General features: G+C 38.5%; 1 protein-coding gene across 2 annotated transcripts; it reads left to right on the top strand.

Annotated features, from left to right (window-relative positions):
- Nucleotides 1–44,236: 44,236 nt before the first annotated feature.
- Nucleotides 44,237–236,352, top strand: tsnare1 (T-SNARE Domain Containing 1). 2 transcript variants are annotated; one of them, XM_082149365.1, is made up of 12 exons: nt 44,237–44,325; nt 79,069–79,197; nt 94,963–95,040; nt 95,155–95,224; nt 119,675–119,765; nt 120,018–120,092; nt 120,793–120,849; nt 126,717–126,872; nt 148,800–148,872; nt 159,286–159,368; nt 169,132–169,241; nt 235,789–236,352. In XM_082149365.1, exons 2-11 carry the CDS (start codon nt 79,113–79,115, stop codon nt 169,225–169,227), a joined length of 864 nt encoding a protein of 287 aa, XP_082005491.1. In that variant the 5' UTR covers nt 44,237–44,325; nt 79,069–79,112; the 3' UTR covers nt 169,228–169,241; nt 235,789–236,352. The 2 variants fall into 2 exon arrangements, with proteins under 2 accessions (XP_082005491.1, XP_082005490.1); XM_082149364.1 differs by lacking the exon at nt 235,789–236,352 and adding an exon at nt 190,152–190,587.
- The last annotated feature ends 1,835 nt before the right edge of the window (nt 236,353–238,187 follow it).

Below are 238,187 nucleotides of genomic sequence, written 5' to 3'. Positions count from 1 at the left end.
TTGCGCTTTCACTGATATTTGACCCCTAACCACCGGAGTTGCGCTTGGAAAACGCGCTTCGGCTTCTCGCGGTTTCTCCAGCGTTTGGCTCGTGGGCGGCCACCTGCTCACCGCGCGCGCTCGAGCTGGAGACTCTGGGTTCTCCAGCTCGAGGGCGGGGAGTGGGAGGATTCTGATGCTTAAGCTGTTCCTCATGGAAGCGATCGGAGTCTGACAGAAGCGGGGAGAGCTATATTACGCAAAAAAAACATGTCGTCATGGCACCAGGCGCAACTTTCCTGTGCGCAAACGATGCAAATCTGGATCAGCTGCTGGGCTACCTGTGCCATGTAAACATGGGGAAGTGTGAACTCTTTGCAACATAATGTGTAATGATGACGTATGTATAGGGTATTAAAAAATTTACGCGCAAATAGCCTTAAGTACTCTTCCGTACTGGTTCATACATCTACATTAGGGTGTCATACCTTCATGTTCCAATAACTCTTATTTATTAGTTTTGCAGTGTAGTGCTCAAACAGCACAGCTGAGAAAACTCTCTGATATGAGATGTGAAAAGAAGGGCTTCCAGGAACATATATTATAAGTAAAGGTGTCCCGTTCTTTTCTCATGTATTACAATAAAATACAAATATCCTCGAGTTTTTCTCCGCTTGGAGCATTTCTCCTTTTGTGTTTCACAGAAAAATAAAGGTCACTTGGGTTTGGAATGGGGTTATTAAATATTGAAAGGATTTTCCTTTTGGGGTAAATAATTCCTATAAGTGCCACCCTGGGGCATACATATCTCTATTTTGGGTTTTATTGATCTATATTTTAACTTTCAGTTAATGCTATCGTCTTTTCCACTGCCTATTCAGATGTCAGGCACAAATGTGTCGCCTTTATGTTCAAATAACTTGTATTTATTTCAGTTTTGCCCTTGGCTTGGACATCCACATCACAGCAGGAAAAACCCTCTGATGTGAGTAACGGTTTTCCAGTTATTTTCTCACATATCCGCATGAAATACAGAGATACACTGAGATGCATATGTTTGTAATGTCAACTTCAATCCCTTACCCCAACCCACACAAATCTATATACACTCTCAGCATCTGCATTTTCAGCCATTACAAGTTATGATTTATTCACCATATTATAAATTTGTCCAAACATTTAACCAAACATAACTGCAAATACTGTAATTACAGAAGGGCTTCGGATTTGTTCTTTCACATGCATATTTGATTTATATGTAGACAGAAAAATGAATGTCCACATGTATGATAGATGCCTAAAGTAGCTCAAAGTAAGCGGCGATGCTGATGTCATGTCTCAGCAATTAAACTAACCTCTCATCTCATCCTTCAGTTAGATTGGAGTTATTGTTTTGCTCTTTATTTAGTCTCAGTTATAAATGGAAGTGTACTGTGAAAAACGTACACTTCAAGCTTTCACCTTAGAAGTTCCTGTAAATGGATCTAATGTTAGATGAGAGTCAATGATGTGGTGTAAGTATTCTAATTATAATCTGGGGGCTACCAGAACAATCTATGGAACAGATGAAGAGTTATATTACTTCTAGCTGCCAGGTGTGGTTGAAGCAAAGGTCCTCCCTGCTGAAAATACCAGCTTAGATTATGCTGGTTAGTGCTGGTTTGATGTAGGCATAGCCGTGCATCTATCCATCCATCTGGTCTATAATTCACACTTAAGGCTTTTTAAAAAAACTTTGATTTTTAGTTAAAGACGACATGAAACGGAAGTTGTGTTGGTCTTTCTTCCCCAATTGTGACGTATATCCGGGTAAAACGTTTCTTGAACAAGAAAAAATGTATAGGGCGGGATTGTCCATCGGGAATTGATTGGATCGTTGTGGTTTGCTACTGTTGCGATCTCTGAGTGACAGGTTGTCCCGCTCTCGCTCCAATAAACATGTCATCAGGGAAGAGAAAAGATGTAATTTCAAGAGGGAGGGGAATGATTTTGATTAAAAGGTTAGTTCACCCATAAATTTAAATTCTTTGGGAATTCTTTGTTATAATTTACTCACCCATATATCATTCCAAACCTGTAAGACTTACATTCATCTTCGGAACACAAATGAAAATATTTTTGATCAAATCTGAGAGATTCCTGTCCCTCCTTTGACAGTCCACGCTACCACTTTGACCCTTCAAAAAGTTCATAAAGAGATCGTAAAACTAATCCATAGAAATTGCGTGGTTTAGTCTAAATTTTCTGAGGAGATTCGATCAACTTTATATGATGTTTATATGTGTGATTGACACACATAAACATTGATCAGCGCACATAAACAGATTCTCAACTGAACAATCCTCATTGATTCTTGGGGAAACTCAAAAGTGCTGCGTAACATGAGAATGAACCTCATTGGTTCTTGCAGAAGCTCAATTGTGCTGCGTAACACGAGAAGGAACCTCATTGGTTCTCGCATGTCAAGTGAATATGCTTGAGCTTCCGTTTAGCACAACTGATCTGTGAGTTGAATGTTTATATGTGAATAAAAGCATAGATTTAATCTGTTCATCATATAAAGCAACCGTGTCTCTTCAGAAAATTTGGACTAAACCGTTCAATTTATTTGGATTAGTTTTACAATCTCTTTATGAACTTTTTAAAGCATCAAAGTGGTACAGTAGTTGCCGTAGACTGTCAATGGAGGGACAGAAAGCTCTCAGATTTTTGACATTTTGTTTCGAAGATCTAAGATGGTTTGTAACGACATGAGGGTGAGTAAATGATGACAGAATTTTCATTTTTGGGTGAACTATCCCTTTAAAGATTCCAAGGGCACATGAATAAAAAAATAAAAAAAATAGCACGGATAAATCTTTTATAATAAATAGGTTACTGCAATATTACATTAAAAAATAAGAATTGCCAATTTTGATTTAATGGGGACTTTAAAAAAGGATGGTTATATTAATTTCTTTGAATATTAATTTGTTTTAATAATTCTTCTTTATTACATTTGCAATTGCATCCAGTTTGCTTCCTCAATTCAAACTAAATTCAAATTGAAATGGCTTTGATGGACAACCCTGTTGGTGAAACACCAGCATGCTAAAAACACAACATATAGTTCATGAGAGATTATTACTATGTTATACATCTAAGTAAATGCTTTAAAAATATAGCTCAAACCTTTTGGCAGTAAGTTGGTGGTTGATTGTTTTTGGGATGTCATTCTCACATTGAAAAGCAACAGTGTTTCACAGCTGCACTGGAGGCCAGAAAAGCTGTCTTGAGTCTTATTCCTGCCACAAAGGCATAGCGTGTGAAAATTTTCTGCAGATTGAATACAAGTCAGACAGCAGGCAGTGTTTTGGTAGTGCTCAAGGGGGGCTAATGACGGATGCAGGCCAACCAGAAACGAGTGAGCTGCAATAATCTATTGGAGAGATAACTAAGGCCTGGGTGAGGCAGGAATGTACAAAGGGCATAAGTTTTGAATTATTTCTTATCTATGTTAGTACAATCTAACTCGTCATTTTCACAGCCCCAGCTTGTTAGAAATCCTATTACAGACATTAAAGACACGTCTGCTGGCATACTTGCGTAACATTTCCTCAGCCATACCCTAAGGTTTTTCAGTCATTTAAAGTCAGATTCGGGTGCATGCAAACTGTGGCAAGATGTGGGGATAAACAAATACTGTATAGAAATGTGAATAAAATAAATGCAACACAAAATACTGTTGGTTAAGCACAAGCTTCATGTAAACATGGCTCGGAATCTATGGAGCATACAAAAAGTGTTTTAATCATGCCTTATTTATGAAGTAAGTGACTTTGTTGGTTTGCTGACTTGTTTGTTTATTTGTCTTAGGTGTGTTTTTTTCACTGGTGTGGCTGCTGCAAAGATGGCGAGGCTTTGGTTCTATCTAAGCGTCTCGTCTTGCTGGAATACGGGGGAGGTTTGGACGTGTGAACGCACAGCACTGTGGGCCGTGATTCTGCTGAGAAAGGAAGAAGGAGAGGGGGATGAAAATATGTGTCAGTTTTAGAGTCTCAGATGAGTAATGCAACCATCTGCCTCTGCATGTGAGTGTTTGCATGCACAATCTCAGATATGAACCTTCAAACGCACAAAAACACACGTGAACACCTTGTTAGATAAGTAGCTAAATAAATAGTTAAACAAACAAACAAAAAATTTTCCACAAATCACTATCTTGAAGTAGTCTTGAAGCCACACAATATTTTTTTAATCAACATTTCATTCATACTTACAAACACAGCCAGATCACTGAATCAGTTATATTTGAGAACCAGATCACTGAACAAATAATCTTTGTGAAATTTTTTTTTAATGAACCAGTTCACAAAGTGGACTGAACAACGTTGACTGAACTCACTGATTTGTTCAAGATTCAATAATCACCTCACTGAATCATTGATTTGGTTAACACATTGGATAGAATGATTCAGTTGAGTGATTTGTTCAAGAATCAAAGGTCTAGTCACATAGACTCACTGAACCAGTTGGCTTGGTTCACAAACTGATGTGTTCAACCGAGAGGGCACGATGTAGGTGGGGGCCGTGATGATGGTTTTGTCCAAACCCTAAGAATTGCCAACTGGAGACCTGATTTGATGTAACAAGAAAAGGAAAACAATCTCTAAAGAAAAAAGAAAAAAACCCTTCTTCTGAGTCCAGCATGTTATGGAGGGGTCAGATGTAACTTGGCAGGGTTTAGCTCTGTTCCTGTGCTGAAATGTGCTGTGCTAGTCATTCAGCTGAATGCTCGCTCTGCTCTATTTGGTTCAGCATCCCGACTGTTTTCCCTCCAAAGGAGAGCGAGAGAAGTGATTCTCCATGTTCGGATGAGTGTCAGACAGTTTGACCTCAGGGTAGAAAGGTCATGGTTGTGGAAACAGAGTAAGCATTTCATGTGCTATTGTGAAAGCCTAGAGGTCATTACAATCGTCCCTCTCTCAGGGAAAACCTGTATAATATACACACACACAGATATAAACAAACAGCCGGCCCATATGCTGTCACAGCTGAAAATAACAAACACTTTCACACCATGCATATGGGCGCTTTTCTCAGGGTTAAACCCACCGGACTTCCTTTTTTTTTAGATGGATATTATTAATCTTGCTGATCTATTATTCCCAACACGCAAGAAAACTTTAAAAGCTAGCATATTTCACATGAAAGACAACCCGCTATTTCAACAGACTCAACGAATCAGTTCCACATGAAACAATCTGATAGCTTTGAATATGAGAATAATCCAGATGAGATGAACTTGCAGACTTGAAACAGCAACCATATGGTGGCACTAAATTCAGGAAGGAGACACATCCACCGTTCGGCTCTGATGGGAGGAATGGTGTTTGATGTGGTGTGTTAATAATTGTTTCCTCCCTTTGCTCACTTCTTCATAATACTTTCATTCTTACTACACATCTCTAATCTCCTTCATTGACTTTTTCCTCATCTACCTAAAGCCTTTGATTCTGTAAAACTGATTCTGTAAAACCGCTGATTGATTTTCCTTGAAAAAAGGAATGGAGCCACTGTTCAGTTTAACTAATTTACACTGCCATTCAGTTTTGGATCGGATATATTTTTTATGTTTTTAAAAGAAGTATCTTCTGCTCACCATGGCTGCATTTATTTGATAAAAAAAAACTAAACAAAAAAAACTGTAATATTGTGAAATATTATTACAATTTAAAACAGCTCTCTGTGTGAATATATAGTAAAGTGTAATTTATTCCTGTGATCAAAGCTGAATTTTCAGCATCATCACTCTATCTTCAGTGTCACATGATTCTTCAGAAAGCGTTCTAATAGGCTGATTTGATGCTCAAGAAACATTTCTCATTATTATCAATGTTGAAAACGTCTCGGTTACCAATGTAACCCTCGTTCCCTGAAGGAGGGAACGGAGACTTAGTCGATCGTACCGACTGATGGGATCACGCCAGGGAGCCAGATGTTTTCGATATAGTATACAAATCAAGCCAAATGAGCTTTGGCAGGTGCGCAATCCACACCCCGCCCTGCAGCGCGGGTATAACAGGGAAGTGGATGCACCCACCATTCATTTTTTTCGCAGAGGAGCCGAGCGGAACCCGGTCAGCGGTGGTCCAGTAATAGTGGCAAGGGGACTTAGTCTCCGTTCCCTCCTTCAGGGAACGAGGGTTACATTGGTAACCGAGACGTTCCCTTTCAGTCGGGTAACGTTTTACTTAGTCGATCGTACTGACTGATGGGATCCTCTAACACGCCACTATTACTGCCACCTTCCAGTGCCCAGAAGAAAGCCTCCTAATCTTTTCGCAGCAGTTCTGGGGCGAAGAAGATAGGGCTAAAACCCGGGAAGTTACTGCTGTTCCACCCCTGCTAGTAACCTTTGGATAACACTGGGAAAGCGTCCCCTACGAAGGAAGGAGGGACGCTATGGAACTCACAACCGGCCCACAAGGTTTATTGTGAGAATACACATATATAGCTGGCGACTGTGGATCTGACTCAGGCCATGCTGTACAACCCAGGGGGGACAGCACGGGGGAATCGTCCCCGACAGTATACAGCTCGCCCTCAAATGTAGTTGTCGGCATCCTATCCCCCTGGTGAATTTCCAATGGAACGTCTAATTCACCCATTACAGATGAATCAGTGCGCTCAAGACTAGAATCCAAAGGTATCGATGTGAAGGAGTTGTGATGAGTCCACGGGGAATAATCTCCGGGTGGAGCCTCAAACACAAGTCTGCGATCACCTGACTCACACCACCCGCGAGGGAGTGGCGCAAAATCAGGAACTCTACATTCGCGAGCGAACGAGAGTCTAGATCTCAACACCGAGATAGGCATATTTTCACACAGAAAACATGCACCATCCACAAAAGCTGCCTCAGCGTGTTGTATGCCCAAACACGCAACACAGAAATTGTGACCATCACAGAGGGCTAGGGAACGACCACATCCAGCAGCGCACAGGTGGAAAGACATCCTTCTTCCGTTTACTTCCTTGGAATAACGCCCTTCACCAGTGCTGGAGCACACATGGATGTCCACGGCGACACTGACGGGAAACCCCATCAGTGAAGCACTCACTTTCCTCGCCCTAAAACCGACCGTTAGCCAACCAACACAAAGGTTGCTGTGAGAACAGCAGTTAAGAGATTCAGAAGCTCGCGATCACCGCTGCCACACACTGTAACGTCAGCACTGGGAGAGCTTCCAACAGAAGTGCCGACACACACAGGCTTGTTATTAAAGTACACTTTCAGAGATATCGACATAACAACCAATCGGCTCCGAAGCGTAAAGAATGAATGGTGGGTGCATCCACTTCCCTGTTATACCCGCGCTGCAGGGATTGCGCACCTGCCAAAGCTCATTTGGCTTGATTTGTATCGAAGACATCTGGCTACCTGGCGTGATCCCATCAGTCGGTACGATCGACTAAGTCGAACGTTACCCGACTGAAAGGGAACAGTTATTTACATTTTTATTTCAGGATTCTTTGATGAATAGAAAGTTCAAAAGTACAGCATTTATCTGAAATAGTAAGCTTTTGTAACAATAAACACTAGCATTGTTTAGGGTCAGTAAGAGTTTTTATTGAATTTTTTGGGGGAAATAAATAAAATAAATCAATACTTTTATTCATCAAGGATGAATTAAATTGATCAAAAGTTACAGTAAAAACATTTATAATGTTTCAAAAGATTCTATTTCAAATAAATGCTGTTCTTTTGAACTTTCTATTCAACAAAGAATCCTGATTTTTATTTTTATTTAAAAATTTAAATAAACTGTTTTCAACATTGATAATAATAATTTATGTTTTTTGAGCATCAAATCCGCATATTAGAATGATTTCTGAAGGATCGTGTGACACCGAAGACTGGAGTAATGATGCTGAAAATTAAACTTTGATCACAGGTATAAATTACATTTGAAAATATATTAAAAAAGAAAACAGTTATTTTAAATTGTCATTATATTTTACCATATTACAGTTTTTTGTATTTTTAATCAAATAAATGCAGCCTTGGTGAACAGAAGAGACTTCTTTTAAAAACATAAAAAAATTGTACCTTACCGATTCAAAACCTTTGAACAGTAGTGTACACACACACCTACACACACACACACACACACACACACACACACACACACACACACACACACACACCGTATAATACCGTATAAAATACAAAAACAAAAATTTGGAACGATTTTTTTTATTTTATGTTTTTGAACATTGAAGGCTGCATTTATATATATGTATATAAATCCGAATTCTCCATTTAACTCATTGACATCTGGTGGGCACAGCTTAAAAATAAAAGAGATCTGAGAGATCTCATAAGTTAGAAGAGTGGTGCTTTTTCATTTGACCATAAAACAGCTCGATAAATGTGAGAACAAGGAGACTCTTTTAAAAAATCTGTTCTGCCCTTCAGGAGGGATTTTCTCGCCTGGTTCTTTCTGTTCTTGGTGTTCAGTGAGTGATGGATGCAGTGAGATGCTGGTATGGAACCTTTCCACACCTTTAATTAACAACATATCTTAAACAGGATCAGTCAGTTAAAGCTATTTCACAGGTTTCTGCTATTTTGCTGCATGTGAGTGATTCCTTGAAGCTTTAGCTCCTCTCACATTTCCACATCCACTTCCATCTTACAAACACATGGTAGAAAAAAGAAAACTTTTCATGCTTTTCTAAATTTGATCATTTAGAAACGTCTGTGTAAGGTTATTCGACTGTGACCTACGCTTTTGGTTTACGGCGCAAGAAATGTTATCTGATGAGAAGCTAGTCTGCAATTCACAAAAGCTCTTAATGGAAATTGGTCTGTTCATTGAGAGAAATTGTGAAGATGATATCAGGTTCCTCCTACTTTAATGCGGCAGTCCAAGGGAAATTAAGTAGTTGTCCAGAAGCACAGTGGAAAAAATGAAGATTAAGGGAGAGTGCTTTTGAAATATTAAAGGGATAACCTGCTGAAAAATAACAGCATAAACCAGCCTGAATTCCATGTTGGTCCAGGGTGGTTTATGCTGGTTAGATATAGTGCTGGTCTAGCTGGTAAAATTGAGCTAGTGTAGCTGGTCCATTAGCAACCAGCAGCCCATGCTGGTCCCAAAACATGCCTTATGATGGTGACCAGCAATGTGGAATTTGTGAAACACAAGAGGAGAGGTTTTGAAGAATGTTCACACTCCTGTACAATAAAAAAAAGGATGTTGATCAGGTATTGTCAAGTTAAAAAAGGCTTCATATTATTATTTTATTCAATTTGTGCCATATATTCAAAGTCTTCTGAAGCCATATGATAGTCTCTATGAGCAACAGATTTTAATTGTTATTCAATTCTACATTCTGGTATATATATATATATTTTAAAAAAAACTAAGTTTTTGTCTCATGCAAGATGAGTCATTGTTGGCGGGTACATCAGATCTAGCTGTTTCTCAGCTTTTCCACAAAATATTGAGCAGCACACATATTTCAACATTTATAATAATATAAAATGTTTCTTGAGCACCAAATCAATTCTGAAAGATCATGTGACTCTGAAGACTAGAGTATTGATGCTTAAAATTCAGCTTTGCCATCACAGGAATTAATTACATTAATAATAATAAAAAAGTTAAAATAGAAAACATTTATTTAAAATAATATTTAGCAATTTTTTAGTTTTTACTCGGTGAGCATGAGACACTTCTTTCAAAAACACAAATCTTACCAACCCCAAAATTTGGAACGGTCAGGTTAACTGGGTCCATGAGTGAGGAAAACGTACTCGGTTACTAACGTAACCTCGGTTCTCTCTAGAAGAGGGAACGAGTACTGCGTAAGATATCTTACACTAGGGGAAAATCCTTTTTCCGCGAGATATTGAAGCCAAAAATTATCCTTAATTTTGTAATAATGCAAAACGCGTTGCGGCAGCATGCAGACATAGGCGAGGCAGCTCGCGCGCCTATTGGCTGCTCTGCGGCAACTGCAGCAGCCTATCAAGCGAGGCCTGGCGTGACGCCAGACCCAATGAGGGTGCTTCGCGCCCGCTGCGTCACGTCCCGCCGAAACGGGCGTGGTCTAGGCCTATAAATACCGCTCGCAGGCAGCTATTATCTGGTTTTTCATCATCGAAGCAACCAGAGCGTGCGCATGCACGGCAAGATACGCAGTACTCGTTCCCTCTTCTAGAGAGAACCGAGGTTACGTTAGTAACCGAGTACGTTCTCTTACGAGAGGTCTCTCGTACTGCGTAAGATATCTTACGCTAGGGGACCCAATGCAAAACGCTGTGCATGCTGAGATCTGACACCAAAGACCCAAGGGCGAAAGCCCGGGGTTCATATAGTGCACAATCACCCAGGGAACTCACAGGGAGTCCGGGAAGAGGGAGGGGCGAAGCCGCACTCTTCCACATATGGCAGCGTCGCTTAGACGCGAATTTCATCATACAGACAGGGCGGGGTACGGCCTGAACTGATGGGGAAATGTGGGTCTTACACAGTTTGCCCAGGCACATCTTGTGCTACTGCTTTTCACTGTTGATCATCGAGCTGTGCTCAGTCGACGCAGCATTCTGAGCTGATAGCATCAGGTCATATAATACTGGTTAACTAGACCGACAGCAGCCTGGCCTGCAGGGCGGGAACCTCTAGGTTGTAAAACCTTATAAATGTAGACGGGGAGGCCCAGCCTGCCGCCGTACAAATATCTTGCAAGGCAATCCCACTTGACCAGGCCCACGAAGAGGCCAATCCTCTCGTGGAGTGCGCTCTAACACCCAACGGGCACTGCATGCCCTTGGAGGCGTATGCCGGCGCTATAGCATCAACTATCCATCTGGATAGGCTCTGTTTCGACGCGGCTAGTCCCTTAGAACGCCCGCTAAACGAAACAAAGAGCTGCTCCGTCTGTCTGAAAACAGACGAGCGAGACACATAAGCTCGCAATGCCCTGACTGGGCAAAGGAGGCCCGCGTCTCTTTCCTCATCAGGGACCGGTAGGGCTGACAGGGAGATAACCTGCGCCCTAAACGGTGTGTTGAGGGATTTCGGAACATAACCGTGCTTAGGTTTGAGTATAACTCTTGAGTCATTAGGCCCAAACTCCATGCACGTCGCGCTCACCGAGAGCGCGTGTAAGTCCCCTATGCGCTTCACTGAAGCGAGAGCCAGCAGAAACACAGTCTTGAAAAACAGATGTTTCAGATCAATCGTCTGTAAAGGCTCGAATGGTCCACCTTTCATGGCTTCCAGTACCGTAGAAAGGTCCCATACGGGGACTGAGGGAGGTCTGGGAGGATTCAGTCTCTTAGCCCCTCTAAGGAAGCGGATGACTAAATCGTTCCTTCCTATTGACTGACCAAGCGTTGTTCTTGAGAACGCTGCTATAGCCGCCACATAAACTTTGAGCGTGGAAGGGGTCCTGCCCTTATCCAACAGCTCTAGTAGGAAGGAAAAGCACCTCCGTCACTCCACAGTCTGTGGGTGACACGCCACGGGCTGTGCACCAGCCCGAAAACACTGACCATTTCGAGGAGTAGAGCCGTCTCGTAGACGGAGCTCTAGCCTGCGTGATCGTGTTTAATACTCCCTTAGGGAGTTCAACATGTACCCGTTGATGGCCCAGACATGAAGGGACCACAATTCCGGGTGAGGATGCCAGACCGAGCCGTGGGCCTGAGAGAGGAGGTCTCTCCTCACTGGCACTGGCCACGGGGCAGTGCTCGCTAACTGCCTCACAACTGGGGACCAAGGTTGGTTTTCCCAGAAACGGTGCTACAAGCAGTACTGAGCATCCTTCTTCCCTGATCCGCTCTATCACCTGAGGCAGGAGAGAGATGGGGGGAAAAGCATAGAGCGGGCGGCGGGGCCATACATGAGCCAGCGCGTCCCCGCTCTTGGAGAAAAATTCCGGACAGTGAGCGTTTTCTTGAGACGCGAACAGGTCTACTTCCGCTCTGCCGAATTTCTTCCACAGCAGTTGGACTGTCTGTGGGTGTAGAGACCATTCGCCTGCCGGAACATTGTTCCTGGACAGTCTGTCTGGTCCTATATTTAGGAGCCCTGGCACGTGCGCTGCTCTGAGCGAGCGCAGGTTGCGCTGAGCCCATACCAGGAGGCGTTCTGCTAGCCTGTACAGGCTCCTGGACCTGAGGCCGCCCTGGCGATTTATGTAGGACACCACAAACATGTTGTCCGAGCGGACCAGGAAGTGGCGTCCTTTTATTTGGGGACAAAACGCGTCAGCGCGTTGTCTACTGCCAGCATTTCGAGGCAGTTTATGTGCAGGAGCTTCTCCCGTTCTGACCACTGGCCGAAGAACGGTCTGCCCTTGAGCAGCGCTCCCCATCCCGAGGTGGATGCGTCCGTGGACACCACTCTCACCCTCGAGGAAGTCCCCAGGCTTACACCTGATTGGGACCAGTCGTCCGCTCTCCAAGGTTTCAGAGCTGTGACGCACTTCTGATTGACCTTGAGGCGAAGCAGACCAGATGCCCACGTTTGGCGTGGGACTCGCGCTTTCAGCCAAAACTGCAGCGGGCGCATGCGTAGCAGGCCCAGCTAGAGCACTGATGATGCTGAGGCCATGAGACCCAGCATCTTCTGAAATTTCTTGAGCGGGACAGACGCGCTGCAGCGGAACGAGCTCGCTGTGCGCTGAATGTCTACCGCGCGTTGTGGTGATAGTCGCGCTATCATGGACAGCGAGTCCAACTCTGTGCCCAGGAAAGATATCGTCTGACTGGGGGACAGAGAGCTCTTCGCCCAATTGACTCTGAGACCCAAATTCTTGAGGTGAACGAGTAAAATGGCCGTGTGCTCTATGAGCACTGAGCGAGATTGCGCTAGAATCAGCCAATCGTCCAAATAGTTCAGTACTTGCACGCCCCTCATTCTGAGGGGTGCGAGCGCCGCATCCATGCACTTCGTGAATGTACGGGGTGCCGGGGATAAACCGAACGGCAGGACTGTGTACTGATATGCCTGGCCCTCGAAGGCGAATCTCAAAAATCGCCTGTGACGTGACGCTATCTGTATTTGAAAATACGCGTCTTTCAGATCTATTGACACGAACCAGTCTCCTCTGCGAATCTGCGCGAGGATTTTTCTGGTCGTGAGCATCCTGAACTGTCGCTTCACAAGCACTCTGTTCAATTGCCTTAGATCTAGTATGGGTCTGAGACCCCCGTCTTTTTTTGGTACCAGGAAGTATCTGCTGTATAGCCCTCCTTCGCTCTGAACTTGAGAGAGAGGCTCTATGGCCCCTTTGCTCAATAGTTTCGCCACTTCGGCTCGAAGTAAATGTGCTACTTCTGTTTTACAGTGGTCTCGACGCGCGCCGTATAGAGGCGAGGGCGTCGGCGAAACTGCAGCGAATAGCCTCTTTTTATAATGTTTAGCACCCACTTCGAAACCCCAGGCAGCTTTGCCCATGCATCTGCATGAATAGCTAGGGGTTGAATACGAAGCGTGCTCCGTTCGCTCAGCGATGGAGAGGCTTCGGTGTGCTGTAACACAAGCGTCGCGCTCGTGACATTTGAGGCAGGGGCGCGCTGATAACAGCGGGTAGATTACCCGCGCTCGACTCCTCTGCGGCGGTCAACCGAGAGGGGGAGGGCTGGGCGAGTCCCGTAGGAACTGTCATGCCTGTGCGTGGATGTGGGCGCGGGATAGCGGGCACATTTACCACTCCGAAAGCATTGATCGCTTGAGTGAAGCGAATGCACGTTGGTTTCGTTTTTACAGAAAACGTGAGACATGCATAACGTAGTGTTTGTGGGCACTGGGTAGTGGGCACATTTACCACGTTTGATGCGCAATCGATCTGAGTTGATTTATGTGCTGTTGCCCTGTGTGACGGGCTGTGCTTGTGTGTAGAGATGGGCACTGGGCAGTGGGCATTCTTTCTACACATAAAACACCATCGGCCGTGGCCGGGACACCAGAAAATTCACACTTATGGGATTTATCTGGGTAGCCGTAAAAGCGGCGTTTGTGTGCAGGCAAGCGTGCTGCGTCGTCGACTTGTTTACTACAGAATACACTGGAACAGTCACATTTACTGGAACTGAACGAGCGAGAAGTTGCCATAGAAACAGAGAGCGTCAACATGCTGGCGTTTATTGCAGGCCTGCGTGCATTACAACAGGCTCGTTCACTGCAATATTGACATTTCCAGTCGCCTGAATTTCAGAGGGGAATGAGAAATGTATAGGAAATGGAGGTCGGTCCGTCCGCAGCGGGACCAGAAAACTCTCTTTTCTCTTCGGAGGAGCAGTCTCGGAGAAGGATGCCAGGTGAGTCCTCAGAGTCACCATAGGCAGTAACTAGCTCGCAGTGAGGGCAGTCGCCGTCAGCGAGCGCGAGAGCTGCGTAATCAGGAAAAGGGGCGTCTTCAAAAAGACGCCCAGCTCTTTTAGTGCAATGAGAGTGTGTGTCGCGGCGGCGAGCACACACACATACATAAACACAGTAGCAGAGAAAGGATATAACGCCGGATAGCGCAGCAGGAAGGCAAGGAAGGCGGCGCTGCCAGCGACTTCAGGGACTCGTCCCGCTGAAGGTGCTCTCTCTCAGACGGCGCGGCTTCTTCTCCAGCTCCAGCAATGCGTGTGCTTCGCTTGAAGGATGAAAAATCAGATAATAGCTGCCTGCGAGCGGTATTTATAGGCCTAGACCACGCCCGTTTCGGCGGGACGTGACGCAGCGGGCGCGAAGCACCCTCATTGGGTCTGGCTTCACGCCAGGCCTCGCTCGATAGGCTGCTGCAGTTGCCGCAGAGCAGCCAATAGGCGCGCGAGCTGCCTCGCCTATGTCTGCATGCTGCCGCAACGCGTTTTGCATTATTACAAAATTAAGGATAATTTTTGGCTTCAATATCTCGCGGAAAAAGGATTTTCCCCTAGCGTAAGATATCTTACGCAGTGTGAGAGACCTCTCGTAAGAGAACAAATGCATACAAGTCACTCTTGACGAGGGCACCTTACAGTCAGAGGTTATGAGCAGTTGCGCACAGCAGGATGAGGAAGAAGACAAGGAAGCAATGTTGTCTCATGGCAGCAGGTGGGAAAAAAATCTCCAGGAGGGTTTCTTACAACACTGTGGTAGAATAAATCAGTTTTTAAAGGCACAGATCATTACAGAGAAGAACTGCTTGTAATGTTCTGTTTCATCATCTTCTCTGCCACTCTCTCCAGTGAGTCCAGTGCGAGACCATTAAGACACATTTATTTTTAGATCCTCTGTTTAAAATTTGTGTGGTTTTACTGTCACCATGAAATCAAAATCCATGTTCCTTCATAATCTTTAATCAAAATAACATGATAACATAAGATCGCAGCAATAGCAAACTACAACGATCCAATCAGTTCTCTTATGAGAGGTTCTCTCGTACTTGCGTAAGTATCTTACGCTAGGGGAAAACCTCTTTTCCTCGAGATATTGAAGCCAAAAATGTTCCTTAATTTTGCAATAATGTAAAACGCATTGCAGCAGCATGCAGACATGGGCGAGACAGCTCGCGCGCCCATTGGCTGCTCTGCGGCAACTGCACCAGCCTATCGATAGAGGCCCCTCATGACGTCAGTACCAATGAGGGTGCTTCGCGCCCATTACGTCATGTCCCGCCGAAAGCGGGTGGGGCTAGGGCTATAAATACGGCCCAGAGAGGCTGGTTTGGTCAGTTTTTTTATCTCTTCAGCGAGCCTAAGCATCGCTGGATCCTGAGAGGAAGCCGCGCCGTCTGATTCAAGCACTCAGCGGGATTTGTTCTGCATCTGAAGCTGCCGGTCGACAACTCGCCGCCTTCAGTCGCCGTTCCTGCTCACGCTTTCCGGCGTACATATCCTTTTCTCTGCTACTGTGTTTTGTGTATGTGTGTGTTCGCCGCCGCGACAAACACTCTCATTGCACTAAAAGAGCCGGGCGTCTTTTTCAAGACGCCCCTTTCCTGAGGACGCGCAGCTCTCGCGCTCGCTGATGGTGACTGTCCTCACTGCGAGCTAGTTACTGCCTATGGTGACTCTGCGGACTCACCTGGCATCCTTCGCCGAGACTGCGCCTCCGCCCCCCCAACCCGCAAAGCTCGCCGGTGCGCCCGCTTGCCTTGCCTGCTTGGAGGATGATACCTGCTCTCCCTCTGTTCGAGTTGCGGCTGGATCTACCTCCATTCTCACATATTTCTCTGGAAATGTCAATATTGCAGTGGACGAGCCTATTGTAATACACGCACGCCTGCAAACAAACGCCAGCATGTTGACGCTCTCTGTTTCTATGGCAACTTCTCGCTCGTTCAGTTCCAGTAAATGCGACTGTTCCAGTGTATTCTGCAGTAAACAAGTCGGCGACACAGCCCGCTTGCCTGCACACAAACGCCGCTTTTACGGCTACCCAGATAAATCCCATAAGAGTGTATTTTCTGGTGTTCCGGCCACGGCCGATGGTGTTATGAGTGTAGACAAAATGCCCACTGCCCAGTGCTCATTCCTACACAGAAACACAGCCCGTCACACAGGGCTCGCGCACATGAAATCGACCCAGATCGATTGCGCATTAAATGTGGTAAATGTGCCCACTGCCCAGTGCCCACAAACACTACGTTCTGCATGTCTCAAGGTTTCTGTAAAACGAAACCAACATGCATTCGCTCTGCTCAGGCGGACAATGCTCTCAGTGTTGTAAATGTGCCCGCTATCCCACGCCCACATTCACACATATACATGACAGGTCTTACGGGACTCGCCCAGCCCTCCCCCTCTCGGTTGACCACCGCAGAGGAGTCGAGCGCGGGCAATCTGCCCGCTGTTATCAGCGCGCCCCCTGCCTCAAATGTCATAAGCGCGACGCTTATGTTGCAGCACACTGAAGCCCCTCTGTCGCTGAGCGACCAGAGCGCGCTTCGCATTCAACCCCTAGCCATTCGTGCAAACGCATGGGCAAGGCTACCCGGGGTTTCGAAGTGGGTGCTAGACATTATAGAAAGAGGCTATTCGCTACAGTTCTCACCGAATCGATACTACGGTGAAAAAGGAAGTAGCACACCTACTTCGAGCCGAAATAGCGAAGTTACTGAGCAAAGGGGCTATAGAACCCTTATCACAAGCTCAGAGCGAAGGGGGCATGTACAGCAGATATTTTCTGGTACCCAAAAAAGACGGGGGTCTCAGACCCATTCTAGATCTAAGGGCGCTTTCACACTGGCAGTTTAGTACGGACCGGGGCACGGTTCGCATGAAAAATCGCTAATGTGAACGCTGTCATCGGACCCGGGTGCGCACTAGAGTACCGAACCCGAGACTACCTGGAGGAGGTGGTCTGAGCTCGGTGGCTCCCGAACCGTGGTGCGGTTCGCGTTAATGTGCAAGCAACACGGACTCGGGTGCGTGCTTGTTCAGGAAGTAAAGTATCCCGCGCATGCGTATCACTGTCGCATCAGTGACAAATCTTCTGCGAGTAGCAGAAACACGGCGTCTCCTGGATATGTGCTGAATTACACCATGTAATGAACATAAACGTAGTTGTCTCTCACTATGTTGTGCATAATAGCACCAAAAAAACAGACAAATTACAGCTATGCTCAGTCGAGTTGTATTCTCCATGCGTTTTCCGTGTGCGTTTGCGATGACGTAAGATCACTGCAAACGCACCTGGGTTCGATACAACTAATTGAGTGTGAAACCAGACCAACGCTGCGGGGGGAGCCAGGAACTAGCGCACTCGGGTTCGGACCGCAGCAAACGAACCCAGTGGAAAAACGCCCTTAGACGACTAAACAAAGCACTTCTGAAACGACGGTTCAGAATGCTCACGACCAAGAAAATCCTCTCGCAAATTTGCCAAGGGGACTGGTTCATGTCGATAGATCTGAAAGACGCTTATTTTCAAATACAAATAGCGTTACGTCACAGGCGATTTTTGAGAATCGCCTTCGAGGGTCAGGCATATCAGTACACAGTCCTGCCATTTGGCCTATCCCTGGCACCTCGCGCATTCACGATGTGCATGGATGCAGCGCTCGCACCCTTCAGGCTCCGAGGCATACGAGTGCTGAATTATTTGGACGATTGGCTGGTTCTAGCTCGATCACAGTCGGAGCTCATAGAACACAGGACCATATTACCCGATCACCTCGAGAATTTGGGTCTCACAGTCAATTGGGCGAAGAGTTCGCTGTCTCCCAGTCAGAAAATATATTTTCTGGGCACAGATCTGGACTCGCTGTCTATGACAGCACAGCTGTCGCCGCAGCGCAGACTAAGTATTCAGCGCATGACAGAGATTTTTCGCCACGGCACTTTAGTCCCCCTCAAAAAGTTTCAAAGGATGCTGGGTCTCATGGCTTCAGCATCCTCAGTGCTTCAGCTGGGTCTGCTTCGCATGCGCCCGCTGCAGTATTGGTTGAAAGCGCGCGCCGCGCAGAACTTGGACCTCCGGTCTCGCGCGCCTCAAGGTCGATCAGAAATGCGTCGCAGCTCTGAAACCTTGGACAGTGACCGACTGGTACCGGTCAGGAGTAAGCCTGGGGACTTCCTCGAGTGTGAAGGTGGTGTCTACGAACGCCTCAACCTCGGGATGGGGAGCGCTGCTCGAGGGCAGACCGTTATTCGGCCAGTGGTCGGAACGGGAGAAGCTTCTGCATATAAACTGCCTGGAAATGATCGCAGTCGACAACGCGCTGAGGCGCTTTTTGTCCCCAGATTAAAGACACCACGTCTTGGTCCGTTCGGACAACATGTCAGTGGTGGCTTATATAAATCACCATGGAGGTATCAGATCCAGAATCCTTCACAGGCTGACGGAACACCTCCTGGTCTGGGCTCAGCACAATCTGCGCTCGCTCAGGGCAGCGCATGTGCCCGGCCATCTGAATGTGGGACCAGACAGACTGTCCGAAAACTATCTTCCGGCAGGAGAATGGTCTTTACACCCACAGACAGTCAAACTGCTATGGAGGACATTTGGCAGAGCGAAAATAGATCTATTTAGGTCTCAAGAGAACGCTCATTGTCAGGAATTTTTCTCCAAGAGCAGGGATGCGCTGGCTCACGTGGCCCCGCTGCCCGCTCTATGCGTTTCCCCCTGTCACGCTCCTACCCCAGGTGTTAGAGCGAATCAGGGAGAGCGGATGCCCGGTGCTACTCGTCGCCCCATTTTTGGACAAACCAAGTCTGGTTTCCAGTCCTGATGCAGCTGACGAGTACCGCCCCGTGGCCGATACCGGTGAGGAGGGATCTCCTCTCGCAGGCAAACGGCTCGATCTGGCATCCTTACCCGGAGCTTTGGTCCCTACATGTGTGGGCCATCAACGGGTACCCGTTAACCTCCCAGCGGGAGTGTTAAACACGATCACACAGGCTAGAGCTCCATCTACGAGGCAGCTCTATTCCTCAAAATGGTCTGTGTTCACTAGCTGGTGTACAGCGAGTGGCACTTCACCCTCACGCTGTGGGGTGCCGGAGGTTCTCTCCTTTTTACAAGAGCTTCTGGATAAGGACAGAACCCCATCCACGCTCAAAGTTTATGTGGCAGCCATAGCAGCGTTCATCCTGAACTGATCATCCTGGCTGTTGTCAGATTCCTTGTGCATAACATGCCTAAGACTTTTGCACAGTACTATATATATATATATATATTTTTTTTTTTTTTTTTTATATATATATATAATAATATTATATTAATGGTTTAAAAATAATATTCATTTTAAAGTTAATATAATATCCTGATCTCAGTTTTATATCTCATGGTAAAATTGGGAGTTGTTGTATAATTAACAGATAGTGTAATTTTGTCGATCTCAACTAAACATTTTTTTAATCAGCTGTGGTTTTACCATCTGTCTACAAACAACAGCTTTTGAAATAAATTTGACATGATTAAAACTATAATGCTTTCAATGTCATTATACTGGTCTGTGATGCAAGATAAATACCATGCACACACACACACGCACACACACACACAGCTTTCTGCTTCTGATGACAAGTGGAGCCAGTTTGCGATGTCATCCATTCAGGCAAGGTGAAGCCGCCTGGGGAGAATTGGACTGCACATTGCATAATTCACCACAAGATGCTCAAAACTGATAAAAGATTAATGTTTATAGAGTCTTTGTGGAGGCAAACAAAAAGGAGTGACGTCAAAATAACAGTGTACTCTTAGATTTGGAACACAGATAAACTACTATGAAAAGACTCAGAAGACAATGTTAGTGCTCAAAGGTTGCTCTGTCAAAGATGAACAAAAGTATGTTAGGAGAAATAAAAATATAAACATATGAGATCATTGTTATCATAATCATACCGTAATTATGAAATGTGCATATACTCCATATAATTTGGTCTTGAAAGAATTTAATGGGAAATGTTTACGTTTGTGATCTGAGAATAGGGCTAAAGAAAAATGAAAGATCTTCTTTGAGATGTTTTCTTTTTACAATACTACAAAATTTGAGTGGAGGATCATGGCTTTAGAAACAGCAAGCAGTCAATAAAAAAACAAAACAAGAAAAAACAGAAATGCATCAATATTTTTTTAGTAGCATTCTTGCTGCTAGAACCAAAGCTGTTTTATGAGAAATAGACAGTGTATAATCCTAATAGCCAATCGAAACCTCTGCAGTGAGTCCCATTCATAGACGCATATGATTCAGCATGGTGTCCCTGGGCATCATCAAACCAATCAGGCAACTCAGCAGACCATGTTTATAAGCTACCAATCAGACACGCCTCACCAGCAGCTCTACCCCCTCAGTCACCGTGATTTTGCCAAGTAAGACATGTTCCTGGATCAACACCTTTTTCCTGGAACAACATTCCTGTACAAAAACATAGCCCTAACCATATTCCACCCCTAAACCTAACCTTAACCATAACTTATCCCTAAAATCAGAGGGAAATGATTGGTGAATAAGTATGGTATAGAAGCCCCTTACCCTTGTTATAAGCTAAAAGGGGTCATATAATGGTACATGCACTTTTACAAGTTGATTGTACTGAAATGTGTGTTGGCAGTGCCTGTACACAACCATAATAAAATGATAAAAATCTATCCAGTGTTTTTTTTTTTAAATCTCCTTTTATGTTCCCCTTCGAGGGAACTCGCACTGCGTCGTCGTCGTGACGACACTATGGGAACGCCCTCAGCGTAACGCATCTGAAGCATGAATGAAATCTGTCCAATCCTGATTGGTGCTGCGTCATGACGTAGTAGATGACGGCATAACCGGAAGATACAAAGGGACGCCAGCACAAACACACGTTAGCTTTTTGCTCTTCAGCAAAGCGCTCTGTGTGAAACTGTTTGTCCTATTTTGTGTTGTTTGTCCTATAAGAATTGTCCCAAATAACGTCTGCATTGCAATATAGAATCTAGTGGCTCGGATCTCGCGTTTGCCGAGGCAGCGCGTAGGTTGCGGGTCTACTCTGCAATAAAGATTCTGTGACTGATCTCGCGTTTGCCGAGGCAGCGCGTAGATTATGTCTGCATTGCAATACAGAATCTATAGCTCGGGTCTCGCGCTTGCAGAGGCAGCGCGTAGATTACGGGGCTACTCTGCATTAAAGATTCTGTGTGGGTGCGAGGCATGCACAGTCAGCTCCTGAGGGTGCTGGCTGTGTGTTCATTGAGAAATATCTTGACGCACACAGCCGTGCGTTCCGGGTGTTTCAGCCTCGCGCCCGTTGGCTTTCTTCTCGAGAGATGAAAGCCAAATATATTGTGAACGACTCGAATCTCGCGTTTGCCGAGGCAGCGCGTAGATTACGAGTCTGCTATAAAAGGGACACACACGATCTGTGAAATAATACTGTTTGGGTGCGAGGCATTCACAGTCAGCTCCTGAGGGGGCTGGCAGTGTTCATTGAGAAATATCTCGGCGCGCGTGCATAGAAAAAAGCCGTGCGCTGTCGGATGTTTCAACCTCGCAATTGTAGACATTCTTCTCGAGGGATGAAAGCCGATATATTGTGACCGACGGCTCGAATCTCGCGTTTGCCGAGGCAGCGCGTAGATTACGAAACCGTTTAAATAAATATTAAACTAAACAAACAGTATTGTCTGGTGATTATGGCTGCATTTAATTCTTAATGGAATTAAAATGATGGAATATTATCTGACTTTGAGAAGTTAGATATTTTAATTCAGCCTACCACCGTTTCACTTATCTAGTGATTTTGGCTGCATTTAATTTTGAGGAATTAAAATGTTGAGCCTCGCACCGACGGGTGCAAAAAGAGTGTCGCCTCCCGCGCCCCTCCCGAGGGAGCCTGGCAAAGGAGACGGCGCTCTTGCGGCAAGCCTTCTGAGCCTAAGGTCGATCTGAGGACCGTCCTTTAGGCAAAGAAGGCTTCTGCCAGGTGGTCCTAGCTGCGGCCGGACCACTCAGAGCTGTCCTCCCCAGGGTGGAGCGATCGAGGTCGCCTCCCCCCGGAGCTCTCAGGAAATCAGTGCTGTGTTCCCGCCGTCCAGTACGCTTCGGGCCACTTCGGGCCACGGGCCATTTCCCGCGCACGCACGCCGCTCCAGCCACCTCTAGAAAGATCTGCGGCTGGGCAGCGAACGCGTCCGCACACCGAAAATCATTCTCGACTGCTCCCTGCCGGTCAGCCGCTTCAGGGGGTCGGGAATGAGGCTCGGTTGACACCCGAGGCCAGCCTTGAGAGGCTGGTTCCCTTAGTAGATTATCTCGGCGCATGGTCATGCTTCCGAATATATCTGCGTGGGCCCTGCGTACTGTAGAGCTGGGTTACAGACTGCAGTTCAGCTCCCCTCCCCCGAAGTTCAACGGGGTGGTCTGGACTGTGGTCGGCTCAGAGCAGGTTAGGGTTATGGAACAGGAAGTTCAATCCCTGTTGGTCAAGGAGGCCATAGAACGTGTTCCTCTGCCAGACAGGGAGTCTGGGTTCTATAGCCGGTACTTCATAGTTCCCAAGAAGGATGGGGGGTTGCGTCCAATAATAGATCTCAGGCACTTGAATCGTTCTCTGAGGAGATTCAGGTTCAAGATGCTCACAATTCCAGCCATCGTGAGTCAGATCCAGTTCGAGGACTGGTTCGTCACGATAGATCTGAAGGACGCATACTTCCATATCTCCATCCTTCCATGTCACAGGAAGTTCCTGAGGTTCGCTTTCGGGGGCGAAGCGTACCAATATCGGGTTCTTCCCTTTGAGCCTAGCTCTTTCCCCTCGCACCTTCACCAAGTGCATGGATGCAGCGCTGGCTCCGCTGAGACTCCAGGGCATTCGTGTACTCAATTACATCGACGACTGGCTAATATTAGCCAAGTCGTACGATATGGCAGTTCGACATCGAGATGTCGTTCTCGCTCATATCAGGTGCTTGGGGCTGAGACTCAACACGAAGAAAAGCGTGTTGACGCCCTCCCAGAGGACTACGTTCCTGGGAGTGGTATGGGACTCCACGACGATGCGGGCACAAATGTCTCCTGCTCGGGTGGGTTCCATACAGGCGTTGGTCTCCAGAGTGAAGCTAGGCCACAACCTCACTGTGAAGCAGTTTCAAATACTGCTGGGGCACATGGCAGCAGCGTCCAACGTCATACCTTTTGGCCTGCTACACATGAGACCCCTACAGTGGTGGTTGAGAGCCAAGGGGTTTTCCCCGAGGGGAAATCCGTTCCGTATGATCAGAGTAACGCGCAGATGCCTTCGTTCTCTCGTCATATGGAGGAAACCTTGGTTCCTGTCCCAGGGACCAGTACTGGGAGCATCATGTTGCCGGAAAACCGTTTCAACAGATGCCTCCCTTACTGGTTGGGGCACGGTCATGGACGGCCGCTTTGCGAGAGGTCTGTGGGAGACCCGGCACTCTTCTTGGCACATCAATTGCCTGGAAATGCTGGCGGTCTACAAAGCTCTGAGGAGCTTTTTCCCAGACCTCCGCGGCCACCATGTCCTGATACGCTCGGACAACACTTCCGTTGTCGCGTATCTGAATCACCAGGGGGGTCTGAGGTCTCGCCCTCTATGCAGATTGGCACACCAGATCCTCCTGTGGTCCCAGGGGAAAATATCGTCTCTCAGAGCGATGTACGTCCCCGGGGACCAAAATCAGGGAGCAGACGTCCTGTCGAGGCAGGGGCTGAGGCCCGGGGAGTGGCGACTCCACCCAGAGGTGGTAAAAGCCATATGCGTGAGATTTGGCCCGGTGGAAGTGGATCTCTTTGCGTCTCAAGAGACGTCCCACTGTCCACTGTGGTTCTCTCTCAGACATCCAGCTCCGCTGGGGCTGGATGCCATGATGCAGACGTGGCCGAGGCTGCGTCTGTACGCATTTCCCCCGATCGCTCTGCTCCCGGGAGTCTTGGAGCGGGTTCGCCGAGAGGGGATCAGTCTACTTTTAGTAGCACCCCGCTGGCCGACCCGAGTTTGGTTCTCGGACATTATAGCTCTGCTAGACGGCCTCCCGTGGCAGGTCCCTCTGAGGAGGGATCTGCTGTCTCAGGCAGGGGGCACAATATTTCACCCCCGGCCAGAGCTGTGGAACCTTTGGGTCTGGCCCCTGAGGGGGCTCGGTACCTAGAGGCTGGCCTGTCAGCAGATGGTGTCGAGACCTTACTCAGCTCCAGGGCTCCCTCTACCAGGAGACTGTACAGCCTGAAGTGGAATGTGTTTTCCACTTGGTGTAGAGAGCGTGAGGTGGACCCAGTTAACTGCCCAGTGGCTTCAGTGCTGGAGTTCCTCCAAGATCGTTTCTCCGCCGGTCTTACCCCGTCCACACTTAAGGTGTATGTGGCTGCCATTGCGGCTTTCCACTCGCCTATAGGTGAGGGGCCTTTGGGGAAGCACCATCTGGTTGTACGTTTCCTCCGTGGGGCTCGGAGGATGAGGCCTGCGGCTCGCTCCAGAGTTCCAACCTGGGACCTGGCGGTGGTACTTGAAGGGTTGGCTGAGGCCCCCTTCGAGCCACTGGAGTCGGCTGAGGCAAAGAACCTGACCCTTAAGGTGGCCTTTCTCCTTGCTATCACCTCTCTGAGGAGAGTGGGGGATCTCCAGGCCTTGGCTATAATGCCAACTTGCCTGGAGTTTGCCCCTGGCGGAGTTAAGGCCATCTTACACCCTAGACCGGGCTATGTGCCCAAGGTGCCATTTAATGTGGCACGGTCAGTGGTTCTTCAGGCATTCCATCCTCCACCTCACGTGACGGCGGAAGAGGGGAGACTTCACCTGCTCTGCCCGGTCAGAGCCCTGAGAGTGTACCTTGAAAGGTCCTCTCAGTGGAGGAAGTCAGACCAGTTGTTGGTGTGCTTTGGTTCACCCAAGAAAGGGCTGCCTGCATCCAAGCAGACAATCAGTAATTGGATTGTTCAGGCTATAGCCATGGCTTATCAGGTGCGCAGTCTGCCTTCACCTATAGCTGTGAGGGCTCATTCTACCAGGAGCATGGCCTCCTCGGTAGCCCTCCGTTCTGGAGCCTCGCTTCAAGATATTTGCGAAGCGGCTGGGTGGGCCACTCCACACACCTTCATAAGATTTTATAGTCTGCAACTCCCGGTGACGCCTGGCGTCAGAGTGATCGCGTCCTAAGTGTGCCTGGTCTCCCAGCTTCACACTAGGGTGGCGTGCTTACGGTGTGGCATAGTGGGCATTGCGTTCCCATAGTGTCGTCACGACGACGACGCAGTGCGAGTTCCCTTGAAGGGGAACGTCTCGGGTTACGACTGTAACCCTTGTTCCCCGAGGAGGGAACGAGACACTGTGTCTCGTCGCCACACCTATCACGGGCAGAGCGCGTGCTTCATCGCAAAGGAGCTAATGTGTGTTTGTGCCGGCGTCCCTTTGTATCTTCCGGTTATGCCGTCATCTACTACGTCATGACGCAGCACCAATCAGGATTGGACAGATTTCATTCATGCTTCAGATGCGTTACGCTGAGGGCGTTCCCATAGTGTCGTCACGACGACGACGCAGTGTCTCGTTCCCTTCTCGGGGAACAAGGGTTACAGTCGTAACCCGAGACGTTTTCCCCCATCTCAAATCAAGCCGTTCAACCGTGTGACGTCACACGGTCGGACGCCCCTCCCACGATTGTTAATTGACAGCAGCGTTTCAACACAGATCCGCCCTCGCTCGTGAGCGAGCTGTCATCATAGTCCGCGCGTGGTCCTTCATTGTTGATACGCTGGAGCAGAATGGTGTCTAAGCGATTGTGGTGTTCTGTTCTTGGGTGTAATAAGGAACACAGCAGTCATTTTGATGTTCCTAAATCCGAACCGCTGAAGACGCAGTGGCTGAGTTTTGTTTTCGAAGGGAATATTCCCCACGATCAACGTTAATGCTTTCATGTTTGCGCGAATCATTTCACCTACCAGACTGTTTTACAAACGAGGGTCAGTAAAGCTGGTTTTGCTAAGAAGCTGCTCCTGAAAAAAGGATCGGTACCAACTATTCGTGTTCCTGCTGCACCTCCAGAAGAACTGAAGTGAGTGTAACGTTTTATTAACCTTTATATTAATCTTTATATTAATCTTTGCAAATCGCTTGCACGCTTCACGATGAATGCGGCTAAGGTTTACACTCAGGGTACATTACGACATATTTTCTATGAACGACGTTCTCAATATAATTCATAATCCCACGTTTATAATGAACAACGCGTTAGGGTTATTGTGTTATTACAAACTGTGTACGCAGGTGTTAAAGTTAACGTGGTAATACTACACTAAGCTTACTTTTGTAGATGGTTTAAAACGGTGTCTGTTACTGATTAAGAAGTAATGTTTAAAAAAACAGTTATAACTGCATGAAGATGAATGGTAACACAAAAATCTTAGGTGTCCTTCAACTAGTGTTAGAAACATTCCTGCCGTGACCTTGTTGTACCTAACACTGCATAGATAACGTTACGCATCACTGACAAGCCTACATTTACCAGAAATTTTTTTTCATGACCATTAGCTGTTACATCAATCTGTCAATGAACTAACGTATAACGTTACATCAGTAAACACATAGCGTTCGTATGTCACTACTCTACCCTGCCAGTACACACAAAGATAGATCAAAGTGACATTACGTTAACAAACCATTCAGAAACGTCCTGTTCGAGCCTTAATTGTCGAACTTCTTCGAGGCTGTCATTTTGTTTACGGGTCCGACTCCGGTTAAAATTGATACAGTTGCACAGTGTCCTCAGAGACTCCCGCTGCCATTCTTCAAAATATACCCTCAACTTTTGTCAAGGCAACACTCCACGTGTGTTGTTGTGTCAAAACCATGGTCAAAACGCCCTCAGAACAGAGGGGCGGGGTGGGCAAAGCTCATTATCATTTAAAGACACATGCACTTAAATGGCGTGCTGACAACTGAGCTGTTTTTGACCAGGTAAAATTAGTGTTTTCTTACAATACTAATGAGAATTTTTAATTAAAGTATATTACAAACTTTTAATTTAGACCCTAAAGAATCATATTCGCTAGTACAAAAATGGCATTATATGACCCTTTTAAACTTGACATTAACTGTAAACCTGTCCTTCAAATCTGATTGGTTAATTGGAATGTTCTACTTGGTGAAATCACGTTCTGTCATGATAAATCTCGGAAAGATTGGCATGTTAATGGATATGGCAATGCTAATGTATTTTGGTCTTGGCGGAATAGATCTGCTAAGCTGCTGCAGAGAAAGTACAGATACTTTCTATTGCCAATATATTCACAAACATGCTGCTGCTACACATATAACATACATGAAAGAAGCACTGTAGCAGATCTTTACAGGTGGAGCTGGTGAAGGTGGAGGGTATCTGAAAGTGCGCTGCAGACTGCTAACAGCAAACTATACCAAGTATTTGAATGTTGAGCAGCAAGCTCATTGGCTGTTGATGCCACAGCAACCAATTAGCTGAGCTATGAAGATAATGATGTGATCGCTAAGTGAGCGACAGAAAGATATCAGGGAAAATGAAGAGACTGAACAGGAACATGGAAGTGAAGTTGCAGTTCAAGAGAGAACTTTTAATTATTTTGCACTGCCTCAGCCTAAGGATTTAAAACCTATTTATGTGATGGACATAGGCAACACAAATAGGGTTGTCTGTGGTTCCAATCCAGAGGAATTTAATAAAAGAATAAACTTAGATAATCCAACACAGTATAACAGCATATCTACACACAAACAATAGTCAACAATGAACAGAGGAAACCAAGGAACTTAAGTATACAACGATAATGAACTAAAATAATTACAGGTGTGATGATCAAATGAAATGTCATGGTAACTGATAAGAGCAGGAACAAAGGAACTTAAACAAAAGAAACAGATGACTGCTGATAAGCAAACTCAAAGTCCATGAATAAGAAACTAAACAAACAAATGACTAAATATATGTGACACATACACTGTGATCGGGGTAGTGAGATTCTGAAATGACTCATTTAAGTCAGTTCGTTTTACTGAATCAAAAACATATAGCCACTGTAGTCTAATTCCTGAAGGAATCCCTATTGTGAGTCTGTTCTTTTTAGTGAATCAAACACATATCTAAACTAACTTTGAGATTTAAACCAGTGTAGTAACTGAATCACTGAAAATCATGCCCATTAATGTACACTGAAATGTATTTCTTATAAAAAATCTCATCAGCATCTTCTGAGCTTCATCTGTTAGTTGGTCAGTATTACTATTTACTATGTCTTTCGAAAATCATTTTTCATATGTTACAAGAACAGCCTTTTTCCACCTTAGAAACATTGCTACAGTAAGCTACGTAACATGCTATCTGTTTCTGATGCAGAAAAGTTAGTTCATGCATTCATGACCTCGAGACTAGATTACTGTAATGCTTTATTAGCTGATTGTCCTGCATCCTCAATAAACAAGCTACAGTTAGTCCAAAATGCATCTGCTAGAGTTCTTACGAGGTCACAAAAATATGATCATATAACACCAATTCTATCATCTCTACACTGGTTACCTATTAAGTTCCGTATCAATTACAAAGTATTACTATTGAACTATAAAGCCCTAAATGGTTTAGCTCCTGGGTATTTAACAGAACTTCTATCGCCTTACAATCCATCGCGCTCTTTAAGATCACTAAATTCGAGGCTTCTGGTCATTCCTAGGATATCTAAGTCCACTAAAGGAGGGAGGGCGTTTTCACATTTAGCTCCTAAACTCTGGAATGGCCTTCCTGATATTGTTCGAGGCTCAGATTCGCTGTCCCAGTTTAAAACTAGATTAAAGACGCATCTCTTTAGCCAAGCAGTCACATAATACTTACCTTTTATACTACAGTTGAATCAGATTGAATGCATTAATATTATGAACAGCAGCTATGCTAATTATTTCCCATCTGCTTTTCTGTTGTTATCTCGGGACGCTAGTCCCGAGGTAAATAGAGTTCGTCAGCTCCAGTTTGTATCCAGCCTCTCATGGAAACTTCAGATGCCCCAACACCCGTGAAGAGACGACTCGACGCCCGTGAAGAGACGACTCGACACTGGCGATATGTTATGCCCTAAATTAATACATGATTAACTAACTGTATTTTTCTATGTACATTTCTGAAATGCACTTTCTGTAAAGCTGCTTTGAAACAATATGTATTGTGAAAAGCGCTATACAAATACATTTTGAATAGAATTGAATTGAACTATCCCTAACCATGTGACTAACCGACTTTAAAATATCCTTACAATACTTGTAAAGTTCTGCTTTAGCTACTGTATGTTTTTGGGATAAAGGTGGTTGCATATTGATATGTTTGCTTGTTCTCATTGCCTTGCTTGTTTGTTTTTTTCACTAATGTTCTGATGTGTCTTAATAATTGCTGTGCTCATCATCACTCTGATCCAAGTCAAGTAAGGCATGCATTAATTTAGCAACTTATTACATTATAATCTGTCCAAAGGAAACACATTATTGGCAGACATGGAACACTCTGCACACAAGAACTAACAGAATTATTATTGAATAACTACTATTCATGTTCTTATTGGACACTTTGTAGGGCTGCCAATGTGTAATTTCAGCCTTTCAGTTCACTTTACTTCCTCTGCCAGTGTGTGTGTGTGTGTGTGTGTGTGTGTGGGACTGATTAGATGGCTGTTTTTTTTTTTTTTTTTTTTTTCTGTGCTTAGTGATAATAAGATAATAATTACAAAGGCCCATCCAGATTGATCAGGTCCACAGAGCATCTGAGCAGGCCACCCATAGGGACGGATGGTGGTGAATGGGCACACTCTGCGATGTAAAAAAAAAAAAAAAACCTGGTCAGGATTCCCAGAGCCTCTTCATAAACCCAAGGAGCGACAGGAAATCCATTTCTGTCGCATGCAATTATAGCCATGCTGATTCAGTGAAAAAAAAGCTCCTTTTTTTATTTATCATCAAGGCCATGGAAGAGCTGAGGTGGTCCGTACCCTGACAGCCAGGTTCACGGGGCAATCCAATTGTTTCTCACTGAAGCACACCAACACGGTGACACATTCACACTACTGCGCTCACATGTGTACACAGAACCTACATACGCAATCTCCACACTGTCACAAGGAAGACATAAATACAAGCCATTTCTAGACAATGATGCACACACAATCTGGTCAAGGATGTATATTAAACTGAATTCAATTATAATGAAGGACTTAAAATCTTGTGAATCTCATTGGCATACAAGACACTTCCAATTATATTGATATTTACCAATTATATTATGGTAAATTGCCTGTCTAAAGCTATTTAATCAAGTGAGAAATATCTCAAATAGGCCTACATTTATTTCAATTATTTTCACAGGAAATAATGTAGATTGTGTTTCAGTGACTCTTTCTGCAGATTCCATCAATACACCAGTAGGAGACGACAGGGGACTGTCTTAATGAGAGAGTGAGTCATTGAATCACTCATTCAACCGATTCTTTCAAACACAATGATAAATTGCGGTCATTGAGTCATTCACTCAACCAAAAATGCTTATTCATTGAGGAACAAAACAAGTAACTTTCTTTATGAGTGAGGCCAAGAAAGTCAACTGATTTGTTCAAACACACTGATTCAATGAAGTAAACAAGTGTGTTCGACTTGAAGTGGCGTTGCACAGTGGCGTTTTATTTTATGATGATGATGATGATAATAAATTTGAATCTGAGATTTTTTTTTGTGTGTGATTCCCCTGGCTGTGATTAGTCAGATGAATATATAGTTCCAAATACAGTAGTTTTGATAACTTCACAGTGTTTACACTTACAGGGGAATGATTATAAATAATAATAACTTCATACATATTATTTTATATACTATAACTTTGTGGCTGAGAATAAAACTTTTTTTGTGTGTGTGTGTCCCTTGGCTGTAATTAGACATATAGACATATAGTTCCAAATATAGTAGAATAGGATAGGATAGGATAGGATCGGGCATTTATATAGCGCTTTCACATGTACGACTGTACACCCAAAGCGCTTTTACAATCATATCAGGGGATCTCTCCTCAACCACCTCCAGTGTGCAGCATCCAATTGGATGATGCGACGGCAGCCACAGTACAACGGCGCCAGTGCGCTCACCACACACCAGCTATAGGTGGAGAGAGGAGAGAGAGTGATAGAGCCAATTCAATGTAAGGGGATTATTAGGAGGCCATGATTGGTAAGGGCTAATGGGTGGAATGTGGCCAGGACACCGGGGCTACACCCCTACTCTTTACGAGAAATGCCATGGGATTTTTAATGAAAAAAGAGAGTCATTTGTAGATTTGAGACCACAGTAGATTTGATAGCGTCACAGTGTTTACACTTTTCAGAGGAATCAACGAATGCCTTTCTTACAGTTGGCATAATAGTTCTCTCTGCATATTAAACTAGAATAGGAAAAGCGTCGTAGCACCGTCAAACAGGTTTTAACCATGGCGGACAAACTAAAGACAGATTATACTCTATTGTCCAGTTAAGACTATTTATAGTTAAGCTCATGTTAAATTATCTCACCAATAGTAACACACACTGTCTAGGCTGAGTCATGAAGTCATCTTCTATAACTCAAGACTGTACCCCCGGCCGGGCGAATTCCATGCCGAGGAGGAAGCAGAAAACAGCCCAGCTGACATACATTTTCCCCAGTCCCTTTGCCAACCCCCCTCCCAGTTAGTCACACACCACCACGCCAACACTGCCTCTGGCACACAGGAGCTGGAGCAGTACCAAATGATTATATACGCTTATTTTCATACAAACACACACACACATCATCCCTCTCTCACGTACATCTGTAGACAGTCAGGAAGACTGTCGCATTTAATGGATTTGTCATAAATGGATTCCATGTTGTGCACACAATAGTCTCACTTGCTGACCATGTTTTATGCGCACGGCCTCTTGTTACCGATTGCACCTGGTTTGCCAGAACAGAAGAAGGAAAAAAATCCACACAGCCTAATTAATGTACCGTGTCAGTAAAGCCTCTTTGCTTGTAGCCTGAAATCTTTCACTGCTTAATACAGGATAATTATGCTGGATTCTCCCTCTCTAATAAAGAAGAATGCTTTGAAAGCACTGGCAGGCTGAGCATCAGCCCCTCTGATGAGAGAATAAGAGATATCTATGTAATTATTCACTTCTCTTTGTGCAAATGGCAAGATTACGGTACCGATCAGACTAATGCACCTGAACCAGTACAGACATATACATGAGTACAATACATAAAAGATTCTCTAAAAAACGCACACCTGTGTAGACACACACTGGGGTAAGTGAGAGGTGCTGATTGGGGGGTTAGTTATAAATACAACTGGCAGTAGTAAAATGCTAAAGTTAGTCTATAAATGAATCACCATCACTAAGTTTCTGACAATTCTTTCAATTCTTCTTCTTTTTTTTTAATCCACAAGTTGGAATGTTTGAGGTAGAATAGTTGGTAACACTTTATTTCAATGGTCCACTTTAGACATTCTACTAACTATAAGTAACTTTGCAACTACATGTCAACTAACTCTCATTAAATTAAAGTACTGTCTGCTTAATATCTGCAATAATCTGCAGACAAGGGTTAAGCCTAGTCCCAGAAAAATGCATGTTTGAGCTGTTTTAATTATAGGCAACTTGCACTGACATATCTTAAAATAGCCTATGCCATTGTTTTGTCTCAAGATACACACCAGTAATGTTTTCTCCAAGGCATGTTTATAAAAAGCTACTTAAATGTCCTGGTTGAACTAATCCTGGCTTAGTCTAAGCTCTGTCTGTGAAACCGGGCCAGAATGTCTAAAGTGGACCATCGAAATAAAGTGTAACCAAATAGTTTACAAGAGCACAAGTCTAAACATGAAACTGTAAAAGTGGACTAGTGAGTAGATGAGTTTACCTGTTAAAAGCTTTGACGTTTAAAGTACCAACAACCTCTTTAGTCCAATTTAGAGTGGGGTTTTACTGATGCAGTTTATGCTGTAGAATAAAATGGGAACATATCTTGAGCTTGTGTTAACCACAGACATTATTTTAGGCATTTAATCAAAAACCAATTAACTTTGCGATTGATGATGGAACCAGAAGTTCAAAAAGGATTTCCCCTCAGAGTGAGAAATGGAAAACCTGGAATGGACTCAGAGCGACCAAAAAATGGTTCTTCCATGACATTGCATGGAAATTTGGAGTGTTTAATAGCAGTTAATGAACTGCAAATGATATACAGTAGGCCCCATAAACAACATGAATATCGTTATTTTCATTGTCTTCAAATAACCATGGAATCGCGTGTGACTGTTTTACTAAGTGAAAGTGTCACTTCCCTGGATTTTCTCAGCACCAAACTCTCCACACCCCGACAGGTCTATCCCCACTCCTGCTAGGTGAGAAGGAGATGACAGAGAAGCAGAAATTGAAGTTTCTCAGCAAGTGGGAGCCCACGCAGACATGCTTTGACACTTGTCTGGAGGCTAAATATAAATGCTTGTTAGCTGAGCATCATATATCGATCCTTTGCGCTCCTGGCACCTGTCAGGGTGTTTTCTTTCTTCATATGGTTGACGTGTCACCCTTTGCCCAGTCACTCTTATTCTTATATATTGTGTTTACTGTATGGTCCTTTCACAGCCTCTGCTGAGGCGCTGATATAGATGTTGTCAGCTCAGTCATCTGATCATATGCTGAACGATTCAATAATAAAGAGCCTGATATGTGTGACAAGGCATCAGCATTTCTACACGGATATGACAGACGTCTGTAAAAGGATGTCTTCACAGTCTGAGGTGTGATACACAGGTCAGCAAGTCTGGCTGCTGATATTTTCATGCTTAGCTTCTTTGAAACTGCTAAGCTACAAGATAATTATCGTTTAACAGTAATCAAGGTAGTAATCTTATCGACACTCTTTGGCTTAATTAAATCATATAGTAACTCCATAAACTGGAAATAAGTTTTCTTAAATATTTTGTTGTAAATAACTGATATAAATAAAATAGATAGTCAAATGTGAATTAAAAAAACTTCACTGAATTTATTAGCAAAGCACACACTTCTACATACATCTAACTTCACACAATACATCTAACAATTACCCTTTGATAAAAACAATATACGAGAATATACAGTAAATAGACTTTATACCTTTACAAATCCCTAAGATCCAAATCACTGACATAAACTGTTCTGAATACCAAAAAATTAATGAAACATCAACAATCCAAAGGAAAAAATTCAGTCCCAACTGAAATTGAGTTTACACAATTAAATCAAATTTTCAAGAATTGTTGTATTAGACTGTTTAATTAGTTAAGCAAACAGCTAAATTATTTTTAAGTTATTGAAGCCAATTAATTTAATATTTTAAATATTTCTTAAATATATTTTAATAAAAAATGTGGCACAAACAATGACAAAGTTAGACCAGACACCACTAATAAAACACTACTTTATATTTAATAATTTATATAATGTATACGATACTTATTTATAGTATCTGTATTAGTAATCTTTCTATGTAAATTTTTATTCACAATTTAAATTTTCTACACTTTGTTATGTGGTATAGTATATTATTTTATACTAATACAACTATAAAACAAAACAAAAAAATAATAATATTTAATCCATCCATTCTCCATACTGCTTATTCTCTCTCTCTCTCTCTCTCTCTCTCTCTCTCTCTCTCTCTCTCTCTCTCTCTCTCTCTCTCTCTCTCTCTCTCTCTCTCTCTCTCTCTCTCTCTCTTCCATATGGGGACATTCCATAGACATGCTACTGTACAATCTGTATATTCTATTCCCTTTAAACTAACCCTACCCCTAAACCTACCCATCACAGAAAACCGTCTGCATTTTTACATTTTCAAAAAACATGATTTATAAGCTGTTTTCCTCATGAAAAAAAAGAGATAATAGGACAAGGAATTCAGATATCTTTTCTTCACCTTTGTTATTTTTATTGTTCACCTGCATTAGCCAACACCTACATTAACCAACATATCCTTTAAAAATATGAATGTGTGTTGTAGCCACATCCTGTAAAACTGGAAACGCAGAGCATTACAGGGCGGAGAGATTTCCAATATGGCCCCGCTCCTCTGAAGGTCCCCTTCAGCCTGTAGCTCGCCACATGAGATCAAAGCAGCAAATCAATACGCAAAACACAGGAATACCGGCAAGACGAATGGGCTTTGAATGGGGAAGTGAAGAGGGAAATGGATTTTTAAGTTGGCCTGGAAAGCATTTGCAAGTGGCATTTAAAACAGAGGGGGACTATAAGGGAGAGGTCGCTCGGGCAGTAAAGAACCTCTCCGCCAAAGTACTGCATGTCCATTATGATCACATTCATTACACAAGCTTAAGCACCAACACATGCCCTGGCTTGTTGATTCCTAACTAAAGAGAGTAATTGTAGAACTGTGCAGTCTGTGCTTAATGTCAAGTGTCAAGCTTTTATTGAAAGTAATAAATAAGCTTGATAATTGAACCTGCACTGATGGGACTACAAGGTTGTAACTAAATCACAGTGCCAATTTCCTTATAACAAATTAGCCTCAACCTTGAGAGGGTTTGGTGTTAAAAAATGAGTCCTATAAACTTCCTGAACAAACCTGAAGAATCTCAAAGACGTATACGCTAATGAGAGCAATGACTTCACTCACAGTTCTTTAAAATGATTGAAGTGACCTGGAATCTAGTGGCATATAGATTTATTCTCCACTTAGGGACAAACGTTTGGTTTCATTAGAGCAGGACCCTTCACTTCAATACTGATGCTACTGATAAAAGTTGTATTGATGCTTTCCCTCGCTCATTAGCCCTCTAGGATAGAATGCTAATAGTGTGCTATCCTGTTCTTACTTTTTCATTGGTTGGTGAGAAAATTAAGTTTCTTCTAGTTATTTCTTCAACTATGGGCACTTTTGGCCCTGTGGACTTTAAGAAAGTAAACTCTCGTAAAATACTTTTCACAGTCATAATAGTTTATTTACGTTGCGCACTAACAATGTCCAACATATACCACAGGAGAATTATATCTTTTTTTTTCTGAAAGTGATGGCAAATCCTTTCTGAAATGAATGACCAATTCAGTATCGTTCCTGGTTAAATTATGTAGTGTTGGAGAGTGTTCTGTGGTGGAAATGGCGTTTAAAAAAAAAAAAGTTTTATTTTTATTTAGATAAAATGGTTGAGACCTTATCCTAGTAAGGTTTTATTGTGATATTTTCACTTTCCAGGTGGATCAGTATACCAGATTGCATTGCTAGATGTGTATGTGGATCGTTTTTTTTTTTCATATTTTAGCCAGCTTTAAATGCTTTTCCAGGAATGTGATGGACACATAGTAAAGCACCATAATAACAAGGTGTGAATATGAGAGAGATTTAAGATGGACAGCGGGACAACCATCACGTCCAAGTGGACATCCGAGCATGCAGTCCCGGGCCATTATTCCAAACTTCAAATTCATCCAGAGGTAATTTAACATTTCATTGTAGCTTTGAGCGCTCACGCAGAGCGAGGACTGAATATAGTCGATGCCGAAAAGCTGAAAATTACAAACTGTGTGCGAGTGCCAATACCCAGCCGGCGTTCCCAATGAATAAAGTCTTTTGGATTACACCAAGCTCCTGCTGTTCACATTTGCAATTCCAACTGAAATCTCTCTCCGTGCCCTTGTTTTGAAATAAACATGCTTGTAGCCGGATGAGCGCGAGTCTGTATGTGGAACGTTAAAATGCTATGGGCGCTTCTTAAGTGATTTACGCACCCCTAATTTCAAAACACAAGTGTTGGAGTCGAAAGAGCTCAGAGTGCTGACTCGGATGCAAATGTTGTTTTGGCATAAGTGGGAAAAGATGGCCTTCTTCGTAAAAAGGTGTTTTAGTAACATTCCATAAATGTGCTGAGCGTCTTCTCATAGTCTGGTCTGCATATCTGCTGAGGAGGTTTGGGGAAATGTGCCCCCGTAAGAGGTTTTCTATGCATCTGTGTCTTGGTGAGAAATGATAATGGGATATGTGGCATGTTAGCAGTTTCAGTGCAGCATCAATAGGAATAAACGCTCTGGCAAAGCGCCTCACTCTTATTATCAGACCTCTCAAAGAGCACGCGGGATTCATTAAGTTTTCATTTTCATTCACTTAACGGAAGTTGGAAGCTAAGAACAATATTATTAAATCTTAACCATGACAAAGTCTGCCGTTTAAGAGTGAAGTCAAATAGAAAAACAATCCACGCACACTCCTCCACACAACTCCTCCACCTCACGTGGAATCAGAAAGTATTTTTACCGCCACCTCGAACTGCCTCGTGTCACCTCATTCATCTCTCCGCAAAATTCCCTCTTAGCCCCTTGCTGGACCTAATCCATTATCTTTCACCCACAGAAACAATATCCCAGACTGCCAAGCGGCAGACATGCTTCTCTCCGCAGGATGTGAGTGGAAGACGGGGACCTCGGCATTAACCTTTCAGCCGGCTCCTCACAGAAACGCTTAAGTCCACAGTTCATGTAAATCACCGCACCACTGTTGGCAGCTCACAGAATAGACTGGTGCCGATTTAATTTCAGTCCTTTTAATTAATGTCATCTAATTCCTTCACCCCCCATTTCTTAATTGTGTCAGCATTCTTTGAAGAAAATCACAATGTGTAATAGCAGCCAGTGGGAGCGCCTGACCTGGTTGCTTATTGAAACTTTAAACCCAATAAGGAGACATTGTCCATAGGGTGCAGTTAAAGTGAACGTGCTGCCAGAGGTGACTGGATCATAAAAGATGCTTTAAAACTATCTTAACAATGTTTAAGATGTTATTCCACTGGAACAAAATCTCCCCGAGTCTCGCGGCTAAAACTCATTAAGGTTACCTTTATCTTTGTTTTCATCTCTCTGTGCAGACATAGCCTACAATTATTTCTGATTTCCTGAGTTTTATCTAAACATCATTTCAGTGAAATGTATAGGCTATAGAGTGCTGCAGGTATGATGCCAGTTAGCATCACACTGGTTCCCTTGACAAAAACCCAATAGGATTTTTCCATAGGCTTTTGGAAAGCTAAAAGCTAAAGGTAGGCTATAAACAAACTACAAAACTAAAAATCCTTTTCCCAGAAAGTTTGAGTTAGAAAATTCTAATTGATCAAACTGATCTGATTACTCTCTAGAACCCCAATGCCTGGATTTACAGATATGGCTTAGATTAATCCAGGATTAGGCCTTAGTTCAATTAGGACATTTATCTTTTATAAATTTGCCTTATAAACAAACATTACTGGTGTGCATCTTGAGACAAAACAATGGCACTGAAATATTATAAGATGTGTCCGTGCAAGTTGCTTTCAATTTAAAACAGCTCAAACATAGTCTGGGACTAGGCTTAAGCCTTGTCTGTGAAACTGTGGGTAAGTGTGTGAAATGGGTTTAGGGGGTATTCTTGTATTTCAATAGGCCTAGTATTGGTTGTTGTAAAAATGTGGTGCTGGCTTGTGCTGTATATAATGCAAGGAAATTAAGTTTTCTGAAACTTTTAATCAATTGGTTCACAAACTGATTCACTCTTTCGAAGAGCCCAAATTGGCATGCATAACATACCTTGTACAAACCAATTTCAAGTGTTTTATTGAAAGTGTAATCTATTAAATACAATTAAAAAATCATCTAATACCATTAAACAAGAAGTGTCTGTATAATTTGTGTTATTTTATTAAATCGTAGGGCTTGTTGTGTGTGTTTTTTTTTAATGGAGAGCTTGGTTAATCAGGCCAATATGAAAATTCAATGCAAAAACTTTCTTTTTATATAAATATTTTATAAATATTCCTTATTTGTATATGCCTTAAAGCATACAAATATGCTTTTTCTTTTCTTTTTCTTTTTTTTTTACAAATGTATAAAACTGATCCCAGATCAGATAAAAACCATATAGACACTAGTTCATGGGTTCACAGAGATCACCCTGGAAATCAAAGGTCCTTCCTGCTCTGTTCTGTGCTGACCTCGAACCCGGGTCTCCGGCGTGGGAGTCGGGCGCTCTAAGGAGGCTAAAAACTGATGCTTCTAGTATCACTCGCTAGAGCGCCTCTTGACATCAGGGAAGTGAGGTTTTACTCGCACAGCGACTACTAGGCCTCCGTTACACTCACCCCCCTAAACCACACTCCCATCCGGGTCACGGCACCAATGTGACCCCTCACCCAGGACCTACTCGCCCCGCTCTCTGCGGACCTCGAACCCTGGCCTCTGGCATTGTGGGAGTCTAGCATTTTATTTCTTACCTTTAATTATTCTCCCATAAGAACAGCATACATAAAGCTCTCTTTTTTATAATTTGGGCTTAAGTGAGTGTGTGGGTTGCATTATATCCTGCCAGACTTCTTGGCAGATTTACAGGTCAAAACCCAGGTACCCGTTGTCAGGGGTGAGTGATAATCGGTTCTGGTTTGTTCCGCTCATTTTTCAGAGCAAACTATGCATCATTACATTTCATTACCTGCACTTTATTATGTATTATTATCAGGGCCAGATAACTGTGCATGGGTAATAAAATGAAACCAGCTGTACAACCCACTCCCACCTGAGAGACCACATCTCTGTTACAAATTAAATCTCTGTTTAGTCTGGGATGGCAGAGAAGCACACTTGGCACTATATTGGTGAAATTAAATATAATTTCTATATTCTCCTTAGTGTCAGGGCACATCAGCTTGTAAAGCTAAAATTGTTGGCACAGTTTGGCAGGAAAATATATTAAACCATATTGTAAGTGAGTGGGTTTACTGTATGTTCATGTTCAGATAGAAATAAGCCAGCTGGGTGTGTTTGTTGTACTCCATGGGGACCAGCCAGGTTTGAGTCCTGAAACGGTAGATTGGTCTGATGAGTGGTAATATGAGCTCTCATTCAGCAAGATAATGGAGGGTTTGGCACATACTTGTAAATGGCTCACCAACATGTGTATACAAAAGTGCAAATTTTTACTTAAAAAATATTTACACAGTCCTCCCTTGCCAAATTTGACATAGAAGTGAGGTTTACAGATTTAGCAAGGTGCTAAGGGCTCCACACAATAGAAAGAGAAAATTACTGATAAGAAAGGCTATTTTTAAGTGTGAAAATATTATTCACATTTATCGTATTCACAAACACCCTGCTAGCACAGTGGAAATTAAACCCTGCATGTTAATGCTACTTAGCAATTATTTACTGCATGTCATAATGCATCCCCTTTCATTTCTGCCTTATTAGTCTTTTGATACCTAATGATTTTGTCAAAGGACATTGACTAAGGGCTGTTTTGCTTTTTGGTTGTGGACAGGACTGTGTGAGTTATTCATAAATGAATGGTCAAGCAGGAGTCCAAGTCACTATTGATCGTAGAAACACAAATTATAGTTTGAGAGGGGTTTGCATTTTGTGGGAAATGTAAAATTCACCTGGGGAAAAAACAAACAGGAATTCAGACATACAGCAGTTAAATGCAAAAGATTTCACAGGGCAACCAAACTTAGCTTAAATAAAACAGACGTGACAAATGTAATATTGATGTTTCCTCCATATATTTCTTTATATTTCGTATTAAAATTAAAAACTGTTATCAGCTACACACAGGCACTTCACAGGTCTTCCTTCTGTTTTATATCAAAATAAATGTTCGAGATTTTACCAGACTGCCTTGCAGGTCATTTATACAAATAATGAAATGCTACAATTTTATACAAAATTGCTAATACTAATATATTTAAAATATATTTGTATAATATGTAATATATTTAAATAATATGAAGAGTTCAGATGCAAAAGCCTCTAAATGCCATCTGCAATTTTCTTCTAGAATGGTAATTTTTATCAAGCTTGTATATTTATGTTCAGTAATTTCACTTAAATGGCAATGAATATTGCCTATTAATTGTCATTTAAGTGAAATTACTGAACTTAAATATACAAGCTTGATAAAAATTACCATTCTAGAAGAAAATTGCAGATGGCATTTAGAGGCTTTTGCATCTGAACTCTTCATATATAACAATAATAATAGATACAATAATACATTTTATAATAATACAAATATTTATATATTGCTATAATTTATAATTTATGTAAATAGCTAAATACAAGCTGAGTGCAATGTCAAGGCAAAAATAATAATATTTGTTTTCTTTCTGTTTTCTTCAGGTCAACTAAGCTGTGTTTGGTTCTTCTTTTAAATAAGTCAGATGTGAGTAGAAATTGCAGTCAATTTGGCATAATTTTGCATAGTCACTTTGACCCAGAAACACATTCTCTGAGTTTATGTACTAAAGCAAAAAGGAAAGTCTCAGCCAACATTTAAATGATCTTGGCAAACGGATTGGAGTAGAAACGCAATAATTATATAATTAGAAAGCTTTTTACCTTGAAGCAAAATGTGTTTCTGGGTCAAAATGACACGAAATATTGAAGCATGTAAATACATATGCCTATATAAAAAAGTTCACACTTTTAAGTTAAATTGCTGTATATTTGATGCATTTGTGAATTAATTGTAAATATAATGACCATTAACTGTTAGTAATTAGTTGCTGTGATTTGTTAATTATACCATTCTCACTGCTGAAAAACCTCACTTCTCCGAGAGAGAACAGGTCAAGAGGTGATTCTCTTATTTCAGCAGGAGGTGAGAATGAATGGGCCAGGATCTCTGAGCCCCCAGAGTGGTGACACTGAGGAGGCCTGGCAGACTGCTCCCCTGTCAGCAGATGGGCGGCATCTATAATTCAGTCTGGGGACTGTTGCATGCTGGTTCATTTCATGTTCTATCACCACAGCTCTCCCACAGTCAGTGTAAGGAAACACAAGGGCCACATCTACCTCCTTAGAAGTGACCTCGGAATCTGTATCACACATGCACACCTGTCAGACAGAAAAACCAAATGAGAAACAGTAGATAGCTGTAGAGCAGTGGTTTGTGGTATAGGCTTCAGAAAAAAATTAAATAAAATAATAATAATAATAATATATATATACAGAGAGAGAGAGAGAGAGAGAGAGAGAGAGAGAGAGAGAGAGAGAGAGAGAGAGAGAGAGAGAGAGAGAGAGAGAGTTTCAGTTCCCTCTCTGGCATAGGAAACAACACTTAAGCATTTATCTTACTTTTTAAAAAACGATACAAATTTAATTATTTATCATTAATATATATACACATATACACATACACTATGACTAATAATATTGTAGCAAGCATATTTGTGTAGCTTTATTTGTACTTGCTAATTATCGTTATACATGTATAATAGTTAAAATCACTGTTAAAGTGATTCATACAAATTATAATACAGTAAAAGTGATAGATCCTGGGATACGGTAACATGAGGGATCTGAATGTGATGTATGGCTATTTATATATATATATATATATATATATATATATATATATATATATATATATAATTAATTTCTTGGTCACACTTTAGATTAGGGTCCAATTTTACTATTAATTAACTATTAACTACTTTTGCCTCAAACTCCTAATTATTGCTTATTAACAGTTAGTAAGGTAGTTGTTAAGTTTGTATTGGGTAGAATTAAGGGATGTAGAATATGGTCACGCAGAATAAGGCATTAATATGTGCTATTTAAAAACGAATAAACAGCCAATATCTTAGTAAAATGCATGCTAATAAGCAACTAGTTAATAGTGAAAATTGGACCTTAAACTGAAGTGTTACCAATTTCTTATACAGACATTTTTTTTTAAATCCCCATGTAAACACTGCAGGTGTCATGACGGTCAATGGACCTTAATGTACAGAGCTGAGTGGTCATTAAAAAACAGCTCTCTTACAGATTATTATGTCCATTTCATTTCCATTTGGATATGACCGAAAGTAATGAAGAGTTGTTTACTATGCCATTAGTCTGTCCATTTCCACCATTTTCTACTGATTTATTTATTTGGTTGCAAACATATTTTTTGACTTGAGCTAATGACAGTGAAGTAGAGGAGTTGCCTCTTCCTTGGCTGTATTACATGAATAACTGCCGGTTCCATTCTGTTGATGATGATTTCTCAGTGTCACATTTGGCCGGTGGTCCTGGCACTGTCCTAGATCCGGGCTTGAGGTTGACATGCATTGCATATGCAGACGGTGTGAGTGTGTGAAGGTCAAGGGGTGGCGGGAGTGTCATCCTGTTTCACTTAATTCAGTTTCTCTGTGTACAGCCCCACTCGGAGGCTTTTTAACAATTCCATCCACTTTCTAGGAGAAATGTGCGTGTGTAGCAGGAGGGAATAAGAGGACAGTGGGCTGTCTTACTGCTTTATACTCCTTTATGTCTGTATACTCCTTTAACCCAGAGGCGTTTGCTGACCCACCAACCCCCCACACATTCATACACAGACACGTGCTAATGTAATATTAACAGCCCGACCCAGAAAGGTCATTTTCTCAGTTCAGCCTTTTCTATATTTGTATTAAAATGTATCTCAATAATTTAGATTATACTATGCAAAGTGAAAAAAAAAAAAAAAGAAGAAGAAAATATATATATATAATTTAAATGCATTTAAAAATTCCCATAATTGTGAACAAAATTATTATTATTATTATTTTTATTTTATTTTATTATATAATTATTTAAAATAATTATAATAATTCCTCAAGTTTTTATTAATATATGCATTTGCTGTCACATTTTTGGGGAATTTGTATAAGTGATTAAATCTAAATCACAAATGACACTTTTAATGCATTCTTAAGATTAAACTACATATCCCATAATCCCACGTTTTCATTCAGGTCACATGATTATAAGCAAGGAGCAGATGGTACAGAGTCATGTGATGTTGTTAGCCGGGGTTGAATCTGAGAGGTTCTCCTGCATCTGATTTGACTGCTAAGGCTAAGTGCTCTCTCAAGAAGAAAAAAGGTAAAGTATGACAATTAGCTTTGTTCAGTTTATGCTCTGGTTAAATGGATTGTTCTTTTTTTGCTGAGACTGTGTCAGGCGGAGGTCATTGTTTAAGGATGGAGAGGAGGTGAGAGGCAGGGGGAGGGTAGGCCTGAAAGGATGCTCTGTTGTTATCGTGGCATTCATAAAGAACAGTGTGTTTTGGGATAATTGCATGTGATGTGATAAATATAAACATAGTGTCCCATCTGTTATGTGGGTTGAAGACTGTATTTATGAATTTCTGTGTTAGTCTGCAGTTGTGTTTTCTGGTTTATAATAAGGGGCTGGATTTTTTTTTGGAGAGCTGTTGTGTGTGTGTGTGTGTCTTGTCTTCTTTTGATGGCCAGTCAAATTTGTTTGAATCATTTGTTGACTGTTCAACTGACCATTCCGTTAAGTAGATCTTGCATAATAACCCACTGTTTTCATTTTGGGTATCTTTTGTTTTGCAGTGTTGGTCAAGTGAACTGAGCTTTGTTCACAATGTTTTTTGTGAACATGCACATGATGCTAAAATATGTCTATACATTATTTTACACAATTACAGGGTTGTGTGTCTTTCAGAAATGAATTGAGAATGCCTTTTAAATAAAAAACTGAATTACTTACTTTGAATCAAATTTGAATTGAAGTCGCAAACAAAAATTGCAATTTGAGTGTAAGGAAGTTAATTTAACCTCATTTAATATGTAATTTCTATCCAGAAAAGCCACATTTCTAAAGAATTGTGGCTTGATAAAGCCGCAATGTTTGAAGGTTTAAAGTTTTGACAACCCTGGTAAGGTTTTTTTTTTTTTAAATGTATGTTGATCTTGTCTTTTCTCATTCACTTTATTATTGCTCATAATATATCATAATGTTCTCTCTGCTGAGGCAAATGGGAAACTGATCTGTTAAGAAGGAAGTTGTAATTATTATAATACTGTATGTTTTCTACCTTTAACACAATAGGTTTTTATTTCATTTCTATAATTACATAATAGTTTATAATACAATTAAATCACAGCCCTTGATTTTATCACATTATTTATTTATTGCACACTAATAAAAAGTTTCATTGCAATTTCCAACATTTTGGGAGATATATGCTGCTTGCCCACATGGCTAATTTATCTACCCAAATCTGCCTATCACCAAATTATTTGGGGTGATTTTATAATCATAATTGTCAAAAAGCTTATATGTCACGGCGTGGTTGAAAAGGATGAAAAGCAGTATTTATGCGCAGCAGTCTAATTTAGTAACAAATTATAAATAACAAAAACTCAGGTTACTTAGAGCTTCTCCAAAACCACAGACAGAACAACCACGAACATCTAAAAATGGATAAAGCCTAGGGAAACTGTTCGAAATCAGCCCCATACCCCCATTCACTATTCCCTACATTACTCCTCTAGTTCACTTGAAGGAGTAAATGAAAATGAGTGAGCGAATCGGACACTGAGGCCACATTTACACATAGCCGGGTATTTAGAGAAACGAATATTTCTCCCCCTCCGTTTTCAAAAATAACATCGTGCACACAATATCGTTTTCAAAAAAAGTTGTCGTTTACATCAACCCGCATAAATACAAAGGGGCGGCAGTGTAAGGAGAAGGATAAAGCCATGCAAGCCAATCAGAATCCTCAAAATCGACAACGACGAATAGCACGAGCGACTTCCTGTTCCTTTCAAAACAATAGACATGGCGCGAGGTTCGTTCGTGTGGACAGACAGCGAAGCAAATGCAAACAGGCCAAAAGCGTTTTCACAAAAGTAAAAATGAGTACCACTTTAACAGCATCCATGATCAAATAGTAGCCAAACAAACTCATAGACAGTATGGAACAAACTCTAAACATAGGGCGCTCACATGACGTAAGCATTTTCTGGCGAATTAATGTGACGTTTGAGAACCTAAAACCCCGTTTCTCCCAGTTGACACGGCAACACATAACCGGCGTTTTCAGAAATCTCCACTTTGGCCGGAGTTTTTAGAAATAATCGTTTTCTGGGATAAAAACGGCGTTTTCGTGTAAATGACAGGCCAAAACGCAGGGAAATATCTGCGTTTTCCCATCGTGTAAACGGGGCCTGAGTGCGCCGGAAGGGCAGCCATTTTTGCATAGTTTGTGCTTTCTGTTTAATAATCATTTGAAACCGGCAGCTCCAGTAGGAAGATGAAAAGATTTATCTTGAGTTCTTTCATGGAAACTAGCATGTATAAACCTTTATTTAATAATCAATCAAAAATGAATTTATACCTGTATGATATTACGCTGTACACAGATTTGATCAGCGGTTTGGAAAATTATTGGATGGATAATTCAGCTCCGGGCGCCTACTTCTGGCGAGAGGCGGGAATTAATTCGGCACAAACCTCACAGTGCATTATGAGTATTCTCTAACCGTTGGATGTACATCAATTGGTCACTTGTTATTGCGGTGCATTATGGGATTTATTGAGTGCACTCTATAACGTCCACTATGGTTTCGGACACCACTTCAAATGGCTGTCCCCTCATATGGTGTCCTATTTAAGGGTATAGGGGGCGATTTCGGATTCAGCCTGGGACTCAACAAGTTAATTAACAAGACACAGGTGAGACACATGGGGGCAAATCAAAAACCATGGCAACAGATGAGCATGAACAAAGAGAACACAGGAAACTGAACTTGCCTAAACGAACTTAAGTCATGGCTTTCAAGCAATTTTTTTAAACTTAAATTAAAACAAATCTGAGTTTATTATTTTCGGCCCCAAGGAAAACTGTGATTTTGATCTTGGCTTTCTCACCCCATATAACACAAAGTGTGCCAGGAATCTGGGCTTCCTATTTGACTCCAGTTTAAAGTTTGACAAACAGTTTTCAGCTGTTGTAAAGTCATGCTTTTACCAACTTCGCCGCCTAAGTAAAGTGAAGCCCATTTTATCAAGGAGTAATTTGGAAACAGCTATTCATGTATTTGTTACATCTAGGCTTGATTACTGTAATTCTCTGTATTATGGCATTTGTCAGGCTTCCATCTCTTGTCTGCAGTTGGTTCAAAACGCAGACGCTAGAGTACTTGAAGGGAAGCGAAAGTACGACCACATAACACCTATTTTAATGTCTCTGCACTGGCTTCCGGTAAAGTATAGGATTGAGTTTAAAATTTTAATATTTGTCTACAAAACCCTGAATAATTTGGCACTTCAATACTTAAAGGGATACTCCACCGAAAAATTAAAATGCTGTCATCATATACTCACCCTCATGTTGTTTCAAACCTGTATGAATTTCTTTCTTCTGCTGAACAGAAAGGAAGATATCTAGAAGAATGTCAGTAACCAGACAGTTTTAGATACCATTGACTTCCATAGTATATTTTTTTCCTACTATGGAAGTCAATGGTATCTAAAACTGTCTGGTTACTGACATTCTTCTAGATATCTTCCTCTCTGTTCAGCAGAAGAAAGAAATTCATACAGGTTTGAAACAACATGAGGGTGAGTATATGATGACAGAATTTTCATTTTTCTGTGGAGTATCCCTTTAACGGATCTTTTGATTCTGTACACTCCATCTAGAAACCTGAGATCCTGTGACCTTGGCCTTCTTACAGTTCCTAAAGTAACACTTAAAAAATGTGGTGATTGAGATTTTGTCGCTGCTGGGCCGAAGCTGTGGAACAGCCTTCCTCCTCCTATTAGGCATGCCCCATCTATCTGTACTTTTAAATCTCATCTTAAGCAGAGGTGGGTATAACGAAGTACATTTACTTCATTACATTTATTACTTGAGTATTTTTGGGGAAAAATTGTACTTTTAAGAGTAGATTTGAATGTGGGTACTTATTACTTTTACTCGAGTACATTTCTAATGAAAAAACTGTAGGCTACTTTTACTTCGTTACGTTGGGCGACGTTCCTCTCGTTACTTTATTTTAATGCAATATGTGTTGTTAAATGCGTAAGTGCGATGTATCTTTTTTCTGGGCTTGAGCGATGCTCAATTCACAAATGAATCACTCTTTTGAGTCGATTCTGTTCAAAGTCTTCATCAAACAAGTTGGCAGATCTGTCTAAATCGGTTCGCGAATCAGTTTGAATGAACTTGAACTGTTCAGTTCCTGCACGCACTGAATCATCTGAAGCGTTTCAATTCACACTGGACTCGGAGTCGTAACAGAAAGATTTAAGGACATCAAGAGCGTTGGATGAAGTGGCCGTGGACCTACAGTACAGTCAAGTGAGAGCAAATCTGCAAATGCATCATATTTTTGCCAGCGATGAAGATCTTTATTAGTTGAACATCTTCGTAAGCTGTCTGTGAATGAATGATTCCACAGGACGATATACTCGATTTAATTTCACTCAGGTAATACATTTTACAACCAAACAGATTATTACGCCATGATAGCACTACTAGAAAGTATGACATTGCCCGTTTTTTGGACATATACATTAATTTACATTAAATAAGCTACCATTGCCCACAGTTTATGAGCACCCGCCATCCCGCGGTAGTTTGTGTGTATTGTTGCGCAGTGGCGTGCGAACTCGACTTGAAAACGAATGCCTTTAATTGCCTGCCGTAGACACAGTTAACCAGTTTAAACATGCTTTCAGAAATATACATTTGATTATATTTTGGAGAACCGACAGAAGAAGATTCGTCGATGTAACTTACTTTTTTTTGTGTGTTCAGATGTTCAGTAGCAGTCATGAGCGCGAGCACATGTGAAGAGTTTTAACTCTTTCTTCTCTGTCAATTGCTTGCCTTTGAATGCAACACTCTGCAGATTCACTTTATTTCGGCATTGTCTAATAATCCAAATGTAGTTGTATAAGTTATATTACTATTATACAAACCAAAGGACAGGCAATGATTTTCTTTTTCGGACTACAGATGGGAGAAAAGGCTTTTTGTTGCAAAGAGAGCCAATCTACTTATGAAAATAATAGTAATTTAAATAAAAATAAAACATCTAAATAATATAATTTTATATATATGACGACTTCAGATGCAAAAGCCTCTAAGTACCATCTGAAATTTTCTTCTAAAAGAGCATTTTTATCAAGCTTGTACGTTTATGTTCAGTTATTTCACTTAAATGGCAATGAAAAGTACCTATTAATTGTCATTAAAGTGAAATTACTGAACTTAAATATACAAGCTTGATAAAAATGCTTGTTTTAGAAGAAAGTTTCAGATGGCACTCAGAGGCTTTTGCATCTGAAGTCTTCTTCACACACATATATATATATATATATATATATATATATATATATATATATATATATATATATATATATATACAGAATAGCCTATATATAATCCGAAGTAAGTTACTCGCTACTTGAGTAGTTTTTTCATTGGATACTTTTTTACTCTTACTCAAGTAACTATTAAGATTATTACTTTTACTTTTACTTTGAGTAAATATTTATATAAGTACTTGTACTTTTACTTGAGTACAGTTTTTGGGTACTCTACCCACCTCTGATCTTAAGACTTATTTATTCACCTTGGCTTTTAACACTCTATAGTTTGTCTTCCTGGATTTCTCTTTTATTCTACTGAGTCATTTTTGGCTTGTCTGGTACTTATGTATGTATGTTGGTTTTGTTTTTGAACAAACTCAGGGTTACAGGAAACTTTTTGAGTTGACAAATCAATCCAATCAGGCTTTGTTGGTACCATGATGCTGATCATCAACTCTCTCTGTCAACTCAGGCTTTAATCCTGAGTTCATGGAGAGTGTGCACAAGCAAGTGTGACATCAGTAGCGAACAGCCAATCATGTGTGTTAAAACATGCAAAACTGAGATTCGCTTCTCTTGAGAGAGTCAGCACAGTTCAAATCTCTCTTCTGCTGAAGATTAAGATTTTAAAGAGTATCAAGGATATAAATGCATTTACACAGCAAGAAGAACATATTTTGCTATATCAGTGCAAGTAAAAGTTGTGAAGTTATATAGTTAGGTATGTAGTTGGTAATAGGCCTATGGGTAGATTTGAATATGTAAGCTCACTTGTAGTCCATTTTAAAGCTTTATCTATTGATTCTAAAACATATTTATATTACATATTATCTGTACATATTTATATACATTTAAACTAAATGCGTAATAATCATTGTTAAACTAAAATTGCTTATGTGTAATGGATTAAGTTTATAGCAAGCGAAACTGGGGGAGAGACTTTATTTCGTCAGAGATGTCACTTTGCTCACAGCTGATTGGTCCAAATTCAGTTTGAGATTTCTTATCCAGAACATACAGGTAAGCAGGTAAGCCTTGGAGCACAAGTTATTATGGCGATGAACACAGCTAATATAGCCAAGACACTTGCATGGTGCATAAAACACAGGGTAGGCGCAAACTAAACTGAAACAGACCTGGCTAGCCACCTAAACCGGGGCTTCATAGACCTTCTAAACCTCACAAGCTGGCTTTGATCTAATGGTCATAAGCTAATTAAATGTATTTTCAAATGCAATTCTAATCAGTTCACACATATGAAACAGTTTGTAAAAAATTTAGTTTTATGCCAGTCGGACAAGGAAATGAAGTGGCCGAGTAGCTGTGCAGGGTTGCAAAACTCAGACCTCTTGTTTTCTGTTGCTGTATATGTTTGTTTACAATTATACTAAATGAGAAATGATGCACGGTCCAGACAGAACCAATCCGGATCTAGACTCCGTGGCCTGCTAATTGCTGACCTCTGTGCTGACACTTCAGTAAATTTGAGTGTTTAAAGCAGCGCTCAGTAAGACTGGCTGTTTTCTCGCAGGTTTCTCTCTCGAGCTCCCCCTACAGTTTCGGAGTATATATATATTATGAGAAAACTGTCGTAAACTCGTTGTCAACACTCACCCCTCCCATCTCGCTCAGGCCATGTGCATTTGTTTTCAGAGAAGCCGGCGAACAAACGGAGCCATGTCAACTGAAGTATGTATGATTCTCAGAAGAATATCATATAAATGTTGAGATAGTGTATATTTGTATTGTGTTGCCAAACGTAATCAGTAACATTATGGCGAAAAACAATACTATAAGAAATATTCCGCTATTTATTTCTATTTAAGTTTGAACTATAGCTATAGACACTTAGATTATACATTATCAAAATAAATGTTACGTTACATTCTTTTATAATTTTGACGGTGATCCGAGTTGTCCATCATAACGATTGACCAAACAAAGTCAAACACGTAGCCTAGTTTGTTTATTTATTTTGGCTATAATTTATTCGTTCATACCGTTTGGTTTGAAATTTCATAATAAGTTGTATTGCTAGCTAGCATCCTAACATGCTAGATCTGTGAACATGCAACATATAACGTTACTAATTCTGAGGCAGGCGGCAAGCTAAACTAAAGCATAATTTGAAGAATTTCATATCGATTTATAGGCGATCTCAGTAACACAAATAAAACCTGATAGAGGAACGGACAAAACACTACAGAAAACAAACACGTTTGTTTACTACTGAAAATGCTAACATCTAAGTTACAGTAGCGTACTAGTAAGCCCGTAACAGACAGCGACCATAATAAAAACCTAAACAGACAATAACAAACATCCTGAGGTCACAATTACAAGAAATACAAACATTAAACACAGTTTATTCTAAAGATACAAGTGCAACAGCAAGAAGGCCAGGTCAGCATCGGTTTTGCAGGCTTCGGTTTCTTTCAGTTCTCTCCATTCTGAAAAAGCCGGTCCAATATTAACTCTAGTCTGACTTCACGCTCGGTCAGTCTCCCGTTTCCTCTTTCTTTGGTCCTCTGACAAAGATTTCCTAGCTTTCTGCTTCTTTTTTACATGTTCAGCCATTATGAAAACTTGAAGAACTCAATATCTAGCGTTACCTTGTTCTTATAGCTAGCCGGATACTGGATGGATGAGGGCGTGTACGCGTGCAGTGCCGTAAAGCAATTCGTTACCTCGCGAGACCTGATATCACACGATACTTCCTAACACTGAGGCCGGCGGCCCGCCGGCCCAAAGTTGCAAGGGTGGTTTTGCGGCTCACAGGCACCAGGGGGGTGCGAGACGACCACCATTCAACCCGAAATCAGTAATATAACCATTACAATGACTCCAAAGCTGTTCGGTTAAGGTAAAAAAGTTACTTAGTTCACCTTTAAGCTTTTATACCTCATATGGGAGTATCTTTTTGATGTACAGTATAGTAATTAAAAACCATGTCATGAGAGGTTTGATGAGATTTATAACCCCCCCCCCCCCCCCTTTTACTGATCGCTCCTACACCCCTTCTGATAAGACTAATTGCAAAATAAGTCAGTTTACCTCGGCATAGATCACATTTGTTCAAGTAGGATGGATATCGCACAATCACATTAATTAAAGCTAGTCTTTTTGGTTCAAGTGAAAGATAAAACTCTATAGAAGAGCAGCACATTCTGGGAAATGAAATTAATTCGTATCCCCGTCACGTTGCTCTCTTTCTCCACTTCACCTTATCAAGCAAAACTGCTCTGGTCTTGCTGTCAGGCCAAGACAGTTCACAAAGTCCTACATGGGTTTTAAAGCAAACCTTTAGGCCCCTTTTAGTTCCCGAAGCTGCCAGACATCTCTCTCTGACTTAAATTTTAAGAAACTGATGAGATAGCAAGAACCCATGTTCCCTACACCAGTGTGATTAAAATGCAATTACAACATCATGGTCCATATCTCAGGACCACTTTCATGATTACACATGCTTTTGATTAGGTTGAGAAAGCAAGTTGACACAATGGCATCATAATTAAGAAGGCAATTGTCACATCTCGAAAAATGGTGCATCATTGGACATAATTTCCCTGCCAATCTAAAGATTATGTTATGCTTGCGACTCGGGTGAGATTGGGTTGTAATTACTTGATTGCATAAGTAAGTAACTCGAAATCTGCGTAATTGGACTGCATAGCAGCCGGTTGGGAAAGAACCAGGCTGTGATTTAATGTGTACCCCTGCAGACAAGAGGTTTCACCCAACAAGATAATAAGCCCTGTGCTTTGGAGATGTGTGAGTAATGAATGGACAAGGGTTAGGTCTAATTAAACTAATAATTATTGTAATAAAAAGTGTTTAAAGATAATGTATGAGACACATGCGGAACTGGTCTGGTTTAAAGCAGGGTCATTTTAGCTTTAACATTTTTCAATTGTGTAGCCAGATAATTCAATGAATATAAAAACTACGGTATATCTTTTACATTTATTGTATATCTCCCTGTACTCTCAAACTTATATTTATTTATGTATATATCAAAAGTTTGAGGTCGGTAAATTTATGTTTTTGAAAGAAGTTTCTTATGCTCACCAAAGCTGCATTTATTTGATTAAAAATACAGTAAAAACAGTAACAGTTTTTTTTTTTTTTTTTTTTTTAAATATAGCAACTGTTTTTTAATTTTAAAATTTGATTTATTTTTTTGATGGCAAAGCTGAGTTTTCAGCATTATTAGGCTACTCATTACATCATATTACTCAAATCATTATAATATACGATTTGGTTCTCAATAAACATTTCGTATTATTTCATTGTTGAAAACAGTTGTGCTTTTTAATATATTTGTGGGAACTGTGATACTTTCAAAAGAACAGCATTTATTTGAAATATACAATTTTGGGATATTATAAATGTCTTTACAGTCACTTTTGATCAATTTGTAACATCCTTGCTGCAAAGAATGACATAAAATTTCACTGACCCCCAAACACTTGTATTCAGTAGTCAACATTTGAAGTAGATCAAAACCTCTCATCAAATTTATACATTAATTTTGAACAATTCCCGTTCTTGTCTTAGGACAACTTTGATGAACTACTTTGATCCAGTTCAAATGTTGATGAATTTGGGGTCAGTAAGATTTTATGGAATTTAAAAAATGTTTATTTTTTTATTTTATATGTTTTTTATTATTTGTTTATTATGTTTATTGTTTATTATTATATATAATGAACAATATATATATATATATATATATATATATATATATATATATATAAATATAAGTAGTTTGAGTGTGTGAGGAGACCGGCTTGATAATGACATTTGGTGGTCACTTCTGAGCACTTTTTATCCTGATTTTTTTGCAAAGACTCTCTGATTGGTGGATCTTTTTCTCTAAGATTCGGTGTATTTCTTACCTGGATTTTGGTTATATATGGCTTAATGAATTATTAAGGAAGTTGAAGTTTGAATTTACATTGGCAAATGGCTTCAACAGAAGCATATATCATTATACTAATCATATAGCTCATGGCAGGTTTGTCTTTTAAAGCTTTGTACAGAATCATGTGAAATTTATTTCTATTTGGAGAAACTGAATAAGGTTTTTCCTTCTGCAAACCAACTGAAATGTTGCATATGTTTTATTGGATATTTGTTCATTCCAGATACTACAGGTTTCAGTAGATGAAATGTCATTTGAACCTTTCTTGTGATGTCAGCCCACAGTATGATGTTAAGGTTCAGATCCTGTTGTTCTAAGTCCGTTTTAAGCTACATCCATATGTGGTTTGAAATCCTATTTCTCCTACGGTTCTGCCGCTGCCTCAGAAGACGCAGTAGTCCAGCGTGGCGGCTACACATTGTCATGTTGTAAAATTAAAATAAAAAGACAACATCTCTTTTGCAAACCCCTCCATGTTGCGGTTGTAGTTGTTGTTGTTTTGTTTTTTTTGGTGTATGCTTACCAACACTATTGTCATAGAAACCAATGCAGATATTCCTAAAAATGAAAGAGCTGCATGCACACACAAATCGGCTCTGAACAGTTGCGATACACAATGTGGACATCAATAATTTTAGATCAGATTCCAATCGGATACACAAATAATCGGATTTGGACTGGCAGTGTGAACGTAGCCTATACACAATGCTAGTTGCATTCACCTTGGCCTGTTATGCCTCAGCTCAGATTTCCCAGCGATTTGATAGTCGTCGGCTCCATTTTGTCACCTCATGTGATTAGAGGAACCCATTGATTGTATCATATTAGTTGAGTAATTGATTGTAACTGGTTATTAACCTCTAAGAACTTTATGTCCAGTGTGCCATTGAATGAGGACAGACCTTAATCACTCACAAATGGCAGCCATTAATGAGATTAGTTCCTGGTTCTGCTCTGTAACTTTATTTGTTCCAGGAGGCATTGACAAGGGCATCCAGATGCTGAAGTTTACTTTTCTGTGAATTGATTTCACCCCCCTTCCCCTTTCTGTTTAACCACATTCTTTCTCACCTTAATAAATAGGCTCTTACTGATTGTAAACTACAATAAATATGACTTTTTAAATGCAGCGAGATATCACTTTCACAATCCAGGGTTTTGAGCTTGCATGTGAAGCCAGATTAGATATGATCTCAAAAATATATTTTCTGGCTTTGATTATAGATGAGATTGCAGGAGATGTGAGATTCAATACCTGCACAGCCAGTCTGTTGTATAGATAAGGCTACTGCACACTGTTTCACTGTTTATGTGATATACATCACTGGTTATTACTTTCATAAAGCGATTCCAGAGGACGACTTTGTTATCTGGTAATGCTTGAAGTGTAGCATAATATAACAAGAGCCAAAGCCCCAAATAGTTTCTGCACATTATCAGATGGTGCATTGAAATAACACACACTTTGACAGGTTATGGAAAATGGGCAAATAATGTGACTCATCGATGGCAGATTTTACCATCTGCCACATTACTTCACAGAGACTTACCAACACATGCATGCTTTAAACAACATCTCAGCATGTACTAATGAACACCTGCATTTCCCCCCCAAATCAAACTCTTTTTGAGTCAATGTGGCTTTTTTAGATTCATTACAAACACTAACAAAAAAGTGCCATTGTATTGTTTTGTTGTTAAAGTAAATGCAACATTCAGTAAGATGACATGCATATCCAATTACTATTTTGGGGAACACTTTATTTTTGAAGTGACATAGTTACATGTTACTACTAAACTAAATAATCTCTCTTAAATGTAACAAATAATGTATTGTACTACACTAGTTGTGGAGTATTTGTTTTTGTGTGCAATTCATGAGGACAGCTCAGTAGAAAGGCATTCTCATTTATTTACATTATGTGGCCTTTGTATCCATTAATTTCAAACTGTGACCCCACAGTGCATGGAACACAGCGTGAATGATAATGCACATATCATTTCTCACTTGATATGAGATTCCCCCCTTCACATCTGACTTATTTTGGGGACAATGTCAGATAAGTGTTTAAAAAGTATTGTGACACAATTTTATCTGTGACAGATTCGATTTTGAATTCATTATATCTATTCTTTGCAACCCTGCACATTACCATGTAAAACCCTCACTGTACCTCTGTGACAAGTTCAAAGAAAGACTTATGAATTCATTCCATTGACTTTTTTCTTTTTTTTTTTCTTTTTTTTTTTTCTACTATGATGACATTGTCGGACCCTGCCAAGGAGACGTCCTGTGTGTCCTTCCTTATCCCATTTGGGCCAGATATGCCATGAGTATGTTGGATTGTGGGAAACCCATCACCAGGATGTACTGTAGCTGTAGGGGGAAACATATGTGGTGTGAGGAGAGAACCAGAAGGTTGGAACTTGGAGGTCCAGTGTACCATCTGTCTCACTCCCCTTCATGAGCCAGGGAGCCCTCGGAGCTCATAGTGAGATCATCTCTCCCAAAGTCCAACCCTAAAACAGCTTGTAATCCCAAAGGGATGGTCATAACCATGTCCAGCAGTGGCATACAGCACTGGCAGCCAAAACAGCCTTAGGTCCAGTGTAAATGTCTACATACATCACATGCCATCATCTCGTTAAATGGCATTTAAAAAGCTCATTTTAGACCCAAATTGCTGTGTTCTTATGAATTCCATGCGTACACAGTGCAGAAATCTTTAAGTATGCCAATGCATGGCTGCAAGTTTTACCTTGACATATGCGCTTCCACAAATAGAAACAAGCTAGCATTACTAATTTGTTTTATTCTGAGCTGACATTGAGTAATTTTTATTTTTTATTTATTTTTTTGGACAATTTATACAGTGAAGACTATGTAGTATTATTTTACATTTGATTATTCAATTGCTGTACCTGGATATTGTTAGACTTAACTGAAAAAAAAACAAAAAAACATAAAGCACCGTTTATTTAATTTGTATCTTTGTTTTATTGTATTTATCTATGCTAGTAATTTGTTTATTATTTTCTATGCAGATTCACTCCCCTACAAAACCACTCCAATAATTCTAGAATGATTCATTCTTCCCAAATATAGCTATTTGTCTGGTGAAACTGTGACAATGACTGGTTATTTATGCAAGAGTAGGCAAATTTCATTTCGAATTCATTTGAATTTTATTTGTATAACTTTTTACCATATTGTTCCAAAGCAACTTCAACTTCAAAAACCTACCTTTTGCATAAAAAATAAATGTATTTAAAGTCCTTTTACATTATATTGATCAGTGTTATGCACGTTAGTAGGTACATTTTATTAATATAACGGTTCATTTTTATCACTTAACTTGTTTTGCATTTTAAATACACTTTTGAGGAGTGTCAGCCTCTCTTTCCTCCTCTGCCAATGGTTGCGTAGCCTGCTGTGTTGGAATATGCCAAATAATCTTGCATTTTTCACCCAGCTCTGCATCATTGTTTGTGCTTCAGGCTAACATTTGTCCAGACACCCAGACTCGCCATTCAAACTCTCTCTCCCCTCCATCTCTCTTTATAGCTCTTTTCCTAGCTCTTTTGATGTGGTGACTTGTCCTCGTACACAGTGGTACACATGTTGACTTGCTGAGACTGTTTTTACGTTTCATTCCCACATTCTGAAATTGAATTGAAATGAGTAAGACTGTGTTTAGCCCCTAAGCGTCACATCAGTGGACTCCTACCACATCTCCTCTGATTGACCTCACCATGCGCTACTGCCCAAAATAAAGCTGTAAATGTAGCGTGCAATGTTGTTGTTGTTTCAGTCCGTGCAATTGCAAACTTTCTTTAGCTTCATCATTTTTTTGTATACCTTTTTGTGTGTGCGCAATATTTATGGAGCCTATATCTGTATCAGATTTTAAAAAATGAAAAACTAATTGGGTGGCAATTTTTTTGTAATTCTTGTAATAAGACTTCATATTTTACAATTTCAACGTATATCACAATATTACTTTATATATCATAATTTTGATTTTAAATCTCACAATCACTACTTTAGTTTTTACAATTGTGAATTTTGCAATTCATAATTCTGACTTGGCATTTCATACATTTCTACTTTATGGGCCCTATTTTAACGATCTGAAACGCAAGTGTCAAAGCGCAAAGCGCAAGTAACTTTGTGGGCGGGTCTCGGCGCTGTTGCTATTTTCCCGGCGGGATAAATGACTCTTGCGCCAGGCGCAAATCTAAAATGGGTTGGTCTGAAGTAGCTTCATTATTCATAGGTGTGGTTTGGGCGTAACGTGAAATAAACCAATCAGAGCGTCATCTCACATTCCCTTTAAGAGCAAACGCGCTTTTTCCATAGCGGATTGCTATTGAAACGGCGGATTTGCCAGGCGCGCGCCAGGAGCGGTTCACAGCCAAGGAGAGCAACGCTCTCGTCACGGCCGTAAAAGAGAGAAGTTACATTGAAATGGAGAAACCCACCCAAATTAACTTCGGTTAAACAGGCGTATGATAATTTGGGTAAATGTGTAAGCTAGATGTATGCTTTTATAATAAATAGTCTATCTATCTATCTATCTATATATCTATCTATCTATCGTAATAATGTATGATTTGCAAAAATGAAAACTGCTGCTTCTGTGTAGATGAGAGAATCAAAGTGCGCGTTGTGCACACGCTACATTGATTATGGCCAAGCATGCGCCCTTAAAATAGCATATGAATAACATGCGCAACGCGCCACTGACTTTAAACTACTTTTTCCTGGTTAGTGGCGCAATTGTTTTCTAAACCTGCAAAATAGCATGAATGAACGTTTGCGCCGGAACACGCCTCCTCTTTGCGCTGAACCGCCCCCGGGAGCGCAAGTGTATTTCCTAACTTACCGACGTGCTTCTGTGGAGGGAAAAGTCCGCTTTGCGCGGGTGCAAAATAGGAATGATACATGCGTCGGTGTACAAAGTCACTTGCGCTGGGTGCAAGATAGGGCCCTATATCTCATAATGACTTATGCCATTATTTCTACTTTGTTATATAATTCACTTTAACTTATCATTTTATTTATTTAATTTTAAGAATTTGTAAATATTCTCATTATTTTGTCTTTTTCATGTCATAATGATGACTGTCCATTTCTACATAATTTCATAACTATGCCTTACTATGTGATAATTTCGACTTTGTCTTATAATTGACTTCAACTCATAATATTTCTCTCAAAATGGACTTTTTATCTAATAAGTTTAACAGATTATCATTATTTTGACTTTTTATATCATAATAATGACTTTTTTGTCAATTTCTACTTTTTAATCTCACAACTATGACTTGTATCTCATAAATGAAATTGTATCTTTTTCTCATAATTTTTATCTCAATTACTTTAATAATTTTGACAGATTCTCATTGACTTTTTATATCATAATTATGACATGTCAATTTCTACTTTTTATCTCATAATTTTTATCTCAAAAATGACTTTTTATCTAATAATTTGACAGATTCTCATTATTTTGACTTTTATATCATAACTAAGACCTAGTATGTCATAATTTTGTCTTTTTATCTTATAGTTTTGACATTCTCATAATTTCAACTTTGTGTATCATAATTATGATTTTATGTACATTTCTACTTTTTATCTTATAACTTATGGCTTAGTAGCTATGTCATAATTTCGACTTGTTTTACGACATGGCTATAAATGTGCCTTTTTAAACTGATCTCACATTACCTATTTTATTTTATTTTTAAAGTGGAAACATTCTTCTTAAGGTGCATCTGTATGAGCCAGTGACAATTTTCATGAGCATGTATTGTTTTTTTAGATGGATATAAAGCTGGATGAAGTGTGCGTGGACCCATTAAAAGCATTAACTCAGCATACACAAGCTATGTGCCCGTTTATCTGCTGAGTGAAGCAAAACATCTAAAAGGAAAGATTGTAAAGATATAATTTGCAGCTAAGTGCATCTGCATAACAAAGTTCTGTAGCTGCATCATTTGCCCTGCTGTGCTATTATAAATCTAGAAATGATCATGAACCATTTTCATGTGTTTACAAATTTCACATTATGTGTGCAGAGTTTTCCCTATGGTTTTGAGATTGTAGTAGAATCAATTAATCTTCATAGCATATCATAAAGTCATGTAAAAGCAGCTACAAATAATAATATAAATAATAATAATTCAAAATACAAAAGCCTCACTGACTTCGCTGTTTTGATACAAAGGGCTTTGTGGGTAATTTAGGCAGTGGCCATATGCAAATGGACTGTTGCTTGTGGGCTGCACTCAGATGAGGGCAAATTGGTCTATCTCGAATTTGAAAACTTTCCAGCCGGGATGGTTTTGTGTGTTTTCCATTCACAGTGGGAAAACTGCAGAAAGGTCCTTCGGATCCCAGGTGACTCATTTTAAATAAATTATGTGGCAGAATATGTTGATAAAGCCAAATGACACATAAACAGCAGAGCCAGCCTTGCCTTAACTCATCCAAATGCACTGAGAGGTTTATTGAAAAAAGAAAAAAAATGTGTGCCCACTCATCTTTGAGCTCTCTAACAAATGAAATCATTAAGGTCTCTGTGCTCCACTCCCTTTCTAACTCTCCTCCTAAATTCTCCTCTCGCCATGTGGACAGACTGTTTTAAAGTGTTATTGATACTTACCTGGCCCAGCTGTCTTCATATCTTATAAATGTGACAGTATCATCAAAAACAAGCCAGCCCATATTTTTCTAAATAGACCAGCTGGTCTTATACAGAACAAGCTGGAAAAAGAAAAAAGAACACATCATCAAGAACACTCTGTCTGCTCGACCACTTCTGGATTTTTAGGTGCTGTAGTCCACAGACACAGATTTTTATTAAATGTACGCTGTCCGGACGTAGGTCACTAATAATTGCGCATACGTTTTCTTATCCGCAGTGAATCCAATACAACATTTCCAACGGCTCCAATTTACCCTCATTCTGATGTTGATGAATCCAGATTACTTTAAATAAGAGAGAACATGGCCACAGGTGATAATTATCATGATACACGCCCAAACTCTCTCCATATACGTGCTTTCCGGACAACCTATATATAGCCATTTGTCACTCTCTGCACACATATCATAATACTCTCCAAAGATGCTGTCTCTTCTGAAAGCATGCTCTGAGTAAAGCAAGTGTGCCATTCACAAAACCGTTTGAAACACAATAAAACATTTCTATGAATATGCAAATTAGCCCCACCTCCACTCGCTCACACCAACTCAGAGATCCACTCGTTGACGATCACACGTTGACGGGATTGTTTACAAGGTAGTTTGTGACGTCAGAAACACCAGCGATTTCAAACCGCATTTTTGAGACTGTCTTTGGTTCACTGCTAGCCTGGCAAGCCAGACCTACATCAAGATGTTGGGTCTGGCAACTCACCATAGACACGCTCAATCCGAGGGGCGGGATAAACGGCTGTCTTTCAAATTCACTCTGCACGCAATAGGACAGCGCTTCAACCAACCAGAGCTTTTTCCCAACAGCGGAGCTAGTCGATAGATTCAACTTTTGCCATATCTGGCCGGCAAAACTACGAACACATCTTCCTTTTTTTAAGAATGACTTTCTATGCTCGTTCTATGCTCTTTTCTCAAAGAAAAACCTAACTCCAAGTCCTCCAGAGTCGCGGACAAAGCCAATTCGAAAGACTGTTCTCCAGCAGCAGCCGTCATTCTTTGTTTTCAAGTGGCAGGGGGAACCGTCGCAACTCTGTCGTCATTATGTTAAGCCCGCCCCGCCTACTCTATACACAACGTGATTGGCCTGACCCAATTTAGGTTTTTGCAGCTCGAAAGTCAATGGAGAGTTGCTAGACTGCCCTGGCTGCAAAATACATTTTGCTGCCGCTAGGGTGCGTCTAGATTTCTAGGCTAGTTCACTGCAGTTTTAAAGAGAAAATATTCATCAATGGTGTTGACTTCTGAATTTGCACATGGTTTGTCTTAAAGCATATTGAAAACACCACATAGACGTATAAACAACATTAAAAGCTTGATTTTCAACACAGGGGGACTTTAACAAATACAGCTTTTGATTTTTATGATATTAGTTCATTTTAATATTAACATTAACTAAGATTAATAAATGCTGTAGAAGTAATAGAAGTTCATTCATAGTTCTTGTTAACTAAAGTAATTAACTAACTTTGCAATTAAAATGTAAAAATAGTGTGATGAACATTTTTAACATTCACAGTGCTGTTGAATTTCCCAAAAAGCTTTCATTTTTGTTCATTGCTTAGTGTAAAACAAAAGGACAAGTCAAAATGATTTTAGTAAGTTAGTTAACAGCATGTCACAAATAATGTTCTTTTACAAATATATACTCTCTTAAAAATATTTGAAGTATATGCTTGTACAGTAAACGGAATCTGAGATCAAATGCAGACTCATTATTGTAATTTTAGAAAGTCTCATAAGTTCTTTTGACTTTGCCTTATGTGCCAAACAATACTGCTCTAAAGATAAGCACCTCTGGCATAAAAGAAGCAGACACAGGCTAATAATTTTCCCATTGTACTATTTCCAAAGCCATGTTTTTCCCAGACCTCTTGTTAACGGCCGATTACTTGGAAAATTGTGTTGAGCTATCCGTGGATATCTCAACAGAATCCTGTTAGGGAATTCTCAGCAAGCTACGAGCGTGAGATAGAGGAAGAGATTACGTTTAGCTCGCATCCTCCCCCTCATCATTAACAAGCTTGTTAAAAGGGCCGTTTTAATGATGGAATTCCAAACTTGTTTGTTCGCTTTGGTGGCTGATTTGGAGACAAATCATGAATGAAAACATGACCCGGTGTGCTCTGTGAATAATTGTGAAACGGTGAGTCATCAGCTTAGCCACTGCTTCCTTATTTTATCTAAAGGGGACTTGTTAAGACTTTAAAGATTGTATAAAAGCGCTCACTAGTGAAGTAACACTGACATCTCTTTACTTCCTTTTTGGCTGAATGTCTAAATGACGCTGGTGTGTGGTAAATGTGTGAGTGCTGTGAAGTGGCCGATAGGGCTGTGGTGTAAAAAGGGTGAATCACTCGCACTAGCTCACAGACATGACTTAGGCCGCATCCCGGTATACCTTCATCGATGATGACCATTTGCTCTGATGGAGGTTATTTTTGGTTGAAAACTTGGCAATTTGTCTCAATATTGAGTTATTCTTATAGGTGACAGGGTAATTGTACTGTCTAAATTTGGGTGGGTGAGTGCATGTGTCCTTCACTCTCTAGTTTTGGCACTGAATGTCAACACCATTTGAGCAAAGACTTTTTGAAGGGGCAGCTTTAGAGATTGAAGCTTTTAAAATGTAACTAGCAATCCCACTGTTTACAAGGCTCACAAGAATACAGAGAGACAAAAAGCAGTGGGACTGAATATCCCAGACAGCAACATCGTGTCGGCCCAGATCCGGCCCACATCTGGTACGTGTGGATTCCACGTATATCAGATGTGGGCCGGATCTGGGCCGACAATATGTTGCTGTCTGGGATATTTCATGCACCATGTTGCCTAAATGTGAAGTTCCAAACTCAAGATTAATAACTTCCCTTCATGTTAGAGGGATCGTTTCATACCAAAAATTTAAATTCGGTTATCCTTTTCACCCTCATGTAAAAAAAAATTCTAGTGAAAAAACAGATGTTTTACAGTGTCCAGGCTGTACTTTCCATACAGGAAATATGAGGTAAAAAAAATTAAAAATAGAGTAAGCACAGATGGAAGCATTACGGCTGATAAGATCCAAAAATGAGGGGAAGATGGTGAAAGATGTCACTAAATTGAATCTAAACACATTATTGGATGGCTATGCTCTTATTTATTTATTTATTTATTTTTCATCTAAACATTTTTAAGATTTATTCCTGAACAGTTTTGAGGTAAACTGATCATGTTTTGTCACTGAATAATATTATGGTAGCACTTTATTTTACAGTCATGTACATATATGTAGGCTACTTATTATAGTAATAACTGGGTAATAACTACTAACCCTGAAGCTACCCCTAAACCTAACCTTAACCCATATAGTTACTTTATATTACCAGTACTTTCTTAGTAGGGCTGTCACGATGTTAGATTTTTCACACCACGGTTATTGTGGGTCTATTAATTTGAATTTTACAAAGTAAAAATTCACATTTTTACTTTGTTTATATAGTTTTTCTTTTTTACCCAACAAACATAAGGGTACTGATAGACAAGGCACTAGGCACATGCATTTTTTACTTCTTGCGTACTCAATCTATGACAAATTCTTGTGAAGGAAGACAAGCATGTGAAGTTTATCTGGTTTCAAACTGAAGCAAAACACTGTCTGAAGGTTTCCTGAAGAACTGAAAAGCTCTTAAACCTATTGCTGCACCGGCGCCAATAAAGTCATGCAGATAGCAGATTTGAATAAAAAAATCAAGTGCAAATACAAATACAAAAATAAGATGAGTAAAGAAAACGGGGTTCTTAATTTTAATAATCACCCTTTATTAATATATGAACACAGAAACCCCCTGTTAACAGTTAATGTCACGTTTCCCATTCCATGACTAGTAAAATAATAGCCACGTCGCGTCTATGACAACTCGAGGTATCGCACACGCACGCGCGTCTCAGTTTATGGCCAGCAATATCATTGTTTAAGGACATTATGGAATTGAGATAATGTCTGTACTATCTATGTTATGATTACACTGTACAATTAAATAATAGTTGCTGAGTCTGTGATCTGAACACTTTACTTCAGAGTGTCCGTTAACTGAATGAATTGAGAATATCACCTGAAAATCCGATAACATCAGCAATTTTCATTCAAGCAGCTGATTTCTGTAAATTAATGTAAAATTAAATGTATATTGCAGCACGTGGGTGAAATCATTTACGATGATTTGAGACAAATATAATGTAAATTTAATATAAAACGGTGTAAATGACGCTCTGTGTCGCGGCAGGATTTTGAACATGGTCCTGAGCCGTTGCTGGGGGTCGCAGCCGCCGGTGTGTGTACACTCATAGAGAATGTGTTCGAATTTTAAAGACGTGGCGCTGCGCTTCTCGTCCGGTGTGCGACCACCTTTAAGGTGCTGTTTTCTTTGAAGCCGAAGAACTCTGTTCTTAATACTGGCGAGCTTACTTTTTTCGGGTGTGGACAGAGTGTTCCACTCTAGCTGCGCGGGCGCGGACGAGCGCTGCGTCGTCTTCTTATTTGACAGGTGTCAGCAGGTGCAATACTGCCACCTGAGAGGTCAACCAGGTACTGGCGCTGGAGTATTTACGTGTCATGTTATCATAAGAGTCCTATTCATTCTAAACATTGTGGTTATCGCCAATACCGGTATATTGTCACACTCTAAATTAACACGATGTCGATATTTCATGCTTTGAATATCACGATTATCGTCAACACCGGTATATTGCGACACCCCTATTTCTTAGGTAAGTTCACTGTAAGTACACATAAGTGCAACCATCTTAGATATTGTTTTTATTAATTTTTGTTTGTTTGTTAATAGGGGACACTAGCCTGGGTTTCCCACGCTGCCTTGCGCACAGAGCGATTTTATTCACGCTGCTAGGCAGCCTGGACACCATGGACCGGATTTTCCCCTCAAAAAGGGAACCAATCACAGAACGGGGAGGGAGCAGCAAGACGATGACGACGTCTATGCGACACACCGAAGTAGTTTGTTTATATCTACGGATCAAACATGGCATCAGACGCGAAGTTACCTTTCGATGCAGCCTTAGATAGTGTTCTAAGTAGTTTAGAACGCAAGTTTATTTCGTCTTCTTCCTCGTCGAATTTCTGTCGCTCTACATACGTCATCTGGTATAAGTGAAATGATTGGCTATGAGCTACGTACAGGCGCATTTGATAGACATTCGTAGCGCCCAATAAACGGCTCTGGGCATTCGTAAACCACGCGAATGCGTTTTTTATTATTTATTGGGACCCCTTCAAAATGACCCCCAGTGGCATAATGTTGGTGTTTTTATTATTTAATAATTATTACAATTTATAATTTGTCGTGTGATGGACCTGTCTCTGGTCTCCATATAGGCTTAGGTTTTTGTTTTTGTTTTTTGGTAATATGATGGAGAGCCTAGATCAGCTAGGGCTGGATCAGACCTGCTTTAATCTAGCAGACAAACATTTAGCATGATAAAACCTTAATATTAGATCATGTTGAATGGTTAGAATAAGCAATTATGTCAATGATTTAATTTTTTTTTGCTGGGGTTTCCTTATTTTTCCTGCGTCAAACAAATGACACCCTCATGCGCTTTGACGCACATTCATGGCACCATGTCAAGCTGCTGTTCCCTTTGCTGCATTGTTATATTTAACAATAGGCGATGAGCAGGCCCACACGAAATATGTGCCCACAGAAATCTGCAGAAAATCACAGAACAGGAGCAGCCGCCATTCACAAAGACATCCCTTACACTTTGTTTTTTATTAAATATTCTGGCTTATTAGTTGTCTTTCGATTTGAATTCATAGTGTTGTTATTATGACATATCTTCCATTAAATTATGGGCAGCTAAATAAGTACATATTCATAGGCCTGTATGTAAATCAAATGTACCTTTCAGATTAATCTCTTACTGGGATTTTGCTTTATCTCAATGGTTATTCATTTGTTCAAATAACAATAAAAATAAAAATAAAAATGTTGATTTAGTAATTTATATTAATTGCACTTAAGACATATGCCTATATATTTATATTAAGCCCATAGGGGGCCATCTTAAGTCCAAATAATTTTAATTTTATGACAAACTAAAGTTGTTAATGTTTCTATTTATTTATTTTAATAACACATTGGATGCATCATCATCATCCCATACATATCTGAATAGGTTACAATTTAAAAGTAAATGCACATTGTTGTAAACTTCCCCCAGCTTACTCTACTCTTAATTCTGGTTTATACTGCCCCAACAAACACCAACATTTTAAATATTGAAGATGGATGTTGGATTTAGAATATGGGACAAACATAATTTTCACACTGATCTAACAATCCCACCGAATCTCGTGTTTATTGGTGTTTGTTTTGGGCAGTGTGCCATTTTAATTCCATTTTAACCATATCTAAATCCATTTCAAGGAGTTCTGCAGTTTTTCTCAATGTCTATAAAATGTTGATGAGGAGGTCATGTCATACATACACAAGGATGCTTTGGAATCAAAACAGAGTTGGATGAAGATTTTATCATCTAATGTTCACACAGCAACAGAATGCGGGTGTTCAATCCTCTTTTACATTGTTAAATATTGTTAAATTGAGTGTTTACTTGAATTCCTATTACATGCTGTTCAGATAATTTTATGTTTATGTAGGCTTAACATGTAATGGGATATAATGATTTCACAACTGTATAAAAGTATAAAGCAGCACAACTGTTTTCAACATTAATAATAAGAAGAAATGTTTCTTGAGCACCAAATCAGCATATTAGACTGATTTCTGAAGGATCGCGTGTATGGAAGTAGAATAATGTCAAATGTTTTTTAAATAAAAAGTCTGTTGAATTGCACTACTTGAAAAAAAATAGGCATTGCATTAACCATGCTTGCATTTTAATGCATTGTATTTTTAGTGCTTACATTTTTATGGGCTGAAATTCAACATGGTTGAATATTTAAGCTGTGAATATTTCAATTAAAAACATTTCAAACACCTTTTCATTATTAAACATTCAATAATCCATATTCACCTTTCATATTTCACTTCCAAAATATTCAAACTGTTTAAAAATACAACCAATAATATTCAACAGGCAATTTTCGGTCCATTTTATTTCGCTTTGCAAATTCGCTTCCACAAATTCAGTGGTTCAAATTCGACAGTAAATTCAACATTGACGTCCAGGAACTGCAGGAAAGGCAGTAGATTGCCGAGCATACTCTCCATCTGCTGTTAGTCTACCTCACCAGCAGATGGTGCAAAAGCGCGTGTTGAAGACCAGCAACAGTTAGAACAAGTCATTCATTCATAAAACTCATTTACAGCAATGTAGTGTATTTGTGATTATTATGACGGCTGTTTTATGTTAAATTCAGTGTCTTCACGGTTACTTTTCCTGTGTAGCCTACATGCATCTTTCTCTACCGTGAACGAGATTATAATGTTATTCCCCGATGCGGATTTACAGATCCAATGTTACATTTTTGAGGTTGACATATATTTCTCTTGGTTGTTTAGTTGCCTTAACTTTATATTGTGGCGATGTGCTGCATGCAGGCTATTAGGGTTTACCCCAATACTTCAGGATTCCCCTGCTGGACATATACAACGCTTAACGTAGCTTAATGGACTACACACTACAGTGATGTAAAAGACCAAACTCGCAGGCAAGCAGATGGACTCAGAATAACGCGCAAAGCTTAATGCTGAGCGTTTCCCAGTGATAGACTGGCATACAGATGGCTTGATGTTGGACATTCGCACATTTAGGGACCGTCTCTAAAGTGTATACGACTTTGGTATAGGCTACACGTTTCTAACTCCGATAGCATTTGAATAGAACGACTTACAGTCATAAAACCAACTGTAAAGTGTTCATTTAGTGTCAGGCATAATGCGCACCCTTTGGATTTTTGATATTTATTCAAATAAATTTAAGTTTGCTATTGAAGTTAGAAACGTGTATGCCAATGTTGTATGCAACTTTAGAGACGGTCCCTAAATGTGCTAATGTCCAATATCAAGCCAATTTTTACATTTAGTCATTTAGCAGACGCTTTTATCCAAAGCGATTTACAGTTAAACTAACAATAGGAGGACAATATGCAAGTGCTGTGACAGTTTAAGCTAATGCAATACACGTATGCATAATATATATATTATATATATATATATATATGTATGTGTTGATTTTATGCCAGTATCACGAAACGCTCAGCATGAAACTTTGCGCGTTGAGTTCATATTCTGAGTCCATCTTCTTGCCTGTAGCCTATATAATAGCCTACAGCCTACTTCCCTAATAAGGTGCAAGATTGGTCTTTCATATCACTATCAACGGAAGGGAAATCCTTGAGTATGAGGTATTGAGGGAAACCGATTATAATCCTGTTCATGGTAGAGAAAGCTGATGACATGTAGAATACACAGGGAAAGTAACAATGAAGTTATTGAATGAAACATAAACACAGCTTTTGTGTGTTTATCATCTTTTCCGCATGACACAGATAATCATTTTCATTTTATGAATGAATGTCTTCGTCAGCAACAAGCGCTTTTGCACCATCTGCTGGTGAGGTCGACTAACAGCAGATGGAGAGTATGCTCGGCAATCTACTGCTTTTCCTGCAGTTCCTGGACGTCAATGTTGAATTTACTGTCGAATTTGAACCACTGAATTTGTGGAAGCGAATTTGCAAAGCGAAATAAAATGGACCGAAAATTGCCTGTTGAATATTATTGGTTGTATTTTTAAACAGTTTGAATATTTTGGAAGTGAAATATGAAAGGTGAATATGGATTATTGAATTTTTTATAATGAAAAGGTGTTTGAAATGTTTTTAATTGAAATATTCACAGCTTAAATATTCAACCATGTTGAATTTCAGCCCATAAAAATGTAAGCACTAAAAATACAATGCATTAAAATGCAAGCATGGTTAATGCAATGCCTATTTTTTTTTCAAGTAGTGCAATTCAACAGGCTTTTTATTTCAAAAACATTTGACATTATTCTACTTCCATACGCGTGACACTGAAGACTGGAGTAATGATGCTGAAAATTCAGCTTTGACATCATAAGAGTAAATTACAATTTAAAATATAATAATATTTCACAACATTACCTTTTCTTTTTTTTCTGTATTTTTTAAATAGCATAAAAGACATCTCTCAAAAAAATCTGAAAAAAATCGAAAATTCTTTAAAAAAAAAACGTACCAACCCTGAAACTTTGAACTGTAGAGTATGTTAATGTACATTTAAAACATTTCACAGTGTTAGGCCATGTTTTCTGCTTATATATATATATATATATATATATATATATATATATATACATATATACATGCATACATACATACATATGGGGCCCTATTTTAACGATCTGAAACGCAAGTATCAAACGCGAAATGCAAGTAACTTTGTGGGCGGATCCCGACGCAAATCTAAAATGGGTTGGTCTGAAGTAGCTACATTACTCATAGGTCATACGTAACGTGAAATAAACCAATCAGAGCATCATCTCACATTCCCTTTAAGAGCAGGTGCGCTTGTTCCATGGCAGATGCTATTATAACGGCGGATTTGCCAGGCGCACGCCAGGAGCGTTTCACAGCCGAGGAGACCGACGTTCTCATCAGGGCCGTAAAAGACAGAGAAGTGATATTGTATGGGTTTGGGAGAAACCCACCCAAATAGCTTTGGTTAAACAGGCGTATAATAATTTGGGTAAATGTGTAAGCTAGATTTATGCCTATTTTTTCACATCTTCATGGACACCACAATGATTTCGCTCGTGTGGAATATTTTTCCTTGTAATTATGTATGGTTTGCAAAAAATGGCAACTGCTGCGTCTGTGTGTAGATGAGAGAAGCAAAGTGAATGCATGTTGTGCACACGCTACATTATGGCCAAGCATGCGCCCTTAAAATAGCATCTGAACGCGCCACTGAAAATGCGCCACTGACTTTAGACTAGGTTTTTCCTGGTCTGTGGCGGGAATTGTTTTCTGGAACTGCAAAATAGCACCAGGGAACGTTTACGCTGGGACACGCCTCCTCTTTTTGCTGAACCGCCCCCGGGAGCGCAAGTTCATTCCCTAATTTATCGACGTGTGTCTGTGGAGGGAAAAGTCCGCTGTGCGTCGGGTGCAAATTAGGAATGATACATACGTCGGTGTACAAAGTCAATATGCTAGTTGCACGTGGCCGCCATTTTGGATTTCGGATCAACGAGTGTGCGGTTGGACACTTCCGGTTTCGCATTACGCCCGGTACAGGGAGCCGGAGAAAGCCGAAAATGATCTTTTATAGTTGTTTATAGAATCAATTATCACTTAAAATACCACTAAGATCCATACGATCACACGAGCCAATGGCAATTAAATGCACGGATGCATAGTCAGATTAATGAATGAAATACAACTGTTAACGAACAGAAGATGAACAATTATGCCTACTGTAAATACGATTACAGCTACGATTAGAGTTGTTTGCATAAAATGCACAGTGAACATTCACATGTTTGCCCTGTGGTAGGCTACAATTTATGTCCATAAATACTATTTTCTCAATTCTGCGCATATATTTTTACTTACTTACATCAATTGCTCGATCAAAATTATCATGACATATTTCACATTTACATGTTTAACTGTAGGTACCACAAACAATTTAATATAGGTAAGTTTGTGTATATTTTACACGTAGTACAATACTCTATGTGCTGCTTATAAACACCAGACAGATAATGATTTATGATCTTTACTCGTCATCTCACTTGCACAAAATAAATGCAGTAATAGAAAGCATAGAAACGCACAGGTGAAATAGACTGAAAATTATAGGCATTTAAAAATTTGGTCGGGTTGAAGTCATCCCTCCGGATCTTCTGCATCCACTCAGCCTGTACCGCAGCGTCAACGGGGAATGCATGAAAGCTGACTTTGTAACGTGACGAAATGGTACATAACGGCACACAACGATGAAGTGCTGAGGCTGTCAGCCTCTGAAAGGCAAGTCGCCTCTCTTGAATCCTAAAAACACTCATTGTGAAAAAATATATCTGTGGTAATGGAACTCGGTCGCTGTTGTCTCTCGCTGTCTCCCGCTCTCGCTGTCAGATCATCGGAAGTACTGGCCCACACACTCAAGTTCGAACGCCAACGGTCGCCGTGCACGGAGCGAATTGCGCTGGGTGCAAGATAGGGCTCATGTATTGTAAACATCATTGCTACTACATTGATAACATTTTAGGGAAGTTGTGCTTTCTATGATATTTTAAAGCAGTCGCCAATGTGCCACACCACTATTATTATGAAAAAGTAGCTTGTTGCTTGTATCCTGAAAAGCAAAGCTATTTTTACAACAGCTGGGCTTAAATGTAGCAGTCAAACCTGTTAGAAAATGCGGTCAATCCCAAACACTGGCAGTATGTAGCCATATAGAGTGTTTGGCCAGATTGAGAGTGACTGGTCTGACATCCTTAATGCCTGTAAATCACGTCGTAAAAATATGGATTACAGGCTTTGAGACTGTGCACCGCTGGTGTTTACGGACTCTATGAATGATATGGTACACACACACTCGCATAAAACCCTCAGGTTGGCACACTGTTGCTGTGTGTGTGTGTGTGTGTGTGTGTGTGTGTGAGTGTGAAATAAGCAGGCCATGTGACAGCAATGTCTTGAGTGTTCCGCTTTGTGACTGTGCTCTCGTGCTGTGCTAAGCCTCTCCATGGTGATAATGGGAGACGGGCGGGTAGCGGAGTGAGGGGACAAATTCAGAATGAGAGGAAGTGATGAAGCATTCTGTCGGCCCCCTGTCGGCCCACAATCCTGCACGGCCTCTGATGGCTGTATTTATTGCCGGCCCACTTCCACCGCCCCCCTGATAACACGCATTGACAAACTCTCTCTCCCACACTTGCTCACCACACACACGAAAAGAGACAGAAGATACCTCAATGGCAGCTGTGGGATGACACATATGCCCCCCTCCTTTCTTTCTCTCCCTGCTTCTTGCTTTCTCACCTCAAATCACCTTCTTTCAAGGTCTGAATACAGTGTGAGCTCCTCTTCCCTTTTGCAGATGCTTTTTTTAATTTTTTTTATAAGTTGTTTAAAGGGTAACTCTCGCCAAAATTGAACCTAGCCTCTTTTTGTTAATCTACCCGAGTCAAACTTTCCGAAACGCCACTTTTAAGATTGACCGTATTTTCGTTTTAGGTCAAAATGCCTTTTGAATGGGAGTGCATGGGGCACTTCTATGATAGCTTCAAAATCGCTATTTTTAAAGCACTAAGAAGGCTCTACACAACATAAAACTGTGCTCGAAGTATCAGGGGCTCTACACATGAACTTGAGCATTGACAACATTGTTTGTGTACACAGTTTACTAAAAAGAAAGGTTTTGTACGACTCACTTTATCAGTTAGTGGTTCCGGAGGCTGGGAAGTTTGTCAGTCAAAAGTAGTCGATCTCCGAATGCAACGTAACATGCTTTTCATTGAAATTACAAGTTCATGACATTTCCTCATATGAAGTCAGTTCATTATGTTGCATTCGGAGATCGACTACTTTTGACTGACAAAATTCCAGCCAACGGAAACACTAATTGATAAAGTGAGTCGTACAAAACCTTTTTAGTAAACTTTGTGTACACAAACAATGTTCTCAATGCTGAAGTTCATGTGTAGAGCCCCTGGTGATACTTCGAGCACAATTTCATGTTGTGTCGAGCCTCGTTAGTGCTTTAAAAATAGCGATTTTGAAGCTATCATAGAAGTGCCCCATGCACTCCCATTCAAAAGGCATTTTGACCTAAAACGAAAATACGGTCAAACTTAAAAGTTGTGTTTCCATTCTAATTATGCTTTTACACGAAAGTTTGACTCGGGTAGATTAACAAAAAGAGCCTAGGTTCAATTTTGGCGAGTTTTACCCTTTAAGAATACGAATTTTTTATATATTCTTATATTATATTATTTGTATGTTCATTTAATAATTAAGTGCATTTATTTTATAATGACCTACAATCAATGAGTTCTATAAAACCTGAAGAAAGATCACATTTAATTTGCAGATGCTCAGCTGGCGCAGTATATATTTTTAAATTATAACCATTGCTCAAGGCCGCTCATTTCTGCAGGCAGATTTTTTTTTAAAACCCAATCACTCAAGCTGTAAATGCCTGTAAAAAAAAAACATCATGTTTATTATTATTATTATTATAGTGTAAGTCATTATTACTGTTATATATTAATAGCAATAATAGTAATAACAATAAATCATATATAGTAATAGCATAGGAATAAACATTTATTACATACTATTTTTTTTACATATAATATAAAATACTAACATTAACATATACAATGTATTATTGTTATTATTTACATATATAATAATATTAATAATATGAATACATTTTTCATACTAATTTATTATAATACTTATTATTACCATTATTATTGGATATTTTAGGGAACTATTTACATTTTTGTGTGCATTCTGTTCAATACAAATCAAATTGTGGCCAGTCCAAAGTGTTAAAATATTCAATTAATTTAGCTGTCTATTCATTTACTTAAATTTGTTTAACTAGCACTAGGAGCTCTCTCTCTCTCTCTCTCTCTCTCTCTCTCTCTCTCTCTCTCTCTCTCTCTCTCTCTCTCCCTCTCTCTCTCTCTCTCTCTCTCTCTGTTGAAATAAAATAAAATAAAATCACAAGATTAAATCCATTTTGCTAAATGTAAAAATAATTTACACAAAAATCTTTACTATCCAGTATAACTTCTACATAATGACTTCATTGCAAGGTTTCATTACTAATAGTATATGCCATATATTTATCGCATCCTGAAACACCGCCCAAATACATTTTATAAAGACAGTTGGCCATGTCCTTCTGCCCCTTCCTGTCTAGTCACATGATTAGAAGAGGAACAGACAGCTGTCTAATTGTGAGTGACAGACTGATCTGAGACCTGAGACCTGAGTTAATCAACCGCTGTGTTTCATATATGAGTGACCTGTCAGTCAAATGTCTGCCCGGTCCATCCAGTCATGATGTGAGTCTTTGTGACATCAGACAAAGGGTGGAAAGGTTAACAGAACTAAGCTCTTGTTTTATTACCATCTGAGAACTCCGATACCGTTAACAACTTCTTTTAACATCTTGTTTTTTGCCAATTTGATCACAAGCTGATCTTTAAGCTACAGCAATTACAGGTTTTGTTATTCAAAAGCATAGTTAGTCGAAAACATGTCTTATTTGGTGTGAAATAATCATGTTTCCAAGTTGAATTAAAGGGATAGTTCACCCAAAAATGAAAAAAAAAAGAGTTTACTCGCCCTCAAGTGGTTTCAAACCTGTATGAATTTCTTTCTTCTGCTGAACACAAAATAAGATAGTTTGAAGAATACGGGTAACCAAAGAGTTGTTGGTAAAAAAACAAAAACAAAAACACAATCATGTTTGGTCCATCAACTGTTTGGTTCCTGGCATTCTTCAAAATATCTTCTTTTGTGTTCAGAAGAAAGAAATTCATACAGGTTTGTGTGAACTATCCATTTACATGGGAAATAACAGCATACAAATTTTACTTCATTTCTGTGAACTGTGCAAGCTAGCACAGAAGAATATATATTTTTTTAATTAAAGAATGTAGGCAAATATAGTCAAAACAAAAATAGTCAAAGTAAACATCTCCCCGGATCTGAGTGAGCATGAGCAAATCATTGTCTGGGCTCGAAATCAAGAAGCACAGAAATGTTTTATTGCTGCCAAAAGTAATTAATCTTCCCGCTCTATGGAAATTAATCGGATTATTTGGCCACGTGGCCCGGCAAATTTCATCTTCCATCTCATTCCTCCCGCAGGCTTGGCCACCTCGCCCACTTTCACTCTCTGCTTCAGAAACAACACAATCTTTTCAGCTGAGACATCTGTCATTATCTCCACAGGTCCTCACACATTCTTCGGCACTTTTATAGTTTTGCATGCAAATCTTGCTTGGATCTTCAGAAATGCCTAATAATAAATGTCTAATTATTTTAAATGTTTTTGGGTTTTTTTGCTTAAAAGGCGTGGCCTGGTCCTACCAGACCCTCGTACATTTCATTTGTACAGAGAGTCTGGCCACTCTCCATTGACAAGCGTTAACTTCCTTGAAGGCGGGTACTCTGTTGGAGTTTAAAACTATTGGATCTGCCCAGAGCCACTTTGGATCTTCCATAACCAATCGCTAACGTTTGGTCGTGACGTAACCCTACAGCTCAAACTAGCGCACGACCTCAACGTCATCGTTCTCAGCCACTCCCTCTGTTCGCTGATTGGACCGGTAAAAATTTGCTCGGAGAAAACCCACGAATATACTGCGAACCCAGACAGAGTAGTGAAGGAAAATGAAAATTGAGCGGAAGTACATAGGAGGGGGGAGCCAGGCTATAAAAGTCATTTACTCACCCTCATGTCACTACAAACTGTATAAATACAAAGTTCTGTCATGAAACCCTAGATGGCGCAGGCTAATAGGTCCTTTAACTCAACCTGCTCATAATCACATTGTTATCTATAGGTAGACATGTGCCGGTATTCGGTAATGCGATAAATCGCGGTAATGAATATGCACGATATTGTTATCGCGGGCACTTCAAAATACCGTGAAAAATAATAGATCCGAATTTAGATTTTTAGAACGCGCATTATAGCTTATTTTCCATCAACCGCTTAAACAAACTGCGCGAAACACGTGCGCACTCTGATGTAAACAATCGCCACGTGTATAAGCATGCGGCCGGTGCGCACTTCTAGTCTAATGTAAACAGTCCTCACATGGAGAAGCAGCATGGCGGAAGGAGGAACGCCGCCACCTACAGTCTATGGCCGCCGCCGATCTATCCGGATCCATCCCGCTTCTAAAAGCAGAGCTGCCAACTCGACGCATTCAGCGCGAGACTCCTCACACGCTCACGCCACACATCCGTTTTCTCACGCAGAGAAAAATCGCGGAGCAAAGAGGACACGAAGACCGTCAAACAAGACAGAGCAGGTTACTTTTGATATGAAACAGGAGAACAATTGTGTCACAGAACGTTACATTTAAACTATTTAATGACCAGCAGCATGTTAGATGACTAAAACATATAGATAAAGAGGAGTATTTTGCTGAATATGTGCACTGCACTTTTTTACATATTTATTATATTTTTACTTGTGTCATTACATAATTGTTATTATAATGAAAACTGCATTATATTTGATTTAATTAGTATTTGTAACCTTTAATAATACCAGCTGATAGGGCTCTATATGGTTACATGGCATTATGTGAGATATTTTTTTTCATGAGAAAAAAATAACATGTGGGCTATCTACTGTAGCCTTCCTAATATTTATCCAAAATAAGTCAATATTGAATCAAGATTTAAATCAAATCCCAAGTATTGATTTGAAATCGTTAAATTTGTGTTAAGCAATACAAACAGTAGCCTACCAGTCATTGTACCATGTAATCATTGTAACATGTTGTCACTAAACTTAATAAAATTCAGTTTAGTTACCAAATGTTTTGACAATCACAATTACACCTTGTGATGCAAGTTTTATTTTATTTTTTACATCCCCCCCAAATCCATCTGTTTCTCATGTGCAATTAAAATACCGTGATAATACCGTATACCGTGATAAAAGATCACTCAATTAATCGCAGCATGAAAATGTGATACCGGCACATGCCTATCTATAGGGCGCAGTTGATTGGTTCCTGTTGTATCATTATCTATTAAAATATATTATTTAATTGCTTTATTTGGCTGTCTATTCATTTAACGAGCACTCCAAAAATGGTCACTTTTAGTTGATCCTTCTATGACATGTGGGTGAATAATGACGGAATTATCCTTTTAATTCCACCTCTTGTTAAACATGCAAGAACTGTTGAAATGTCATTTCTGTATTTGTCATGCATGATTCAGATGATGACATTTGATGCTGTACTGTATGTGACATAATGATACTGTAAACGATTTCATTAAGCAGGTTTGTTATCTCACTGTACACACTGTTCTGAGGGTGAGGGGGTCGACCCGACAGACATTTTCCCAATGCATTCTTTAACCTTTTTAACCATGTTACACACCCCTCACAAAGTAATTACGGATGCTAACGGACAATGCAGATGACTAAGCCGTTCGCGAGGACTGATTCATGTTGAGTAGTGTAACTGTGTCACAAGCGGTTTAATTCATGCTCACACTTACACACACAGGAAGTACATGTCACTGTGGGGTGAAGTCGTGCCACAGATGCCCCATATCAGTTCACACCTTCAGCACTTTGCTAATGAATGTAACTGACACACAGTCCCAGTGCATGGATGAAGTAGCACATGAGCCCCTGTTAATTGCGCACTAGGCCCCATGAGTTTGACGGGTCAGAGTTACGAACAACCAAAACGCATAAAGTTTTACGTTTTTAGTTGAAAACCGTGTACTTAGTTCAAGTAGAACTGTCAGACATGTGGGTTTCATTTTATTGCATGTTTTTTACCTGAATTCCTTATATTTCGTGAATACATCGGCCCCCTGAGAGTTCTGAAAATGTTTTTTTATTTTATTTACAAAAGCAACAATTATTATTGTCAATTTTAGCCAACCCTCACCATTTTTGTTTGCAATATGCATTAAACGGTGGCCATTTCATGGGTGTGCTGCCAAAAAGGGTTCAAATATTTCGCTTAGTTGATTTGTTTATGATTTAATTGATTCTTTCTCTTTCTATTATAGTGGTTATACCTATATTCATTCTTGTTTCTTTGTTTGCCTGTGCAGATTAGTTCCATTTGACTGCTCGAGAAATTATCGGAGGACCCAGAATGTCGTACGGATCCATTGACGCAGGCTCTTTTGGAAGCAGAAATCCATTTGGTGGGCCCACAAGGCAGGGATACCAGCCAGTAGGTAAAGACACATTTTTTTTTCATGCTCACAGGCAGGGGTTCTCACTATTTATCATCAGGCATTGTTGAAAAAAATATTATAAATCATACGACGGAGACAAAGATTTTGGTCCCTCCTCATTTACTAAAGCATGGCATTATGCGTTTATTCCTTCTTCATAAATCATCATGGGATTAATAAGCCATATGGCTAATTTAGTGAAGTTCTGCCTCATCGGAGTTCTGATGTGTTTAGTAACGAGTAATATGTATGTATGTTGACAATTAAACATCGTCTTCGATAGTTATAGTACAATGTCATGGTAACAGAAGAGCTTGTTAGATCTTTCAACAAAAAATAGCTACAGGTGAAGATATTGCATCCCAAAAAGAAATATGGAAATTAAATATGGATAACACTTCTTTTGCGGGCAGAGTAAAACCTCAAGCCTTAATGTGATCGAAAATGCCTGATTTTAATATATAAACAAGACCTTGACTTACTTACAAATGGTGTCTAGAACATGATTAATATCTGAGCAGCAAAACCAAGTACATATTGGGTGACTTTATTTTTAGGTCACTCTGTAGTCACATAATCTGGGTTGACCTTTTTTGACACAATTCAGCCATAGGCATAAAACTAAACATAACAAGCAAGGAAGGAAAACTAAATATAATGTAAAAAGTGTTGTTTGCTTTTAATCACACATCCCTTAAACACTATGACTAGCTAGCAAGCTGAGTCATTTACTCACTCTTGTCATTCCAAATATTAAAGTTTAAATCCACAATAACTAAACACATAAATATGAAAGTGTACTTTCCTTAACTAGCAAGCTAAGCTAAGCTAACTTAATTATGATAGATTGATGGATGGATGGATGGATTAAGTAATGTAACCTAAGAAACCCTAACCTAACCAATGCTACTTAAAAAAACAAGAAAAACAGTTGCACACGTTGCCATCCTGCGGTTGTTGTGTAATGCAGATAGTGTCATGCATGACGGCCCGTGTCATATGTGTGAATTTAAAAGACATATTCAGTTCACATGAATTCATTTGCATGAATACAAGAATGTGTTGGTAAGAAAGTGATCATCTGAAATGTCAGTCTAACAGCATGTGCCTTTTGTTGGCTGTTTTTTGTGAGTAGAGTTTATGTTTTTTATCTGAGCCATGCTGGATAAAGGGGTTGCGGCAAATGTAAGAGAACACCTTAAAAAAGGAAGACCACTTTTTTCCTCGCACAGAACCTCTCACAATCAAAACATGCAAAAGCAAATAGCTTCCTCTTTCACGCAGCATGATCGGAGTAAATCACACATTCTGAGATCTCTCTCTCTCTCTCTGTGTGTGTCTGAGCATTCGGCTGCTGCCAGTCCCACAGGACAACAGCGAGAGAGAGAGAGGTTAGAAGAGACAAGGCTTTGATCACAGGCAGACCTGGGTTCAGGAGTCTGTCAGCTCTCAGTGTTTGTGCGCTCCAGCATCAGGCTGGCTGAAGAGTGGCTCAGGCGATGATCAAAGCCAGGGTTAAGTCTCTAATGGAGTTGTCAGTCGAGCTAATCTTTCCCCACCTCTCCCCTGCCAAACCTTTTAACTCCCCTCCAGCAGAATATGCATTTCTCCGCCATTCTCTCGTTCTCTCTCTCTCTGTCACTCCATTTACCGCTGTTGTTCTCCTTCCTCCTCCTGTCCTTCTTTACTCTGTTTAAGCTAATCATTGCCAACACTCTCTCCTGTTTTTCTCTTTTCGTCTGGTGCTTGTTTGCAAGATCTTTCTTCTGTTTTTCATTAATTTCCTCTTTTCTTATTTCTTTCCTTGCTGGCATCTTTGTTTATTTTCTTTTTTGCTTGAATGCTTCATTCGTACTTACATTCTTTCTTTCTGTCATCACTTCCTACCTTCCCACATCATATCTTCCTTCCTTCCTTCCTTCCTTCCTTCCTTCCTTCCTTCCTTCCTTCCTTCCTTCCTTCCTTCCTTCCTTCCTTCCTTCCTTCCTTCCTTCCTTCCTTCCTTCCTTCCTTCCTTCCTTCCTTCCTTCCTTCCTTCCTTCCTTTTTTGATAGCTTCTTCCTTCCTCCCTCCTTTAATTCTACTGTCACTCTCTCCCTCTTTCTTTTATTGCTCTTTTACTTCCTTTTGTCTGTTTTTCTCCAATCATTCTATCAATCCTTCTTTCCTGCTTGGAACTTTCCTTTTCTTGCTTCTTCCTTCATTGCTTCTTTCAACCATCACTTCCTTCCTTCCTTCCTTCCTTCCTTCCTTCCTTCCTTCCTTCCTTCCTTCCTTCCTTCCTTCCTTCCTTCCTTCCTTCCTTCCTTCCTTCCTTCCTTCCTTCCTTCCTTCCTTCCTTCCTTCCTTCCTTCCTTGAGTCATTTCTTCCTTTCCTTTGTTTTTTGCATCGTTCTACATCAGGAAGTCTTTCTGCCTTTCCTCTTCTTTCCTTTTTTTGCTTGCATTTTCGTTTCTACCACCAATTCTTTCTTCCTTCCAGATTTTAACCTTCCTTTTCTTTTGTTCCTTTCTCACTTCCTTTCTCACTTCCTTCCTTTTTGCTTTCTTGCTTTCTTGCTTCTTTCTTCAATTAATTCCTCCCTCCCGCACTTTCGTTCTTCTTTTTTTTCTTTTTATCTTGCATTTTCTTTCTTTCTTTCTTTCTTTCTTTCTTTCTTTCTTTCTTTCTTTCTTTCTTTCTTTCTTTCTTTCTTTCTTTCTTTCTTTCTTTCTTTCTTTCTTTCTTTCTTTCTTTCTTTCTTTCTTTCTTTCTTTTCATTTTCCTTCAATCAAAATTCCTGCCTGCAAGTACGTCACCGCACAGTCTGGTCATATATGGGGCCTTCATGTTCCTCACAATGTGGTTTCTCAGTATTGGTTAACTGCACTGTTGTCCCACTCCCCTCTCTCAGCACAGAAAAAGAAAAGCTCTTGTCATGAGGCGACCGTCTGAGCAGAGCCCAGCACATGTGGTTAGCTCTTGTCTGGATGAAGCTTCAGCTTCTGCTGTGTTCATTAGGGAGGTTTGCGGGGGTGGGTCTGTCTGTGTGGAGAGACTAATGAATGGACACTGAAACACCAGCAGGGACCACACAGCCGTCATGAGCGGCCAAACCTGGGGCGTGCTCCACGTCCGTGCTTCATTGATCCAAACAGAAGGAATAAATGAGCTCAGGTGTCATGCCTCATTCAGAGAGAGAAAGTGGAATAAACAGCATGTAACCACACACACATTCAGCAACAAAACATAGGCCTGATTGTCTGTGCTGATCCATGTGGGGTGTGTGTTTGTAAGCCATCTCTGCCTGTTTCAGCGATATTTGCCATTGTAATTCTGACACATATAAGTCAAATTACTGCACTTTTTTCTGATTTTGTGAATTGCAACCCTCTCAGACTTCCACTAGTGCAATTTTGCGTTAACCAGTATTATTGTCTATAACCATATTGCATGTTACCGAGACCAAATGTGAAAGACAAATGACTACGGAATAAAGGTTCTTTCGCTCACAGAAGTAATCAAGCATTCCATGATTACCTAGAAAGGCCATGTCGTGCGTCAATGTCTTGATTGCATTCTAATTGGTGGGCTTGGGGAGGTGGGGGTCTTTTAGTACATTTCAGTATGGATTGTGAGATTACATCAGTGTAATGAGAGCAAATTTCATAACATTTAGCGACAAGTTAAGTGCTGGGAAAGACTGAAAATGTCAAACATTGTGTGTTAAATACCCATTAACGTAGCTGTCCAAGCTGAATAACCCATACATTATTGGGTACAATGTGGGTTTTATCTGGACCAAAAAGGTCTAACATACCTGGAAAGAGCTTTCCCATTTATTTTAATGGTACTGTAGTTTCATTGTACATAGTACACAGATACTTGATTAGCAGTCAATATATGGTGCATAATAGTGACATTAAGGCATCGACCTAAACTAATTTTTAATATTTTCTTATCTGCATTCCTTTCTCTTAGAGGGGGTTGATTTAAACGAATGAAGTATCCATGCATGTTCTATGTGAGGATACAGCTCCTGAACACAGTAACCTCCTTTCTGTGCTGTTCTGATTGAAACTTCTTAGTACTCAGAGTTATCTCATGAAGAACCAAGCTTTAAATTTGGGTCTCGCTTTTCTGAGAGAACCACAAAGTTCTCTTCACAGATTAGAAGAGTTGCTTGCCCCAAAATCCCCAGAGCTAAAGATTCTATATGTGTAGAGTGTACGCGTGTTAGTGTATTTGCAGAAGAAAACTCAAAGGAGGGTGCAAAGCACTGCCAGATCCTCCCAATGCATTAACTGGAGCTGCACATGCTGTGCACGCAACCTAAAACACACAGTGACTTCTGGTGTTGACGACAGTGAATAAACATGCCTGCAATAAGCAATGCACTTCAGGCTGGGTTTCTAAGTATTTTTTAAAAAGCAATCATCTAAACTGAGCATACTGTATTTAGCAGTACTAAAACATTCTGTTATGTGCTTGGAGCCTTTTTGCACAGAATTTTCTTTTCTTAATCATTATTTTTGTCTTGTTCTTCATCCTTAAAACAATTTTTTTTTTTTTTTTTTTTTTTTTTGAGTAGCAAGATATTGGACTTATTTTCAGAAAACATACAATATATAGATTTTGTTTTCTTGCCCATAGGCAAAGTGTTCTCGTTTAGAAAGGTCTAGGCTAGAAAAATAAACACAACTTAAGATACACTGACATTCAAATGTTTGGGGTCAGTAAGTTTTTTTTTTTTTTTTTTGGAAAGAAATTACATTTTTATTCAGACACATGAATGTCTATTTAAAATAAATAAATGCTGTTCTTTCGAACTTTCTATTCATCAGAGTATCCTGAAAACAAATATCAATGATCCAAAAACACACACAAAAAAAAACCAACAGCCCAGCTATTTTTAACTTTGATAATAATAATAATAATCAAAAAATCTTGAGCACCAAAACAGCATATTAGAATGATTTCTGAAGGATCATGTGACTGAAGACTGGAGTAATGATGGTGAAAATTCAGCTTTGCATCACAGGAATAAATTACATTCTAAAATAAGATAAAATAGAAAATAGTTATTTTAAATTGTAATATCTTACAATATTATGTATTTTAATAACAAAAAATGCAGGTAATGCTCTAAGAGTCCTTATAGAGAAATTAAACCACTAAATGCTGCGATTGGCCATTAATAATGGCACCATTGTGTCATGTTGCATAGACCATGGTGTCAACACCTCAATTCATAGACCGATAAAAACGGATATATACTGTATGGTTCAGCATTTTTTGACTAAAACTATCCTGTCAGTGCTTCAACCGCTCATACATGCATTGCTTTCGTTAGTTGAGTCATTGTGCGACAGGCCTGGATCATGCACTGCGGGGATAAGGACCCGTCTCACACTGTATCACACATATCGTCTGACAGCCATCTCTGGCCTGTAAACCTCTCTCTCCCTCGGCTCATCTCAGCTTTTTTCACCCTCTACAATACATGGGGATTACTTTCTAGTGTTTGAGTTTGCGTTTTTCCGATAGGGTGTGTGTGTGTGAGAGAGAGCCACATACTGACCTCATGCATAACAAGGAGAAAGCTTTTGATTAAGTCATTTCCTGATTTGAGAGTATAATTGAACACCCTGCAGAATCTGCATTTACAGCCTCGACGAACAATTCAGAAAGGGCAGAAGTTAATTTGTCCTTTGTCCCAGATATTTCAGATCAATTTTCTCACCCCGGACTTGAGAAAAGTGCTTTGTGGCTTTGTTTTTCAGCACTTTAATGCATTTTGTGTCTGTTTATTTCCAGTGGCTCCTACACTCAGACCGTAAAAATATACTGAGCTCTTCTGCATTCCATCTAACTTGTTCCCCTTTGATTTTGACCTATTTTACCCACTTTTCTATTATATTTTAATGTAAAAAGATTGGAAAATTGACATTATTTGTTGAGCTAGCCTTGTAGAATAGGCAGTGCTGTTACTGTGTGTGTGTGTGTGTGTGTGTGTGTGTGTGTGTGTGTGTGTGTGTGTGTGTGTGTGTGTGTGTGTGTGTGTGTGTGTGTGTGTGTGTGTGTGTGCGTGTGTGTATTCGTCTTCAAAGCTGATTCATGAAGGATCTAACAAGTATATGATTTAGTAAAAGTATTGAAACATCTAGATATTATAGATAAGTAGATTTCCATTTCCACAAAGATTTATCAGCAGCAAAAGTTTCAATCTTAACTTGCCTCAGGATTTAGGATTTAATTCTGTTTCAAATCAAATGTCGCTTTAGAGCCGCTTTGCCGTTTTCATGACACTCTGTCTAGTTTTTTGTTGAGTGTGCACTATTAATTGTACAAAATAATGTATTATACATAATGATCATATTACAATGACCCAGTCAATGGTTACATTTTGAACGCCGTACATTTTAACTATGTACGTTTAAAGGAGTTTCTCAAGCTTATAGTTCATAATAGTTTATAGTACTATACATTTTATTTATAAAAGTATACACTTAATTAAATCAAATTTTTTCTTAAAATCCAAAATACACCTTATATTGTGTGTGTGTGTGTGTGTGTGTGTACACACACCATATATATATATATATATATATATATATATATATATATATATGAAGAGTTCAGATGCAAAAGCCTCTAAGTGCCATCTTAAATTTTCTTCTATTATGATCATTTTTATCAAGCTTGTATATTTATGTTCAGTAATTTCACTTAAATGGCAATGAAAATGACCTATTAATTGTCATTTAAGTGAAATTACTGAACTTAAATATACGAGCTTGATAAAAATGATCATTCTAGAAGAAAATTTCAGATGGCATTTAGAGGCTTTTGCATCTGAACTCTTCATATATATATAGATATAGATAGATATATAGAGATATATATATAAAGTTTGTCACACACACACACACACACACACACACACACACACACACACACACACACACACACACACACACATATAAACAGTCGATTTGACAGCACTAATACATATTTATTTATGTGCTTCTTAAATTATTATAGTTTTTTGGCATTATACCTCAATGCAAAAAAGAAGTGTGAGTATGTTTTTATTTATAAAAATACATTTAATATCTTAATTTACCACCACGCAGAAATGAATTGATTGCTTTGTTAAAGGGATACTCCACTTTTTTTGGAAATAGGCTCATTGTACAACTCCCCCAGAGTTAAACGGTTGAGTTTTACCGTTTTCGAATCCATTCAGCCGATCTCCGGGTCTGGCGGTACCACTTTTAGCATAGCTTAGCATAGATCATTGAATCGGACAGGACCATTAGCATCTCTCTCAAAAAAATTACCAAAGAGTTTCGATATTTTTCCTATTTAAAACTTGACTCTTCTGTAGTTACATAGTGTACTAAGACTGACGGAAAATAAAAAGTTGCGATTTTCTAGGCTGATATGGCTAGGAACTATACTCTCATTCCTGCGTAATAATCAAGAAACTTTGCTGCCGTACCATGAGTGCAGCAGGCGTAATGATATGACGCAGCGCCTGAAAATAGTCCCCAGCTCGGTAACTTCCAACGTGACCGGGACTAAGCATAGATGGGACTACTAAAATGTTCTTTGACTGTGGCACAGACACACAACAAATAACAAATAAACAAATAGCACCATGGGCGACAGGAAAAAATGTCAGAGATTCCCAACACAATAATCGTGTGTGTGGCGGGAATTTGAGTTGAGAGGGATCATGTTGGGTCTTCACACATACTCACAGGAAGTAGTGCCCTTGTGTTTCCCCATCTTAGCCCATATGGAGGGATAGTGCTCAATGCAGAGTGGAATGAATATGGAACATCCATCTATCACAATGATGGAGGAGAGAGTATGAGAAGTGTGCACATAGCTGGAGGCCAGTGGAGATAACAGTAAGGGCACAAAAGGTTGTTTCCCTGAAAAATGATCCACTGAGAACAGCTTATCACCTTTGTAGTACACACACACACACACACACACACACACACACACACACACACACACACACACACACACACACACACACACACACAAACACAAGCACATCTGGCTGGAAGCAGTCAGATAGATAATGTCATATGCTTTTCACTGTCATGTAAAATTCACACCTACAGTAAAATAATTTTATTTTTAATCTGCTCATGCTAAACTATTAGTCACATGTGCAATGTCAAGAAGTCCGCATTTTGTGATTATTAACAGTTCATCATGTTTCAGCTATATTTCAGCACATATCTCGATTGATACTGCCTATACAGTTCAGCTCACAGTCAGTCCTATACTGCTGCTGAATAGACACTTTTATTTTTCATATATATATATATATATATATATATACAGATGGTGGACAACCAGAATGAGACTTTTACCGCCGCCGTTCCCGCGGCGGCAAAATTGGGATGTGTATTTGCTGCCTTTTACCGCTGAGTGGCGCTGTAATCACAGACTTTGAAAAGTGTCAGTTTATTCTCTTAATGACGTAATCTGCCGCGGCAGTAATCTGAGCTGAGGTCACAGATAAATTCAAGATAAATCTTGTGGTTAAACGAATTCAAATTCATTAAATTAAAAAAAAGTAGACACACGTTAACATTGTGTGCCCAGTTTTTCTATAATTTAGAAAGGCTATGTCAATAGGTTACTTGTCATTTACTTCGTGTTATTTTAATGTGTTTGTAGATTTATTAACTGAAACATAACAGTGAAATAAATTAAAATAATTTACCGTAAACATTTTCAGGACTTGCAGTTAGGCTACTAACCGATGTTAGTCGGTTTAAGCATTCTTTGTTATATTCAGAATTAAATAGGCTTACTTGTTGTTATGATTATCAATTGAATTCTTTAATAAATAATCAACCACAATGCCTATTACTGCCGCAGAAAAAAAAAACCAGTCGAATTTCAAAGTCGTTCGCGAAATGACTATAGGCTATACCGGGTGGCGCAAGTGACAGGGCAAAACAGCAGCATTTTAAAAGGTAAGTTTCCTGTCTGTTTATAATATATATATATATATATATATATATATATATATATATATATATATATATATATATATATATATAGGCCTATTTCATTATTTGAACAAAAATGAGACTGATTGAATATGTAAAAATATAAATCTGCTAAATTATTTTTTTGTGTGTGTGTGAATCAGTGATGCGCGGGTTGATCCGAAATGAGCGGGTGCCTGCGGTCACCCGCGGTTACCCGCGGTTACGAGTCATCCAAAAATATTTTTTATGATATTCGGGTCGCGGTCGGTCGGGTCGTTTGAAATAAAGATGCCAATTAAACCTTTGTAATTTATATAGTAGTATAGAGAGCATAAGCGGAGTGGAGCGGTGAGAATCTTCGCTCATCGCTCACGGAACTGTCCACCCCTCCGCTCCCCCGCTCAAAGCTACATCAGGCCGCTCCGCTCATTATCGCTCGATCAGCGCTCAACGCAGTTTGATCCGCGCTCCACTCAAATCGCCCCCCGCTCGCTCCAAAAAGGGGAAAAAAAATCTACATGTAGCCTAGATCACTGTAGCTTAGACCACAGCCTTACCTCCTAAAGAACTAATGAGCAACAACAACATTTTTCAAATAGAAATGTTTTATTTCAAATGACAAATTAGGCCTATGTAAGAAGGAATATAGCCTACACAAAGTCCTGTAAAATTAAACGAATAAATGGGCCTAATAATATGAATAACAATTATATAAACAAAAATATAGCCTACATAAAAATTTTACTATTAGGCCAGAATTTTGATAAGTTAACTTTTGTGCAACGCGCACGATTAAAATTTAAATGGGCTTATATCTATTGTACACACAAACTGCTGTAAAATAAAACGAATAAATGGGCCTAATAATATAAATATGAATAACAATTATATAAACAAAAATATAGCCTACATAAAAAATTTACTATTAGGCCAGAATTTTGATAAGTTAACTTTTGTGCAACGCGCACGATTAAAATTTAAATGGGCTTATATCCATTGTACACACAAACTGCTGTAAAATAAAACGAATAAATGGGCCTAATAATATAAATAAAATTTATATAAACAAAAATATAAAATAAATATACATAAACGTTTTAAAAGTAGGCCTAGGCTAAATTAACTATTAGGACAACATTCTTATAACTGAACTTGTGCGCAGCGCACAGGATTAAAATTTAAATGGGCTTGTATCAATTGTTTGCATTTTACGCTGTATTTAATTTAGGCTACACTTTAAGTTACCGTATTCAATTTGCTAACCTTTTGCTTTCTTCCCAGCGTGTTCACATATCACACTGCATGTTTTCGAGAGATGTGTCTTTTTAGATTCCAAAATTAATCTTTAGGCCTACTGACTGAAACGATGTCGTTTTCTTCTACCACATAATAGTTAGTTTTACACCTGTATGACTTCTTATTTTCCTTTTTGAAGTAGCCTACTTTTTGAACTCCATTATTGAGCCGAGTTTTGACTGAAAATAGAATCCATCTTGCAGTCATCAACAGTAGACTGAGTCAGGCTTGACTGAGCATGCTTCAGAATCTTGGTGTGCGCGGAGCGAAGTTGGAGCGGGAAATAGGGCGACGCTCCATCCTTTTAAAAATGCCGCTCTGCGTTCTGTCCAAGATCCGCCCGCTTGCTCCCGCTCCACTCCGCTCACATGCAATTTTCTATGAAATACATAGGCCTACACTTTATTGGCTGAATAACTGGCGCGAAGATGACGCACGAGCTCAGTCTGCAGGTAGAGATGGAGGCGGCAAGAGAAAAGGTGAAGACTGGGGAGTGGAAGCTCCGCAAATACACAAACAGAAAGAGCAAAGTTGCCGAAATAATGAAAGATAATGACCAAAGTGCTGGCTTTGTCATGTGTATTTCTTGCTATGCATTTACTAGCCTACTTTTAAAAAATGCGGGTCAGGAAGCGGGTCGGGTACAATATTTTCTTTCTTTTTTTTTGCGGTCCGAGTTGCGGGCGGGTTAGTTGAAAACGTCGGTCGGGTCCGGGTTGTTTATACATTGACCCGCGCATCACTGGTGTGAATCATTCACGAGATTGAGATGACTGACAGTTATACCCGGCCATAGCAACGGAAGACATTTTTCAAAACAGATCGAACAAATCAGAAAAATACTTTCAATACAGTATTGCTTTCAATTAAAAAATAAACAATGAAAATGTAAAAGAAAATTAATTAAGTTTGAAAACCCATCGCACATTTCAAGGTATGAATAAAGTGTCGGGACAGTTTATTTATTTAAACAGGGTTGCATCGATAGTTTATTCCCTTTGTGATGCAAAATAAGAAACACAGAATCTTATTCTTGCAACATTTTAAATTTCTATTGTCAAAGAAATTGCAGCTAAATTAAAAAATTAAAACGGTACAAAACGAAAAAAGTTCAAAGCAACATAAATTAAGAACAGGCGTTTTTCTTTGCCTCTCTCGCGCTGGATATTTTTTTAGTAAGTTTGGTCTCCCTCACTGCGCGCGGCGGGTCTTTCTCGAAATTAAGCATTTCAGCGTAAAAAAACACCATACAGCTGATAATACTGAATATGTCGCTGTGTGTCATCCACACAAATCACGAAAGAAAAAACTGTAACAAATAGCTTTTGTTCCTTCAAAGATACAACATGCCTTGCTGAATTCACCTTACAATAAAACGAGGTGGGTCGCGAATTAAAGAGCTGCTAAATTGAAATTGTTTGTGGAAAACCTTTAAATACAATCAATAAAACTACAATATAAAATGTAATAAGATATAGGGCCTACTGTACATAGGCTATGGACTTTTGGAGATTTTGAGATTAATCCTTAGAATTTTGCCTTTGCCTCTGCTCATCAGGCTCAGGCTGGCTCCGACACTCTCCATATGAAAGACGGAACATTAACACCTCTCTCCTGCACCCCCACGATAAAGCAACTATTGCCTTCTCCAAACCCCCCACAGGCTAGCTGAGTTTGCAAAACAAAACAAAGAGTTTGCCACTCGTCGTGGTGTGCCAAAACACTTAATTATAAACTTCAATATTTCATTCAAAACAATCTCAAAACGCTTTGTGACATTTTGAAAAGCCGTGGATGCATTACTGCCACTGGAACCATGAACGCAACAGAATACTGGTTCTGATTTTATTGTTTGTCGTTTAAACGTCATATATATATATATGTTTTTTTAACAGAACTGCTTTTGAAATTACGATTGGAATTATTATAGGTTACAGAAGTAAAGTCATTGTATAATATTTGTTCCTTGGTGTAAAATGGAAATGCATGGTGATTTTATTTTGTAAATAGGCTATAAGCAAAAAACTATGTTTTAGAACTATAGACAAATCTCTCTGCATCAACAAAGACTATACAATGCATTAATAGGCTAATATAAAACTATCAGTAGTCTAAGTTAGTTCGGGTTTCGAACCCGTGTCATCTAAATGATCGTAACGTAAGTTCAACCACTCGGCCACGATTCACTCGTTGTGACATGGCCTAACGTTCCAGTGTGTGTTCGCTCACACGAGCGAGAAGCGCTCTTCATTCAAAAGAACGCGCCGCCGCGTTTGTCGAACACTAATTCAACATGCTAGAATAAAACCTGGCTTTAGAACAATGCATAGCGCCACTCGTCGTGGTGTGCCAAAAAATGTACAATACTTTAGTTTCATTTATTTCAGTGTTAATGTTTGAGTTAAAAAAATCCTCTACAGATTAAATTAACACAAAGTCGGCTATAAGAATCCTTTATAGGCTACGAAAAAAGCAAAGGACTTACAGTCTTAACATTTAGGCTACTTTGCTTAAATTCGATACATTTATTTTCAGTAGGGCCTAATACATTTGTAGGGATGTAATTTCAGTATGCTTTACCAACGCTATGTATTCAATTAAAGTTCCAAGAGGTCGGTCTCTATATTTCCTTCCCAGCTGACACAAATATGCAAGTGCACAGCAAAAATCACAACTTGTGCTTGCTGCGAACGCAAGTTATTTAAGGTGTCTCAACTGTACAGTCTACCCTACAGTGTGAATTCGTTACAAGGTTTCATTTAATTAAATTAATGTGCAGCAATTTGTACAAATAGAGTCTATAGGCCTACTATACTGTTGTAGCCATTAAATAATCTCATTTAGTATCATATTTGTTAAAATATTCTAATGTTATTTTTTTCCATCTATGTTGAATATGAAAAGTGAACAGCACGAGTAAGATAGGATGCATTATATCGAGAGATGGATATGGAGTGGGTCAGACATGATTTTGACCACTTCATTAAGTTTTGTTTAGTAGAAAACCTTTCTTTAATGTGAATTTCGTTTTCTATAAATTGTATCTTAATTTTAATAAATTTTTCATCAACCAATTGCTGGATTTAAGAGATAAGTAAGAGAAGCAAATATAACAGACACTAATCATGGAGGCGCCCGCGCGGTCACTTGCATTGCACGTCAGCTGGAGCGCATCTCATCCTCCTAACTTAACGAAACTCAGCGTATGCCTCACACAGACATGATAAATACATCAAATACACAAAGCTTGATGTAATCTAGTCCTCCAGCACGCTATCAGAGTTCCTCTGAAACCCTCCAAACCCTTCAAACGAAATAATTCAAAACGAAAAGAAAATGGCTACTCTCTGATTATGTCTTTACGTGCATTTCTCTCTAGGTGCGTTCACTACAAATATGGCGATCGTCAACTTCATCTTTGCAGTCGACACTGTCAGAAAACACTAGTTTATTGATAAAAATCTATGCACGCATCACCGGATTTACAAATACACATCTTGCTTGTTGCACGCACATATTATGTCGAAAAAACGAAATATTATGTTGAAATAACATTATTATTAATAATACATCTTTTAGAATATTTGATTAAATGCTGCTTGTTCAATTTAATAAAATTAAAACTTTAATTGTGATAATTAAAATAATTGAAAATTAAATATTTAGTGGCCAAGTTTTGCTAATTTATTATATAGGCTATTATATGCCTATTGCCTATATTAAGTAGGTCATATTAAGACAAGGCATATATTAAGTTATTTTAGCTGTTATGAGAAAAAAAATCTAACGAAATCTAAAATCTAAAAAAAATCTAACGCCAATATTCAACATGCCAGAATAAAACCTGATTTTTGAACAATGCGTAACGCCACTCGGCCTGGTGTGCCAAAACACTACATTTTAAACTTCAATTTTTAATTCAAAACAATCTCAAAACGCGTTGTGACATTTTTTTAAGCAGTAGCCTAGCCTATATAAGGGCATTGAAACCAGGATCTTAACTAAAACGCGTTCCGCGTAATCTCTCAAATTATGCCACACTACTCCATGTATTTTTTTTTTAAGGACTGCTTTTGAAATCACTATAAATTACTATGCAATTGTATCGCTCACGAGAGCTCTTCATTTATCTAATTCCTCAATAGAATAGTAAAAATATTCAGCGTCATTGCTCCTAATATTGTCTCTATTTTTAACTTTTGATTCTATTTTTTCAGTTCTAAAATTGATTCTATCTTTGGTTCTATTCTGTTGTTGCCTAATAGGCCTATTTATATATATGAACAATATGCCTATTAGGCTTAGAGTTTTAAATTTAACCCACTTAAATTTTAAAATACGGCAATTGCTGCTGTTTTGCACAATGTCCCTTTGCGCCACCTGGCGGTCATTTCGGGAACGACTTTGAAATGCGGCTGGTTTATTTTTGCCGCGGTGATTTCGCCGCGGCAGCTGGCGCGGCGGTAATAGGCATTCTGGTTGTCCACCATCTGTATATATATATATATATATATATATATATATATATATATATATATATATATATATATAAATATAAATATAAATATATATATATATATATATATATATATACATACACACCTTTTTACCTGCTTCCTGTACCAAATCCAAACCCTCTCTTAGTGTAGAATATGCATCTGGAAAAGATTGACTGTGATTTTCCCCTCTCAAGTGCAAGTGCATTAGGGCACAGATGAAGAGTTGTGAAAAACAGCACGTCAATTACAGTCATTTGGAGGGCAGAGGAAGACAAAAGCAGAGAGACGACACATTTATGTGTATGTGTGCGGGGCCTGTGGGTTGTACTTTGATACAGAGGTTGTGCAGTTGATTTTGATTAAGAGCTCTTGATGATTACCTTTTCCTACCAGGGTGTGCACGATACGTGCATTTGAAGAAGAAAATGGCTGTGCCCACTCTCCCATTTGGATGGCTCACGACTCAGTCTGTTTAAGCATAGCTGCTGTCCAAAAACATGGTGTGTTTTTGATTCTGCTTTGTTTGGCTTCTCTTAGCAGAAATATGGAGGCCCTCATGAGTAGGGGGTGCCAACTAAGTAATGAAAAAAACATCACGTACGAGGAATTTTGTAATAGTGATTTTTTTTTTTTTTTACCGCAGGTAAGGAAGGGTAAGGGTAAAAACATTACTTTTCTTAGGTTTTTGGGTGTTTTTTAATCCTACTTAACCGCTTTATCAGTACACATTATCGGCAATAATAATTTAAACTGATGTGTGCGTATAGTTTTTGTTGTTGTTGTTGTTGTTGTTTTTTACAGTTTTGTACTAGTGCTCATCCAAGCAGATTTCAGAGTCTGAACTATTCGTTTTATTATCATTCATGTAGAAAACAATTGTCTGGAATACTATTTTAGCATAAACAATCACACACATCCACTTTAAACGCTGTGTTTACTAACCCTAATCTTCTTTCTCCTACAGCTACACAAGTCAGCCCCTCAGAGCTGCAAGACGTGTTCCAGGAAACCTCCTCCAACATCTTTCAGATCAATGCTAACGGTGAGTTTTAAAAACCTCCAAATATTCTGACCTTGATTTTAAGCCATAAAGGATGGCATGAGGTGAAAGTAACAAAATGAAATACACATGGAAGTTTCTGTCTGTTCTTTTCAGTGGTAACACTAGAGAAGAATCTTCAATCGTTGGGAACATCCAGAGATACAGCAGAGCTACGGCAGAGTTTGTAAGTCCACACACACACACACACACACACACACACACACACACACACACACACACACACACACACACACACACACACACACACACACACACACACACACACACACACACTCCTGAACACACCTCGTTTTCAGACCAGCAGCCCATGGGCGATAGGGCCCAGACACACGTTGTGTTTTCATGTTTTATGCAGACTTTCCATAGACATAAGGATTTTTATATTGTACAAACTGTATATTCTATCCCCTTACATTTTTTTGCATTTTTACATTTTCAAAAAACTTGGTTTTCCTCATGGGGACCAAAAAATGTCCCCACAAAAACAAGGATTTCAGATATTGCCATCTTTGTGGAGACATTTTTGAGACACACACACACAAACCTATGCATGCAAGCTAAATGTAATTTGACCTTTTTCATATATCGATATCAATATATATATATACTCCCAGGACCTTTTATTGCAGCAGAGAAAAGCAGATTTGTGCTCCATTATGATGTCATGATATTCTCTTACAGGCCTTCAGTTTTAATAGCTTCCCTTTTGCTGACTCTCTATAGAGCACTTTGAAACAGAGTAACATCTTGAGCGTTCACTCTCACTGTTTCATCACCTTCTGCCCAGCATGTATTGTTTACTCATCTGACTGTTGTAGTCAGGATGCCACAATTACTAAATTATTTTCCGATGACAAAGTAGTTGGTCTGGAATTGCTGTTGTTTGAAATGCATTACACAATCTGTGTCCAGTGGCGGCTCATCAATTATATCGGCCATTTTTTTTTTGGTTAATGAAAGCATTGCAAACCTAATACTGTTTTGGGTGTGTATGATTGTCCCCCTCCCCCCCTTGAAGAATCACCATCCCTAAGGCGCAACATGACATCTATTGTTAGCTATAAAGCCTTTGGGCAGATTGGCTGCCTAAAACTAAATGAGATAAGCAGCAATGTCTTTCTACTGCTACACCCTCTGCTGTTCTTGTGGAGTGACTGCACATTATACAATAAAGAATTATGAGCTAAAATTACATCACAAAGGCATAACAGTGCAACATTTCCCTTGTGTACTCCTGCAGTCTTGTCTTGTGTGGAATTGAACAAAGTGTAGGTTTATTGCAGACAGCCAGTCTCAAGCACACCTGAGTCATTAGCCAATGTGAAAAGTGTAGTGTGCAAGATATGTTTTTTGTTTTGTTTTTTTTGTATCCACTTCATTAGCGTCTGCATGTATATTCAACAAAGTTGCACCTGCTTCTCTCACTTTTTCTTTGCATCACATTTTCAGTCTTTCTTAGAACTCTCCATTAGGGATGGGCATTCCCATTCAATTGCAGTTCCTTAATGATTCTGTTAATGATTCTTTTAGTAATTTAAGAATAATTGAACCAAACTATATACTATTATTTGGTGAGAGTGAGATATTTTAATTACAAAATGAATGATCTTTTAGTAGGACAAAACTCTGTTATTGTGTACATCTTTGACTAAATGTTGGTGTAGGAACATCCACCAGAAATTACAATGTTTTAAAGGATAGTTCACCCAGAAATGTTGTTTCAAACTGGTATAAATTACTTCCTTCTATAGACCTTATGCGCCAGATAAAAGAGGCCGCCGCCATCTTTAGAATATTGTCTTTGAACTTCCGTTTTTGCGGTCGCTCTGTATATTTCTATGGCATTGCTGTCCAGGAGTAATTCGCTTTTGAAGTGGATTTACTTAATGTAAAGTTAACGAAAGTAATCATGAGGATTGTAATGTTTAAAGCAGATGTCTTAACAAATGTCAGTAGACCGGGAAGATTTTAAAACGAGCCGTTCATTCATAAATACATAAGATCGCTGTGAAAATACAGACCGGAAGTCAAAAGACAACGAGCGCAGCGCTGAAAAGGGGCGGGGCTACATAAGGTCTAGTGAACAGAAAACTTCTATGGAACAATGCAACTTTTTAGAAGAAGTTGTGCTGGTCACTCTTTTCCATGCAATTACAAAGAATGGGAGTAAAAAACTTAAATTAAAATAAATAAATAAAGGTAGTTTGTATTAGCCATACCCTAGTCTCAGCCTCAGACATCAAGCCCACAGACCATTGGCTAAACGTCTGATACGTATGTATGGCACACAAAATTGGAAACTCTTCAGGAGTTTTGAAGTAATCATCTGATTGGCTGAATTCTACAAGATTTTCAGGAGACGTGCGTGTCGTGTTTTTTAACGGTCCGCCTGGAAATAAAGATGTCGTGGCGCCAAACCCCCTTATTGAAGAAGCAAGCTGTTGTGTTTACAACTGTGACAACGAGTGCTTATCAAGATCAACTAAATGCTGGATTTTCAAAAGTATGTGAAGTATGTAAAGTTCACAGCATAAACTCGTTAGAATACGACCAAGAATTTTACACACTCTGTAATTGTAGGGGCATCGACGTTACATTTTCACGCCCCTAAACATGACGCGGGACAAAATCAAATGTGATTGGTTGCTTTACATGTCAGTCAAACTGCCTCTGGGCGGTCCTTGGCCAATGAAAGCTGCTGTAGAGTCCAGACCTTCTGCCGTCAGTGTGAACGTCTGGCTATGCGAGACTAGTCATATCCTATAATCCAAGTTTTCTGAAGCCATTTGATACAAAGTGATCATTATTTACTGTAAATCTTGGCTTCTGTTCTACTGTATTTGGCATGTTCATGAGGGATCATGAGTGAAGTTTTTGTTTTTGTTTTTTTTGTTAGATCTTTCCAATGAATCCAGTTCACAATGCATGGAAAAGAGTGGCCTGTCAAATTTTGTAAAGTCCTTTTTTATGTTCAACAGAAATCTGGGTTAGATGAGAAAATGATAGCAGAATTTGGTAACACTTTATTTAACAGTGTCCTTGTTACATATTTTACATGTACTTACCATAGTAATTGTGCATAATTACATGCAACTAACCCTCAATCAAACCCTAATCCTTCCCTAACCCTATAGTAAGTACATGTTGTTAATTAATATTACTCAGTACTACATAGTACTCAGTGTGTATATATATACTGTATATAATTACACTGTAACAATGACACCTTAAAGTGTAACCCAGAATTTTCATTTTGGGTAAACTATTCCTTTAAGTTTTAATCTTATTATTTAGTGATGTGTTCAGTAGTCAACAGATAACACAATAACACGTCTCTGATTTAATCAGTGATTGATTCTAACTGATAACTCAAGAGTTTCAAACTGATTTGTGTCTTTTTGAGTGATTCATTCAAAAATGGAAGCACATGAATATCGACATATTAAATACCATAATCGTTGTAGCCCACGTTTTTTTTGTGTGTGTTTTTTTGTTGTTGCTGTTTCTTATTTGACCTTGAATGTGCTTCCATTCATGCCAGGCTTAATCCTGCTGCTCCAAACAGGGCACTTGACAGCGACCCCTTCTCCCGCTCTCTCTCTATTGCTCGCTCTCTGACTCTGCCCGTTTTCTTACTCTTTCTGCCCTTTGCTGCACCCCAGCCATGATTTTATTACATCCAGTTTCCACGGAAACCTTGCAGTTTCAGGGTCATACCTCCCAGATGGCGATATGTCGCCCAAAGGCCCTGGCAGACTGCCCCCCACCCCCTCCTGCCCAAAACTTCCTCACACACACAGACACACGCACAAACATTTGCACGCTCTACAATGTCACAGGCAAGCCAAGATACAGACTTCCAGTGCACTAAAAAGGAACTGACTCAGAGTGGACTTCAGAGACTGGCAATATAAGAGACAGATGAGGCACATGGCTACTGTTTTGTGTGTATTTTATTGCATGACTGAATCTATAAAAGTTTCTTATTAACCTGTAGAAATGGAACAGTATCTTACAATCTCCTGAGTAAGACAGCATGCAATCTACTGTTCAAAAGTTTTTGCTCAGTAAGAATAATACTTAAGTTATTATTTACTTATTTAACAAGGATGCATTAAATTGATTTACCTCTTTGAGGTAAATGATTGAGGTAAAGGTAAAATATCTATTAAGATTCTATATAGATTCCAAGATTCTTCCATCCATCCATCTTCTTCCGCTTTTCTGGGGCCGGGTCGTGGGGGCAGCAGTCTAAGCAGGGATGCCCAGACTTCCCTCTCCCTAGACACTTCCTCCAGCTCTTCCGGGGGGACACCGAGGCGTTCCCAGGCCAGCCGGGAGAAATAGTCCCTCCAGCGTGTCCTAGGTCTTCCCCGGGGTCTCCTCCCGGTGGGACATGCCCGGAACACCTTCCCAGGAAGGCGTCCAGGAGGCATCCGAAACCGATGCTCGAGCCACCTCAGCTGGCCCCTCTTGATGTGGAGGAGCAGCGGCTCTACTCTGAGCTCCTCCCGAGTGACCAAGCTTCTTACCCTATCTCTAAGGGATCACCCAGCCACCCTGCGGAGAAAGCTCATTTCGGCCGCCTGTATCCGAAATCTTGTCCTTTCGGTCATGACCCACAGCTCATGACCATAGGTGAGAGTAGGAACGTAGATTGACCGGTAAATCGAGAGCTTCCCCTTGTGGCTCAGGTCTTTCTTCACCACGACAGACCGGTACATCGACCGCATTACTGCAGAAGCTGCACCGATCCGTATGTCAATCTCCCGTTCCATCCTTCCCTCACTCGTGAACAAGACCCCAAGATACTTGAACTCCTCCATTTGAGGCAGGAACTCTCCACCAACCTGAAGTGGGCAAGCCACCCTTTTCCGACTGAGAACCATGGCCTCGGATTTTGAGGCGCTGATTCTCATCCCAGCCACTTCACACTCGGCTGCAAATCGCCCCAGTGCAAGCTGAAGGTCCTGGTCTGATGAGGCCAGCATGACAACATCATCCGCAAAGAGCAGAGATGAAATCGTGTAGTCCCCAAACCTGACACCCTCCGGCCCCTGGCTACACCTAGAAATTCTGTCCATAAAAATTATGAACAGAACCGGCGACAAATGGCAGCCCTGCCAACATGCACCGGGAACAAGTCTGACTCAAGTCTGACTTACTGCCGGCAATGCAAACCAAGCTCCTGCTCCGGTCGTACAGTGACCGGATAGCCCTTAGCAAAGGGCCCCGGACCCCATACTCCCAGAGCACCCTCCACAGGACGCCGCGAGGGACACAGTCGAATGCCTTCTCCAAATCCACAAAGCACATGTGGATTGGTTGGGCAAACTCCCATGAACCCTCCAGCACCCTGGAGAGGGTACAGAGCTGGTCCAGTGTTCCACGGCCGGGACGAAAACTGCACTGTTCCTCCTGAATCCGAGGTTCTACTATCGGCCGTATTCTCCTCTCCAGTACCCTGGCATGGACTTTCCCGGAGAGGCTGAGAAGTGTGATCCCCCTGTTGTTGGAGCACACCCTCCGGTCCCCCTTCTTAAAAAGAGGGACCACCACCCCGGTCTGCCAGCCCAAAGTTACTGTCCCCGACCGCCAGGCGATATTGCAGAGGCGTGTCAGCCAAGACAGCCCCACAACATCCAGAGACTTCAGATACTCTGGGCGGATCTCATCCTTTCCACCGAGGAGTTTCTGGACTACCTCGGTGACTTCAGCTTGGGTGATGGACGAGTCCACCTCCGAGCCCTCAGCCTCTGCTTCCTCAGTGGAAGACGTGTCGGTGGGATTGAGGAGATCCTCGAAGTATTCCTTCCACTGCCCGACGACATCCCCAGTTGAGGTCAACAGCTGCCCACCTCCACTGTAAACAGCGTTGGTAGAGCACTGCCTCCCTCTCCTGAGGCGCCGGATGATTTGCCAGAATCTCTTCGAGGCCAACCGGTAGTCCTTCTCCATGGCCTCACCGACCTCCTCCCAAGCCCGATTTTTTTTTGGCCTCCACAACCACCCGAGCTGCAGTCCGCTTGGCCTGTCGGTACCCGTCAGCTGCCTCAGGAGTCCCACAAGCCAGCCAGGCCCGATAGGACTCCTCCTTCAGCTTTATGGCATCCCTTACTTCCGGTGTCCGCCACCGGGTTCGGGGATTGCCTCGACAGGCACCGGAGACCTTACGGCCACAGCTCCGAGTGGCCGCGTCGACAATGGAGGTGGAGAACATGTCAATATCTCCAGACTCCCTCGGGATCCGGTTGGAGCTCTGCCGGAGGTGGAAGTTGAAGATCTCTCTGACGGGATTCGGCCAAACGTTCCCAACAGACCCTCACAGTAGTCTGTCCAGCTTCCTCCCCCGCCATCGGATCTAACTCACCACCAGGTGGTGATCAGTTGACAGCTCCGCCCCTCTCTTCACCCGAGTGTCCAATACATACGGCCGGAGGTCAGATGAAACGACCACAAAGTCGATCATCGACCTCCGGCCTAGGGTGTCCTGGTGCCATGTGCACTGATGCTTATGCTTGAACATGGTGTTCGTTATGGACAAGCTGTAACTAGCACAGAAGTCCAATAACAGAACACCACTCGGGTTCAGATCAGGGGGGCCGTTCCTCCCAATCACGCCCCTCCAGGTGTCACTGTCGCTGCCCACGTGGGCATTGAAGTCCCCCAGTAGAACGACGGAGTCCCCAGTCGGAGCACTTTCCAGCACCCCTCCCAGAGACCCCAAGAAGGCCGGGTACTCTACACTGCCGTTTGGCCCGTAGGTGCACACGACAGTGAGAGACCTATCCCCAACCCCAAGGCGCAGGGAAGCGACCCTCTCGTTCACTGGGGTGAACTCCAACACATGGTGGCTGAGCTGGGGGGCTATAAGCAAACCCACAGAGTTTTAAAGAGTCCATCCTCTCTCAAGGAGTGTGGTTCCAGAGCCCAAGCCGTGCGTGGAGGTGATCCCGACTATCTCTAGTCGGAACCTCTGAACCTCACACACAATCTCAGGCTACTTCCCCGCCAGAGAGGTGACGTTTTTCGTCCCTAGAGCTAGTTTCCGTGTCCAGGGATCGGGTTGTTGAGGCCCCCGCCTTCGACTGCCGTCCGATCCACTAAGCACCGGCCCCTTATGGTCCCTCCTGCAGGTGGTGAGCCCACGGGAGGATTCCAAGATTCTAATTTAGATTCTATAATATTGTGGGAATCAGGATTCCATCAGGATTCTTTGATGAATAGAAAGTTCAAAAACATTTACCTGAAATAGATAGATTCTATTTCAGGTAAATGTTTTTGAACTTTCTATTCATCAAAGAATCCTGATGGAATCCTGATTCCTACAATATTGAGCAGCACAACTGTTTTCAACATGACTAAAAATAATAAATGTTTCTTGAGCAGCAAATCAGCATAGAATGATTTCCGAAGGATCACGTGACACTGAATACTGGAGTAATGATGCTGAAAATGTAGGTTTGTCATCACAGGTTAAATTGCATTTTAAATATATTAAAATAGAAAACAATTGTTTTAAATTGTAAAAAATATTTCACAATTGATTGATTAAATGCGGCCTTGGTGAGCATGAGACTTGCTGATAAAAAGTAAATCATCATAAAGCATTTTGGAATAAAAAGAGAATATTTGATTATTAAAACAATTGCTAGTTGCAGACAAGTGTTAGGTTGACAACTTACAACTCATAAGTGTTTGCACACGTTCGATGCATCTCATTCCAGTGAAAAATCACTTGGCTAATTAAATTTGACCCATCTTTGTAATCGTAGAAACACACGCAGCAAAACTAAGTGGATTAATCGTTCACACCCTCTGTTTGTCATTGTGCTCGTTAGAGCATTACACATTCCGCTCTTCTGCATACGGGGCTTCTGAGAGACGCTCTTCGTCTTTGGAGTGGAGGACACACTGCACTGTCCGTCCTCTTCTCTGCTAAGGATTCTGTAGACAGAAGGTGAGCCTTATGCTGAGAAGCATGTGAGGACCAAAACTAAATTCAAGTAGATGGTGGTACTGAAAAACTCCCTTAAACCGCTTTGAATGTTGACCCAAATATAAAACGTGTAGCATTATTTACTCTCTGTGACTTTCTTTCTTTTGTAGACCAAAAAAAGATATGTTACATGTATGGAATGCCAGACCTGACATATTAATAAATGAATAAATAAATACATAAATGAATATATAAAGAAATGTAAAAATAAAATAAAAAAACAAATGAGTATTTATACTTTTATTTTCTTATTTATTTACATAAATGTGAAAGTAAATAAAAGTGGAAATAAATAAATGAAAACAAATGTGGAAAAAATACAATTATAGATAAATAAGATTACTATTTATACATAACAATTTATTAAAAATAAATAACTTTTTTTTTACATTTCTTTGTAAATGTATTTATGTATTTATTTGTTTTGTTTTTTTGTTAGTTTTTTTACATTTCTTCGAATATTTATTTATGTATTTATTTATTAATTAATATGTCAGGCCTGGCATTCCATATACGTGTACATACCACACTTTATAAAATTCTGGGTTGTTTCAACTCATGTTTTGGGTCAAATATGGACAATCCCAACCGTTGGGTTTAAAATGTTTCATTATTTTAACCAACGGTTGGGTTTGTCCATATTTGACCCAAAAATGGGTTGAAACAACCCAGCAATTTTTAGAGAGCACGTTTTATTAATTTATATGCAAACATGAACAAGATTTCTCAATAACTAGCAGATGAGAGTGTTTTTTCTGTCACACAAAGCTATCGTATGACTTCAGAAAAATTGGGTGTGTGAATTTTCGGGTGCCTTTTGTAGTTTCTGGAGCTTGACAGCCTCTGGTCACAATTCACATACTTTCATCGTATTCATGATAAATTCATGCTTACTTTTTTCCTAATAATAGTACAAATTCATATTAAAATGCCTCCTTGAAACATAATCGGGGTTTCCCTTGAAATCAGGTTTGTATATCATATCTGTGATTACCTTTCTTGTATACAGACACAATATATGTATTGTAATACTTATGTAGAAAACATACCCAGTATTAGATACGACACTAATATTATGATTCAGAAATGCAATCTTGGCGGAAGACCAAGCTTGTGTATTATTAATCGTCTGATCTCCTAACCAAATGCAAAGTTAACTATGCATTATCAGAGCAATCAGAAAATGAACAGATGATTAAAAGCGACTTCTCCATCACCTAAAGCTTTCAAAGCAAAACAAGTGCAATTTACTTGCAAACTCCTCTTTCACTTCTATTAAAAACCCCACTTAATCAATGCAGGGTGAAATATATTATTAATAAAACCAACATGCCAAATATGCTTAATGAAAAATGCACCATAAAGACCATTAGCTAAATTAAGCTGCTTCTGAAACCTGTTGTGAATGTTCTGTCCCCACACACAAATAACTAATCACGAGTTTCAGTAGCCCTTTTTGTGAGTATAATTTTTTGAGCCATTGTGAGATATGTAGTCTTTGTCATTTTGATTATGTTTGGCATCATTGCACAAACTTTGCCTTACCTGAAAATGTCAGGATGGTGTCCGTCAACATGACTGATCCGGTATGCGTCATTACCCCAGGTCGGGATCGGTGCTTAATGGCACGTTACGATGGGATAATTGTTTTCTGCTCATTAGCCTTACATCTTCTCTGCTCAGTGGGCAAGTCAACCTGTGGACACTCAGTTCTTTCACAAAGAGTGCAAGATGAGTACACCGGAATATTTATCAATGCTCCAGTTCTGAAGTGGAGACTTTTAGTTTTAAGCTGTTGAGGTGACAACATATAATTAGTTATGTTTATTTTTGTTTGCCGTGCAGTTAAGTGGTGAAACCACAATCTTTTAATGAGAATGGAGAGAAATAAGCGACAATACAAACACATTTAGATAAACATTGCACTGACTTGTTAAAACTAATACCACACCTGTTAATAGCAGGTGAATTGAGAACATTTACCAGCCTATAATGATCTATACTGATCTATTCTGATTGTAATTTTAATGGTAAACAACAAAAAATGCTTTGGTAAACCTGATAATCAATTAAATCAATTTCCTTACTATATATGGTGAGAAACTAGGAACAATTAATGTAATTACATTAATACATTACCAGAATTCCATGTGTGACACTTCATATTTGATGGTTTTTCATATATATATAAATATATTGCTGTGAGATCGAATTGCCGTTATATATATATATATATATATATATATATATATATATATGTATGTGTGTCTATTCAGTCTATTAAGATTGTTTCACCACAAAAAAAATAAAAAAAATAAAAAATAAAATAAATATATATATATATATATATATATTTTTTTTTATGTGTGGTGAAACAATCTTAATTTTTTTTGGGTGTATTCACATTATATCTGTTGAATGTACTGTTCATTTTACTGTAAATTAATTTAGAAAAACTTACAATTCTACCATATGTTTTACTGTAAAGTTCTGGCGACCTCAGCAGCCTTTTTCTTTTGTAAATTCTGCCAATTTATTTACTTTTTCATCTTGCATGTAATTAAGGCCATCGGAATAGTGTGCAGATTTTTTGTATAGTGTAAATTTTGCTTCTTCCCTCCAGGCGCGGAGTTTGCGGGGGGGGCAGGGGGAGCATTGCCCCCCCTGGTGAAACGGCTAATTGCATTTGTTTTAAAAAATAAATAAAAAAATTTGCATTGTTTTAAAAAAAAGATATATTATAAATATTTTAAATAACACAAAACAACTTAATGGTGGTAGGTAATACATCTGATTTCATATAGGCCTACTGCTTTAGTAAAAAAAAAAAAAATTCGGGGCTCAGGGTCATGTGACTTCACATCGAAAGCGACATTACGGCCAAGCTCTCCCCTATGCTCTCACCTGAGACCATTATCGACGCATATGCAGGACGCAAAAAACGAAAATTACTGTTGCACTAGTCTGGACAATGTCTAGGTCTGTAAGTTTTATTTCTCTGCCAAATAACTGCTTAAGCTGGAGAAACTCAACACACTGTTTTCAATATGCTGTTCAATATGTTTCAAAAGTGGAGAGTATTGTGTTCATTTTTCCCTCTCAAAATGTTTTAAATGTTTCATGAAGTACAACAAAATGCGAAATATAACTTGTTTTTTAATCACTCTCATTGCCACAATGTGTTTTGAAAAAAGGAAAGAAAAACCTTAAAAATCTTTTCGTTTTGGTTGAAGATAATATTTTAACAGTGCAAAAGTGGTCCACATTTCATTGATCCTAATTGTGTCCGAACGAAGATGCGATGCGAAGTCAAGTGCCGAATTTCTACCTGTTTACAAATATGATTGTATTGTTGTACTGTTTTTTTCTTGGGTTAAAAATAAATATGTGTTTATTTAGCATGTTTGTTTTGTCCATACAGTATGTGCAAGTGCTGAGTTCCCCAATTGATAGGCTATGCAGGTCCCTATGGAAGCTTGTTTCCGCCACAAAATAAAACATTTTAAAAGATAATTGCGACTTTTTATCTCACAATTGCGACATCTCGCAATTCTGACTTTAATTCTGACTTTATAACATGCAATTGCGACTTTATTTCACGCAATTCTGACTTTATATCTCTGAGAAATAAAGTCAGAATTGCGAGATGTCGCAATTGTGAGATAAAAAGTCGATTTTTTTTTTTTTTTTTTTTTTAACAGAATAGTTTATATCTCACAATTCTGACTTTATAACACGCAATTGCGACTTTATATCACGCAATTCTGACTTTATATCTCCCAATTGCGACTTTATATCACGCAATTCTAACTTTATATCTCCCATTTTGCAACTTTATAGGGGTCGCAATTATTATTATTTATTTATTATTCAGTGGCGGAAACAAGCTTCTATAGGTCCCAGCTGCTACAATGAATAAAAAAAAAATTTTTTTTTTTTTTTTTGCCCCCCCTGGCTCGAATGTCAAACTCCACCTATGCTTCCCTCGCATTTAGTGTTTGTCGAGTGTTTTTACCCAGACTTTTTAAGGCATGAATATATACTTTCACAGTAATCACAATCACAGGAAATAATGCATCCCACACTTGAAAGCAGATTGTTGATTGCAGAATGCACGCTGGTTTTCATGACAACAGCAAAGTTTAAGTACGATGCAGTGCAAGAAGATGGGTAGACCTTAGAGTACACTTGCTTATATACAGTAATGGCTGACAACACTCTATTCCCAAAAGGAAGGATGTAAAATATAGGATATTCACAGGTCTTTCGTGTGTGGTTACAGCATCTGTTAGAGATTATAGGTGCTATGTTCCTATCCCTAGACTTGTTAAACTCACAGAAAGAGAGCTGGGTTTATATAGAAGGCAAAAAATAGAACAGTGTTTATTAGATTATGAATGCTTTCATGGTGCAGTATGATTCATATAAAGCATAGCATAATGAAGGACATGGTTCACTTAAACTCAGGCTATATGACCTGGACCAACCTTTTTACTAACAGAGTAGTCATCATAAATGTGCTCTCATAATTTTTCACAGCAGCGTTAACAGTGCCCAGTAAAACAAAGTGCAGTAATGTGCATGAGCAATAATGATGTTCTCTTTTAAACATATTTTAATATATATACATACAGACCCTTTCCAAAAAATTTGAATATCATGGAAAAGTTTATTTATTTCCATAATTCCATTCAAAACGTTAAACTTCCATAGATTATAGATGCAGGGCCCACAGCTTAAACGATTTCAAGTATTTAGTTGTTTATTTGTACATAATTTGGGCTTCCAGCTCATAAAACCCACGAAAACAGGATTTCAAAAAATTTGAATATTACATGAAATCACACAGCAATTACACAGTAATACCATGGTCATTCAACCAGGTTTTGGTTATTTTGGCAGTGTGGGCAGGTGCAAATCCTGCTGGAAAATGAAGTCAGCACCATAAAGCTTGTCTGCTGAAGGAAGCATGAAGTGCTCTGAAAATGTCCTGGTAGACAGCTGCGTTGAGTGGACAGCACAGTGGACCAACACCAGCCGATGACATGGCTCCCCAAACCAACACAGACTGTGGAAACTTCACACTGGACTTCAAGCATCTTGGATTGTGTGCCTCTCCATTCTTCCTCCAGACTCTGGGACCTTGGTTTCCAAATGAGATGCAAAATTTGCTCTCATCAGAAAAGAGGACTTTGGTCCGCTGTGCTTTATTAAATCCAGAGTCAACGCAGCCGTCTACCAGGACGTTTTCCAGCAGGATTTGCACCTGCCCACACTGCCAAAAGAACCAAATTTCTGGTTCAGTGACCATGGTATTACTGTGTGATTACTGTGTGATTTCATGTAATATTCTAATTTTTTGAAATCCTGTTTTCGTGGGTTTTATGAGCTGGAAGCCCAAATTATGTACAAATAAACAACTAAATACTTGAAATCGTTTAAGTTGTGGGCCCTGTGACGGGGCGCATAGCTACCGTCACGGTAGCAACGCGCTACCTATTCCAGTTCACAAAGACTGAGTGCAAATGTTGCCTGTATTTGTTTGTCAAGTGTGTCAATGTGTTTTGTTAATCCTTATACTGTTTGAAATCAGCGGTAACCTAACCATTATCAAAACCCCCACAGTAATCCCGTAGTTTACGTGTGCACACTTATAATATCTAATACTACGGTGATTTATTTGCTATAGCTACTACTATCAATACATATCTTACTGTTTAAAACCATGCCATTTATTTCACAATCATGATCAGTTTCAATAACCACGCAACATATGTTTTGTTAATTATGTATCTGTTTATTTAGTTTAAAAGGAACATAGCTTTGACATACCATCTGTGTGTCTTACTGGCATCTCCGGTTTGTTGGTGTAAAGGAATTTTGCCGCAATGGTGGGGTTTAAATGACGCTATGACTTCCGGGTCAATTGGAAGTGACCCGGAGTTTGAGTTATAAATGTTTTGGCTGTTAAAATGACTTGTGGCTTTGCCAAATGTTAGCTGGAACCATATAAATTATATTTTGTAATTTTCTAGTTGTATAGTTGTAGCATTTCGGCTGTTTTTAAGCATTTATGGCTATTCACCTGAGCCAGCCCTGTATTGTAATATTGTGTTGGTATGTGCCAATTTCAGGGGTGCCTTCAGTTCTATAAAGACTAGTAGCTTCATTCTCTTGAGAAGAGCGTGAGATGAGAGGACATAAGTCTGTGTGATGCTCTATGTATAGTGGCTTGTGCAAAGGTCAATTTCTAAGCAGCTGCAACATTTTTATTTTTTTTCTGACTCTCATGTCAATTTATTTTATTTACTAAACAGTATTTTTTTTCCTTTTTGTTTTTTCTTGTAAATTTTTATTGCCTTTCTTTGGCCTTAATTGGGGTAAATAAAAAGATCCCATCTGTTTCCAACTCATCCAACTTCTCCTGAGTGTTTACATCAGCTCACGACGACTCAGCCACATTTACCCTCAACAGGCCCTGAATCTATAATCTATGGAAGTTTAACGTTTTGAATGGAATTATGGAAATAAATAAACTTTTCCATGATATTCAAATTTTTTGGAAAGGGTCTTTATATATATATATATATATATATATATATAGTTTGTATATATATATATATATATAGTTTGTGTATATATATATATATATATATATATATAATTTTTTTATATTATTTATTGGATGTCTCACTCTATACGAGCAAACAACATTGTCCCTCCCCAACCACATTTTTGGTCAGATAATTTCTATTAATTATGAGAAGCTTTTATAGAAACAAGACTATAAGAACAGATTATAAATACTGTATGGCTGAGGAACAAGCTAAGCAGTGCAGGGAGGAAGTGATGTGAGAAATGCAATAAAACACCTTACAAAAGAAAAACATTGTGTTCCTTACACAGCTGTCTAAAACGAAATAAAAACTAACAAAAGTAAATACCCATTAGACTTCACACAGCACAACCTCAGTACATCTCACATCTGAGGGAGAGAAGTAGCTTTTGAGTCACTTTCACAAGTCTCTCTGTGATATATTCTGATTTGACCTCCAGGTATCCAGTCAGGATTTGATATTAGATTTGAACCCTAACCCTATCTGTCAAGGTAGAGTGGAACTATGAAGTTTTATACTTCGTGTTTATCAGGTTGTGTGAGGTATCCCAGAACTGAACAGGAGGAGACCAGGGCTAGATGTCACACTTTTTACTCCAGTGAATATTTCTCAGGGTAGGATTTTTAAATGTAGGCTTACCTTGCATCTTACACACCTTAGAAAAAGATACAGTTTATTAAAGGGTAACTCTCGCCAAAATGCAACCTAGGGTCTTTTTGTTAATCAAACTTTCGTTTAAAGGCAAACTTTCGTTTAAAAGCATAATTAGAATGGAAACGCAACTTTTAAGTTTGACCGTATTTTCGTTTTAGGTTAAATGCCTTGTGAATGGGAGTGAATGGGGCACTTTTATGATAGCATAAAAAATCGCCATTTTTAAAACACTAAGAAGGTTCGACACAACATGAAACTTTGCTCAAAGTATCACCAGGGGCTCGAGCATTGAGAACATTGTTTGTGTACAAAGAGTTTAATAAAAAGAACGAATTTTCAACAACTCACAACTCACTGTGTTTCCGTCCGCCGCACTGATATAGAATGACATATAGATCAGAGGTCTGCCGGCATTTTGTCAAGTAAAGATGGAAAGCTCCTAAAGCTTAATTTCAATATAAATTTACGGATAATTTGTTGTTTTCTCGTTTGTGAAATTCAATATTGACCTTGTATTTGAAAAAGGATCCTCATATAAGAAACAATACTAAAATTCAGAGTCAGTTCATTCACATTCGGAAATTGTCTATTTTTGACTGTCAAAATCCCGGCGGACACAGCTACAGTGAGTTGTTCAAAATCTTTGTTTTTTGTAAACTCTGTGTACACAAACAATGAGATGAGCATGTAAAGTAAAGGCGCGTTCACACCAAGGACAATAATATAACGATATTGATATAGTTCTAAAATCATTCTCCAAAGAATAGCAGTGTTCACACCACAACTATAACGATAAAGATATGAGGAATGATATTCTTTGGGACCACTTGCTGAACGATTTTTTTAACCAGCTATCGAAGGATAAAACACTGACACTGACAGCCAATCAGAATCCACTAGGGGTGTAACGATACCCTCATGTCACGAATCGATACATATCACGATACTGAACTCACGAGTATCTCCCAAGACATGTGGTAAAAGGTTAACAAAAAATTTACTGTTGATTAAAATGCTTCATTTTATATTACATTGTGTGTGTAAATGAATAGGCTTGCACTTGTAACCCAATGCACAGGACAATAGAGACACCAGAATAAAAATATTCATGATTCTGAAGCTGAAAATACGGAATTATTTTAGACGAATATGCTTACACTGTCACAGACTAGATATATTTAAAATAATGTAGGACACTTTTTACTGGTAACATGAAACATTTGGCATTATCAGGACCCACAAATATTCCCCCATTGCATTATTATACATTATATATATATTATTTTAATGTAGTACTGACACTAAAACCCTGTAAACGTGATTTTTTTCACGCACAGTCATTTTCATTTTGGGTGAACTATACACAATACATATTGTCACTATCCACGATACATATTGTTATATTTTTGTATTGCGATATATTGTGACACGATATATTGTTACACCCCTAGAATCCACTCGAATTTAAAGGGCTCGCACATTTAAAATGACAGACGACATGTTAATCGCCGAGGCACAGAAACATTCACCACTGTATTACAAGTCAAGCCCCTTTTCAAGAAAATGGATATGGAAAACAATCGTTCACACCCTCTGAATAAATGGTGATAAGTATTACCTCAGGTATCCAGTGCTCGTTTTGACAACATTGTCTTTGCTTCCTTTGAAGTTGCGGTGAAAAAGATTATAGGTATTGTTTTTATTCCACTACGTTTTTTAGATCGATTACACTAGCTTCACTCAAAACATAGCATGCAGAGGACATCTGCTGGTTAAAGCTGTGTAAATGCAATAAGAACAGCAAAAACATGTTCAATGACGTTGTACAAACTTTGAAACCGCAGCGCGCGAGCTAAGAAGACCACAGCTTCTAGCATCAGTCGCTAGTGCGCCTCTTGAGACCAGGCCAGTGAGATTTATGCTGGGTACACACCAAAAGATAATCGGTCTGATTTTGGGCCGATTTCCCCCCTTCCGACAATCCTAGCTATGTCCCGATTATCTTGATGGTTCAACCAATTATCTTATCAGATTTTCCCTTGGTGTGAGGTGTGTTAAGAGTGTCCGAACCTGCTCGGAAGAACGTCGGAGCCGCCCTGATCGCGAATCGTAAATTTTCAACATGTTTAATATTTAAGATAAAAAATCCTGATGTGTGGGGGGAACTCCGAGGACAAACACGCCCACGTTCTGGAGATTATCACGTGAAACAAAACAATATCCAATCATAAAAGTGAGACGATGGAAGACACGGTCATTCTCACACACACACACTTGCAGGAAGCTGAGTGTTAACTTAAGGGCTCAGTGAGGTTCTATAGAGGGATTAAATAACTTTTTCTAAAGAGACAATAAATCCAATAAAGAATAAATAAAGACAATAAAGAATGAATATATTTCTGTATAAAAGGTTATATATAATGGTGGGTACAATGTTTTTTTTTTCACGTGAATTTTCTGTGAAAATCATTCCAAAAACTATCATCGCAATTTTTTTCCTGCATATCATCCGCCATGCTTATTCTGAAGTCTCGCGAAATTTTGCGAGATTTCCTGTGTTCACAGTTCGAGACTGGTTGAAAATCTGTTCGTGTGTGGTGTGCTGTCTTTGTCACATCATGGCACACCACACACTATAGGAGCAAAACGCTTATATCTAGGATTTTTTGTCCTCATGTTTGTGGTCTATCACATTTTGAAAATCTTATAAGATGTAAAAAATCTTTTGGTGTGTACCCAGCATTACTCGCACAGTTTTTACTAGCTGGCCTCGGTTACACTAGCAAAGTTAGTCAGTAGAATGTCTGTTGGGGGACCATCAAAATAAATTAATAGCATATATTAAGCAGACAGTCTACTATACTCTAATGAGAGTTAGTTGACATTAGGGGTGTAACGGTTCACAAAATTCACAGTTTGGTTCAATAAGATACACTTGTGTCACGGTTCGGTACGGTGGTTTGTTTTCAATACAGCAAAAAGAAAGAAATGCCAGAGACATTTTTTTTATTAAAACTAACATCATAAAGTATGATTTTTTAAATTTTTTACTTTGAGCAATGATGGAGCTATAATTCGCTCCGTGCACGGCGACCGTTGACGTTCGAACTTGAGTGTGTGGGTCAGTACTTCCGGTGATCTGACAGCGAGAGCGGGAGAGAGCGAGAGACAACAGCGACCGAGTTTCATTACCATAGAGATATTTTTTCACAATGAGTGTTTTTAGGATTCAAGAGAGGTGACTTGCCTTTCAGAGGGTGACAGCCTCAGCACTTCATCGTTGTGTGCCGTTATGTACCATTTCGTCACGTTACAAAGTCAGCTTTCATGCATTCCCCGTTGACGCTGCGGTACGGGCTGAGTGGATACAGAAGATCCGGAGGGATGACTTTTTTAAATGCATATAATTTTCAGTATAGCCTATTTCACCTGTGCGTTTCTATGCTTTCTATTACTGCATTTATTTTGTGCAAATGAGATGAGTAAAGATCTGTTCCATAAATCATTATCTGTCTGGTGTTTATAAGCAGCACATACAGTATTGTACTACGTGTAAAATATACACAAACTTACCTATATTAAATTGTTTGTGGTACCTACAGTTAAAAATGTAAATGTAAAATATTTGATGATAATATTGATCGAGCAATTGATATAAGTAAAAATATATGCGCAGAATTGAGAAAATAGTATTTATGGAAATAAATTGTAGCCTATCTCAGGGCAAACATGTGAATGTTCACGGTGCATTTTATGCAAACAACTCTAATCGTAGCTGTAACTCTATATTTACAGTAGGCATAATTGTCATTGCATATGTGTATGCAGCATGAGTCAAATACAATCTTCTGTTCGTGAACAGTTGTATTTCATTCATTAATCTGACTATGCATCCGTGCATTTAATTGCCATTGGCTCGTGTGATAGTAATATGGATCTTAGTAGTATTTTAAGTAATAATTGATTCTATAAACAACTATAACAGATAATTTTCGGCTTTCTATGGCTCCCTGCACCGGGCGTAATGCAAAACCGGAAGTGTCTACGCGCACACTCGCTGATCCGAAATCCAAAATGGCGGCCACGTGCAACTACTCCATTGACTCTTCTTAGGAGCATCAGACAAAACAGCTCCTTGGAAAAAATGAAATGTAGCCTAATATTGTAGTAGGCTAGTTATAAACAAAGGTTTATTTTAGTTCAGATTAACATTTCATTTTTCATTATTCATAATGTCAAAATAAAACCGACATAATGTTACTTGAAAGCATTATAGCCTACTATTCCTGCCAAACTTCCATGGTTACAGTTAGTGTTACTACAGTAAATCCATGGTGAATGTTGCAGATCTGTGGACACTGGATAGTTAATTCATTGCACAATGTTTCTTCCTGGTTTCCACGCGCTGTTTGATCCGTTAATAATGGAGAAATGTGAATGTTTCTCACTAGATCTCACAGCAATGTTATTACTTAAGTGGGGAATTCAAATGATTTCTTTACTGGATCTCTTAGTGCTGTGTAGTAACAGTGTCGCTTGATCAAGATCGGCTCGCGCTGCTTTGGTCCAAACTGATAAACGGTACGTCAACCACACAATAACGAGTAGCTCAGTTTCGTTCCGCTTACATTACGTTTGCCATTTGATGTTGGACAATGTTGACCCGCCTACATTTGAAATAACGAAATTTTGCTTTGGTTTGAATGAAAATGCGTACCGAACACCGAACCGAAAGCCTCGTACCGAACGGTTCAATACGAATACGTGTATCGTTACACCCCTAGTTAGTTGCAAAGTTGCTTAGTTAGTAGAATGTCTAAAAAGGACTATCGAAATAAAATGTTACCAGAATGTTTTACACACATTTGACAACTTGGCCCAACATACATTTACCTCTCAAGCTTAAACACAAACGTGTGTGTGGACTTTGCCAGAAGTGGACATCTGAAAGTTTCCTATGGCTTCTATTTCATTATACCATCATTCAAATGTTTGACTGATTCTGCGTCTATTTGACCTTGGACTTCTCCTGTTGCATCTTTTCATTGATTCAGTCGATGAGCTTCATTTAGCAAGTAGCAACCCACCTGAGCTGTAGAAGTGACTCAGTCTATGTGTTCAGCCCTACAGAGATTCAGATTGAAGATGGCCATAGCCAGTCAAAGCAGAGGAAGATTCATATTCTTCTCCGCCAACTCAACAGACACGAAACATGGTAAATGCGGACCATGACTAAACAGTGTTTGGGGAAATAAACTGCTGGGTTTTGAATATGTGGGATGAGTAATAACATAACTTTTCCACTGCTGCGTGTCGACCCTTGAGATTGTGTAGGCCATATTGCGTTTCACATGTTACCGTTGAGAGAACACAGGAAGCTGTAATTGAGGGCGTATTGAAGGTGTTCAGTGGATCACAGTGTGCAATATAATGAGGTTGAGTCATGGACATTTCAAAGGGCTTTATTTGTACTGCCGTGACTAAACCAAGGCATTATTGTTGAGCTATAAAACGACCACAGGTTTATTTCCTTTTTTTTCTTTTTTTTTCTCCACAGGAATTTCTTCCCTCCTTCAATCGCTATCAAACAGAGCAAAGTCAATCTTATGCATCTGTCCTTGTCCTTCTGGTCTTTTTTCGGATCTTTTTTGGTGATTTCTGACTCTGCTTCCTTCAGATCTTTCAGTCAACTGAATTTCTGTGATTTATGTTCAGTTATCTCGGGCACCAGGTTAACTACCGCCAATGTGGCATTGGCAATGGCATAACACGTATGCAAATTATGACACGCTGACCTTTTGTCTGTGTCTCAGACGGTGTTGTGTTGGTGTGATTTTTCAAACTGTCGCTTTCTTAAAGGTATTGTTCATCCCAAAATGATAAATCTGTCATTAATGACCATGTTGTTCCAGACCTGGATGGCTTCCTGATGACTTTCATCATTTTTCATGCTTTTCTTCCTCAATACAATTGCAATGAACAGGGACTGAAGCTGATCAGTTTTAGGTAAAGATTATACATGGAAAAACCACTTACATTGTGGTATATTTACTTGGAATTAATTAAATTTATACAAAAGAAAAAAATATATATACACACACATACATACACACATATATACTTAGTTCTTTAATTTTTTTGTTAGTCTTTAAGTGCTTGTTAATGTAAGAGTAGTGGGAGAAAATAACCCAAAAGACAAGACAAATTAAAATAATATTGAGTCTAAGTAAAGAAATGGAATGCAAATAAATTAAAATATAATTAGAATGAATGAAATATGAATATGATATTTTTAAAAACTTTTGGTATATCTCACACAAAGTTATCATATTATGGTGTTATGCTTCCCATTCATTGTAATTCCATGGAAAATAAAGGTCTGCACAGTTTTCAGAATTTCCCCTTTTGTGATCCACAGAAGAAAGAAAGTTATACAGGTTTGGAACAATATGAGGGTGAATGTTGATTTTCATTTTTGAGTGAACTATTCTTTTAATACTCAAACTGTCTGCCGAGTGATGACCTGTCTGCTGCAGATTTATCCACTATTAATTCACCACTAATGACCCACTGATACATCCAACAAGGCACTATCATCTGTGTCATAAAACCCAACACCAACCTATTCAGCAATGCCATGGGTTCTCAGATTAAAATTACTGGTGGAGAAAAATAAACGTTTTTAGATTTCAGTCATCGTTGTAGTAAACTTCTGGGCAGTTTTTAAACAGAAAACCCTATGGTCTAAACCCTAACCCTAGCCAATAATATTGAGTCCATGTTTTCAGAACTGTACAGGAGTGAGTCATTGCTCATGTTCAGCCTTGAAAAGGACTGATCATGTAAAAAAAAAAAAGAAAAGTACCCAAAGTCAAGCTTTATGGTTGAACTGCTCAGCCAGGTTCCCCTATTCTCTGGCGTGTGATTAGAACGTTCACTGTGGACCTCTTCCTTTTTTGTTCACACAGCACGACTGCTGCTGCCTCTATTGTTACAGGTGCTTTTCCGCTCGACTGGTCTCGTTTCTCTCTTGTGGACTGAGAACGACAGTGACATGCCCCAACCCATAACAAATGCACGGGAGATGTTTCTGTCTGACGCCTCTCTCCTCGTTTCCTTCCTCGGTTTTTTAAATCAATATTTGAGTGGGAGGTGCGCCCGCGTTCTCCGCCACATATCTCTAGAGAGCAGGAGGCGCTCTGGCCGGTGGTCTTGGTTTGGGTTTTAAAGGAAGGGATCAGGCGGAGCAGGGCACAGACACTAAATCAATGGCCTTATCCAAACCCCTCGCTCCGCATGAGGAGAAAACAGAATTTATATCAGGAGATTATATTTGTTCACGAGTTTCTGACCCGTTGGCCCCTTTTTCCCCCTCTATCTTCCATCCAGCTCAGAAGTGGAAATAATGTATAGCCAGGCTCAAGTTTTCAATGTCTTTAATTATCTCACTGTTGCCTGCTTTCCAGTCTCTTTCGGGCCACACTTCCTCCTTTTTCACCCCGATTCCAGAGATGGATTATGACGTTGACATACCCAGGACATGAATGTCTCAGGGGCCCTTCACAGAGGATGCATTCTAGCATTAAAAAACGGCTAGACAGAGCGTAACAGAAGTGAACCGAAGGCGCGTTTATGGGCGCATGAAATCCTATACAGTGTTTATCCCACCCCCAGATTGCTTTGATTGGTCAAATGCAGTATATGAAATCTTTTTAACTTGCCAAAGCATCTTAAAAACTTGGCATTGCTCTGTTATTTGGCATAAAACAATACATGTTTTAAACATAAGTAAGTGTAGCAGTGTTGGGCAAAATTCAGAACTGAATAACTGTCTCCCCTTTAATTGCTGAATGTGAATATGAATTGAACTTGCCATATCCCACATGAAGTAGAATTTGATTTTGGAATGTAATTGACAATTGTCAATTCAAAGAAATTCAACAGAGGTAATGCATTCTGGGAAGTCAGTCTGTCTGTCTGTCTAGCCTATAAACCTTAAAACTTCAAGGCTTTTTAAACTTGAAACATTTCAAAGAAGGCTTTGTCAAGCAAGCCAAAACTTGTTTTGTCATTTTACTTGTCTAGTTAAGAATTACAGACATATATGATAATTTTGTTTTGAATTTTCAATTTATTTGAATTATATTTATGTTCAAATTTGAATTGCATTTCTGCATTCTGTAGAGTTTGCTACGTCAATTCAAATTCAAATTCAAATTCAATTCAATGTTTGGAATTGAGACAAAGGGTGTGTCTAGCTTACTAGGTCGTCAACCAGTACATTGTGTACACTAATCCGGGGACTGGCAAGGACAGTAAGGACCAACAACCTTTCAGCCGTAAGAAAATTATAAATGTTTGCTAACTTATGTTCATTACCTGTGTAGCTATGTATGCATATGCTGACATATATTCAATAATTGAATTAATAATAAATGGTTTGTGTTTAAAAAAATCAAAATAAAAAATAAAATAAACCTTGTGTGATTTAGGGTTCATACTTTAGAACTTCCATTAAGGAAATATAGTGACCATCGATGCTCCCTGGATTTCACTTGCATTGTGGGACATTTTAGGGAGCGAACGTTTCAGTGCACTGGATGGATTTTGCTATTGAGATGGCCTTTAAAATGGCTGAATCCCTGATCAGTGCCCTGACAACTGAACTAGGGAGCTGATCGAAAACACACCTAAAGTAATTCTGAATTAAATTCTGAATGGCTCACAACCCTGAAGTGTAGTAAATATGAACTGTTTCTTAAACCCTTCAGGGACCCCTGTTGGTCTGGAGCTCTGGGCAAATGTTAGACAAGCCTGTGCATTGGTCCAGTCTTTCACATACTGTTTCCTTTTCTTCCCTTTTATTTGTGCAGTCATACATATCGCCCTCTATAAACCCAATGTATGCAGTCTTGATTTCCATCTGCTCTATTAATGCATTCAGTACAGCAAACCTCTTCTTGTGCTGTGCTACCTTTCCACCGTTTGATTTGCTGTCTCTGTACACAACGTTTAATCCTTTGATTCTCCTCCGGGGCGGCAGATTGACTCCTGCCTGGAGCCTAAAGCCTTCCTGACATCATCTGAGCTCTGCAGTCATGACACACAGTCCCTCACTGCACAATGCTGTTCCTCTGTCACACAGTCATTAATATTGATTTACTTAATTGGTTGAGCCTTATCCATCCAATAGGGCTGTAAAACTAGCCCAGCCTGGAGAGCATTGCACCTTGGGATAGTTGATGAATCATTTTGAATCGTCTTCTGCGGTTTGTAAAGCATGATTACCTGTCTCTTCACCCCTCTCGCTCTCTCTCTCTATCCCCTTCTCCCTTTCTTTCAGACATTCCACACAGCAGCAAACCAATAAAGTCATAACGAGCACAAGCCAGCTTGTTAAACAACTCACTGACATCATCAGCGGATCTTCACGGGTAAATGTCATGCTTCTTTGACTTTTATAAATCTCTCATTTTTCTTTCGTTACTGGAACAATATTCCTTATATAATGTATATCCAGTGATATTGGTTTCATCTGAACATGGTAGAGAGACATTCCACTGGCATGTGCAATGACAAAAAATAATGTTATGAAATGGTTAAGTTATTTAATTTAATTTAAAGTTGGTGTTGTCAAACTGACCAAGTGTCCATTTTAAAAATTATGCCATTTTGTTTTCCTGCAGCAAGACAGGCTCCGTCTGACGAGACTCAAAACAGAGCTATCGGATTCTGTGCAGCGATATGGAGACCTGCAGAAGGTACACATGAAATATTGGTTTTCTTTTATTTGTCCACAAAATAAAATATCTGATTAGGACTGTGAGAGCCTCTACAACCGATGTCAGCCTTGGGGAATGTTGAAACATTATATGTGCCAAATATGTCATTAATAGATCATAATATAAAATTTAGTAGTTATAATTGCCCCCATTATATTAATTGTGACATTTGTCTTAAGTCTTTTCAAGTTGTTTTTTACTAAAATATATTTATTGACTGACAAGTAAGGAGTAAATACAAACTAGATGTTCATTACATATTTTAAATTAGTAGTCACGCAATTATTTATATGGCATCTAACTAGATACTTTCTAACTCCGTTTTCCCCATCCTAGCAGTCAAGATAAAATTGATTATTGATTATTGATTGATTATTTTAGCTTGCAGCAACAGTGAGCATCTGTGAAATATTATTTAGCATTTAACGGCATTATAATTTTAGACAAAAATACCATACCCAAAAATAGGTTTTATATATAATTTTTTTTTTCCTCTCACAAAGTTAAACAATTTGTTTCTTTTTCCCAGGGAGAGAGATAACTTTGTTATCATGCTGAATAAGTGTCTTTACTTTAGCTTGTTTGTAATCAAATACATTTTGTTACAAAAGTTCCCAGCTGCTGTCACAAGTCTGGCACTATTTGCATATTAATGTAATTTTTTTCTTTTCTCTGACAGAAAATTGCAGATCGTTCGAGGGCCTTGCTTCCTTCTGCACAAAAGGACAGGAAACAGGTGAGTGGGCTTTAATATCTCAGAGTCCAGAGAGAGTCCACTTCTTCCTCTTTGTTCTTTCATGAGCTCTTCGACATCCCTGTGACAGTAAGATAAAGAGTGAGACTGCGTGTGTGATTGCATGTGGATGAGGAGCTCTTTGATGTCCCTTTTCTCACCACTTCATTTTCTAGCAGGTCAGATATTAACTGTCAGAATTTCCTGACACATACAAACCTCAGCCCTCATTTTAAGTTTTTTTGGAACCACTATGTGGTTTGTGGTACAGCCCTGTCGATCAAGAGGTGGTCAAAGATCTGGCCTGGAAGCAATATAGATGCATACCTCCTTTATGTCATTTAGCAAGACATTTAAAGTCAGAATTTACCCAAAAATGTAAATTCTGACTATCATTCTGACAGCTCAACAGTATTCCCATTCACTTTTATCTTATGAAAAATAGTGGCTGTACATTATCTGATTTTTTTTTTTTCATGTTCCACACAAGAAAGAAATATTTGTGACAACATGGGGAGAGTAAATGATGATAGAATTGTCTTTTTTTAGGTGAACTATTCCTTTAACCCCAGTTTTTCCCAGATGATACAGTATCTTAAATTTGATTCCACTGTGAGAACAAAAAGAAAAGTAACAAGATGTCTAAAAGAAACAAGATGCTTTGAGAATGACCACATATGACAGTTCTGGTGATGTTCACTCTCATTGGAAGCGTTTCATTTGATGAAACACACTAAAGCTGACATCTTCATTGCCACACTTTTTCCAGATCCCATCAAACTTAAATTTTCAGTTCATCTGAGGTGTCTCAAGGATGTACTGATGATTGAAAGTGTTGACTGAATGGTAGGAATTGCGTTCAATATTACCTGCAGTACAACATCAGCTCAGATTGGCTCAGCTGGAATACACACCCCTGTCTTACAGTCTCAAGTCTGTTCAAATCCACTCCTATTCTATTCCCTCCCCTCCTGTTGTTCTCTAGAGATGTTGCTTTTATGTGAGACTCTGTCACCTGTAGCTATGTCTCTGATCTTCCTGTCTTCTTCCACAATCCCCCCTGGAAACACCCGACCAGAGCAATCAAACAGGATGTGTAGTTCCAATATGAACGCCAAGAACACATTAAAAAACAAACAACATTCGGAGTTGTTAGTCAAGAGAAAGATGTTATTAAGGAGTTGTTTGATCGCCAGGTTCCACCAGAGTTCAAACGAGAACAGGGTTTGTTTTCAGCACTGCCAATCTGTACTATGATTCATGAAAATGACTCACTATTATGAATGTAAAAATCACAGCAGTGTATGTTTTTATATATCATTTAAACATTTCATTTAAACATACAAATTGCCATGAGTCACTAGTACTCATGATAATGTATATGTTTAAATGAATTTCTCAATCTCAAGTGTAATTTGTAATTGACTCACAAGCCATTATGTTGAATAATAAGAATAGCAATGCACTGGTTGTCATGGGAGTCTGTTTCTGCCTTATAGATTAAACACATTTATTTATTAATTATTAATTTATTTGTCATTTCTATCTCACAGTGTGATCTTGCAATTGAAATTATTATTCCTCAGATTCATATGAAATTTGTCATTTTTATCTCACAATGTCAATTTGTATCTTGCAATTGGAACTATTTATTAAATGTTATTATTTCTCACTTTCAATTTCTATTTTCTAAGATTTTTCTAAGAGTCTTCATATATTGCAGTTGTGACTTTTATATCTGTTGTTAAAGGAGAAGTTCACTTTTAAAAAAACTTTTGCTGATAATTTACTCACCCCCATGTCATCCAAGATGTCCATGTCTTTCTTTCTTCAGTCGAAAAGAAATTAAGGTTTTTGATGAAAACATTCCAGGATTTTTTCACATATTATGGATTCCATTGGGACCCAAACGGTTCAAGGTCCAAATGACAGTTTCATTGCCGCTTCAAAGGGCTTTAAACGATACCAGACGATGAATAAGGGTCTTATCTAGCGAAACGATCGGTCATTTCAAAAATAAAATAAAAAGTTTACGTTTTATAAGCACAAATGTTCGCCTTGCTCTGTTCTGTGATGCGCGTTCGTGACGTCACGTAATACGCAATTACGTTGAAAAGGTCACGCTTGAAAAATTGAAGAAAATGTTCTTTTTGGCTTTTTAATATTAAAACACTCAGGATGCGCACACGAAATGGGCATTTTAAACGATAAACTGACACAAATACATTTGAAAATGTTTATATGGTCCTCCTTCCGCACATTTGTAAACACATCAAACTTGACCTTTTCAACGTAATTGCGTATTACGTGACGTCACGAACGCGCATCACAGAACAGAGCAAGGCGAACATTTGTGCTTATAAAACGTCAACTTTTTATTTTATTTTTGAAATGACCGATCGTTTCGCTAGATAAGACCCTTATTCATCGTCTGGTATCGTTTAAAGCCCTTTGAAGCGGCAATGAAACTGTCATTTGGACCTTGAACCGTTTGGGTCCCAATGGAATCCATAATATGTGGAAAAATCCTGGAATGTTTTCATCAAAAACCTTAATTTCTTTTCGACTGAAGAAAGAAAGACATGGACATCTTGGATGACATGGGGGTGAGTAAATTATCAGCAAAAGTTTTTTCAAAAGTGAACTTCTCCTTTAAACTTTATCTCACAATTACCTGATGAAGAAACAGGCTTACATAGATTGAGTACTTGGACAAAACAGAAAAGTTGGATGTATGAAGGAATTATTTTGCATTTATCTGCTGTTAAAATTGGTTCAGGGTTATTTATTTGGGTGATTTATTCATTGTGGTTGCTTGCAACCTCTTGCTTTTTCTATTTTCATACTTTCATTGCATCCATCAGTATGGTCAGCATAACACAATAATGGAAAAGTCTTTAATATCATCCAGTTTTTATGCTATAATTTAGATCTGAATGGATGCAAGGCTATAGAGTTACAAGCTCTTTATATACAGTTGAAATCTAAATTATTCAACCCCCATTGCAAATCAGGTTTATTAACAAAATGTACAGACTTTCAGCTGTTTGCAATGAACAAATAAAACAAAAGTAATTGAAATAGGTTCCCCCAAATTCGACTGAAAATGCAACTTTTATTGACTTCTGCAGTCTCAAAATGATTCAACCCTTTCATGGCAAGCATCTTTAGTACTTAGTAGAACACTATTTGCTGTTATGACCTGCTGCAAATGAGATTTATAACCAGACGCGAGCTTCTGGCAGCGTTTCTGAGGAATCTTAGCCCATTCCTCATGAGCAATGGCTTCCAGTTCAGTAATATTCTTGGGTTTGCGTGCTGCAACCGCCTTCTTTAAATCCCACCAGAGATTTTCTATGGGGTTCAAGTCAGGTGACTGTGATGGCCACTGAAGAATCCTCCAGGACTTCTTCTGCAACCAAGCCTTGGTGGAATTTGAGGTATACTTTGGATCATTGTCCTGTTAACTTGCGAACTATGTTTCCAACGGTGTCTCTATGAACATGTAGTGCCTTCGCTATCTTTTTGTATCCAATTCCTTATTTGTGAAGGGCGATGATACCTTCTCTTAACTTTTTGGACCATTCTTTTGACACGTCTTTCTAACATGCGGTCAAACGTGACACTCAACAAAACTAGCCATTTCAGATATTTCATGTGCTGTTGTGAGGGATTCTGTTTATGGTGTTAAACAATTTTGAGACTGCAGAAGTCATTAAATGTTTCAGTTAAATTTGGGGAAACCACTAAAACCAACGCATTTGTTGTGTTGAGCTATTTCAATTACTTTTGTTTGATTTGTTAATTGCAAACAGCTGAAAGTCTGTAAATTTTGCCAGTAAACCTGATTTGCAATGGAGGTTGAATAATTTTGATTACAACTGCAGCTGCAAATCATATGCTAGGAATCAGAGAAAAAAGTAAGTATCTTCCCCGCTTGTTTAACCTTTTAGTCTTCTGACAAAGGAAACAATCGTTAGAAATAACCTGAGACCTATCTTTTTTTAAACCGTTGGGGGGTCAAGATTATTAAACATTTTATTGATTGGCGGAAAAATGCCTCCACTGATGTAAATATTTTGGTCTTTGCCTTAATCTAACAATCTTTCAGTCTCAAGAATTTAAAGGACTTACACTGAGTGCTGACTTCTATTTGAACAAATTTTTTTTTTTAAGTAAAAAAAAAAAAAAAAAAAAAAATGTACAAAAATGCATCAAAGCCACTGTGAAACGAGTAAGTCTTCAAATCAGAAGTACTTTACATAATAGCACATATCCCCCAGAGAATTTACATTAGTGAGACATTTCCGAGTAAACGCCTTAAACTGGGAATATCCCGTCTTGAATGAGTCATGCTGATCCTTTGACTTAATGTGATTTGGATCCATTGCCTTTATAGGAGACTCCTCTCTCTCCATCATAGGGAATCATGTGGGAACTGTCTTGTACATTTTTAGTAAATTCAAAGCAAATTTGATTGTACATTATCTAGTCTAAATTTCAAATAAGACTATTTACATTTTTAAAAGAATATAATGGTAATGGTTTTTTTCCCCCTTTTTTTTCTTTTTAATAAGGCAAAGTTCATTAAAAATTTATTACATTTAGAATTGAATAAACTTTAGACTTAATTTCAGGGCAAAATATGCATCTGAGGTACAGATAAAGTTAAGAGGATAATTTATGCTTTACTTCTTGTCAATAGATGAGAAAAACCTCCCAACTACAAGCCACTCTATGACCTAATAGACAATGATATCCTTAGTGAGTGGGTCGACAACAATCTCGCAAAGCAGATGATGTTCTCAGGGTGGCATTGTGCTGGACCGAGATGTATTGGATGTGCTAATTCTGAGAGGGAAGAATACAATGAGTCATCCAACACATTGCAAAAAATAATAGCAAGCCTCAGGCCTTTATCGATGTCATGCATATGCAAGTCGAGAAATTAGCAGATCAATGTGGCCCTCTTTAAGTGACCAACTCCCACCTCTTCAACCTTCAGGCTGACAGAGAGTTCAACCTAAATGACTAACAAAGGCGGCAGGCTTTTCCTTTGCGATTCTTCTGCTGCAATATGAGGTGGCGAGTCATTATCATTGTATTATATTATACATAGCCGTGAAATGTCAGTGCTTTGCTATTATATAAGATGTTTACAAATGATCTCAAGGAAAGTTGTGTCATTATAGAAGTTTAACCAAAGTCAGGTCTGATGTCTGAGAACATCCGCAATGCTCTGATCCTCTGATGTAAGCAGGGGCATTTACAGGGTCAGTAAATATTCAGGGCTTCACACATGTATATAGACTCATCCTTTGATTAAATACTACTATAGTACACTTTTAAGGGTACGTTTTCACAAGAACAAAGTACTAACAAACAGAAAAGTTTTTCCTTTGCTTTTTTTGCGTACAGACGACAACGTTGTCAAAACGAATGCAATTTAAGTTGAAATGACTTAAACATCGAAGTTGATTATAAAATTTAAGGCAGCAACTTTTTTTTACATTTTATATAGTTGCTGGATTTGACAAACTTTTGAGGTTTGTTGCATTTGCAAGATTCACAAATATCCTGGCTTGTGTCTTAAACTTTGCAAACAAATTGCTCAAGAACAACTTGCCTGTAAAATATCCTGTGCTTATAATGTGTAGATGGAGGGAAGCTTTGACCATAAAGTCAACAAAATATTTTGATAGGGGTGGTAAGGCTGTGCTAGGCTTCTAAAACATTCAACTCTGGAAGCACTGCTATGCTGATTTTGAGTATTGTATGTATTCTTAAAAAGTTTTTAAAAAGTTTAAAAAAAAAGTAAAAAAAAAAAGTATCTCTTATTTTGTGTGTGTGTTTGTGTGTGGAATGGATAGAGCCTACAGACTCCATTAAGTGAACTGGTTGAAGAGGGGCCGTTGTTCGGAGCGGAAGAGGGCGTTGAGGGTGATGCCCAAGCATTCCTGTCAGAGATCAGTGAGGAAGACGTGGAGATCCTGAGGCAAAGAGAAGAAGCACTGCTGCAGATCGAGGTACCGTAAGAACTCAATAGCCCTTTAATATTGAGCATTTATTTTCTTATTTGGAGAAAGTTTGATGTACACTACCATTTAAAAGTTTGGGTAAATACAATTTAAAAAGAAGTCTCTTATTCTCACCAAAGATGCATTTATTTGATCAAAAAAATTGTATTACAATTTAAATATTTTATTATATTTTAAAATGTATTCTTATGATGGAAAAGCTGAATATTTAGTGTCACATGATCATGAAGAAATCCTTCTACTGCAATATGCTAATTTGGTTTTCAAGAAACATTTATTATTATTATCATTTATTTATTTTTAGATACTTTAATGAATAGAAATCGCGGTAACACTTTACAATAAGGATTCATTAGTTAACATTAGTTAATGTATTAACTAACATAAACATTTGTTACAGTATTTATTCATCTTTGTTAATGTTAGTTAATAAAAATAACTTTTTGATTTTAATAATGTATTAGTAAATGTTGAAATTAACATTAATTTAGATTAATAAATGCTGTAGAATTATTGTTGATCCTGAATTCATGTTAATTAAAGTAGTCAACTAATGTTAACTAATGAAACCAATTTAATGTGTCCTTGTAGAATTAAAGCATTAATTTCTTAAATATATATGGGTCAATATGATTCTTTCTTTTTAATAGTTACGAAAGCAATTTCATTTGGTTCCGTTTATGAAGTATTCTTAACAGGGTTGTACCAAAATTTTGAGGAAGGATCAGTGTATATTTTTAGAACCCCTGAAAAATTATTTTTGTTATCCGTCTATACGGTACAATTGTTCCGTGTCCTGCATTGTCCTTTTATTCAAGACTTTAGACACACTTAAAACAAAATAAAAAACATGATCATTGGATAGAACAGTGCTGCATCAATTACATTTCCATACAAACAGATCCATCAGGCCCGTATTCTTTCTGGACTCAATATCATCTTTAGCAACTGTCCTTTTACTAAAGCTTTCAGGGCAATTTTCCATAATAGTTCGGTTTATTTTGCTGTCTAGTCGCGCACACAAGCAGAAGGCTTTTCATACACCATTGAAAAACAGCATCACGTTGCTCTATTGAAGTATGTCTTGTCTGTAGCAAAACAGCTGTTTTCTTCCAGATGTGCATTCGCACAGATGTGAACCAGCAATGATGGGGTCATTCTGTTGTTCTTTGACATCCGTTTGGTCCAATTTTAAAGTCATTTGTTTTAGACGTGCACCGTGCCCTGGTTGTCTTTGATGCGGGGTGTTCAAAAACAAAAATTAAAATGAAATAAATGTCAGGCCGTCGTGTTTATTGACAAGGCTAGACGGAAAGCTAGTCACGCAGATGGCGCGTCAAAACAAATGTCTCTTTCTTGTTTGAATAGCAGGAGTTGAGAAATGAGAGAGGCCACACGTCCTAATGACCAATGACAACCTTGAGAAAGCATTTATGAAGAAATGAAGACACATGGCTGTTCTCTCTTGAAGACCTGTCTGAAGTTCATAGACACTCGCTCGCTAACGCAACTACCGCATCTGGCTAACAGACAAGCATCAAACAATCCCACATCCCGCAACCCTCTTAATAAATTCCCATTCATCACACGGACAAGACCTGAAAGGCTCAAACAAAACCGACAGGTTATTTTAGTCATGGATAAATTGGACGAGGGTTTTTGTTCTTCAGATGATCAGAAGGGTGATGAGGATGAGGCTGTGCTCCGAGAGCTCTGTCGCGGGTTCTAGAGATGTCTCTGGCCCCGGGCTCAGCCGAGCTGATCATATCTGACAATGTGCTTTTCCTGTCTAGCATCTTCCCTGCCTTCCCAACCCCCCAAACCTCAAACCCCAAACCGCGCCGCCTCCTCACGCAACTCTGCTCAAGTGAATCACCAGCATTTGCAGCCCTTTCTGAGCCCTACTCTCTCTCTCTTTTCATCCATATCTCTCTCTCTCCCCCGTTCACTGTTAGATGCGTTCCCGAGGGAAATGGAGAAGATGGAATGTCTGTTATCCGTGTAAAGTACAATCAGTCCCCCCCCCCCTTATTCTCTCTCTCGCTCTCTTTCTCTCCAAAAGCTGATATGTCCTCCTGAGTAGTTCACATTTACTCTGGTGGCATGTGCGTTCAGGCGAACCCTTCTCCGGAGAACCGTGCAAAGGGACATGCACGCACACACAAGCCGGATAGAGGACGGGGGGGGTTATTCCGCATGCCGTTATGGATTCTCCGTCTTGATTTTCTATGAGGCGACCCACAAGGGTAATGAACTGTTCCTCTGGGATGACTAATTCGATTTGCATTCACCCTATATTACAGTGAAAGGAGGAACACATTTGAAGGGAGGAGCCAGGCTCCGCCCTCCACCACTTATGACATCAACCCCAGACGCAAGTCTCTGACACTTTGGCACCGGTCATCATTTCATCAAAATGAATTTGTAAAAAAAAAATAGAAAGCATAGGGCATGACAAAGGACAACTTTCAAGGGGTTCAAGGGAATCTGAATGCAACACCTGGCCCATCCAACAGAAAAAAAAAAAACATACACGTGTCTCCCCTGCAAATTTGGCCAGTGCATCCCTTTTGCCCTTCAATGAGAAATGGAAGTTTCCGACAGTAGTGGAGCTACAGCAAACGGCGCTAATGGCAGACAAGCACTGCTGTGTAGATCCTGCATGTCATTGCTTTTGAATCTCTACGCTATACAACTCTTAACTCTAGGTTAAAAATGTCTATTTATAATATTGCATACATTTTACTGGAGTAAGACAGAAAAGAAAGAAAGAAAAAGACTCAGAAAAGACCTTTTATAATCTCGTATTTTGTCCCCAAAATTTCAAAGGGTTTTCAAGGGGACTTTAGAGAGATTTAGTGTTACCTAAGTTGTTTATAGTTGCCAACATTATTTTATTATGTATATTTATATACTATTATGGTATTTATTAATTTATTTTAATTTTAATTAATTTATGCCATTTTTTATTCGTTTTTTAGCTTTAATTATTATTTAGCTTTAATTTATTTTTAATTAAGTTTTAATTGAATAATTTTAGTACTTCAACTTATTTTATTTTAATTAGTTGTAAAAGTTTTTTTAATTGAGGTTTTTCATCTAATAATATTTTTTATTTGAGTTTATTTCAGCTGTATTGCAATGAATGCAAATTAGTTTTTAATATAGATTTTGTTTAAGTTAATAACAACACTGAAATTAATGACAATTATAACACAGTTGCCAAGCAATCTCTCATGTTGGCATCTTAGCTCATTCATTTTTATTGATAATGTACAGAATTACTGTTTAGACTGTGTTTTGTTGTTAACTCAAGTGTTACATAATGTGAAGCTGATTTGGTACTGATCATCATTCATTTCCAGACTCATTTAATTATGAATAGTATTTGCTTAAAATAAATAAAAAGAATAATAATAATAAAATAATGTACAAAAAAAATTAGAACCTTTTATTTGTGAAGTATTTATATAACTGGTTTATCAAAAATGCATTATATGCATATTTGTAAGTTACACTTTACAATAAGATCCCATTAGTTAACATTAGTTAATGCATTAACTAGCATTAACTAACAAATGGAACCTTAATGTAAAATGTTACCAATACTGATAAGATTGTGGTCATACTTCCAAATTAATTTGGAACTTAACTGAGTGCTCTAATCCTTTCAAACCATTTGAACAATACAATTATTTTCTTTATGGCCACAATACATTATATCTAGTGTGTTTTGAGCACATAGTCATGATGTTATCATGTGTTGCTGCACTTTGTTCTTGTACTGTACATGTATGTTGTTTTGACCGTGACCAGTCAAAGAACATTGCATGTTTATCTATTTTGATTTATGGAGGCAGAGACATTGCTATTCTTATAACAAAACAGCCTGACCCTTGAGAGAACACTGACTCTGTGGGGGTGCTCTCTCTCTCTCTCTCTCTCTCTCTCTCTCTCTCTCTCTCTCTCTCTCTCTCTCTCTCTCTCTCTCTCTCTCTCTATCTCTCTCTCTCTCTCTCACATCTTCTCTTCTCAATTAAATCATATAGGCATATGAGGAATCTAAGTATTTATTATTCCGAACTGGTAACAGCAAGAAACATCCAGCAATTAGTCTTATTCCCAAACAAATGACTCTACGAGTCTTTTCTTTTCATTCAATCAAAAAAATAAAATAATAATCAGTAAGAGCGATTACTGAATTAATCGAACTCACTCACTGAACCGCAAGTCATTAATTTCGTCATGTCCGACTGCTGTAACAACACTCTATACATAATGTAAATAGTCTAAACTATCTTAAACATGGGAAATGTTTTGCAAACCATCTGTAAAGCATGACAATTTCGCAAGTTACTTCTAAACAACAGCTAATACTTGCTCATAATGTGCTATTAGGAGCTCTGGTTTTATTTACATTGATTAATCTTTCTCAATTTTTACTTATAAAACAGTGTTTTATGTTTGAATATTTTGTTAATGTATGCTTGGTGAACTAAAATGTTATTTGAATGCCATCTTACTCTGAGTGCTCTGAGTCATTTGGACTAAAATGAATGAAAGATGACAAAATGAAAGTAAATTTAAAATAATTTTTTTCTCCAAGACAGTCTTTACAGCCGTCACACACTCTTAGTTTTGCTCTTACGACCAAACTAAGAGGCTCTTTCTGGTCTTACATTGCTGTATTGATTTTCTTTTTCTGAAAGTATTTTCTATCCTTTTTTTTAAACATTAATATCTGTCTTGCTTTCTTAGTGTTTGCCATTGCCTTTATTGTGCATTCCTGTGATATGACTGATTTTTTCTTTTGTCACAATCAATAGCAAGTGCTGTTGAGCAACTCGTATTCTAGTCTTCATCTTGAACATGACATACACAACATTTCCCCTTCTATTTATTTTTTTCTCTCTTTCCTGTGGATAAGATGCAGACTCACATGCTTTGTGCCCTAAGACTGTGTGCTTTGAGTTTTGAGGTCCTTGGGCTGTGACGGAAAGGAAACATTTGATTTTACATTATAAACCGTTTATTCAGCAAGGGCAAAAAAGAGACGTTTCACGCTTAAGCCCTCAGCAGGCTGCGCACGGAAATGTCATCATTTTTTGGGGGGCTGTAAGCGTGCGCGTAAATCTGCTTAACAGTTTTTCTGCTGTGGCACTGACACCGCGTCCTGTTGCCCGTTGCCTTTGGGCCGAGGGGTGGGGTGATGTGGAGAGAATCTCATATCAGCATTAAACACATTTATCTAGGAGAGTGAGAAAAATAGAGAGAGAGAAAAAAGAGAGGCAGGGGAGAAGGGTGGTGGCAGGGATTCTGGGAGGAAGATGGAAGGGAGCATTAGGAATGAAAAAGCAAAGTGTTCCACAGTTCAGGACGGCACCAGTACATTAGAGCAGGGGTTTTCAACCTTTACAGACCCAGAGAGCCACCAACAATCTTTCTGCCAACCCAGTGACCTCCAGTAGAAATAGTACCTTATGTACAGTTTAACTGAACATTAAAGTCACCATGCATCAAAATTGACAATTTTGTATAATTTTTTTTACAGAATGTTGCAATGCATATTATAAATGTATCCATGCACATCATTTTTATAAATTAGTATGCCCTCGTAATCTTTAAAGTCCCCCTGTAGTCAAACATTTTGATAAAAGTCACATTTGATAACCAAAATGACATTTAAACGTTTTTCCTTGTAAAAAAATCATCATGCCGTAAAAAAGCTTGAATGCAACTCTGCACACTTTCCTCATTTAGTATACACGGTTCTACGAATGTGCAAATTAGCCCCGCCTCCACTCACTCACACCAGCTCAGAGATCCACCCATTGACGATCACACGTTGACGGGATTGTTTACAAGGTAGTTTGTGACGTCAGAAACACCAGCGATTTCAAACCGCGTTTTTGAGACTGTCTTTGGTTCACTGCAGTTTTAAAGAGAAAATACTCATCAATGGTGTTGACTTCGGAATTTGCACATGGTTTGTCTTAAAGCATATTAAAAACACCACATAGACATAAACAACATTAAAAGCTTTATTTTCACCTCAGGGGAACTTTAATCTAAAACGTTTAACGTGTGTCTCGGCGAAGGGTGGGATTAAATATCATCCTCAAGTGACTGCAAACTGGCATTCAGATCTGCCTCCATTTGGTTAGCAACACCCAATTTCCTATGATCCAATCAGCTCCCTCCCTGAAGGACAAAATCAAGCTCCGCCCTACATTGTTTTCTCATTCCAGAAGCTGTTTCACTCAGATATACGTTACAATTGGGAAGAAAAGACTATACCTCGACACCCCATTGACAACCTGATTTACTTTTTGTTAGCTGATGTATTCCATATGAATCAATATATTCAAGGTCGCACTTTACTTTACTCGTTGGGAATTGTTTGAAATTGTTTGAAATTATTATATTTTTATTATTATCATTATTGAATACCTTTTAGTGGTAATTTATTTATTAATTTAGAATTAATTTAGAACACTGTGGTTTTTAAGGTGCTTTATAAATAAATTTTGATTTGATTGTTACAGAAGTAGTAGTAGTACCCTTTAGTAGAATGTATGTGTGTATGTATTTACTTCCAGGTTGAAATCGCTGACATTGAAGCAAAAAAACACTTTGCAGAATAATGGTATATTGGCTAATTCTAGTTTGTGGTTGACATCTCTCTCTGCTGAGCCCAATACTTTGTAGAATAATGGTATATGGGTTGTTGTTTTTCCAGTTTGTGGTTGATATCCTTCTCTGCTGAGCCCAAATCATTTTAAACTAAGGCTCACATTGATTGCTTTCTCAGACAGCTGGATTTTTAGGGGCCGTCTGTCGGAGCATTGTCATTTAAGACCATTTTCCGTTGCTCACCTGCATAAACTTCTCCTGTTCCTTGAATCCTTTGAGCTGCAGCAATCAAGCAATAAATAAGCTGTCCATTTGAATGCACTGAGGCTGTTAGACTGGCAAAGATCAAAGCCTTCTGTGTTAGCACAGCAAATACAGCGCAGAGCCGAGCACCTCCCCTCTCTAAAACAAAACCTACACGCCGAGCATAATTAGCCAACGTCTCCCCAGGCACAGCTTAGCTGGCGTACTCTTCTCCACCACTGTCAGAGCAGCGGTGACGGCCATCAGTACAGCTATCGCAAACACAATATGCTCTTTCATTTTCTTCTTGTTTGCAAAAATCAGCCATTCTGTGCACAGCCCCTTGACATCATTCTTGGGATTGCTTTATCATACGGTTTCTTGGTGAAAGCAGCCTTACGTAAGTCTAATTATGCCCCTCAGGACGACGCAGGCCACTCAAGAAAACTCAAGAACATTTAAATGAAGAAAGAAGAGGTGCGCAGACTATCACTTAAAGCAATAGTTCACCCAGAAATGAAAATTCCGTCATTATTTATTTACCCTCATTTCATTCCAAACCTGTATGTTTTTGTTTTGTTTTTGTTTTTTGGAACAATTATTACGCAGCTTTTCAGATACAACGACAAGGAGCTCTCAAGCTCTAAAGGAGTCAAATACCATAAAAGCACCATAAAACAACTGCAGTACATACAAGAAAATTTAAGTTGTTATTCTATTTTATGTTTCACACAATAAAAGCAAAGCCTTGGAACAACACACAGTAGAGTAATGTAAATAATGACTGAACTTTACTTTTTGGGTGAACTTTCACTTATGAAGAAGTCAGATAACACTAGCTGTAAGTGTTTTGGTTATTGAAATGGCCATATTTTGATAACTTTTTCCATATTATATAATATGTCTCTGTGCTTAGGGCATCTGCTATGCTTTAAAGGGCAGAAGTTACACTATTCACTCAACACCCGTATTTCAAAACTCCAGTGAAGTGTGTAGTGTTACTTAAGAGTGGAATTTAGGGCACGTGGGTCACACAAAACGTGGGTTACTGGATGTTTTTGTGAGAGCAGCACAACCTGACACTGAGCACACGCTTGGGAATCTGATACTGAGTTTGACTGACATTTCAATCTGTCTTTGGCTGGTGTGGAGTATAGTTATGCAGTTAGTACCTCTGTTTTCTGATCAGAAGCTGATGAAAGACTAGCCCGTTTATGCAGCCGCCTTGGATTGCTGAAAAATGTCAGTGACATGGTTTATCCAGCCTGGCTTTCTGAATATTGGGGTCTTTAAAAAAAAGTAGATTTGATTTTCGTAGTTCAGATGGATTGCTAGTTATATCAGCTAATTAAATATATGGTCGTGGACAATATAAATTATATCCTGTAATGCCAAAAATTTTGTCACATTCTGTATTCTGTTGATACTGAATACTTAACTTTGTTCATCAAAGAATCCTTAAAAAAAAACTAAAAAACATTCAACTGATGATAATAATAAGAAATGTTTCTTGAGCACTAAATTAGCATATTAGAATGATTTCTGAAGGATCATGTGACACTGAAGACTGGAGTAATGATGCTGAAAATTCAGCTTTGCCATCACAGGAATAAATTACATTTAAATTACAGTAGCCTATACTGTATAAATTACTGTTTATTTGATCAAGTAAATGCAGCATTATATAATGAACACACACACACACACACACACACACACACACACACACACACACACATACATATCTAAAGATTAATCGCATTCAAAATAAAAGTTTGTGTTTACATAATACATGTGTGTTTACTGTGTATATATATATTTATAAAAAATTATATACACACACACACATATATATATATATATATATTTGGTATGCAGACCATTTTTCTTTTCAACGATTTAGTCTCTACAACAGCCCAAAAAAAAAAAAAACCACAAACATGACAGTAAATGTTGATGCAGCCGTTATGGCATTCACACAGGGTTGGTCTCAGAGTTTGAGTGAGAGATAGACTGGCATTTTGGAAAGGTAGAACAGCTGTAGGCTCCGTTTGGGTGACGGGGCTTCTGAGGAGATGTGCAGCAGGGGTGGACGGATGGATGACTAGAGTAATGACAAGTGCTTCAAGCAAATTATGACTAACACATTTGCAGCATATGTATTTCATATAGCATTTAAAAAGTGCATCGATGTGGCAGTGAAGTAAGCAGTGCACTTGAGATAGCCATTCAACACTGCAGAGCCTTTAATACAATGCCACAAAGGAGTCAGGGTGTCAAACAGTATTGCTTAGAATTATGTTATTTAGTTTGAATGATAGTTACATTTATTTGAATTACCACACCAGTGCTCTGCTGTGTGAATAAATGTTCTCTTCTCCAGCTGTCTTCTGTTAAAGTTATGGTAAAAAGTAGTAGATGTGGTTTCCGGTAATTCATTGTAAAAATAGTGACATTTCTCTCTGTAGGAGGTCTTTCTGCAGTATTTGGTAGTACCGTAAGGCTCCATTGCATATTTGTGTTTTTATTTACAACACGTTTAGCAGCGCTGTGCATTATAGCCAATCACATTTCTGTTGAGAGCGTGAAAACAATGGCCAATCAGAGAGCGTGAAAACAATGGCCAATCAAAGTCGTAAAGCAGTTTTTGCATGTGTCCCTCTTAAAGCAATATTTATTTAGTTGTAAAATATTTGAATATATTTAAGGAATGCATTTGTTTTTTTTATTATTATTATTAGTATTATTATTAGCATTAAAGCCACACTAAGTAGAAATTGTGTTTTTGTCAAACAGCGACCCCTAGAGTCGCTGTGGAATACTTGCACTGTCGTAAATATATTATATTATAACGTTTTTACATGATAATTTCGTTTCTTTACTTTTAATGATGAAGATTGTGTGTTAAGCGTCTGCGACTTACTTTCACTTTGATTTGCGATAGTTTGCACGTTGGCTTGATGCAGTTGCTCATCTGCGGTGATGCGTGTTCCAGCGCGTCGTCATATCTGGATATAACATATAGCCTATATACAACGCTCTCACATGTTTTTTTTGTTGTTTTTTTTTAGCATTTTTGGGAGGAGTACAATTTACATATGTGGTTTCAAAAACCATATGCATTTACACTTGTCCAGTTTCGTCTGGAATGCGTCTCAGATCTCCTCCTGAAGTGGTTTGAGGGATCGGATTCAAATCCGTCTCAAATGCGTTTCGGAGGGAATTTAAACCTGGACTTTTCACGATCGGATAGCTATCCGATCTGAGAAAATGCATGAAGTGGCCAGGTGTAAACAACCCCCATGACAAAAACATACGCACAAAAGCCGAAAACAAACGCTGGCTGGCCTCTCACGTCCAAATTTGACGAAGTGGTGGGGGAAGTGACGTATGCCGTAAAGCAGTCAAATTTTGTAGTTCTTTTTGTGCTCTGGTTACTACCCGAACACCGAAGTTACATAGTGCCAGTAAAAGCGATACAGACCCTGTCAGGCTATGACAGACGTGTCATTCAACCTATTATAAGTCGATGTACCATCACAAGGATCTTGGAAATATTTTATGAAGGTTGAAAAGTTACATAGTGTTGCTTTAATAAATCACTTTTTTTTATTTATTTTTTTATTTATTTTTTTATGGTATCAAAACTGATAAACCCCCACCCAAAAATTCTGCCATATATATTGGTGACTTAGCTGTATTTTACTTTAGATAAAATATTTCAACAGTATTTATGTAAATCATATGTACATTTTTATACTTCCATTGTTTTCTCTCTTCACAACAGTTGTTTTTTTTGTTTGTTTGTTTTAAAAAAAAAAAAACATTATCACATCTTTCTTTCTTTTTTTATGATAATAAATTTTCAGTCTAGCAGATAGATTGGGTATGCAGGCCTTGAATGTGTTTATGCAGACATATCTCTTCAACCCTCAAGTTTCTTTTTGTATCATTTTTGTGTTGATTAAACTCCACCCATGGCAGCATCATAGACTGGTCAATTTTCTTTGTGAGGTAGAATGCTGAAAAAATAGAACCTCCACTGTGAGGAATTGTCTGTCTTACAGGGCATGTTGTCTTTTTATGTCTTGTTGTGGATATGACAGTATCTGTGATGATTTATGATACAGACATAATCTGATATTCCAGTGCGTCGCCTCATTTGTGTGTTTCACCCACGCATTAGCTCCCCACACAGGCCAGAGCAACTTTTATCCTGTACCACCAAAACTTAATGATATTCTCACCTCACCATTTTCACTAAGGTTTATCATTCCCAGCACATTTGCATTGTACTTGATGGACAGTAAATCTTGAAATGAACTGGGGTAAAATAGAAAAAGAGGGTGTTTTCTGTATGACAGTATCAGTCTTGCATCTTTCTTGAGGAATTTTAGCTCACTCTTTTTCACAATGTTGCTTCAGTTCATTGAGGTTTGCGGGCATTTGTTTTTGCACAGCTCATCCTGCCACTGCATTTCAATCAGGTTGAGGTCTGGACTTTGACTGGGCCAGTACAACACCTTGATTATTTTCTTTTTCAGCCATTCTGTAGTAGATTTGCTGGTGTGCTTGGGATCATTGTCCTATTGCATGACCCAATATCGACCAAGCTTTAGCTATCTGACAGATGGCCTCACATTTGACTCTATAATACTTTGGTATTCAGAGGAGTTTGTGGTCGACTCAATGACTGCAAGGTGGCCAGGTCCTGTGGCGGCAAAACAAGCCAAAAATCATCAACCATTCATCAGCGTGATGAACAGTTGGTATGAGGTGTTTGTGCTTATATACTGTGTTTAGTTTGCTTTAGTAGGCTAACTTGGCGCTGTGCATTATGGCCAAACATCTCCACTTTGGTCTCATCTGTCCAAAGGACATTGTCCCAGAAGTCTTGAGGTTTGCAAGCCTAAGCCGTGCCAAACATGTTCTTTTTAGAGAGAAGCTGCTTTCTTCTGGCAACCCTTCCAAACATGCCACACTTGTCCTATCTTTTTCTAATTGCACTGCCATACACTTTACAAGCCTCAATTAACATTTTAAAATGTTAATTGAGGCTTGTAGAGTCTGAGGTGTTGGTATTGGGTGTTTTGCGATTTTCTCTGAGCATTGCACTGTCTGACCTTAGGCTGAACTTTGCTGGGACATCCATTCATGGTTTTGAATGTTTTCAATTTGTGAATAATCTTCCTTACTGTAGAATAATGGACTTCATATTGTTTGGAAATGGCCGTATAACTCTCCCCAGATTGATGGGCAGCAACAATTGCTACTAAATGATCATTGTTGATGACTTTCCTCCTTGGCATTGGGTTAACACACACCTGAATGCTCCAGACCAGAAAACTGCCACAACGTCTGCTTTATAGAGGGGATCACTGATCACACTTGCTGATGATCTATTAATCAAATGCATTTGATTAGCAGCATCTGATTGCTACTTACATTCTTAATTCCTAAGGAAGCAGTAAGGATGACTCACCTATAGCTTTTCCATTTGGGCCTAGTTTTTGTTAAATATATAATGATAATATGATGCCATGTGTTGTTCATCTGAGGTTGTGTTTACCAAATTTTAAGACCTGCCAAGGACCAGGTGATTTTTATGTCCTGATACATAAGACCCTGGAATTCAATAGTGTGTCCTTTATTTTTCTCATGACTGTATGTGTATATACATATACAGTCATGTGAAAAAGAAAGGACACACTATTGAATATATATCATGTTCCATATATTTGTATTTTTTTCTCTACTGGTGCTCACTTATTTCTGATGGTCAGAGCTCTCAGAGCTGATTGTCTATAGCAGTGTGAGCGGACACTGCTTTTTCGCAAGCTATTATGAAGCTATCAACCACCAACTGACTGTTCTAGGTTTCTTTTTCTCATTCTATCACTGCAGTTCACGTTATACTTTCTAACCCACTCTTGGAGTTACACATGCCCAGCTGGCAGCTTCTAAATATGGAGATTTCAGGTTGTTAGCCCCAGGGAAGCTTTGATACATGCTGCGTTTAGTTCAGGACTTGAAATCAGAAACACAGAGGGTAGTTATATCACATTATCTTCACCCAGCGCAAAACGTCAGCATCATCCAGGGCACATTTTAGCTCTTATAAATGCATAAAAACACTGCATTGTTGCTTGACCATAGCTCCTTTTACTGTGATATTTACTGCAAGGAGGTTATCACCTTTATATAAGGGAATTTGATTTCACCTCAAGTTATTTTATTTCATGTGTTCCTTTTTCAAACATGCTGGATGTGGTCCATTCTTATTTCCTGTGAAGGGGTAAATCTTTTAGGAATACACATTGCAAGTAATTCAAAGCTAAATTAATAAATGGATGGATGGTTACATGGTTTGCCAGTGGGATGAGAAATAAGTTCAATATATATTGTTAGGTAAATTTAGCTTGTTATTATTTAATAAATATGTATATATTATTATAAAATTATGCATATGTCTGAGAAGTTACTGCAGGATTGACTCACTGTCAGGAGTGCAATAACAGTGTTTATTCATTTAGCCCGGCTTCCAGGGAATAAATATGCACTTGTTTGTAATAAATTAATTTACTATCCTTTAAAAAACATCCTTAGCAAATTTTCCTCAAAAGTGAAGCGCTAAATCATAAATGATTTAAAGTGGCCATGTTTAATATTTTCTTATTGCCTATACTTCACTTTTGACTGTTCTTGTATAAGACTGCCCATGTGTAACTTCTTTCCATTATGTTATTTGCACATCGTGGACAAGACAGAACAAGAACAAGACCTTGGACACACTGTTACACTCAAACGCAAACGGGAACTCAAGAGACACACATACATTTGAACGTTTGAACATCTGACCTCTCTTACGCGCAGGACATCCTGGATGTTATTGCTTAATTGTGTGTGTGTGTGTGTGTGTGTGTGTGTGTGTGTGTGTGTGTGTGAGTGTGTGTGTGTGTGTGTCTGTGTGTGTTTACATAATGGTTACTATTAGGGTTGTGAGGAGAATCATAGGGACATTTGAAGCCTTCAGGTCCTAAAAAAACAAACATTTTGAGCCTGTGCCCAGTCATTTTGTTGGGGCTTTTTTTTTTTTGATCATCACCTTTTATCAATGGTGCTGCCAGGACTGCACAGTGTACCAGAAACTCGGACCAAAGCCAATATATTCTTTATTAAGAGACATTTATTTTGTTTAGAGCTGTCTCATTGTGTTAGCTTTAGCAATAATAGTGTGCTTTCAATTAAAGGAGACATTTAGCAGATGTGTTTATCCAGAAAGACTAAAAATACACTTATTTCAGGACAATCCCCCTGGAGCAACCTGGGGTTAAGTGCCTTGCCTTTCAATTACCAGCCCTGAGCTTCAACCACTGCAACCCAATATTGTATCTTAAAGGTAATGTGTGTCATTTTGTTTCACTGTTGAAATACTTTCTCCTTACTTTTCCCCTACTTTATCCGAGCTTAATATGCAGAGATAACAACAAGTAGGCAATTTTTTGGTTAATTAAAGTGGAAAGGTGTAAACCCCATGATTAGTGTTCCGTGTTATTTTTATATTTTTAGTTTTCATTTTACTTTTAGTTTGAATAATTTTGTCTTGAGCTTTTGTCATTTGTTATTCATGTCATTTCGATATAATTTTTTTTTTTTGGTTTTTTTTTGTTGTCATTTTAGTACAAGTTCGTTGCCTTGTCAACATTTCTAATATTTGATTTTTACATTTAAGTTTTTCATCTAATTTATATATTTTATTTTATTTTATTTTATTTCAGCTTTATTTCACTCATCGAAAACTTTAATTTTTTTTGTTTTAGCCATACTGTTCATGAAACCTGTCCGAAAACAACAGTTATTTGCTCTTTTGTTTAGTGATGCTAGGAGCAATCTGCAAAATGATTTCTTATTTAATTAAAAACGAAGTTTGATTGGCTGGTGATTTTTTGGGACCGCAAAAGCAATAATGTTTGTGCATCTTTTACCAGTAACACAAGAGGGCTCTCTTTTGACTTGAGAGATAAAATATGTCGTATTGGACTTTATAAGATTATTTCACAATATTTCACACATCTTGTCCATCCATCACCTGTCAGCAATTTTTAAAGTGGACACAAACCACAAATAATCTCTCAATTCACTGGGAAACCTCAGCTGCCCTGCGGTAAAGTCAGTCCATCACTACAGCTCTTCACATATCTTTCTCTCTGAGCTTTCCTCAGTGTTTTCTTGTCTTAGATAGGCCTTCTGATGGCTTGCAGTCACTCTCACATTCACTCTTGTCCGTCTGTGCTCCTGGCATGTTGCATTCATAGAAGTGTCAGTCATCTTCTTTTTGGGAGTGTGTTTTTTCCAAGACATCTATAGTCTTATCAGTCCACACATTTAATTGTGTGGCTGCTGCGGTTCCTGTCAGCGGCTCTCGCTGAAGTGTGTGTGCGTTTGCGGTGCAACGCAGACCTGTGTGTCAGATGCAGCAGATGTCTGACATTTTGTATCTAATGAAACAAAGGAAGACCCTTTGAGTCCTATCAGACTCCTGTTGCCGCTCTCTCTCTCTGTCCCTTTATCTCTGACTCTATCTTTCGTTTTCTAAATAAAAACAGGATGATGTTTGACATGAGCAACTTAATCGCAGCACAAGGGAAAAGAGCATCAATGTGATCCACATGACTCTTGGACTGTCTTTTGCTGTTCAACATTAAGATGGCTAGGTTTTGGAAATGAAATTCAAGCACAATTCTTGTTTGTGAGAAAATGATTGAAATTTCCAATGTCATTAATAATGAATTTAAAAAGATGGAACTTTTTAATATTATAGATTTTGACTATTTATAGTGTAAATAAATAAACAAATAAATACATACATGCATACATCTCAATAGTAACAATAATATTTTTACAATACCATTCAAAGCATTGGGGTCAGTAACATTTAGTAAAAACAGTAAAACTTAAAAATAAATTAATACTTTTATTCAGCACAAATGCATTAAATTGATCAAAAGTGACAATAAAGACATTTACAGATATCGTTAAAAAATAATAGATAATAGATGCAGCCTTGGTGAACACTTTTTTTGAAAGGCTGTGTATATTATAAAAATACATTTATCTTGTTTTTGGTAAAAACATATCTAAACACCTTCAATAACTTGGCTAGTTAAAAAAAAAAAAAAAACACATTTTTATTTAACACTCATTTAACTTAAAATTACTTAAGATATTTTAGAAATATACAACAACATTGTAGTGAATCTTATTTCATTCTAAGAATTTCTATTTTTGTTAATAAATTCAACTTTATTTATTTTATTTTATTTTTTACCATCAACCTGCCAGTGACTACAGATGAAAACTAGCCTGAATGGCTAAATCTGACACATTTACATGATGGACGTGAGTGCTCATGTTAATTAATGTCCATTGTCCCTTTTAAAACAAAGAATAAAGAAATCACATTTTACTTTAAGTGGCTTTTTTTAAATTTTTTTATGCTTAAAGCAAGAAAACAAATGCCAGTGTGGAAAGAAAAATAAACTTCCTACTGGTTACTGGTGTAACCAGGTGCTGGTGTTTACCCCTTAGTTCAACCAGGGACATAAGCCACAAAATAAGTTGTCATAGTTTCGGGACTCTTTAGATATATCTCCCCGATTGATCTGGGCCAGGAAGAAACAGCTGTGAAACTTCCAACTGCTTAGTTGACTCATGTTACCCAAAGCACTGAACCGCATCTTGACCACTTGACTGCTCAAAGTGGCACTGGCGGTCTGTGGAGCCGCCTCCTCTGCACACAGTCTCAGGGGACAGGGCCACTGTCTGGGGTCTTCATGGAAGAGTAACATGAAGAATAACTGTGGGTTCTGGGTCATACGGGAGCTCTGGAATGCTGTGTGCTTATTATAACCCTTATAAATGATGTAAACTGGCACACCACAGCCCCCAGGACTACCCAGACTCCCCCTGGGCAGAAGGACACAGAGTGCTCTCAAAATCAATATGTCACTGTCTCGCTCTTTTATATATAAAGGAACTTAAACATACTCGTGTTTACTTAGTCGAATTGAAGCCATAGATTTAGTTTATTTATGTTGGTGAGTCCCATCCCATCCATCCGTCCGTCCGTCCGTCCGTCCGTGACAGTAAAGACTTTAACATTGTTTCAAAATAATAATAAAAAAGTTTATTTTAAAAAAAAAAGATGGATGGATTATTTTGTCTGGAAGTTTTAGAACTGTAAAGTTTGTAATTTCTTCATATTTCATCAGACTTTTTTCTCCTCCCCAGACTTTATTCAGTGTGTTGAATTGTGTTTTCCCATATGACTTTGTGCTTTGATTTAAACTGGATTCAGTGCCTGTTAGCTACAAACCCAATTCCTAAAGGGGAAGCAGCTCCGTGGAGTGCTGTTTACTATTCTGTACATTACCGTAAATTAACTTATGATTGCTCTAACTTGATGTGTATCTTGCTGTTTTTTTTATTCGCCATCCTTTAAGTTCCTCTCTTCTAATCACACGTAATGACACTCCACGTCCTACACGCTAAATTTAAATTGCACTAACTCCTTGGTGGGTAAAATAAATATGTTGCTCCGTAATGGTGTTGACGACCAGTGAGAGAAAAATTTGTGATTTGCTAGGGGCCATTTTGGCTCCGGCCAAACGGTTTGTGCCAAGAGCCAGGATGGCTGCCAGTTTCTCAAACAATTGCAGACACCTGTGATGAATGGCTCAGTGGTTTCAGCTCCACTGACCCAGCTGCACTTGCATGGGGATTGTGTATGGAGACAAAAAGGCCTGTGAGCAGGAGATAGACTCAGGGTTTAGAAAACCCCATGTTGCTTCAGGCCTGTGTAGAAGCATTTTGACATGAAACAGCAATAGTGGAAAAGGTTTGGTTTTAATTGTTTTGTTCTCCATGTTGTATGTTTTTAAAAAGTTGTCTGAGTTTTGCCACAATGGCACACTTTCATTCATCAATATTTCTTCATATCAATTTTGATTAATCTATTGAATAAATTTGAATATTTTGAAATATTGATGTTAGAATCTACTAATTTCAGAGACTAAGGCCTGTTCACACCAAGAAGGATAACTATAAAGATACAAATAATGATAACTATATAACTGTCCACATCAGAGGAAGATATCGTTCTGTTTAATTAAGCATGCTGCAGTTTTGTTGTCTGCCACTTTAAATGCTTGTTCTCTTTAAAGCAGTATTGATTCTGAAAATATTGTTTATCTGTGCCATTATCAGTTCAGTTCAGTTCAGTTTATTTATAGAGCAAATTTAAAAATGGCCACTGGCCAACCAAAGTGCTGTACACATAGAAAATAAAGCTAATAAAAATTAGTAACACAAATAATAATAAACAGTTTAAAAGGGAACAATCATTGTAAGCTAAAAGCAACAGAAAATAAATAAGTTTTGAGACATGACTTGAACTCAGACAGAGAGGAAGTCGATCTAATATAAAGTGGGAGCTTGTTCCACAGTGTGGGGCCAGCCACTTCAAATGCTCGATCTCCCCTTGATTTTAGCCGGGTTCTAGGTATCTGAAGAAGTTTCGTTTCAGATCTAAGACTTCTAGTGGGAGAATAAAAATGGAGTAAGTCAGATAGATAAGAAGGTGCTAAATCATTTAAAGATTTATACACCAGTATTCAAATTGTATATTCAATTCTAAAATGTATCGGTAGCCAATGAAGGGATCTCAAAAGGGGGGTGGCATGGTCAAATTTCCTCTTTCCCTTTAGGAATCTCACCGCAGCGTTTTGAACAATCTGTAAGTGTGCTGTTTGGGACTTTGATACACCAAAATAAAGGGCGTTGCAATTGTCCTGGCGCGAGGTAATATGAGCATGGATCGCAGTCTCCAACGAGCGCTTAGGGAGATAAGATTAGATTTTCGCTATAGAGCGAAGATAGAAAAAGCTAGATCTAATGACAACACTAATTTGCTTATCGAATTTGAGGGAACTATCAAACATCACACTTAAATTCAGTAGGCCTACCTGGGGAGAGATAGATAGATCTAGAGATCCAAGGTCCATATCATGTCTTTGCCTGGTTTCTGACGGGTTAAAAACAATAACTTCTGTTTTGTCTGAGTTCAAAAACTGAAATTCTTGGCAAGCCAAGGTTTTACCTCCTCAAGACACGCTGTCAGACTGTCTAGAGCACTCTTATTTTTCCTAGACAAAGGCATATAAATCTGCATGTCATCAGCATAACAGTGAAATGAGACATTGTGTTTCCTAAAAATAGAACCCAGAGGAAGAAGATATAGGGAGAATAAGACAGGAGCTAAGACAGAACCCTGAGGCACACCGCAAGATACATTTTGGAGGGAAGAGGAGAAACATCCCATTTTTACAGAAAAACGTCTATTAGTTAAAGATTTGAACCAGCTTAAGACCTCGCCCCCTAGGCCAACGTAAGACTCCAGCCGCGAAACGAGAATCGTATGGTCAACAGTATCAAAAGCAGAAGACAAATCTAACATTACTAAAATGACGGAATCTCCTGAATCTGTACCCATATAATATCATTGAGAACTCTTGTAAGAGCGGTTTCTGTGCTATCCAGAGATTTAAACCCTGATTGAAACTTTTCAAAAATATGATTGTCATTTAAGAAGGTCTGAAGCTGAAAAAATAAATAAAATTCTAATACCTTGGAAATGAACGGCACAATGGATATAGGACGAAAGTTTGATAAAATAAAGGCATCAAGTGAGGGTTTCTTTAGTACAGGTGTAATTGAGGCAATTTTCAAACTCGAGGGTATAGCTCCTTCAAGCAAGGATTTATTAAATAACGACACCAACCCAGGGCCGACAGTATCAAATAATTGTCTCAGATAACGAGGAAGTAAAGTGTCATACGTACAAAAGGAAGGTTTAAGTTGAAACATTACTTCCTTTACAGAATGTACAGAGACAGGATTGAAAGAGGTCCAGAGGGTAGGTGAACTCATCTCTGTTGGTATTTCCTGATCGGAGATTTGAAATTGGGCTCTCAAATTAGAAACTTTATTGCCAAAGTAGCTAGCAAAATCCTCACAGAGTGCCAAAGACGGGCAGCGAAGAGAGTTTATAGGGGAGTTAAAATGAAGTTAATGACCGAAAAAGTGCTTTTGGGGTGTGGTGATGTTTTTCAATCAATTTAGTAAAATAGGAAGCCTTCGCTTTCTTAACTGCATTCTGATATACCAATAGGCAGATCTCGTACGAGACCTGTAAATTGTCTTGTTTCCACTTCCTTTCTGCTTTCCTGCACAACTGTCTCAAGGAGCGTATACTATGATCAACCCATGGCTCTGATTTGGATTTAGATTTTGACTTAAAAGACTTGATGGGAGCAGAAAGACTTAAAGTATCTTCCCAAACAGTATTTAAAAGATAAAAATTGTGCTCCACATTATCGTTACAGTTAGGGTGTGGTGTGGACACTGCTATTCTTTTATATTTAGAATGATTTTTAGAGCTACAGGACCCTTTCCAAAAAATATGAATATCATGGAAAAGTTTATTTATTTCCATAATTCCATTCAAAACATTAAACTTCCATAGATTATAGATTCAGGGCCCACAACTTAAACGATTTCAAGTATTTAGTTGTTTATTTGTACATAATTTGGGCTTCAGCTCATAAAACCCACGAAAACAGGATTTCAAAAAATTTGAATATTACATGAAATCACACAGTAATTATACAGTAATACCATGGTCATTGAACCAGGTTTTGGTTATTTTGGCAGTGTGGGCAGGTGCAAATCCTGCTGGAAAATGAAGGAAGCATGAAGTGCTCTGAAAACGTCCTGGTAGACGGCTGCGTTGACTCTGGATTTAATAAAGCACAGTGGACCAAAGTCATCTTTTCTGATGAGAGCAAATTTTGCATCTCATTTGGAAACCAAGGTCCCAGAGTCTGGAGGAAGAATGGAGAGGCACACAATCCAAGATGCTTGAAGTCCAGTGTGAAGTTTCCACAGTCTGTGTTGGTTTGGGGAGCCATGTCATCGGCTGGTGTTGGTCCACTGTGCTGTCCACTCAACACAGCCGTCTACCAGGACATTTTCAGAGCACTTCATGCTTCCTTCAGCAGACAAGCTTTATGGTGCTGACTTCATTTTCCAGCAGGATTTGCACCTGCCCACACTGCCAAAATAACCAAAACCTTGTTCAATGACCATAGTATTACTGTGTAATTACTGTGTGATTTCATGTAATATTCAATTTTTTTGAAATCCTGTTTCCGTGGGTTTTATGAGCTGGAAGCCCAAATTATGTACAAATAAACAACTAAATACTTGAAATAGTTTAAGTTGTGGGCCCTGCATCTATAATCTATGGGAGTTTAACGTTTTGAATGGAATTATGGAAATAAATAAACTTTTCCATGATATTCAAATTTTTTGGAAAGGGTCTGTACATCTTTATTGTTATCGTTTTAGTTATATTTTATCAAATTATCTATTACATTTATTTCAATTTTATTTTCAGTTTGTATTTTCAGTTTAATTTAGTTTTCATAGTTTCAATTTATCATCAAGTTTTTTTTTTTTTTGTGCTCTAGTTTCAGTTTATTTACTTTTAGTATAAGGGCTGCCCAAGTTCATGTGCTAACTGGTATAATTTTAATTTATTTGAGATTAGTTTGTTTGGGAGTCATGGGAATGTATTTTAGTTAAATTTTTGTTTTTATTTTAAACAAGGTTTTATTTACATTACATTTGAAAACTGATGGAAAGTCTATTAGATACAATTATGAGATGTACTTTTTATTGTATTGACCTATATCTGATCTACAGCCACTTATTAAGCATCAGCTACTGTGTGTGTGATAATGTGTAATTGATGTCCATTAAGTCCTCTTTTCTTTTGTATCGCTCTGTTGCATTTGTTGTTGTTTAATTTATTACAAACTAATACATGAACCATGAGATTGCATGAAAGACCTCTTTAGAGCACTATATGATGTTTGCTTGACTCACCTCTGAGCTGCAACATTTGTTTTGCTTTTACAGAGAGACATGCTGGACGTTAATCAGATTATGAAGGACTTGGCCAGCATGGTGCATGAACAAGGAGACACCATAGGTGAGATCTTATTTGTGCATGTGTGTGTGTGTGTGTGTGTGTGTGTGTGTGTGTGTGTGTGTGTGTGTGTGTGTGTGTGTGTGTGTGTGTGTGTGTGTGTGTGTGTGTGTGTGTGTGTGTGTGTGTGTGTGTGTGTGTGTGTGTGTGTGTGTGTGTGTGTGTGTGTGTGTGTGTGTGTGTGTGTGTGTGTGTGTGTGTGTGTGTGTGTGTGTGTGACTCTTTGTTTCCAGTTAAGAGTCTATTGACTCATCCTTGTTTGTCTGGCCTTTTATTGATAATCACTCCTCCCCCCGATATCCACCCCATAATCCCCTGCTGTGCTGATCTGAAGTTTCAGGGGAGAAAACAAGACATCACCTTCACTAGCTTAAAACATGACAGACAGAGTGAAGGCCTCTAGAGGAGACTAAGATCAGAGAAGATCCTCAAAGATTCAGTTTATAGATATTCGGCAGAGAAAGACGGGGGGAGCATGATTTAGGAACTGAAGGTGTTTTCACATGGTTCATTTTAAAAGAACCAAACCCAGTTCACTTAAAGTGAACCAGAAAGGGAACCAGCCGAAAGTAAACTCAGTCCTTTTGGTGTTCACAATATAGTAGACTCAAAAGAGAACCTGGTTCTTTTTTTGGTCTTCTTCAGCATTGAAGTGATCTCAGACCCTTTGTTGTTCACACCACAACCTCAAAAGAACTCGGATCCCAGCTTTCTGTGCGTTTTGCACGTGCACACTTCCACCTTCGACAACATCTGTCAGACAAGCACAAGCGCTTGCACCCAAAATTATATCCAGGTTGTCGTAGAAGGGACAGGAATCCTTCATTTCAGCTGACTCCCCACTTCGACACATTTTGTCACAGGTGCGGCATTGTAACATGGTTCTGCTATAGCCTCTTTTAGGGGTGGGCAATATGGCAGGAAAATCACGATTCATGATTTTATAACGACTCTTTTCATGTTGTTTTTACCATTTTGCAAGTGACAGAGCAGTAACAGACAAACAAACTAATTTCCCTATTTAAAAAATGTAGCCTTACAAGGTAACAACATAAAACAGACAGACCATGTAGGCCATAGTGGGCGAAGATGCAAATATTTATTTAATCTTTGTTATTAAAAATAAGAACAAAGATGCACATTACAAATACACAACATAATAAACAAATTAAATAAACAGTGCTTTATTTTTTTCAGCCACAGTAGGTGCAGGCCTATTGAATAACAAATGTAAAAAATAAAACATATAGACGAAAGTACATAGACTTCACTGTATAAATTATGCATTGATTCTTATTTAAGCTACTGAAGTTTTACAGTGAAGAGCAGTGATTTTCTCTTGAGTTGTTTTGTTAACAAAATTAGTGGCAGATTTAGCAAATCTCATAATGCATATTCATTGTCATACTTCACATTATGCTGTTATGCTTAAGAATTCACTTGTAGCATTTAAAACAATAGATTTTCATTTTTAGTGTTTTTTTATTTATTTAGAAATAATAGTAAAGAAATAATACAAAATAGCGTTAATATAAACCATAATATTAAAGTAATTATCAGTTTATCTGTATCAGCCAGATATCAGTGGATCTTTAGTGGTAAATGTTACTGTAAGTGAAAAAAACGGTGTCACTGATCTTTCACAAATCTTGTGTGTGACCCCGGCCCGCACACAAGTGATGATGTAATCCATGAGCATTTGGAAACACACATTTAATCCTATTTTAAATGCTTTTCACTTTATTTAGCCTTTTCTGTGCTGAAGTATACCATATGACTGGAAAGAAAGTCATACAGTACGTAGAGCTGCACTATTTATGCAAACTTGATTCAAACACCCATGCAATCTCATTCCTAAATGACAGTGATTCTGTCTATTAAACCTTTGACACAATCACAGTGAAACAGCGTTGGCGCTGCCGCTGATCCAGAGAGAGCAGTTGTCATGTATAGGTTTGAAACCGCTTCACAAACAGTCTTTTCAACCACACAGTATCATTATTTCTGTCATACAATAATTCAAATGATCACAGCAGTACTGGAATAAAAGTTTATAGTTTGTATATAAACACTGATGTCTATGCTATCAATCAAAATAGAGTGAATCACCCTTTAAAAAGGTAACTTGACACTTCAAATATAGATTGTATCAGTTAAATCATTACACCAGTAGGTGGCGACAAGTGACTGTTTGTCATTGAATCATTCATTCAAAAGACGCTAATTCATCCAGTAATGAAACGTGTCTATATGAGTCATTGAATCATTAATTCAAACCAATTTTTTACAAAAAATAATTCAAATTCATTAATTGTTTTTTAAATAGAATGCAGCAATTTACATATTGTAACTTAAATGTCCCTTAAATAGTTTTCTAATTTTGTTGTGCGTTCCACTCATTCCTTTTCTCCCCTATATATTGTTGATCACAGATTGCTGTGCGTGAGCACACATTGGTATTTCATTCACTTGAGAACATCAAATGTAAAAGATTTTATAGAGTTGATTATGAAATAGTTACATAAGATCAGAGACCCTTAGCCATGGCTTCTCTGTTGGATAATGACCATTCCTGTTCTAATTGGTGCCCATCCAGTCCCCTTGTCCTTTCCTCCGGCTGTTTTAATTAATCCTGTGTGTACTGTACATTCAACAGGCCAGATGAGAAAAGACACTAAGATTCCTTCAGGAGAGGATGTGCTTTGCATAGTCTTCATTCTTATTTAACACTCTCACGGTCACAATATACAGCAGCTCATGGGAAAAGGAGAGAAAATGGAGGAGTAACACAATAAGAAGTTCACAAGAGAAAAGGGATATTGACACTTTCCTCGTCCCCAACATCTTCCTCGCACGGACACTTAACATTTACACAGGGAAATGATGTCAGACATGCTGAAGGTTATCACAAGTTATGACTAGCAAAATAGCTAGATTCTAGTGGGACACACAGTATACAATAAACCACCCCCATTAATGTCATTCTGCCCTTTAGAAGGACACTTGAGGATGTAGGTGGACTATATTTTGTTTTATTCTGTGCTACTTTGGGGCTTCTCATTACGCTACATGCATTATTATTTACTATATTTTGCCATTTTCTGTTTTTCTTGTCCTGCAAACTTTGTTTAAAAGATGATGCATTTGTTCTGTTCCAAAACCATGCCTATCATGGGCAACATTCTTGGATATCTTAAATGCTATCCTAATACTTTTACACAAAATTATGCCACTGTACCTAATTTTGATCATGCTGTAGGACAACATCACAAATATCCTCGATGGGTGATACCAGAATGCATTGCATTGAAGTCTGTTTATTATAATATTCAATCAGTGTTTTAATTATTTTAAACATTCACATACATTCATAACTGTTTATTTAGTTCTAATAGAGGAAAGTATATATGTTTTAATATTTATATTTTATATTTTCTATACTGAAAATAGTTTCTTCCAATAAAAAAAATTGAAATTTTACACAAAAAAAAAAATGATTAGTTGAATTTAATTTTAAAAAATGTATCGTAAGTGGTTACACACAATTGATTTTAGCTACATTTAAACAAATGTATTAAGTTGAACTTAATCAATTTTATTTAATTTTTTAATTGTATTTTTTTTTTTTGTCAGTTCAACTTAGAAAATTTACTTCATGTTGTAACATAAAATAACTGTTTTTGTTGAAATAAAATAAATTATTTAAGATTACTGATTATGACTGAATTCAACCAAACTGTTTTACTGAAGCATAACTGATTACCTGATTTATCCGGCATTGTAAAATTAATACTCTTCAGCACAATGGTAACCACAAAATTGTTAAACATAACTGAACATTAAACATTCACACAAACTACAACATCTTTCCCCTTTACTGAAAAACACATACAATAACACTTAATCCGTGAATTTACTCTCCCAATGCAGTCCCTTGCAAAGCATGCTGGGAACTACAGATCCACTGCCAGGTTAGTTGTTAACAAATATTCATGTAGGCTAGTTTGAACACAAATGAATGAAGTAAACACATTTAAATATATTTTATGAATTGGACAAAATTAAGTTGTGACAAAATGTTAAATTGTGTTAGAATGTATAGTAAAGTAAAGTTTTCCAAAATAAAAATACTTAAAGTAAAGATAGTTGAAAAATGCTTTGTTACTGTATTAAAAAAAATTAACATAAAAAAAATATATTTATGCTTATTTTATTTCAGCTATAGTTGCCAAAGTTTAGTTTTTTGTTTGAAGTTCTAAATAACTAAAACTAAACAAACTAAAACTTGAAAAAGTGACAAAAACGCACAACAAAAATGGAAAAATTAAATAAAATAATCAAATGGAATTCAAAATATTAACAAACACTTTACGAATGATACTAAAATAACACTAATTATGAGTTTCCATTTTGGTTATGTAGACGGTTTACATTGAGGCAGCTCAATAGGTTTTGAAACAGATGTAATGTGAGTGGATTATATACTGAACGTTTTCATGGAAGTAAAGCCATTCAACTCCCTCATACTCTTTTTCGTTCTTTTTTTTTTAACACTGAGTACATGCAAGGTTTGAATTAGGGGGTTTAGGACATGTGTGCAATTCGTTCACATCCTAAAGATTTTTCTTTTTTTTTCTTTAAAGCCACAGCTTAAGGATGAAAAGCGGTTGTAATATGTTCCTGGAACTATGCCCTGCAAAAACACTCTCTTAATCATGTTTTTGATGGTTATGAGATTGTATACACTTATATGCACACGCAAACATTTCATTGATGCATGTTTAAAAATTGCATCCAGTCGTGAGGTTTACGGGCCTTCCTCAGATCTGTGCATGAAGTAAGGCCAGAACAAAAGCCTGCATGACACATGTCAGTTATCCTAAGTGTCCATTAGAGCCTGAAATAGAAATGGCTAAATTGCTCTTTATGTATACCCAGGGTGTTTATTAGGAGGTGGATGTGAATAAAGTCTTTGTAGATGGCCGTGGTTGAAGGAGGAGGGGGAGATGGACAGATGAGGCCAGTAAAAAGGTGCTGGAAGTTTGGATTTGTGCTTTTAGCACAGCTTTATTGACAGGTGGGCTTCTGTGACAAAGCCAGAGCGACGTCGTGACGTACCTGAATGAACCAGTCATGCTGTGCTAGTTGCTGTGCTGAGCTATTGACCAATGACAAATGCTCACTCACAAAAAGGACTACGCTATAAAGGTAAAAAATAAAATAAAAATATATATATTTACTATTTTAAATTAGTATATTTATTATATATTTATTATATTTTTATAGGCTGCTTTTTAAATATAGTTATTTAAAATCAGCTAATATCAACACAGTTCTTAAAGTTTGTTACAACTTAATTTCATTGCATGCAATCATGTTTAATTTGTGAAGTTTATTTGGGATTACATGTATAATGTTTTGTTTTTTCTCTCTAAAATGTAATACTCGACTAAATTAAAATATAATCATTTATTTATGCCTTGTTGTATACCATGAAAAAACTCGCCAGTGTTCTATGAATATGCAATTTAAGTGTATTAAAATTCATCAAAGACTTTAGATATACAAAGACGGTGCACTCATATTACTACGAATGGGAGAAAGTGCAACCCGGAATATGACTGAGTAAGTCCCGCCTTCTAAATAAAAGAGCCAATCGACAATTGGTAAAGGTATTATGTAGTAATATTATAATAGTGATATGTGGTCCCATTCTATGTCAATAGCATAGCAGTGCATACGACACATCTCACACAAGTCACTTTCAAACCAAGCAGCTTTCTGTTGGTCAACTTCAGTTGAATTCAGTTGACCAACTTAAACATGAATGAAATCTGCATGGGGAACTTTTTTCTCTTCACGTGAAACTTTCCACTGTGCAGATTCCTATTAAAATTACCTGATTTTGCCTATAAAATTTAGCTGAAATGTGACCGCACCATTAAAGTAGGATGACTTCATTGGCACATAGCCTGACATGTTCTGATATGATGCATATGTGCAGACATTTTCTAAATCCTGTTGCTGTTTCATCTAGTTAGTTACTATTTTGGATAAATGTTCTAATTGTTTAATTCATACTGTATCATATGCATATGTTACTTCCATGTTTACATTTCCTCAAGTGTGCTTGTACTGCCACATCTGTCTTACTGCATCTGTTTATTCACTGCTTAAGCATTGCTTAAGATTGTCTGTGTACATAGTGCGCCTATTCATTCCGTAAAGAGGTGATTTGATTCTGCTGCTATACGAATGCTTAATTGTGTTCCAACCTAATTGGCTGTTTGTTTTACGGCTCAGCTTTGTGCCTCTCTAATTGGTTGATTCTTTAATTATGTATAGCCTAATGTTTTCAGGAGTATTCAATGTGTGCACTTGTGTGTGTTTAGTAGTGACCAACTGAGGAGTCTCTAGATAAGAGCTCGTCAAGCCTGTTCATTTAGAGTCATTGTAAAATGTGTCCCTGTAATTCTTAAATGAATTGAGGATGATGGAAATTAAAAAGCAACAGTTGTTGTATTATGTTTTCAGAGCCTGTTTGCCCATGTTTGGCGGTCGATAAGGTTGTATTACACAGAGTAGGACTCTGCATATAAAAAATGAATTAACAGCTCTTCCTGTGAATCAGCTAGTTTAAAGCACAAACAGTACCCTTTTTGGATCCCAGTGCTACACACTTCATCTCTACAGTTGTTGTTGTTTTTTTTGTTTTTTTATTAGATTTTAGTTGGTGAATTAAACATTTAAGATGCACGCTGTATTTCTGTTCCAAAATCTAGCTTACTTAGCAAAATGTTACCTTGGCAACATTTCAGGCTTTATACTGATGTGAGGCAAGTTCAAAACAGTCTCTGGAAATGGCAAGTACTTTTTATTTACTACTGAGAATTTTTTTTTATTTTGAAACAAAATAAATATCTAGTCCAAAATTGATTGATTGATTGTATTGTATTTTTGTAGGGTATCAAGCCATTATCTTAGTGTTATGGTAACGTCAGTGACAAGTAAAATCCCATTCATTACTGTACTCTGTCTACATTTTAACAATAATGCATAAATATTTAAAGACAAACATTATGATGATGTAGAATCCAAAAGTATGTGTGATTTCAACTTAATTTTACCATTCCTTGTTTCTAATTAAAATTGTGTCATTTACAATGCTTCATGTAATGTTATTCATTCACTCATAACATAGGTACCTAGTTTTGTACATTTGTCTGAATTATTTTTATTTTTTATTTTTTTTTTAGCTTGAAATCATTTTGTAATATTGTGTTTTTCCTCTTAGAGCTGTTTGACTTGGTTCATGGCTTAACACTCTTTATTGTGGAATATTTTCTGTGGACAACATGAATGGAAAGAATACTGTACTTCTGCAACCAAGGCTGTTGAAAAAAAAGGGCGGTCACTGTTAAGCTCTATTGAAATCAATGAGCGCAAGTCGAGTCTCTTGTGTGCTTCGTGTATGGATCCATTTGTGCCACGTACACAAGTGACAGTTTATGGAGTTGCTATATGAAAAGCATTTCCAATCATTCACTTACAAAGTTCCATTTCAGTTGGGACGCTGCTATTGAAGATAAGTGCTTGTGTAGACTGTAAACAGTGAGGCGGCTCTATAAGTTTTGGAACTGAATTGCTCAATAACTTTGATAAAATTCCATTTAGAATGTCTTTTTGACACAAGTGACGCTAATAAGAGGTTGGTTGCCCTGCAGGGTATCTTTAGCAGACATGGCTGATGATTCATCAAGCACAGAGCCCTCTTTTCAGTTTCGCTATTGAAATATTGATTGATAAGTCTCCGTATGATGTGTCATCTCCCTTCAGTGTTTCTAAATGAGCCATTTCTCATTTCCACCCAGATTCTGTGTGCATATATTGGTTTTAGATGACAGGTCAGTAATCTCAGATGGAGATAGAAGAAATGTTCACATTGGGAGGGTTACATTGGTCACCGGAGAAGGTACTGAGCACTTCCTGAATAACGTGCAGCCCACACACACTTACAGATAGTGCTTTGTGTAAACTTTAGTTTGTTCGTTCCAGTCTGCTGTACTCTAAACCTTATTCTTTCTATTTTTCACATTTGTGACTCAATGAATCTTGTTGTTCAGGAGAGTGGGCTTGTGACAAGAACATAAACTTAAAAAACAAGAACTAAATGGGAAACTACACTGTCCGGCAAAAAAACAAAAACAAAAGCAAAAAAAAAACATTTATTTCCATCAAAAGGTTTTGGTCAAGGTCTTGTATTGACAATGCAAGAGTCAAGCACTCTGTAAAGTCTACTCCAGCACATCCCGCTTTCAATGATTTTAAGGTCTAGAATCAGAGACACAATTTCTAGAATTTCACACCATTCATGTGTGAAAATGATTCTTCATGCTCCCTCCCAACCATTCTTTCACAGTTTGAGCCTGATGAATCTTGGCTTTGTCATCCTGGAATATGGCAATGATGTGTCTTCCTATATGGTTGTTTAAGAAATGAAAAGCTACACTCTCCATCAATTAGGGTTAGAAGAACTGTTGCCAAACATATAACATGCATACATGCAAAAACATAATAATCACTGCAATAATGATCCAATCTCTTAAGCATTTGCCTATTCAAATCCAGAGAGCAACTTTATTTTTGGCCGGGCAGTGTTGTGGTACAACAGCTTCTACAGGTTTAATTATATCATGGAGCGACTGCTCTCCACCCAGCTCAATTTACCTCTTACCAGAAATAGAAAAAAAAAGAGAAAAAAAACATGGGGTTGACATGAATGTCAGGAAGGTGGGATGAAAGATTACAAGTTGATAGCATGTTAGAGCTCTTGTTAATCCATTTTAAAAAAAGGCCACCTAATGGAAAGACGAATAAATAAATACAATTCTTTCCATGCAAACCCCCCTTCACCTCCCTTTCCACATCTCACGGAGACGGCGCAGACCAGCACCAAATCAAATCAGAGAAAGATAAACAAAACTTCATTAGTTCCTCCAGCTAGGCGGAGGTGAGGTCTACAGTGTTCCCCTCAGCTGAGCCTGCCCTGCTTTAACCCCGCTGTAACTCCCCCGCTTCTGCTTTCGTTCTGCTCTCCTGTGTGGTGAACCGCACATTTGTTTTTTAATTGGGAAGGGAATTGACTTTGCATTTGAATCAATGTTCTCGCTTGCTCGTATACGTACATGCGCATTGAAACAAGACGACTCATTTGGATTATTCAAAGTTAATAATTGCCTGACTTTCCTATGAATCAAGGAAGCAAGGACATAACCGAGTCTTTGTGTGTTTCCAGCCGATTTCTAAGCACAATTCTCTTGCGAAAAATGTCTTTTTGTGATGCGTTTCTTAAGTAGAATATTAGCTAATCTTGCCTTGGTACTATAAGACATGCAACAGTTATTTGTGTATGCTTCAAATGGTCACACTACTGATAATCATTAAAGTACTTTCACAGATTTTTAGAATAACACTCTCATTTCACAGACCAGTAAGGCAGTAAATGCTTCCCAAAACAATGCAGAATTGAATCTTAATATTTCATATGGCACAACTGCATCCTGCAAGGCTAATCCCTGTGATGAAGAGCACCTTATAATTCACCTAAAAATTTACATTCTCATCTGACACCAACACATTGTGCTTTCAGTTGTAATTTAATGTGATGCCCTTTTTTATTATTGTTCTCAATATGAATGTTGGCAAGGTTATGCAGTGAATAATGACATTTTTGGGCGGTTTCATCTAAATGCAAAGTTATTGTATGGCTTCAAAACTACTTTTTTATTGTTTTTAAATAATGTAAAAAACATATTTACTTTTTTTATATAAAATTATGATTAATTTATATATTAGTATTTCATTTGATAGTTTCATTTAATAAATGAAATGTTGCTTTTTGGCTGTCCCTGGTTACTGTAAATTATGTTGTTGTTGTATGGCATCTCTAGTTTTGTGTTCAACAGAAAAACAAATAATAGCATGCTGGTTTGGAACAATATGAGGGTGAGTAAATAATGACAGAAGTTTCCTTTTTTTTTGGCTGAACTCTTCCTTTCAACATGGCCTTTTGTGATGATGGTGTATTGAGACCACAAAATGTAATGCAGCTTTAGTTTTTGGCAGCGTTAACATCGGGCACTTTGCTCTCTAATCCATTTCTCCCTGGGAAAGAGAACATGAATGAGAGAGTGGGTATGTTAATAAAGGTGCTCCGGTACAACACATGCTTGGACATTCTTTTTTTGTGTATGAGTGAGTCACACATTCTCTTATGAATTTTAAGGTTTTGCGCACATATAGGCTGAAAATCATTTGGATATAGTGTGAATAACCTGATCACATTGTAACATTGTGTACCTCAAAAAACACGATAACAACAACAATAGTAGTCTAATGCTTGTTTTCTCTTCACAGACAGCATTGAAGATTACATTCAGACCACTTCATCACACGTGGACTCAGCCAATCAGGAGCTTGCAAAAGCCAGTCATTATCAGGTATGTTATTGACTTCTTGGAAAGCTACTGCATTATGTCACACAAAAAGCAGTTTGGTACAGTGTGTAAAAGGAGTCTTTCGGTAACTATGAACACAATTATTGTTACAGGTTTGTTTATTAGATTCAGTTGACATCACACAGTGAGATTTTCAACATGCTGTACCAATTACCTGACGGGTAGACCATAAACCTATTTGAAAATTTGTCATTGTTCTTTCACTTGCTCAGTTTAAGTATTAAATATTGTGCTTGTTGAAACAAAATGGCTGTGTATTACACCTTTGTCTATCCTGGTGCCATGCATAATTAACTCATTTAATGGATGTTTTTATTCAAATTGACTTCATTTGCATTCAAAGTATTTATTTTATCAGCCATCAGTTTATGCATTCCATTGAAACCAAATCAATGTTTTGGCTATATAATCTTGAACATGGTGGTTGCAAACACTGTTAGATGAAATTATAAATGAATCATTTGAAATGATAAATAAATGATTAAACATGTACAGTACAAAGCACGTAGCTTTTTGTGTTGCCACTTTTTATTGCTCGTTGAACAATTTTAAACAATTGTTAAACTTGATTTTGTTACCTATGAGATACAAAAGGAATTTTTATACTAAATAAATGACCCATTTCAACAATCTACTCGATCACAACAACAGGTTACATACAGTATGATGTTCCCTGGCTATCTTTAATAATATATTGACAAAATTGTCATTGGTATAATGAAAAATTCCCACTTGCATGCTTCCAAAGTTTTGAACGGGAAGTGGTATGTGTTCATTTTCTTTGGTAACACTTTATTTTGATGGTCCCCTTTGAACATTCTGTTAACTATAAGTAACTTTGCAACTACAACTAACTCTCATTAGAGTATTAGTGGACTGTCTGCGTAATTTCTGCTAACACTTTATTGTGATGCTCCTCTAACAGACACTATACTGACTATAAGTAACTTTTCAACTGCATGTCAACTTATTCTAACCCTAACCCTACCAGTCTACTAATACTCTACTAATACTCTAATGAGAGTTAGTAGACATGTAGGTGCAATGTTACTTCTAGACAACCGAATGTGTTAAAGGGACCATCAAAATAAAGTGAAACCGAATTTTTTCTTCTTTTTTAGGTTTCTCCACCTCATTGACTCCCCCAGTCGGCCTTATAGAAATCATTTCACCTCATCATCATTTACTTCTTATCTCTGTTATCCAGTTATAGTGAGACACTTTCAACCGTTGTTGTCTGCTTAGAGCATATGTGCACCCTTTTCTACTGTACTTTGACAACCCCAAACTTACACTTTGACCTTTGTTTTCTTATATTCCTGTCTGATTAGAGCAGTTGGTGTTGGTTGTCGTTCTTCTCTGGGGTTCACAATAAAAACACTGGCTAATAATGGGTGGTCATGCACGTGTGCTCTCACACGTTCATGCGTTTGTGTTTCTACCCGTTCACCGGTTCCCATCTATGTGAGTTTGTGTGTCAAATCAAATGAAGGTCCCAAAGAGGTGCTTTAGCATTCCTCTCTTGGCCGTAGTTTTCTCGCCTCTTCCTTCCTCCACTTACAAGAGCGCAAGGGAGTAAATGAGTGAGTAGCAACAGCTTTTGGATTAATTGTCATTTCATTATCTCAAGGAGAGCTCAGCCGTGACCACACTCACGCAGAGCAATTTAGCACTTCGTCGGTCCCGCTGCCGCCCACCCCGAGGGGTGGAGGGAAGCGCTCCTGGCTTAGGGCGCTACCCCATTTCCTTCCGAACATCTCCCATAAACCCACAGTGTTGAACATTGCGCACGCAAGTCAATTAAAAATAGCAAGTCATTTTCTTTCTGTGGCCTAAAATGTCAGTTAACCGAACGCAGGAAATAAATTGAATCTATAATCCATCAAGCCAAAAGCAGTTCCTCTCCGCTCATGGAAGGTCTGTAAATGACAAGAATGATGTTGTATCAGCCCCATCAGAGTTCAATGGACCACGATGGAACATGATTGTTCATTACCATGCTGCTGCTCCAAACTCTAAACTCAAATGAACAGACAGTGAACAGAGTTCACACCATAATACAGACTCCAGACTTCAATTACCATTATTCATTTTCTCACTCTCTCCATTACAAGGCCATTTTGTGATGTGGAAAAGTGCTTTACTGGGTGCTTAGTTAAGTTAACCTTAACCTTAGTTAAGTTTATTCAATTCAGTTCTAAGGTCAGGAAGTATTTTCTTTTACAATTATTATGTCCATTTTCCTGATGTAGGCTACTGCTTTATACAGTAATGGCATAACTTTTATAATTAACATTCATTTTAGACTCACTATTTGTAGTTATTTTCTCAATTTTTGCTCCTCAATGCAAATAATGAACATAGCCACAGCAGAGGCTTTGCATATCTCTAAGAAACACTCTTTCCTGAATTAATCTGTTTTTTTGTATGAATCATTTGAACAAAATATTCAATGACTCACTCATAAACAGTCAGTTGAATTATTATTATACTGTACCCATTCACTATTTATACAGCATAATATATCATTCACTATACTCTGTATATACCCATATCGTGAGTCATTGATTCACTCATTAAACCAATTCAGGAACGAAACAATTGACTCTATTTATGAGTGAGTCTTTGAAACCATTCAAAGTTTTGGTTTTTGGTAAAAGAAAAAACAAATCTTGGTAAAGTTTTTGAAATAACACTCTTAAGGTCACCAAAGCTGCATTTATTTAATATTTTTTTACATTTACAATACCGATCTAAAAAAAAAAAAAAAAAATTATGATATTGTGATGGCAAAGCTGAATTTTCATTCTTCCGTGTCACACGATCCTTCAGAATCATTATAATATTCTGATTTGGTGCTCAAGAAACATTTCTTATTATTATTATTGTTGAAAACAGCTGTGCTGCTTTATATTTTTGTGGAAACCATGATATATTTAATAATTCTTTGATGAATAAAAACTTCAAAAGAACAGCATTTATATGAAATATTTTTTGTAACAATGTTAAAGTCTAATTTTCACTTTTGATCATTGCACTGTTTAACTGTTTAAAAGTTTTCTTAATTCTATTAGATGAAAATGTGAATGCATTCATAAAAATAAAGTGGTTTTCAAGGGGTGAGGAGACATATAGTATGACTAGTAAAATGGACATGGTAATCTAGTAAAAAAACAATAACATAACCACTGTTGTGCAACAAATTTTGTTCACATTTTTTCAAAGATTATTGCTTACACATAGCTCATATCTGGTGTGTACTAGCACTTTTTGTGTGTGTGTGGGCCGTGTTAGGCTGTATTTATGTCAGTTGGATGATCTCGTGGCCTGCAGAGTGTGACAGTGAGCGTGGTGTTGGATTATTATTTGCTATCTGGTTGTACATAAGCCGCGTGTTGTCCCGATTGCACTGAATCCATGCAGACCAGACGGCTTATTTGTGTGCCCAGAGCAGATTCACTGCTTCAACATACCCTCCGTAACCCTTCCTCCCACACACACGAAACATAAGGGAGCCAAAGCGTGATCTAAGGGGGCAGAATGAAATTCAATTTATTAGTATCACTATTACTGTTGCGAATACTTTGGGTTAGGGACTTGATGATACCTCATATCATGCAGTTTGTGGAGGAAATGTGTGCTGTTACTTTACTGAGCAATAAGACTTTTGATTTTCCCCTGGTAGATGATAAAATGGGCAAAAAATAAAATGTAATTTATTTATAGTAAAGGATGGATCCGAGTTATATCTGGGGACCATTATCTGTCGCCTTTGGCTGGTTGGGGTTGACAGTTAGGCCTGGTTTCACAGACAGGGCTTAGATTAAGCCAGGATTAGGCCTTAGTTCAATTAGGACATTTAAGTAGCTTTTATAAACGTGCCCTAGAAATCACTGGTGTGCATCTTGAGACAAAACAATGGCACTGACATATCTTAAAATATATCAGTGCCATTGTTTTGTCTCAAGATGCTCAAGATTGTTTTGTCCCTAATTTCTAGGGCATGTTTATACAAGTTGTTTTCAGTTAAAACAGCTCAAACATGCATTTTAGTCTGGGACTAGGCCAGGAGCACGGGAAGTGGGGGTGCCGTTTTCACAGGATTGTAAATGTAACGCAAATCTTTGTTCATTTACATTTATTCATTTTAAGCATTTAGTAATTTATTTGTAATAAACACTTTAAGTGTGCTATTTAAAAAGTTTAAGCACTATTTATAGCCTATGTTAAATTATGTATTTTAAAACATATGCGCAGAGTGTGACGTCATATTGTGTGTGCGCGTAGAAAGAATTCAAAAAAAAAAAAAGACACAAAAAAAATGTGTCCGCAGTCGCTCTACTCCTGAGCGCAGGTCCACTGTCAGTGTTGTGTAAGGAAGGAACTAGCATTTTTTTGTTTATTTCTATTTCCTGTCGCTGTGCAGGCTTTTTTTATTGTATATGACAGTGTAAACAGCCTAAAACCCTTTTATTTAAAGGCTTAATTTATGTCCCGTAGACCGGTTCGTTGCATTACGATTGAAAGCAGTGTCAATAATGTCAAAAATGTGATGTGCAGTCAAGTTCGGGTGTGTGTATGCTGTTTAAATGAGTGTTCTCACCGATATGCGTGTTGTGATTCGCGGAGTTTTGACGAGTTTATAGACTTGATATAGTTTCTTATTCAAAACTGAATCAACATTGAACTGACTCGAGCTAAATAATGACACTATTGTTGAGCTGCTTAAATTGAACTCGTAACTGAACTGATTAACTTTACAAAGTTATTGAACTGAACTGACTTCAACAGAATAATGAATTTGAATTTGTCTCATTTGATGAAGTTTGCATCAAATCTGTTATTTTCCTGTTTATTACATGGAAGCTGCTTTGAAACAATCTGTATTGTAAATAAAGATGACTTGACTTGATTTGACCATTATACCCTCTTTTGACCTGGCAGCAACAACCAAGACCAGCCTAACACCACTTAGTAACCACATAGCAACACTTAGCAACCACCCTAGTAACTTATTAAAAATGACTTCGAACAACTTAGCATCTGTATACTGTAGCAATGCCCTGGCAACATTTTTGCATGAAAAAGCAACACCCACATCTTCTCCTGAAGATGTAAAATTTGGTTACATCCAATATTTGCTTTACGCTGGTGCATCTTCCGCTCTCGTTGTCAAAATGTGGTGTATGAATAAAAATAGGCTTATATTATAACGAGAAAACATCTTTGTGGTTTACTCGTTCTGTACAAGTGAATTGCTCTTTTTTGTTGAAAGTTTGTCAGGATTGTGTAATGAATGCAGAAAGCAGCTGATCAGTGCTATGTCATGCTGTGATCAGGCACAGCAATGCAAATCAATCATGCTGTGTAATTTAGGTAACGGTGATGAATGGAGTTTAGATGGTTGTGATGACTGCCACATAGGCCTGTATGTAATATTGGAGCTGAAGTGTAATGAATATGTATGTGAATGAAGGGAAGTTGTAGAGAGTTTAGCATAGGAACATTATTCTCCATGAGTTGGAATGTGGCAATGTTGGGATGCAATAGCCTAGCTTACTTATAAAACTATACGCTACAGCGATTGAAACAGATGGTGAGACTGTGGTACTTATAGGGATGTACTGATGCAGACATTAACTGATACTGAAAGCCCATTATATTATATTATATTATATTATATTATATTATATTATATTATATTATATTATATTATATTATATTATATTATATTATATTATATTATATTATATTATATTCCCATTAACAATGTAAATAGATTTGTTTATATAGTCCTAATGATTCCTAATGACTTTAAGTGCTACCTTTTTCAAAATGATCAACACAACTTTTCAATAACTGTCCCTCTTAACAATTCATATAAAGCAGCTGCTGCATTTTCTACAATTACGAAAACTGTAATTCAAACATTTGGCAATCTAGAAATGTCCAAATAAAAATAATTAGCTTGTCGTCTCAGACTTCTGTAGGTGTCAGGATCAAGGTGCAACATTTAAAACCTTCCTTGTTCATCTGTAACGCTTTCTTCCACTGAGTTTTCATGTACTTGTGTACAGCAGCCTAAGGCAAAGAACGACGTGCGTTTGCTGAAGGCTGAACTGCAAAGTGGGGACCTCAAGTTCCTGTTTATTTGCTGTGTCTTTTAAACATCATAATCAGGAAGACTTGGATTCTGAATTTTTATGTAAATTACACGTAAGCCGATTACAAGCCAGGCAGTGGCAGCGCAAACATTATTTATTTTATGGACCTTCAATTTTCTGAGGAGATGAGATAAAGGCAGAATAATATAATGACGGTAATCATCATGCTGCGTTATTATATTACAAAGATGTTTCTCATGTCACACAACGCAAATGACTCTCTACCCCCTCTTTCTCTCTCTTAAAACCAATGTCGTTCACATTATGAGTCGGTCCAGCAGAAACAGTATGTTGCACTTCCCCTCATATAAATGTCTTTTACAAGTGGAAAATTGGTTTTCATATGTTACATCTAATGTAAATATTAATCCATATTAATTTTGGGGAAAAAATGCCTAAGAATTAAATGACCCTCCGACTTCATCCTCAGGTGGAAAATAGTTCTACTAGTGGCCTAAATATAAAGTAGTAAATATATCATGAAAAATATCATGGTTTCCTCAAAAATATTAAGCAGCACAACTGCTTTCAACATTGATAATAATGATAATAGTAAGAAATGTTTCCTGAGCACCAAATCAGCATATTATAATGAATTCTGAAGGATCATGTGACACTGAAGACTAGAGAAAAGATGCTGAAAATGTATTTTCAATTGTAATAATTTCACAATATTGCTGTGTCAGAATTGATGAGCATGAGACTTTTTTCAAAAACAGTAGTGACATCAGTGCATTTTTGCACAAAGTGAAAATATTTAAGAACTACATCAAAGCTTCTAATGAAATTACCAGCACATATTCATACAGTAGTTTAATAATTTATAAGACTACCCTAAAAAACTTTTTTCTATATCAAGGTGCTTTAGTTTTAGTGCCTCTACGGCAGCTTGACTAAATTGGGTACATGGAGAGGGAGAAAATTCATTTCCCTTTTCCTTTTCTCTCCTCTCGCCGGCACTTCACTCCATCAGCTTCCCTTTCATCCTTAAGTCATTTTCCCTTTCTCTTTCTCACTCTGTGAACGTCTGCACTCTCCATCTCCACCTCGCCTCCCCACCGCAGCATCAGGGGGAAAAAATCCAAGCTCCGAAATGGAGCAACAGTTGTATTGTCACCTAAAGCTTTTTTTGTTCCCTTTTTACCTGATTTATTTTCCTGTTTTCTCTGAATAACAGAGCAGGCCTAGGATAACACAGAGTGAAAATCAGCGCCAAGAGACTGTATGCTGAGTGATAGAGCGAACGAGGGAGAGAGAGAGAGAGAGAGAGAGAGGGAAAGTTTATAAGGCGCGGTTTTGGAGAAATGTAAGAAAGAAGCGAGGGAATCTATGGTGACCAGCTGCAAGAGAGGAGATAGCAGAGAGAGGCTTTTAATTCCCAATCCCTACAGAGCCTTTGAAAATTACCAATCTTCTTATCACAGACGCAGGGCTGCTTATGCAAATTGTTGTGGAGTGGAACGTTTAAACGGAAAATTACTCGACAGCAGTTTTTTTTTTTTGCCTTCTTCCCTCCCACCCCCCTCCCCCCTCCCCCCCTCCCTCCTTCCCCCCCACATGCACACTTCCACATAGAAAGCCTGTTTCCAGTCTCAGATAAGAAGATGAATTGCTCTTCGCGCTTTGAAGCACGTCAGGATTTAAAGACTCCAGCCTAGCTGTGGTCTACAACTGGTGCTCTTTCTGGCTTTGTCAATAAGAAAAAAAGGGAAGGTATTTCAAAACAACACAGAATCTGCGCTCAGTCCGCGTAATCGGAAAACAGCATTTATTGAAACGCACTCAGCAAGCAAATTCTATTCGCTGTTGTTTGTTTTTCCCACACTTGTTGGTTGCATTGGTTCTGAACTGGATCTCAGACATGACAAAGCAATTGATAGATTCCAGTCTTAGACTTTGAAAGTCCAAATTACACTTTCGGCAGTTTTCCAAAATTCTTTTGAAAACAGAGTAGGGCTTCCTCCCGCCGCGGCGTCTTATCAGAGCTGAAGAGCATCAGAGAGCCAGATGGGTTTTGCGAACGCTGTTCAGTCAGAACTCGAGCGCGGTGGAGAATGCGGCTCTCTCATGCTTGTCCAACCGCTCTTGACTTTAGGCCAATTCTGTTTTTGAGAAATCATTTTCAAAGCATGTCTCTGTATTGAGGAGAGCGCCTATAGAGGTCAATTGATGGCAGCGCCTTCATTTTGTATTGTGGTATTGCGTCGGTGACGAGAAACTGTTTGGAAAATGATGGTGTAATTTTGTTCTTTTATTCCATGCAGGTCCTTTTGTACCTAGACTGGCCAGTTGTACTGGATAATGACTGTTGATTTATTGATTTTAACAGTGGTGTGCGGCTGACAAAGAATTTATTTTATGGATTTTTTTGTGTGCAAATCTATGTGATATTACAGAGTCTTTCTTTCTGTTGTTATTAGTCTATTAAGAGTAGCTGGATGGTATCTGAATGCATTTTCAGTTACTGTGTCCATCCTCACAAGATAATTTAACTAGTATTTTCTATATCTTGAGAGTACAAAAAAAAAAGGTGTAGAAACATGTTTCACATGTTACGGCAAGTACCGGCATGAAATTTTGATGTAGACAAACTTTAGAAACTGTAGAAAAATAGTATTTTCTAGTAAAACATACTCCAGTAATCTTTGTTACATAATTTCTTTTTACAATCTAGTTTGTTTTTGTTTATGTCTTATTTGCATAATTTACTCACCCTTGTGTTGTTTTAAACTTGTGTGCCTTTCTTTCTTCTGTGGAGCACAATATAGCAGAACACTGACACAGCATTATGCTGTAATGAAAGTGAATGATGACCAGGGGCTTTCAAGCTCCAAAAAATAATATATAAAAAAAACACAAAAATGCTATGCTAAACGTCTCCACTGCAGTTCACAACTCAATGAATGTGAATATTTGCATATTCAAGAGTAGAAATAAGAATTGAGAGCTACAGCAACAGGAAATATGTTTAAGCAATGCATGCATGGCTTCAGAAGGCCTGGAATATAATGCATGTTGTTGAATGGAATACTTTTATAGTGCTATTAGACCTTATGTAGCTCCGCCCCTTTTCCGCGCAGCGCTTGTTGTCTTTTGTCTTCCGGTTTGTATTTCCACAGCGATCTTAAGTATTCATGAATGAACTGCCCGATTTAAAATCTTCCCGGTCTACTGACATATGTTAAGACTTCAGCTTTAAACAGTTCAATGCTCGTGATAACTTTCGTTAACTCTACAATAAGTAAATCCACTTCACCAGCTAATTACTCTTCGACAGCGATGCCATAGAAATATACAGAGCTACCGCTAAAACTGAAGTTCAAAGACAATATTCTAAAGATGGCTGCGCACTTGTTTCTCTGGCGCATAAGGTCTATAGTGCTTTATAGAGCATGTAAGAGTATGGTCACCATTCACATTGTATGGAAAACATCCTGCCAAAATATTTTTGTGTTAAACCGGGCAAGTTAAAAAGTTTATAATGACATGAAAATGAGTAAATTATGACTAATTAAATTTTTGGGTGAACTATCATTAATCAAACAGTAACATCTCAAACCTTTTTCTTCTGTCTTCCACAGAGGCAGCTAAGGAGGAGGAAGTGTTATCTGATAATCGCTGGAGTGCTGCTTCTTACTTTGCTTATCATCATTATTGCAGTTTCAGCCAGAAAATGAGAGCAAGACCACTGGTAAGCAATGTCTGTTGTGGCCAGTCTGTAATATAAACAACAACATTATTAAAAAAAGAAAGTGAGAGAGGATAAAATAGGGATACAATATATATATATATATATATATATATATATATATATATGTATGTGTGTGTGTGTGTGTGTGTGTGTGTGTGTGTATATAACATATAATACATGTAATCAAAGTCCACTGGAGGCGAACAGAGTTGAACCCATGTGCTGTGTTTATTAAATCCCAACATGAACAGATACAAAGTAAACAAATACTTGGCTTGACTTGATCCATGAACTAAACTTGACCATGAAACAAAACTCCCCATCAGCGGTTACAGGAAACAAACAAAGCTATAAGAGACAATGGTAACATGAGGGCTACATACAGTATACACAAAGACTAATGACTACATGAACGACTAAACAAACACAGTGAACCAATCAAAACGTGACACACAAAACAAGGAACAAATCAGAACATGACATGTTCAACAAAAGGGGCACATGACAGTATCACATTATGGGATAAAGGAATCACATGACAAATAGGAGCATGACTATGAGAATTAAAGACATGAAATCAAAGACATGAAAACAAACTAAACAAATCAGACGTGACTATAGCATAGTATTTATTATATTAGCAAGTAGCAATTTAAGAAAATAAACTTGCTTACTCATTTCAGGAACTAATAACAGTCAATCAAAGTAACTTTTGGTATGTATACCCAAAATACAGAGCAGATCACTCTAAACAATTATTTTTTACTGTAGCAGGTCATTTAGAAATCTGTTGTCATCACTGAATACTAGTAAAATATCCACTGCCTCCAACTGCCCCTTGTTTAAAACTTTTAAAGACGATCATCTCCATGAAAAAAAAGGTTTCAAAACAATCTTGCTTACCTAATTGTTTCTTGACATTTGTGTAACCTGAACCGGCGTATCAGGATGCTATTTTTCACTGCGAAAAGCCAATGCGTGAAATCGCTTCAGACTAATATTTCACCCATGGGCAGCCTCTCTGAGGGGACTGGGATTTTATCAGTTAGATGGATTACCTCCTCATTCATCTCTGAAAGGCCAACTGACAATTACACTCTTCTGTTATTCATTTATCCTCACAATCTACTTTTATTCGTTCATTGACTCATTCATTAGTTCATTGGTTTTTCTCATTCATCTATCTGTGTGAGGAGGAAGAGTGTTGGAAACTGGGTGAGGACTGACTCCATTTCCATGATATGTTTATCTGTGTGTTCGATCTCTCGCGGCCTCCCTCGGGGAGACGAGGCTGAGTGACAGCCTGGACTCCCTCTCGTATCGATCCGTACCCTCTCCGCTCTCCCGCTTTTCCTCTGGCAACACGCACACACCTCCTTTTATGTGGTGTGTGTGAAACTGAAAGTAGATAGCATCTTTAATTAAGTAGCTCTTAACTCGCATTTGTGAAATAGAGTGAAACACTGAGCATAAGTTGTTTGAACTTTAGTGCTAAGATCTCATCTTTTACCAAGCGCTTGAGCAAATAAGAACAGTTGAGAGATTTTGTCACTAAAAACATCACTCAACTCAAGCATGCTTGGCCATATGCACTGTTTGCAAATGGAGAACTCTTAAGTGCTAATTGATGTATATTGATGTAATTTCAGTATTCCAACACTCCTGTCGTTTTGACCTACAACTCATTTATGCTGTTATTATCTCTTTTATAATTTAAATATATATATTTTTTAGAAGAAACTGTAAGTGGTGCTTTTGCTGTCATGTTATGTGGTTGCTAGGGTGTGTGTTTTAGGTTGCTGGGTGGTTGACGACTGGCTCAATTCAGAAGAGTACCCACAATATTGATTTCTGTATGGCTTGGGTCCCATTTTAAAAGTCCACACCACTACTGTGATGATAATAACACAAAGGAACAAAATTTCAGAATGATTTTTTTTTTCAGCTTATGAATAAATAAAAATCCTGCCTGAAAGAGCTTAAGCATATAAGATGGATGGATGGATGGATGGATGGATGGATGGATGGATGGATGGATGGATGGATGGATGGATGGATGGATGGATGGATGGATGGATGGATGGATGGATGGATGGATGGATGGATGGATGGATGGATGGATGGATGGATGGATGGATTGATTGATTGATTGATTGATTGATTGATTGATTGATTGATTGATTGATTGATTGATTGATTGATTGATTGATTGATTGATTGATTCGAATGAGCGTCTGCAACCGTATACTGTTATCACTGTAAAGCTACTTTGAAACAATCTGTTTTGTATAAAGGGCTATATAAATCAAGGTGACTTACCGGTAGTATAAATATCTATATCAATAGACTTCAGCAACTTATTCTGCTAAACTAAAACAATACAAGAATACAAAGGCATTAGCTAATATGTAAAAATAAAATATAGTTAAAGTAATAATATTAAAAAGTAACAGTAAAAAAACTGTCATTTTGAGTTAATGCATATAAAAACACAAAACATGTTCACCTGTGAAAGGTTATCCCATTTCTTTGGGAATTTATATCTTGGCTGTTTCCCAACCAGAATCTGTGAAAGTTTGTAGTATCATTGATTGTTACACTGAGTGATGACACACTGTCCGTTCCAAGATGGTGGGCTCGCCGTCTGAGCAGTCAAATGTGGAATCTGTGTATAAATTGAAATGGTCTATGGAGTTTGACAAGGGAGGCATGAGGGTTCTTCACTTTTCAATAAATAATCATGTGCAAATCTTGAACAACCTAAACGTCACCTAGTAAAAACAACTTGATCATACCTAGATTTGAAATCACTAAAAAGGATTTATATCTTATGAAATTTTCCTTATGAAATTTTTGGGGTTTCACCCTAAGCTGCACTGTTTGGTATAGTGTCATAACAGACTCAGGAGAACTTGCCAGCTTGTGCTAGGAACCGGCTCCAAAAGCTGCATATAGATTTATTGAGAATTAACAGTAAACACTGGCCATTCGGTTCTGCTGAGACTTTATTATTTTATTTTTATTTTTTTTTATGCACTACACAGTTTGTGATTTATCTCTTTACATTTTCTACGTTTAATTATCCCTGGTTGAAAAACACGAAAAAATGTACACCTTAGACAGGTTTTTTTTATTTTATTTTTTATTTTTTTTATTTACTTATCAAACTTTTCTCTTATTTATCTAAAATGTACATATTTTTTATTACATTTTTTGCTTTATTATTAATTATAAATTATTATTATTTATTATATTATAAATTATTTTTATTTTTATTTGTTCACTGTAATTTCTTTATGTAAATTAGCCGGTGTGTTTTTTTGTTAGTTTAAGTTAGTTAGTTAGTTCCCTCAACAGAATCAGTGGCCGGTTGCATAAACTGCTTAGACTAGTCTTAAAGTTAGTCATCATTTTTTATTAATTTTTTTCATTTAAGACTGTGGCCAGTTGCATAAACTGTTAAGACTAGTCTTACAAGTTAGTCATCCAATTTTATTCTTTAAAACTGTTAATAACTTTGTAAAGTCAGTAACATAAAAACGTAGATTGGTCTAATTTGACAACAAACAGTAAGACTGATTACCCCTAACTAACTTCTAGTTGATCATACTAGTTCTTAAGACACAGTCTTAAACGAGTGGTTCAGGATTTTGGACATCGGACCTCATTTCCAAGTTAGCCTGGGTGTTATTTATCAGTGGGGACAGTTTTCAACATTTTTCATCCAGTCCTTCCAGTTGCATAGTTCGCCGGTGCTAGGCTAGCGCGAGTCAACGGTATCTGCTAGCCTGCCGTTAAAAACAGTTTTACCACTCCACAGTACACCAAAAGCAAATAAATTATAACGCCAGACTATCGATGTAAATGTCTGTTGAGAGAATACTGTTAGAAATCAAACTACTCTAAATCCTTAACCACCCCTTTAACATAATGTTTATGCAACTGTCCCCTGGTCAGTAATAAAATTAGACTGGTCTAATTTGAAACTGAAAGTAAGACTGATTTCACCTTGGCTAACTTCTAGTTGGTCAGACTAGTTCTTAAGACAGTTCCCTTTCAAAAGGGAACAGAGGTTACAGTCATAACCTAGACGTTTATGTAACTGGCTCCTGATCAAAGGTTCACAGGAGGTGAGATAAATGTTAATGCCACAGGGGCGTAGCCACGGGTGTGCCAGGGTGTGCCGGTGCCACCCACAGTGGCAGCTGGCACACCTAAAAATGGATGCAGAATTATTTTTTATAGTCTCAATAATTTTTTTTTTTACTAAACTTGGGCTATTGTTGTTTATTTAGAATATATATATTTTTAAATCAACCCTTTCACGAGCAAGTTAAAAATATTTTAACTGACCCATTGTTTCCATGGCGACGTGTCATGATTGTCACGTGACACCGCAGCCACAATAACTAAAAGACGTATCGCTATTCGTTTTTCCATTTTTATAAAAAATATTCACAAACTTGCTTACCATGTCAACTATCTGCTATTCCGATTCTTCGTTTAAAAACCTTTATAAATGATCTTGATCTATAACGAGATGAGCGCTGCAGTTCAGAGTCCTGTCAGCCGGAAATACATGAAAGTGACTGTTGAACTGGGAGAAGAATAGAGTAAACTTTATAGTTCCGCTAGTGTGTCTGACATATGAATAAAACATGTCGGCAAATTACATTTGAATAGATTGTTTCAGCTGCTTCCATAGACATCACTGTGTATTTTACAAACTACAAATGTATTGTTTTACTAGTACTTATGTGTATTTAAATGTCTGAAACATAAAATAAACATTTTGTGGTTGAAAACACTGCATATTAGTTGTGATATGACAAGCGCTGAGCGCGTCCGTCTCTGGCTCAGCGCCAGCCAACGCGTGAAAGCAGTTTGAATCTGGCAGTTCTGTAACGTCACTGAACATTCTAACTCATACTCTCAGGGGCACAGAAATAAGAATCCAATATATGGTGCCATAACGCTCAAAATGTTAAAATGTAATTTACAGTTTAAATTATTTTCATTACAAAAATATCTGCCGACATTCGGACTGCCAACCAATCAGCAAACAGCAGCTGACTGTGACCCCAGCAGCTCCCCAGAGATGTTTGCCGCGCATATAAACAGAGAATTTTTTTCAGGCACTATGTTATGACTAAATTATTGGCGATCCTGAGTGTAATGTATAGTTATATTTGATATAGTTTTATGGTTATATGGTTATGGTTAATAATTTTGCACAGTAATCTGACAATAAAAGTGGCACACCCAGATTTTCAGATGCACACCCAGAGTCTCTTTTCTGGCTACGCTACTGTAATGCCAGGTGTAAATATGAATTTGTGATCTGATTAGCCAAAACTTACGTTAATACCAGGATATTCAAGTCTCTAAGCACATGGCCTTAGATGGTTAGAAAAAAGTTAGAAGTGGCAAATCTGAGGGGTTTATAGTGAGAACCTTCACAAAAGCAAAGGAATAATAATGTGCACAGGATGTTGGAAACAGACAGGGTGGCAGAGGGAAGAGCGCAGTGCATAATATATCAGTTTAATGATTCAGCAATGACAGAAATAACCAGAGAGCTGCTTTGCCTCTCAAATCAATAGCCCTGCACTTTATGGTGCTCTAAATAATGCAATAACTGCTCCTTGACACTTATTTCTGCGAGTTGTGTTGCCAGTGCTGCCCTCACATCTTGTTTACAGACTCATTTGGGTGAAAGGGATCTTTTAATATGCATGTCAGCGCCATGAACTAACTACAGCCATCCCGTCAACTCTGAGCTGTTGAAATTGAGAGCAATTTGAGAGCGGCCCCAACTCATTTAGTCACCAATTGCTTAAGATGAACCCTCAACAGCAGACAACAGACTATTACTGCGGTTTAATGTTGTGACCGTTATGCATTATCTTTAGAAGCATTTAAATCCCCATCTGTCAGCCGGTTTGACCAGGGACGTGAGAATCTTTGAGCATTTTCCGACCCCATGGTGTCTGGATCCCTGAAGAGCATCACCTCTTATCTCATGTCAGCAAATGTCTAGATAGAATGTGATTTTTGGAGGGTGAAATTTCGATTTCGTTTAGTGAATTGGCACATTTGTTGTTATGTTGGTGGCTGAGTGAGGAAATGTGGTTTTCATGTTTTTCAAATGTACCTATTTTATGTTGCTTTCTGGAAAAAGGGTATTAGTTTTCAGTTGTTTTTTTTTTGTCTGTGAAGCATTTCTTATAGATATTATAGAGCTGTTCATTCATCATGCCACAATTTGTGGTATGATGGTCAGAGACGCCTTAACCTAATGTTAGGCCCCGGGGCTAACCCCCCATCCCCTCGATTTATAGTCTCATTTAAAAAAAGTGTAATATCTAGGTTATCTACATCACAAAATGCATTAGTTTCTTTCGAGACCTACAACAGTGAGTTTTCCCTCTTTGAGCCAGAAAACACCATAATATTGTTATTAACATATCACTGAGCCCACTTGAGCATAAACACAAGACAGTTTATTTAACAACCACACACAGCAACTAAATTTAAACTTTATGCAAATGAGAAGCGATTTTCGCAAGCAACAACCAATAGGAAAGAAGCCTTTCAGTGGAGCTCAGCTCCCGTCACCGTCTCGTGTGCAGGCAAGACAGAAGAGTTCGAGGGCGATTTCACTGTTTTATATGATTTGACTGTAACTAACCACAAACATGGATATAATAAAATGATGCATGGAAAAGCAACTGTCGACAGTCTCAGTGAGTTTAATTTATACATTTATAGTTCGAGTGTTTACTGCTGCAGTTCATTTTACAGTTTCCCCTGCATTATGTTGACTATTAGGGACAAGAAAATTGATTATTTGTCAAATTCGGATGACGTTTTAGTAATTTATGACAGTATGAGTGAGTTTAATTTGTAGATTGATCGATCATTGATCTAGTAAATTATTTAATCCACTGAACACTGCTGTGTGGTAGATATAAAAACACTCTCCCAACATCATACTGTTTCTTTTGAGCCTAATTCCTAGTCAAATTAAAATAATATAGTTATATCACTTGTGATGGTGTTTTGTATAGATGTGGCCAGACGAGCAGTCTACCAATAACATTAGAGCGACAGCACTACCAACGCCCACAAGCGACTCCACAGTATAGAGACTAGCGACATACAGCGACTAAATCGCTGGCTGTGTGAACAGGGCTTATGGGGCCACGTGGGTCACTCAATCAGAAGACATGTAACGTGTGATTAGAGTGATTGACAGAAAACCTGACAAGTTACAAAACAATATGACCTTTTCAGCTCATCATGAACCTGAAAATGGGAAGCCCCTGAACTTGGGAGGCCCCTGGGCTTCAGCCCAGGTAAGCCCGTGCATTAATGCTGCCTTGATGATGGTTATCCAATTCACATAAAGCCACATGCTTGGTAGCTGAAGTCCTAATCTACCATTAAAAAGTTTTTGTCTGCAAGTATGCACTAAATTAGTCAAAGGCCTACTACTAGGAAAAAAATACATTTCAAATAAATACTGTTCTTTTAAAATGTGTATTTATCAAAGAAAAAAATATTGAGCAGCACATTTTGATGATAATAATAGGTTACGTTATAAACACCAAATCATTGGACTATTGGACTACCAAACTATTAGAATATTCAAATGATTTCTGAGGGATCATGTGACACTGAAGACTGGAGAAATGATGCTGAAAATTCAGTTGTGCATCACAGAAATAAATATGCACATAGATATATTATTGTATTTTTGGTCAAATATAAGCTGCCTTGGTGAGCATAAGAGACTTTCAAAAACCTTAAAATAAATCTTACCAATGGTACCGTAAATTTGAGTAAATTTAAACGTACATTTTTAAACAATTTTATTTATTTATTGGTTTATTTAATAGGGACCATGAATATTCATGAACATTGTTGTATGAAAATACACCAAAATGCTTCATACTTGTAATGTTCACTGCATGTAATTTATGCTGTCAGACAAAGTGTGGATGTAATGACACAGTAATCAAGTATAGCGTATATCATACAGGTAGAAATACTTTTTTATTGATTATTAAATTGCTTAATTAAGGTTCATAGTTTCCATGACAGGTTTCAAGACCAATATTTTCATTACTACTGGAGCTGTCAGTTTGCTAAGTTTTAAATGATTATTAAACAGCAAGCAAAAACTAAAAACGGCAGTCCTTCAAATTCACTCACTTGTTTTCATTCACTCCTTCAAGTAAACTATATTAGTGGACTAATGTAGCTTTCCTGCTTTCCTGTAGCTCAGTGGTAAGAGCATTGCGTTAACAACGCAAGGTTGTGGGTTCGATCCCAGGGGATTGCACATACCTATGTATAAATGTATAGGATAATGCAATGTAAGTCGCTTTGGATAAAAGCGTCTGCCAAATATGTAAATGAAATGAAAATAAATAATGTAGGGAATAGTAAATGAGGGTATAGGGGGTGATTTTGAACACATATCCCTTATTTTACTGATAAACCACTTTAAAAAAAAGGTCTCATGGAGTTTTCCTCATGGAGATCTCAATGTAGGTTTTTCAAAGGGATTTCTATCTTTGTGGGCACATTTGGCACAGCAAAATATAGCAAAATCTGACTAGACTCGAAATAAAACAGGAGCTCAATCCCACAGTTTTATTGCTAGTAGCCTATATTTTGCTCTAGATTAAATGTCAGAACACTATTGCAAGATTTATACTGTATTTGCCTTCTTCAAATTGGCTTCCTTGTATTAATATAAATAGCACTCGGCACATTGTAATATCAGCTTACGGCCATTTGGAAGTCTTTTATGATGATTTCGGTCGCATCATGTCTTTATTTTCAGGTTTTTGTGAATGTGTAGTACGAAAGAACATGTAAATATACATTCTACATTACAAATATGACTTGTCTTTTTAAGATTGTAAACTTAAAGTAAAATTATATAGTAAAATATAGTAAAAACTTAAAGTAAAAATTATAGACAATTCTCTTTTTCAAGGTAAAATCTAGGTTTGGCCGTGCTGTTGTATAAAGATTTTTTTGTGACACACTCGCAAAACACTCAACACTGTGTAAAAAGGAACCTCCCACAAGCTCTTCACTGACCTGTTTTGAATTTCTAGGAAAAGTGTTGCCAGATCCGCTGAAGAGAATTAATATCTGTGAAGAGATTGCTTCTCGGAAGTACAGTACATTGCTGCCATAGAAACAGAGCATTTACTTTATGATGCAGATTAATTGCAGACAAAATAAGCACCAAATATTTGCAGTGTAAACCAAGAATTCAAAGCTTATAAAAAGGCTGATATTTTTCCCAAGAGCACAACATTTTTTTATAGTACAAAAAGGACTCCCGTTCAATTACCAAGGCTGTTTCATTCATCTCTGTATTACCAATTTTTTGCTTGTTTGTGTTTTTCGAATGTTCACACATGCAGCCCACATAAAAACAACAGTCTGTGTCCAACCTCACGTTGTCTGCCTCTTTTTTAATGTGGCAGAAAGGGCGCAAAGCCAGCACACTTCCCCGTTTCTCCCCGGCACAGAACTGCACGGCCGGGCCAAGTCTCTGTTTGACCCTTATCATGTCTGAGACTGACCGCTGAGCGCAGGATTAGTGGGCAGACCTGCACCTGTGTGGGCAGACACCATACCCTCCACTGAAGCTGCAGCGTGGGCTGCAGTCAAACCGTGCTGCCAGGCACTGTCACAGAAAGAAGGGACATAACAGACCCAACCCACCCACCACAGGCATGCTGGGAAGGGCAGTGGGAGGGGGGCAGAATTTACCTCTGCTTATCCTTAGAAGCCTTTAATGTGTCTCTTCCATCACTGCTGCTCCTGGCTTAGTGTGTTGCCTTTGCCATTGTTGACTGTTGAAGGTATTATAGGAGGTAGTGGTGAAGCTTTCCAAGAGGGTCATTTATTTATATATATATATGCCAAATGTGTGTGGATTTCAGCAGTGGCGTGTAAAGCAGATACAATTTTTCAATAGTCTTTTGAAAAGGTATCTGAAATAATAAACTGAGCGCAATGTAGTGTTTTCAAAAATATAGATTTTTCGATACATGTCGATACATGGGCTATTGATAACGCTTCCAAGTCCAATGCTCATTTTCCGCAGAATGATACCAGCTGAGCTTTCTCGCTCTCTCATCTCTCCGACAGCGAGTTGACACACAAAACTTCCTCCCCTTCATTTGCTCCGGATGAATGCGGTTGGTGTTACAGGGCTTGAATTTTGCCATGGGATTGCGCGTATTGCGCATAATTGTACTCATTCCAACAGATTTTGTTGGAATGAGTGCACACCCAAAGTGTGTGCACATAAAGCCACCTCTCAGTTCTAAATTGAGTTCTTTTCCACTGCTTATTGTGCTTAAACAGTCAAATACACACAATGTAATGTCAAAAAAGCCGGTCTTGGTGAGTATTCACCGTCAGTTATGTTTTAAGTGAACGTTAAGAGTTGAGATTAAGAAAGAAAATGCATGTGTAACAGTATAATGGATCTGTGTGTCAGGTCTTAAAGTGACAGCAGGTATATTAGCCAAATTATGAGATAAGGTTAAACATATCCATATGGCAGTTTCCCCCCCAGGTGTCGATGTCAATATTGTGGCCGGTGAAAATGCTGAGTGGCTAGTAACTACTAGGAAAACCACTAGCCAGAGGCTGGTGAGCAAAAAAGTTCATTTCAAGGCCTGGAAATATATATGTTAAAGGTATAGTGGAGGATTTTCCCGAATTTTAGAAAAGAACCGCCCTCTCCACTTTTTGAAAAAATGCACATGCGCAACACTCTATACCTGCTCCCGAAAGGGAACGCCTATTAAACGTGTGCACGAGAGATGGCTAGCATCGCTATTAACTTTTACCAGCAGTGATTTTAAATGGATTTCTCCAAATAGCATGCCAAACCGTCCCCTTGGAATTATACGGTTCTATCTGACATTTTTGTCAAAATTTAGTTATTCACATATTCTTATTCTGTGACCACTTCTTTATATTATGTGATGTTGTTTTTTAAGTTGTGTACATTTTGGAACTTTTTATTTAGAAAATAAAATGGTTCTTTCTACACAGTCGAATGGAATGCAAAAACTTTAAAGCTCAATATCTCAAAACTGCTCAGAACGCAGATAGAACCTTATAATTCCAAGGGGACGAAACTTTACCTGTCGAGTAGAAACTTCACGACTGAGGCATCAGTGGGAAGCCCAACCTGTGCTTTTAGCGCACTCCAGCGTGTGAAATATTCTCCCAAAAACACTCTGGTCTTGTTTCTTTCTTCAGAGGCCTTTCTCTTCTTGTCATACAATTCGTAGACATTTTTTCTCTTGCGACCCTCAGACATTTTGAAAAAACCCGGTGAGAACGGCGAGCTTCAATGAATGGCTGAAACCGTAGCTCACTACACATATACACCTGAAAGTGCGCATTCGCAGAAAGTGAAAACTACCTAGGGACGAGCACGTACGACGGCCTTACGTAAACATATCACCAGAATGATTGACAATTAGGAGGACCAATAGTCTTGATGATCCACCCGGAAAAAGAAAATCCTCCACTATACCTTTACGTTTTTCAGATCCCTCTGAACCATTATAGTGGAAAACATCATTCAGTGTGTAGCTAGTTTAACCCCAAAGTTACCTGTGGTTTCACCTCTTGGTCAGTATTTCTTTCTTTTTTTTTTTTCTTTTTTTTTTTTTGACACTGAATAAGCTGCTCTCAGCTAGTTTTTGGTAAATGTTATATTTTTCCCTTTCTTGGTTAGTTTTTTTTCCTTCTTTCTTCATTGTATTTTTAGGAGAGTTTAGGATTATAATTTTTTTAAGGACAGTTTGAATTTCTTTTTTTAATAATAACATTGAAGTGTACCAGCACAAGTCATGCTACACACATCCAACTCCAGTTTGAGTTTTTAGGATCAACCGAGGCATCGAAGCTTATGTGCAGCTTGTCATTCTCTCTGAACTGCTAGCGGGGCTGAAGCAGAATTTCAAGCACCTTTTTTCGCTGATAAATATTAAAGAATTAATGCTCAGGAAACATTTTTATATTTAGCCGCTAAAGCTGATTTAGCCTCAGTGAAACAGAGCAGACAGGTTCCTGCAGAAAGAGGCTTATTCAAATGAAAAAGCTAAGTTGACAACACTGAGCTGGTATTCACCGTGATGAGACATTGCAAAGATGAAAAGAAAGAAATCCGAGAGAGGCACAGAGAGAGCGAGAGAATATTTAAGGGTGCCTAGAGTACTAAACATCAGAGCCTCTAACAGTGAACATCTGACTTAACATATTTCCATACATGTTGTCATGTCATCAATCATATTATTTATTAATTAGTTATTAGAGTATTAGTTATAATATTTAATATAGTACTAAATGCATTAGAGATGTTTATCAGAAGTTAAATACTTTATTACTACTGTCAAATGAAAGAAAAAACTTAAAACTGACACGCAAGATTGAGAATTGCACTTTGCAAATTAGCACAAGGTTTTAGCTGTTTCAATGTTGCAGAATTGCTTTAATAAATTAATGCATGCAAGTACATGATGCTATTATTTTGTTTGAGTCATGTTATTTTAGTACTATTATATTTTGTCTTGATATTTTTAAATAGATTTTATATTTTATATTTATATTATACCAATTAAAGATTTAGTAATTTTGTTGCGTATTTTTAACATTTTACAGTATGTGCACTTGTGTGTACTTAGTCTACTTACCTAAGAAAGTACTGGGTAATATTAGGTAACTACAATGGGTTAAGTTACAGTAGGTTTAGGGATAGGTTCATTGGTTAGTACCTAGTTATTACCCAGTTATTGCAATTATTATAAGGCATTGTAACAGTGTAATTATATATTTATGTAATATTAATGAACTACATGCACTTACTATAGGGTTAGGAGGGTTTGGTTGAGGGTTAGTTGCATGTAATTATGCATCATTTACTGTTATTACTATGGTAAGTACATGTAACATGTAACAAGGACACTGTAAAATAAAGTGTTACCATAAAGTAAATTTGTGTTGTTGTTTATTTTGTCCAAAGCAACCTAGTACACTTGCTGAAGGAAGGTACCATCAGAACAGCTTGGGGTTAAATGTTTTCCTCAATAGAGAACTCATCAACTCAATTAGCCTGCAGTCGGTTGCAACAAACTCCTTAAGTTAAGAAAACCCATAGTGATAATTTCACCTGCAGTTTTAAAATAAGATTTTCTTAGCTTAAGGGGTTCATTGCAACCTGCCCCTGATCTTTAACCGCCCCACAACCACCAGCACATTCATTAGTGAAGGTCATTTTCTACTTGCTATAGCCAGTAGCAGTCGTCAGAAATGAAAGACTGCTTGAGCATCTGCTCTTGGAGTTAGCATAGCGCACTAGTCCTAGTATATTTAATCCACGTCCATGAACAAGTGTGACAATAAGCCCTCTGTATGGACTAAAATCCTCTTAGGCAAAGCTTTGTGGGTAAACTTGCCTGATGCAAATTCTAAACCCCATTAGCTTTGAGGAACTAGTCAGCTGCATTGAGATTAATGGCAGGGCGACTACTGGATTTAATAGGGTTATTTCACTGCTTCCGGCCAAGAATAAACAACAAACTTAATGCAAGACATTACTCACTTTCTCCACTGACTGATATAAGTTTCTGAGTTCACTTGTGACTGAGGTTTGTTGTCGCTCTGTTTGGTTAAATTTCCTCTACTTATACCTTTTGTCGCCTCTCTTACTTTAGAATCAGCAAGAGATCGGTGAGTGAAAATTTGACAGTTATTTTCCAGAAAAAAAAGTATAAGTATATTTAAAATGTTTTTATATCGATTTCTCTGGCATGAGTGGAAAAAAAGCAAGAGGGGAAACAAGAGTAAGAAAAAAGGTTTAACAAACTGCGTTTCCTATACCTGCAGAAAACACTTCTTTCTCTGCACTGAAGTGATTTTGTGAAATTAGGGGATATGGATTTGCAGCCGCTATTAGGATAAATGCTGAGTGAGAAATGTTATGTGCAATTTTCCATTACAGGGTGAAAAATGAAAATCCTTATTTATCTATTTTTTAGTGCTGTCAGCTCACTCTGAACTTTACTCATGGGGATTACCGACAAACTCTCCGAGTGAGAGACAGGCGCTGAAGCTCCCATGTGAGAAACAGATGTGCGGCGGAGGTATTATAAGTTTGCAGAGTCCCAAACCTAAATGTTAGTAGCTTATAGAAGGAAACAGAGAGATAGAGGACATCTCCCAGAAATGGAGGATGACAGAAATCACACGTGTCTCATATTTATTTCTTGTTTTTTTTGAATATGCTTTTCTAGGTGTCACAATGAGACAGCCCCCTCCTAGCTTCAGCTGCTGGCTGGTGTCTCCAGGAAGAGCTGAGATTACCTAAAGCTGATTGGTCACCCTAATGTGCTAGACACCACATTAAAAATACTTAAAAAGCCATTGTAGCCAAATGATCAGCACAGAGTCATCGAATACATGCTGCTGAGGGGACTGCAAGCAGGGAACGATTTTAAAAGAATATAGTGTTGTCAGTCCATAGAAAACATGCCCCCTTTACATGCCCCCTTTACAATGTACATTGCAATTTTAATACAATAAATTGTCCCAATCTTCAATATATGTATATACTGTACAATTTAAACTGTTTAACTGTCTATTTTAATATATTTTCAAATGTAATTTATGTGATGGCAAAACTGAATTTTCAGCATCATTACTCCAGTCTTCAGTGTCACTTGATCCTTCAGAAATCATTCTAATATGCTGATTTGCTGCTCAATTATAATCAATTGTTATTGGTGCTTAAACATTAATTATGGTTTTTATTATGGTTCTTATTAGTCTCACATCATACTTCAAAAGTCATTCTAATATGTCCATTTTGGTGCTCAAGAAACATAATTATCAATGTTGAAAAGTTTAATAATTATCAACCATTCAAAAGTTTAAATAAACACTTTTATTCACAGAGGACACAATAAAGTGACTGTAAACACATTTAAAATGTAGTTTAAAATTTTTGATTACAATTTCTAGTATTTAAAATAAATGCTTTTGATCTTTCTTTTCATCAAAGAATTATATAATTTGTAATATTTTTACCTTTTTTTTTTTTTTTTTTACTACATTTTACTACAATCACTAAATATTTTTCAATTGGACAAGTGGGCAGGTTGACAGAAGGATGGTTGACTGACTCTCAGATAGCTTGTCTATTCACTGTTGGGGGTGTAAACGCGTATGCACTTAGTGAGTAGACTCTTACAGTGTGTCCAAAAGTGTGTTGCATTGTATGCGGGCAGCTGGACTAGAACGTGAAGTTCCAAACAGCTCTCTGCCTTCGACTCATACAGAGCACTCGCTCTGCGTCTGTGGAGGTGCTGAGGTACCATTTAATTCCCTCTCTGACAATCAATACTTTGGCTGTGAAGAGTGCTTGGCTTTGATTGATATGTGCTATCGGGAGAAGGCATCTGGACGCGGACTGGAAATGGGGCGAGACGGATGCTTTTGGAGTGCAGGGGCCCATCTGTCCACATTGATTTGCCCAGAATAGCGTCTGACTACTAAATCTTAGAACTCTTGGATTGGGGGAAAAAGAGCAGAAAACCCTTCTTATCCAGGTCTGGAGTTTAATCTGTCATATGAAGGACAGATTCCCAACATCTGTTTTCATCTGTTGCTTAAATTCCTTTTAAAACATGATCATGTTGTAGCCGCAGACTTGTGGTTAGTGCATATGTTCTGATACGTTCAGCTGTCGTTTTCACGCAGATAACACATTTGGGAATGGCATGCAACATTTCCTGACATCCTTCCACATCTTTTTTTAATGTCGTTTATATTGTAGCTTTTAGCCACTTGAGTTTTCTCTCAAACAACTTCTTGAGATGCATTCTGGGATGCTTTTTAAACAGTATAGAATTTGGTGGTATTGGTAGAAGTTTAGAAGGTATTTTCCAAATGTAGTTTTAATTATCATTTGCTCCACTGAAGCACTGAAGTTGCAATGTGCCGAAACGTTTGCTTGCTCGTGTTTACCTGTAATTCATATGCACTTTGCACTTTTTGCACGATGCAAAAAAAAAAAAAAAAAAAAAAAAAAACTTCAGTCTGTAATGGATTGCAAATATAAAAGCAATATATTTTGTCCCCAGCCTGGCATAATTTTGATATATTAAAATGTGTCATAAGCAAATACTTATCTTAGCAAGATTATTCTTAAATAACATTTAAGTGCACACTTATTCGAAATAACCACATCAGCAAATGTTGAGCCAATTTGATCACTTCTTAATCACTTTTGAGATTTCATAACCTCATGACTAAGTATTTATATAAGAACTCCTGTAATATTCTGATTTTAGTGCAGTACTGCCTACATCTTAGAACTAAAATGTAAATGCAGGTATTTCCCGAATTAAAGGCACAATATGTAAGGTTTTTGGATTAAAATATCCAAAAACCACTAGAACACTGTTATATATTTAGTTGATTTGTGTACTTACATAATCCCAAATGTTTCTAAGAATGTTTAAATCCAGAGAAATAAGCCGTTTTAACCAGGACACGTCAAACACACGTTACCCTCGTTTTTTTTGTTGTTTTTTTTACCATGGAAACGCCAAAGACGCTTTAATTTATTATGTGTTATGTGCAGGGTTGGGGAGTAACGGAATACATGTAACGGCGTTATGTAATCAGGATACAAAAATCCAGTAACTGTAATCCGTTACAGTTATGTCAAAAAACATAGTAATCAGATTATAGTTACGTTTTGAAAAAAGGGGGAATACTTTCAGGATTACAATGGTTTCATTTAAAACTAAACACTATATTAAGCGCTGCTTGATTAAACAGTAGTTCCTGGTTCTGTTGCCAGTAATGACTCACGTGTGCCACCCGCTGGTGCATGTGCAAATAACAGCTTTCTACAATCTCCTCAGACGCAGATTGAATCACTGCTGCTAGTAGAAACGATGCTGCCTGCGGGTAAAATCGCTTTTAATTCATGGAAATTCCGCTGCTATTTTGTAGAAATTAGGAGAGTAGCTTTTTTAGTACCCAAAATGTCCTTTCTTAATCTCTTCTCACGTAACGGGATGTGTTCGCTGTCTAGGTAACGTAGGGGAACTCCCACTGCCAACGCCCCACGTCCAGTCAGGCAAATTAAGAAAGATCACGGCTTTAGTCAACATGTAGGCCTATTTTAAAATAAACTAATATGTAGATTGTGTAAAATTTTTAAATGTTGTGTTTTTTACTTTTTATTTTTTTGTTAAAAATTTGTTAAAAATAAAACAAAATAATCTGTAATACCATACATTAGCCACTAGATGTCTGTATAGCCCTTTACATAAATATATATTCAGGCGTGTGTATATTTTGCAAATATTGTACACTGGACCAAATTCTTAATAAAAAAAATAAATACAAATTTAAGAATATTTCTTCTTGCTTGACTTTGACCTTGAAGTAATCCCAAAGTAATCAGTTACATTACTTTCATATTATAGTACTTGGATTACGTTACTGAATACTTTTTTTATGAAGTAATTTGTAACTGTAACGGAATACATTTTTAAAGTAACCCTCCCAAGCCTGACTGGTGAGCAACTGTTTGGATACATTCATCGACAGAAAACGAATCATTGTTATACAGCTCAACACAGTTAGTCTTTTTGTTTAAATCTCGTTTTCTTGATTTAACGCGAGTACCAAATTGACCATGCCTAATATTGATCTAGCTCACTGCGGTGTGCAACAAGTGTCTCATATAGTAGCCGCCGAGCGAACACACAGAGTAGCATTATAAAAACTTGCAACAAACTCAAATGTACTGTATCTAATATGATAAAACAGCGCTGCGTTACCCCACATACTCATGACTTCATACATAAACAACCTCTGTTGGCAAAAAATTACATAGTGTGCCTTTAATCTCAGTTGTGATTGTGTGTCAGTGTGTGTCAAATTAAACATCCTTTGCAAGAAATATATTCTTTTCCAATTATATAAAACAATTACATGTATTCTGCATCTTTCTTTGGCAGCAGTTTTAGTTGCATATTTTCTATTATTTTGATATCTTCTTTTGAGATCCATAGAAGAAAGTCATACAGGTTTGGAACGATATGATAAAGTAAAGGATGACAGAATACACATTTTTGGAAGAATGATCCCTTTAAAGGGGTCATATGATGCTTTTTTAATGTTTTCCTTCTCACTCTGAGCTTTTTGTAAGGAGGGGCTTTGTAGAAATTAGCACTTTTCAGACAGACTGGGAATAGAGTAGCTCCAATAATGTAGTGTGTGAAAAATAATGTTTTTTTGTTGTTGTTGTGTGTTTGTGCATTAAAGTAAGTTATTACACGGCTCTGTGGAATGCTTGATTCTGACTGGTCAATCGCGCCATTCAGTGGTATGTTATTCCTCAATAACAACCGCTGAAAACAGATAACACAGGCTCATCCAGGTTACTGAAGTCAGCAGCGCTATACACTTGCTAGGAACGTTTTTTTCTTTGTGGAAGTTTTGCTTTTGGTGAGCCAATAAAATATTAAAACTCAGTCGAATCAATATTTTGTGTACAGTTAGTTAATTATGCCATCCAGTATCATGGCCTCGCTCTCTCTTGTTTTATACAAACGCAGATGCTGCCATTTTGTGACTATTTTTTGTACACTGTTGAATTATAGGATAACAAATAGGTACGGTAAATCTTAAAACAGTTTAATCTGAAATCAATATCTCTTATCCCCATAATTATTTATGTGGCGAAATTCTGTGTAATAAGTGTTATGACTGTATCCCTTAAATGTCCATCTAGTTTGAACTTGCCGCGCTATCAACTGCTCTCTCTGCAGAAGCTTTGCGTTTAAAGAGCTAATCAAATATTTAGACTCAGATCAATATTTTGTGTATAATTATTTACTTACGTGGCAAGTAGCCTTGTAATAAGCGAGATAATGTACATCCAGCCGGTTGTTATCTCAGAATAAACCCCCTTCAGGCTGATGCAAGACCCCTCTTCTTCGCGTCCTCATCACCCCATCAGGGGTTTATTCTGAGATAACAACCGGCTGGATGTACATTATCCCTAACTTAACCTGTTCTATTACACCCAATAAACAAAATGGTTAATTTTTAGAATAGCATCATGTGACACCTTTGAATATTTTCTCTCATTCATTTCAAAATATGTTTATTATGCAACATTTCAAAATGATGGTGCTCAAATGACCTCAAATTCAATCTTTACTCATTGCACGCGATGACCTCATGGAATAGGACAGTTTTGCAGTGCGACAGACGGGCCCGTTTACCCGGAGCTTTGGCCCCACACCCTAGTCTTTAGCTAGATGTCTTATGTTTAGAAGATTCCTCATCACTTCAACTCTGTCTCGTAAGCCTGCGAGTTGCTTTAGATGCTCTCTAGCTCCCCTCATGTTATTTTCACTCAGAGTATGATGCTGGTATAATGGGTATAGTGGCACAGTTGGCACAGAGGAAGAGTGAGACTTGTGAGCTCGGTGGCAGGGGGAGATCCTCCCCGCGGTGGCTGTGAAGCAGTCTTTGATGTGGACGTACCCAGCAGAGCGAGCTTCTTGGCCAGGGAGACAGCCTGGGTGGAGGTTGCTCTCTGATCTCTGTCACTTCAAAGCAGGTGTTCTTTCTTTCTCAGTTCTCCATCCTTTCATCCCTTTTCTCCTTTACCATTCCCCTCACTTACTGGCTTGTTCACTCCCCCTCTGTCTCTCATCGTCTCAGCCAAGATTCCCACACAGTGGCGACAATGACATCAGGACTGATGGACGTTTCAGAGACCTTTCTGTGAGACGTTCACATAATGCTCATCTGTCATTTCTCTCTCTGCCTCACCTTGTTATTTTTTTCCTGATTCACACACACATTAAAAACCTCCTCCTCCTCTCTTTGGCAGAATCATCAGTTGACATTTATTTTGTTGTTCTCAATATTACTGGAATTCATACGAGATGCTTAGTCACACGTATCTGGCTGTTTTTAAAACAACATATCAAATCACCAAATGTGGCAGTAACAAAACACAAACAGTTATGTGGAATTAAAATATATAAAATAAGAAATATCACACAAAGCAAGAGTGCTGTTTTACTGAATATCAGCTGTAACTTTTGTTTAAATAAATAAATGTTTGTTTATTTTTTTATTATCCCAGTGACAATTCTTTTTTCCTCTTAATAAAAAAAAAAAAAATATATATATATATATATATATATATATATATATATATATATATATATATATATATATATATATATATACTATTTTTATACTTTATCTTTATTTATTTTGCTTTTATGTTTAGATATTTTCACTGGAAAGCCAGACAATACTGATTAATGAATTAAGAAAGGTTTTTGTAGCTACCATAAAAGTTGAAAGCTTATGTTTGATGTTGGATAACAAGCATGTGATACCAACATCCAGTGACAGGGAATAATGCCTCCATAACTCTCATTTACTTAAAGGTTTCTTGTTTGCACTCTGAATATAGATAATTTAGAATGAAAGTGATGAGCTATGGCCTTTTATGGATTGCCTAGTTGGATGATTAATGAACCACTTCTGTTCCAAACTTAGGCTTGCACTTAATTAAAACTTTAGGTCTGACCACTAATCATAATTTACATCCCCAAACCTCAGGACAAATTAATAATAAAATGTGCAATTTGCTTCCACACCAGTTAATGTTTTAACTGGCTAGAGATATCATGCCGGGGAGCAGTTTGCCAGTGCATCCACCGGTTTTTGTCCTTCATTCTGTCCTTCATAATGGTGTTGACCTGCTTTGTGACATTCAACCTTTTTCTGTTATTCTTTCAGAGATCTCTGTTTCCACTCCAATTTCCCGGCAAAACAAGAGTCTGTACGTAGTCCACCTGCACTCTCTTCCTCTCCTCTTATTTATATCTGTATTTCTGTCGGATTGTGTGTGTGTTTTTTCTTTCTGTGTATGCCTGAATGGAAATGTGAGTTTGTGTGTGTGAGTGTTCATTAAAAGAGTCTATTTTTAATTACTTTTAATCAGAGCTTTGTACTGTAATGTGCATTTAATTGCTCCTTACCTCTTCAAAGTGGACTCGAATCAAAGAACAAAATCCAAATAGAGTAAATGTTGCTGTGGGCTTCTATGCCAACGTTAAAATCTCTTTTCTGTCATTTATCGCTGATTCTTGAGTACTGAGACAAAACTGGCTGTGCTTTTGCTCACCTATAATTCAATTTGGGAGAAAAAAAAAAGATATGTGAAATATGTAATAGAAATCTGTCAAAATGAATTGACAAATCTATCATTCATTTCAATGAAGCAATGAACTGATACTACATAAACAGTATCAGGTCAGATAATTTTAAACAGGTTTTCAGCTCTATTCTATTATCATCCTTTTAAGTGTGTGTGTGTGGTGTTGCTACTAATATGACTTATTTAAATGGGGAAAATAATCTAAACAATTGTTAACACATCCAGGTTGTGACAAAAATATACAAGCACAATAAATTAAATGGTACATTTGTGTTAAAATCATTAATTGCAAGGTACAAATGTTGATTTTATTTGTTAAAATGTTGTTTTGTCCTGTCTCGAGAATCAGTTTTATGCTAGTTCTCATATCAGCTCATGTTGATCTTTTGCTACACTGTGCTCAAAATACATGTGTATATTTATTTTTCTAGGGCGCAAATATGTAATCTGTGGGGGGAAAAACAACAACCTGTAATTGTGACATTCTTTTTATGAACCTTCTTTGTTAGAAATACATAATTGGTGTACATTTCTCTTTTAAGATTGTAACCTGCTGTATGTGTTGACCAAAAACTGGTATTATAAACTGACATTTGAATGCAGCAGGTAGCCTGCCGTTATAGAACACCTGTTGAGAGAGAACAGAGTTATTGTTTTCATTTGCATAACCATAAATTCATAGGCTTTCTTTCCAAAATGAATAATATTTAAAATGTTCAGTATCGTGTTGTATTGCACTGCTCATATTAAGGTTGAGGGTTAGGCTATAACCCTAACCCGTATATTGTTTATTTGCTGGCTTTGATTAAACAGTACAATTTAAAAAGCAATCTCTCCATTTATTTCGCTGTCTGTCTTTCGCACGCACACTTAAAGCTCATAAAACTTCAATAGATTCTGATGGCAAGAGAACTGACATACAAATAATGGAAATAATAGGTTTGTACTGGATCAGTCATTCACCTGCTAATCAATATGAGACAGGGACTTCATGGCACACTGTTCATTCAGAGACAGCAACATGCTCACTATGCTTCCCTCTCAGAGTGATTATCTTCACTGTCGGATGATCTCTGTTGTGAGTTGTGAGGAAGTCAACGTGCAATTTGAATGGGGTATAGTTATAGCTTTTTTCTGTCATAGCAATTTCATCTGGTACATCGGTGATGGCTGCTGCAGAATGTTAATGCTTAGCTGCTGTGTTGATGAATTACTGTAGAAGCTGTTTTAAGCGTATGCGTTGATAAATGTTAAGTACATGAGAAGGGTTAGCCTTCATTCAAGCATTCAGCTTCTTTTTTGTTCTTACAATTTAACTTGGGGAATATTTAGGATATACTTTATAGGAAGAGGTCAAAGTTTGACAGGCTAGCTTGTAGATGTTATATACACAATTTGGCTGATAATAGAATCTTTCTCCATTGGTTACCATTCAAAAGATGGCAGATTTCAAATTGCATACATTCAGCTGAGCAGCTGCCATTAAGATGAGTGGGAATCCACACGGTTCTAAATTAAGGCCTTTTCAGATTAGTTATAACTAACATTTACTACTGCTAAGTTAGAAAGAAACGTTATCACTGAGAGTCTCAGAGCCCTAATTTGTAAGATATTTGTAAAGTTTGGATGATAGCCATGCATATAGCTTAATGTTGCTATAATGTTTCTTGTTAGCGAAGGGGCTGTTTACACAACACCGTTTTTAACTAAAAACGTAAAACTTGTATGCGTTTTGGCCGTTCGTTTACACGACAACTGCATTTTGGGTGGCTGAAAACGCAAACTTTTGAAAATGGGTTTCAAAGTGGAAGTTTTTGAAAACGGTCTCCGTGACGTCCTGCACATGCTTATTACATGTTCAGTCTATTATGTTTCATCGCCATCTAATGGCCTGGCAGCAGAATACAGCATTTTTAGTTGTGATCCGTGAGAATGAGGATCATTTTGACAATGGTGTCATCTGTATACACGAAAACTCAAAGTAAAAACCTTTCAGTTTTAAGCATATTGTTGTCATGTAAGCGTACCCCAAATCTGTGTATGAATGTAACAATTTAAGGTTACATTTTTTTAATTTTTTTTTTAAACTAAAAAAAAAAAAAAAAAAAAAATTGCAGTGATATATGAGATGTTGCACAACAATGCAGCTTTAGATCTTTAGTCTTTATTTTCTGTCACCATGCTAATCCAAAAGGTACAAAGAACTTAGAGAGAAAGGTTTTAAATATATGAATGTGTCACATGTGGCAGTGGTGAAAGAAGCGCACAATAATAGAAATACAATAACAACAATCTTTAATGCTTTTGAGATAACCGGAGGAGAATTGGATAACACAGCCACTAGCATAAACAACGCAAAACAGGACCAAGGACTGAACAAAAGAGAGAAAATATATATCAGACTAAACAAGGGATCTAATGAGATCATTAACAAACAGCAGGTTAACAGAATGAAACTGACACAGAGGAAACTACGTCAACTTAGAATGACCAAAACAAACACACTGAACAGAACATAATCCTAACAGAGTGTTAATTAATCATTATGGGAACTAGGTATACTACCGTTCAAAAGGTAAAAAAAAAAAAAAATGTACCAACCAGGTACATTAACTACTACGACTTTTGCCTCAATTAACTCCTAATTGTTGCTTATAAAAAATAAGTAAGGTAGTTGTTAAATTTAGGTATTGGGTAGGAAGGATTAAGGGATGTAGAATATGGTCATGCAGAATAAGGCATTAATATTTGCTTTATAAGTACTAATAAACTGCCAATATCCTAGTAATATACATGCTAATAAGCTAATAGTGAGAATTGGACCCTAAACTAAAATGTAAAAAAAAAAAAAATTTGCCATAAGTATATAATGCTTACTGCATATGTTTAATACAGAAAAGTGTGAAAATGTATTATACTTTAAAATGTAATTTATTGCTGTGACAGCAAAGCTGAATTTTCAGCATTATTACTACAGTATTTTTAGCATTATTACTACAGTCTTCAGTTACATGATCTAAAAGGCCGGAAAACCTGCTTTTTTAGGATTCTTTAGGATTATTTGATGACTAGAAAGTTCAAAAGAACAGCATTTGTTAGAAATAGAAATATTTTGTAACATTACTGTCACTTTTGATCAGTTTAATGTGTCCTTGCTGAATAAAAGTATTATTATTATTATTAAATCTTACTGACCCCAAACTTTTGAACAGTAGTGTATGTGTACAATAAACAAACAAGCAAACAAATAAATCATTTTGTAATATTGAATGTTTGGTCACCAGAGATATTCAACAAACCATGTCTTTGTCTTCTCTTTAAGGAGTCAAATTTTTATTTTGTCCCTCGTGTGCAAAAATCCCTTGGGTCAAGCTAGTAGAAATATAGATGCTAACATGCTATTCTTCCTGAATCCATCTTTGTTTAGGTGGTAAAATGTTGGCTAACTGGCAGCAACAGTACATCATCAGCTTCTCTTGGCTATCCCATTTGCAACTCTGTTAGCAGGGGATAAATCTCTGAGTTATTGCTCCTCTAGGACTCATGAATCAGGGAGCCCTCTGTAGTGAGAATTAAAGTCCTTCTAATGGGCCGAGCTTCTGCAACGTATTGCTGTGTTTGCGATCACAATAGCTACCAAGACTTGAATACATTTTGCAAAATAAGTCATTGGAGGAAGCACAAATATTAGAATTGTACACATTTTTCCATAACCTAAAAAAAATTGTATAGTTTAAGTTGGTCTCCCAGACTAATATAACCAAGCAGAATCCCAATGAATCCATAAACATGATTATCTCAAACGGTCACATTTATCTTTCCAAAGTGTGCATTTAATAGTTACAGCTGCATAAAAGGACATTTAGTAAACATGTCAATGGAAAACATTTGTCACAGCCCTGCGCTTCCATTAAAGCTTCCATCATGATGGCAGTCATTCACACACACATAAATGCAGACAGCGTGGTCAATAACGCACCACTGTATCCACTGCTTAGGCAATGGACAAATTTGCTCTTGACAGATACAGGATGGAATAAGAAAGAGAACGGAGGTGTGTTTGTTATCGATGATTTCTAAAATGCCTCTAGCTGGCATTGATCGCACAAAAGAACTGTCCGCGTGCAGTCAGAGAGAGTGTTTACGCATTGGGTGGTGCAGTTTAGCATCAAGGCTTTGACAGGTTGCCTCTTATCACTGGCATATGGATAAATGTTTTCCACCACTTCATAAATTCTCTCTGACCAGCCTGCTCACTCACTGCTGCTTTTTAAAGAGCAGCAAAATGTCAGGAATCCCAATCCATAAGCATGAATATGGGCATGATGTACAGATTGATTTGGAGTGCATGTTGGTCATTTCTATTTTAGGTTTGACACTGATTGATTTTGCTCTTCTGCATGTCTGGGCCGGTTCACACTGAACAGGTTTTTGCTGTTAAAAATGCAAGATGCAGGTCAGTGAAATGAAAAAAGTGAAAGGTCTTAAAAGATGAACTTTTTAACTTGAGCGCCTTGATTTGTCATGCGTGAGAAATGAAAAATGTTCAACTAGCAATAATAACAATAAAAAAAAGTAGTGCAGTGGAATGGAAAAACACGCTTCAGGATAGACTTGATGTTCTTACTCATAAAAGGTGCCTTCTTTCATTGAATCACCATTAAAAGGCTTTGAAAATACAAAGCCACATCAAACGTCCACATAGTTTGGGCACTATCTATATGTACCATGTGGAGGACAAATGCATTCTGCCAATTACCCAAAATCGTACTTGGCCAACTGAAAGAGGCATACCTGAGAAGCTTTTCATAGACAGTTGAAGAAACGGCAAACATATTATTTGATATCTCTGAAAATAAGTATTTCAGGGAAGAGGTGTTTTCATAATCACATCTTGAGGATGTCAGCAGAAAAGCAAGGATTATGCATGTTGGACAACTAGCAATCGAGAGTGCATAGTGTATCATTATGTTAACATGGGATGACATCTTTGGCATCACACTGAAATATCTCTGTCAAAATTAAATGCAATCTGTCACTTCAGTCGTTTTATTTCTTTATTTATTTTTATGAAATGGAGTAACCTACCTTTTGTTGTCTGTGTACCCCCTGTATAAAGTATGAATAGAATCCTGAGTAATTGTAGGCTTTGGCGAGTACATGAAAATGTGTCACTCGCCATTTGGCCAGTAACATTTTTATAAATTTGAACAATGCATGAACGTGAACAAATGTGAACGACGCTCGGGACAGTGGACGGGCCAGCGCTGCATCGTCACGAAAGTTTAAGCTTTGACAGACGCAAAGGGAGCTCATTTCGTTACTGTGTGGAAAGCTTTATGTGAGCAAACATCCGAAGCAAGCACCCAAAAAGCTGCGTCTCAGACAGCACGTGAATACTAAACTGAGCTCACTTTCTTTCTTAAAAAAAAACAACAAAAAACCTGAGCTCTCTTTCATGTTTTCTTGCAATTGACTTGAGTAGACAAATTCACGCAAAAAATAGAGAATATCCTAGTAAAGGATAGTCAGTTATGTCTTATGTGAACATTAACAGTTGAGAAAGTAAACGCATGTGTACAGTGTCAGTATATCAGATTTGTGCATTCGCTCTTAGTGATATCAGCCTAATATTCCTGCTGCTCTCTGAGTTTTTTTAATGTTAATCAAACAACGAAGGACAAAGAAAAAATCTCTCACTGCTCTTGACTGAATAACTTTTGTAACTTTAATAAGGATTAATTAATAAGGATGTTTAATTTATACAATGAAGACTATGCAGTGTTATTTTACATTTACTTATACTTTATTGAATTTCAGTATGAAAACTACAGTTAGACCTACTTGAAAAGCACTATTTATTTAATTTGTATCTTTGTTATATTGTATTTATTTGTGCTTTTGCTTGTAGATTGATTGTTTGTTCTTATTTTATTACTGACTGTTTACGTATCTTTAAAGGGGTGGTATATTGCCCCTTTTTACAAGATGTAAAATAAGTCTCTGATGTCCCCAAAGTGTGTATGTGAAATTTTAGCTCAAAATACCCCACAGATAATTTTTTATAGCATGTTAAAATTGTCCCTTTTTTGAGGGTGAGCAAAAACGTGTCGTTTTGTGTGTGCCCCTATTAGTCGTTTGTCCTTAAAAAGTGATTTCTTTAAAAGCAAATATCTCCCTTTGCTTTGAACTTTGAGCGTTGTAACTTTGCAGATGATGTTTATGTTTAAACAGCAACATTACACACTAACTAAAGTTAAAAAAGAGAAATCATAATCAACCACCCCTTTAATAATGTTTTAAATTTATATCAGTAAGGCCAGTAATTTTAGCTGTGGTATCGAAATTGGAATAGAGAATTGTGAATTTTCACTGGTATTAAAAATGTTGGTGTCATTATTGCCTGTTTTTTGTTTTTTTGTTTTTGTTTTTTGTTGCAAAAACAGTTTCATGGCCGGTAAAACTATTTATGTTTACTATTTAAATTTTCTTAAGTCACCGGCCATTGGTAGGTGTGGCAAAAAGTTAGTTTCCCCACTCGTATTTGCGACTTTGTGATGGCGTTCATGTGCGTTCAACTCGTAAATACGATGGATGGATGGATGGATGGATGGATGGATGGATGGATGGATGGATGGATGGATGGATGGATGGATGGATGGATGGATGGATGATGGATGGATGGATGGATGGATGGATGGATGGATGGATGGATGGATGGATGGATGGATGGATGGATGGATGGATGGATGGATGGATGGATGGATGGATGGATGGATGGATGGATGGAAGGAAGGAAGGATGGAATGAATGAAGGAAGGAATCTGACATGTTTCTTTGCTGAAACGGTGCCAGTCAGGGTTGAGTTAAACTGGTCTTTACAACAGAGCGAATCATGGCACATTAACCGCACAACTTTAACTTGACACAACCTCCTTCATGTTTTATAGCATTATGAAGAAGTTGATTTAAACTCTACACAACCCCTAACACAAATCCTTTAGACAAATGTCAGCTTAGGCAAGATAATACTTGGTGAGGCATGTTTGTTGTCAGGTGAAGCTGTTCCAGTTCCCAATTCTAAAGGGGCCGGTCAGTAAAGAGGAGGGCAGGCAGTACACAGGCCTCTCATGCATAATGCATCTCTCTGTGCATGTTCTGAAAAAGAAAACTGTCAGGCCCAGTTATACCCGGCTGAAAGAAGATCGCACCCACGTCCCTCTAGGCATATGCTTCTTTCGGGCCCGTGCATTAACACGTCTGTTTTGATCTTTTGGCCTCATCTGCAGGCACTAGCCACTTGTTTCACACCTAAAGAACACAGTGTTTAATAATCTACAATTACTTTCTAGGCTGAGTCTAGTTCAGGAAAGTAGAAATAAAGACTTTTGTTCTTGAAATTAAGAAAACCCCAATGAGTTGGATGTGAGAAAATAAATCATATAGCTCTAATAAGTGTTACACACATCTGTGCACTATCACAACAGTGCAGGCAACTTCAGAATGTAACCGGATATTATTTAAGTGGTTAAAATGTTCTGTGTTAGAAGCAATAACAGCATGTCTGCTCCATAAGATCCATGCTGTTTCACAGCAGACCTTCCAAAAGATCCTTGTATATCATAAGGGTAACTGATTTTATATGGTGTCTAGTTGGTTCAAGTTGAAGTTGGTTTAAGTTTACAACTTTTAGGTCAGTGCCGCTTTATCACGGAAAATATTTTTGTTGATTTATATATCCATAGATTTTTGCCTGATTTTCTGCATTGTTGTTGCACATTCTTGTCAGCAAGATGATGCTCTTTAGTTAGCATTTTTGTCAGAATCACTTGTGACAGTTTTAAAAGAATCAGACAGAATTACAGTAGAAACTAATCGTTAAAGTTTTGGATCAAATACTATCATTTTGTTTTAGCTAAATTAATTCAAGTTACATTACATTATGCAAGTGGTGATTAAAAATTATAATTATTTGTGTTCTCTCACAAACATATTCCACTACTGAAAAACTCTCAGATTTCTAGGAAATATAAAAATACATTGCTAAATTTAAAAATCATTTCCTTTGTGATTCCTTTTCCGCCAGAGAAAGATTATCTTGGGGCATCAGGGGGAAAAAAAACTTGCTGTTTAGCTCTGGGCTGGTTGACCACCTTGGCTGATCTAGTAAAACCATCTTGACCACCATGCTTTAGATTTTTCTTAAGAGTATATGTACCATTTCAGCCCCTTCATTTAAATTTGTATCAAAATACGGGCCCTCACTCAAACTCGCAATGCTTTTATGTTGTACACAATCAATTTGATAATATGGAGCATGTCAATCAATTCCCCTTTTCCTATTTACATTTATTTTGAACATCCTTCGGTGTGGCGCAAGTTGAAAAAGGGAAGAGAAGAATGCACCGCTCTCACCCTGGAATTTGCAAACATTAAAATGACATTCTGTCAGTGTTTGGCGCGGGCAGAGATGCCAAGAGAGACAGGCTGAAGACTAGGCTGTCACTGTATGCAGTCAAGCGCTTATTCATGAAATGGAATTACTTTCTGACAATAGCCAGGCATACTTCTGAAGCTTCCTGCTTTTGCTGGACTTTAAATCTCTTATTTGGCAGTCAGCCTCTATTTCTCATTGGTCTCGACCATTCTAGTTACTGTGCGAGTTTGTATGATTGCGAAGAGCGTTTCATGTGTGATCTTTTTCAAAAAGGAAAAACTGGACAGGAAATTATTGACAGGGTGAGCACTGATGTTGCTATGGATGTCGCTATATATGCATTTGATGTCATTATTCTGGTGCTTAACCGTTGTTATTAAACCTTTGAAACATCTGAAATGTTATTTTAGCAGTTCTTTAATAAATTAACAATAAATATGTGGCACGTCCGAATTTTGCAACGTTACACGCGTTCCTGGGTCAACATATTTTGTTGAATCTGGATCAAAATTCCAGTCCAAAACTCTAATCCTAACCATATCCCTAACCTACCCATAACTTATCCCTAAAATCAGAGAGAAAAGATGAATAACACTGATGTAGAAGCACTTAACACTGGGTTGTAAGCCTAATTTTGACATAAACTGTAAACTTGTTCCTCAAGTCTTATTGATTGATTGGAATGTTCTTCCAGGATCAACAAAGATGGTTCTTCCAAATCTGTGTACTATGTGTAGCCTATCAGTTTATTGAACTTTTTTTTCAATGAGAAAAAAGCTAATTTCCTATATTTATATAATCACATTATTGCACTGTTCTTGTGGCATTTAATATATATATATATATATATATATATATATATATATATTATATATATATATATTACAGGATATATATAATCACATTATTTCATTGTTCTTGTGGCATTTAATATATATATTACATTAGTTTAACTAATTATTCTTACGTATTAGTTATTAACTGGGACAGAACAAGTGACAGTTGTTCCCTTTCCTTTTTCCTTCCACACCAGAGCCATTGACTGTCATGGACATTAACTCGAAAATATAATTTACTAATATTTAAACAATGAAACGCATCACTTGCTTCCCAGAGACTGACACTCTTTTGGCTGAATGTGAATTTCATTGTGAGGACTGTACGATAGGGCAAATTATAAAACAAGCAAAATTCATGAAAGAAAATTAAGAACTGCATATTTTGGGAGGTTTCCGTGCTACACTGTAAAATATTATATGATCAATAAGTTACAGCAAATGTTTTTACATTGCTTTAACTCATCAAAAGTAAGTTAAGCAATTTTCTACTTTTTTAAGTTATACAAGATTTAACTCATTTATAAGTAAGTGTAATGTAATTTAAGTTGAAATGACTTAAACATCCAAGTTGATTATTACTTTTTTTTTTACAGTGTAAAGTAGATTCATTGTTGTAGGGAGTTTAAACCCAGACAAGTTGTCTGTGGTCAGGTTTCAAAGTATTGTTCACCCCAAAATTAAAATTATGTCATCATTTACTCATACCTCATACAGTTCCCTTTCAAGGGAACTCCCGTTGCGTCGAAAAGCTGACGCTATGGGAACGCTTTGCGTGATGACGTCTTGAAACACAAGTAAAATCAGTCCAATGGTGTGGCGGAACGTCAGAGGCGGGTGACGTCACGTACCAGGAAGCTATAAAAGCCGGCCCGAAACAGAAAACGAAAGCTTTCTGAGTCTTCAGTTGCGCTCTGTGTTGAATCTGTCCTTGTTATTTGGTGTTGTCTGTCTATATTATATATATATATTCAGTATGGCGAGCAAGCAGCAGTTTAGAGTGTGTGTCCATCCCTGCCCGCGTTATTTAACGGGAGGTGATACTCACACTCTTTGTGTTGTTTGTTTGGGTGAGGAGCATGCCCAGTCAGCACTCGAGGGTGGTGACTGTGTGCATTGCGACGCGCTTCCATTGCGCACGCTCCGATCCCGCTTGGCGCACGCTCCGATCCCGATCGCGTTCCCCAGGGCTCGGGTCCCGCCGCGGCTGAGGCTCGGCGGCGATCTCAGACCTGGGGTTCGCAAATGGATCTGTCAGTGGATGTTGAGACGGGCTCTGCCTTATCTCAGCATCAATCTGACAGATCCAGTGCCTCTCATCAGGGTGTGGAAGCACGCATTGCGGTTTCTTCCCCCCCGATAGAGGCACCAATACTGCAACTGTCCAGCTCTGAGGAGTTGGATGTTGTGAGTATTGAAGCTGAGTCTGAGGATTCGCCACCTCAGTCTCATGCGTTTGAGGAACTGCTCGATGTTATTACTAGAGCAGTTGACAGACTATCTATTGAGTGGCCAGAGGATAGGCAGGACGTTCGTTCGAAAAGTAAGCTCGACGAACGCTTCCTGCCATCTCGTACACAGCCTCAGCGAAGAAGCCTTCCGTTTTTCCCCGATCTCCACACCGAGGTGTCGAAATCGTGGGGAAAACCGGTTTCATACAGAGTGTATGCACCACAAACATCCCACTATTCTTCCATTCACAAATATAAAGAATATGGTTATGGGGAGATGCCGAAGGTGGAGGAGACGCTTGCGAGCTATCTCTCTCCAGCAACGGCATCTTCCCTGAAAGCTCCTTCACTTCCCTCTAAGCCAGTAAAATTCACATCATCTCTGGTTCATAAATCGTATGCAGCCGCTGGTCAAGCTGCAGCGTGTCTGCATACGATGTCTATTATGCAAGCCTATCAGGCAGAATTATTGGGGGATTTAGAGGAGGGCGGGGGAATTGGTCCTGACACAGTGGCTGAACTACGCAGAGCCACAGATCTGTCTCTCAGGGCCACCAAGGAGACCGCTAAAGCAATCGGGCGGTCTATGGCAGCCCTGGTGGCCACTGAGAGGCATCTGTGGCTCAATTTGAGCGATATAAAAGAGAAAGAAAAGCACGTTCTCTTAGATGCTCCGGTTTCCACTGTTGGTTTATTTGGTGATGCAGTAAACAGTGCGGTAGCTAAATCTCAGGAAGCTGCTAAACAGGCAGCTGCATTACAAAAACTTCTCCCCCGCCGTTCTTTCATTGAGGCTGCTGAGCGGGAGCAGCCTCACTCCTCTAAAAAGAGCGCTGAACATCGTGCCACTCAAAAACAGAGTGTGTCCTCTCGTGCTCCCCCACAAAAATCTCGGGGACACGGAGGGCGCTCTCAAACCCAGCAGTCTTCGAGGGGTAAAACGGATCTGCGGACCGTTATTACCGCCAAGAAGGCTGCTGGGAAAAAGTCCTGATGTCTGAGGGCTCAGGACAAATGAGGGTAGTCCCCCCGAAGCAGAGCGGTTAACACCTCTTTTCACGGTGCCCGTCTCTCTTCGGTGCCCTCAGGGGACCGTTCTGCCAACCCTGCCACCTCTGGTGTTACAGGGCGCAGCGGTCTCCGGCGAGCACATATCTCAAGGTCCACCCGGAAACGTAGTGGCCTCGGGATGCCCGCCCCCTCTGAGGAGGGTGCTAGAGCAGTCTGTTTGGTCGTTCCCTGCCGGTGCGCCGTTACAGGGCGACGAACCGACTACTCAACAGCAGGAGAAAAATACGGTGCCGTCTCTCTTCGGTGCCCTCAGGGGACCGTTCTGCCAACCCTGCCGCCTCCGGTGTTACAGGGCGCAGCGGTCTCCGGCGAGCACATATCTCAAGGTCCACCCGGAAACGTAGTGGCCTCGGGATGCCCGCCCCCTCTGAGGAGGGTGCTGGAGCAGTCTGTTTGGTCGTTCCCTGCCGGTGCGCCGTTACAGGGCGACGAACCGACTACTCAACAGCAACAAAATCCAGAAACCAGTCTCGAGAGACTGGTACCTCTAGTAGAATCTTTGACAGCGTGGAAGCTACTGTCAAATGTTTCTCGTTGGGTCCTGCAGACCGTGGAAAAAGGGTATTAGATACAATTCTATTAACGCCCACCGCGGTTTATGGGGGTCCTGCCCACAGTGGTGGGCCCCGAGCAGGTTCTGGTTATGGAACAGGAAGTAAACACTCTGTTAGAGAAAGGGGCCATAGAATATGTACCCCCCTCCAACAGGGAAACCGGGTTTTACAACCGGTACTTCATAGTTCCAAAAAAGGACGGGGGATTGCGTCCCATTTTAGATCTTCGAGTTCTGTACGAGTACATGCAGCTCAAGTTCAAAATGTTAACCTTGAGACAAATCGTGCCACAGATCAGGTCCGAGGACTGGTTTGTCACGATAGACCTCAAGGACGCATATTTCCATCCGTCCGTGTCATTGGAAGTTCCTGAGGTTTGCTTTCGGGGGCAAAGCATACCAATATCGAGTTCTTCCATTCGGCCTAGCTTTATCACCCCGCACTTTCACCAAATGCGTGGATGCAGCTCTGGCGCCTCTGCGCCTCCGGGGTATTCGCATCATGAACTACATCGACGATTGGTTGATTTTAGCTCAGTCGCATTAGATGGCGGTTCAACATCGAGATGTTGTTCTCGCCCATATGAAAGAGTTGGGGTTACGGCTGAACGCCAAGAAGAGTGTGCTTTCTCCATTTTAGAGGACCACTTTTTTAGGCGTGGTTTGGGATTCAGTGTCGATGCAGGCGCGCCTGTCATCGCCACGCTTCGATTCCATCCTGGCAGCTGTGAGAAGTGTAAAGCTAGGCCAGCTACTCACTGTCAAACAGTTCCAGAGACTGTTGGGTCTCATGGCAGCAGCTTCCAACGGGATACCTTTTGGACTGCTGCACATGAGGCCCCTGCAGTGGTGGCTCAGGACCAGAGGGTTTTTCCCCGAGGGGCAACCCATTTCGCACAATCAAGGTCACGCGGTGATGCCTACGTGCCTTGGTTATGTGGAAGAAACCTTGGTTCCTGTCCCAGGGCCCAGTGCTGGGAGCTCCTTGTCGTCGCAAACTGCTAACGACGGATGCTTCCCTCACGGGTTGGGGAGCGATCCTGAGGGTCGCTCATCTCAAGGTCTGTGGGAAGACCATCATCGTTCCTGGCATTCTATAGCCTAGAGATGTTAGCTGTCTTCCGGGCTCTGAGGAGCTTTATCACAGGTCTCAGGGGACACCATGTGTAGTACATACGGACAACACGTCGGTAGTCGCCTATATCAAGGGGGTTTGCGCTGGCATGCCATATCCTCTTGTGGTCCCAGGGGAAGTTGCTGTCACTCAAGGCAGCCTACATCCCCGGGGTCCAGAATATAGGAGCAGACACTCTGTCGAGACAGGGGCCGAGGCCCGGGGAATGGTGGCTCCACCCCCGAGGTGGTGGAGCTGATATGGAAATTATAAGTGGATCTGTTTGCGTCTCGAGAGACGTCTCACTGTCCACTTTGGTTCTCCTTCACGCATCCAGCTCCTCTGGGACTGGATGCTATGGTACAGACGTGGCCGAGGCTACGTCTGTACGCCTTTCCCCCAGTTGCTCTGCTCCCGGGAGTTCTGGAAAGAGTTCGCAGGGACCGGGTTTGCCTGCTTTTTATAGCCCCGCGCTGGCCGGGCAGAGTATGGTTTCCCGATCTTGTGTCCCTCCTCGACGGGCATCCTCTGGAGTTACCCGTCAGGAGGGACCTTCTGTCCCAGGCAGAGGGCTCGATATTTCACCCTCGGCCAGAACTGTGGAACCTGTGGGCTTGGCCTCTGAGGGGGCCCAGCTCATAGAGTCAGGTCTCTCAACCGAGGTTGTTGAGACCATTCTACAGTCCAGAGCTCCCTCCACGAGGAAACTTTATGCCCTGAAGTGGAGAGTATTCACTTCTTGGTGTAGTGACCGTCGGTTGGACCCAGTCCACTGCCCAATTGGTACAGTGCTGGAGTTCCTGCAGGAACGGTTCACTGCAGGTCTGACCCCGTCCACTTTAAAGGTCTATGTGGCGGCCATAGGTGCTTACCACAGTCCTTTGGGTGGAATGTCTGTGGGGAAAGACCCCTTGGTATCTCGTTTCCTTCGTGGCACTTGGAGGTCCTCCTCCCTTTCGAAATCGGACCAGGAGGCGAATAATTTGCTTTGCCCTGTTCGGGCGTTTGACGCGTATGTCCACAGAGCTGCCCTGTGGCGTAAAAGTGACTTTTGCTCCCCTAACAAGGGAGGTCCAGTGTCTAAGCAAAGGATGAGCAAGTGGGTGGTTGAGACTATCTCACTGGCTTATGAGGCGGCTGGACAGCCTTCTCCTTTGGCTGTCCGGTCGCTCTCTACTAGGAGTATGGCGGCCTCTAAGGCCCTTATATCAGGAGTATCGTTACAGGACGTCTGTGATGCGGCAGGCTGGTCCTCACCGCACACCTTCGTCAGGTTCTACTCTCTGGATTTAGACTCTACTCTAGGGTCTCATGTTTTGTCTTCTTAGTGCTGCTCACTTGATACACACAGGACAGACATTTGTAGCTATGGAGGCGTTGGTATAGACGTTCCCATAGCGTCAGCTTTTCGACGCAACGGGAGTTCCCTTGAAAGGGAACGCCTCGGTTACGACTGTAACCTCGGTTCCCTGAAGAGGGAACGAGCGTTGCGTCGCCTTGCCATATCTCCTTCATGCCTGTCAGCGCGACTTCAGACTTTACGAAGCTTTCGTTTTCTGTTTCGGGCCGGCTTTTATAGCTTCCTGGTACGTGACGTCACCCGCCTCTGACGTTCCGCCACACCATTGGACTGATTTTACATGTGCTTCAAGACGTCATCACGCAAAGCGTTCCCATAGCGTCAGCTTTTCGACGCAACGCTCGTTCCCTCTTCAGGGAACCGAGGTTACAGTCGTAACCGAGGCGTTTCAAACCTGTATGACTTTCCTACTTCTTTTATTTGTCCATACACTGAAAGTCCAGTGCATGTGGGGTCCAGTTTTGGTTTTGTCCCCATTGACATTGTATGGACAACATGTTTCTAATAAATATATTATTTTTTGTTCCACATTAGAAAGAAAGTGAAAGTCATGTAGTTTTGGAACGACATGAGTAAATAAAAAGTAGATAATTGCAGATAAAATTTGATCTTTGCTTCTTTTTTTTCTCTCTTTTGGTGCTACAATAACTGAACTGAGATGACCTCACATATAGACACTCGCTAGTGGTGTGTTCATTATGGTACTTAACAAGACAACATGAATAGGGCTCATCTCTGAAAACATCCCTCTTTGTAAAAGAAAGAGATATAAAGGCTTTTTGCAGTGTGTTGCTTTGAAAAATGATCAAAGAACTAAAGCTGAGCTGGAGACAGATGTAGAACCAAACATCAATTTGTGTCTGATAACGTCCAATTCTTAAGAGGTCAGAAGTTGGCCCCTTTTAGCTTCTGAGCCAAGACTAACGAAGACTGTGCCAGTATTAGCAAACACTTTCCAGCAGGCACGAAATGAGAGTTCAGTTATCGTGATCCTTGGCCCTCATTAAGCAATTAAAAGTCAGACGTTGACAGAGATACTACTTATTAGAGTCTGTTCACCGTATATGACTAGAATTACAATCCGTCTCCAATCAGTGCCTATACTTACAAGGCAGGGATGTTTCTTTCAGGCATAACTAGAAGGGCTGGGTTTTTGATCATCTTCCATTTGTAGATGTCTCTTCAAATGTCCGTCATTCTATTGGAACAGACTGAGTGTCATCACATTAGTAATCATAGCTATTAGTACATAAAGTGTGATTTTACCACACATTTTATTGCGATTTTATGTTTGTAAGCTGAGAATATTTTTTTTTACATGTTAAATGCTGTCAATACAGTCATATTATATGTTTCAGTGTATATACTATAAAAATGTATTTATAAACGTTACACCTGAAAAACTAGCATTGGGGAAAATGTGCCACACTCGTTTTTTGCAGGTAGAAATCAGAACTTATGTTCCGATCAATAACCCAGGTGGATGTGTGTACCATAAACAGTGATAAATGTTTACAGCCTGGCATGTATGTGTGTGCGCGTGTGTGTTGTCTATCCACTGTTGAATGCGACAGCACATATTTTGTTGATCAGTGCACTTCATTGCTGTTAGCTGATGGTAGTCCCAGACTGACCACTCAATTATAAGCTCTTTCTCTTGTGACTCCCGCACACGGTCCTCATCAAAGCTGGCTATTACCTGGCCTAATTACCAGCCAGACAGGCATAAGTCAACATCCGCTGGGGATAACCGAGCCTGTCCTGCGAGACAGAGTCACCCTCGCACCCCTGAAAAATATTGCCATCTATTTTAATAGAGCTTTACATCAATTCAGCCAGCACACGCACGCAGGCTCGCTGAAGACTAATACCATAAACCATTACCATAAAACACCTAATGTAGTCTAGAGATAAGATGCTATAATTTCTTTGAATACCTACAGCCTCCTTGCAGAAACTGGATATACAGGCTTTGCCAACCCAACAGAAATTAGTCATTTAAAGGTTCTGGAATTACACACACACACACACACACACACACACACACACACACACACACACACACACACACACACTCACACACAAACAATCACATATATAACTCTCTCACACACACACACACACACACACACACACACACACTTTCTTTAGTTTAATGTCGGTAAGATTTTTTATCATGTTTCTGAAATAAATCTATTATGCTCATCAAGGCTGAACTTAAAAAAAAAAAAAAATGTTAAAAAATACAATAAAAACATGAATATTGTGAAATATCATTACAATTTAAAACAACTGTTTTCTATTTTAATATATTTTAAAATATATTTTATTTATGTGATGCAAAGCTGAATTTTAAGCATCATTCCTCCAGTCTTCAGTGTCACATGATCCTTCAGAAAGCGTTCTAATATGCTGATTTAATAAACTTTTCTTATTATTATCAATGTTGAAAACAATTGTGCTGCTTATTTAAATTTTTTTTTTTGGAAACCATGTCATAAAAAAAAAAAAAAATGCAGGATTCTTTAATGAATAAGAACAGCATGTATTTTAAATAAATGTTGTAACAACATAAAAGTGTTACTGTCACTTATGATTATCGTGTCCTTGCTGATCGAAATCAAAATCTTAAAATTAATGCTTATGTAAATAATAAAATAAAATAAAATCCAGATTTTCAATGTGGTCTCACACTTTTGAACCCCAGTATATTTGATTTATATTAGATAAATAAAACACTTGACACAAACAAAAAGGTATGTCATTACAATCTAACATTATAACGCTAATTGAAATATTTACCCACGCACTAAACACAAAATAAATCACTTTATCTTTTTATAACACAAGGGAAATAAATTCCCATACACTTAATCTTGACTTAATTAAACAAGAGTCATTAATTAAATATAGAGCTTTAAAATCCGTTGTTTAAAAATGTGTTTTGAAATAATAGCATCAGGCAACTGCAGCATAAAGATGCATTCATGTTTGATTTTTAGCAACTCTTTATGATCACCTCTGTATGTATGCATTATTGAAAATACTGCAGTGTTAAAATAGACATTGAGCTTTCTATCTCTCTTACTCTCTTGCTCTCTCTCTCTCTCTCTCTCTCTCTCTCTCTCTCTCTCTCTCTCTCTCTCTCTCTCTCTCTCTGCGTGCATGTGTGTGTGTGTGTGTGTGTGTGTGTGTGTGTGTGTGTGTGTGTGTGTGTGTGTGTGTGTGTGTGTGTGTGTGTGTGTGTGTGTGTGTGTGTGTGTGTGTGCCGCTCCAAATGAGTAAAATTGTTTCATCTAGATGAGTTACATTACAAAGACCAAGACAGCTGCTGCAGAGGATCTGACCAATTCATTATTCGTGTGTTATTCAATTACAAAACAAAGACAGTGTCTCTGCATTCTCATCATAACAAATTACCTCCAAACAAATAATTAGTGCTGGGAATAAATCTCTTGTCATATTCCATTACAACAACACGCCAGGATTGTGTTCGGAAATACCAAGAGTTCTCCTCAGTTTGTCCACTCTGAGGTTGTGTGTGTGTGTGTGTGTGTGAGAGAGAGAGAGAGAGAGAGAGAGAGAGAGAGAGAGAGAGAGAGAGAGAGAGAGAGAGAGAGAGAGCATGTGTACCAGTATGCTTGTGTTTTCACTAGAAGTTTCTCCCGATTCAACCTGCAGATTTGACCTTCCTGCACTTTTGTACATGTCAGTTTTGCTCTTGACTGTTCAATAAAATGCTTGGCTACTATTAAGCACAGGTGCTTCATGTGAAGACGGAGCACTTTGGCAGTTCCCTTAAACTTTTTTTAAGCGCTTAGCTCACTGAACCTTGGGAATGAAAATCAAGCGACATTCTCTTGACTTGACTGGGTTTCTAAAGCCTTATTTGAAAATAAGGCTTAAATCAATAGAATAAAATATAATAGGCACTATTTTTGGAGCGCTGGAAAAAAATTCTGAACACATAATCCTATTATGGAGACAAAAGGTTAAGTGTTTAAAATTCTGGACCGAACTGTGGACATCCACAATGAGCGGAGACAAAGTCTGAGCGTCCTTGCATGTACGAATTAAAAGCCTCATTGGATTCATGATATGTGGAGATTATGTGTAAACTTTAATCACATTCCACCCTCTTATTAGGCAAAGTCCTATCAGATCATTTGTCGTATATGTTCCTGTAGGGTGAGGGGTGATCATTTCCATACAAATGAGCAGCCAGATTTTTTCTCTCTCTCTAATTACCCTGCAACACCGACCTTATTTCCAATCTAGAGGCCCGGTTTATTAAAACAGTCTGTTATACAAGTGCACATAATTAACAACAAAAAAATTAGGCTTTTTAAAAGTGAAAGCACCATATGAACAATTAATGTTCTAATCAACCCTTTTGAAACACGGTACTTAGTTCATTCGGAATAGCCCTTCTGTTTGCATAATGAACACACATGAAATGGAGGCGATACAAAGTCAGTTAGTCAGGAGGCGATACAAAGAATAAACTAATGAAGATCGTGCAGAACTCAGAAAGAGCAGGATTCACACGGCCTACTTTATAGATCAAGAGTAGAAAGTATAAAATGCTTGTTGAATATTAATGTTATTATAGTTTTTGTGAGATGTTACTGTCAAAATGTTTTTTTTATTTAGTTTTTTCAATAGTCATATGGTCATTTCTTCCACTTATAGGTTCATTCCATATCATAATTTCACCACTGTGACCCAGGTGAACATGATTTCACCAAGTATAACATGTTACTGGTTCACCATCTTTGTTGATCCTGGAACAACATTCTAATCAACCAATCAGATTTGAGGGACAAGTGTACAGTTTATGTCAAGTTTAGGCTTACAACCCGGGTTAGGTGCTTCTACATCAGTGTTATTCATCTTTTTCCCCCTCTGATTTTTAGAGAAAAGTTATGGGTAGAGTTACGATTAGGGGTAGGGATAAGGTTATGACAACATTTTCAGACAGAAATGTTGTTCCAGGGTCAACTACTGTAAGTATTTTGACCCTGGAACATTACGTGGGAAAATCATGGTGATTTCAGATGTTAAAAGTGCCTTTGATTACATTATGTCTGGATATGACTTTCTCCATAATTGAATCGTCATTTGTTGAATAACTGCTGCCTTATTAACAGAAAATGTTAAGTGTTTAGTTAATTCATCCCTTAACTTTATTTATATTGAAATCGTAACAGTTTCAACGTCTCTTTAAACATAGTAACAAAACAAGCTTATCACAGAGAGATTATGAAACAGCTAAACTCACTTATTATTATGATTACCAAAGGACTGATGGGTTTATAATGAACCAAGAAGCAAACATGCAAATCCTAATACTTCAGAGTGAGCATATGATAACACTAAAAGCTCCACTACATTAGTTACCACCCTAATTACTATTGATTCACAATCCTTGGCTTTATAATTTAGATGAAACCCAATACAACTCACATAATCAATGTTGTCATTCGTCCTTTTGAGGACAAAAACATCATTTTTAATTTGTTAAAATTCCCTCATATTAATCTATGCCCTGAGGACAAATTTGATTTATATTGAATGTACTTGATGTTTCAGGTTTGTTCAAAAGAAACTATAGAATTAATGTGTTAGTCAGGTGTATAAGTTACAGTAGAACCATTGTAGGACTAAGTCTGCAAAAGTTATTTGCTATTTGAGATCGGACAATTTTAAATTCCATTGAATTGCCTCAGGTTTGTAAAAGCAGTGTGCACTAAATTCAGAGCTGACAAAAATACAGATACTGGTCTAAATACTGGGGTCCAGAAATCTGCTACTATTATGTGTTTTTTTTTTTTTTTTTTTTTTTTTGCAGTTTCTTAGTGTTTGCCCCCATTTGCTCTAATGACAGCAGCACTCCAGATGCATTAGCTCCCCAATTTTATGTAAAACCTGCGATAACTTTCTCTAGCATGATTTAAGCAATGATCCAAAGAGCATCTTCTGCTTCAATGAAAACAAGATCATCTTACTGCCTGTACTAGGAGCTCATGTGGTCAATGTCACAATGTCTAGAAAGGGGCCAAAGATGTTGTCCGGCCTAGGAAGACATCTTCACCCTAAAATATTATTAATAAATAAATAAATAAAAAAGTAAAAAAATGTTGTAAGCATTTTGCATAGTTGTGCTTGGAGTCAATTGTTTTATTTGTGATAACGCAATGGAATATGCCAAACTGTGCAGACATAATTTTAGGCCATAATTATGAACACATGAAAACAAGAGTCAATGTAAAAAAATAAATAATTCTCCCATAATAATAAAATCTTTAGCTAAAGTTTGCCTTTTTGCCATTGATCTATAGGGCCCTATTTTAACGATCTGAAAATAGATCGGGAATAGATCGCAAAGCGCAAGTAACTTTGTGGGCGGGTCTCGGCGCTGTTGCTATTTTCCCGGCGGGATAAATGCCTCTTGCGCCCGGCGCAATCTAAAAGGGGTTGGTCTGAAGTAGCTTCATTATTCATAGGTGTGGTTTGGGCGTAACGTGAAATAAACCAATCAGAGAGACATCTCACATTCCCTTTAAGAGCAGGCGCGCTTGTTCTAAAGCAGATTCCTATTATAACGGCGGATTTGCCAGGCGCGCGCCAGGAGCGGTTCACAGCCGAGGAGACCAACGTTCTCGTCAGGGACATTGGGGATGGAGAAAGTTTCTCCGAGAAACACACCCAAATTAACTTCGGTTAAACAGGCGTATGATAATTTGGGTAAATGTGTAAGCTAGATGTATGTTTTTATAATTAATTGTCTATCTATCTATCTATCTATCTATCTATATATCTATCTATCTATCTATCTATCGTAATAATGTATGATTTGCAAAAATGAAAACTGCTGCTTCTGTGTAGATGAGAGAATCAAAGTGCGCGTTGTGCACACGCTACATTGATTATGGCCAAGCATGCGCCCTTAAAATAGCATATTAATAACATGCGCAACGCACCACTGACTTTAAACTATTTTTTCCTGGTTAGTGGTGCAATTGTTTTCTAAACCTGCAAAATAGCATGAAGGAACATTTGCACCGGAACACGCCTCCTCTTTGCGCTGAACCGCCCTGGGGAGCGCAAGTGTATTTCCTAACTTACCGACGTGCGTCTGAGGAGGGAAAAGTTCGCTTTGCGCGGGCCCATAGTGTTTTTTTCCCTCATATTTATTAAATAGTATTAATTTTTCATAAAATGTTATGCTTCAGTGTACTGTGTGTGTTATTCATTTTATGTCATAATTTATTTGTTTTAGTCACTGATGATGCACAAAATTAAGAATACGATCACTGAAATGTATCGTAGATCAGTAGAAGTAGTGCACATTATCATAGCAAATTGCATACTGCAGTTTAAAGTAATATGTGTACATTTATAAGTGTCTTTGGATAAAAGCATCTGCTAAATGAATAATTGTAAATGTAATGTAACTGTGAAGTGGCCGAGTGAAGTTTCTGCTAAAGTGTACAAGGTTATGATGTCATGACTGTTTGCTGAGGAAGACTGGGAAGATGACACAGAGATAAAAACGACCATTAATCTCACTTTGCATTCTAATTAGAATAAATGTCTTAATTATTTTCCATTTACAGATTCAGAAATATAATTTCAATTACCAGTGAGGTTCAAATATTTGGTTCAAAAGAAACGTTCAGTGAAAAACAACTTTCATTTTAGTCTGTTCCACAGACAAAGCATACATCTTGAAATATAGTGCACAAGTCATAAGAACCAATTTTATGCATGCTTTTATGGTGATATTCTTTTATTATTTTTTTCACTTAGATATTTGAGTGGTCATAACTCTGCGATGCAGCCGCCAAGGAACGTCAAACTTGGGAAGAATAAAGGACTCGAGGGGCTCATTCGAACACCCCCGGTCGCGAGTAGATAACCCCCCCAAGCGGATGAGATATAGCCCTCCAAATTTACACCTTTGAATAGGGCCGGTCGTGTTCAGACTGGCCCGTGGAGGCCTATAATCGACCCGAGTTTCAAGCATTTTCGCAGAGGCGTTCCCAAGATATTAGCAGAAAAGTGAAATTCATCCAAGGGGGCTGACCCATTCTGCCAAGACGGGGGAGACGCACTCTCCGTGGCTTAGCCTTGAGCCTCAGAGAGGGTGGAAGTCATACCAAATATGGGATTTTGGACTTAGTCATTTTATCGAGTCAGAATGGACTTGGATATTTGAGCAGTCATGACTCACTGTCACCATCGCTGCCAACATATAGGAACATCAACCTATAGGAACATCAAACTCAGGTCTCAGGGGGCCCATTCGAATGCCACCAGTCATTTTGGAGCTTAATGGGCCTATTCTCCATTCACTTTCATTATAGTAAAAAGAACAGCTAGGACATTCTTCAAAAAATTTCTCCTTTTGTAAGTAAATGATGACAGAATTTTCATTTGTGTGTGTACTGTCCCTTTAACATTTCTTGTTTTTAAGTCTTTGGATGCACATCTTGTCTTTCGGCAGGGCTCCTGTATCTCGGCTAGAGGTAAAAGTAAGGGGAAGAAAATAAAATAAGATCTAAGAAGATCAATAAATGTTTCATCAGATTTAAAGGATGGCATTACACTGAGCTTTATGGTGGCTCCGACGCAGTTTCAGGGTGGTCGAGTCCTTGGGAATTTAAAAAAAAACTTTATAGCGCTGTAAACATGCTACCATTCTCTTTTCCATTTCGTCCACATAAAGTGAAGACAGATCAGTAAATCTGCAATGCGTGGAGGCTATGGTTACTACTTTCTATCTCTCTCTCTCTCTCTCTCTCTCTCTCCTCCACCACCATTGCTCCTCATCCACTCCGTTGTCCTTCACACCATTATTCTAATAGGGCCGATTTATCCTCTGATGTTTGAGATGCCGTACAATTGCCGTAAAGTAAACATGATGCTCGCACATTATCTCAGCGCTGTGTTTATATTGCTTCTGATCTGGTCCATGATAAGAGAGCACAGCTTGTCAAAGTGCACAAAAACAAAACAAACGATCCCTTGCCCTTACTTGCTGCAGGGTGATATTTTAACAAATATCTACAAAGAGATGGCTGCGTTTGTGTTTACTGAAAATATTAGATACATGATAGTCAGCAGTGGAATTCTCTATTTCATTAGGTTCTGATTTATTTAACTCTTTTAATAACTGTTATTATCAACAAGCAGCTTTTCAGAGATAGAAGAATCTCTCTGAAATTACAGAAATCTTGGGAGGATTTTTGGGAAGCATTTATGACAAATATTGAAATTTGTCTCAGAGTCCATTAAATCTTCATTTATATTAAAAAAGAATATAAAAATTTTGTTTAACATATACCATTTAATATATGTTTTAAAGAAATCTCTTATGTTATAAACTTTCAGTTGTCTTTCAGCTGTTTGCAATGAACAATCAAACAAAAGTAATTGAAATAGCTCAACACAACAAATGTTGCAAGTGGTTTCCCCAAATTCTACTGAAAATACAACTTTTAATGACTTCTGCATTCTCAAAATTATTCAACCCCCTGAATAGAATCCCTCACAACAGCACAAATCTGCAAAACAGATGTTGTCTTAAGCACACCTGATGCAACTAATCAAGGGCTTCATTAGTTGCACCAGGTGTGCTTGAGCTAGAATACATGAAATATCTGAACTGGCTAGGTTTGTTGAGTGTCACTTTTGACTGCATGTTAGAAAGTCAAAAGAATGGTCCAAAAAGTTAAGAGAATATAGAATCTAGGGATGGGCATGATTAATCGACGATCGATAATTGATCGTTAAGAATTTCGTCGATCACGTTTATTTGTTATCGATTAAACTAATGCAGGTTGTGTTGCGTAGTGTGAGTCTTGAAGCAATGGAATTAATTTTAGCGCGGAGGTACCTGTGCATCCCGGCAACGTCAGTCCCCTCAGAGCGGGTGTTTTCGGCGGCTGGACTGGCTGTCACCAGGTTGCAGTCGCGTCTGATCCCAGATCATGTCAACATGCTTATCTTTCTCAACAGAAATCAGTAGACTGGTGCAGAAGTTCTATGGGAACTTCATGCGTTTTCTCAGATCGGATAGCTATCTGATTTATCAAAACGATTCCATTTACACCTGGTCACATAAATGTGTTTTTGCAAAACGGATATAAATCCGATCTTGAATTCCCGCGCTATATGCATATTTAAATTGTTGCACGTCATCGAAAGCAACTGATATGAGCTGCATTTTATTGATCATCAGTGAAAATGTCTAAATCAAAGACCGCAACAAGATATTGCGGCAACAGCCCTGGTAAGATCATTTCGGTTCTTTACTTTTAATGAAGATGATTGTGTGTTGATGAATGACTTTAACTTTGATTTGCGATAGTTTGCACGTTGGCTTGATGAATAGATGCTCATCTGTGGTGATGCGTGTTGAAGTAGCGTCGTCATATCTGGATATAACATGACATATAGCCTATAACACGCTCTCACACGTTTATTTCTTATCATTTTTGGGATAAGTCAAATTTGCATATGTGGTTTCAACAACCAGATGCTTTTACTCTTGTCCAGTTTCGTCTGGAATGCGTCTCAGATCTCCTCCTGAAGTGGTTTGAGCGATCGGATTTAAATCCGTCTCGAATGCGTTTCGGAGGGCATTTAGATTTGGTCTTTTCACGACCGGATAGCTATCCGATCACAGAAAACGGATGAAGTGGCCATGGGTCTCTGTTTAAGAACGCTGGCTCGCAGCTGCAGGTTCCACTGGTTTAGAGCACCGCAGGAATCTTCAAGTCTACCGAACGTCCAGTTTCACTGCCACAAGTTGATCTTCTTGTAATAAAGATCTCATCGAGGACAAACAAACTGTATTTTTGTATTTTCATTGCATTTTTAATTTATAAAATGTTAAAGAAATAATGAATTTCAATATAAAAATATTAATGATTAATCGATAGTCGATCGTTAATTCTCCCGACGATCGACTAAGAAAATTTAATCGAATGCCCATCCCTAATAGAATCGCCCTTCACAAGCAAGGAACAGGATACAAAAAGATAGCGAATGCACTAAATGTTCCTAAAGACACCAAATGAAGAATACCTTGACGTGGCAGAAAAAGCAAGCTATTAACGGCTGTAACCAGATTTCTGAGAAGGCAGGTTCAGAAAAAATCTTGAGTGACTGCAAAAGACCAGCAGCAAGACTTGGTGGCAACGGGCACTGAGGTTTCAGCTTGCACAGTAAGGCACATACTAAATGCATGTGGTTTCAATGCCAGAACACCTAGACGTACAACACTACTGACCCATAAGCACAAGAAAAGTCGGTTTCAATTTATTCAAAATCCTATAAATAACAAGTTTTCGGATTCTGTTCTGTGGAGCGATGAAACAAAACTTTTTGGCCCATGGATCAGCGGTATGTGTGGAGGAAGAAGAAGAATGAAGCATATGCTGAAAAGAACACTCTACCTAGCTAGAGTGGTGGCTCGGTGATGCTCTGGGGCTGCTTTGCATCCTCTGGCACTGGAAACCTGCAACGTATGGAAGGCAAGATGGATTCATTGAAGTGTATCAGGAAATCCTAGGAGAAAACGTCATGCCGTCAGTGAGGAAGCTGAAGCTTGGGTATCATTGGACCTTCCAAAAGGACAATTATCCCAAGCATACTTCAAATTCCACCAAGGCTTGGTTGCAGAAGAAGTTCTGGAAGACTCTTCAGTGGCCATCACAGTCACCTGACTTGAACCCCATAGAAAATCTCTGGTGGGATTTGAAGGCAGTTGCAGCACGCAAACCCAAGAATATTACTGAACTGGAGGCCATTGCTCATGGGGAATGGGCTAAGATTCCTCAGAATCGCTGCCAGAAGCTCGTGTCTGGTTATAAATCTAGTTTTCAGCAGGTCATAAAAGCAAAAGGGTTCTACTAAGTACTAAAGATGCTTGCCATTAAGGGGTTGAATCATTTTGAGACTGCAGAAGTCATTAAAAGTTGAATTTGAGGAAACCACTTGAAACATTTGTTGTGTTGAGCTATTTCAATTACTTATTGCATCTAGCATTTTCTGTGACAAAGCAGCTGTAGTCACTATAACAGGACAGTCAGGCTGAATCATTTGAGCCCTGAGGCTTTTACCCAGAGGAGAATGGTCCAAACTGAGGAAGAGGTAGAAGAAACATGCAGAAATGGCTTCGTCCATCCTTATTTTCATATTCCAAACCATGGTTTCTATGTGTACCGTGGCTTACTTTGATTTGAATTCTGTGCAGGAATGTGATTGTTTTGTTGTCGGGGAGGCAACACAGATGGGAGACTTTATTTACAGATAAGCTGATAAATGAGGGGATTTCTAATGTTTAGCCTAATCATTAGACACACATGGAGTAATGAAATCTGCGCATTCAATCAGTGCCATTAAATGAGAAAATGACCCAAATATCAAAATCCACTTCATTTGCATTTCCAAACAACAACAAACATGATTATTTGTGATTTTTTTGCCACTAGGAAGTTAAATAAGTTTTGCCATGCATAATTGTATATAATTGCAACATCCAAAAAAAAAAAATATATATACATATATATATATATATATATTTATTTATTTATTTTTTAAATTGAAAGAATTACAAATTGCATAAACACAGAGGTATTTGATGGCGTTCTCCTAATTTAGAAACATTCTCACAGTGAAGAATCCTAATTAAAGAAACCTTGGTGAAGCAGTCTTGTTATTCTCATATTTAAAACATTATTTCCATTCTTCCATTTCCCTCTATTGCTAAGACAGTAGAAAAATACAATGACACTGAGAAAATATGAAATTATTACAGTAAAACATATTTTACAGTATCCTGTCCAATTGGTGGCAGTTGTGAGATTAATTAAATAAATAAATAGGACCTGTTTCGACTCAATGTTTGCTATTTATCTATGATGTTATTCGTATTTTTTTTTTTATCTTTTTGACTTCCTTTGTAGCCTAGGACATAATAGACCAAAAAAAAAAAAAAAAAAAAAGCTAAGAATTGGTGTTTTTAATTATTTAAAATGTTGATATTGGCTATATGATATCAAATCTGCATAAGAAATGCAATCTTATGGCTTGTGTATAAAATTACAGAAAACAGAAACAAATGTTAGAGATACTATCATTTAAATTATTTCCAGCACAACCTATGACCAAACTTTGTTCTTTTATCAGACATGATGTACATAGCCAAACTTTCTCAGCTTATACATTTCATAGAAAGTACCTCTTCATGCAATCAGCCGTTGGAGAACCCCAAGATGCTGGCTGTGACAGGCTGAATGCTCTGGGCCCTCCTCTGTGGGTTCTCACACCACGTAACTGACTGTTGTTTGGATTCATAAACAGAGTGATTGAGTGCTGCTGGCAGCCCAGCTGCCATTACAGCCAGTGCTAGCTGAAAAACGACAGCAAGGACTAGCAGCGAGGGAAATCACGCCGCTGTCCCGCTGACGGCTCCTAATCATTTCCTGCGTTTGTGTTCTTAGTTGCCCTTTACTACTGCTGTCCATCACACACCTTACATTTGTGTGGCACAGTCGTTTTTGCCGAATGATGATATATGTTTGAAAGGAGTACTCTATTTCTATTTAAAAATATCAGATTAGCTATGGTATCAGTGCATATAAATATCTTTATTTTACAACTTTGTTACACGAGCTCAGTAGGGAAAAGCTGAGAGAAATTCTTATACCCAGAAAGTGTTTGAACACTTTTGGACACAAGTCACATTGGATACACAATGTATGAATGTTAATGCGTTAGGCCCAAACATCAAACCAATCTGAGCTTTCTCAGAACCAGCTTCACTTTTATTAGCCATTTTGCAATTGCTTTTAACTAACTGGTCCCCAAGGTGAGTTGTACATTTGTACTTTTGATGTACTTTACGAAGGCAGTTTTCAAGTTCACACAGTTTTAAGTGGCATTTAGCTATTTTCGATAAGTGCGTCCAAATACTTTGTGGGGCCACTGTGTTCAAAGTGTTTGTAATGAGGGCTCATGGCAAGCGCATGTGGTGTCCTGAGAGGGCTAGTTATGGTACAGCTGTGAGGCCAGCTGTAAGTTGGGCTTTCACAGCTTAAATAAAGGGCACAACAGATAACTAGCATGTTTTCATAGATGCTTGATAATTACTGATTAAATATTCATATGCAATAGACAGTATGTATTAATAGGACAGATATATATGAGTTGCTTTTCACTTGTCCTCTAAAATCCACAGTGTTGCCCTCCGGATATCCAGCATATTTCAAATCCAGCATGTTGAAGATATTTCAAATGAAGCCCCCAACTTGCCACAAGGCCTGCCTGAGGGCTCTATTTAGTTGTCTCTAAATGCCAGTGATCACGGCATCCTCCCTCTTTCCATGTCAGCAAAGGTATATCCCTAGTGTTTTAGTAAAGGGACAATTTGTTACCCTATTGACACTGCTGCAACTGTACTTAAACACAATAAATAAATAAAAAACACACAATACTAGAGCTAATAAACTCAGTAATGAACTATCGATAAACTCTTTTTTAGACAATATCCCCAGGTTTCACAGACAAAGCTTAAGCAGTCACAGACTAAAATGCATATTTAAGCTGTTTTAATTGAAAACCAATTTCACTGATATATCTTTAAATATGTCAGTGCCATTGTTTTGTCTCAATGTGATACCCCACTGCCCCCCACACACTCCTGTCCCACCGACTTTTTAAAACTGGGTTACGCCACTGGGTTAACCCTGTAATGCTGCTTACTGCTACAGTATATATCAGCATATTACAGTCTATATATTACAGTCAGGTATATTACAGTCAGGTAAATGGCAGATGCAGTTGAAAGATAGATAAAAAGATGATCATAAAGAGAAAAATATTCAGTGGCATTTCTGTCAATTAATTAGAAAGGTCTAGAAGATGGGAAACATTCACTGTGTGAATTTCGAATAAGAGCCAAGGGTGAACTCTGGCTTTTATGGTGAAACTGTGACTTTTATAGCATCAGAGATGTAAGGGAGCCTAAAAGCACTTTTGGAAGCTGAAATGTAAGAACGGAGTCATCCGCTGTTTTGTTTTGAAGAACCCACTTTTGCCCTTGTGCTCCATCTGTCATCATCCCCTTCCATTGACAACACATTAATCACAGAGGCTCAGAGAGGCTTTTACCCAAAGTCTCTTATTCTTTACCATTGGCATTGTGACGCTGGTTCAAATCCCATCGGCATAGTGCATGTTTGTTGTTGTGGAAAAGTGGTTTGTTAATGTGTGTAGCAGGGCCTTTATTGTACTGTATATCTACCGGGTTTCGCTGCAGATGTGTCAACACAAGTCCAATGGGAGCTCTAATCAGAGCAAGAGTGCACTCGAGGGCCACGCGGAGTCGTTTGCTGCTGGCTAGAGCTGATAGATGGGCCCGCTGTGGACCCTTAGACTGGGCCAGAGTGGTGCCGCCCCCTTCCTGCTAACCAAGCCTGACATCTCCACGGCCCACCTGCAGCTTATGTGTCCATGTGGCCCTGACTCATTGGCACGCTCCAGAGAGCGTGACAGAAATAGCCTGCCTCCACACCTCCTCCTTTTATCACACTCTTCTGATTCATGCGTTTACTTGTATGCAACCAGTAGTGGACTGTGATGTGCTTTTTTGCAAATCACGCTTGATCTCTCTCAAAGGCGTTTGGTTTGAATTATGTGCAGAGCGAGAGGGGTCGGAGATGTGAACTTCTGCCATTTCTTATGCTCAAGGCATATTTGCTTGAAAGCTCCTTTCGTTTCATTTGACAAGATCGAATACCGCCATTTACTCTGTGCATTTCATTGGTTGTATGATTTCTAACAATACTTCAGGGGATGTTCATTCATATATGTGACCCTGGACCACAAAACCAGTCACATGGGTAATTTTTTTTTTTTTTTTTTTTTTGAGATTTAATAAGCTTTCCATTGATGTATGGTTTGTTAGGATAGGACCATATTTGGCAGTGATAACTATTGAAAATCTGGATTCTGAGGGTGCAAAAAAAAATCTAAACATTGAGAAAATCACCTTTAAAGCTGTCCATTTATGTTTGCGATTGTTCGATGTAATGTTCACTCACAAAAATATATGTTTTAAATATTTACGGTTGGAAATTTACAAAATATCTTAATTGAACATGATCTTTACTTAATATCCTAATCATTTTTGGCATAAAATAAAAATATATTTTTTGACCCATACAATGTATTGTTTGTATTACCACAAATATACCCGTGCGACTTGTTTTGTGATCCAGGGTCACATATTGTCCATGGTAATGTAGCAACATGTAAAACGGCCAGATAATGTGAATGCTGTAGGAATTGATCATTTATCACCATGAGGCCAAAGAGGGCTGATATTTTCAACTCCAAATCCTCAGTTTCTAAAAATGTATCAATATGATAGATTCAGTCTTGATTTGCCTGATCGCTCGTGGCAGCCAATTAAAATGAGTTATTCCTGCTGCTGCGTTTTTCGTGTGACAGTTCTGTGGTTGTATCAGCAGACAGAAGCTTCTGCGAGTGGTGGAATACTCTAAAAATATCTGTAGAAATATTCAACAATACCATGTTGTTCCCAATACAGACAGGGTTGACTAATTCACTAAGACATTGACTAAAGGATTGTCAATACTGTAAAGGATCACATTTGTTCACATTTGTTGATAAAAATGTAGTCTATGCGCAACTCACTTTTGATATAACGTCACTGAAATACTAAATTGTGTGTGTGTGTGTGTGTGTGTGTGTGTGTACCTTAACTATATTTTGGAGACAAATTTGTAGTAACCAAAACATGACAAAATCTCCAAAAACTTCCCTTTAGGGACCTCCTCATTTGTAAATATGGTATAAAAATAAGTAATTAAAGTTTTTTTTTAAATGTAAAAATTCTGAATGTTTTGTGTGAGGGGTAGGGTTAGTGTAAGGGGACAGAATATACAGTTTGTACAGTCTAAAAACCATTACGTCTATGGAATGTCATAATTTAGATAGCTAAGTAAACGTGTGTGTGTGTGTGTGTGTCTGTTATACAGAATAATAAAGAACAGCTGTAATAGTAAACTGTGTAGGACAAAATCAACGTGGCCCATGTTTCGTACAGTACAGTATCGTTTTATTTAATGCCATGTCAGCATCTGTGGCTATTTTCATGGCATAAACTGATTTACAAAAATACAAGAGTTACATTTATACAATGGAAATAAAAACAAAGCAAACAGAAAAAAATACAGCAATTAATACTTTACAATATTTTTAACATTAATGTGGTACCTGTTCTGGTAAATGCTTACTAAAGTCCTTAAGTGAGTTTGCTGCCTTTGCTGTTGTTGTTGTTACTGCTGCTGCTGCTGCTGCTGATGATGATGAAGATGATGATACTGCTGGAGCTGATCTGAGACTGTAGACATTAAAACAAACATATAGGGGATATATTAGCTGATTAAACTATTTTTATGCGACCATGACAAGATGTAAAGATTGCTGACAGTGTTTAGAGCTGGCTCACTAGCTCACTGACCTGCTGTAAAGCTGCAGACTCTGCCCAGGCTGTTAGGGGAGATGTTCACAGAGGCTGCTGCACACAAAACATAAGATACTGGTAAGCCTTACCAGTGTTGTGATCATTTTTAAGGCACTCTACGTTTTTTAAATAAATATTGTAATAATAATAATAATAGTTTAAAGTATAAATAACATAAAAAGACCAGACCCCTCGACGCCCGTGAAACTTTTCTCCCTAAACAGCAAGCTAACGTTACTTCTACAGCCTAACAGTTACACACAGCAATATAAACAACATTTATGCATGCTCTCTTCACGTCGTTCTTGTAAAATAATAATAATAAGTAAACAAACAAACATCATAAGCACTTCGCTGAGAATGAAACACCACTTACCAGCAGCCGCAGAGTTGAAGATATCGTCTGGTAGTGCGCGTAGCCGCGCGAAATTAAAAAATGCGCGTGCAGCAGCGTGAGGAATCGTCCCGGATGAGTTCGTAAGGTGAAAGGTCATCATGTGGGTCATTTTATTTACGGCTAAATTATTATTTGTTAATTTTACTAATAGTTAGATTGGGCAGGCATCCATAAAAGGGCCTTTAATTACAAAAAAAGGAGAGGAAATTTTGCTTTGACAAAAGGGCACTTTGGGCACCAAGGGGCAAAAGGGCAGGTGCTCGAGCACCCAACGCCCCCCCCCCCCCCGCCGCACGTGCCTGTGTGTGTGTGTGTGTGTGTGTGTGTGTGTGTGTGTGTGTGTGTGTGTGTGTGTGTGTGTGTGTGTGTGTGTGTGTGTGTGTGTGTGTGTGTGTGTGTGTGTGTGTGTGTGTGTCTGACGGAAAAAGTAAGCAAGGACAGTAACTGGAACAAAATTGTGAGATAATGTGTAAGTTAAATCGAAAATAACAGTGGTACTAATTGTTCAGAATATTACAATTACCTGGAAGTATTTTACATTAAGCACAGGAATTTAAGAAAATCCTTTGCAACTTGCAAAAATGTATCAACTTAAAGTTATTTGGTGATATAAAGTATGAAATTAGGAGGGCTGCTCAGGGCACCAAGCTTGCTGACATGGGACACTGGCCTTCCTATTAGAACCACCCCTGCTGATGCCTCTATACACTGTTTGGGTAATTGGCATGTAAAAGGATTATATGAATTGGGTTTTGTGATTAAAGAGTTATCAGATACTAGAGTGCATGTATTTCCCCTTGTTTAACAGATTAAAAGAAAAATTGTTTTGCTCAAAAAAACACATTGTATACCAGATCTGTATACCATGTATATAAGAAGAACACATGTAGTAACAAGCAGAAAAAGGTCAATTTGTTAGCTCATATTAAATGTGATTCAGCGCCTTTCGGTTTAACACTCAAGGCTGTGCGGTGAGACTGAATTGATCTTGGACTGTTGTTGTGCTAAAAAAAAGGTTAGTGAATGGATGAATTGTGTGGAAATGTGATAGCATAAAAAAAAAATCTGTTGAGTGTCAGATGTGTTTAAGGTTAGTGACTGAGTGTGCATGCATGCATGTGTCTCGCTGGATGCAAGTGTGTGCGTACGCTCTTGTTCCTTTGTGTTTGCACTCACCGTCTTGTTAATTGTCTCTGATTTGTGCGTTTGTTGAGTTATCTTGTCAGTACACGAGTAAATCAATGTTTTATGAGTCAAGGCCTTTTAAGTATGCTCATTCCCCAGCCTCAAGCTGTCACTTCCAATTCTGCTGTATTCCACTTCCCGTTTCCTCCGCTCCCAATGAGGAATATTACGGCTGACATGGCTTAATTACATGAGTATGTTTAGCCTGAACACATCACCTCATGCCTCACATAGGTCACTTGTGCCACAGGTTGTTTCTTGGTCAAGTCACCTAAAGCCTTTGTCTCTCTGATATAGTTTTCATTTGCATGACTAAAAATAATCAGATGAGGGGTTTCACTGTCTCATAAACTACATTCGATAAAACCGTGTGCCCGCTCTCACATATGTTTATTTAATGTGCACAAAAGGAAGTTAGAATGATAACACTGGCATGAATTTATTTGCGAGTTGTTAAAGTACATGGTGCATTCACACAAGGAGGCTGATTTTTTTGGAAAGGGACAGCTATTGTTAGTGTACCGGCAAGGTGAACACAAGCAGCACTAATGAATGAATAACGTCGGTCACCAAGGTAACTGTGCATATTTATGCAGTGCATCCTATTTACAATGAGGGACAAAATCAAATGAAATGTTTGCTTGTTGTTCTGCCAAAGCAGTGGTGCAGAGCAGCATTTTATCTCATTAATAAATGCCAGATAAGATCCAGTGCTGTGACTTCCAATCCCCAAGACATAGCATTAATGTTGCACAGCGTAAAATCAATAAACACTAGATCGTAATGGCTGAAATCTATTAGTAATAGCAGGCAAACCTCTAACTCAGGTACAATTCTCAGAAAACGCTTAGTTAGCTTGATTAGTCAAGTCATTCATGTGAATTATTGAATGTAATGGTTCAAGTTAGAGCCCCTTCAGCTTACCGGACAACAACATTACCAATAAATGATTCAGTTATTGAGACTAAATGACCAAGTACATGTTGCTTAAAAAAACAAGTCATAAATAAAAACATCAACTGTGTTTTTGTACTAATTCCTTGGTACAAATAGTTCATGAATATATACATAAGCCCTTGTATACTGACGAAGACGTTTTTTGGGGGGAATTTAAAAAAACCTTTTCAGCAATATACTTTTGGCGAACATCCCAACGATTTCCTCTCAATAACAAAATAAACACACAACAAAAATGACAGCACTTAAAAAAGCATTCAAGTATAGATGTGCGGATGACCTCTAACGTCACCACAATCCGCTGTTAAAAATAGGGGTATGTTTACTCAACAAATACGTTTTTCCTCACACAGACAACAATGTTATCTAAATGATCCCTATTCACATGAATCAGCAAAAACGATTAAATACACTGTATTATGCTGCCAGGCCAGTAGTTGGCGATGTCACATTGTAAAGATACACTGTGCCTATAGACTGAATACATAATAGTGATAGTGACACGTGACGGCCAAGTATGGTAACCCATACTTGGAATTTGACCTCTGCATTTCACACTGCAAACGTGGATACACACACCCAGAGCAGCGGGCAGCCTTTGTGTGGCGCCCGGGGAGCGATTAGGGGTTAGGTGCCTTGCTCATGGGCACCTCAGTCATTTCCCACCGGTTCTGTAATCGAACCAGCAACCTTTGGGTCACCAGATCAACTCCCTAACCACTAGGCCATGACTGCCCCCTGTAATAATATGCATGCGCATGACGTCACCGCTTTCACAAATTCACTATTTTGTAGTTTACATGGAGACGATAACGTATTGTTTTCAAAAACTTGCACTTTGAAACCCATTTTCAAAAGTTTGTGTTTTCAGGCCCACAAAACACTGTTGCCGTGTAAAAGAACAGCCAAAACACATTAAAAGTTATCCGTTTTTAGTTTAAAAGGGTGTCCCGTAAACGGCCACTCAGATATCCGCACCTGATCCTCACATTAAAATTATTCGAATTCTCAGTGTTAAGCGTGATGATATCGTAACATATTACACAAAAGTTTAAGCCACACAAAACGTGTTTTCGCACGCCACTGTGCTGCTTTTCCATTGTTTTTTCTATATAAACATGCATTAAATGGACTTGAATCTTTTGCAGCACGACACAGAATTTTAAAAACATTGCCCTCAAGTTAAAAGAAGTAAACAACACACGTTTTTTCATTCATCTGCCCTGTGGTTTAGGTTTTTGAATGAACAAAACAAAAAACTGTTCTGCGTGAATGGCCCCTAAACTGTTTTTTTCAGCATCATCATTTTAAACAGCACCAAAAAAAGGTTTATTCTTTTTTTTATATATATATGTGCACAACTTTGTAGTCTGTCGGAGAACTGGGAGATCTGTGTTTGCCCCGGAGGGTAGGCATCAGAGCCAGAGGGGGGAGGATAATGTATTTGGCTGCAGAGTGTATCACATGTGGCACTTTTAATGTGACAGCTGGACTCTTTGGGCACTTTGGCTGGGTATGGACAGCCCAGGAATGCCGTGCTAATGGTGCTCGGAGGGTGACAGCCGCAGAGGCACAGGCCCATTGCAGCCCCTCTGTCAACCCACACGGCTGCTCCGGCTGACGTCTGGCTGCGGATTTCCTCCTCCGTGTGCCACTCACCTACAAGGACGCCGGCTAATTTAAGCATGCCTGGTGACAGCCGCGAATTGGTGGGATTAGGCTTTTTTGGGGGGAGCTGGGAAAAGTCAACACGCAGTCAATAGCAAAGTGTCTCCTTCCCACATTATTCTCTTCAAAACCGATGATCTCAGACGTCCTTTTATCAGGCTGAAACATCCGCGTGGTATCCCTTTCTTTCTCTCTCGATCCCAGGAAGAATTGCAATGCATTGTGATTTTGAATAATACTTTGTGAGGTGTGCAGTAATAGATATTATTTTGAATAGTACTATGGGGGTTTTATTTATTTATCTTTTGTCCACTGGTTTTGGGGCTATTCTTGAAATAGCTTACTAGCATTCTACTCGTACTATAAATGCAATATGTACAGTATGTGTATACTGTGAACATATTTTCAAAATGAGCAGTACTCAACATAATGCACTGCTTGGAATACTAAATCACTAAATCACATCATGCAGTCTGCTCAACTTTTTTTTTCACTCATAACTTGCTCATAACCAAACTTGCAAAAGTTTTTATTTCCAATTGTTATAACCAAATTGCATAATAATCATGTGATAAGAAAATGCAGTGGTATACTGTTCAAATCTTTTGTACATGTCTACTTCACTTTTTAAAAATAGTAATCAGTATACAATATATTCTGCACAGTATGCCATAAGTTGTAAGCTATTGTTCCATCCCAAACACAGCTTTCATTTGCCGATGTGATTTATGTGTTTTAAATTACTTGTATATCACTTTCTGCACTTGCTCAGTTTCTCTCTTGATGAACACTACCGTTCAAAATTTTGGAGAATTTTTTTTATTTTTTTATTGCAATGTGTGAACTAAACAAAAAAATTAGACCTTCCCCGACTAGGTTGTCCTAGGTTGTCTATTGAAACCTGTAGGCTGATTTTTATGAAGGACTTAAGGACTTTTTTGCCAGGAAAATCAAAGGATGTGACGTTTACGCATTCTGAGAGCCTCTCTTCCGTTTAATGGCATATGCAAGGAATGCTAATACAGTGTAGCCGAAAGAGCTATTCTGTACTGTAATGTCAATGTGTCATGCAAATAAAATGGATTCATTCAAACTAGTCTCAAATATACTTTATAATCAAACGATCATAACAGCGTAATTTTAATTACCTCATCTGTCGCTTTATGCCGGTGAATTTTTCCATGATTGTTTGATTGATAGAAAGGTCAAAAGAACAGCATTTATTTGAAACAGAAATCTGTTATGGCATTATAAATGTCTTTATGTCACTTTTGATTAATTTAATCGATCCTCTGGGAATACAGGTAGCCTACTGTATGCATTTCTTTAAGAAAACTAAACCCTTTTGGCTAAATAGAAGGAATACAAACAAACTATAAACTGCAGTGTTACAAGAAAGTGGAGATGGTATTTGTACATTTGTAATTTATTTCTTTATTTACATTGTATATATATTGTTATTATTTTATTTATACTGTATATATATACAGACCCTTTCCAAAAAATTTGAATATCATGGAAAAGTTTATTTATTTCCATAATTCCATTCAAAACGTTAAACTTCCATAGATTATAGATTCAGGGCCCACAACTTAAACAATTTCAAGTATTTAGTTGTTTATTTGTACATAATTTGGGCTTCCAGCTCATAAAACCTACGAAAACAGGATTTCAAAAAATTAGAATATTACATGAAATCACACAGTAATTATACAGTAATACCATGGTCATTGAACCAGGTTTTGGTTATTTTGGCAGTGTGGGCAGGTGCAAATCCTGCTGGAAAATGAAGGAAGCATGACGTGCTCTGAAAATGTCCTGGTAGACGGCTGCGTTGACTCTGGATTTAATAAAGCACAGCGGACCAAAGTCCTCTTTTCTGATGATAGCAAATTTTGCATCTCATTTGGAAACCAAGGTCCCAGAGTCTGGAGGAAGAATGGAGAGGCACACAATCCAAGATGCTTGAAGTCCAGTGTGAAGTTTCCACAGTCTGTGTTGGTTTGGGGAGCCATGTCATCGGCTGGTGTTGGTCCACTGTGCTGTCCACTCAACGCAGCCGTCTACCAGGACATTTTCAGAGCACTTCATGCTTCCTTCAGCAGACAAGCTTTATGGAGATGCTGACTTCATTTTCCAGCAGGATTTGCACCTGCCCACACTGCCAAAATAACCAAAACCTGGTTCAATGACCATGGTATTACTGTGTGATTTCATGTAATATTCTAATTTTTTGAAATCCTGTTTTCGTTGGTTTTATGAGCTGGAAGCCCAAATTATGTACAAATAAACAACTAAATACTTGAAATCGTTTAAGTTGTGGGCCCTGAATCTATAATCTATGGAAGTTTAATGTTTTGAATGGAATTATGGAAATAAATAAACTTTTCCATGATTTTCAAATTTTTTGGATAGGGTCTGTATATACAGTATATATATTATTATTATTATTATTATTATTATTATTATTATTTATTTTTTTATTTTTTTATTTATTTTTTTATCAGAAGCCAATGAGCATGACATCTGTTTCCCATATTTGTTGCAGTGTCATTTTTCATCAGGCTATAAAATGAACAGTTTTCTTAAGCTGGCTCTTTGGCACAGCATATAGCAGAGGTATCCTTGATTAAAGTGCTGTATTTAACTCTCTATATCTTAATATTATTTTAATGGCAATACAGCACTTTCTGCCTTTTAAAAAGGTTTTTAGTTGTTAATGCTACTTTGGCCATTTTATGGGGGTTTATGTAAGTGTTATGTTTGTGTAGTTGTTGCACTGATTTCATGTGACCTTTTTATGATACTAAAGACAATTTTACTATATCCAAATTTATAACACTTAAGGCTGTAACTGTTTTAAAGGCTGACTTTAGGCTCTGAATAAACTCACTAGATATTCTTTTGGCTTTGGTATTTGGCAACATTTCACCGTATAATCATACAAAAGGAGCATGTGAGGTAAATTATAACTGGGTCTCCCACCTAATAGATAATCAGAAATGCAGTGGTCGGAAAGACATTTTTTGGTCCTCGGTATGCAGGTTTTGACCTGCTTTTACCCTTCAGAGAAAATAAGTGTTCCTTTCAGCCATTATTCTTGAGGGGGGAAAAAATACAGTCCCATGAATGAATTCCAGATAAGCTTTTATTTGATTTAGAACGCCTTTCCTGAAGACACATTTAGTGCTGAAACACCGCTGACTGAAGGAGACAAAAATTACATGGGGTTGTGTTTGCGAAAGGCTCGAATAGATGGATAACAGCAGCTGGCTGATAGAAACTGACAAGCCTTTTTGTGAGGCTGTAGAACATTACAAAAACAGTGGTTGGTTGATTTAGCCACAATTTGGTCAGATGGGCTGGTGGAGATAAGAAGAAATAGCCCAGCTGCTTCCATTATTGCATTGTGCTTTAAGTGCCCTTCTGACTGTGCTGCGTTTCATGTTGACCCAGACACTGTAATGTTCCTCTTATTTGTTTTACAGTGGTTTAGTCTGGTTTAGTTTGAGGGGTAGCCAAACCAAGGGTCATGGTTAATGAATACACAGGCATTAGGCAGAAGTAGCCATGTTTTGATGAAAACAAGGTTGTGAGTGGCGGAAATACAGTGTGTTCAATATGTCGAACTGTCTGTTCTGCTCCTGTATCTGTCATTTTGACATATTTGTTTTATTGTTTGAATGACAGACACCCTGGTACACAACAGTACAATACATTGAATAGACTGTACTTATGTACAGACTGTATATTATGGTGTCTATTTTGACTAATGTCTATAAGCTGGTCTGTAAACTAAAATTTGTTCAATTCTAAGTAAGAAAGACATACTGAAATTACGATTTTGTTTTAACCCCAGATGTCTTCGAGAGGGCACTGCACTGACCTTCAACCCAGCAGCATTCAATGTTGAAATGTTTTAGATGTATTAGGGTTGACTGGTCAAAGCTAAATGTATGTTTTGCAAGATAAATGTCATGGGTGGGTTATTGCTATTTTTGTTGTTATAATTTGTGATTCATTGCAAGGCTCACCGAAAGGAGTGGTGCTACCAGATTTTAGTCAGTATACTTTAAATAATATAAATTCACAGGGGTGAAATGTATATATATATACTGTATATATATATATATATATATATATATATACTGTATATATATATATATATATATATATATATATATATATATACTGTATATATATATATATATATATATATATACAGTATATCATTTATGGTGTGTTTCCATAGACTGTAAAAAAGATGGAAGACTTCATTCCACTCTAGAAAAATAAAGACAAAATGTCTTGAAGAAATGGCCGTTGTCATCTTGTGCCAATGACATAATTTGGTGCTTGAGTACGGTGGCCGAGAGAGCTCAACGCGCTGCAACTGAAGAAAACACATGCAAATAGAAAAACACCTGCAAATTAAGAAAACATCTTCATCAGTTTCACAACACATGTGTGCTCCAAATACTCACAACACAACCAAATACAGAAACGCGCTGCAAAAGTTCACAACACAAACAAATCAGAAACGCGCTGCAAATAGGACAGAACACAACGGAAATGTTTCCGGGGAAGCCAATAAGTGACGGACCCGACTGGGACGTGCGTACAGCTGTCTACTTTAATTTTATTTAATTTTATGTATTATTTTATTTTTGTTGCAAAACATACAGAGATTACACGTTTATGACATACAACTTTGTATAGCCTACAATATAGAAAATGTATTTATAATATGTTCAATGTCATAAGAATACTAATCAGAAAAGAACAAGCTGAAGACTAAAATAAATTAAAGAAAAAAAGATAGAGAAAAAGAACATGAGGGAAAGATATTAATATATACATCAGTTACATTGTACACATTCATGTTATGTTAAAATAAGTTTCATAAGAAATGTTAGAATGAAGGGTCCAAATCATAGACAGTAGGCTATATAAGAGGTCCAAATATGAGACGGCGCTGCGTTGTCATGGGAACATCCCAGGTGAAAATAATGAGGAAATTACATTGGCTTTCGTTGCTCCCTTCATCAAGTCCGTTCCAAACGGCTACATAAAGTGCCCCGCTCCCTCCAAAGTGCCCACTTCAAGGGCTCTGCCGTCTGCCCTTTTAAGGGAGTAACGTTAGGGCATAGGTAATGCTCACGAGCAATAAAAAACGTCCCAGTCGGGTCCGTCACTTATTGGGTTCCCCGGAAACATTTCCGTTGTGTTCTGTCCTATTTGCAGCGCATTTCTGTATTTGGTTGTGTTCTGAACTTTTGCAGCGCGTTTCTGTATTTGGTTGTGTTGTGAGTATTTGGAGCACACATGTGTTGTAAAACTGATGAAGTTGTTTTCTTAATTTGCAGGTGTTTTTTTTTATTTGCATGTGTTTTCTTCAGTTGCAGCGCGTTGAGCTCTCTCGGCCACCGTACTTGAGTCTGTGCGTAGTGCGCACTGAATAGTTTTCGTTTTATAAATAAAATATAGATTAATCCTTACTAAAGTTACAAAAGTTATTCAGTCAAGATCAGTGAGTGATTTTGTTCTTTAGTTAACGGTTATGACATTGCAGCAGGTTTATGAGGCTGCTGTCACTTTAAGTCCTCATGCAGGATCCAATATACTAACATGCATTTTCTTTCTCAACTGTTTACGTTCACCATATGAATATGAAAAAAAAAAAAAGATATGAGAGTTAGCTCTCTGTGCACTCGCTTTGGAATAGTGCACAAAGAAAACGCTGCGCGGCGTTTTGAAATCACATTAAAATGCGCACACAGAAATCGATAAGTGGAATCTTTAATTTGATTACAAGTATCCGATTCCTGACCTTAAGCATTCCAATTCCAGATTTGGAATCTATTTTCAATCCCTAACCATAGTTAGACAACAAAATTAAGCAAAAAGCTACACTTTAGTAGCCTGGAGATCCAGACCTAAATCTGAAAGATTAGTGGTCTGGCGTCGACTAATGAAAATCACACAGCCCGAGGGGCGGCACCAAGCATGCATTTGAAAATCTCACGACACGCAATTGGATAACACTACGACCAATCACAACAAGCCCCATACGCTAAGCTACCAGTGGAGCTAACTGGTAGATTAGACTCTTACCGTATCCGGTCGGCAAAACAGCAAAAACGTCCTTCTTGCAAAGGAACAATTCGAGCGCCGTCTTCTGTTCCTCTTTTAGATAAAAAGCCAAGTCTAACTCGTTCATTGTAGCAGCCAAAGCCGTTTCAAACAACTGGTGTTCATCCATAGCCATCTTGCAATGTTTACTAATGACTTCGACTTCACACAACGGCGTCATCAGTTTAGCTCGCCTCTGGCCCGCCTATATCAGATAACCCGATGTGATTGGTGCAGCTCGGATACAAGGGCATATTTAATGAGCATCATTACTCGACGCCAGAGTAAACTTGCTGAGCAAATTCAACTTGTGCTCTCATGAGAACTCTGGATTTCCAGGGGAACACTTTAGTAGTTATCAGCTGAAATGTGCTTGCTTACAAATCAAAAGACAAGTAGTCTGCAAATAAGCCAGCCCCCTTTATGAGAGTTAAATCCCCTTTGTACAGGAAAGCCAAAAAGTTCCACGGAAGAAACTCTAAGACTAATTTCCTAATCTTGTTGCATAATGACTCAGTCTATCAGTGGTATGGTCCTGGGGTGTGATTAGCACTGCAGCTAAATCAATCGTGTAAATCCAACTTCTGACTTTCCCCTCACTATTTTATGCTTCTAATTAAACAGTTCAAATCATCTTTCAAACGAGAGATATTTTAGTTTTGTCTTTCACCTTTTTACCCTCACAACAGTTACCGGGAGAAGGTAAACAATTTTTCCTGTTCTGATTTGTTTTCAAAGCTCTGCATATATACCTGTTTGGGTGAGATAGGAAAGAACCAAGCAGAGACACATCTCTGTGCTATCTCTGCCTGCGACATATGTGCCGAAAAAGGGCTGTGCGTACAATAAGCCAGTATTCGCTGGTGGAAACCTGCCTGCTGCTTCCCGCTCGCCTCGGTACTACACAGAGGTTGACAAACGACTGAATGGAATAAAAACATATTGGTGCTGGGGTAAATGGAAATCGAAAAAAATGTAAGGGGAAAAGAAATGGCAGGAGGGAGGTGTGTGCGATGCGTGATAAGGCAGGTCGAATGCTTTGAATTGAGCTGAGCAGGACAGTGAACCGTGTAAGTGTGTGTGTGTGTGTGTGTGTGTGTGTGTGTGTGTGTGTGTGTGTGTGTGTGTGTGTGTGTGTGTGTGTGTGTGTGTGTGTGTGTGTGTGTGTGTGTGTGTGTGTGTGTGTGTGTGTGTGTGTGTGTGTGTGTGTGCTTGCTTTTAGGGGTCTGCGGCAAGGTGAGTCATGCCTTGCAAGATCTTTCTCAGTGGAGTTTTAGTCCAGAAATGATTCCAATCTGACCAGACTGGGGTCAGATGCTGCAGTTTATTATAGATATTATTTTTATATAATATTATATGATACATAATTGATAGTAACAGGCCATTTTCTGGAAAAGCTAATACAGTATAGTGCATCTGCACTTTAACTGTTTCTGCTCAATGTTTTACATTTTTGAATTGGATGGTCAAAGGTCAGCAGCAAAGACATTGGTTAATAAATTGAGATTAAATGCATACTGTATATGTGTACATGTGTATATTTGTGTAATTTTTTTAGGTTTGCATACAATTCTGAGTTTTCACTGTTGAAAACTTGATTCATTTTGAGGAATACTGTATTTGTGCAAGTGAGATTAGTAAATGCATGTTCATGTTTAGTCTAGAACTACAATAACCATCATGTTCACACAGCACACAACGTCTCTGCTCCTTACTCCCAATTGCTCTCAACACTCAACATGGGGATAGGAGAGGCGTCAGTCAATAAATGGGAAAACATATTAACTTGTGTTACTTATCCGATAAAGTAACTCAGAAATGTTATTGTGCATTAAAGTTATATGTTACTTTACTAGTTACTTGAAAAAAGTAATCTGATTACATAACTCACGTTACTTGTAATGCATTACCCCCAACACTGTGCGTAAGTACATGAATTGGGATGCACCTATAGAGTAATGGTTTCCAATAATTTGCTGTTCTCTCTACAGTCTCTATGGGGCTAAAGATTAAAATAGAAAGAAAGAAAGTCACTGAGATAATCTCACAAATTCATAGTGATGGTTCCAGGTGTTTCTCATTTAACCCAACATTCAGACGCAAAACTTTCAGTAAGATGTGCTGAATCAGAAGATATCCTTCTGAGGAGAGCTCCACTTGGGATGTTACTGGCTCCAGATTTCTCGTGTTTCAATTATAAAATTTAATGAGCAGTATCATGCCCATCACTAAAAAAGACAGCTCAAACAAAAGCTCATTTCCATTTGGAGCTTGTGAAAGCTCATCTGAACCGCAATCTGTTCCAGCATTGTCTGGAGCCCTTGCCTCCTTCTCTGGCTCGTTTCTGCTCTCCAAGCTCACCATGCCATCTGCTTCTCTCATGTGCCACATCTCATGATGACAACAGGACAGGGACCTGTGTTAATAATCCACGAAGCCAGTTTGTCCCTTCCTTCCAAAAATGTGCAATTGTTTTGTTCTGTTTTTAACAGTGTCCTTGTCATGTACGAGTCTCCAGCTGTGTCATCTGCAGGAAGAAACAACAGAAGAAGAAACAATAACAGGAACAACAAGGATAAGTGTTCATTGCTGGGTTGTTTGATGTGCCAGAGAAACCCATCAAGTTGAGCCCAATAAAGCAAGAGTAATATCGCACCGCAAGTCTTCGGTCGTGGCGGTGTGTCTCTCAGTGAGACGCCCCCCGGTGGGCAGACCGAAGGGGAATGAAGGACGTTGTACAGTCATGAGAGCTAATTAGCTTCTTCACATGTAAAGATAATGTTCTTCTATAATTTAGTGTCACATGGGGGAATGAAACCTGTTCATTCTGCGCAATCTCCTGTTGCATGAAATGATTGTGCTTTGATCAATGTAGGCAAATTACCATGAGATCCACTATGTGTTGGGAAATATAAGGATTATGTTGTGCTGGCCAGCTCAGGTGAGAGCAACATGACAATCAAATGGAGCATGATGTAGACAACTCTAGTAAATGCACTCTGACAAATGCAGTTATGGAAACAGTTATTCTGCCCTTTTTGTTTAAACTAAACTCTTAGCAGAAAAGATTATGTAAGGGTTAATGCACGACGAGGTGTCCATTGTCAGGTATTAATGGACGACGGCGAGGTTGCCTCCGCCGAAGTCCATTAATACCTGACAATGGACACCTCGAAGGGCATTAACCCGCTTATACCATGGTCACTTGCCAAATAACACATTTTTAAAACATTAGTGTATATTTTAATTAGTTTTACAATCGAAATCTAAAGTTTTTACAAACAATAACTTGGTTTCCCTGGTTACGCCTGACGGTTTATTTAGCAACCGGAGTATAGTCCGCTCAGCTCGTAGAACCCTTTAGTTTACTGCCTGTTGCTATGGAAGGGCCATAGGTGATATACCCAGCGCATTTATTTATTAATTACGAACGGTAAACAGTCAGTTTCACCAGAACTCATTTACTAAGTGTCCTCTATCACTTTTTAATGGACACCCTGCAGCCAATCAGAATCGAGTATTCACCCAGACCATGGTATAAAGAACTTTAAAGGGTTCTGTCAGGCGCTTCATGTGGGGTTCCCATCATGGAATCATCCATAAATGTATGTTTTGATTAATTCATTTTAATTCATTTTTCAATGGATTTTTTATTTTTATTAAACAGCTCATAAACATAGGCTGCATTATCAGGCAAAAAATAAATAAAAATTACCCATCAATCGTTACAAGCATTATGCAATCATTTAAGACATGTCTCCTTATATACAACCTTTTTGGCATAAAGGATTCTTTCAAATTGAGCCAAGAGCCCTAGTATTCTATATTGAACCTCCATTGAACCTTTATTTTCTAAAAGTGGTAAGACTGGGTAATGATACAAAATGTCCTGATTCAATTAGATTCAGATTCTGACCGACTGATTCAAACTGGTAAGTCTTTTTTTGAACTATTCAATAAAAGAACTGGCTCATCAAAGTCATTCTTTTCAGGAATCGAGCCTCACTGATCGTGCTATATGTTTTTGATTCATTAAAATAATTGGTTTATGAGTCATTTGTTAGTGAATCAGTCTAAACTGTGATGTTTTTGATTCACTAAAAATAACGGATTCATGAGAGGGATTTGTTTGTGAATCGAACAAAAGTGTGCTGCTTTGAAATACAACTCAATAGAAAGACATTTTTGTCGTGTCATGTTTTCTTCGCATTCTGTACAATGAACTCTGCGGTGAACTATCATTCACAAATGAAGATTCAGTAACGGGGGAGTGTGTGCAGTAAACACCTTTACAAGGAAATCTAATTCAGCACAATATAAAATATCAATGTATAAAAAATAAAAAAACAGGTGCAACAACTGATGCAGTATTGTCTGTGACATTTGTAACTGATATATTTGAATATGCTGTTTGCTAACTGTTGTACACACATGTACCCTGACATATTTTTTTTTTTCGTTTAATGCAGTTTCTAAAATTAATGATGATTCACCAAGCAACTTTATCTGAAGCCTGACCATTTTTCTCACCTGCCTCACCAACACAGATTCATTTCAGTTCCAGTGGCTGTTAGCGCTCAGAGAAGGTCAACTGCCGACCTTTAAAACCCAGGTACAACAAATCTAACACCTCTCTGTACATCTCCCAGCAGGATATAAAGAGCACTGTTGTTTTTGAAACCTTGTATTGCATGTGTGTAAGAAAAATAGAGAGTGTACTGCTTGTGTGAGAGTATACATTTTTCCAAATGTAGTTAATCTAAAATGTTTAACTATTTCATTTCCAGCAATTAACTGAGTGACACATACCCTTGTGTGAATATGAGTCGAGTTTTGAATAAAATTAACTTAATAGACATCCTTTTGACCCTTGCTGAGCTCTTATTCTTTG

This window comes from Leuciscus leuciscus, assembly GCF_965113295.1.
Source record: "Leuciscus leuciscus genome assembly, chromosome: 20".
Classification (NCBI taxonomy): domain Eukaryota; kingdom Metazoa; phylum Chordata; class Actinopteri; order Cypriniformes; family Leuciscidae; genus Leuciscus; species Leuciscus leuciscus.
The sequence above is the reverse complement of the archived record's forward strand: the minus strand, read 5'-3'. Positions and strand labels throughout refer to the sequence as shown.

Bases quoted from the DNA above. Each gene is read 5' to 3' on its own strand.
- tsnare1 (XM_082149365.1), top strand. From the start codon at position 79,113: ATGTCGTACGGATCCATTGACGCAGGCTCTTTTGGAAGCAGAAATCCA. The intron at 119,766-120,017 runs GTAAATGTCATG...GTTTTCCTGCAG, and splicing joins TCATCAGCGGATCTTCACGG to CAAGACAGGCTCCGTCTGAC. The intron at 120,093-120,792 runs GTACACATGAAA...TTTCTCTGACAG, and splicing joins GATATGGAGACCTGCAGAAG to AAAATTGCAGATCGTTCGAG.